This window comes from Schistocerca nitens, chromosome 11, assembly GCF_023898315.1.
Source record: "Schistocerca nitens isolate TAMUIC-IGC-003100 chromosome 11, iqSchNite1.1, whole genome shotgun sequence".
In the NCBI taxonomy this organism is placed as follows: Eukaryota; Metazoa; Arthropoda; class Insecta; order Orthoptera; family Acrididae; genus Schistocerca; species Schistocerca nitens.
The window spans coordinates 176008329-176296686 of NC_064624.1; the positions used below are offsets into that span (position 1 = coordinate 176008329).

A 288358-nucleotide genomic window follows, 5' to 3' on the forward strand; every position below is an offset into this window, starting at 1 on the left:
CCCGCTATCTAGTACTACTAGATGCCACTGTAGATTTCCCAGGTTATGATTTATTATGTCTTCCAACGCCTTAGGGTATTCCACTACCTGTCCTGCTAATGTGCGTAGCAACCATGTGTTATTCAGGACTTCCCCTTCTAATGTCCCTATCGGAGTTGTATGCCAAGTTCCTGCTGCCCTGCCCTCCTCTGTGAGTTGCCTCACCGCTTCCACCATGTTGTTCAGTTCTGTTATATTGCTTTCGTCTGTGGTTCCAAAAACTGTCTTTAAAATTTTTCCCCCTGTGTTCAGCCATCCTCGTTTCCGTCTTACCCGTGGCACTGCTTCCTCCATCCGTCCTGCCTGCTTCCGTAGCGTCTTATAAGCCTCGTGCAATTTCTTATACTCCCCTGCAACTTCCTCCAGTATTCCCTTGCCCTCTGCACATTGCCTAAGCTCTTCGAACACTTCCTCAAGCCTCCTTACATCATTCTGTGTTTCCCATACACTCCATTCCAACCTTAATGCCCACTGGTGACTTGGCACCACATCTTCCTGCCTTGAGTAAAGCACACCCCCATCCAGGTGCTGCACCCGTAAGGCGTCCACCCCAATGATGAAGAGATGAATCACTGCCAACACTCCCCCTTTCAGTGACCTGAGGACAGGGATCACCATCACCATTCCTCCCTCTTCAAAAGGACTGCTGTCTGCAGCAGGCTATATTCGAAAATACGTACAACATATGAAAATACAATGCCTAATTACTCTACGCAAACCCAGTGATACATGGCACGAAAACAAAAAGACTACAAATACCCTACTACTTTCTGGATAGTAAAGCATACGGTACTTGCTGCTGTATTCTATCTTCATTGTTTTCTGTGTGCTTAGTACCTCTCTTCCCTCTCTCTTTCTTCCTCTTTCCTTCCTGTGACATGCCTGAAATCACATCCGGGCAACCCTTAAATGGCCGTCCCTGCCCCAATATGTACTATCGTCGTTCTAGTTGGATGCTGAAGCTTAACATTAACTCGGGATATGGTTTCAACAACTTGGTATGGCCCTTGATACATTGTGAGGAACTTCTTCGTTTTCCCTTTTTGCGCATAGGGGGGCTGGACAGCATTACCCATTGCCCCACTCTATACTGCGGTAAACATCCTTTCTGCTTTACTGCATCTTCCTGCCTTTCCAAAGCCTTTGTATTTGGCTTTTGTACCTGTTTCCAAATATCCCGATTTGTTCTCGCGAATTGATATACTGATTCACCAGTCCTTCCTTTCTGTAGCTTCACTAAATCAAACGGTGACGGCATTTTTCACCCATACACTATCTCATATGGAGACAAACCGGTATTTGTATGGACTTTTGCATTGTATGTGCATACAATATCCTTCAAATACTCGTCCCACTGACAGTGATGAGAATCCACGTAAAAATTCAGCATCTGTCCTTCCGTTGGCCTGTGGATGCAACACACTCCTCCTCAACTTCTTTACGTTCAACAATTCACACAGTTCCTTCGTTAAATCCAACATGAAGTTGATCCCCTGGTCAGTAATTATTGTCTCCGGTACACAAAACTTCAAAATCCAGTTGTTTACTAACACTTGCGTGACCATTGCTGCCTGTTGATGTGGCATAGCCACCATCTCCACATACCTCAAAAAATGGTCTATTATTGTGAGAACAAATCTGTTCCCCAATGATATTCGCCTAAAAGATCCTAAGACATCAATCCCCAACATAGAATATGGACATATCGCTTCCTCCAATCGTTGTAGCTGTATCTGTTTCCAACCAAAATCCGCTCTCTGCGCACATGGTATACAATTCTTCACATACTGATCCACATCTACTTTCCTACCTCTCCACCAATACCTCTCCGCCATTCTCCTATTTGTCGCTCTACTCTCTCCATGACCAGATAACATGTGATCATGTGCTTCCTTTAAAACCTCATCCCTTAACTTCGCTGGCACTACTACCCGTGGCCCTAACTTCGTTACCCTGCACAGAATACCATCATACTTATTTTTTTGGCTGTGTCCAATTCAGTTTGCAATCGTTGTCCGCGTCCTGTAGTTCTTGCCATACTGCTAGGTCATAACCTATGACTTCTACTATTGCCACCTTTCCTACTTAGTGCATCCGCATTACCGTGCTTCTTCCCAGGCTTGTGCACCACCTTGTAGTCAAATTGACTGAGCCTCACAGCCCATCTAGCGAGTCTAGTGAACTGATCCTTCAACCCCAACAACCACTTCAATGCAGCATGACCTGTCATTACTTGTAATCTTCTCCAATATAATATCATTTAAAATATGAGATTCCATAGATTATGCTAAGCATCTCCCTCTCAGTTGTTGAGATTCCTCTCTGTTTCATTCTACTGCCTAGACGCGTAGGCTAAAGGATGAGATTTTAACTCTGCAGCGGAGTGTGCGCTGATATGAAACTTCCTGGCAGATTAAAACTGTGTGCCAGACCGAGACTCGAACTCGGGACCTTTGCGTTTTGTGGGCAAGTGCTCTACCAACTGAGCTACCCAAACACGACTCACGCCCCGTCCTCACAGCCTGCTCCCCAGCAACTATTACTATGCTCTGTAATACCATTCGCAAGCTACTGATCAATGAAATCCTCCCCAATCGGCTGCAAATACCTTGATATTCTGTATGGTTTACAGTAAACAGGTGCTTCATTCCCTGTTGGTTTCCTATGTTGAACGAATATAGTTGCTGGTAATGGCCCTTGTGGAAAAAACAAATCCTTAAATTCCCACAATAATTCTTCCGTATGCTCTCTTTCTCCTCCTTTCAAATACTTAATTTTGTAACGCAGTGCAGTTCTATCGGCAGTTAGTGGTTGATCGCTTCACCCACCTCTCGAACACTAGTCTTCGTCATCTGTCACATCCAACTTAGCTAATAATACTGCTTTCCTCAAATTCGCGTCTACAGTGCTAAAATTATCCTTGTTCACGGGACCTACTCACCCGTCGTTCCTCTCCTGTACGCGTACAACACTATGTTTCACAAAACAACCCAATGGGCCCAAAACTTCATTATCATCCAACGGTTCAATAACACATACTGTACCCACAGGTAGATTTGATCCAACACTTACCCAAAGCGACTTCCCGGTGCCACTAGACACACACTCATGCGAATTAAGCCTTAATGCTAATGTACGCGGTTCAGTTGGTTTGTTCATTACGTTGAAAGCCCCTTGCGACAACTCTGCATTGACAACAGTTTCTCCTAGCCGAACTAACATTCCACCAAGTTCTACAGTTTGTTGTCCAAGGTCAATATGATATGATGTTGATGCAAAAAATCTACTCCTAGGATCATGTCATAGCCCTCACTTACCCGTGGTACTACCTCCATGCACGCATTAAATTGCACTTTCTCTATTCGAAAGTCAACTGTCACCAACGCCAAAGGCATGATCTCCTTATTCTCCACTCCACACAACCTATAACGTGGTGGGTCTAGCTTTCTTTGTCCAATTATATTCCCAGTAGCCACTGACACTTGTGCCCCCGTGTCCAACAAAATCTTAAACTTTTTAGTTGCTATGGATCCTACCACTGAATATTCCACCTCTACATATGTATTTGTAGCACTGAAATTAAACAGGAGCTCCCTTAGTTGGGTCTTGGGCCCCCTCTGTTGTTTAACACTTGTCCACCTCTCCTATCTCCATTTCTCCATCCTCACCGCTGCAGACTTCCACCCCTTCCTTTATTCCTCGGTGACTGTGTACATTGCCTATGCAAATGCCCTGTACGACCACACTTAACATTTCACACATGCTGTAAACACTGTTAACACTGTTTGCCTCTCACATACCCCTGTTGCCATGTCTATTTCCTCACATTGAATTGCCAGCTGAATGGCTGAATACAAATCTTTCAGAGTGCCTTCATGCACTTCCCGTGACATTTGCACTGGTAACCCTCTCAAAAATGCATGAAGTGCTCTTTGCTTGGCCTCCTGCAACAGAACACTATTCGCTTTATCACTCTGACCCACCTCGTAAGTATACTCATTAATTTCTCTCATCCTGTCTGCAAATTTCTCCATATTCTCCCCCTGTATCTTTGACATTGTACTTAACCTCTCTCTAAAGTACTGAGTGCTACTCTGTTTTTTGTACCTTTGTAAAAGCCCTTCCTTTAACTGCTTAAACTGGCCTGCCTTCCTTAAAGCCTCAGAACACCTTGCATATGTTTTCGCTTCACCCGTTAATCTAATCTTGGCTGTATGTAACAACTCAACCATTTATCACTGCTGAAGTCTCGAAGTCCTCCACAAACGAACACACATCCTCAGATGGCTTTCCAGAAAGCATAATAATCAAACTCACGGCAGCTGGATCAATCTCCTGCTGTGGCATCCTAGGTAACGACTGATCAGATGCAGTTTCCCGCTCACTTCTAGATGTTAATTCATTTATCAGCTACGTATTGTCTGCTGTTAGTTGTGCTACTTTCTCCAACAAAATCCAAACTGCTTCTGGTTCCAACAAACCTCACGTCCCTGACTCTGCCATTGTGTTGCTTTTGTTCCCAGTTAGTCCCGAAACAAACAAGAATAACCTGACTTCCTACAGCTCTGTATCATCATACTCAAACCAATGCAAAAGTAATTAAAAGCCACAAAAAAAAAAACTTACTGCCCCAAATACACTAACACTTACTCTGACAACAAAAAAAATATTCAAATGCAAAACATCGAAACATCTAAAATGGCCTGCCATGAGACATAGTCAAAAACACAAAAAGGCAAGAAAACGTCCAGTAATCCAAAGAAAACTGGTCAACTCACCACATCTTGTGAATGTAATGCGAGCAGTGGGCTCTGAATGTAATGCGAGCAGTGGGCTCGAACGTCATACTGGATAGATAACGTCCGCTATTCTGACAACAAATGTAGTGGCATCTTCTTTCCTCCAAATGTAGTGGGAAGGCACCGTATTAAGACTCGTCTGAGCTTTCCAAGTGATTTATTGTTTCCAACTACAGTGCCATGTTCCCCTTGGTCTGTGCCACCGGGTCCCACAATGCTGAGGGCACCATTTCACTGTCTGTGAAACAGCTTGGTGCGCAATGGCTGCCTCAGTACGCCAGTGGAGTTGCGGTGTCGTCAGGATGCCAGCAGTCTACTTGGCGGTCGGCATCCCAGCCGACTCAGTGCCGCCCGGTGTGAGTTGCAGGCAGCCAGCTGCGTGCTTCTCGCCGGCATGGCTGAGATTGCGGCGACAAGTGCCTGCGGTCCGTCCTCCAAAATTGCAGCCCTTGTCTCAGCATGCCTCTGGTGTTTGTTGGAAACCAGGACGACTGCCTGCGGTAGCGAGCAATGGAGTGGCCCGCTACTGGCTGGCGCATCGACCGCAGAGGGCCGAACCAGCAACTCGCCATGGACTGGAACGCTGGCACCCCATCTGCTGCTGCGTGTAGCTGGTGGTGTGACACGTCCCGCTGTTCAGGAGAGCTGCCACACTTGAATGAATCTCTTTGCATCATGTACTCATAACACACTAGGTTGGCCAGTGGGCCCCTTCTGCCTGTGATTTGTAACATGCAAAACCTCTATGTATACTCTTTCAGCAATTTGATGGCCCTGTGGCCTCTATTCTACTTCGAAACTGTTGGTATGCGTAACTCACTGTAATCTGGCCCGCACCTGGCTGTAACTTGTGCTCAAAACTAACTTTCCATATCCTAAACGGTGGTGCTGCTACAGAGCAGAAGACCTGTCACTTATGAAACAGTGACTGCAATTCACGATACGATTTTGCAGTAGTGTCGTCCTCCAATTTGAAGCAGATAAATATGGCTTTCTTGCAAGATATGTGACAATGGACAAAACATGGGTTCACCACTTTGATCTGGAAACAAACAACAGTCACATCAATGGAAACATCCTTCATCCCCTTTGTTGTGGACTTCAATCCAGAGACTAGTTTGATGCAGTTCTCCATGCCACTCTATCCTGTGCAAGCTTCTTCACCTCCAGGTAACTATTGCACCCTACATCCTTCTGAATCTGCTTAGTGTATTCATCTCTTGGGTCTCCCTATACGATTTTTACCCCCCACGCTGTCCTCCAATACTAAACTGGTGATCCCTTGAGGCATCAAAACATGTTCTGCCAACCAATCCCTTCTTCTGGTCAAGTTGTGCCACAAACTTCTCATCTACCCAATCCTATTCAATACTTCCTCATTAGTTATGTGATCTACCCATCTAATCTTCAGCATTCTTCTGTAGCACCACATTTCGAAAGCTTCTATTCTCTTCTTGTCTAAACTAGTTATCGTCCATGTTTCACTACCATATATGGCTACACTCCATACAAATACTTTCAGAAAAGACTTCCTGATACTTAAATCTATACTCGATGTTAAAAAAAAAGTCTCTTCTTCAAAACGACTTTCCTTGCCATTGCCAGTCTACATTTTATATCCTCTCTACTACGACCATCATCAGTTATTTTGTTTCCCAAATAGCAACCGAGCGAGGTGGTGCAGTGGTTAGCACACTTGACTCGCATTCGGGAGGACGACGGTTCAATCCCGCGTCCGGCCATCCCGATTTAGGTTTTCCGTGTGATTTCCCTAAATCACTCCAGGCAAATGCCGGGATGGTTCCTTTGAAAGGGCATGGCCGACTTCCTTCCCCATCCTTCTTTAATCCGATGAGACCGATGACCTTGCTGTTTGGTCTCTTCCCCCCAAACAACCCAACCCCCCCCCCCCCCAAATAACAAAACTCATCTACTACTTTAAGTGTCTCATTTCCTAATCTAATTCCCTCAGTATCACCTGATTTAATTAGACTAATTCCATTATCTCGTTTTGCTGTTGTTGATGTTCATCTTATATCCTCCTTTCAAGACACTATCCATTCCATTCAACTGCACTTCCAGGTCCTTTGCTGTCCCTGACAGAATAACATTGTCATCGGTAAACATCTAGGTTTTTATTTCTTCTCCATGGATTTTAATTCCTACTCCGAATTTTTCTTTTGTTTCCTTTACTGCTTGCTTGATATACAGACTGAATAACATCGGGGACAGGCTACAATCCTGTCTCACTCCCTTTCCAACCACTGCTTCCCTTTCATGCCCCTCGACTCTTATAACTGCCATCTGGTTTCTGTACAAATTGTAAATAGCCTTTCGCTCCCTGTATTTTACCTCTGCAACCTTCAGAATTTGAATGAGAGTACTCCAGTCAATATTGTCAAAAGCTTTCTCTAAGTCCACTAATGCTAGAAACGTAGGTTTGCCTTTCTTTAATCTATCGTCCAAGATAAGTCATAGGGTCAATATTGCCTCGCGTGTTCCAACATTTCGGCAGAATCCAAACTGATCTTCCCCAAAGTCGGCTTCTACCAGTTTTTCCATTTGTCTGTAAGGAATTCGTGTCAGTACTTTGCAGCCGTGACTTATTAAGCTGATAGTTCAGTAATTTTAACATCTGTCAACACTTGCTTTCTTTGGGATTGGAATTATTATATTCTTCTTGAAGTCTGAGGGTATTTCGCCTGTCTTACACATCTTGCTCACCAGATGGTGTTTAGTAGGGCTGGCTCTCTCAAGTATATTAGTAGCTCTAATGGAATGTTGTCTACTGCTGAGGCTTGTTTCGACTTAGATCTTCCAGTACTTTGTCAAATTCTTCACGCAGTATCATATCTCCCATTTCATCGTCCTCTACGTTCTCTTCCATTTCCATAATATCGTCTTCAGGTACATCGCCCTTGTATAGACCCTCTGTATACTCTTTCCACCTTTCTGCTTTCCCTTCTTTGCTTAGAACTGGTTCTCCATCTGAGCTCTTGATATTCATACAGGTGGTTCTCTTCTCTGCAAAGGTCTCTTTAATTTTCCTGCAGACAGTAACTATCTTACCCCTAGTGATAAATGCCTCTACATCCTTACATTTGTACTCTAGCCGTCCCTGCTTAGCCATTTTGCAGTTCATGCTGATCTCATTTTTGAGACATTTGTATTCCTTTTTGCCTGCGTCATTTATTGCATTTTTATATTTTCTCTTTTCATCATTTAAATTTAATATCTACTACCCCTCGTCTTTTTACCTACTTGATCCTCTGCTGCTTTCACTATTTCATCTTTCAAAGCTACCCGTTCTTCTTCTACTGTATTTCTTTCCCCCGTTCCTGTCAGTCATTCCTTAATGCTCTCTCTGAAGCTGTGTACAACCTCTGGTTCTTTCAGTTTATTGAGATCCCCCTTCCTTAAGTTCCCACCTTTTCGCAGTCTCTTCAGTTTTAATCTACAGTCCATAACCAATAGATTGTGGTCAGAGTCCACATCTGCCCCTGGAAATGTATTACAATTTAAAGCCTGGTTCCTGAATCTCTGTCTTACCATTATATGGGGCATGTTTTATAAGTAAGTACCATTTTCAAATTAAAAAAGACGTGCTAAGCTATCTCGATAATTTCTGTCAATATTGAGGCACTTGTCATAACGTTCCAGTTTCTGAATACCCTCCTCATAGAAGTCTGCCGCCTGACTTGTTAACCACCACTGCGTCACCACTGTTTTGACTTCGTCATCGTCTTGAAGACGCTGACTGCCCAGGTGTTTCTTCAAGTGCAGGAACAGATGGTAGTCACTGGGCGCAAGATCAGGGCTGTACAGAGGATGATCTGGAGTTTCCCATCGAAGAGATGTGATGAGATCTTTGGTCTGATTCGCCACATGTGGATGGGCATTGTCTTGCAGCAAAACGATGCCCTTGCTCAACTGTTACGGACTGTTGCTTTGATTGTGGTGTGACGTAGGCCACCCATGTTTCATCACCCATAACAATTTGGCTTAAGAAATCATCACCGTCGTTGTGATACCGCTCAAGGAAAGTCAATACACTGCTAAACGTTTGGTTTTGTGCACATTTTCGGTACCCAGCGCGCGCACAATTTTTGGTAATTCAAGTGCTCAGTCACAATGCCATACAAAACACTATGAGAAACATTAAGGAAGTCATCCTGCAAGGAGGAAATTGTAAAGCGTCTGTTGTCTCTCACCTTATTGTCCACTTCCTGCACAAAACTTTCATTAATGACCGAAGGATGCCCACTCCGTTGTTCATCATGCACACTTGTGCGGCCATCTTTAAATGCTCTCACCCACTTTCTTACCATTCCATCACTCATAATGTTTTCTCTGTAAACTGCACAGATCTCACGACGAATATCGATTGCTTTTAGGTCTTTAGCACTAAGAAATCTTATGACAACCCATACTTCACAGTCGGCGGGACTCAGGATTATCGGAGGCATCTTAAACACTCAGTGCACAATGTAAACAAGGAAGAATCAGACTGTAATGGCGTCAGTGTGTAGACAACAGATGTAGGTACCCAGTGCGCATGCACAGAACGCCGACCGCAGCACTGCGGCCGCGGTGTGGCAAACTGGTACTTACTTAAAAACCACACCTCATTATAATCTATCTGAAACTTTCCAGTATCTCCAGGCCACTTCCATGTATACAATCTTCTTTCATGATTCTTGAACCAAGTGTTAGCTATGATTAAGTTATGGTCTGTTCAAAATTCTTCCAGGTGGCTTTTCATTCATTCCTTATCCCCATTCCAAATTCACCTACTATGTTTCCTTCTCAACCTTTTCCAACTGTCGAATTCCAGTCACCCATGAATATTAAATTTTCATCTCCCTTCAGTATCTGAATAATTTCTTTTATCTCATCATACTTTTCTTCAATCTCTGCATCGTCTGCGGAGCTAGTTGGCATATAAACTTGTTTATCTCTATACAGCATTAATCCAGATTCGTTCCATATATATGAAATGCAGATAGTTAATGTGCAAATGAAACACGTGCAACATCCGCAGTACTTTTGAATGTGATTCACTGTACTAGTGATGTGATGACATTCATAATCTGCAGATCTGATACGAGGAAACCTTGTACATCAGCCTTATGCTTGTACAGTTCCTGTTCTACTCACCTGAATGCTTGCCCCTTAGATACTCCTGCCCTGTGACCACACCCAGGGTTGCCACAGGTTCTGGAAAACGGGGAATTTCAAACACATCAGGGAAATTAAAAAACACTAGAAAAAGCTTGTTTTTGTCTCAGTAAATGAAATGGTTTGTTTACTGAGGTGAGGTGTCATCCACTGTCGCCAGCAGGGTGGAGCAGAGTACATGCTCATACTCCCTCATTACTACTGCTTCTCTCCCTACCACTCCCCTCAGCTAGGAGTCAGTGCTGCCACCACTTCTTGCTGCTAGCCTAGCAGCTGCCGACGAGAGGCAGGGAGGTGTGACGAGTGGTTTGTTTGGATCTGATTCTGAGAGACGTCGATGCAACAGCTGGAGACATCATTCATGTGTGCATGAGCTGTGTCTGAGTGATTGTGTGAATGTGTCCGTAAGCTCGTTTCCTGACAAAAGCTATGGCTGAAAATTTACTTGTGAGAGTGTGATTGTCTTTTCTACTTGCCGGTCTGCAGCTCAGTGATCATCTTTAAGGTGAGTTGCTACCTGTCGTTATTATTGAGTATCCAAACATTTGAACAAGTTATCTGTTGCATGGATTCATCACCACAGTCTCATTTCATCAACATGTTGTCTGTGGCTCGTAAATAGCTGAAACATGAGTGGATTTCCATGACGGGCCAAAACCGCAGGCCGTTTCTGCGGGTATCTGTAATGGATCAGGCCTGCCGATTTGAAGCCATTCGTGATCCCACTAACGAGCAGGCCCTGCCTGTCGGAACTAGTCTCACCGATCTGCCCGCAGGCTGGGTCTGTTTGTATGTGGTGTAACACAGCAGATTTTCATGGTTTATCCGTGACCCAGGACTGCAGTGCTCCTCAGAGGGTCAGAGGCTATGGGTGCCGGATTTTAGGAATTGCAACTGTCTCACCACAAGTACATTGTACTGTGTGGCATTTTACAAACATTTTATTTGTTATGGTGCTGACACTTCAAAACTAGTTTATAAGTTAGAACATATGGACAATAAGAAGAAGAAAATTGTGCCAGTTGCTGGGGGTTATATGCTATGTACCCATATACACAGAAGCGCCAAAGAAACTGGTATAGGCAGGACTATTCAGATACAAAGATATGTAAACAGGCAGAATACAGGGCTGCAGTCAGCAATGCCTATAGAAGACAAAAAGTGTCTGGCGCAGTTGTTAGATCAGTTACTGCTGCTACAATGGCAGGTTATCAAGATTTAAGTGAGTTTGAACGTGGTGTTACAGTCGGCACACGAACAATGGGACACAACACCTCTGAGGTAGTGATGAAGTGGGGATTTTCACATACAACCATTTTTCAAGTGATCCATGAATACAGGAATCCAGTAAAACATCAAATCTCTGGCATCGCTGTGGCCAGAAAAAGATCCTGCGAGAACGGGACCAACGAAGATTGAAGCAAATTGTTCAAAGTGACAGAAGTGCAACCCTTCCGCAAATTGCTGTAGATTTCATTGCTGGGCTATCAAGTGTCAGATTGGGAACCATTCAACGAAACATCATTGATATTGGATTTCGAAGCCGAAGGCCCACTCATGTACTCTTGATGACTGCACGACACAAAGCTTTATGCCTTGCCTGGGCCCGTAAACACAGACATTGGACTGTTGATGACTGGAAGCATGTTGTCTGGATGGACGTGTATGGGTATGAAGACAACCTAATGAATCCGTGGACCCTGCATGTCAGCAGGGGACTGTTCAAGCTGGTGGAGGCTCTATAATGACTGGGGCTCATGTGTAATTGGTGTTATTTGGGACCCCTGCTAAGTCTAGATACAACTTTGACAGGTGACATGTACATAAACATTATGTCTGATCACCTGCATCAATTCATGTCCATTGTGTATTCCGGCGGACTTGGGCAATTCCAGCAGGACAATGCAACACCCCACATGTCCAGAATTGGTGCAGAGTGGCTCTTGGAACACTCTTCTGAGTTTAAACACTTTCACTGGCTGTCAAACTCCCCAGACATTTCCATTATTGAGCATATCTGGGATGCCTTGCAATGTGCTGTTCAGAAGAAATCTCCACCCTGTCGTACTCCTACAGATTTATGGGCAGCCCTGTAGGATTCTTAGTGTCAGTTCCCTCCAGCAGTACTTCAGACATTAATCGAGTCCATGCCACGTCGTGCTGCAGCACTTCTGCGTGCTTGTGGGGGCCCTATATGATTTTAGGCAGGTATACCAGTTTCTTTGGCTGTTCAGTGTATTTCTTTAAAGAAAAATTACAGTATACCTGAAAAATAATAAATACGGCACAGTGGGTAATAACCGACAATAACGAACGTAGCAGAACCAACATTTTATTGGGGATCACCTACAGTGTTCATTTACGCAACTCTTCCTCTCCTAATACACTTCTTTCAAGAGGCCTACTTTTTCTGAAGTTATTTCTGAAATCAGTGAAGGTATTTTAAATCTGTCTTGCAACTCCAAGGAAATGTGTATTTTTGTCACCAAATGTTTCTTTTTACTGAAATAAAGTAATATCAGTGGTCTTAATGAAACACATTTACCATTTGGCTTGCTTTCTCCATTTAAATTATGTTAATTATAAAAGATGTTGATGTCAGTACTTAAGATTTTTGCTCATATCGGTAAACGCCATTGGTTGCTAGTTTGCTTTAGATAGTTCCTCGTTTGCACTATTGTTGTACTGTAGCTGCAAATACAGATTGTCAACTTAAGTCTTAACTTACCTTTGAGATCTCAAAATTTGTCAGTGAAAATGTTAAAACTTGTCTGAAAATCAGGGAAATATCAGGAAATTTCACTTGGGGAAACTTGTGGCAACCCTGACACCTGTACACTGTACTCTGTCCCTCCCTCCCTTACAACGGCCAACACACAACCTGTGTCATAACTGCGGATGTACTGCTATTCCACACACATCACATATGTTGCAGAAAAACTCATAGCAATGGAAGCAGATGGATACCAGCATCCCTTAAATTCTGGCATGGTGAATCCTTGTCAGTTGATGTATTAGAAAGGTCTTCCTAGACCTGGGGGGGGGGGGTTACTATTCACATAACTGTAACTGTTCTGCTGTACACCGCATTACATGTTTACTCTGTGCCACATTGGACAACTTTTATATAAAATGTTACAAATTTTTTGCAGTGCAACATGACACACTAGTACACGACTGTTGTCATAATAATCAGAGTTAGAGAAACTGATTGCAACTAAACAATAGGCAGATCATTATACACAGTGTACTTAATGTCCGGAAACACTTTCAATTATTTATTGCACAAGAACCAAACATTGTACAGATATCATACATATGTCATTTTGAAGCGAAACCCTAAAAGTTTTCTTTCCCTGTATACCGCCACAGCATAGTATGGTAATTTGCCGATAGTCAGCACTAGTCGCAAATGTGACGAGTTCAGGTGCGGAGCGAGATTTCTGTGTGTTGGTTCATCCCTATGAAACTCCAAACCACCTTCCCTACCCTCTGGCTCCTACCCTTGTAACCGCTCCCAGTGTGAAACCTGTCCCATGCACCCTCCCACCACCACCTACTCCAGTCCTGTAACCCGGAAGGTGTACACGATCAAAGGCAGAGCCACGTGTGAAAGCACCCACGTGATTTACCGACTGACCTGCCTACACTGTGAAGCTTTCTATGTGGGAATGACCAGCAACAAACTGTCCATTCGCATGAATGGACACAGGCAGACAGTGTTTGTTGGTAATGAGGATCACCCTGTGGCTAAACATGCCTTGGTGCATGGCCAGCACATCTTGGCACAATGTTAAACCGTCCGGGTTATCTGGATACTTCCCACTAACACCAACCTATCAGAACTCTGGAGATGGGAACTTGCCCTTCAATATACCCTCTCGTCCTGTTACCCACCAGGCCTCAACCTCCGCTAATTTCAAGTTGCCGCCACTCATAGCTCACCTGTCATTCAACACCACCTTTGCCTCTGCACTTCTGCCTCGACTGACATCTCTGCCCAAACTCTTTGTCTTTAAATATGTCTGATTGTGAGATGTCTGCTTGTGTCTGTATATGTGTGGATGGATATGTGTGTGTGTGCGAGTGTATACCCGTCCTTTTTTCCCCGTAAGGTAAGTCTTTCCGCTCCCGGGATTGGAATGACTCCTTACCTTCTCCCTTAAAACCCACATCCTTTCGTCTTTCCCTCTCCTTCCCTCTTTCCTGATGAAGCAGCCGTGGGTTGCGAAAACTTGAATTTTGTGGGTATGTTTGTGTTTGTTTGTGTGTCTATCAACATACCAACGCTTTCGTTTGGTAAGTTACATCATCTTTGTTTTTAGATATATAAAATAGTAAGTTATATATAAACCCAAATGTTTTACTGTGCACTGTGCCACCTTTCGTACAAGTGATTAATAATGTAGCTCACGAAAATTAGACTCTGGTACTAGAAACAAGCACCAGAAAAACTTTATACATAGATGTGTTTCAGTGTTAGATTTAGTGCTAATACTCTGCAAGTTGCAGCACCAGATTCGACGTTTTGTGGTCACTTTCAACATGGTGCACGGGGAAGTTGTCGCGATGCCACTGCATTCATTCATTCAAACAGAGAAGCAGCAGTCTGATCAAGCGCAGAATAGATTCTAAAAATAGCAGTGGGTATGAATACTTTCCCCGTAGCGAAAAGACGGATGATGTACGAGCTGCAACAGTTTTTGTAAACAAGTGAAGTGGTCTTGCATTTATCGCTATCCAGAATTAATCCAGATTCTTTCCACGTATCAAATGCAGATTGTTAACGGTCCAGTTGAAAATGTCGTACAAAAGCCGCTGAACTTTAGAACGGGATTGGATTGTTCTAGTGATGTGATGACATTAAGAATCTGCAGAGGTCTTATGAGTAGACCATACACAGCATTATGTCTGTACAGTTCCTGTTGTGCGCATCTGAATGCTCACTTCTTAGATATTCCTGTCCTGCGACTACACCTTTACACAGTAGCCTCCCTCACAATGCATATCGTCTGTCTCGTAACTGCGGACGTACTGCCACTCTACAAATTTCGCATATGTTGCATGAAAATGCGTAACAGTGGAACCAGGCTGATACAGTCACCAACACTGAGAAAACATTGGGGAAATACATTTTATTATTATGCCTTTGTACATACCAACTCCCAAATAGAATTGTTGAATTCAGACTGCAAACATAAATGAGCGCAGCCAGAGAGACTTGGTGCAGAGGAGTTCTTTCCTACTGACTCCTGAAATACATCGCTGTGGCAGAAGGCCACAGAACCAAGCCGCAGTGGCAATGCCCATACACGCCAACTGTCACGTGTATAGTGACCGTTATCTGCAAAGTGCGTTACTAGTGACTCACTGAATTCTTCTAGAGTGTAATGAACAGATGAATATACAATCACATGTTATACTGGACTTCCCCATAATGTCCAACACTGGGGTGCTATTCCAATGTTGGAGAGCTCTGGTAATAGTGACAATGTAATAGGAAAATACACTATGTGATCAAAAGCTGATGAACCGCAAAACGCCCTACAACAAGTTAATTAATCTTCCACTGAAAGTGAAACTTGACAAAGAGAAAGATGTTATTTATGTGGCCCTAAAGCTGGCAGCGAACAATCGCAAATGCGACAGATGCTTTAAATTCGTCTGTAAACGACATATAAGACAAATAATGTTGTGTAGCAAGTGCTATTGGAAATCGGAAATTTGTGGTAAGGCCTTATGGAACCGAACTACTGAGGTAATCGGTCCTTAAGCTTACACACTACTTAATCTAACATAAACTAACTTACGCTAAGGACAAAACACTCACACGCACACGCACACTGATGTTGATAACATTTGTACGCTTTCAGGTTTGGTTGCCATTACTTTTGTTTCTAATTCATGCCTCATGGAGTCCCTATTTAAGTTAAGGAGAAGTTATGGAAAATTCCATATTGTATGCAGGTTTTTTAATCCAAGTGCTTATTACTTTAGGTTGACCATTAATAAAATCAACAAACTGCAGGGATGGATTCCTGACAAATTAGAGGAAGAAGGGTCCTACAAACATGGGTCTGGAAATGCATTGTAGCCATAGTAGATGGCGCTGACAAATAAAAGTTCATCTGACCATGTGCTGTGTGTGTTGCAGGCTGTGTGATTGGTGCAGCATACTTTAAGTAGCAGAATGCCCTGGTCATTCATTTTGGGAACAAGCCAGGATGGTATCTGTAAATGGCCAAGGAGAAGGAAACGGGTCTACAGGCAGCATGACTATACCAAAGCAAGTACCCTCACAAGCGCCAACCACATCACACAACATTTCAAGCCCTTTTTGGGCATTTGTGTGATCGTGGGTCCTTTTAGACTGACGAGTGTGCAGAAGGTGGTGGACTGTGCGTACAAAAGATCTGGAGGATAAGTTTCTACAGGATGTTTGGACGAACCTTAGTATAAGCTCTAGGCAAGTGGCCTGCCAACATGTGTAAGCCAAAGTATGGTTATGTGTATCCTGGGTAACAACCACTACTATTTCTATTACCTGCAATGAGTGCAAGGATTATCAGCAGCGGATTTCCCTACAGCAAAGATTTTGTCGATGTGTTTTTGCACCAGATCATCACAATTATGGGATTTATGTCATCACTCCTCTTTACTAATGAAGCAACCTCTACCGGAACTGGCATCATCAGTCTGCATAATTGTCATCTGTTGGCTACAGACAATCCTCAGGGGATGGTTGAGGCGCCTCACCAGCCTCGGTTCAACATCAGTGTGTGGGCAGGAAATCTTGGCCATCACATACTTAGACTGGTTATCATTCCACAGCACCTTGATGGAGGAATATACTTATTGTGCTTTTGGCAATACGACAGGTTGCGTGGTTCCTGCATGATGGAGCACCCTGCAACTTTCTCATGACAGTTTGCCGACAACTCAACAACCTCTTTTAACTCTGGGGCATCTTAAAAGCATTGTGTATGCTGAACCAGTTCCTCATGCTCAGGGATCCAACCAACATGGTCATGAGCCCAGAGGAGGCACCACAGGTGAAATCATGCTGTTAGTAAAGACACTCCTGTCAGTCGTCTGCTGCCATAGCCCATCAGAGCCACATTTCACCGCACTGTACTAACAGATACATTCATCGTACATCCCACATTGATTTCTGCAATTGTTTTTCTGTTAACTCTGACATCTCTACACAAATGCCACTGCTCTCGATCATTAAGTGAGGGCCGTAGACCACTGCGTTCTCTGTGGTGAGAGGTAATGCCAGAAATTTGGTATTCTCGGCACATTCTTGAAGGAGCTCCGAATGTAGAATTCCCAAACAATTTCCGAAACAGGATGTCACATCCTGCATCTACAGTAGCTCCAACTACCACTCAGCGTACAATGGCTGTTAATTCCCATCGTGACCATGATCACATCAGAAATCTTACCACATGAATCACCTGAGTACATCACACCGTTACGCACCGAAAGATGTCCTCTATGTGTGAACAAATTTCAGTAATATTTGCAGTTGTTAGTTTAACGTATTTTTCACTCTTTGTCACAATTACCTTCATGTCCTCCCTAGAGTGTGTGTAATATGAGGGTGATTTGAAAAGTTCTCTGAACGGAATAGGAAAAAAGTACTTAAGTCACTGAAACTATTTTTGTTTTTCAATGTAATCTCCTTGTAGATTATGCACTTGGTCCAGCAGTGACCCAGTTGCGTGATCCCGTCTCAAAAATGAGTTTCCTCCAGGCCTGCAAAATAGTAGTCAACTCCAGCTATCAGTTCTGTGTTTGAAGTGAATCTTTGTCAACAAAGGAAAATTTTCAGTTTTGGGAAGAGATGAAAGTCTGATGGAGCCATATGAGGTGAAGAAGGTGGGTGTGGCTAAAATTCATACCTTAGTTTGTGTAATTTTACCATGGCGACGATGTGTGTGCAGGAGCATATTGTCTTAATGGAAGATGACTTTATTCCTTGCTAAATGGCCTTTTTTCGTGTATCTTTTGTTGAAATTTGTCCAGGATGTTAGCATAGTCTTCTCCAGTAATTGTTTGTCCAGTGGGAAAATAATCTACAAACAGAAACCCCTTCGCATCCCACAACACTGATGCCATGACCTTTCCCGCCGAAGGAATTGTCTTTGCTTTCTTTGGTGGCGGAGAATCAGCAAGTTTCCACTGCTTTGACTGTTGTTTTGTGTCTGGGGTATAGTAGTGCACCCAAGTTTCATCGGTGATGACAAACCGGCGCAAAAAATGTTGTTCGTTTCCCCTAAAACGGGCCAAACACTGTTCCAGCGTCAAGAGCGCAGCACCCATCTTGCAGATAATTTTTTCATTTTCAATTCTTCAGTTAAAATGTGATATACCCTTTCAGATGAATCTGGAAAGCATGAGCAATTTCATGCACTTTCAATCGGCGATCCTCCGTGACCATTTTGTGCACTTTTGCAATGATTTCTGATATAGTGACACATCTTGGCTGACCACTGCGCGGATCATCATCTAAGCTCTCCTGACCAAATTTAAATTCATTTGCCCACTTGGCAGCAGTTGAATATGAAGGAGCAGAGTCCCCCCGTGTACTCTGAAAATCGGCATGAATGTCCTTTGATTTTATACCTTTCTTTATGAAGTACGTAATCACTGCTGGAATCTCGATTTTTTTTTTTTCTCCATCTTCGCAAATCACTATGCGGGAACAACAACAGAGCCACGTGACTGCCACAGCTCTCTTCCAAGACCACTGACGTGGCACGTGTTTACAGGCAACAGTCTAATGAATATCAAGTGAACATCTCGTTGCGCTAGCGCTGACCTCTCATGGTGATTCCGAGGACTTTTCAAACCGCCCTTGTATCATGTCTCATCGATAAATACACAGTACTGGTTTTACATATTGAACAAATACCTCTACAACTGGAAAATTTTTATTCACATTCATGAATTTCAAATTAACATATTTTACACGCTTTTCCACCTGTGTCTCTCATTTTCATCTGTCGTTTCTCGTTGATAAATGAACATTACTCAGCTTTCTGCTCCAAACGATTGTCTATATGTGTGGAGAAATTTTATTAATTACTGTACTTATTTCTCACTGTGTGCCAGAAATATAATCACATCATTCCCAGAGTTTGTATAATATTGTGTCTCACTGAGAAATGAACAGTACTTAGTTTTATATATCAGCTGAGTACCTACACATACGGAAAACTTTTACTCATTTTCATGAATTTCAAATTAATGTATCTTACAGTGTTTGCCACCTGTCTACGATTGAGGTTCCGACTGTGTGCAGAGTACATAGTAGCATTTCATAGGTCTTGTCTGTAGTGGAGCATACCACCTGTTATCATTATTTATTGAGTGAAGAAGCTACTAATTGTTTCTCTTGTATGTCAACCTTGTGTGTTAACACATGCATATACCGATAACTTTCAATACAACACAGTCACGCACACCAGGAACGAATGCAACCTCTCTGCATTAAGCTACAATGGCTTTATTTTGTCATTAGTGGGGGGAATTTCAGTCATGTAGGCTTATATGTTTTACTGAATTTTATAGAATTACGCCTTTTATTAGTTTTTAAATTGTTTGTGTAAATGATAAGAGACTTACGCTTTCTAACTTAACGAAACTCTATTAAAACATTATTCGATAGTGAATGCTGATTAATGCTTTGTTCATTGACCAAAGTTAAAAATAATATTAACTTTGTACCTTGGTTAAAAGAAATGTTTATTCAAGCCGTTATCCATCGCTTAAACCTTAATACAGTAAAACTTGCTCAAAACGGAATCGCCTGGGACTAAAATAATTTTCCAAATGGGACAAGTTTCCGGATTACACAAAACTCACTGGGCTATGTAAAATTTGTCAGGTATCCTGTACAAAAGCACAGTAAAAATTTTTAACTATCCATATACTGTATTTACATACCTTCACTCCAGTACAGTAGATGTTCACTTGCTGTATATTGGACAATAGAACACAGGATTATTACACTAACTGATCTACCGTATTTACTCGAATCTAGAGCCGCACTTTTTTTTCCGGTTTTTGTAATCCAAAAAACCGCCTGCGGCTTAGAATAGAGTGCAAAGCATGCGGAAGTTCTGAAAAATGTTGGTAGGTGCCGCCACAACTAACTTATGCCGTCGAATATATGTAGCGCTCGTGTTTGCTGCTATCTCATTTAAATCCTGTCTGCCTAATAAACTACGAAACTAGAGTGAGACAACAGCAAACGCGGAAGAATATACCTATCGTGTTATGTTTATATTCGTATTATTCTTATGCCTAATAGTGATACAGTCAGAAATGAAGCAAGACAACTGACTAGATTTTTAAATCTAAGATGACTCGAATTTCTGTGCAGAATTTGATGTACCTACTAAAGAAGCGGCCGCAAAGATTTTCAAACGGAGAAAAATTTTCGCCTAACTCTCGTTCAGAACATGTTGTATCATACGCAGTCTATTATTTGGTTCTTGTTGATCATTATCAAAGAAAGCAGCAGTGTAAGTAACAAAAAATAGCAGTCTCTTGACATTGTTTCGCTAATGAGACGATTCCTCTCTCTCTCTCTCTCTCTCTCTCTCTCTCTCTCTCTCTCTCTCTCTCTTTAAATTGTACGCGGCGGTAGCGCGCACAAAAGCAAGCCATGCCGCGAGCGGCGACAGGCCATAAACATGCACTATCAGAATGCGACAAACAATGCATGACACAGTACAGTAATGCATTTTCAGCTTAGAGTAACGTGAACACCTATAACAAAGAAAACGGCACTTATCAGATCAAAGCAAAATAAGCAATCGATTCAAACCATACGAAGCACGTGAAAAATGAAGGTTACCCGTATAAATACGGACGGTGCGCCTGACGCATAGCAATGGCTACGTGGTAAAGCTTACCTGCTTAGCTCACGACTCGGACCAAACTACTGTAGCTGTATCGTCATTCATTCGACCTGAATTGTGTCTCATACTACAGTGGACCAACTTTGTTTCGATTTGGAGGTGCAGCCTGAAACTTTTCTCTCCCCTTGAATTTCGAGACTCAAATTTCAGGTGCGGCTTAGATTCGGGTATTTTTTTCCCCTTATTTTGAGTCTTATTTTTCAGGTGCGGCTTAGATTCGAGTAAATACGGTAATTGATAAATAACACGGCATTTCTGTATTTTTACTCGAACTTTAAATTCGCTTATTATTGTATGTACATGCATATTATTCTCATGTTTATTTGCTTTACATTTCACTTTTTTCGCCACATATCAAGGAGGAAAACTTGCTTTAATTTCTTGTTCAAAATTGTTTTTGCTAGAAATTTTTGCACCTTACAATAGTCCCAACAAGTTGGGAGAATTTCCGTGTGCTGCAAATTGCGTAACATAGTTCACGCATGCAATGGCTTCTTCAGGCATATTAATTTTTCTAGGGACATCTTTTTTCTCCTCTTCTTCTTCCTTTGTTTCTTCATCATCATCCTCTGTGTATTGTGGATTGCTATTAAATCTGTTGCTGCAGTGAAAGTGGAGTGAGTTGACAGAAAGTCGTCACTTCGAATGTAGTCATCTGCACTACATGAAATGTTTCGCATTTTCATTAATTTTGCAATTGCTGCTGCATTTTCTTGAACTTCGATGGCCACAGAAGCGCCTTGGTCTTGACCCCAAAACACCACTTTGTTGAAGCACGTGGTGACAGTTTCGGGTTTTATTTCCTTTACTGCCAATCCAATCCGATTTACAACAGACCATGCAAGAGCAAATGCACTTTAGGCTTCAACACGAAGAATAAGAGATTGCATCAGTAATCGCCTGTAATGACACTTTAATGTGTAAATAACCCCCTGGTCCATTGGTTGTGTGAATCTGGTTGAACCTGAACGAAACCAAGCCATTTCACGTTTCATAACATTACTTTCGGGTGGCAGGTTGCATTGTCTAGGAAAAGGAAAACATTGTGATTTCCTTTTTTTGATTTTGGCGTTGAAAGAGTCGAGTCATTCTTCCATAAGACCACTCACCATCCACGCCTTTTTATTGCTTCGCCACGTGACTAGAAGCTTACTGACATCCATGTTTTTGAAACAACGCGGTTTTGCCACCTTGCCAATCACCAGTGGCTTCTCTGTTTCACCTAACATGTTTCCACACAGCGGTACTGAGTGTCTTTCCTTGGACATTTTTAAGCCGGTACACTTTTCACCTCGAATTATTAGCGATTTTTGAAGGCAGCGCGCGATAAAGCAGTCCCATTTCATTGGCATTGAACGCGTCTTTTGGGTCATAATTCACAATCAAGTTGGACAGTATTGTCTTCCATTCTGTTGCTACGCTTTCCTGCATGTCCTTAGCTTCCCCACACACTTCATTCCACACGGTGTTGTGCCTAGCGTTGAAACTGTGCAGCCATCCTGTTGATGCCTTAAACTCCGTAATTCCAAGCTCTTTACCAACGTTCAGAGTCTCGGTCTGGCTAAAGGTAAGTTTTTTGTCCGCGCACTTACGAACCATCCCCACACTATTTCGTTGATTTCTTGATTTCCGGTCTTCTTCGCATTTCTTTTCATCTGCCAGTTCCGTTTCGTCCATTCGTCCTGAATCTTACCCAGGCTTCTTAAAGTCTCCTAAATTTGCATCTGAAACGCAACATAATTTCATGCATAGAGAGTTTGTCTTTCTCACTCGCCTCGATTACATTAATCTTTTCATTAAATGTTAATGACACGTACCGTTTGTGCGGCATCATGTTACTGTATCTCTTCAAGTGCTCCTAGTCAAGTGAAACTGGCAGGGAAAAATGACCTTGCCGGGTAAAACCATTGTTTAACGGAACTATACCCATCTCTTTCACTGCGCACATTGCAGCAGTGTGTTGGTCGATGCGCAACAATATTCGTGTACGCGCCGGCATCAGTCAATAATGAGGTAAACGAGAAAGCCGACAAACAGAGAGCTGACGAACGAACCGTTTCCTTTGATGTACTGTACCGACACTGAGCGTAACTTACTCGTTGTTGCACAGAGTGGCGCGGATTTAGGTCCACACCAGCAGCGCCGCGCTGGGCTGGACCTATTGTCTTGGTTTTGCGCCGCTTAACAGATGTGTTAAAAGTAAAGTCTTTGTAGGTTCATGAATAACTAATGAACTGTAATACTGTAGTACTGTAAGGCACTTTTCCGCATTATCAATTATTAAATATGTTGTAATATTTGCATTCCGTTTCCGCGTTAGGCATATTCCGGTTTATACAAAAAATCGGCCTATAAAAGTGCACTGAATGCGTCGGGACTGAAATACTTCTACGGTTTGAGCCGATTTCCAAATTATACATGTGCCAATTTGAGCAAGTTTTACTGTGTAACACAAAATCCTACCCTCATTCCTTTCCCCTTTACGTTACGTTGGCTAGGATTTTTGTCATATTTAATCGTCCTTACTAGGTATATATGTATATCCTCCACCTGCAACACGCATTTACATTTTAGAGACAATCCCAAAACTGAACATTATTTACTCAGTGAATCCTAAATAGATATCGAGTTCAACTGACAGTGCACATTTAACGTTACCTCGCACACTATCTGCCTCATCAAAGACGAAACTAAAACGACACTCTATTCTTCGACAGTAACAGATATGTAATGTCCCCTTAACTCTTACAGTGAATGTTCAAAATGTGTATGTACAGTGATGGAACCGAGAGAAGTGGTGCAGTGGTTAGCACACTGGACTCGCATTCGAGAGGACGACGGTTCAATCCCGCGTCCGGCCATCCAGATTTAGGTTTCCCGTGATTTCCCTAAATCGCTTCAGGCAAACGCTGCGAAGGTCCCTTTGAAAGGGCACAGCCGACTATCTACTGTGTGAGACACGTCTGCGCGGCAAGGTGGGGTTTTAGGGCGAGGTACCGCTGCCGGTGCGGCTGGGCGTTCGGGGCGAGCAAATTGCCCACTGCACAAACAGTGCGTGGGAAAGCGTATTCACGTGGGGCCTGACAGCAGCTTATTCCAGATGGTACTGCTGAGAGGTTGTTCACATACAAATAATAGAACACACGCTTCCAACGACAATATTGCGTACCCTAACACAAACCTCTTACCATTCAGTTACTCAGTTCACACACTGCTTCTGCTACGTTTCTGATACCAGTAGTTTTAGCGTACCAAACAACGGCATGCACACAAGAAAGTACAAGTCAAAGGTATATACAGGTCTGAACCGCTATGCTGGAGTGAGTCATCAACTATTGCACAACATATTTTGAATACATAACAGCAACAATTTCACAGATATTAGATTGACAACAAAATTAATGTGTATGTAAGGAGATACTATAATCATGAGACATTCTTTGCAACTTATGTGTCAGGGACCACTCTCTAGGAAGCACAGACAGGTAGTAGGGGTGCTAAACGGGAAGACATCAAATTCAATGCAGACTACGAATAAATTGGAAATAGAAAAGAAAAGTATGAGATATGGCATTGATTTGAAATTATGAGGGTTTGTTTGTGTGTGCAATGTCTCGTCCTGACACCACTGGTGACACAAAAGACGGTAAGAACATCCACGAGCCATGAGAACGTATGGCGAATGCCGCCAGTTGGAGCCCAGGTGTCTAGAGAACACATGGGGACTGTCGTCAGTTCTGGCCTGAGACCTCAACAGCAACAGTGTCAACCGCCAAGCAACCTGTGTGTTGTGTCGCACTGTGCTTTTATGACAAAAAGCTCGGCATCTGCACGGGTGGCGACACTGGCCAAGCTGAATGTGACACAGAATGTCTCCGTGCACTGAGCGAACTACTCGAACGTTAAATCAGTATGCATGCGACAGAATGCGTGCCTACTATATTCCAATATGCCTCACATGAAAATGGGATTTTCTGGAGCTCATACCTCGAGTTCTATTGGTGACAAAAGAAAAATGTTCAAATGTGTGTGAATTCCTAATGGACCAAACTGCTGAGGTCATCAGTCCCTACACTGACAGACTACTTCAACTAACTTATGATAAGAACAATACACACACCCATGCCCAAGGGAGAACTCGAACCTCCGGTGTGAGGTGCCCCCGCAGTTAGTGACATATGGCGCCCTAGACCATGCGGCCACTCTGCTTGGTGGTGATAAAAGCACAGTGTAATTTGTTCTGGATAGATCTTGAGATACAAACAGTTTTGATACCCAGCACAAGGACTATGTTACTGTCAATATTCTACAGTATGGGGTTAAAATATGAACATTACACTCCTAGGCAAATAAAGCAAATTGGTTGGTTCTTTTTGCATCTGATGTGGTCTATGGTGTCCTGCTTAGGCCAATGGGGCAAACTGGTTGGTTATTTTTCTACTTGATGTAGCCTACGGTAGGGTTAATGGGACTTACGGGCGATGTGTTTTTGTGATCAAGAAAATTAAAAGATTTTATTATAATTTAGTTCTAATGTTTTAAAAATACACATATCAAAGTTTTGCATCACCCCAGTTCCCAGAACTCCTGAAGATAGACGTCGACTGTGGATATTGTATCACAGACACAATCCATTTGACTGTTCAATGATGTCACTAAATCCGCCCAAAGATGTAAACAACCATGCATGAGCAGCACCTATTAGATGGAGGGGGTCCGACAGCCTATCAGTTCCAGTCATTCCACCAGGAAGAAGGTACAAGGTTCATGTTTTCTGTAGTTCAACCATGCCTAGATGGTCAATACCATGGTTCAATCAGTGCAAATTCAGTGCTGACGTCCATGGCGAGGTCCACCTTGGAACCACGACACCATGCAGCGTGGTACAGATTGGCCCAACAACGTGCTGAATGGACCGCTCAGAATTGACATCATGTTCTCTTCACCAATGAGTGTCGCATATGCCTTCAACCAGACAAACGTTGGAGACATGTTTGGAGGCAACCTGGTCAGACTGAACGCCTTAGACACACTGTCCATTGAGTGCAGCAAGGTGGAGGTTCCCTGCTGTTTTTGGGTGGCATTATGCGGGGCCGACGTAAACCGCTGATGGTCATGCAAGGCGCCGTAATGACTGTGTGATATGTAAATACCATCCTCCAACCGATAGTGCAACCATATTGAAAGCATATTGGCGAGGCATTCATCTTCATGGATGGCAATTCGCGCCCACATCGTGCACGTCTTGTGAATGACTTCCTTCAGGATGACGACATTGCTTGACTACAGTGGCCAGCATGTTCTCCAGACATGAACCCTTTAGAACATGCCTGGGATAGATTTAAAAGGGCTGTTTTATGGATGACGTGACCCACCAACCACTCTGAGGGGTCTGCGCCGAATCGCTGTTGAGGAGTGGGACAGTCTCGACCAACAGTGCCTTGGTGATCTTGTGGAAGGTATGCCACGACAAATACAGGCATACACCAATGCAAGAGGACTTGCTACTGGGTATTAGAGGTACCAGTGTGTACAGCAATGTGAGCCATCACCTCTGAAGGTTTTCGCTGTATGGTGGTACAACATGCAATATGTGGTTTTCATGAGCAATAAAAAAGGCGCGAATGATGTTTATGTTGATCTCTATTTCAATTTCCTGTTTATGTTCCGGAACTCTCGGAGCTGAGGTGATGCAAAACTTTTTTTGATGTGTGTACATAAGATCACTTATCTCCATCACCTGATAAGTCAAGTTTTAATAACATATGTTTATGATTAAGAACATTCGTCAACTACTTCAGATTGACCTAGTTAAAAAATGTCTCTTTCTGAGTTGCTATTCTCAGTTACAGTCACTGTTTACATGGGAGAGGTAAAAATGAAAATCTTGAATTTAGTGCAAGCAGCAATGTGCCTTACCAAACTTGTTACTCTTTGAACTGGAATGCACTTAATAATGTCGTGAAACTGTTTATCTTTGATTTGAGGTTCTTATTTGGTTTGGACATAGCGTGGAGTCCTGGTGGATTGCAGGACGATGTTATTTTTATTGCTAAATCTGGCATTCGCCTTATGGCTGGGTTAAAACCTCCCTGTAAAGAAGCATCACCAGGGATTGTTTGTCGAATTTAAAGTCATTTTGTGTCCTGTTCTATTGTATTGGTAGTCTTTTAGACTAATGCTTACAAACTAATCTCTAGTATGATATGAAGGGATTTATAACATAAATGTGTAAGTCAGATTTTGACGAAAGCGAGCCAAGTACTACGTTATGTAGTAGAAACTTCAATCATCTGAATGGTATGTGATGTATCTCTTTGTGTGAACAATAGCATGGCTGCATCATATTTATTATTTCTGCTGTAACGGCGTCATATTGTTTTATCTATAGCTAATGTAGTTAAGTCCGTTATATCTCATTGAAGGTAATATTATAGAAATGGAAGTGGATGTAGATGACATGGGAGATGTAATACTGTGAGAAGAATTTGGCTGTGCTCTGAAATATCTAAGTTGAAACATAGTCAGTAAACAGTATTCTGTCAGACCTATGGATACCCTTGGAAGAGCCAGCCACGACAAAACTCTTCCATCTTTTGTGCCAGATCTATGAGACAGGCGAAATACCCACATACTTTAAGACGAATGTAATAATATAATTTCCAAAGAAAGCAGTTGTTGATACATGTGAGAATTACCGAACTATCAGTTTAATAAGTAATGGTTGTAAGATACTAACACGAATTCTTTACAGAAGGATGAAAATTCTGGTAGAAGCCGACCTCAGGGAAGATCAGTTTGGATTCCAGAAAAACGTGGGTACACGCGAGGCACAACTTGACCTAATGGAGAGATTGGTTGATACGACACGTTCTGAGTCGTTAGAGATAACCAGTTTAGTCTTAAAGGGAAGTGTGGAGGGTAAATTTAGTAAGCAAATTCAGATGGATGTAGGTTGCACTTAGTTACTTGAAGATGAAGAGGCTTGAATGGGATAGAGCAGGATGGAGAGCTCTGTTTAAAACTGGTCTTCAGACTGACGGGCACATCATCATCTGTCTCTGTTATTACATCTTATTTTCCTGTTGGTGTATTTCTTGATTTTTAATACTGAGTGATAGAATACATCTGGTGTAATTTCGAGGATGACATGTGAGGAATACATTTATATGTAAAGTATGGGTAGTTGGTGCTGAAGGATACATTTCGTGGATCCTGTGTATTTTAATCTACTGAGCGTATATCTAGCGTCTTTCCCTTTTTTTTCCATTGAGTGTGTCGTGTACAGAGGCACTAGGTAAGTCTTATGCTAGGTTTTCAGCTATTCGATCCTTTTGTTGTCAAATATGATCTTTTTTATTTGACTGCATGTTCAAGTTCTGGATAAACGAATATTTTATGTGTACACAATGGCAGTGGTTGATCATCGTGTGTTTCACTAGTCGTAATAGTATGGGTATGCCCTCTGCTTTTTTGGCCTGTTTTGTTTTTCATCCAGTTTATAATAGTTCGTCTAAGTGGGTTTTGAGGGTTTTACATGTGCTTGTAGAGTGATCTTGGACGGAGAGTAGAATATTTAGCTTGTTTGGTTTCCGTGCTTGCAAATTAATAAGGTGTCGGTGCTAGAACAATGTTAACTGATTTTTTGCAGGGTTGGCTCTTAACTCGACTCGCTTAGCGAAGATTTCTGATTGTTTGGGAAGTGGCTGACCTGTTCGTTATTTCTGCCGCATGTTGGGCGGTGACACTAGCATACAGTGTCCATTGTGTACAGGGCTATTCTTTCATTCCTCGACCGATTTTTAGCGACTTGGCCTTCCTCTACAGTATTTACCCTCCACACTTCCTGTGTGTAGTAGTGGAAACGTGACTGTTCCATGTGGCGTCTCGTATTTGAGGCTGGTGTAAAACTTGTCGTTGATCACCGAGTAGGTCTTGTACTTATCTGCTACCCATAACGTTTGCAATTAACTGCACAGTTTGGCATGGGAAGTTCAAACGTAATGTTTCAAAGAACAGCCCAGCATGCCAGAACCTATGGAACGCGTGTTCGCTGTCCAGCAGAAAGTTTGCTGCCGTCGCGTCTACCATGTTATCTTGAGCCTGTGTAGCTTTGCTGCATCTTACTACTGCTAGGTCCTAGCTCCCTACCAGTTCAGTGGTGGCGGAGAGTGGATCTAATTGACTGGCAGTGTTCTGATCCTGTGTATTGGTAGGGAGGAGTGTTTTATTTTGGCGAAGTGTGCTTGTAATTGGTGGATTCAGCCATGTGCCAGCGATCAGTCTCCGGAATATCATACCTAACTGAAAATCAATTGCATTATGCAGAAGTCTGCATGGCGCATCGGACCATCAGATCAACATCACTCCTGGTATCATTGGTGAGATGGGTGATGCCTGCGCCTTAAATGGTAGCTCGCTGTCTGGTATGCAAGCGAGTATAGAACTTTTACAAAGTGGTGCGGATTTGCTGTCGTAGATTTTTAGGATTAAGGACTGTATAAATCATTTGACTCACTGTATTCAGGACCGATCAAGCTCCTCTTCTTGAGGAGCTGCTTGGTACAATTATTCAGTTACAGCTTGATGACAGTTTGTTAAGTTGGCAAGATGCTCTATTCTTAAGGAGTGGGAGATGGGGGAACTGTCCTAAGAGAGAGGGTCCTCTGGCTGAACCAGCTGCTGGAGGTGAGGGCGTTGGAACTTCAAATAGGAATAGCAAAGACGAGTGGAAATTGTGTAACAAACTACTTATAAAGCTTTTGCCAATAACGCAGAGCATTGACAATTTATCAATTGATACAGTTGATGAGATTATAAATCTTCTATGGTTAACCATTCGTTTTCAAGATCAAGCTGAAGTTTTGCCAGTTGGTCATTCTATCGTTTTACAGGGTATTTACCTGTTGACTGGTGCTAAATTAGAGGTGAGGCTATTCATAAGAGCAAGTAGTTGGTTGACTGCTGAGAAGCAAGTACAATTAGGAATGAGTTAGCGTGACAACACTTCTATCATGATCAGAATTACAGTGTACTACTCGCTCGCTATACTGAGGATGTTAAGACAGCTATGTCGGCTCTTTTTCTTAGCGTTATCGAGCTGGAAGCTGTAAACAATATTTTGGATGATATACGTTCTGAAGATCGGCCGTATATTGTCTTCACTAATAAGCCTGAAAACTTTTCTGAACTGGATAGATTGGTAGCAAGTATAGGACGCATTCGATTTAGTGAGGAACGCTGTGGATTCCTGGAATGTAGACCAGAAAACTTTACACTACAAGCCACATGTTACGACTCCAAACCTAAGCATGTGTCCGCTGGTAAAGCATGTTTTCGGTGCAATCATTCGGCTCATTCAGTGCGGGATTGTCTTTCACCCCAAGAAAGTGTAAAATGGTGTTAACGGCACTGGGTGATGGTTCATTGTAGGAAGTGCTGGGGACAGGATAATTGTCAACTCCTCCAGTGTGAGCGTGGAGAACACCAGATGATATAACTATCATACACGGTATGCGAACGGAACAACATATGGTGCTTGTGTTCTCGGCACACATCGGTGAAGTTACACCTTCTAATATGGTGTTTTGCGTGCAGAGTTTCCTATTATATTTTGTGAGGCACAGAGAAAGACAGCATAGAATACACCACCAAAGCACACACATGAAAAAAAAGTTTTGCATCACCCCGGTTCCCAGAACTTCTGAATACAGACGTTCACTATGGATATTGTATCACAGACACAGTGCCTTTGACTGTTCGGAGATGTCACTAAACCTGCCCAAAGACGTAAACAACCATGCATGAGCAGCGCCTATTAGAGGGAGGGGTTCCGACAACCGATCAGTTCCAGTCTTTGCACCAGGAAAGAGGTACACGGCTCATGTTGTCTGTAGTTTAACCATGCCTAGAGCGTCAATACCGCAGTTCGATCGCGTCCGCATTGTTACTTTGTGCCAGGAAGGGCTCTCAACAACGGAAGTGTCCCAAGCATCTCTGAGTGAACCAAAGCGATGTTGTTCGGACATGGAGGAGATACAGAGAGGCAGAAAATGCTGATGACATGCCCCGCTCAGGCCGCCCAAGGGCTATTACTGCAGTGCATGATCGCTACCTACAGAATATGTCTCGGAGAAACTCTGACAGCAACGGCACCGTGTTGAATAATGCTTTTCATGCAGCCACAGGACGTCGTGTTATGACTCCAACTATGCGCAATAGGCTTCATGATGTGCACCCGACGTCCATGGCGAGGTCCATCTTTGCAACCACATCAACATCTTTGCAACCATATCACCATGCAGTGCGGTACAGATGGGCCCAACAACATGCCGAATGAACCGCTCAGGATTGGCATCACGTTCTCTTCACCGATGAGTGCTACGTAAGCTTTCAGACAGACAATCGTCGGAGATGTGTTTGGAGGCAACGTGGTCAGGCTCGGTGCCTTAGACACACTGTCCAGGGAGTGCAAGAAGGTGGAGGTTCCTTCTGTTTTGGGGTGCCATTATGTGGGGCCGAGACACGCTGCTGATGGTCGTGGAAGGTGCTGTAATGGCTGTATCTGTGAATGCCATCCTCCAACCGATAGTGCAACCATAGTGGCAGCATATTGGCGAGGCATTTGTTTCCATGAACGACAATTCGCACCCCCATCTTGCACATCTTGCAAATCACTTCCTTCAGGATAACGACATCGCTCGACCAGAATGGCCAGCATGTTCTCCAGACAGGAACCCCATCGAAGATGCGTGGGATAGATTGAAAAGGGCTGTTTATGGACGATTGACCCACCAACCACTCTGAGGGATCTACGCCGAATCGCCGTTGAGGAGTGGGACAATCTGGACCAACAGTGCCTTGATGAACTTGTGGATAGTATGCCACGACGAATACAGGCATGCATCAATGCAAGAGGACGTGCTACTGGGTATTAGAGGTACTGGTGTGTACAGCAATCTGGACCACCACCTCAAGCTCTCATTGTATGGTGGCACAACATACAGTGTGTGGATTTGATGAGCAATAAAAAAGGCGCGAATGATGTTTATGTTGATCTCTATTCTAATTCTCTGTGCAGGTTCCGAAACTCTCGGAACCAAGGTGATGCAAAACTTTTTTGATGTGTGTATTTACATAAGTTACTTTCATTCTCTGTATTAGTGTTTTAGGCGATTGAAGTCTTGGAGCACCTCAGAATGAGTAAAATACCAACGAGAACCTCAGTACTGAAGGTAATGTATGAATGCATTATTTCTCAGGATGGCAACATCAAAGTCATTCATGAAAGCCATTAACAGATCACAAGCGGAAAAGTGTAGTGAATGATCCTGCTTATTTCCAACTTGATAAGTCGAGCACAACAGATATAGAAGAATTTATACTAACTGATTCCACATGTAAAATTACATCAGAAAGTAGTAGTAATGAACCAGATGAAGAATCATGTAATATGTAAAGTTACATCAGAAAGTAGTTGTGAAGAACCAGATGAAGAAGCATGTAAAGTGCCTTTGGCTGACAAATATTGTTTTGGCGAAAAACAGTGCTACAAGTGATCAAGTGAAGCATCTTCTGCAACTCGTACACGTGGCCACAATATAGACATGAATCATAAACGCTTGATTCAACTGACATATTACTGATTGGGCATTGCTCATTACTGAAGATTTAATACAAATGATACTCACCTATACAAACGTCAAGACACATGACATTGCAAACAAATAGATTTCCTAGACCAGCATTAATCAAACCCCTGCATACAAAAGAATGGTGAGAATTTCTAGATCTGCTTTGTTTATCTGGACTCTGGACTAATTAAAATGTTGTTAGACTTTTTGATAATGATGGGTCTGGTCGTGATGAGTTTTGTGCTTCCTATGCCCACCAAAGCAACGTTTGTTATTATGAGAGCTGCCTTCTTATAACTCGATTTATGACAGTCCCTCCGAAATATATACTAAACTACACTGAAGCACCAAAGAAACTGGTATAGGCGTGCATATTCAAATACAGAGATATGTAACAGGCAGAATATGGCGCTGTGATCGGCAACATCTATATAAGACAAAAAGTGTCTGGCGCAGTTATATCGGTTACTGATGCTACAATGGCAGATTATCAAGCGTTAAGTGAGTTTGAACGTGGTGTTAGCGCACGAGTGACGCTACACAGCATCTCCGAGCTAATGAAGAAGGGGGGTTTTCCCATACTACCATTACATGAGTGTGCTCTGAATATCAGGAATACAGTAAAACATAAAATATCTGACAAAACTGCGGCCAGAAGAAAATCGTGAATGAACGGGACCAACGGCGAATGAAGAGTATCGTCCAGTGTGACAGAAGAACAACCCTTTTGCAAATTCCTGCAGATTTCAATCCTGGACCGTCAACAAGTATCATCGATTTTGTCTTTCAGAAATGAAGGAACACTCGTGTATCCTTGATGACTATTCGACACAAAGCTTTTATGTCTCGCCTGGACAAAACTAAAATAAATTTTCAAAGGCAGAAGGCCCACAGCTTTATCCAGAAAAAAAAAAAATTAAATGAGGCTGAAGGCCCAAACAGTGCAAGACTTAACAAGTAAGAAATTTTCAATTTTAAAATGGCTGAAGGCCCGTTGTTTAAAGCCCAACTAAAAGCATACAAATTCAGACTATTGGCTATGAGCCATTAAAGTACACAATCAAACACCAGTAAGAAAAGGCAGAGCAGCCAGTGGCACTCAGAAGTTTCCGGGAGTTGGTGTGCACTTGAAATATTAACGTTCACTTAGGGTAGACAGGTAGTTGGCCTAACTATATCCAATCCGCTGGCAACCCAACCAAGAGACAGTCAACGGACCACCGATAAGACAACTTGTTTTCCACCCGAACAGTACACAAGGAACTCCAAAGCCAAAATGTAAAAGGCATAGCCGCCCACAACCAAGTATGCATAAGCTGTCATAATTACACACCTTGTTGGACAGCAACAACATGGTGAGGAAAGGACTCTACCTGAATTTTATGTCAGCAGTCAGGGCAGGTAACTGGTATTCTAACAGCCAGAAAATTCCGCTGATGCCCTTGGACTTCAAATAACCAAAATACAGTTAAACTCCGCTGGATGGTGGCCAAACTTTCGCCAACTTGAACAATCGCTGTTGCTCACAGGAATACCCCCCAACAGCGAACCATGAAAATCAAGTGCCCAATGCCAACAGACTGGCTTCTGTAAGTAAATCACCACTCAACTTTGATGTCCTGGGTGGGTAAGCCGTGAACCCTGTAGCAATCTGAACAGCTCCCACACACTCTGAGACTGTGTAGAGACCGCCAGTGGGTCTGGCCCAGTGTGCTGCGCAGAGATTTCCTGGTTGATCCACACCAACCGACCAGCTAGCCGGGAACTATAAGCACCAGACCAGTAAAAGGTGCGAATATTAATATACACTGCTGCTGCCACACATAGAAAGAGGACAAACTGTGACATAACTGTGGGAAACCAAACGCAGAGTAATGGTCAAGGTTTAAATCGACTCAAGCCGGGGCCAGCATGGCTCAATCCTGTCTGATCACCTGCATCGGTTCATGCCCATTGTGCATTCCGACGGACTTGGGGAATTCCAGCAGGACATTGCGGCACCCACACATCCAGAATTGCTACAGAGTGGCCCCAGGAACACTCTTCTGAGTTTAAACACTTCCGCTGGCCACCAAACTCCCCAGGCATGAGCATTATTGATCATATCTGGGATGTCTTGCAGCATGCTGTTCAGAATATATCTCCACCTCCCTCATACTCTTACGGATTTATGGACAGCCCTGTAGGATTCATGGTATCAATTCCTCCAGCAGTACTTCAGATATTAGTCGAGTCTATGCCACATCGCATTGCGGTATTTCTACGTGCCCGCGGGGGCCCTACGCGATATTAGGCAGGTGTACCAGTTTTTTTCCGTCTTCAGTGTGTAAACGCAGTGACCAAGTTCTGAAGGAGCTAAATTTTATTTATTGTGTCCAAAATTTACTGAATAACTTTGAAGCAGTTTTTTTTTCAGTATTGCTTCTGACGTAGCACTTTGGCTACCACGTTGGAAGTTTGAGACTGAATAATTCCTGAAAATTATTTATCTGAACTTGACATTAATTTGAAACGAAAATATCGCTCGCCTCACTTGTGGTGTGCAAATAGAGCTCACAATTGGGAAAATTCAAGTGGAGGGTGCCAACAAAAGACTTTGTCGATATTGTGATGGTCAATAACTGCAGATTTCTGGACCTGTGTTATGTGGTGGAGAATTATGGAACTCCTCTTGATAGGTCTGGGGTGCACTAGACAATGGAAGCAGCTACTCAGATAGCAGAGTACATGCAGAGTGGACATGGGGTTTTTGTAGGCTAGACGGCTGACTGAGGTTCTCTGAGGAGGAACACTCGGTAGTCAATATGCACATAGCGAAATCAGATTGCGTACAAAGTCAAGACAGAATGAGATTTTCACTCTGCAGCGGAATGTGCACTGATATGAAACTTCATGACAGATTAAAACTGTGTGCCGGACTAAGACACGAGCTCGGGACCTTTGCCCTTCACAGGCAAGTGCTCTACCATCTGAGCTAACCAAGCACGACTCATGACCCGTCCTCACAGCTTCAATTCTGCCAGTACCTCGTCTTCTACCTTCCAAACTTCACAGAAGCTCTCTTACGAAGCTTGCAGAACTAGCACTCTTAGAAGAAGGGATATTGTGGAGACATGGCTTTGCCACAACCTGGGGGATGTTTCCAGATTGAAATTTCCACACAGCAGGGAGCGTAGGTGGGAGACGAGGTGCTGGCGGAAGTAAAGCTGTGAGGAAGGATCGTGAGTCGTGCTTGGGTAGCTCAATTCGTAGAACACATGCCTGCAAAAGGCAAAGATCCCAATCTGTAGGGACTCCCATACAGATATTTATTGGGGGCGTCAGTTGGCCGTTAACTGCCACTGAAGCCGAAATACCCGTAAACAGATTTGAGAGCACACACCGTGTGTCAACAGTGAAACCGACTGCCTCCAGAATCCGAAGCAGAAAGTCGTGATTGACACATTCAAATCCCTTATTGAAGTCTACAAAAGGAAGCGCACAAGGGACGGATGTTACAGCAGCAACCAAAACCATCTCACGGCACTCGACTACAGGGGTAAGAATGGTACGACCATGTATGCAGCTTTATGTTTTGCAACAATCGTCTCCATCAGAGCCTCAAGGAAGCCGACTGTCAATGATTTTGTTTGTGTTGTCTTTGAAGCCCCTACTTCGGTTGCTAGCATCCCAGCTGACAGGTTGGATGCTTTCCAGCGGGACTACAGTTGTTGGTGCCTAAGCGGATGGCGTGATGGTTCTACTTCACAATCCTGCTGTAATCGATGATTTTTATCAGAGTTCGGTTGCAAAGCTTAAATGCAAGGTTCTTCCCTTGTGAGGTTTTGATGATGTGGTTGTTCCATGGGCTACTGCGGTTGATCGGCATATGTCTCTCGGTATCATCATTGATCGTTGTTGACTCAAAATGGCGGCGCTCAACTCGAAGTCTGTTCCGGAAAAAATTCAGGTAGTGATACTAGAGCATGAAAGGCGTTCTCTTACTCTGTTCCAGAAAGTCTGAATACTGGATACTTATGTCTTATGCAAAGCTTATTACGTGACTCAAGTTTATCCACTTCCCTCGATGGTGGCGAAGAAACAACAACAATTGTCTGGTCATTTCTCATGGAAAAGACTTATATTTTGCTTACGGTATGACGTGATCACGAAGCCCGGAGGGGGTGGGGGCTGAAATTGACTGATATACGAAGGAAGACGCAGATGCTATCTGTGCGCCGCACTATTTTGACGATGACGCCAGAAATTCACACATTCATCTCTCATTTATTTTTTTGTATCCGTCCTGCTAGTCTTGAACCCCCTATTGATGTTGGTCGCATAAATTATAAATAAAAACACATTCGTGACTTATATCTTGCAGTGAGCTATTTAGGGGCTGACATCTTATGGAGACCTCTCCCCACCATGAAATTCCTAAAGACTCGTTGGGAAACAGTCCTTTGCCCGAACCTCGTTGAACGAGAATCGCCGCAAGCAACCTGGACGACAGTTCGGTTCAATATCAGTCTTCCGATTTTGCCGATGCGCGTAGCATCCTCGTGGTGTAAGGTAGTAAATAACTTGATTTCAGCGAACGAGCGGCTTTTCCGTATTGGGCTTCGTGACATGGATTTATGTAGTCGTTGTACGTCTAAAGATGCGATACGAGATCGCTTTACTTGTGGAGGTCATATGGCAAACTGGTCTTGCATAAGGACACAATTGGCCTTCCTTAAGCGATCTTCTGAGATTGCATACACTACGAACACCATATTGCGCCCAGATTCTTCTTTCTTTCCACGGTCGAAAACCCATTACCGTTACGTGGTTGCTGGGACACTTCGTTCATTATGTTGTAGAAGGCGAGGGAGAAGATCACGTGAACTTCATGCAGTAAATGGTCACTGCCTATAGGACGTGATTGCGAATGCCTCGATATCGAGACCACTTGGCCAACATGTTAAATCTTCTTTTCCGCCGGAAAGGTGTTGGTTAATTTAATGTTTCTGATGATTAGTGTTTCTCTTTGTTATGTATGTTCCCATCTGATTTGCATCGTATCGATGAAGTGTAGATACACATGAGTGTATACAATCCTTGCAATCAAATTGGGATATTTCTTGCTTTGCTTTCGGTTTCCTTCTATTTTTAGATTATATTACAAACTATAAAAATGTTTAAAAAACACAAAATAAAATTAAAAAATACTAAAAGACCATACAAAAGTAATTGTTGATGCATATCATGTGAGCTTGGTGGCGGTTTGTCAGCTATGTTCTCGTTTTTTCCCCTTTCTCCTTTTATTTATGATTTTGTTATCATAATTAATTTGTTCTCTCATTCGCAGCTTATATTACATGGCGATTTGAGCATGGTCTACTGAAGCGTCATGATAGTACCATTCTGATAATAAAAAAAATTATTGTAAAGCACTTGCCTGCGAAAGGCAAAGGTCCCGAGTTCGTGTCTCAATCCGGCACACATTTTTAACATGCCAGGAAGTTTCATTTCAGGCAACTAACAGGCAACACTACGCAGTTTTCGGGCAGAAATATTTGTGTAGGTATTTCTATATTATTTCGCGTTACATTCCTTGTAGCACAAGCAGAGAGAGGTTAAGTCAGCCCGCTTTGACACTTTTCGATGTGATCAATATTATCAGTGATCAGTATTATCACAGGTATGTCGGCCTGCAAGTTGATGTCAGACTCTCAGTTAACTAGTTTGTCGGCATCTACAAAGCATGAGGCACTTAATTTGTTATGATGATTCACTGGAAGTGAGGTCCATCTGAGCAATAATTCGCATACAACAGCATATAGCAACCTGTTTTATAGCATTGCCCCAGTACTGGCAGTCCTTGTCAGGTAGACGTGATGACAGCCTTCAAACGAGTTTTAAAAGTGTGTTGCAATGACCTTAAGAGGACAGCATTCCGTAGAGGGAAGGATTCTTCGGGCGATCATGGAAATTAAATGGGACATTTTCGAAGAAAGACAACCTTTTTAATGAAACGCTATTCAGTAAACATAGAAAACTAGCACTCAAGGTAAAATGTGGAATGATGCTGCAGATTGCTGTCTTCATCAATGCAGAGACCTTCGGACTGATGTATGGGAAATTATACCTCATATGAATGTACTGAAAACAATCTTTTTCCTTGGCCCAATCTTGTAAGGAATTAATCAATACTATCACAGAGTCCTGTCTCCTATTTACTGTACGTTGTGCAGGTGGGATACTGAACATTTCTACGTCAACATCCATAGTCCGCAAACCACTTAAGTGAATGGCAGAGCACACTCCACATACTTTGGCACAGTAGCGACTCTGTCTGTTCCATTCACATATGGATCACAGGAAGAATAACTTTCCAGTTACCTCTTGTAATTAGTCTGCCCTTATCTCTTCTGACCCTTACACAGTGATTTGATCAAATACATCTGGTGCCTTTTATAACTACACTTAACATGACGTCTTAGTTGCAGTTTCTGTGGGTACAACATACTTGAAGAATCTTCGGCACTTATCGAAGCACATGTTCTCTCGTATATCGTGCAAATAGTAACTAGTCGTCGAATACGGCGTATCCATCTAACGTGCACATGTCAAAAATAAGTTTGACCTGTTGCTTCAGTTAGAAACTGATGAGCCTCAAGCAGAGGTAGGTGTAGACAGGACACAACAAACTTTCAATAGGAAATTGAAAAAGAATGTAGGAAAGTTATCGAAAAGGAAGAAAGTTTTGTTGTTAGGCAGTTCTCATGCCAGAGGTGTAGGCCAACTTCTGCAGGAGGAATTAGGACCAGAATACCAGGTCACAAATTTTTTCAAACCAAGTGCTAGTCTGGATCAGGTGACAGAGGATTTAGGTTCACTCTGTAAAGGATTTACCAGGGAAGACACCGTGGTTATTGTGGGAGGGCCAGGGAACAGCATTGACAGAGATCCTGGGTACAGTATAGAGTGTGACCTGGTAAAGATTGCGTCGGCATCGAGGCACACCAATGTTGAATTTGTATCTGTCCTGAGACGTCATGACCGGCCTCATTTGGACTCTTCTGTTGGGAGAGTTAATTTGGAGTTGGAACGGCTGCTTGGGTCGGGTGCGGGGGCTCATATTGGTGTGGTTCCTGTTGATTATCTCAGTAGGTGGGACTATACCAGGCACGGCCTACATCTCAACAGGAAAGGGAAGGGGAAACTGGCTGGGGTAATAGCAGGAAATTTAAGGGGGGGAGGCACTGCCATGAATGGTAAAATACCAGTGGTTACAGGTGGTGGAGCAGCACCTTTTTTAGGATAGGTAAGACAGAAAGATGTCAAGTTCTACGAGAGGTCAGGATTGAAACAAATCTTCAGTTTAGGAAAGAAATTAAACAGCACAATTCTAGCACATTGGATCACCAATCACAGCTATCAATTATAAATTTTCACCAATCACCAGAAATTTTATTTCCACCAAGTTGTAGCTCAGTCCTAGGTAATTGCATTGATGAATTAAAGTCACCCAACCCAGTTGACATAATCTGCCTCTCTGAACACCGTGTGACCACTGGTATAGGAACTAGGCCTAAGCACAATGAGAAACTCAGACAGGAGAGTACTGCAAATGTTAGAATAAGGAAAGGTTCTCATAAAGGTATAATTAAAAATAATGTAAGTATATTTCATCAAAATATTGGGAGTTTAAAGAATAAAGTAGATGAGCTTCTGGTTTGTTTAGAAGATTTAGAAGCTGAGAATGAAATAGATATACTATGCCTGTCTGAGCATCACATTGTTACTGATATGGATAAGGTAAATGTAAGTGGATATAAGCTCTCTGCACATGTAATGAGAGAAAATATGGAGAAAGGAGGAGTTGCCATATATGTCAAAAGTTATCATTGTGCAAAAAGTATAGAAACAAAAAACTTTTGTGTAGAGAAACATATAGAAGCATGTGCCTGTGAGCTTAAATTAAATAAAGGCACATTTATAATTGTAACTGTATATAGGTCCCCATCAGGAAATTTTCATCTATTTCTGAAAAATTTGGACACCTTGTTGTGCTATCTGTCAGACAGGGGGAAGCAAATTATTATTTGTGGGGACTTCAATGTAGATTCTCTGAAAGAGGGTAATAGGAAAAATGACCTTGAAGTATTACTCGGTTCTTTCAATTTGACACCCGTTATTGATTTTCCTACTCGGGTGGTAAAGGATAGCAGCTCACTGATAGATAACTTCTTTATAGACCAAGATAAGTTTAACCAGATAAATGCTCAGCCTGTTGAGAATGGTCTTTCTGATCATGGTGCACAGCTAGTTACAATATATGACATAGCTCCATTCAGCAATACTAAACAGTCCTCCAAAGTGGTACGTTCAGTCAACAATTTAACAATTGCAAATTTCAGGGAAAGCCTACAGCAGTTAGACTGGGATGAGGTGTACCGTGAACCTGATGCCAATTTAAAATATAATTTATTTCATGACATTTTTGTAAATGCATTTGAAAACTGCTTCCCCAAGAAAATAGTTAAATATACTCGTAAGAAACCTTGTAAGAAACCATGGCTTACTAAGGGTATAAAAATATCTTGTAACCGCAAAAGGGAAATGTATCTGACAGCAAGAAAGAGTAGTGACCCAGAAACTATCAAAAATTATAAAAACTACTGTGTTATATTAAGAAAAGTTATTAAAAAATCCAGGAGTATGTGTATCATGTCTGAAATCAGCAACTCTGATAATAAAATTAAAACAATTTGGAATATTATTAAAAGAGAAACAGGTCAACCAAGAGCAGAGGAAGACAGTATTACCATCAAATTGAATGAAAACTTTACGAACAAAAAGTCAGAAGTTGAAAATATTTTTAATAATCATTTTCTAAATGTTGTGGATATAGTAGGATCCAGGTGTTCATTAGAAGATGCTAGGCTGTTAATGGAAGAGGCCATACCTATGCAATTTGATACAATTGAAATCTCACCCACTTCTCCCTTTGAAATTAGGAAAATAATAAACTTGCTTAAAAGCAAAAACTCACATGGAATTGATGGCATTTCCAGCAAAATACTAAAAGCTTGTTCTCAACAGATAAGTAAGATTCTCAGCCACCTGTGTAATAGCTCTCTGGAACAGGGTATTTTCCCTGATAGACTGAAATATGCTATTGTTATACCTTTGCATAAAAAGGGGGATAGATCTGATGTCAACAATTACCGTCCAATCTCCCTTCTAACAGCTTTATCCAAAATTTTTGAGAAAGTAATGTATTCAAGAGTAGCTTCACATATCTGTAAAAATGAAGTACTAACAAAATGTCAGTTTGGTTTTCAGAAAGGTTTTTCAACAGAAAATGCCATATATGCTTTCACCAGTAAAATTTTGAATGATCTGAATAACCGAACACCACCCATTGGGATTTTTTGTGATCTCTCAAAGGCTTTTGATTGTGTAAATCATGAAATTCTGCTAGACAAGCTCAAGTATTGTGGCATGAGTGGGACAGTGCACAAATGGTTTAATTCGTACCTAACTGGAAGAGTGCAGAAAGTTGAAATAAGTAGTTCTCGTAACATGCAAAGATCAGCACATTCCTCAAACTGGGGAACTATCAAGAATGGGGTTCCACAAGGGTCAGTCTTGGGTCCTTTGTTGTTCTTATTATATATTAATGACTTGCCATTCTATATTCATGAAGAGGCAAAGTTAGTTCTCTTTGCTGATGATACAAGTATAGTAATCACACCTGACAAACAAGAATTAACTGATGAAATTGTCAATACTGTCTTTCAGAAAATTACTAAGTGGTTCCTTGTAAACGGACTCTCACTGAATTTTGATAAGACACAGTACATACAGTTCCGTACAGTGAATGGTATGACGCCATTAATAAATATAGACCTTAATCAGAAGCATATAGCTAAGGTAGAATATTCCAAATTTTTAGGTGTGTCCATTGATGAGAGATTAAATTGGAAGAAACACATTGATGATCTGCTGAAACGTTTGAGTTCAGCTACTTATGCAATAAGGGTCATTGCAAATTTTGGTGATAAACATCTTAGTAAATTAGCTTACTACGCCTATTTTCACTCATTGCTTTCATATGGCATCATATTTTGGGGTAATTCATCACTGAGGAATAAAGTATTTATTGCACAAAAGCGTGTAATCAGAATAATAGCTGGAGTCCACCCAAGATCATCCTGCAGACATTTATTTAAGGATCTAGGGATATTCACAGTAGCTTCTCAGTATATATACTCTCTTATGAAATTTGTTATTAACAACCAAACCCAATTCAAAAGTAATAGCAGTGTGCATAACTACAATACTAGGAGAAAGGATGATCTTCACTATTCAAGATTAAATCTAACTTTGGCACAGAAAGGGGTGAATTATACTGGCACTAAAGTCTTTGGTCACTTACCAAATAGTATCAAAAGTCTGACAGATAACCAACAAGTATTTAAGAAGAAATTAAAAGAATTTCTGAATGACAACTCCTTCTACTCCATAGAGGAATTTTTAGATATAAATTAAGAAAAAAAATAAAAAAAATATTAAAAAAATAAAAATAAAAAATAAAGAAAAACAAAAAACACAAAAAAATAAAGTTGTTATATTAACTTAAGTATGTTGTTAAATTAACCTAATTATGTCATGTATTGGAAAATTCGACTCGTTCCACATCATTACGAAATATCGTATTCATGATCCATGGAACTAGTATTAATCTAATCTAATCTAATCTAATCTAATCTAATCGTGCCGTTGACGTGTAAACACCATTCGACGGTTTCGCAATACAACACTAACAGGAACAGTGCGACTTGTATCGTCGAATCAAACGAATGTGAATGATGTATTCCTTCCAAGAACAAGTCGATATGCTTCTCATTTACAGAGAATGCCAACGAAATTAACTGGCAGCTAGAGACTTATACACTGAAAGATATCCTCAAAGATATCGTCAATGTACTCACCCTACACGTCGTACATTTAAATATGTGTAAGATAAATTGATAACAACTGGATCTTTAACACATCGGAAACATATCCCACTAATGAGGAAATGAATGTTGGTACTCGTGCCACTGTGGTTAGAGCTCCTCGTGTTAGTTCGCGTCAAATCGCAAGGGAATCTTGTATGAGAGTTAGAGTTCTGCATCGCCATAAATATCACCCTTATCATATCAGTCTCCACCAAGAATTAACTGGTATGGATTGTAAATGTATCATTAAATTCTCCCGATGGGCCCAACTTCACATTCAGAGGGCTGACACACTTAGTAATTTGATTTTATTTACTGAAGGGGCTACATTCACGAACCATAGAAATGTTAATTTGCGTAACATGCATTATTGGGGAACTGAAAATGAGTGAATGATGTATTCCTTCCAAGAACAAGTCGCTATACTTCTCATTTACGGAGAATGCCAACGAAATTGAGAGCTAGAGACTTATACACTGAAAGATACCCTCAACGTACTCACCCTACACGTCGTACATTTAAATATGTTGGCTGCGGCAAGTTGCACACCACAAACCATGGTCAGTGAATGTATGGTGTGGGATTTTGGAGGACAGAATTATAGGCCCCTGTTTCATCGAAGCAAATCTCAATGGTAGGAAGTACACCACATTACTGCAAGAAACATTAGGTCTGTTTTTGGAAGAAATACCTTTGGGAACAAGGAACAGAATGTGATATCAACACAATGGGTGTCTGGCACATTTTTCGCTGATGGCTAGAAATTGGTTGCAGAGACAATTCCCAAATCGTTGGATTGGACGCGGAGGAGATGTGTCGTACAGTGGTCTTGTTCACCACACTTGACGCCTCTGGATCTTTTCTTGTGGCGATTCGTAAAAGGCATTGTTTATAAAGACGTTCCAACTACACCGGAAGATATGCGAGAAACAATTGTCAGATTATGTGTGCTTCGATAAGTGCCAATGAGATAAGGAATACCACTTAATCCACGATAAGAAGACTGCAGCACTACATTGATACCAATAGTGATCACTTCGAACACATTCTGTAAATGAACGTTCGTGCCACCTTTGTGACCTTCGTTGACCTTCAGAGACCTTACATTTACATGTTACTGTATTCGTCTCGATAGCCAGTATCAGAAAATAAGTACCAAACTGTAGCATCCCATTCAAAAAAACCAAGTTGACCTTCATATCTCTGAAGCGACCGCACCTAACAACAAAAAACGAACGTCATATTCTGGCTCCCGTTTTCCCATGCAACTTTTGTCCCACAAACTTTTCAGCTCCAATCATATTTTCGGAATTATTCTCTGTGGAAATAGTTAGTGACTCATCCTGTAGAACATGAACATCGAGGATTATAATGCACTTTGCTGAAGTAAAGCTGAAGTTACTTCTATTTATCCCGATTACTTTTCATGCAAGGAAAAAAACCCTTCTAAGAAACCATTCATCGGATGCAAATTTCAGTTGGGGCCCCATAAAGTCGTACTTTACCTGAAAAGCGTTTTTAAGGTACCTACTCAGATACTTTCCGGAACTCAAGATATGCTGGACACACATATCTCACTTGTTTAAATGCTTTCAGGCTGTAATTCGAAGAAAATGGAGATGCATTACAAGTGATCAGCGTTTGCGAAATCGGTGCCGGTTGGCATTTACGACGTTATTCTTTTGTAGATAGTCGTTCAGTGAATATATTACGCCATTGCAAAGTCATGTTTGCTGTCCTAGCGACACAGTAGCTATACGTTGGACGCACAAAATGTTGGTAATCTGCGTCAGAACGACTTTGAACCATCTTTCAACCTCCTCATTTCCTATGCATCATGTATGCCTCTTCATGTTTTATATATTTTTTTCTGCATCAGGAAGTAAACTAAACTGGTTGCAGCACATGTTTTCACCACGTGCTCTCTGTGTAACACCTGTTTTCGTTTCTGTATGTTCCCTGCATGTGACAGTGTTTGCTTGAAGGAAGGTGTTTTCCACTGTGTCAGTATGACGGAGAAATGGGGGAAATTTCTGTTTGTTCTTAGTAGGATCTCTGAACTGAAATATGTTTGTAATATCATGTAATATGCTAATGTACTTCACGCTATCAAGTAAGTGATTTTTTTCTTTCAACTCAGCAATAAAATCTATTTTTTTCATGTGGCGCTGGGTCTACATTCAGCAGTGCCCTGTGGTTTCCCACTCCAATGCCATTGTTTTCATAGTTTTTAGATGTTTAACACATACTGCAAAAATGTCATTTGTTTTCTAGCATAAATAAAATTGTCTTTGAACACATTCTAAAATACTGGAGAAGCTACACAGATTCTTAAACTGAGAATTTTTGACTTAGTCTGTCTTAGAATAATGCAGTGACCAGCAATATATGGTACTCATTTATAAAATATTAGCTCCAAACACTGGAGGTTAATCGAAAAGTTACTATCAAAGTTTGAACCTGTGAATGATGACTCCCTAAGAGAATGACAGTATGGTTCCATCGAGGTACTGAAGTGTGCAAGGCTCTTTTTCTAGAGCTGTTGTTACTTTCATCGGCATGAGATAGCTTAACTTTTAGAAAAATTCAGAATTATTCGATTTTATCGTTCAATGGAAGTGTGAGTAACTGTATAATTTGCATCAATGGAGATATGAACAACTCAGTTATTTATATTTACAGCAACATAATTAGAATTGCTAACATCATTTATGGGCCAATGTCTAGAATTTTACTTCATGTAGATTTGTTATTTTAATTACCACCTCAGCTATACCATTCTGCTGGATGTATTTCATATTTCGTGTTTAGCGTTGTGCAATATGTCTCACTGTGTTGCATTGATGGTTGACAATCTGTCTTGTGCCTGAAGGGCAATTACATTTCTTTTGACTATTGAAGTCTGATGCCGAAAAGTAGGCATAATAATATGAAGATTATATTAACGTTCTTTTTGCCTGTGCTGTGTACCATTTGTGACTGTGTTATGACGTCTGGTGGCTGCTTCAGCCTCTTTTGCCACAAGTAAAATACATACTTGTTTCATGGATTAGCACTTGGTTTTTGAATCTCTGTTGGGCTATGTTACATTCTCGTTATATCACAGCTTGTAAGATACACTTCCTGCTTGCTGGTAGTCAGTGGAAATAACCTGTTTGATAATGGAGATTGACCACCATAATTATTTATCATCTGTTCTGACAAATTGCAAAGTATCCATTTTTCGAAATATTAAGAACACGATTGCCTTTCATTCATTGGGAGTGGTGTACAGCTTACGAGCTGTGTGACTTGCTAAGTGTACTGACGGGATTCGCCAATTCTCATTTCCAGTTATCACAAGCCGTAGCTCAGCAGACTAACAGCTGAGGTTCGGCTTGTTGTGTTGCAGCCTCTGCAGGTGCTCTGCTGACATGGCGCTGGGCTGAAAAAAATTCACTGAAGGTGGACTGAAGGGAAATGTAGGAAGGTGGAACATTTGCTGCTGCACCCTGTAATGTGGCTGTGATGACCCATGTTACCTGACACGTGGTAACATGTCTTGTAACTGCAGCATCACAGCTGTGTGGAAATGTTTGGAGATTGTTATACCATTGTTAATAATTGACAATAGACTGATAATATGACTTCTCATGATAAGCAAATAATGTGGTGTGTATGTTGGTACCAGCGGCTGACTCTAATTTAACACAGTAGCTACTGAACTATGGTTACTGTAGACACATGTGTAAATTTACTCTGAGATCAGAGCTAAAGTGGTATGAATATTTTTATAAAATGTCACACTGTAACTACAGTTGCCCGTTTTTGCACTATCTGCACAGCAAGCAGAGAGGTAAATTTATTCGTAGATCTGTACTGAAATTGCATTTTGATTACAGACCATACAAAGCAAAAATTTGTCGATGGATAAATTTACAGTGGTTTTAGATAGTACCAAACATGCTTCTATCAAGCATTTTTCAGTAATTGGAAACAATATGACATCAAAAGTATCCGGACACCCCCCAAAAACATACATTTTTATATTAGGTGCATTGTGCTGCCGCCTACTGCCAGGTACTCCATATCAGCGACCTAGGCAGTCATTAGACATCGTGAGAGAGCAGAATGGGGTGGTCTGCGGATCTTACGGACTTTGAACGTGGTCAGGTGATTGGGTGTCACTTGTGTCATACGTCTGTTTGCGAAATTTCCACACTCCTAAACATCCCTAGGTCCACTTTCTCAGATATGATAGTAAAGTGGAAACGTGAAGAGACACGTACAGCATAAAAGCGTACAGGCCGACCGCGTCTGTTGACTGACAGAGGCTGCCGACAGTTGAAGAGGGTCGTAATGTGTAATACGCAGACATCTATCCAGACCATCACACAGGAATTCCAAACTGCATCAGGATGCACTGCAAGTACTATGACAGTTAGGCGGGAGTAGAAATAACTTGGATTCCAAGGTTGAGCGGCTGCTCATAAGCCACACATCACGCCGTTAAATGGCAAACGACTCCGTAAACAATGGACGATTTAACAGTGGAAAAACGTTGTGTGGAGTGACGATCACGGTACACAATGTGGCGATCCAATGGCAGGGTGTGGGTGTGGCGAATGCCCGGTGAACGTCATATGCCAGCGTGTGTAGTGCCAACAGTAAAATTCGGAAGCGGTGGTGTTACGGTGTGGTCGTGTTTTTCATAAGGGGGGGGGGAGTGGGGGGGGCACTATCACAGCACAGTCCTCCATTGATGTTTTCAGCACCTTCTCGCTTCTCGCTTCTCACTGTTGAAAAGCAATTCGGGGATGCCAATTGCATCCTACAAAGCGATTGAGTACCTGCTCGTAATGCATGGCCTGTGGCGAAGTGGTTACACGACAATAACGTCCCTGTAGTGGAATGGCGACTTCGTGCCAGGCCTCACTGACACAGATCAGTATCTCTCCTCAGTGCAGCAATCTGTCAAAAATGTGCTGCCATTCCTCAAGAAACCTTCCAGCACCTGATTAAACGTATGCCTGGGAGAGTGGAAGCTGTCGTCAAGGCTAAGGGTGGGCCAACACCATATTGAATTCCAGCATTACCGCTAGAGGACTTCACGAACATGTATGTAATTTTCAGTCTTGTCTCCAGATACTTCTGATCACATAATGTGTTGTAGATACCCAGTGTGTATTGTTAATGGAATATTTCTCGATTTTTACCTAGTTTTCAAGAATGGAAGCTCGAGTCTTTTTACTTTTCATTATACCTCTGCTTTTATCGTTGTGGTATCCATCTGGTGTTACTACAGGAGTTTTACTCACAGTGTAAGAATGGGTACAAAGACAGGTTTCTTTGTATGCTTTTTTCTGAAAACAACGAAAGGTACTGTAAAAAGGTTTATTTATTTTAGTCCACAGGTTGATCATAGCACGTCTATCACCTGCTGCTGGTTGTACTGTCTGGCGATGTCCAGTGGGGTTTTCCCATTGTTGTCTACGGCCCCCCTGTCGGCCCCTGCCTCCAGCAGCGCCGTCGCTGCTTCCGTCTCGTCATTGAATGCTGCAGAGTGCAACGGCGTCCACCCGTCCACATCCCTGGCGTTGGGGTCGGCAGAGGACGCCGACAGCAGCCTGACGACAGCCGGGCGGCCGCCCCACGCAGCCAAGTGCAGCGGCGTCTGCTGGAACTTGTCCCTCGCCCCCACGTCCGCACCTGCAGCCAGCAGACGCCTCACCATCTCCTCGTATCCCTTGCCAGCTGCCCAATGCAGGGGGGTCCACTCGTTCATGTCTCTCGCCCCCACGTTCACTCCAGCTGCCAGCAGGGCCTGCAACTCCTCCATTGAGCCCTGAATAGCTGCCTGGATCAGCCTCCTGCCCTTCTCCTCTCCAGATAATGTCCTGCAAAAAACCACAGATGTTCTAACATTTTTTTCCAAACACACACACACACACACACACACACACACACACACACACACACACACACAAGAACGTGAAGTCTTGTGGCTGCAATGTGTCTGAAAGCAACAGTGAAACCTGCAGGATATGACAGTGAATTAATGACACATGCACTTGTCTAGTTTATCATGATAAATTTGGCTCCAAGTAAATCTTGACTTCCTGAGCACACAGTAGAACTCTAGCCACTGGTGTGTGTCCTCAGAAATGCACCATATCTTTTACATTCAACAGCTTCACTACAGTGAGCATAGCGCCAAAATTCTGATACTAAAAACGGTGTTCAACGGTAAAATGTAGTGAATTATTTTTAAGCTAGGGACAATTTAGAACAATTTCATGTTATTATCCTGCCAAATGTGATATCATTCCTGGTTAATCCAAAATCCATCAATCTATTAAGTACTCACTTTCTTCCTCTATAAATATCACATACACATGGAGTTGCTAATGTCACCCTTCCGACTGAAAATCAATTTCATATTTTAAGAATGGATATTAGAATTCTAATAACTGTGGGAAACGATTCTTGATCTTTTCTATGGAAAAGTGAGACAGGAAAATGTGAATTATGAACGACTGTACAGTGGCCAACAGGCTGTAAGTTCTTTTGACCCCATGTTACTTTCCAAGCCGTGGTCTCGCCTTCGCCTGTCTTTGGTGTGTGCACTGGTTCACAAGGACTCACAATTAGACAGTAAAGACTAGCAACGATGCTAGTTAGTTTTTAGATGCACGGAGCAGTGACAGAGGTCAGTGTCACATCTACAAATTCAAACAATACTAAAAATGTGAGTGAAAGTCTGAGCTGTGGAATCAGGCACTTTTGCACAGAGCAGTCGACATGGTTCAGGTCCAGACATTTTTCTATCTACTGCTGTTGCAACGGAAACCACATGCAGATTGATATGACCAGTGGCGTTGTAACTGACAAGTACGGTCACCATTCTTGTGCATTTTTCGGAATGTTCCACTGCTACAAACCTCCTGCTCCCACCTAAAAAGTACTCTGGATGGCCAACATACTGGAAGTCTATGTTCTGACAATTATGTGCACACTTATATGCCTCGGTGTTTTTGGCTGGTAAAGGAGAGGAAACTCTGCACTGTGAATCTGATTTTGAAGCATCCACAAACGTATTCTACGGTGGGAGGAGTTTCTGCTTTGCCTGCCTGTGTATGCTTATAGGGCCAGCAGGGATGTCAACCTATAGCAGTGTGTCCCAGGTGCGAACACAGGACAGCCTCCTTCCTCATTAAGGTGAACAGTGACAGGAAACAGCTGTCCAGACACATTTGTGAGTGGCATTCCTGGCATCGAATGGCCTTGCCACGGTGCTAACACCAGTTCCCATTCAAACACTGAAGTCAGGCACTGTCGAGCTTGGCTAACACCTCAATGGATGACCACCTGTGTCTGCCTCGCATTGTTGGCAGGCATGGCGCACTCTCCTGATACGTGTGTATCACTGTGATATAATTTTTCAGGTACATTCACTGATAAACAAGGTGTCATCAAGACGTCATGGGAATTTTTCTCTTTCTTGAAGAATCTTTATTTATTCGTCAACATCAGCTTTTTTTCTCTTCAGAGTAATCTTCGTCAGATATAGCACTCCTGTGCCACCGCCTCCTTTTAGAAGCTTGGAAGCACTTCTGGAACTCACTTTTCGTTATTGTTATCAGCTCCTTCGGCGGTCCTCTTTTTCTCGCAGCAGTGTTGGCAAAACGACGTACTCTCATGGTTCTCTTCAGCGTCGGAAATAGAAAGAAGTCGCAGAGGTCCATGTCCGAAGAATAGGTTGGCCACGTGAACACAATGGCTTTGTTTCTTGCCAAAACCTCACGAACAAGCATTGTGGTGTGATGCGATATCCACGAACGGTTTTGTTACAATTCTGGTCGTTTCTTTTTCGGATATCCTCATGCAAACGACGCGTTACTTCCAGGTAGTATACCTTAGTGAGCGCACGATCATAAGACAGGAACTCATGCTGCACTATCCCACTGTAATAGAAGAAAACAGTGAGATGAACCTTCACACATGATCGAACTTGTCGAACCTTTTCGGTCTTCGCTCTTCAGGCAGTTACCATTAGGACGACTGGGCATTAGTTTTGACGTCATATCCATACACTCATTTTTCGTCACATGTTGTAAACTTCTTTAGAAGTTCTGGACAGTTGTCCACTTCATTCAGCAGTTTCTGGGTGAAGTCTACGTGGCGTCGGTTTTGGTCGAAGTTCCATAATCTTGGAACAAACTTTGCTGCTACACATTTCATGCCCAAAACGTCCGAAAAATTGCTTGGAATGAGCCAAAGGACATAGCAAAATCATGAACAACCTCTCTGATGGTGATTCGACAATTTTCGAAAACTGTTACCCATACTTCTTCGACATTGCCGTCAGTAAGTGATATGCTACCGCTTTCAGAGCGGTCGACGTCTTCATTTTCTCGACCCTCTTTGAAACATTTACACCACTCGTTAACTCCTGTCTTACTTATAATAGATTCGCCAAAGACCACAATCAAAATGTAGAACGCGTCCCTGCCCGTTATTCCATCTTTCAAACAAAATTTATTGCAAATTCTTTGCTCCATATTTTTCGACGATAAAAATTCGCCGCGAACTTAAAAAACATGTAACCTTTTCGAGCGTTAACAATAAACTAAATATTCAAAACAACTGGAAGGGCAAACACACATCGGAGACATGTGTACAACATGATAAAAAATTTTGAAAATCGGATGTATATAGAACGCGAAAATAAAATTTTCGACTAATTTTTGAACACACCTGGTGTATGGGTACTGTCTTCAAAATGTGTTGCAAATTGAGTTAGTAATAAAGACGTAACATTAAAACGTCATGCCGGGAGCGGCAGATTTTTGTGTATGCCAGTATTTATAACATCTATCCTGAACTATGTGTCGTACAATGATATGATTTTTCAACCACCGTTTCTGTTATGTATGGATACAGTGTACAAAATGCGTTAGGAACAGCATATGTAGTGACGAAGTAATAAAGGAATACGTCTTGCCTGAAACGGCAATTTTTCTGCATGAGGAGCGAAAATTTAAAAAGCAAAAAACATTTTTGCCTTCCTGAAATGTATTTGCATTTGCGAATACGGACTACCATCAGCTGTAGAATGGAATGACGAAAGTGAAAATTTGAACCACACCGCGACTTAAACCGGGATTTCCCCACATATAACGAGTGGTCGCTTCACCTTTTTTTCTTCTTCTACTTCTATCATCTCATGTTGTTCGTTCTTTTTCTTCCATGCGGACATCCCACGTTGCTTGTTCAAGTTCATCATTGATCCATTTACTCAGTTTTTTTTTATTACAGAGGGCAGCTAACCCTATGACCGAACACGCTCGGCTACTGTGCCGGCATGCCATTAGGCTCTCTGAGCATGACTAATGGCCAGGCACAAAGTTCCATGTGCCACCCACCATGTGCCTACAAACTGTACATACATTGTGTATATTCCCATACAGGGGAGACATTTTATTTGAAAGTCGTTTGCCCGGTGTCGAGAAATAAATACGATATTGCAATGATGGCGTTATTCCGAATTACAATGTCATATTCTTCCAGATATGAATGCATGTCCCAAGGTACATTACATCGTAATTTGGAATAACACTGAAATATCCTTCCATCATTTCGTAGGGGTCAGTTGCGAGTCACTAAGTGCTCTCAGTCTCAAATACTGGTTGAATACAAGTTGGGTATATGCATACATGGCGGTGTACTTACATTACTGGACATTAAAATTGCTACACCACGAAGATGATGTGCTACAGGTGCGAAATTTAGCCGACAGGAAGAAGATGCTGTGATATGCAAATGATTAGCTTTTCAGAGCATTCACACAAGGTTGGCGCCGGTGGCGACACCTACAACGTGCTGACATGAGGAAAGTTTCCAACTGATTTTGTAAGTAGGCTGTTTAGGTTTTTTTATTGGTAACGCCACCTCTGTATGAAAATCACTGGCTGTGCTGTGTGCTGTGTGCAGTCTGTGGCTAGTTTGCATTGTTGTCTGCCATTGTAGTGTTAGGCAGCTGGCTGTGAACAGCGCGTAGCGTTGCGCAGTTGGAGGTGAGCCGCCAGCAGTGGTGGATGTGGAGAGAGAAATGGCGGAGTTTTGAAATTTGTCATGAACTGCTATATATATATATATATATATATATATATATATATATATATATATATATATATGATATTAAGGTAAATACATAGTTTGTTCTCTATTAATATCTTTCATTTGCTAACTATCCCTATCAGTAGTTAGTGCCTTCCATAGTTTGAATCTTTTATGTAGCTGGCAGTAGTGGCGCTCGCTGTATTGCAGTAGTTCGAGTAACCAAGATTGTTGTGAGGTAAGCGATTTGTGAAACGCATAGGTTAATGTTAGTCAGGGCCATTTTTTTTTGTAGGGATTTTTGAAAGTCAGATTGCGTTGCGCTAAAAAAATATTGTGTATCAGTTTAAGGACAGTCATGTATAATTCTTCAAAGGGGACGTTTCATATGTCGACCCTTAGCCGAGGATACCTCACTGGAAACTTCTGATTTTTTTCTTGTAGTTTGTGTAATTAGTGTAGCTATTGTTTATTGTTAGCGCGTAATTGTAGAGAGAATCTCCTTTATAGTTGCAGCCTTTCATTGTTGTACAGTAAAACAGTTGTGGCATGCATGTAGATTTGCACCAAGTATTTCGCAGCTGCGCTTGCAATTAACTACATATTATTTTCAGTGCTATGTTAATGTGTTCTCTTATTTTTGCTCTTCAAATTGTGCTTTTCTGTGTTATCGTGTGAAATATTGTGACAATAATGGCGTGTGAAAAACGTAACACTAGGCTCCAAAGTAAACTGAGAAATAATAGTGACGACGAGCGTAGCTTGCCAGCACCACTGTGTAATGAATTAACAGACGTTCAAAGTAGTAATTTGGTAACTGTGCGTAGGGAAATGGAGCGGGCTGCAAACAATGGCGTAGACAGTGAAACAGGTAGTGAACAGGGAAGCATTATCGATCGATCGCTCGGCAACAGCTCGCCTCAGGAATCCGAAATGACAGGACACAATTTTGCAAATACTGTAGATTCAGGTTTTGCGTCCTCACCGTTTTTTCAAATGAGTCAAGACACATTTTCTGCTTGTCAAAATGTGAATGTTGCCGGTGCAAATTCACTGCCGAAAAGCACAGAGGAACATGTTTCAGACACCAGTGCATTGTTATTACAATTAATGCAACAAATGGGACAAAAGCTTGAAAAGTTAGACACAATGGAACAACACCAGAGACAAACACAGCAACAGTTAGACACAGTGGAACAAAATCTCAAAAAGTTAGACACAGTGGAACAAAATCTTAAAAAGTTGGACACAATGGAACAAAATCTTCAAAAGTTAGACACCACACTTGACAAACACGTGAAGATTTAACTACTGAGTTACATAACATTGAATCGAAATGTCAAAAAGTCTGTAATGACGTAAAAACACAAATTTGTGAGCATTTTCAACCTATTTTTTCGCGGCATGAAAATGCATTACAGAATCACGAAGCAGCCATAAAACAACTGCAAACTATTGTTCATCAAAATCATGAGACCCTGCAAGCTAAAATTGACTCAGTTGCATCTACCGATTCGGTTATGCAACTTGCAAAAACCGTTGGCAGAGTAGTAATAATTACAGGGAAAGATCACCTCTCCGCGGTAGTGACTATCACAGAGACAATCAGAGGAACAGACAATTTGGGAACCAAAATAATTATTATCAAGGGAGACAGAATAACTTTAGACGCAACGGTCCAGCGCGCAGTTACGATTCAGGGAGAAATTCTCCACCACGTGACCGACAAGAAAGAAACTATGGCATCTACCGACATGACGACAGACGATATGATCGTAACGACAGACCTGAATTGCATCAGAACTGGCGGGATTTAAACAGGGCAGGGCCCTCTCGGCAAGGTGAATTTGTAGAAGTTAGGTCTCCTAATCCCAATAACGACGCGCGCCAACAAAGAGGCAGACAATGACTCGCACCGCAGGCAGCCACCTGCGCCGGCTGGCTCAGAGAAAAATAACACAGACGCTAACCTTGAGAAAAGATTTAGCATTCCTTACCGACGTATAAAACATGATAATTGCTTTTCAGTTGAAAGTCTGCGTACTAGGAAGACTAAAGGTTTACACCATATTTCACACGTAAAACCGTTTCTTGAGAGATAATCTGCTTTTTAACTTTGTCTTTGCCATATAACTTTTCACTTTACATTACTAGTATGCTTGTCAGACTTAGAATCTGTTAACATGCAACAATGTTTGAAGTTAAATATCCAGTCATGAACCAAGAGAACTTATTTAAACAGAAATTACGAATGCATTGTTATTGTGAACAGACGACACAGTGTTATTGTGTGTGTACATTCTTGCTTGTTAGTTGCACGATTACGTAATGCCTATAAGGCTCACATACTTAGAACATATACCGGCACTGCTAATGAGATTTTCATGCAACATTTTGGTTTACTTGAAAAGACATTCTTTATTTGAAGTACTTTCTGTGGGATTAAAGGTTACTTAGCACTTTGTTTCTTTGACAGCTACACAATTATATCACGACGCTACTAATGTGTGACACAATTTAAATTGTTGCTTTTGTGCTGTATCTGCTTTATATCTGCAGTTTTTTCTGAATTATTCTGGAATGTAAAACATGTTTTAGTAGTAACTTTTGTGGTATAGCTACAATGAGACAGCCTTTTCCGTAGCACAACAATATGTTACAGCATAGTACTTTCTTGATCATGGTACTGTACGTAATAACTACGATATCTATACGCAAAGCATTTCACTTTTGTTTATCATGAGGTAAGTACATTGGCTTTTGCAGAACTTAGCTTTTGGAGGAAAATAACTACGACACTTCCACAGAGATTATCTTACAGCAAGACGAACATTTAGCGCTACAGTACACGTATTTGAGTGATTAATTTTGTACTTAAATCATTTATTTTTAAAGATATTTGAAGTACAACGATACAAACATTTTCCGTGATACATTTCATTCCATTGCTGTAATCTCTGACAGCTGAGGGTATAATTACATTAATCCTCAGGGGGGTACACGCTTACTTTGTGTACCATGTGTTTAGCAAGCACAAGGAGCCCTAGCTAATATGGTATTTGCTTATACAACTTTACACATCAGTATCATATTTCTCTAACACATACATTACACAGCTATCTAATCATTTAACTGAGAGATAAACATTTTTTTTTACTACATCAGTGACAGATGTTTACGTAATTACACTTATGAAATTGTATTTTGTCTGTACTTTGTGAAATGCTCATATTTTTCCGGAACCATTGTGATACTATGAGAGCTTTGAATGATGTATTTGGTAAGGGAGCATGATTTTTTAAAGTACGTTTGAGGTAGATGACACTATTGAAATGAGCAGAGAATTTTTTTAAGTTTTGAAATTATTGCAGAAAGCTACGACGTTTTTGAGATTTGACTGAGGTGTTATGACATTATTATGACGACGATGTGTATTATGCTGTTGAGGTATGTTTATGATCAATAAGCTGATGCTATATGAGGAATTTGATTATGTTATGTATTTATTATCATGAAATATTGAAGTGTCGTCGCAAGATTGACGTGACGACGAGTATATATATGTGTAATAATGTAAGGAGTAATGAATAGTGGTTAGGGACACTGGTTTGTGAAAAAGGTTGTTGGAAAGCAAGAATCGTACTTTAAGAGTTATGAAATGTGTGTAAATGTGTGACTGTATCACAATGCTGACGAATATTTTTTTTGGACACTTATATTTATAGGATTTTGTTTCTACAGCTTTGCAATGCAAATTCTCGAACTGTGGAATTTTTATATGAGACTGTCACTGTAGTGCAAACTGCTGTCGTAAATATTTCAGTAAGAGAGGTAAGTGACCTTGAAGGTAATGCGTTTTGGGCGCCCAGCTGAGAGGTAGTCGTCTGACAAAAGAAAGCCATTAGGTGGAGAGAAAAAAAAGGCCATTACCCTCACTATTGACATTCCTTTGTAGAAAGCATCGCAAATATGACACGCTCATTACTTGGAAAGATACTTACATCTGCACACCTGATTATGACAAGCGTCTTTCTACGAGAGTTGAGAGAATTTCTACTAACTTATGAAATGTCACATGACTATTGAATGATATTTTTATGCTTTGGTTTGCGTAATTCCTTATTTCATTTGATATCTGTTTTCCAGCTGTGTTGCAGCATTGGTTTTATAAAATAAACTTAAATGCATTTGCTAATGTGAAAACTTTCTGTCAACAGATCTATTAAATAATTATTTTATGATCCACATTCTTCGAAAAAAGGAGCTCTTGGAATGGAAAGAACAATAAGAAGGGACTAATAACAGTAACTGCATATATAATTTTCTTTTCAAGTATTTGGTAATTTTTTGTAGAATTAGTTTTTGTGGTGCACCACTTTAATTATATAGACATTAAGATGTGAATATACATTTCCCTTGTCTGCATTGTTGTCTTTACTGTAATATTTTTCTGCTTGAGCTTTGTCATGTTTAGATATAATTTATTACCTCTGCTTCTGTTGTTTGCCAGGCATAGTACTACTAATTTTCACTTTACATTACTCTGTTAAGCCAGTTTTACTACTAATTTATTTTTCTTGTTTGCTGCTCATTGCGTAATATTAGTTGTAATATTGCTGCTTGCTTGGCCAATTTGAATATTTTGTCATTGCTGTTTGTGTTAATTGTTTTGTACTGCTGCATTGCCTCGTCCCTTAGTTTAGCATCTGAGCTCAGTAGATTTAAGTTAGCTTAAGAGGGGGTAGACTATATAAGAGAATGAGTTGCGATTAATTGGATGAAATGCATTGAAAAACTATACGAGAATGGTTTGGCCAAAAAAAAAAGTATTTTGAAAGAGGATATGAACGAAAAAAGGTAGGGTTTAGGGACAACAGGTTTAGGTAGGATTTTCTTGGAAATAAATGATGAGGTAAGATAATGGAAAATAAATAATGAGGTAAGAAATATGTGAACATATAAATACAGAAAGCATGCTTGGATAGGATTTTTTTGGTGGAAACAAATGTTGAAATAAGACGAAAAATGTATGGAATGAAGTTTTAGGTTGGACTGCAGTACCAAATGTTACACTGAAAACGAACCCTGTCCTTTCCTTTTGTGTTATCCCCCTATGTGTTCGTGTACCCTTGTGTATTTGTTTTCTTCCTGTCTCTGTGTACTGTTTCATAGAATTTTTTTCTCTTCTAATACTAAGCTACATTCACTATGATGAGGAATACTGTTATCCTCAAATATAATTTGCATTAATAATATGTTATTTACTTTGTAAAGATGTTTAGACATTATTTATCTGTTCTGTGTTGTTGCTCATGTGTGAAGTTGATGTTTCAAAAATTATTCTGATCTTTTATTTATTTACTTATGTCATAATTCCTGTAACACTGATGTATATGTTATTTCGATTCTTTTGTAAAGCCTGTACTACAAATGTTATCTGTATTATTATGTTTTTAATGGTGTATTTTGTACCTTTGTTATTGTATTCTTATGTTATAAAATTGTAATTGACACCAGTTCATCAAATTAAGTAACTTGTAAGTTACATTTCACTGCACACGTTTCTGTTGGTCATAGTATATGGACAATATGTGAGAAGTAGGGACTGTTAGTGTTTGCACGTGTGTTAATAATTCAGCAAGGGACTGGATAACAGCATTGCTGGTTCTAAGGACATTTCAAAAAAAAAAAAAAAATTGGTGAGTGCACAAGTGGTGGTTTATGGACTTGCTATACTGTCCGCAAGACTCTTTGATGGTGATTGTGCACCTGCACAGTCGCAGCAGATGGTTGTTGGCCGTCTCTACAAGGACTACAGTGGGTCTGCATCTTTGATGGCCCACCAATACCATTATTTCTACAAGGACTACAGTGGGTCTGCACCTCTGGTGGCCCAGCAATACCATAATCTCTACCAGCACTACTGTGGGTCTGCTCTGTGATGACCTACCTACCAATATTCTTCAAAACTTCGACTGACTCTGCTGTGGGTTTGCTCTGTTGTGGCCCATTACCTGTCTGCATGTCAAGAGTCAGCACTGTCTTTCCATTGGAAGGACAACAATACTTCTTCAAGACTGCATGGATATCCACTACTTCCGTGTGCATTTTCTTTTACTGCTCAGACTTTGAGAAAAAAAAAACACTGCAGTTTTACTGTGATGATTGATCAGGACTGTCTTTATGGACTGTGAGAAAATTTTAGCTTTTGCCCAACATTGTATCAATAAGTGTGTGCATTTGATTTCTTTGTTATTGTAATTATGGAAAATTTTATCAAATCATTATTGGCCACCGCCCAAAACAATTTGTAAAATTTTTTGTGGGGAGCATGGGGGCATTGTAAGTAGGCTGTTTAGGTTTTTTATTGGTAACGCCACCTCTGTATGAAAATCACTGGCTGTGCTGTGTGCAGTCTGTGGCTAGTTTGCATTGTTGTCTGCCATTGTAGTGTTAGGCAGCTGGCTGTGAACAGCGCATAGCGTTGCGCAGTTGGCGGTGAGCCGCCAGCAGTGGTGGATGTGGGGAGAGAAATGGTGGAGTTTTGAAATTTGTCATGAACTGCTATATATATATATATATATATATATATATATATATATATATATATGATATTAAGGTAAATACATAGTTTGTTCTCTATTAATATCTTTCATTTGCTAACTATCCCTATCAGTAGTTAGTGCCTTCCATAGTTTGAATCTTTTATGTAGCTGGCAGTAGTGGCGCTCGCTGTATTGCAGTAGTTCGAGTAACCAAGATTTTTGAGAGGTAAGCGATTTGTGAAACGCATAGGTTAATGTTAGTCAGGGCCATTTTTTTTGTAGGGATTTTTGAAAGTCAGATTGCGTTGCGCTAAAAAAATATTGTGTATCAGTTTAAGGACAGTCATGTATAATTCTTCAAAGGGGACGTTTCATAATTTCTCATACACAAACAGCAGTTCACCGGCGTTGCCTGGCGAAACGTTGTTGTGATGCCTCGTGTAAGGAGGAGAAATGCGTACCATCACGTTTCCGACTTTGATAAAGGTAGGATTGTAGCCTATCGCGATTGCAGTTTATCATAACGTGACATTGCTGCTCGCGTTGGTCGAGATCCAATGACTTTTAGCAGAATATGGAATCGGTGGTTTCAGGAGGATAATACAGAACGTCGTGCTGGATCCCAACGGCCTTGTATCACTAGCAGTCGAGATGACAGACATGTTATCCGCATGGCTGTAACAGATCCTGCAGCCACGTCTCGATCCCTGAGTCAACAGGTGGTGACGTTTGCAAGACAACAACCATGTGCACGAACAGTTCGACGACGTTAGCAGCAGCACCGACCAGCTCGGAGACCGTGGATGCGGTTACCCTTGACTCTGCATCACACACAGGAGCGCCTGCGATGCTGTACTGGACGACGAACCTGGGTCCACGAATGGCAAAACGTCATTTTTTCGGATGAATCCAGGTTCTGTTTACAGCATCGTGATGGTCACATCCGTGTTAGGCGACATCGCGATGAACGCACATTGGAAGGGTGTATTTGTCATTGCCATACTGGTGTATAACCCGGCATGATGGTATGGGGTGCCATTGGTTACACATCACGGTCACCTCTTGTTCGCATTGACGGCACTTTGAACAGTGGACGTTACATTTCAGATGTGTTACGACCTGTGGCTCTACCCTTCATTCGATTCCTGTGAAACCCTACATTTCAGCAGGATAATGCATGACCGCATGTTGCAGGTCCTGTATGGGCCTTTCTGGATACAGAAAATGTTCGACTGCTGCCCTGGCCAGCACATTCTCCAGATCACTCACCAATTGAAAACGTCTTATCAATGGTGGCCGACAAACTGGCTCGTCACGATACGCCATTCACTACTCTTGATGAACTGTGGTATCGTGTTGAAGCTGCATGGGCAGCTGTACCTGAACACGCCATCCAAGCTCTGTTTGACTCAATGTTCAGGCATATCAAGGCCGTTATTATGGCCAGAGGTGGTTGTTCTAGGTACTGATTTCTCAGGATCTATGCACCCAAATTGCGTGAAAATGTAATCACATCTCAGTTCTAGTATAATATATTTGTCCAATGCATACCCGTTTATCATCTGCATTTCTTCTTGGTGAAGCAATTTTAATGGCCAGTAGTGTATATAACTTTCTCATCCTCACCCCTTCGAAATTTAGATGTATGTTACCTCTGCACTGTTTCATTCCAGACAGGATGTGTTACATGTGCTTGAAATCACACCAGTAGTTTAGAATGTGATGTAGAAGAAACATACACATTTAAAATACATACAAATATAAGATGAAGACACATAGTTCAGGATAGATGTTATAAATACTGGCATACGCAAAAATCTACCACTCCCGGCATGACGTTTTAATGTTGCGTCTTTATTACTAACTCAATTCGCAACACATTTTGAAGACTGTACCCATGCACCAGGTGTGTTCAAAAATTAGTCGAAAATTTTATTTTTGCGTTCTATATACATCCGATTTTCACGGTAAAGTGACATTCTGTTTCATGACTATAACACTTTGTGAAATGCCAAATAACGTGTGTTGTGAATGTGGAAGAGATACACGTGTAGTGACGCAACTCACCTCAGGAGAGCGATGGCTACGCTGTTAGGTGGGGGAGTGTCGTGGGTAGACATGGTGGTCGGTGCAGCTGCGTCGCGAGTCCAGCTGTGGTCACTGAGCGGCTGAGTGGAGGGGGTCATCCGGCTGACTGCAGTAGCTGGCGAGCTGCACACAGAGACACTGCATGGCAAAGTGTGTTCATGTGGAGGCCAGAGGACAGCTTACAGTGGACAATATTCCTGAGGGTCTGTCCACACACTGACAAGAGAACACACATTGCCAAAGAAAGTAGCGGATTCGCTAACATGAATAACCAGTCACTAAATGAATCAGTTTACACACAGCTTCTCGAACACGCACGCGTGCACACACATACACACACACACAGCGAGAGAGAGAGAAGAGCCAAAGAAACTGGTGCACTTGCCTAATATAGTATAGGGCCCTGGCGAGCATGCAGAAGTGCCCCATCATGAGGTGGGATGGACTCGACTAATGTATGAAGTAGTTTTGGAGGGAACTGACACCATGAATCCTGCAGGGATGTCCATAAATTCCTAAGAGTACGAGGGGGTGGAGATCTCTTCTCAACAGCACGTTGCAAGGCAACCCAGATATGCTCAGTAATGTTCATGACTGGGGAGATTGATGGCCATTAGAAGTGTACTCCTGGAGCCACTCTATAGCAGTGCCGGATGTGTGGGGTGTACATTGTCCTGCTGGAATTGCTCAAGTGCGTCGGAATGCACAATGGACATGAATGGATGCAGATGATCAGACAGGATGTTTACGTATGTGTCACCTGTTAGAGTCGTATCTAGACGTATCAGGGGTCCCATATCACTCCAACTACACACCATTACAGAGCCTCCACCAACTTGAACACTCCTCCGTTGACAATTTAAAACTTTGAACGCGAAATGGCAGTTGGTGCAACATGCATGAGATATACCATTCTGGAAATCATTAGGAAATTCAGTATTCTGGGATGTACAGTGTCAAGAGTGTGCCCTGGATGCCAAATTTCAGGCATTACCTCTCACCAGGGACTATGCAGTGGCTGACAACCTTCACTTAACGACCGAAACCAGCAGCAGTTCAGTAGATTTGTCAGTGCTAACAGACAAGGAACACAGCTTGAAATAGCTGCAGAAACCAATGTTGGATCTGCGACGAACGTATCCAACAGGACTGTGGTGACATGAGACATTTCAAAATCTTAACATGGGTCTGAAACAGCAACTGTGAAAATCTGGACAGGTTGAAAAAAATCAGCCAACCAGTTGCAAAACAAAGGTTTAGTAGCCTTTTACCTGGGTTCCAATGTTTCTAAAAATATCTTCCATCATGTGATGTAACAGGACCCATTCCTTCTGAAGACGATATTTTTAGAAACATCGAAACCTAGGTCAAGGTGTAATAAACCTTTGTTTTTTTATTACAGAGAGCAGCTAACCATATGACCGAACACGCTCGGCTACTGTGCCGGCATGCCATTAGGCTCTCTGAGCACGACTAATGGCCAGGCACAAATTTCCATGTTCCTACAAACTGTACATACATTGTGTATATTCCCATACAGGGGAGACATTTTATTTGAAAGTCGTTTGCCCGGTGTCGAGAAATAAATACGATATTGCAATGATGGCGTTATTCCGAATTACAATGTCATATTCTTCCAGACATGAATGCATGTCCCAAGGTACATTACATCGTAATTTGGAATAACACTGAAATATCCTTCCATCATTTCGTAGGGGTCAGTTGCGAGTCACTAAGTGCTCTCAGTCTCAAATACTGGTTGAATACAAGTTGGGTATATGCATACATGGCGATGTACTTACATTACTGGACACTAAAATTGCTACACCACGAAGATGATGTGCTACAGGTGCGAAATTTAGCCGACAGGAAGACGATGTTGTGATATGCAAATGATTAGCTTTTCAGAGCATTCACACAAGGTTGGCGCCGGTGGCGACACCTACAACGTGCTGACATGAGGAAAGTTTCCAACTGATTTTGTAAGTAGGCTGTTTAGGTTTTTTATTGATAATGCCACCTCTGTATGAAAATCACTGGCTGTGCTGTGTGCTGTGTGCACTCTGTGGCTAGTTTGCATTGTTGTCTGCCATTGTAGTGTTAGGCAGCTGGCTGTGAACAGCGCGTAGCGTTGCGCAGTTGGAGGTGAGCCGCCAGCAGTGGTGGATGTGGGGAGAGAAATGGCGGAGTTTTGAAATTTGTCATGAACTGCTGTATATATATATATATATATATATATATATATATATATATATATATATATATATATATATATATATATGATATTAAGGTAAATACATAGTTTGTTCTCTATTAATATCTTTCATTTGCTAACTATCCCTATCAGTAGTTAGTGCCTTCCATAGTTTGAATCTTTTATGTAGCTGGCAGTAGTGGCGCTCGCTGTATTGCAGTAGCTCGAGTAACCAAGATTTTTGTGAGGTAAGCGATTTGTGAAACGCATAGGTTAATGTTAGTCAGGGCCATTTTTTTTGTAGGGATTTTTGAAAGTCAGATTGCGTTGCGCTAAAAAAATATTGTGTATCAGTTTAAGGACAGTCATGTATAATTCTTCAAAGGGGACGTTTCATAATTTCTCATACACAAACAGCAGTTCACCGGCGTTGCCTGGCGAAACGTTGTTGTGATGCCTCGTGTAAGGAGGAGAAATGCGTACCATCACGTTTCCAACTTTGATAAAGGTAGGATTGTAGCCTATCGCGATTGCAGTTTATCATATCGTGACATTTCTGCTCGCATTGGTCGAGATCCAATGACTTTTAGCAGAATATGGAATCGGTGGTTTCAGGAGGCTAATACAGAACGTCGTGCTGGATCCCAACGACCTCGTATCACTAGCAGTCGAGATGACAAACATGTTATCCGCATGGCTGTAACAGATCCTGCAGCCACGTCTCGATCCCTGAGTCAAAAGGTGGTGACGTTTGCAAGGCAACAACCATGTGCGTGAACAGTTCGACGACGTTAGCAGCAGCACCGACCAGCTCGGAGACCGTGGATGCGGTTACCCTTGACGCTGCATCACACACAGGAGCACCTGCGATGCTGTACTGGACGACGAACCTGGGTCCACGAATGGCAAAACGTCATTTTTTCGGATGAATCCAGGTTCTGTTTACAGCATCGTGATGGTCACATCCGTGTTAGGCGACATCGCGATGAACGCACATTGGAAGGGTGTATTTGTCATTGCCATACTGGTGTATAACCCGGCATGATGGTATGGGGTGCCATTGGTTACACATCACGGTCACCTCTTGTTCGCATTGACGGCACTTTGAACAGTGGACGTTACATTTCAGATGTGTTACGACCTGTGGCTCTACCCTTCATTCGATTCCTGTGAAACCCTACATTTCAGCAGGATAATGCATGACCGCATGTTGCAGGTCCTGTATGGGCCTTTCTGGATACAGAAAATGTTCGACTGCTGCCCTGGCCAGCACATTCTCCAGATCACTCACCAATTGAAAACGTCTTATCAATGGTGGCCGACAAACTGGCTCGTCACGATACGCCATTCACTACTCTTGATGAACTGTGGTATCGTGTTGAAGCTGCATGGGCAGCTGTACCTGAACACGCCATCCAAGCTCTGTTTGACTCAATGTTCAGGCATATCAAGGCCGTTATTATGGCCAGAGGTGGTTGTTCTAGGTACTGATTTCTCAGGATCTATGCACCCAAATTGCGTGAAAATGTAATCACATCTCAGTTCTAGTATAATATATTTGTCCATTGCATACCCGTTTATCATCTGCTTCTTGGTGAAGCAATTTTAATGGCCAGTAGTGTATATAACTTTCTCATCCTCACCCCTTCGAAATTTAGATGTATGTTACCTCTGCACTGTTTCATTCCAGACAGGATGTGTTACATGTGCTTGAAATCACACCAGTAGTTTAGAATGTGATGTAGAAGAAACATACACATTTAAAATACATACAAATATAAGATGAAGACACATAGTTCAGGATAGATGTTATAAATACTGGCATACGCAAAAATCTACCACTCCCGGCATGACGTTTTAATGTTGCGTCTTTATTACTAACTCAATTCGCAACACATTTTGAAGACTGTACCCATGCACCAGGTGTGTTCAAAAATTAGTCGAAAATTTTATTTTTGCGTTCTATATACATCCGATTTTCACGGTAAAGTGACATTCTGTTTCATGACTATAACACTTTGTGAAATGCCAAATAACGTGTGTTGTGAATGTGGAAGAGATACACGTGTAGTGACGCAACTCACCTCAGGAGAGCGATGGCTACGCTGTTAGGTGGGGGAGTGTCGTGGGTAGACATGGTGGTCGGTGCAGCTGCGTCGCGAGTCCAGCTGTGGTCACTGAGCGGCTGAGTGGAGGGGGTCATCCGGCTGACTGCAATAGCTGGCGAGCTGCACACAGAGACACTGCATGGCAAAGTGTGTTCATGTGGAGGCCAGAGGACAGCTTACAGTGGACAATATTCCTGAGGGTCTGTCCACACACTGACAATAGAACACACATTGCCAAAGAAAGTAGCGGATTCGCTAACATGAATAACCAGTCACTAAATGAATCAGTTTACACACAGCTTCTCGAACACGCACGCGTGCACACACATACACACACACACAGCGAGAGAGAGAGAAGAGCCAAAGAAACTGGTGCACTTGCCTAATATAGTATAGGGCCCTGGCGAGCATGCAGAAGTGCCCCATCATGAGGTGGGATGGACTCGACTAATGTATGAAGTAGTTTTGGAGGGAACTGACACCATGAATCCTGCAGGGATGTCCATAAATTCCTAAGAGTACGAGGGGGTGGAGATCTCTTCTCAACAGCACGTTGCAAGGCAACCCAGATATGCTCAGTAATGTTCATGTCTGGGGAGATTGATGGCCATTAGAAGTGTACTCCTGGAGCCACTCTATAGCAGTGCCGGATGTGTGGGGTGTACCTTGTCCTGCTGGAATTGCTCAAGTGCGTCGGAATGCACAATGGACATGAATGGATGCAGATGATCAGACAGGATGTTTACGTATGTGTCACCTGTTAGATCGTATCTAGACGTATCAGGGGTCCCATATCACTCCAACTACACACCATTACAGAGCCTCCACCAACTTGAACACTCCTCCGTTGACAATTTAAAACTTTGAACGCGAAATGGCAGTTGGTGCAACATGCATGAGATATACCATTCTGGAAATCATTAGGAAATTCAGTATTCTGGGATGTACAGTGTCAAGAGTGTGCCCTGGATGCCAAATTTCAGGCATTACCTCTCACCAGGGACTATGCAGTGGCTGACAACCTTCACTTAACGACCGAAACCAGCAGCAGTTCAGTAGATTTGTCAGTGCTAACAGACAAGGAACACAGCTTGAAATAGCTGCAGAAACCAATGTTGGATTTGCGACGAACGTATCCAACAGGACTGTGGTGACATGAGACATTTCAAAATCTTAACATGGGTCTGAAACAGCAACTGTGAAAATCTGGACAAGTTGAAAAAATCAGCCAACCAGTTGCAAAACAAAGGTTTAGTAGCCTTTTACCTGGGTTCCCATGTTTCTAAAAATATCTTCCATCATGTGATGTAACAGGACCCATTCCTTCTGAAGACGATATTTTCAGGAACATCGAAACCTAGGTCAAGGTCTAATAAACCTTTGTTTTACAACTGGTTGGCTGATTTTTTCAACCTCTTTAAATCTGGCATTAATGGGCTGTGGCAGCAGACTATCGACACGGGTGCCTTTGATAACAGCATGTCAGCTGAAGGGTCTCTCCTGGGCTGGTTACCATATCAGTTGGACCCCAGACGACTGGAAAACCGCCCCCCAGTCAGATGAGTTCCGATTTCGGTGTATAAGAGCTCATAGTAAAGTTTGAGTGTGGCGCAGGCCTTATGGAGCTATGGAGCCAAGTTCTCAACAAGTCACTGCAAGCTGGTGGTGGCTTCATAACGGTATGGGCGGTTTTTACATGGAATGGACTGGCCTTTCTGGTCTATCTGAACGTTGACTGTAAATGATCGTGTTCAGCTACTTGGACTTCATGGTCCCAATCAATGATATGATGTTATTGGATCATAACTGTTCTCGACTAGTTTGAAGAACACCCTGGATAACTTGAGCAAATGGTTTGGCCACCCAGACCACTCAACATGAATCCCCTTTCTCCTAGCGTCTTCGGTTCTCCAGTTTAATACTTGCTTAGAAGTCAACCATTTTGTTAGTTAAATACTACACCAGTGCTACTTTTTACGCACGAAGTAGCTATACTTTGAATAGATGAAGTTTTTGATATCTCACTTACGTTCCTAGCCTCTGATGTTCTCGAAACAACCTAAATGTATAACTTGATTCGAAGGAAGCCTTTTTAATAGTCAAATAGCACAACAATTAACTATATTTGTGGAAAATGTTAGGACTTGAAGGGATTAAGCTTTTGACACTTTATTTACATAGCTAGTAGCATTTATTAATGAAATACTTCAGTTTCCCTTGAAATGATTAATTAAGTTTTTCTTAACTGTCCTGATTTTTTTCTTTAAGTAATTACATCTTTTTTTTTGCAAACCTGCACGTAACGGTGGTATATTTGATACCCCAATTGTCCATCTTTATCAGATTATTCAGGGCCAAACTAGGCTATGAAAATTCAGAATAAAGTTTTCCCCAGTTCGCTTAAAAGTTTACTTAATTACCCTGATTGTCATAGGAAACGAACAATTTCTTTGCTAAACCAGACCCCATTTTCCCATTTCCCACTTCATTAGAATATAAAAATTAATACAAAACTCATTGTATAAGTTGTAGGGACTATTGTTCTTAGAATAAAATCTTCGATAAGTCATTGAAAATAGTAGTAAAGAGACTGCATATTTCAGTAGAAAAAGTATATTTTTTGTAAATAATCAAGAATTTTTTATTGCATATAGAAATTGATTAAAGACAAATGTGATTTTGGCCAGAAAGGAGAAGACAGTACAAGAAAATGTCTGAAAACTGAACTGTGTGTGTGTGTGTGTGTGTGTGTGTGTGTGTGTGCGCGCGCGCGCGCAATAGTTATATACCTGTGGTTAGTAATGTAAGTTTACTGCTGTGTTTAGGATAACACATTATGAAATATATGACAGTAATTTATTATCTCAGTGCAATCCAGAAACATAGTTGGAATGTTTTCAGAAAGGAGCAGAGCAAAGTTAGTGTCTTCACAGAAATTTGTGCGTAATGTGTTGACAAATGAAAACAACTGTGATAGGAGTGAAACTAGACATGAAATTTACGAATGCAGCCAATGATCGAGGAGATGTAGTCAAATGAGTATTTTGTTCAATGTATTGTAATTACCAGATTCGACAGTTTTCTTGTGGTTGCGTGTTAATGTGTGTTCAGGTAATTTAATCTAGCAAACTCGTCTACGAATTTACCACTGACACAAAATAAAGGTCTTTGTAGACATACAGGTGATGTGAATGAAAAACTATCTTTGAAGTTGATGTTTTGATAAGAAAACATACAATTACCATATACTATATAGTATCATGTGGCAATGAAGAAGATAATGGGTGGGAATTATAACATTATCCGATTTAGGTTATCAAGAGCATTTACGAAATATACATTTGAGTACTGCAGATAGAATTACGTTTAAATATATGTATTATCATAGGATATCTTGAAAAGAGTGCTGGTGATACGTATTTTGTTTCGAATATTCGTTTTCGTGTTACATTACAATGAACAGGAGATATAAGCTTTTAGTGATTTTCGAGACAAGATACAACTAAATGAGAAAAAAGTCAGACAATGCAGACAACATTATCTCGAAGGCAGGAATTGTAGTTTATCAGGCAGTCAGTTAAGAGCTGTATAAACATTTAAAAATAGCTGAAAATTAAAGGAAAGTTATGAGTAATACTGCACACTAGACATGTAAGGAGGACTTGTACTGTATTTACCTGAGGACAGTTCTATCTGGAGGTCATATCAACTTTGAGGATGTTACAGACTGATCAGTAACTGCAGTTAATGCACTAGTGAACTCCTGGTAGAATGAAGCACTGGAATTCACTAGACAGCATTTAGTATCGCTATGGATAGCTACATGCAAGACAACCAAGATGAGATTTGACAGTGGCTCTTCTAGGAAGCAAGTACAGCGCCCTTGTCCAAGAAATACCTCCCTGTTTGAGTTATAGAAAGGAGTGGACTAAAGTCCTGTACATATCATGAGAATCAACTGACAAGAAAGGGGAATGGAAGGGCCAGCACCATCTGGAACCAACCTAAATTGCTCTGCTCTTGTGCAGTCTGGCTCGTTGTCTTGTCAGGTGTTGTATGTGGAGTAACCAGCTAACCCATCCTGCCCATGTACTTATGAGACTTTCTGTAATAGATGTATTCCATACCTTCTCTGATGGAGAACCAAAATCTTATTTTTGAAGACCAGTATACTCCATAAAAATTACAATTCCCCTGCACTGTTTGGAGAGAATAAGTTGATCCTATTATGGAGATTGTACACATGTACCTAGAAAGAGAAAAGGTATACATAGCGCATCAAACAGTAGTGCTAATGTGGGAATTGCAATTACTCTGACCTTTGGCCTTACGACAACTAACGTTTGCATAGGTCAACATTTAGAGAATGACAGCACAAGAAATGAGAAATTTTAAATACGTGGCTACCATCCTTCAACCACACAGCAGCATACTGCAGCGTTCTTGGTGCAGGTATTGAACGAGAGACCGATATATTCCCTTTATGCATAGCTCACTGCTAGTAACAGAAAAGAAAGCAAACAATAAATGCTGCTCTGCATACAATAAAGCCCGCTTTCTGCTTTTTTTTCTGAGCAGCACATCACTGTGTCCACCACTAGAATGGGTGCTGTTTTCTTCATAGGCAGTGAACCTTTTGTTCGGAGGATTGATGTCAGAACCAAATTAAGAGCTTTTTCGCTTAAGCAGTTTAACAGAACTAATAACGTCAAATAAACTCAGTTTGTGAAGCTACGAAATCCTGACTTTTCCTCATGAATTTTGTCAGCCAGTCTGTGCGCTAATAGACATAGTTCAATTTAGAGATTCCATGTACCTCTCATGACAACTCAACGACAGCTTTATGAGCTAACAGAAAATGCTCTATTTTACAGCAAAGACGAATCTAAGGAAACTCAGAGGCAAAGATTGTTGGCTTGCGAATATACAGAGCGATTCTAATTAAAGTCAAACTTTCAAACCGCTGTAGAAATAACATGACTGGTCAGAATGATGTAAAATTGTAACAGAATGTTATCGGAGAAAGGGGAAAACGTCTGGCAGAAGAAAAATAAATAGTTACAAAATGTAGCAAGAGATGGCGCTGTAAGCATCATAATTTAATAGTGGTCAACTGCAAATGACAAGTGAATCATACAACAATGCCTGAGGTGTACATTTGACGATGAACAGACTGCACTAATCAGTCTGCATGGGTGTACAGGTGTAATACAGTTATTCACCGTGGCCATGTCATGTCATATCATATCGGATGGAAAAAATCGGTTTTCAACCATCATGAGGCCAAAAACCGCATAAAAAGTATCAATCACATAGGTTTTTAATAATCCTGAGGACAAAAGCGCATCAAAAGCATCAATCACTTTGGGTTTTGTCCTGATGCCAAAAACCGCATAAAAAGCATTAATCAAAATCATATCGGATTATTAAGTTCCGTGTGACTGGCGCAACATATGTTCAATATGCTGTCCACCGTTTCCTGCAACATGTTGAAACCGAGAAACAGCATGTTCCACAACTGATAGAAGTGTTTCCAGGGTTACATTCAGAATGTGTTGTGCAATGCGTGCCTTCAATGCAGCTAAGTTTGCAATCGGAACACTGAACACAACATCTTTCAGGTAACCCCACAGCCAGAAATCACACGGATTAATATCAGGTGATCGGGATGGCCAGGCTGTAGGGAAATGGCGACTGATAATTCTAGCATTTCCGAAATGGCGCTTCAGCAGCTGCTTAACTGGATTTGCAGTGTATGGAGGTGCTCCATCTTGCATAAAAATGATCTCCATCCACACATCCACGCTCTTGCAGAGCTGGAATGACGTGGTAGCGCGAAAGACGCTCATAATGCTTACCAGTATGGTACAGGTAACAGGAATGGAAACACCTGCCTCTTCGAAAGAATATTGACCTATGATAAATTATGCCATAAACCCACACCGCACAGTGACATTTTCAGGGTGAAGTAGTGGTACTGGTTGATTGTGTGTGTGGATTTTCCGTTGCCGATATTCGACAATTCTGTGTATTGACAGATCCTGTCAGATGGAAGTGGGCTTCGTCTGTCCACAGCCAATCATTGTCCACTTCCATGCCTCAAGATATTCTAAAGCCAAGGTCTCTCGTACTGGCAGGTCAACAGGAAGCAACTCGTGCACATGGGTAATTTTTAATGGATTGCAAAGAAGGATGTTTCATAGGATTTTATGCACCATGCTCATGGGTATGTCCAATGTTTGCACACCACCACCCGTCTCCTCCCGCATTGCTGTGGCCACTGCTTCTACTGACGTCGAATCAGTTCGTTTCCTCCTCATACCAGGTTGCACACCAAAAGATCCGGTCCTTTAGAATTTCCGAATAATTTTCTACAGACCCATGGCAGTCTTTTTTTCAAACCCTTCAATGTCCATAACTTCTGCAGAGTGACGTGTGCACAGTCACCATGTGTGTAATACAGCTTTACAAGCAGAGCGTGATCCTGCATTGAGACAGTCATGGCGAACACCGTAGACGCGAAAGGAGGAAAAGATGTATACTCGGCGTGTTTATGCCAACTTCAGTGGGTCGTGTGCATGACAAGTGTTTTCATTGACGTATTCAAATGGCTCTGAGCACTATGGGACTTAACCTCTGAGGTCATCAGTCCCCTATAACTTAGAACTACTTAAACCTAACTAACCTAGGGATATCACAAACGTCCATGCCCGAGGCAGGATTCGAACCTGCTACCATAGCAGTCGCGCGGTTCCGGACTGAAGCGCCTAGGACCGCTCGGCCACTGCGGCCGGCACTGGCGTATTCCCACACATAAAGCGCTATCTATTGATCAATTTTCACAATATTTTTTTTCTGCCACACGCTATCCCCCTTGTCCTATAATATTCTGTTGCAATTTGACGTTATTTCTACAGCGTTTTGAAAGTTTATAATCACCTTGTATATGTAGAATTCGACAACATGTGCAAGTGAGTTGTGTCACACTTACCTGGCTTTTGCTGGTGGAACAGACAGCAGGCGGCTCACTTCCACCTGATCTTCACGCTGGCTGTGCAGGGTCTGTCCCATCACGTGGAGCAGGTGAGCCTTTATGAAGTCAACCACGGCCTGCCTCAGGCTGTTAGAGGAGTGCCTGACTTCGAGGACGGCTGTGGCCGCAGCACTCCCCCCAGACACTCGTGCAGCTACCAGCTGCTCACACTCTGCCTTCAGGGCGGACAGTCCATATCTTTCAGCAGCGGCCAGCAGCTGCGGGGCCATGCTGTGCAGCTGGGGGGCCTGGAGTGTATACATGTAGGCCAGCAGGTGGCGCAGCACTGGACCCTCCACGTCTGAGATGGCAACGTGGCCGCTGCTGGCCTCCAGCGTGTTGTTGCGCAAAATGGCGGCGAACACGGTGCTACTGGCAATCAGGACGGCCCTGTGCGCCACCAGACGTGTGTCGCCTGCCACCAGCGTTACCACTGCGCTGTCCCCAGCGTCCAGAAGGGCGGCCAGATCCACAGCTGCGGTCTCCTTAACCCTCTGAACTGGTTCCACTGTCAACGATTCGAAAGCATAGTGTCACTAGAGTCACTCTGCAGCCCTTTGCCTCTAGACAAAAGTCATGGGGTAGAAGCATGGTCATATACAGTTAACGATAGTGTCTCAAACGCAAGGTATAAAAGAACAGTGCATTAACGTACACTATGTGATCAAAAGTCTCGAGACAGCCCCAAAACCATACATTTATCGTACTAGGTGCATTGTGCTGCTACCTACTGGCAGATCCTCCATATCAGTGACCTCAGCAATCATTAGACATCGTGAGAGCAGACTGGGGCGCTGCAGAACTCATAGGCTTCGAATGTGGTCGAGTGATTGGGTGTCACTTGTGTTATACGACTGTATGCAAGATTTCCACACTCCTAAACGTCCCTAGGTCCACTGTTTCCTACGTCATAGTGAACTGGAAACGTGAAGGAACACGTACAGCACAAAAGCGTACAGGCCGCAGGCCGACCTCGTCTGTTGGCTTACAGAGACTGCCGGCAGTTGAAGGGGCAGACATCTATCCATACCATCACATGGGAATTCCAGACTGCATCAGGATCCACTGCAGTACTATGAGAGTTAGGCAAGAGGTGGGAAAATTTTGATTCCATGGTCGAGCGGCTGTTCATAAGCCACACATCACGCCGGTAAATGCCAAACGACGTCTCGCTTGGTGTAAGGAGCGTAAACATTGGACGATTGAACAGTGGAAAAACGTTGTGTGGAGTGATGAATCACAGTACACAACGTGGCGAACCGATGGCAGGGTGTGGGTATGGCGAATGGGTGGTGAACGTCATCTGCCAGCAGTGTAGTGCCAACAGCAAAATTCGGAAGCAGTGCTGTTATAGTGTAGTGCTGTTTGCCATGGAGGGGTCTTGCACCCCTTGTGGCTTTGCGTGGCACTAACACAGCACAGGTCTACATTGATGTTTTAAGCACTTTCTTGCTTCCTCTGTTAAAGGGCAGTTCAGGGATGGCGATTGCAATTGCACCTTTCAACACTATCTAGCACCTGTTCATAACCCACAGCCTATGGCGGAGTGATTGCACGACAGTAACATCCGTATAATGGACTGGCCTTCACAGTGTCCTGACTTGAAACCTATAGAAACACCCTTGGGATGGTTTGGAACGTCGACTTCGTGCCAGGCCTCACCGACCGACATCAATGCCTCTCCTCAGTGCAGCGCTCCGTGAAGAATGGGCTGCCATTCCCCAAGAAACCTTCCAGCACCTAATTGTACGTATGCCTTCGAGAGTGGAAGCTGTCATCAAGGCTAAGGGTGGGACTACGCCACATTGAATTCCAGCATTACGAATGGAGAGCGCCACGAACTTGTAAATCATTTTCAGCCAAATGTCTGGATAGTTTCAGTCCATAGTGTAGCTGTAATTTGTACTCAGGTCTTTTATGTTTAAAGGTGATTATGGCTGCACATCCAGAATTAACAGGCTTTGAAGGGGAAATGGAAGTTGGAGCTAGACACATGGTGCATTCCATTTCAGAAACCGTTATGGGATTCAATATTCCTAGATCCACAGTGTGAAGACTGTACCAAGAATACTACAGTTTTGGCATTACCTCTCACCAAGGTAATCGCAGTGGCTGACGGCCTTCACGTAACGACCAAGACCGTTGGTGTAGAGTTGTTAGTGCTATAAGACGAGCAACACTACGTAAATAACAGCAGAAATCTGTGTGGGACATATGACGAAAATCCCTTAGGACGGTGCAGCCAAATTTGGCGTTAATGGGCTATGGCAGCACAACATCGATTGAAGCACCTCTCCTGCGCTCCTGACCATATCAATTGGACATTAGACCCATGGAAAACTGTAGCCTGGTCAGATCAGTCCAGATTTCAGTTGATAAGAGCCGATGATAGATTTCGAATGTGGTGCAGATCCCATGAAGCCAGAGACCCAAGTTGTCAAGAGGGCACAGTAAAAGCTGGTGGCCTGACATGAGTCCCACCAAACATTTATTGGAGGTAATCGAGAGGGCAGTTTGTGCACAAAATGCTGCATCAACAATACTTCCACAATTACTGTTGGCGATAGAGGCCGTATGGCCCAATTTTTCTGCAAAGTACTTCCAACAACTTGTTGAGTACATTCCATGTCGAATTGTGGCACTATGCGGTGCAAAAGGAGGTCTGATATTTATATTAGGGGTATCCCATGACTTTTGTCTTCTATGTGTATATCCTAAAATTGATGATACAGAAAACAGTAAATTTTTAACATCAGTGGTTTCAGAATGTTGTGTGAGAAAAGTGCGAGCTGGGTTTTACATGATCGGTGTTTCTGAAATCCGTGCTAGAAGACGTGGAGGAGGTCAGTCGTTCACATTAGAGAAATATCACTAAGTTCATGCTCATAACATTATCTAAGGTCCTACAACAAATGGTTATTAAGGATATTGGAGGTAGTTTTGTGCATCACTTCTAGTAGCTTCTCGTAGGCTGGTGTGACTGGGATGGTTCCTTTGAAAGGGCATGGCCGACTTCCTTCCCCGTCATTCCCTAATCCGATGGAACTAGTGACCTCTGCTGTCTTGTCCCTTGCCCCAAATCAACCAAGCAACCAACCAACAACGAAGCGTTCCTTTCCATCCGTTGTTGCAGTTCTCTAAGGGGTTACTGTTATCCATCACATGTGTCAAATTCCAGTGGTTAATGGACTCAGCCCTTTTGCATTTGCCTCCTCTTGACATGGGACACAGGACTTTTCTGAACATGTGAGTCTGTCTCACTGGCTCGTATTCGGTGTCAGTGGAAAACGTCTCGACCTTGTTGTTAGGAGGATGGGTATAATGTTCCTGCCGCTTCCAATCACTTAACAGTAGTCAGAGCGAATTCCATCTGCTTACAAACGTTAACTACCTCATCCCGTGTTCAAGAACCACGTTAAGAGTGGGCTGGTGTAATGTTTAACGTAATAGTAAAAAAGGATACACTAAAATAAGCCTTTTGATTCTGTTTTAATTTCTCAATCAGTGCAGCTGACACTACTGCTAATTCCCAGTAAGAACTGAAGCAATCAGAGCGCAAAACGAGATTTATGTTAACGCCGCAGAAACACCTGGGATAACCTTTCCTGATTTTATTCAAAATTTTTGAGATTTTGATCGCTGTCAACCTCAAAAATAACGTTAATTTGCGATAAATGTAGACAGCATACATTCCTGTTGAAGGGGGGAGCTGAGTGCAACACGGTCTATTAGTTACAGTTTTTTCCACAGTAACTACGTCACAAACGGCGAATTTTTTCGAAATTTGTTATGCAAAACATTCGTAGCTTCCGAAAATTCACAAAAATGTACGTTTATACAGATTGATTTACATTTAAATTCGGGATTACCGATTCTTTGAACGAGGACACCACTGCTAGAAAGGTATAAAGTTGGTTACAGTTGATGCTGCAGCACAAAATACGTTTCACGCGTCATGCAACATAACAAAATACATGCTATATCACGACACAAGCAGAAGTTCTGGTACAATCAACAAGAAAAAGGTGAAGTTTCTGGACCTAAGTTTTAAAGGCAATTTTATCTGACATATCTCACTTAAAAGATATCAAGGAAATACCGGAAGTAGGATTAGATATGCAAATATCAGTAAATAACCATCCGAGTTAATCGAATTTAGCAGTTTTGTGTCACCTTTTGTTCTAGCGTTTCTAAGGTGAACATTACAGCGTCAGTGTATCTCACAAAATCGATGTAAGACATTGAGCACAACACAACATTTCTCCTACTTGAGATGCCTAATGATGCGTTACGTTACTGAAACATTTCGTGAAAATAGAACTGATGCTTTCCTCAGCCAGGCTACGGTGTCACTGTAAGGATCTATAAAACATATATACGACAGATAAATAAATAGCATTCCAAATAGCAAACTATAATACCAAAAGCAAAAGTTATGAATGTTGGTGATTATGAGTACTGTGGCAATAGACTGACATGATAACACTGTGACTCAAAGCAGTTCTTAATCACTAAATAAGACTACCACAATGAGATAAACTGGCATCAGATGAAGTTGTTGAACCATGAAACGTTTTCGGGAATAATGGGAAAAAATACTCACCTTCCTTGTCGGTTCTTAAACGATTGTCTGCGACTTCAGAATCAGATCCTACAAATGGAATTGGTGGATACCTTAGTGAAATAACTGAACACAGTTAATACAAAATCGTTATTCATAATTCTACCCGAACTTATACGATCTGAAAAAAGAACAAATATTTCACCTGTATTGGAGGCCGGGTCACTGAGGCTGGTATCTGTGACTATCGCCACAAAAATGCAGATGAACCACCAAACGCTTCTGCCGCACATAATGCCAGGAAGAAGTTATCAGGCCAGGTAAACAACTTCTTCCTCGAAATACCTTCAAAAAATTTGTACCCTGCAGAACAACCTGTGACAAATATAGTTACAAGTAATTTTTAGTCAGCAAGATTTAATGTAAATTAGCTAGTGTAGATTAATATTTCACACTATTTATGATTCAGTTTCTTACAAGATATACATCACATTGTTCCGCCAATAGACACTGCCTAATTCAGCTAAGCAATATCTGAAACAGTTTAAGACACTAATTCTTGCTTACGCCAAATTAATTGTGGAAAAGTGTTGTCTAAATGACGCGTAGTCTTTTTTCATAGCCATACTAGTTGCTGTCATATTTATATCAACTTGGGTTTATTTTTATTTTTTTCAAGTAGAACTGTTGTATGTGACATTACGAGCTGATGAGTCGCCGAAAGGGAGCGAGGGATGGGGGTGTGCTTGCCTGTAACAGCAACATTTTTCTGTACTTATGCTACTACAAATAATTGTTATAGTATTCAGATGCATTTAACTATTTCTTTTATAGTAGCCAACAGAGATGCTGTTACTAATGATATCTCCAGAAATATACTCTGTTTCAGTGTCTAATTACGTTGGGAAGCGATTGGTTTGGTGATGTGTCCATCTGGGCACATCTACATGCCATCGTGTGCATATTTGTACTTTATACATATCGAGTCTCGGAGACTAAAATTTCTTGTCACCAAGTCCAATCACACGAATTGTGTGAAAACAGCACTAAACTACGGCCGGCCAGCCGGAGTGGCCGTGCGGGTCTAGGCGCTACAGTCTGGGGCCGAGCGACCGCTACGGTCGCAGGTTCGAATCCTGCCTCGGGCATGGATGTGTGTGATGTCCTTAGGTTAGTTAGGTTTAATTAGTTCCAAGTTCTAGGCGACTGATGACCTAAGAAGTTAAGTCGCATAGTGCTCAGAGCCATTTGAACTACGGCGGCTAAAGTGACTGCAGAGCTCAATAGCCATATTCGACACCCCGTATCTATCGATACTGTCCACTGAGAACTCCATAAAGCGAATATTCGTGGACGAGCTGCTATACCGAAACCATTAGTGGCGACAACCAACGCAAAGAAGCGTAAAACATGGTGCCGGGAGCGTAAATCGTGGATGGCTGATCAGTGAAAACACGTCATGTGGTCCGACGAGTCAGCGTTCTCTTTATTTCCAACATCGGGAGGGGTTTACGCCGAATGAAGCCCAGAATCCTGATTGCTTCATTCCAGCGGTTAAGCATGGAGGTGGAAGTGTGATGGTGTGGGCAGCCATATCACAGTATTTTGCTGGTCCCATCGTTACTCTCAAAAACCGTGTTACAGGCAAAGATTATGTGAACATTTTACGTGATGATGTGCACTCCATGATCCAAACAGTGATGCACCCGTTCACACGGCCAGGACAGTACAGTCGTGGTATGAGGAGCATGTAGTTGAACTACAGCGTCTTCCCTGGCCAGCACAGTCCCCGGACTTGAACATTATCGAACTCTTGTGGGCGGTATTGATGGCCAGACTCCGGAGCAGATTTGCGCCTCCCTCGTCACTACAGGAGTTAGGAGAGGTACTGATCGAAGGGTGGATTCGAACAAGTAGGTTTTGAGAAAAGTCCGATGTTAGTATGGACAGCCAAAGGAAATTCGGCCAGACCGGGTCGCGTTAAGTTACGCTTTGAGCAGCAGTAGCGTGCTTAAGTGGCGTAACTGACTCGTACCGGTGCAGGATGCATCAGAATAGTTGTAGTGCTGTGGCTCGTGGGGAAAAATCGAGAAAAAGAGAAAAGAAAACAGTTTTTTTTTTTCTTTGGTTTCCTCGATTCGCAGCCATCAAGTGTGGGTGACACAGAGAACGAGGGACTGTCAATGTGAGTGGGGTGACAGACGGAAGGAAAGCGCAGAGACTCACCAGCCACGGCCACTCCGTCCCGCGCCGCACCAGCCGCTGCAGTGGCGGCCGCTGGCGGGTCCCGCCTTTTATCCGCGGCAGGCCTCTCGGACGGACCGCCGCCCCCCGCCTGGACCTTCCGCAGCCTCCCCTCTGCCCCGGGTCCCCGCCCACCGCGAACCATATCCTCCCCACATGTCCGACGTCACGCGCAGTGGCCGCGCGGGATTATCCGAGCGGTCTAGGGTGCAGCAATCATGGACTGTACGGCTGGTCCCGGCGGAGGTTCAGTCCTCCCGCGGGCATGGGTGTGTGTGTTTGTCCTTAGGATAATTTATTTTAAGCAGTGTGTAAGCTTAGGGACTGATGGTCCAAATAGCTCTGAGCCAGTGTGCGATTTGTGCTTTTACCAGTGGGGGGGGGGGGGGGGGGGGAGTCTTAGGGGGTTAGTACAATTATACAGGGTGTCCCAGCTATCTTGTCCACCCAAAATATCTCTGGAACAATAACAGCTATTGGAAAACGACTTTCACCGGTATCAATGTAGGGCTGGGGCCCATGAATGTACATATTTGGAAACATTCTAAAACGAAAGAATATGTGTTTTTTATCACAAACTTATGTTTTTTTTAAATGGACCTCCTATATTTGTTTCTTCAGCAATCCATAGCATGACAAATCACATACACAATGGCGTTGATTGCATCGCAATATTCCCATTACATCCCGAGATATTAAGACGCGAAGTTGACGCTTGAAACACCCGACATGCGCTGCTAGCGCACGTCCTGAGGCTCAGGCGTGAACCCCATGCTGCCCGTAATCGCAGCAGACATTATTCGTTTCGGACCTCTTGATAAGTCTGGAGGTGTGATAACGCATGTCAATCACATCGCGATTACGGGCGGCATGGGGTTCACGCCTGAGCCTCAGGACGTGCGCTAGCAGCGCATGTCGGATGTTTCAAGCGTCAACTTCGTGTCTCAATATCTCGGGATGTAATGGGAATATTGCGATGCAATCAACGCCATTGTGTATGTGCTTTGTCATGCTATGGATTGCTGAACAAAAAATATAGGAGGTCCATTTAAAAAAACATAAGTTTGTGTTAAAAAACACATATGCTTTCGTTTTAGAATGTTTCCAAATATGTACATTCATGGGCCCCAGCCCTACATTGATACCGGTGAAAGTCGTTTTCCAATAGCTGTTATTGTTCCAGAGATATTTTGGGTGGACAAGATAGCTGGGACACCCTGTATATGTTACTAGCTTTGACCGTGGCGTTACCCATGGTTAAACAGTTATTTATAAATATACGTTAATGCCGAAACTCACTATTCACGCGTATGCACTATCAGAAAAGCCATCCCTTGTTATATCTTTAAAAGTACATTATAGGTGAAGCTTATTTACAAAATCATCTACATACAGGTATACGAGAGGAATTCAAAAAGTAAAGGCACATTTGTGAAAAGCTGTACTTATTCTGATGATAGAAAACTGAAACATGCGTTATTTTTCTACCTAACATCCCTGGACTTCAATGCAGTTTTCCCGACGTTTTACGAGTTTTTTTATTTCATCAGAAAATACGTTCATCGGTTGCATCTATAACCAATTTTGCACCGCAGCAAAGACGTCTTCATCACTTTCTAATCCCCTTCCCTGTAGTGCCTCCGTTAAGGGTCCAAACATGTGAAAATCGCTTGGAGCCAGGTCTGGACCGTATGGTGGATGTTCCAGCACCTCCAATCTCAACTCCTTTATTGCGTCGGCTGTCCGTTTGGCAGAATTTGGGCGAGCGTTATCTTGCTGCAGGATGACACCTCTTCACAGTTTTCCACGACGTTTGGATCTGATTGCAGGTTTTAGTTTCGTACGCAACACATCACATCCACCATACAATACAGACCTGGCTCTAAAGCCTCGTTTACGCTGGGGCGACGTCTTGCAACATTGCGGCATGCTACGGAAATGTGGCGTGCGTCGTCTTGTCGTTTAGTTCTAAATGTTTTGAAATGCTTACCTACTACCTAACACTTTTTCAAAATTAATAAGCGAACATATTAATAGTATTAATAGTAAGACTGTATTAAAAACTTTCAGTGTTCGGCTCCACAAATTTAAATTATATGTAAAGTTTTACTGCAGTACATGGGAAATAAACATCCCAGGTTGGGATGCATAAACTAAAACCAGAGGAGGGGATGGTCTGATGCAGAGGGGGTGGGGGGGGGAATCCCCCCATACCCCCCCCCCCCCCCCCTCCTGCAAATCGCACACTGCTCTGAGCACTATGGGACTTAACTTCTGTCATCAGTCCTCTAGAACTTAGAACTACTTAAACCTAACTAAACTAAGGTCATCACACACATCCAATCCCGAGACAGGATTCGAACCTGCGACCGTAGCGGTCGCGCGGTTCCAGACTGTAGCGACTAGAACCGCCCGACCACATTGGCCGGCTAGTGCCTGATGACCTTAGCAGTTAAGTCCCATAAGATTTCACACACATTTGAACATTTTGAACATGCGCAATGTCTCACAACACGGACACTTTCCTTTCTCGTCCCTGAACTCCTACAACTGTAGTCTGGTTCCTGTAAAATTTGTAAATAACCTTTCACTATTCATATTTTATCTCTGTTACCTCAAAAACTCAAAGAGTGCATGTCAATTAGCATCGTCAAAATCTTTCTGTAAGCCTACACCTCGGTGACGAAAGCCACCAGACACCTCCTCGTATCGTGTCGCACCACCTTCTGCCTGGCATGGTGCGGCACGGACTCAGCGAGTTGTTGGAAGCCCCTGTAGCAGTCCATAACTACGAAAGCTTCGCCAGCGCAATGTTTTGTGTACGAACTGACTTCTCGATTCCATCCCATAAATGTACGATAGGTGGCCAAATCATTAGCGCTAACTGTCCACGATGTTTATTATTTTTTAGTTATTTACACTTCGACTTCCGTAGGACCAAATTGAGGAGCAAATCTCCAAGCTTCATGGGACGTGTCAGTACACGAAATTACATCATAAAAGTAATAACAGAAAAAATAAAATGTTTATGAGGCCAAAGAAAGTCAAGTCATAAGTTTAAGTAAACACAGTCAACAATATAAGCTTAATTTATCAAGGAAGTCCCCCACAGGCTCAAATGGTTCAAATGGCTCTGAGCACTACGGGACTTAACATCTAAGGTCATCAGTCCCCTAGAACTGAAAACTACTTAAATCTAAGTAACTTAATGACGTCACACACATCCCTGCCCGAGGCAGGATTCGAACCTGCGACCGTAGCAGTCGCGCGGTTCCGGACTGAAGCGCCTAGAACCGCTCGGCCACCACGGCTGGCGAAGTCCTCGTCAGAATAGGAGGAGTGACCCAAGAGGAAACTCTTCAGTTTCGATTTGAAAGCGCGTGCATTACTGCTAAGACTTTTGAATTCTTACGGCAGATCACTGAAAATGGATGCCGCAGTATACTGCACAAGTGTCTGCACAAGAGTTAAGGAAGTGCGAGCCAAATGGAGATTGGATTTCTGCTTAGTATTAACTGGCTGAAAGCTGCTAATTCTTGTGAATAAGCTGGTACTGTTAACAAGAAATGACAGTAAAAAATACGTATATTGTATAATAAGAATAAATCTGATCTAAACAAACACAATCGCAATTATTGGTCAGAGGCCGTAGCACACGTACACTGGTGTTGCGCTCTTTGGAAGTAGGTCCTAGTTACGTATTAGATATATTATTACTAAGTTACGTTAAATGAAAGTTAAAGATATTCAAATGCAGTAACAGACATCAACGTTTTTCTTGATCGCGCTTTGGCTACGTTACTTTTATTTCAAAAATCGTGTACAGTCGCCGGCCGTTGTGGCCGAGCGGTTCTAGGCGCTTCAGTCCGGAACCACGCTGCTGCTACGGTCAAATGGTTCAAATGGCTGTGAGCACTATGGGACTTAACATCTATGGTCATCAGTCCCCTAGAACTTAGAACTACTTAAACCTAACTAATCTAAGGACATCACACAACACCCAGCCATCACGAGGCAGAGAAAATCCCTGACCCCGCCGGGAATCGAACCCGGGAACCCGGGCGTGGGAAGCGAGAACGCTACCGCACGACCACGAGCTGCGGACGCTGCTACGGTCGCAGGTTCGAATCCTGCCTCGGGCATGGTTGTGTGTGATGGCCTTCGGTTAGTTAGGTTTAAGTAGTTCTAAGTTCTAGGGGACTGATGACCTTAGATGTTAAGTCCCATAGTGCTTAGAGCCATCTGATACATTTTTTTCGTGTACAGTCACAGCCTCTGCAGCGTTATGCTCTGCTTGTCGCGCTGTTTACGCGCAGTATGCAAATGGCTGAGGCTTCTTTCTGTTCCGTAGTGAAACACGCGTGTGGAAAACCGTTAAAAAGTGCCGAGAAATAGGCTGTTCTTAAGGTTTGTCATAAATTTACAGAGATAATCAGCTTTGAAGTTTTCCCAGCGAGTGTGTGTAATACAGTTGATACGTTTACCAATAATGTAAGTGTAGCGCAATGGAATGTTATCCAAGTACAGTTTACGGTTCGTTGGTTCGAATCTCTCCAGTAACATTTTTTTCTCGTTCAATTTGAAATACCTACATCTCGTAATTATAAAACACATCATCATTTTTTATGAATAATGCACATCTTCTTGTTTCTAATAACATATTGGACGTGTAATTCCTGTTTTCATTTCAAAGACAAATTCCTAACTATCGATGTTTTATGAAATACTGTTCATAAAAGTTGCTTAAATTACGAAAACATAACAATTTTTAAGGCAAAAATGAAAAATCAAAAATCCTACGTCCATCGTTTTATACCACAGATAAGCATCGTAGAAACATGAAAAAAGAATCATTTTCACAGCATCGAACACATCATACAAATGCTGCATTTTTACGTTTGCTGCTGTACCATTCCAATATAAACCCAACAGAATTGATCTGGAGCCAAGTTGCGGGATTTGGCCCGAGAAGTAACAAGACTGTTAAGCCGCCAGACGTACTGGAACTAACGCATGAAGCTTTTTCACACGTCACTGCCGAACGCTGCGGGATATAGAACGGCTCGTCATAAAAGAAGAGGAGAAAATGCGGCGCCTGGGTGGCTTCGTGGATTCTGTTGTTGATAGGCTGGTTATCGACGTAGCAGGTGACACAAATTTGAAATGTATTTCTCGGATTCGGATAAGGAAGGAGCTAAGAGATTACCAGACGACTGACTGCAATTAATAACTTCAGTGGCAACATTATTCAACAGTACGGTGAAGTCCCTGCAGTATGCTCGTGCATCACTCTTGTTTGTAATTATAATGTTACGTCTGGTGAGAACGAGTGCATTTTATGCTTTCCGTGCTGGAGTTCTCCGAATATTATTTCATTTCCTTTAAAAATTAAATGACGTTCGGAAGCTATATTGTTTCTTTGCTCGTCGCTTTAAACGTCTGAACTGCAACTGCTCACATCATTGCAGGTTAGTTGGACCGCTAGCTGGACAGTGCTGTCCAAGTGTAGTGCGTCGGTGAAGCTGTTGTCCCGCATTATCGCTCAGTCTATGTGCGTGTAGCACAGCATAAAACCTATCTTCATGATTGTACTGGTCACAGTTTGGCGTCCGCTCCACGTGAAACGAAATCCAGTGACAATCAAGCAAACGCAGAAGAATACAAGGAGTAATGCTTACATTATGTTCCCAGAATGAGATTTTCACTCTGCAGCGGAGTGTGCACTGATATGAAACTTCCTGGCAGATTAAAACTGTGTGCCGGACCTTTGCCTTTCGCCAGCAAGTGCTCTACCAACTGAAGTACCCGAGCACGACCCGTCCTCACACCTTTACTTCTGCCAGTACCTCATCTCCTAAGAGGTCCCGAGTTCGAGTCTCCGTCTGGCACACAGTTTTAATGTGGCGAGAAATTTCATTTGTTTTCTTGTTTGATCGTATTACTCTTCACCAGCTGTCTCGGCTAATCACTGCGTACATTAGACTTGATTTTGTAATAACAGAAGTAAAATCTCGTGATGGCCGTATGCATGAACTTACATCACTTCGGGATGCGAAAGATTCTACAGGAAATGTCGGCTTCCACTTGTTGTATTCTCATGCATTATCTCTTTTTGTCTAGCGGAAATCATTGCGCAGTGCGAAATCAAAGCTGAGATACTGAGCCGACTACTTCCGTGAATTTGTCTGTCCGCTGAAAGTAACAGTCCGCTTGAGGCTCAGAGAAATTCCTTCAGTTTGTAACACGCCAGTAATACCGGAACCAGCCATAAACATTTTTGTGAAAGATCTCGCAAATGTCTGTCCTGATCAGATCATTTCCTGCTCGAGAACAGCCCGATGTGAGGAATACTGAGGAATGTAATCTAGCATTATGGACCGAATTCACCCCAAATGGCTCATTGGAAATTTTTTTGGAAAACTGTTAAGTTCCTATGGGACGAAACTGCTAAGGTGATCGGTCCCTAGGCTTCCACACTACTTAATCTAACTTACGTTAAGGACAACAAACACACACCCGTGGTCGATGGAGGACACGGGGGAGCCGCCCGAACCGTGGCACGGCGCCCAAGACCGCGCGGCTGGCTGGTTGGTAGATAGGTTGATAACGCTGTGTTTAGCTTGATGTTTGTAAGCTACCCCTTAGTTTCAAGTCAAATTTTATTTTCTTATATTTTGCGGTTTTACCAGTTCGTATCGCGTCTGCAGATTTCATACAGCATTCAGTGAGCAAAGCAGTACTGTAGAATACACTCAGTTGGGAGTATAATTTCAGTACCCACGATGGTGAAGGAACCGGCGGACCGGATGTCGTTGCCAGTTGACTATGGTTTGAAGTGCTGCGGCTGGATATGAGTACGCCAGTTACGTCAGCAGAGAGATAAGAAAGCACAGTAATTCTGCCTCGAATAATACATTTGCCGATACACGTCGCTTTTTCCAGTTCAGGTATTAAAAGAAGCCTGTAAGTCCTAAGTACTTTCTTCCAATAATATTACAACGGCGCAAATCGATTATCTCAACAAATAGACTGAAGCGTGTGGGCCGCTGTGGCCGAGCGGTTCTAGGCGCTTCAGTCTGGAACCGCGCGATCGCTACGGTCGCAGGTTGGAATCCTGCCTCGAACATGGATGTGTGTGATGTCCTTAGGTTAGTTAGGTTTAAGTAGTTCTAGGGGACTGATGACCTCAGATGTTAAGTCCCATAGTGCTCAGAGCCATTTGAACCATTTTTTTGACTGAAGCGCCAAAGGAACTGGTATAGGCATGCGTATTCAAACACAGAGATATGTAAACGGGCAGACTAAAGCGCTGCGGTCCGCCTACATATAACAAGTGTCTGGCGCATTTGTTAGATCGGTTACTACTGCTACAATGGGAGGATATCAAGATTTAAGCGAGTTTGAACGTGGTGCTATAGTCGGCGCACGAGCGGTAGGGCACAGCATCTTCAAGGTAGCGATGAAGTCGAGATTTTCTCGTACGACCATTTCGCGAGTCGGCTTAAGACAGTAAGATCAGTTGAATGGTATGAGTGAAACGCAGGAAATGGTGTCAGGACATAGTTTTCTCGGAGGAAGTACGATCATTTTGACGTGAATTATCTGCCACATTTGGTGTGACCAAAGAATTATGAAAAAGGACGTATTTACGGTTTACCACTATGGTACACGACACTGTACCGAATAAATGGCAAATCTGATGACCACTTAACCTACATGCAACACGTCCCCATTTGTAACATTAAAACATCCCACCTGGCGTTTGTGAGTCGCAAAAGGCAGGCCTTATATTTGTAGACATTTGTCTGATTACCTTCTTCTTTTTACTGAGGCTCAAGATCCTGCTTGCTCTGAACTATTTGATTTAACGTTTGTACTTAAATTGTTCCCATATGCTCAGTCCATATATTCACCTCGATCTTTTTATTAAAATGTTAGTTACGGCTACCAATTCAGTGATTAATTCATTTCTTATATCAAATTGGGTGGCGACCCAGAAAAATTTTGTGGCACACGAGACTTACAGTAGACTGGAGAGCTCCACATTGGCTACCTTCCCGCAGTTTCTGTTTGCAAATCACTTTCTAGATAACCATTCACCCGTTAATAACCATTTATTAGTTCACCACAAATCAAATTTTGTCAGCGTGCTACTCTTTAGAATGTATGAAGTGCTGCGATGTGTTCGTAAGTAGTTTCAAGGCATCTGTCGATAACTTTATTGATTTTATACTGAACTTTGTTTATGCCGTAAATGATACTCAGCCAGGACCCAGAGAACGAAGCCAAAATCCATACAGTTAGCGAGTCCCAGAAAAGCCCTAATGTCGCTTAGTGGCAGTTTTCAGCAATTAAGTAAACAAAACAGGAAGGATTGAGACGTAGCCAGTTGCTGGTACTAGAGAGTGAAATTGTGCGATGTTGTGTCTAGCTCATAAAGCATAGACACAATGAGGTAGCTAGGTGCACGCTAAACTAACGCAGACGGGCTTGAAGTTCTGGAACATGAGACTTATTAATGAATAAGAAGAAAAGTACGTAGATGTTACTTAACTTTTATTCTCTTGTTGGAATACATCTCTTGAATGGTAGTAAGCTATAAGCACTGATACAAATGGCGCCTTGCTAGGTAGTAGCTATGGACTAAGCTGAAGGCTATTCAATCTGTCTCTCGGCAAATGAGAGGAAAGCTTCGTACGTCTGGTCGCAAGCTATGTCGTCCGTACAACTGGGGCGATGTCTAGTCCGTGTCTTGTGACCTGCCATGTGGTGGCGCTAGGATTGCGATTACACAGTGGCGACACGCGGGTCCGACATGTACTACAGGACCGCGGCCGATTTAAGTTACCACCTAGCAAGTGTGGTGTCTGGCGGTGACACCACATGCGAAATGTCAGGAAAATGGTCACGTCGCCGTCTTGACGCCTTGCAGATGTGGACGACGCACCCGTTGTTTCTAGGATACCGTGCATTGAAGACAATATACACTATGTCATCAAAAGTATCCGGACACATGGCTGAAAATGACTCAAGTTCGTGGTGCCGTCCATCGGTAATGCTGGAATTCAGTGTGGTGTTGGGCCATCCTTAGCCCTGATGACAGCTTTCACTCAACACGCATACGTTAAATCAGGTGCTGGAAGGTTTCTTGGGGAATGGCAGCCAATTCTTCACGGAGTGCTGCACTGAGGAGAGGTATCGATGTCGGTCAGTGAGGCCTGGCACGAAGTCGGAGTACCAAAACATCCCAAACGTGTTTTATAGGGTTCACGTCAGTGCTCTGTGCAGGCCAGTCCATTACAGGGATGTTATTGTCGTGTAGCCACTCCGCCGCCGGCCGTGCACTATGAACAGGTGCTCGATCGTGTTGAAAGATGCAACCGCCATCCCATAATTGCTCTTCAACACTGGGAAGCGAGAAGGTGCTTAAATCATCAATGTAGGCCTGTGCTGTGATAGTGCCACGCAAAACCACATGGGTTCAAGCCCCATCAATGAAAAACACGACCACACCGTAACACGACCGCCTCCGAATTTTACTGTTGGCTCTACACATGCTGGCAGATGACGTTCACTGGGCATTCGCCATACCACACCCTGCCATCGTATTGCCACATTGTGTACCGTGATACGTCAGTCCACACAACGTTTTTCCACTGTTCAATCGTCCAATGTTTACGCTCCTCACACCAAGCGAGGCGTCGTTTGGCATTTACCGGCGCGATGTGTGGCTTATGAACAGCCGCTTGACCATGAAGTCCAAGTTTTCTCCCCTATCGCCTAACTGTCATAGTACTTGCAGTGGATCCTGATACAAATTCCTATGTGATGGTCTGGACAGATGTCTGCCTATTGCACATTACGACCCTCTTCAACTGTCGGCGGTCTCTGTCAGTCAAGAGACGAGGTCGGCCTGTACGCTTTTGTGCTGTGCGTGTCCCTTCAAGTTACCACTTCACTGTCACCAGTTGACCTAGGGGTGTTCAGGAGTGTGGAAATATCGCGTACAGACGTTGACACAAGTGACACCCAATCACCTGGCACGTTCGAAGTCGGAGAGTTCCGCGGAGCGCCCCATTCTGCTCTCTCACGATGTCTAATGACTACTGAGGTCGCTGATATGGAGTACGTTGCAGTAGGTGGCAGCACAATGCACCTAATATGAAAGAGGTGTGTTTTTGGGGGTGTCTGGATACTTTTGCTCACATGGTGTATTATTTTTGATCGCCATGTTCTTTCTGTGTTGGCCCACACTGTAGCCTCAGTATGTCGCAACAGTGATGCGGCTGCCCTCCCACGCCTCGCGGCTGCTCCCGCCCACAGCCGGGCTGTCGCAAGCGGGAAGCGGCGGACGGCGCAGGCAGGCTTCTGTCTGCCGGCCGCCGGCAGCCTCTGGCCACAGCGGAGATACGACGCCAGCACTCGCGGCCGCGCTTCCGCCGTAAACACGCACTCACACAGAAGCGCGTTGGGCAGCTGCACAAGGTCAGATACCGCGAATACGACTTGGAGGTGAGAATACGCGATTCTGGTAGAGCAGCTTCCCAATAAAGGCCCCCTCCTAGTACCACTGGGTTCAGTGTGACCCCATAAGCACATTTGAAATATATATATATATATATATATCTCCCTTGTTTTCAAAATGATTATTCTCAAAATTTATGACTTTCTCTCTCTAAGTTGCTTGTATGCAATGACACATCGTTCAATTTTACATTTACAACATATTAAATTTTAATCATGGGCTATGCACTGAGTACCACTGGGGTCAGCATGACCTCAATCTAAATTTTGTTTTGTTTTCTGAATGCAACATTATGAAGACAGAATGACGAATGTTACGTTGAACAGATGTTATTCGAAACACCTGCAACAATGAAACTAACATTTCCCACTTATTATTTACACCCATCGTTGCCGTTGCGTGCCTCATCCATTGTTGTGTATTGCCTCACTTGTTGCTAGTGTTTTGGCTCAGCATGTGCAAGAACTACATCATGACTAGAAAACTTTTGAGCAGTGCTGAAGTACAAGCAATTTTGAATGAAGAAGAGTAATTAGGAGATATACCATCTGATGCCGATGAAGAGATTGATGCTATTTTTTCTGGAGGTAGTCAGTCAACTGAAGATTCTGATGAAGCTTTTTGAGATTTGCAAACTGTACTCTCTGAATTTGCTGACCTCTCTAATCAGAATGTTTTCAAGTAACTATACAGGGTGAGTCACCTAACGTTACTGCTGGATATATTTCGTAAACCACATCAAATTCTGACGAACCAATTCCACAGACCGAACGTGAGGAGGGGGCTAGTGTAATTGTTTAATACAAACCATACAAAAATGCATGGAAGTATGTTTTTTAACACAAACCTACGTTTTTTAAAATGGAACCACGTTAGTTTTGCTATCACATCTGAACATATAAACAAATACGTAATCAGTGCCGTTTGTTGCACTGTAAAATGTTAATTACATCCGGAGATATTGTAACCTAAAGTTGACGCTTGAAACCTCCGACGTTCAGTTTCGTGTTGTAACAAACACTGGCCACGGTCGGCGAGCAGCATCTGCAGGGACATGTTTACGATGACGACCGTGTTTACGAATGTGGCTGTAGTCCACTGTTGTGGTTAGGTCTAGCTGTCGCAGTGTCCGCATGTAGCGCTTGCTGCTATTGTTATTCTGCATTCGTCTCCGCACACAGACCAACTGTAGTACACCGTGTTACCAGACGTCTGTGATAGTGTAGTGTTGTAGGAACTGTGACCATGGTGTATTCGAACTCTGAAAAGGCGGAGATGATACTCATCTATGGCGAGTGTCGACGAAATGCAGCTGAAGCCTGCAGGGTGTATGCAGAACGGTACCGAGACAGAGAGCATCCAACGTGCTGCACATTGCAAAACATCTACCGCCAACTGTATGCAACAGGTATAGTCGTAGCACCCAAACGGGTCCGTAAAAGGCCCATCACAGGAGAAGCAGGTGCACTTGGTGTGTTAGCTGCTGTTGCCATGAACCCACACATGAGTACACGGGACATTGCTAGAGCCGGTGGTCTGAGTCAAAGTAGTGTCATGCGCATACTGCATCGTCACCGCTTTCACCCGTTTCATGTGTCGCTACATCAGCAATTACATGGTGATGACTTTAATCATCGAGTGCAATTCTGTCAATGGGCATTAACAGAGAATGCGTTGCAGTTCCACCTGTTTACCGATGAAGCGGGTTTCACAAACCACGGGGCAGTGAATTTATGGAACAGCATTGCTGGTCCGTGGACAATCCTCGCTGGCTCAGACAGGTAGAGCGACAACGACCGTGGACTGTAAATGTATGGTGCGGAATCATTGGCGATCACCTCATTGGTCCTTACTTCATTGCAGGGGCCCAAACAGCTGCAAAATACATCGCGTTTCTACAGAATGATATGCCAACGTTGCTCGAAAATGTTCCACTGGAAACGCGTAGACGTATGTGCTGTCAGCATGATGGTGCACCTGCACATTCCGCAATTAACACTAGGCTGACCCTTGACAGGATGTTCGACGGGCGTTTCATAGGACGTGGAGGACGCATAAATTGGCCAGCCCGTTCTCCTGATCTTACACCTCTGGACTTCTTTCTGTGGGGTACGTTAAAGGTGAATGTGTACCGTGATGTGCCTACAACCCCAGAGGATATGAAACAACGTATTGTGGCAGCCTGCGGCGACATTACACCAGATGTACTGCAGCGTGTACGACATTCATTACGCCAGAGATTGCAATTGTGTACAGCAAATGATGGCCACCACATTGAACATCTATTGGCGTGACATCTCGGGACACACTATATATCACTCCGTAATTGAAAACGGAAACCACGTGCATACGTGTATCTCACCCCTCATGGTAATGTACATGTGCGTCAGTGAAAAAGACCAATAAAAAGGTGTTAGCATGTGGACGTAATGTGCTGTTCCAGTCTCTTCTGTACCTAAGGTCCATCACTGTTCCCTTTGGATCCCTACGTAATTCGGTGCTCTGCGATACACACGATCGAACAGCGGAAAAGTGGTACTCAAGCGTCAACTTTAGGTTACAATATCTCCGGATGTAATTAAGATTTTACAATGCAACAAACGGCACTGATTACGTATTTGTTTATATGTTCAGATGTGCTAACAAAACTAACAGGGTTCCATTTAAAAAAAAACGTAGGTTTGTGTTAAAAACATACTTCCGTGCATTTTTTTATGGTTGTATTAACCAATTACACTAGCCCCTCTCCTCACGTTTGGTCTGTGGAATCGATTCGTCAGTATTTGATGTGGTTTACGAAATATATCCAACGGTAATGTGAGGTAACTCACCCTGTATATACTCTACCATATGTTTGCAAACACTTTAATGATAGTACTAATAATAATAATTTGTAAGTACGTATGTATATACCAAAGGTTAAATAATGAACTGCGAAGAGAAACAGAGCAGGCTAGGAGAAAATGGCTAAAAGAGGAATGTGATGAAATTGAAGAACTGGACAGGAAGGGAAGATACGACTTACTATACAAAAGAGTAAAGACTATGACGTGGGAACAAAACAGAGCAGGAAGTGCTACTATGGAAATTTTGAGTAAAGACGAAGAGGTAGTGTTCGAAGATCGGGACGATGTCCTGCAGAGATGGGAAGAATATCTAAAACAGGTATATGACACAAATAGCAAAACCAGAAACTCAGGAACTTGAATCACACAACAGTATAAGTGATGACGAGAAAGGACCAACCATCATAATGGAAGAAGTAAACTCTGCCATAGCTGCAATGAAAAATGGCAAAGCGGTAGGTACAGATCCGATACCGGGAGAAATATTAAAATGCTTGAACCAAGATGGGATAAGAGAAATATTGAGATTATGTAATAAAATATATGACAGTGGTGAATGGCCTGAGGACTTTCTGACAACAGTAATGATTCCATTACCGAAAACACAAGGAACCAAGAAATGCAGCGAGCACAGGACTATTAGCCTCATTTCACATGCAGCCATAGTGACGTTAAGAATGATTAATAAACGACTTCAAAAAGTAATGGAGGAGAATCTTGGCGAGGAGCAGTTTGGCTTTAGACGGAATATGGGCACCAGTGATGCAATAAAGCTCCTATGAATCTTGGGAGAAAGGTTTATTGAAAAAGGATCGAGAAAAGGCATGTGACAATGTTGTTTGGGACAAGCTGGCGACTATAATGAGGGAAAATAGAGTGGACTGGAAAACCTGAAGACTTGTAAACTCATTATATCTTTATCAAAAAGTTTCAAGTAAAGTGAGAGGAGAAAGTACAAACTGGATCGGACTAGGAAAAGAAGTAAGACAAGGATGCTGTCTGTCACCTACTCTTTTCAACCTCCACTTGGAAAACATGGTTGACCAGTGCTCATTAGAGGCGCAGAAATTGGAGGAAGAAGAATAGGGTGTTTGAGGTTTTCTGATGATATGGTACTTCTAGCTTTTGTATATCACATGAGTGTTATCTGAAATTACTAGTGACTTAGTGTAGTCTTTTCTGCAAATTATTAGTTATCGAAACGCATTTAAAACTTCTAAGTAACAATGCAAAGGTATTTTGTGAAGCCTGGTAGAGGAAACCTTCCAAAATTTCTTGCAATTACGGCTTGCGCCTGCATCATTCGGCAACGAAGTCAGCCTGCATCTCTCTCGAATGGAATTACATAAAATAAAGCGCTGACAGCATGTGAGTTGTAGTAGCGAAGTTGGTAAGGCAAAGGACGTAGGTTCATATACTGCTGGATGGGAATTTTTTTTTTTTTTCCCCTCTTCGTGTTTGCAACACATTCTGAGATTTTGTGAATCATCAAAGTTAAGCACTTTTATGAAATATGCTTCGTAATTTGCACGTAAGAGAGCGCTTTCTTAGTAACATCTCTGATTTCGTGGCTTCCATATGTTTAAGAAATGAAACACGAAATTATTGTGGTGAAACAACTGACAGTGACATTTATACTTCTGCTTGTCATAAGCAATACACCATTTTCTCTTTTTCGTGACACATAGCGATTTCCGAGCGTGTGGTCAGACAGGAATTTAAGAGCACAACGTAAATTACTGTAAATGAAACTGGCAGCAATCGTCTTTATGCTCTAGCTTGTCACAAGTATTTATCTGCGATCGAATCCTTAACAACAGTAGATGGAGGTGAAAGGTCCCTGCCACAATATTTTCAGACTATACCACCATATATGAAACATTTCGATTCATCAGGTGCTTTTTGTAAAATACAACGAACTTCTATAGCTGTACCAGTCACGTGCTTTCGCAAAGGTGATTTTTCAAATTTTGTTTTTATGAACCAAATCGTTGATGTATCATATAGGGAAATAGGCTACTTCATCATTTGGATCTCTAGGAGCGAGTGACAACCACATTATATGCATCTTGTTATGCTTTGACACTCTCTTAAACAATTTTTCGGGTTCATGGAGATGTGTTCTGTCTATGCAACTAATTTAGTGCAGTTTATTGCTATACGCGTTTCGCTTCTTTTATTTGTGAATGATCACCACGAATAAAGCAAGCGAAACACGTATGGCAATAAACAAACTGCCTTGAATTAGTTGCATAGACCTCCATGAATTTTGAAGCAACTAAAGAATGACAGAAAACAGAAAAAAATGACAAATTCTCGAGTGTTTCTATACACGTATTTGTAGGATGTGGTAGCTCATATTACGAAACGTATAATCCACAACAAGATGTCGATATGAATGAGAATAAAATGACATAATGTTTCCCGAGCCCAGTCAATATTCTATCGTTGTCATGCATTCATGGAAGCCTGTGCTCAGTGAAATTTGAACAGTATTACGTACTCTAACCACACTTTTCGGTACTGTCAAGAATGACATGCCTGTGTCGGCTGCTAGCTGCTTCGATTTCGTGTCGCTGTGGCGCTGCAGTGCGCAAGCGTGGATCTGAGGCAGACTGCTTCTGATTGGTTGGCACGAGGAGAGCTGACCACAGCGTTTTGGTTCGCTAGGAACGCTCGGCATCGCTTCTGAAATTCTTACAGAATAATTTTGGGTCTCCCTTTCGAAAACAAGACCGTTCGGTGCACTCGTGTACCGAACCGATCGGCATAATAGTGGGAAGATACAGAATAGTGCCCCACGCCGGAGCATTTGCCCGAGGCAACCACAATACAGTCACATAGGAACAGTACTGTAAAAGTGCTAAATAGGTCACCAACCGAGCGCCTGACAAATTGGACTTGTTTAGGCTGAGGCCACTGTGGCACCGATATCGGTGGGTTCCACTGACGACCAACATCGGCCGAAGATGGCCGATCTTTCCAAATCATTACACCACTACATACGTGGTCACAATGCAGCCGATCTCATCGCATGATCGTAAGGATTTTGGACTACAATTGCTGAAATTCAAAACGGTTTGTTTCTTTAGATACTTATGGCTGAAACCATACTAAATATTGAATGTGGGAAACTGGTAAGTTTAGCCAAGGGAGGAGTTCGTGGTGTCCTGATGATGAAAAATATAATAATCGGGAGATAGTTCGAACTCTGTGAACTGAAATCGTAGGTTTATTGCAGACAACAAGTAGGCTAAACCTTCATCGGAAATTTAAGGTGCAGATTATATAGCTTCGAAAAATAATTCGTTCAAGTGACAAGGATGGCGTCTCGTAAGGGACCTTTTTGGGCTGTGGTGTGTGGACATGAGCTGTCTACAGATTATTGTTTTTGCTGTTATGTTCAAATGTTCAAATGGGTGTGAAATCGTATGGGACTTAACTGCTAAAGTCATCAGTCCCTAAGCTTACACACTACGTAACCTAAATTATTCTAAGGACAAACACACACACCCATGCCCGAGGGAGGACTCGAACCTCCGCCGGGACCAGCCGCACAGTCCATGACTGCAGAGTCTTAGACCGCTTGGCTAATCTGGCGCGGCTTGCTGTTATGCCACTAGGAAGATGCTTCCATTACATGAAGTGGCCTGTAGATGTGATGCACATACGTGTTTCCACTTTCCAGTGCTTCAGGTCTTCACATGATCTTACTCTAAACTCTGTTCATCTTTCACTCGTGCGCTGAATGACAGTGACTGATGGTTCTACATCTACATGTACATGGAGACTATGAGAATCACATTCAAGTGCCTGGCAGAGGGTTCATCGAACCACCTTCACAATTCTCTATTATTCCAATCACGTATAATGCGCGGAAGGAACGAACACCTATATCTTTCCGTACGAGCTCTGATTTCCCTTATTTTATCGTGGTGATCGTTCCGCCCTATGTAGGTCGGTGTCAACAAAATATTTTCGCATTCGGAGGAGAAAGTTGGTGATTGGAATTTCGTGAGAAGATTCCGTCGCAACGAAAAACGCCTTTCTTTTAACGATGTCTAGCCCAAATACTGCATCATTTCTGTGATACTTTCTCCCATATTTCGCGATAATACAAAACGTGCTGCCTTTCTTTGAACTTTTTCGATGTACTCCGTCAGTCCTACCTGGTAAGGATCCCACACAGCGCAGCAGTATTCTAAAAGACGACGGACAAGCGTAGTGTAGGTAGTCTCCTTAGTAGGTCTGTTACATTTTCTAAGAGTCCAGCCAATAAAAAGCAGCCTTTGGTTAGCCTTGCCGACAACATTTTCTGTGTGTTCTTTCCAATTTAAGTTGTTCGTAATTGTAATACCTCGGAATTTAGTTTAATTTATGGCTTTTAGATCAGACTGCCGGCCGAAGTGGCCGTGCGGTTAAAGGCGCTGCAGTCTGGAACCGCAAGACCGCTACGGTCGCAGGTTCGAATCCTGCCTCGGGCATGGATGTTTGTGATGTCCTTAGGTTAGTTAGGTTTAACTAGTTCTAAGTTCTAGGGGACTAATGACCTCAGCAGTTGAGTCCCATAGTGCTCAGAGCCATTTGAACCAAGATCAGACTGATTTATCGTGTAGCCGAAGTTTAACGAGTTCCTTTTCGTTATTTAGGGTCAACTGCCACTTTTCGCACCATTCAGATGTTTTTTCTAAATCGTTTTGCAGTTTGTTTTGATCTTCTGATGACTTTATTAGTCGATAAACGACAGCGTCATCTGCAAACAAACGAAGACAGTTGCTCAGATTGTCTCCCAAATCGTTTATATAGATAAGGAACAGCAAAGGGCCTATAACACTACCTTGGGGATCGCCTGAAATCACTTCCGTTTTACTCGATGACTTTCCGTCAATTACTACGAACTGTGACCTCTCTGACAGGAAATAGCAAATCCGGTCACATAACTGAGACGATATTCCCGTAAGCACACAATTTTAGTAAGAGTCGCTTGTGTGGTACAGTGTCAAAAGCCTTCCGGAAATCCAGAAATACGGAATCGATCTGAAATCCCTTGTCAATAGCACTACGCACTTCATGTGAATAAAGAGCTAGTTGTATTTCACAGGAACGATGTTTTCTAAACCCATGTTGACTGTGTGTCAGAAGACCGTTTCCTTCGAGGTAATTCATAATGTTCGAACTCAATATATGTTCTAAAATCCTGCTACATATTGACGTTAACAATATGGGCCTGTAATTTAGTGGATTACTCCTACTACTTTTATTGAATATTGTTGTGACCTGTGCAACTTTCCAGTCTTTGTATAAGGATCTTTCGTCAAGCGAACGGTTGTGTAAGATTGTTAAGTATGGAGCTAATGCATCAGCATACTCCGAAAGGAACCTAATTGGTATACAGTCTGGACCAGAAGACTTGCTTTTATTAACCCTCCCGTTACCAAGCTTTTTCACACCTCTGTTTTACCAAGCGGGGTATTTGGACGACCCCAAAAGAGTTTTGCGTTTTATTGTAATATTTGTTCTCAGATTTCGTTATTTCCATTGAATGGGTTTATTTAGTATTGAAAAACAGCTTTTCAGGTTATTAGAAGTATTTAATCAGATCACAGATACAAAGACAAAAAATTTTTTATAAGTACTCAATAAACAGAAAATTAATAGTCTATGTACCTCAACAGTCACTGCAGTAAAATAACACAAGACTTTTTTCAACTTTTCAGGCAAGTACTTTTTTACATTGCATGCACTTCACAGTAACAGCTTCTTCTCTGTGTATATTACAAACAGGTTTCTTGCACGTTAACAACAGAATCTTGTTTTCCGATCTTCGTTTCTCTTGCAGGCTTGACATCGTTGTGGCGTTGGTAACTTGGAACACTGGGTCTGGATCACTGCTGTAGGAATTGCAATACCACAAGCTTTCAGTGCATCTTGTACATACTTATGAAGATATTTTTGGCTCATTCTTCCATGCTGCCTTTGCTGAGCCCAAATGCCATTTCAGTCGTGAAGAGTTTATGTCGGCTTCAGTTATTCTTCTGACATTCAGGAAATCTTAGAGTGTACAGGATATATGCATTCAGTTCTGCAATATCTTTCATTTCCATGAAGATTCTTAGTGGCCACCGCCTCGTTCCTCTAACACAACTGTATTCTCTTGTCATTTTGTCCCCATTATCTACAGCACCTTTGGTTTTGTTGTAGTGCAGTATGATTTCGGCTTTGTGTTCACTTTCTTCACCACTCACTTGTCTCTCATTATGCTGAGTAGAGAGTAGTATTACTGCCTTTCCCTTCTTTGAAACGTAGGAAACTAGGGTCAAGTCATTTGTGAAACCAAACATTGAAGAGTGAACTTCTCTTTCTGTTTGGCAAGAATTCCTTCGGAATCTCTTTCTTATTGGAACGCAAGGTACCAACCAATGTCGTGTTTCGTTTTAGTAGTTCAGCAGCCAATGGAAAACTGGTGAAAAAATTATCAGTTGTTACACCATGAACGTTATTCAGAAATGGTTCCATCAGATCCAAAACAACTCTCTGTCCTTGATTCACTTCCCGAGTATTGTCCACCATTCCTGCGTAAATTTGGATCCGTAATAAGTAAGATGACTTCACATCAGCACAAACCCAATTTTAATGCTATACTTGGCAGGCTTGCTCTTCATATAAACCCTAAAAGGGCAGTTTCCTCGGTACGTTGCTAATCGTTCATCAATAGTCACATATTCATAAGGATAGAAGTTCTTGCACAAGTTAAAATGAAATTTGTCGAACACTACCCTGATGGCTTGTAGCTTGTCCTTGGTTTCTTCAATTCTCTGTGCTCTTGTGTGTCTGTTGTCAAATCGCAAGAATTTCAGTATAGACAAAAATCGGTTTCATGACATGGCAGCAGAAAAGAATGGTTGCCGAAAGGCAACATTACTTCCCCACAGATCGGAAGCACTTGTGCGATGTCCATGAGTTCGACCAGCTCCTATTAGAATTGCTAATACAGCGTACACTTCAGTTGCATTTATAACTCTCCATGTCGTTTTGTTCGAAGGATGAGCTGCATTCCACAAAGAAATTACTCGTTGGGCTTCCCTGTTCGTTTCTTCTAGAATGATGCTCACGATTTCCGGTGAGATAAATAATAAAAATGACTCTGTTATTGTTTTGATTGTTTTTCCATTATTCACTGGGCCAGGTGTTACGTTCAAAATGTTGCGCCCGCATCTCGTGGTCGTGCGGTAGCGTTCTCGCTTCCCACGCCCGGGTTCCCGGGTTCGATTCCCGGCGGGGTCAGGGATTTTCTCTGCCTCGTGATGGCTGGGTGTTGTGTGCTGTCCTTAGGTTAGTTAGGTTTAAGTAGTTCTAAGTTCTAGGGGACTTATGACCACAGCAGTTGAGTCCCATAGTGCTCAGAGCCATTTGAACCATTTGAATCAAAATGTTGCGACGTCGACGCCGCCCACCTTTTGGTGGTTCACTAGAAAATTGTAGTCCACTTCTAGAAACAAACAAATCTCCAGTGTCCTTCGTCATGTTCTTCTTCTTCATCATCATCCTCTTCTTCTTATTCTTCTTCTACTTGTTCACGTGAATGTGTAGCGTCTTCTGATATTTCGTCATCAGCTTCATCTGATGCTATGATATGATCTTTGTCAAGAAGTTCCATGTATTCATTCAGTTCATTATCAATGTCCCATTCATTTTCATCGTCACTGACATCAGAATTGTATAGAATTTCCACGATGTCTTCGCTAGAAAGTCCATTGTACATCCTTACTTGCAGATGAAATAATGGCTCGTGTAATGTCAGCTCAACAGTGAACGTCAAATTCAACTCAACAATAGTAACCAGCAACAATAACAAACATTGGATCTATGGAGAACCTCAACAAAGAAGTTGAATGACAGATACATTTCCCAAAATCTTCTTTTTCTACAAATAAGAAAATAAGACGTTTCATACCAAGCGGGGTAGTCTAACAATCCCACCAATAAATGACTTGAACATGAATGATAAAGCCAAAAAATTAGACAGTCGTAAGTGTGAATTCAAGGTCAATCATTTTAGTACAAAGTCATGAAACCGCAGGCATGTGGCCCTTCAGATAACATTATTATAGGGAAAAAATCAACCTGGGGTAGTCAGAATACCCCGCTTGGTAACGCGAGGGTTAAGTGATTTGAGTTGCTTCACTACTCCGAGGATATTTACTTCTACGTTACTCATGTTGGCAGCTGTTCTCGATTAGAATTCTGGAATATTTACTTCGTCTTCTTTTGTGAAGGCATTTCGGAAGGCCGTGTTTAGTAAACCTGCCTTAGCAGCACTGTTTACGATAGTATCTCCATTGCTATCGCGCAGAGAAGGCATTGATTGTTTCTTGCCGTTAACATACTTCACATACGACCAGAATCTCTTTTGATTTTCTGCCAGGTTTTGAGACAAAGTTTCGTTGTGGAAACTGTTATAGGCGTCTCGCATTGAACTCTGCGCTAAGTTTCGAGCTTCTGTAAAGGATCGCCAATCTTGGGCATTTTGCGTCTGTTTAAATTTGGCATGTTTGTTTCGTTCTTTCTGCAACAGTGTTCCAACCCGTTTTGTGTACCAAGGAGGATCAGCTTCGTCGTTTGTTAGTTTATTTGGTATAAACCTCTCACTTGCTGCCGATACTATTTCTTAGAATTCAAGCCACATCTGGTCTACACTTATATTATTAATTTGGAATGAGTGGAGATTGTCTCTCAGGAAGGCGCCAAGTGAATTTTTATCTGATTTTTTGAATAGGTATATTTTTCGCTTATTTTTCGAGGATTTCGGGATTACAATCTTCAATCTCGCTACGACAGCCCTGTGTTCACTAATCCCTATATCGGTTTTGATGCTGGTTATTAACTCAGAATTATTTGTTGCTAAGAGGTCAAGTGTGTTTTCACAACCGTTTGCTATTCGCGTGAGGTCATGAACTAACTGCTCGAAATAATTTTCCGAGAAAGCGTTTAGCACAATTTCGGATGACATTTTATGCGTACCTCCGGAATTAAACATGTATTTTCGCCAACATATCGAGGGTAAATTAAAGTCACCACCAACTATTATCGTATGATTCGGGTACGTGTTTGAGATCAAACTCAAGTTTTCCTTGAAACTTTCAGCAACTGTATCATCTGAATTGGGAGGTCGGTGGAAGGATCCAATTATTATTTTATTCTGGTTGCCAACAATGACCTCTGCCCATACTAACTCACAGGAAGTATCTACTTAAATTTTGTGACAAGTTAAACTTCTTCTAACAGCAACAAACATCTACCGCCAACCGTGTTTAGCATATCCTTTCGGAGCACCGTTAGGTCCTTCGCAAAAATTTCGGCTGAGCATGCTTTCTATTAGCGTTTGGAGCTCTGGTACTTTCCCAACACAGCCACGACAACTATAATGGTTACTTGACATACATCAGTACAATTTCAAATAAATTCAGTAAAACAGATTTCGAGTATTTGTGTAGGTGTGATTAGAGTTCTATTAAAAAATCCAATACTCACATTTAAGGTACAGTTCTGGCTCAAATGTAACTAGAAGTGACACTTTGATATTTCACGCCTGGCAATTACATCTTTCCAATGATTAGGGCTATACCGCGTTCTGAAAAGTACAATTTCAGAGTTTTTGTGTGATGTATTGGATATTATTTACAATGCCCTAAATACTGCATCATGCATCATGATGGTCGTATCCGTGTTTGACAACATCGCGGTGAACGCACATTGGAAGCGTGTATTCGTCATCGCCATACTGGCGTATCATCTGGCGTCATGGTATGGGGTGCCATTGGTTACACGTCTCGGTCACCTCTTGTTCGTATTGACGGCACTTTGAACAGTGGACATTACATTTCAGATGTGTTACGACCCGTGGCTCTACCCTTCATTCGATCCCTGCGAAACCCTAAATTTCAGCAGGATAATGCATGACTGCATGTTGCAGGTCCTGTACGGGCCGTTCTGGATACAGAAAATGTTCGACTACTGCCCTGGCCAGCACATTCTCCAGATCTCTCACCAACTGAAAACGTCTGGTCAATGGTGGCCGAGCAACTGGCTCGTCACAATACGCCAGTCACTACTCTTGATGAACTGTGGTGTCGTGTTGAAGCTGCATGGGCATCTGTACCTGTACACGCCATCCAAGCTCTGTGACTCAATGCCCAGGCGTATCAAGGCCGTTATTATGGCCAGAGGTGGTTGTTCTGGGTACTGATTTCTCAGGACGTATGCACCCAAATTGCCTGAAAATGTAATTACATGTCAGTTCTAGTATAATATATTTGTCCAATGAATACCCGTTTATCATCTGCAATTCTTCCTGGTGTAGCAATTTTAATGTCCAGTAGTGTAGTTTCCGTTAATAATCACCTTGTGGTGTTGCAGTTCTTCTTATGTCCGTGCTTGCTATGAAATTAGGACGAGGAATTCCGCCTTATGCAAGATACCTTTTCAGTTTCGTTTTACCCAGACATGTTTCAGCACTTTTTATGCTATCTTCAGTGAGTTATTTTACTTTCTTTTTGTAGAGTTGTGGTTGCACACTAATAATTATAGAAACTTTTGGTACAAAATATTTGCAATTGTAAATGAATAATTATTACTGTAAAATTGTTGTTTTGGTACAAAATATTTACAATTGTGAATGAATATAACAATTATTCATTCACAATTGTAAATATTTTGTACCAAAATTTCTACAATTATTAATACGTAACAACAATTTTACAGTAAGAAAATGAAATAACCCACTGAAAAAAGCACAAAAAGTGTTGAAACATGTCTGGGTAAAACGAAACTGAAAGAGTATCTTACGTAAGGCGAAATTCCTCGTCATAATAGTTTTTTTTCTTTATAAAAAGCTACAATCAACCTGCAATAATACTGGCAACCGGAAGTCTTGTTACTCCCTATCTCTAATCCACTGGACAAGTGTTCAAAGTGCAGTGAAGTTTACAGTACTCGCTACGTATGTTTCGAGCAAGCAAATTTGGTAACCTTCTACTCAAAGAAATGTTCCTCATTTTTCAGTTCTCGTAATAGGCGAGATGAGACAGCTGTAGCTACAGACGATCGTAGACGGTAAAAGACAATCTGTGCTCGGTTATCGATTTCACTAAATTTTTCCAATGAATAAGCCCAGTTTTTGTCCAACTACCATTTCCATCCTTCCAAAGCAACAGACAATACCAGCAAAGCACCGGATTTAGCTCGCTACAAACGGCTAGCCAGTCAAATATATACATATAATCTACATATTTAATACACACATAACAAAAATTTTGCCTCACCTCGGTTCCAAGAGTTCCAAAACCTGTACAGAACATTGGAATAGAGATCAACATAAACATCATTTCCGCCCTTTTTATTACTCACGAAAACCACACATCGCATATTGTACCACCATTATGGAGACCTTCGCAGGTGGTGATCCAGATTGCTGTACACAATGGTACCTCTAATACCCAGCAGCACGTCCTCTTGCATTGATGCATTGTAAGGTGTCAGGCAAATCCAACACCTTCCATGAAAACCCTGACATGATAAGCAAATCCAGTAGTATGTCACATAGCTCCGAATAAATCGTGACATTAAATTAACCAAAGTAATACGAGTAACGAGTGAGCAAATGGAATACCACAGACTAACACAAGAATGCCTAAATGCATGTCATACCTTCCCACCGTGAGACAGACGCAGTTCCGGGGGGAGAAACGAGAACAGAAGCCGAGAGCAGAACCGTGTTAAGCTGGAAGGCCCTACGATAAGGGACGGACACCCACGTCAACAGCTAACCGCTAGGACCACCCCCCCCCCCCCCCAGCCCATGTTAAAAGAGCCCTCCAGAAGAACAGTATAGATCTTACGATAACACTAAAAGGACCACACCAGCTGCAAGTTTTAGCGTGAGACTTTTTCGCGTCTCTGTTACGTTGCAAAATTTAAAAAACATTGCCCCACCACGAAAAGTATAACGTTTCTCATTGGATGGACAGAATTTTTGTAGGCGGAACTTAAGGTTAACATTGAGACCCTAATTGGTCAGATGAAAACACAGCCAGATAGTTTTTTTAAACCAACTTCGGTAAATTGTAGTAAGGAGAAGTTAGGTGAGAGTTGCTTCCGAGACGGCGAGGTGAGCGGAGCTGGGCTGCCCGCCGTCCCCTGACGAACACTGACAAGGTAATGAACGCACTCGATGCCGCATAACAGCGCATAAAGCTTCACTCAGAACTGCAGAAGTCTCATCTGTTACACCCCCCTTTTGCGTAATACTAGTGTCGATCGTCAATTAAAGCTCATGGTGTTCACATTTGCCACTTGAAGTAAAAATCTGAAACGGGATGATTTTTCTGTTATATAGTTATTGAGAAGCCACATCAGCCACTGTAATTTACGACAAGTTAGATAAGTAATTAAAGATAATTGAGGGTCACTGTAGACCATTTTGATAGTTTTCTCTTTTGTGAAACTTAATTTAAACCTAGATTATAGATGTGATATGGCATAGGTCATCCTTCGATCCATTGTAGAACTTGGAAACCCATTCAGGGAATATTCGTTCACATTTTTGTTGAACACAGTTGGTTTTTACCATCCTGTATTAAAACATTTCCTTTTATCAATAGTGCAATTTATAAACAATGTTTTGAGAGTAGAATAAAATTTCCAATGGTAAACTTAACTGCTTTTTCGACGTTATTTTACCAGCTAACTAAAAATAGGAAAGCCTTGAACCCCTTCCACTAAATTTAGTTAGTATTAAGATTCTTTTACAGGGAGTGCAGTGGAGCCGACGCTGAAATCATTAAGTATTTGGTTATATCATCGCTAGTCTCACTGAACTCTTCTGAACTCTACATATCATGTGTGGTCTGACGTCTCCTTACCAGCAATAGGTCCCAGGTTCAAACTAGTCAATTTCCTAAAAAACACGCTCAGAGCGTCATTGCGCGAAAGTGGTAGGGAGACACAATATAGAACAACAGACACCACGCAGACGACTGCCTGGTTGAAGAATGTGCGTCACTCATTGGTGAAGAGAACGTGATGCCAATCCTGAGTGGTCCATTCGGCCTTTTGTTGGGCCCATTTATACCGCACTGCATGGTGTCGTGGTTGCAAAGATGGAACTCGCCATGGACGTCGGGAGTGACGTTGCGCATCTTGCAGCCTTTTGCACACAGTTTGAGTCATAACACGACGTCCTGTGGCTGCACAAAAAGCATTATTCAACATGGTGGCGTTGCTGGCGGGGTTCCTCCGAGCCATAATCCGTAGGTAGCGGTCATCCACTGCACTTGGGCGGTCTGAGCGAGGCATGACATCGACAGTTTCTGTCTCTCTGTATCTCCTCCATGTCCTAACAACATCGCTTTGGTTCACTCCGAGGCGCCTGGACACTTCCCTTGTTGAGAGGACTTCCTGGTATGAAGTAACAATGCGGACGCGATCGAACCGCGGTATTGACCGTCTAGGCACGATTGAACTACAGACAACACGAGCCGTGTATCTCCTCCCTGGTGGGATGACTGGAAGTGATCGGCTGTCGGACCCCCTGCGCTGCACATGTATGGTTGTTTACATCTTTGGACGGGTTTAGTGACATCTCTGAACAGTCAACGTTTATCTTCAGGAGTTCTGGGAACTGGGATGATTGAAAAATTTTTTTGACGTGTGTAAAAGTGTTAGTGGCCGATGTCTGTACAAAGAAGACATTTAAAAAGGTTAATCTGGAAGATCTTTATGACAGCAATAGAAGCCAAAACAATTATTTTTAGAGGTTTTGTTTCTTCATCTGTCTGTCTGTCCGTTTATTTGTTCGCGTACTACACAAAAACTCCTGCACGAAACTAGTTGCGGTTTCCACAGTTGTATACGCATCGTGGCGGCCGAATTATCTATACATACAGAGTATTTTCTTTAACTGGGCCATTAGGAAACCGGAATCCGTAGGAGATACAAGGAAACTGGAACCTTTAGGTGCTTTTTGTGAAAACAATGTTGCCATAATCGAATTTTTGGTAAAGCATGAGTTTGTACATGTAAATGAGTAAAATTGGCATTTTTAATATGGATTGGCTCAGTTTCGTGTGAGGATCATTTCATTATATTGGAAGAAAAATTCGGGACAGCAGAAGTTTTATAGACCTAAACTAAATAAAGCAGGATAAAAATAATAGAATCCATAAAAAGTTGTAATTCAGAACGTTTTATCATAATAATAATAATAATAATGTTAACAGTTAAATCCCATTATCCGTAGACATTCTTGAATTGATGTAACTGTTATTGTTGGTACATACGTCGAGTTGACACTACTGTTATGTTGATAAGTCAGTTTCGTGTGTTATCATTATAAGTGAATTGACACAATCATTGTGGGTTCGTATTAGTGTCTTCGTTCATCTAACCTCTTTCATCTTTGAATTAATTCTTCAGTTGGTGTAAATATTATAGTTGAGCATTGTTGAGCAGTATTAATGCCTGCCCCAAAATGGTCTCACCTTTCTTCTGTTTCCGTTCAAGCCAGACGGGCACGATTGTGAAGACTTACAGAAAGTCAACCGCAGCGTTTAGCATCGCAGCGTTCTAGAACTGAATCTTCTCGATCTCAAGAGACTTCCTGTGAATGCAAATCACGTTTGCACAGTAACAGGCGCCTTGATGCTGCGTCGTTGTCTGTAGAGTGACGCAGAACATGAACGTCACTTCAGTGTGGGCCTATCTCGCAACGCTGCATCTGGAAGTGCGGAAACTCAAGAAGAACGTGAGGTTCGATTGCCCTCCGATTGTAGGCGAAGTCCCGTTAATCGACCAGGAATGTGGTGGGGGAGACATAGTGTCACGTACTCACAATGATCGTCTTCAGAGAGTCAATGAAGCACACATCATGCTTATGACTCGTTACAGTATCTTTTAATGTTTTCGATGGCTACAATCTTGCTGTGTACAGTGTTGATCCTCGCACAGGTGCTCCGAATTTTAAAAGAGAAGATTAGACCCAACGACATCGATCGAGCTACTAGCAGCGAAATGCCTAATCTCAACACAGACCCCATTCTGCAACAGGATTATCAAAACCAACATGATCTGAGATAAAATTCCATGAAGAAGGGGAACCTTCATAGATGCTGAATGAGTCAAGATTTACGTTAACAAAAGATAAACAAACTGTAGGCCTTCGTCTGTACCTATATTAATATTAATATGTCTACCATTGTATTAGCTAGTATCATGCATGCCTGCAGTAGCTAAATTTAACCAAGCAAATTAAAAAGAAAGTTGCTACTTTGAAAGAAGATGCTGCCTCCAAAGTTGTACTAAACAGTTACTGATGAATTCCTATTGATAGCCAGATATTTCATCCACTAACACAACTTTTATCAAACAAAATAGCTGCTTCCAACTGCAAATTACTATTTGACACATAGCTTTACATCGAACAATCCTACCTGCCACATTTTTTAAATTCTTTATCTGGATCTTCAGATAAGTACTAGAGAGAGTGGCTAGTTATGTGATTTTTTTCTTTTAAACTGGTAGGAATTCCCCATGCTTGGATCCACCCTGAACACAGGACAAAAACCCAAAGTGTACATAAAGATTACTTTGTATTTCTTGTCTTGTGACTGTGTACATTACAGTTCACTTGCAGCTTGTTTGTGTTGGCTGCAAGAGAAACCATTAAGAAGTACATGTACTGTGGAGTATGAGAAGAGTTCCAAGGGTTTTTAAAAGTATACCTCACAGTTTATGATTATCTGCTTCACACAATAATCTTGCTGTTCAGTTCTGGCGAAAACAAGTAAGAGTTTACTAGTTACGCCTTATGATTCGTCTCTTGAAACAACATTCATTGACTCCTGTTGGCACAATCGATAAAAACAAGACAAGTGTACCTGATACTTTACATCATCGTAAAAACATGGACCAATCGACAGGTGATAAACGGAAACAGGAAATGATTACTTATTGTAATACAACTAAAGCCAGTGTAGATGTAACACTTGAACTGTGTGCGATTTATGATGTTCACCACGACAGCAAAAGTTGGCCTATGACGATTTTTTATGGTATACGCAATGTGGCTGCCATACATGGAGTTATAATCTACAGAGAAAGTAACATAGGTGACAAAACACGTATGAAGTGCCGAGATTTCATTCATAATTTAGGGCTGAATCTGATGGTCTTCACATTAGACAACAAATCGTACATCTTTGAAGGGAAACTCTAAAGAGGATAAGTGATCGACCAGTAGAACCTTCATCGCCAGTTCCCAGAAAACGCTAGTAGATATGTCAGTACACTGAAAAAAAAAATGCGGTAGCGTTCTCGCTTCCCGCGCCCGGGTTCGATTCCTGGCGGGATCAGGGATTTTTTCTGCCTCGTGATGACTGGGTGTTGTGTGATGTCCTTAGGTTAGTTAGGTTCTAAGTTCTAGGGGACTGATGACCATATATGTTAAGTCCCATAGTGCTCAGAGCCATTTGAACCATTTTTTTGAAAAAAAAAAGGTAGGAAAACAAAACATTGGTGTTCGAAGTGTGAGAAGCTAATATGCTTGGAGCACGTGATATTTATGTGCAGAGAACGAATTAATTTGTAGATATGAGGTTGATGCTGTGCTAATCGATCTCATAAGACCTTTTAATTAATTTTTCTGTTTTTATAATTAGAAGATAATATAGTTATGTTTATTAACCAAAGGAGCAGTAATTTTGTTCGAATTTTATGTGAGAAAATGTTAAACTTCTAAAACTTGTATTTTTTCATAGAAAATATAGACACTACGTTACTCCACTAAAAAAAGCTTTTCTGGCACTCGGGGTAGTGAGGGCGCTGTTAGGGTCCTCTTCTATCTGGCTAAGGCTGCTGTGCAGCGAGTAGTGAGTTATGTGCGGTTCCTGGTAACTCTCTGCTGATGTGATGCTGGGGTCAAGGAAGTACGATGAAGAGGGACAGAAGGAAAGTGTGGCGAGAGAGAAAAGAGGGAAGCTTTATTCTGGTACCTAGTCATGTGAGAGCGACGATCCATGTTGCCTGACACATGGTAAAGTATCTTGCAACTGGAGCATTTCAGCTGTGTGAAATGTGTGATTATATGTTCTTCTACAAATCTTTTTAACTGAACATAAACTAATAATTCGATTTCAGATGATTAGCACACAATGGGGCGTGAATATTGCTACCAGCATCACGTTGTAACTAGACAAACTAGCTTTTGAATCACCTGTACTGCACACACACGAGAAAATTCAATGTTTTATTGGTAATACTGTCATGTCGTAACTAGAGGCGCAAATTGTTGTACCATCCACATGGAAGACACCAAAATAGGTTGAAACTTAAATCTAAAGTGGAAATGCAATCTAACTATACAATGTATATGACAGAAATGTGAGTTTGTTGAAATTTATCCTATACCGTTTGCAGTGTCTGTGTTTAATGATCTACTAAAAATGTCGTTCAGCCTTGCATATACGCCTGAAGGAAAAGATACTGCTGCAATATGCAGCTGTATGAAATATATATTCAGAACTGCGAATACGATGAGACTCCAACTGTTCAGAGCATTGGCGTCATATGAGAAAATGTGCAAGACTGTACAGTCGCTCTGATTCCCACATGCAACAAGACATACTTATTACACATTCACGTCTGAAGGATACTGCATAGTAGATGATTAAACACTGACACCGTAAATACTGTTTTCATGTCTAGTCAAAGATTGTAGCAATAACAGTAAGTCCCCATCTGTGCAGGAATCACAGTGACTTTGTGAATGCAGGATTTTGTGAATGGAGGTCACAGCTGTAGTCTGGTCATATATGAAATTGGGAACACATTTCTCGTAAATCTGCAGTAGTTGCTCAGTGCACCAAACATGTATCTATCAAGTATTTTTCAGTAGCCAGATAGAGAGAAGTGGTCTTTATCAGTAACTGCGGCATGTTTTGATTTTTCCGAATTTTGACGAAAGGAAGTGTACCCCCTGTTATTTACTATAGTTTATAGAGATCTCACATTATCGTTCTTATCGTGGTGCTAGTGGATTAGTTGTAAGGGTTATATTAATTTGTATACAAAGAATGACTGTGGGCTTATCTTTTTGTATTCTTTGTTTTAAAAATTACGAAAATTAATTTGATCTAGACATATCTGACGCACTTCTAGCTTCATCTTAGCATATCTATCAACTTCTGGTGTTTGTTCAGCCTTGCGAGGTCTAGCGATGTGTTCCCATCATTATCTCTGGCCTCCCTGTTGGCCCCCGCCTCCAGCAGCAGTGCCGCCACCTCACTGTGGCCGTGCTTGGCCGCATAGTGCAGCGGCGTCATCCCAAATTGATTCACGGCATTGGGGTTGGCGTTAGACGCCACCAGCAGCCGCACCACGGCTGTGTGGCCTTTCCATGCAGCAATGTGCAGAGCTGTGCTCTGCTTCCCGTTCCTGGTGTCCACTTCAGCCCCGGCCTCCAGCAGCCTATTCACAATTTCTGCATGGCCATGCTCTGCCGCATAGTGCATTGCTGTACTGCCATATTGATTTTTGGCGTTGGTGTCGGCATTTGACGCTATCAGCAACCGCACCACAGCCATGTGGCCACACTCTGCAGCCATTTGCAGCGGCGTGCTCTTCCTGTCATTCCTGGCGTCCACTTCAGCCCCGGCCTCCAGCAGCGTATTCACAATTTCTGCATGACCATGCTCTGCTGCATAGTGCATTGCTGTTTTCTCATACTGATTCCTGGCATTGATATCAGCATGAGACGCTATCAGCAGGCGCACCAGAGCTGCATGGCCACTCTCTGCAGCCATTTGCAGCGGCGTGCTCTTCCTGTCATTCCTGGCGTCCACTTCAGCCCCGGCCTCCAGCAGCGTATTCACAATTTCTGCATGACCATGCTCTGCTGCATAGTGCATTGCTGTTTTCTCATACTGATTCCTGGCATTGACATCAGCATGAGACGCTATCAGCAGGCGCACCAGAGCTGCATGGCCACTCTCTGCAGCCATTTGCAGCGGCGTGCTATTCCTGTCATTCCTGGCGTCCACTTCAGCCCCGGCCTCCAGCAGCGTATTCACAATTTCTGCATGACCATGCTGTGCTGCATAGTGCATTGCTGTTTTCTCATACTGATTCCTGGCATTGATATCAGCATTAGACGCTATCAGCAGGCGCACTAGAGCTGCGTGGCCACTCTCTGCAGCCATTTGCAGCGGCGTGCTATTCCTGTCATTCCTGGCGTCCACTTCTGCCCCAGCCTCCAGCAGACGCCTCGCCACCTCCACGTGTCCCCGCTTCGCTGCCCAGTGCAAGGCAGTCATGTTCCCGTCCATCGCCTCCACGTCTGTTCCAGCCACAAGCAGGGCCTGCAGCTCCTCCACTGAACCTTCCTTAGCTGCCTGTATCAGCCTTCGGCCCTTCTGCTCTCCAGAAAGGCTCCTGCACAAAAGAAAGAAATTCTTACACTCTTCTGGAAACACAGGCACCTCATGAAGAACAGTATCACTGAAGCACAACTAAGACCAGTTCTAAACACACATCTGTGCATTGACAACTGGTCAATCTATAATCTACAGTTCTCTCCTTTCCTCGATACAGAATAATGTAAAAGTCTCTGTATGAGAAAGTATAGATGTGCAACAGTATCAGCCTCTCAATTTGCTCATCCGCTGTCCAATGTGAATTGCTACATTCCATCTTTCAAGACGTTCACTTGTCACATTATGTCACACTGAATCCTGACAGTGAGTAGCTTTGGCCTCAAGATGCTATTGTTAAGCCTTAATTGTCCTATAATGGAAGAGTTGCTTCATGCAGCTAATACTGGTCTTTCACAGGCATCACATTTATATACAGGACACACAAAACTAATCACATCTCCAGATATTTTAAGAAAATTTACTGTCATGGCATAAGAAAATTAGTCCACATATTTACACATGTACAGACACAGCATCATCAGACAGAGAATAGTGCTTTCTAAAAGGAAACCATTTACTGGAAACATTTCAGAAGCAGCAATGATGGTAACTAGACTTTCTGTACTATACACACAAATATGCTTATTACTGCATGAATGCTGGCAGAAATAAACATACTTGCACCGATAGCAAGCATACACACATATGACAGTAAATTAATGTTTAATGCAATTGTCTAGCTTGCCATAGAAAATACTGCTCCATGTAAATCTTGGCTCCCTGAATATTCTGTAGTTTTCAAACAACATTATTAGCAAGTGACAGACACTCTACAATGAGTTTAACAGTCAATACCTGGATTCTGTAAAAGAAGATTCATGTTGCATGTGCCCAGCAGCTAAAAATAATGAATTCTTTGTTAAGTAATGATAATTAAGAACAAATTCATTCTGTTTCTCTGCCAAGTGGCGTATTACAACTGATAATTCCAACATCAATCGATCAGTCAAGTACTTACTATCTTCTTCTGTAAAACTTATATGGACATGGAGGTCCTAATGTGGCTGATTCAACTGCAAATTGTACAGTGTATATGCACAAAATGGATCTTAGGGTTCTGCAAACTATGTCAAATGCTTCTTGATCTTCCCTATCGAATGATGAGACGGAAAGCGTGAATTCTGAACTATTGGACAGTCGGCAACAACCTGGTAGTGGTTTCGATCTCCCCATCCTCCCCAGTACTTTCTTGGGAGTGATCCCGGTGGAGGCAATAAGCGTTTGTCGGCGTCTGGAGTGTGTTCCTCACTTTATAAATTTGGATTTCTTGCAATACATTGTTTAGCTGCGTTTAATGTTACTGACAAGACATATCTGTGGAGAATCAGACATTTTATTGATAATGGTGTTGTAAGATGTCTGTACAGCTAATTCTGGACGCCTTATCTATTATAATGTTGTGGACCATATACGAGGGTTGGAACTTATATAATGACAACTATTTATTCACAACCGATACAAAAGAGTTACATGTTTGAACCTGTTACTGTCCTTCAAAGTAGTCACCAGCGTTGTGTAGAACCCGTTGCCAGCGATGTGGAAGGTGTAGTATACCGTTAGCAGAGCCTGTTCTGTTAATGGTGGGAATGGAGCGGTCTACTGCCTGTTAAATCTCTGGAACAGTTCTGAAGCGAATGCCACGAAGTGGTTGCTTCATCTTCGGAAGCAAATCAAAATCACAAGGGCTTAAGTCCGGGGAGTATGGTGGATGGTACAGTACTTCCCACTCCCATCGACCGAACAGAGCAGCCACAGCTTGTGCTGTATGCGCCTGCGCATTGTCGTGCAAAATGATGGGTGGGTTGCACAGAAAGTGTCACCGCTTCTTTCGCAAAGCTGGTCGCAGGTGATGCTCCAAAACGAACAGTAATACTGTGCATTGGAGGAATGTAATGCGCTAGGCTAACACCATCACAGTCGTACACGAGAATCACCATAACTTTCACCATAGTGGGGCTCTGACGCACTTTCGATTTTCGCGGTGACCCACAATGACGCATTCGTTGCATTGACGTTTAAATTTTGGCTCATGCGATGTGGCCCATGTCTCATCAAATGTTGCGATATGGCGTAAGAAAGCCTCTCCGCGCTCATAGCGCTTCAAATGCGTCTGAGCAGGGTCATAACGCATCCATACCTACATTTCCGTCAATTCATGCGGAACCCATCGTGATGCAAATTTTCGCATGCCCAAGTGTTCCTTCCGGATGTGAAGCACAGTCGTATGCGCTAATCCGGTTTCGTGGGTGAGCTCACGAATCGTATGGCGTCGACCACTGTCCACTAACGCGGCAACAGCATGCACGTCTTCTTCAGAGACGCTAGGACGACCTGCCCGATGCGTGTCTGCCACAGTTTGCCGACCTTCGTTGGAGGCTTTTACCCAATGTGCCACTGTTTTGTACGGCAATTCCGATTGCCTGCACGCCTCTTGAAGACCTTGATGACCCTGTCGTGCTGTATGACCTCTGGCACACTCAATCTTGATCCAACTCCGTTGTTCCTGTCTCGAAAACATAGTGACGCCGTTACGTTAGACCGCTCACTCACAAGTGGCTGTGTTTCCGTCGATTGTGCGCACGCCGGTGACGTGGGACGGGCGAGTCCCTTTGCTCGGAGGTAAGATGTCAACGTGTGCTATCAGCGACAATAGGAAATTCTATGCATAGTGTCTCCACAGCAGTGTTGCCACTATTTAGTTTCAACCCTTGTACATCACTTATCCAAATCCATGAACATTATGACTAGTTGTGATTTGAGATTTGAGGTGAGGTATGAAATATGTATGTATATTCTGCCAGTAAATATGTCATGCTGCTAACTATGGTAGTACTGAGTTAATACTAGTTTGGCCAAAGTTCATTATGTGTGCAGGTAAACTCTCCGCTAACTGTCGTCAATAGCCATTCAAAAAATTCAAATTTATACTATCAATACTGGCTGCTGTATTTTTGAAGACGATTTCATTATCTCAGGTACTCCTTGTTTGTTGGAAGAATTCACATACAGGGTGGTAGATCGCCTGAAGCTTGTTCTCCAGTTTCTTCCTGGGTCTGGCGTTGCATTCTGTCCTTGCACATTAATTGTTCTTTTGTGGTTCCTGTTTTCCGTTCTATTCTCCCTGAAATATGCATACCCTATGGTTTATACTGAATGTAATTCTATCACACACACTAACTTGTAAATGTTAGATGTGTTATGTTTATTATTACGAACTCTTTCTACTTAATCCTCTCAAAGTTGCTTTGTGTGCTACTTCAGTTTAGGTACATGTCATGAAGACCCATGTAATAACATTCTGTGGTTTTCTTAATCTACTCTTTGTTTACTGTGTCACACGTTTGTCACAATTTAAGCAGAACTTCCCTCAAAACACTCATTTAGGAGGGGTGAAACACACTTCTGCCTTGATGTCTTTTTTGTAGTAACAGGTAGTTCCTAATTTGATAATCACATTTATGTCTATGCACACGTTACGCAATTCCCATAAATTATGGGATGATGGTCTAGGGGGGTGGAGATGTCGCCTGGTAATGTCCAGGGAGTGTTACATTGTGCTCATATCAGCCGAATTTCGTGCCCAAGTCATCAACATGAGTTTTCTATGATGCTCATGCAATCTGTATATCACGATTCTGGCCTTATGACACTGGCAGTTATCCGAATTTGGTGGACAGGAGTTCAATATGAGTTCACTATCTTGCACAACAAATCTTCATACCATGATTATGGCCCTGCGAGAAAACAGTTATCCGAAATTGATGGACGAAACATTACTCCCATGTTTCTGAAATCACTGCATCGCGCTTCAGCCGTAGTGACAGGGACAATTATCATCCTGGAAGATGCGATCACCATACTGAGAGACATAAAGAATTTATGGACGCAGTTGGTATCCAGTAATGTTCACAACTGCCTTGATACCTCTGGTTAGGGCTACAAGACCCAAACAAGCCCACAAGAATGCCCCTCACAGTATAATACTTCCCCCAGAGTCCTACATCTGTGGCACAGTGCACGAACTGTGCAGCCACCCACCTGGATGATGGAGTATCCAGACATGGTCATGGACATGAAGCAACAAGAAACGTCATTCATCTATGAAGGCAGTACCTTTACATTTATCCATGGTCCTATCTCAATGATAGAAACACAGTCCTATCTCGATTTTCTGTGTAAAGTATGCATAAAAACTGTAATGTATTAAGTTATTTAAGGAATAATGCATTCAAGTAGCTATGAGCTACATTCTATATCTGTTAACAAATTTACAAACGTAAGTGTATTTCTCATGTAAAGCTAAAATTCATGAGTTCCATGCATCAAATACTTAGTCAGTATTTAATGTGTATAATACCAGGTGTATATATCTAAGGAATCACACAGAATGTACTGCAACTTCCAACAATGGGGCAAACAAACAGCTGCTGAATATCATGTAGTGTCCTGACTTGCAACTTTCTCAGTAATACACCACACACACAAACACAGTAAACATACATAAGCACAAACCATTTCAAGTGAGAATAGCTCGAGGTTCTACCGAGACCTTCTCACCTGAAATAGGTAGAAATAGGCCATTAGCAACCAACATACTACATAGGATATATTACACATCCAGATACAGTACATTACTTCCCTCTATTTATTGCAAATTATTTTCACCATAGTCATTGTATAACATTTTCATTTTTATTTTTCTTTGACATTTGCATTGTACAAATTATACTCTCATCAACTAGGCAGGGACAGATTATATAGAACCATTTCAAGAACTGTTAAGCACTCAATTCGCTGTAACCTTAGAGAGATTTTTATGTATCATGTTCTTCATATTACTTAAAAAAGCATTAACAACTGTATACCAATAACATCGTAATAGTGAGAAGTGTTTGCTGTTGGATTTATAATCATCCGACCCTCCTTACATTTCAAGGCAGTGGGCTGCCCTGTACTGTTAATGAAATAAATAAATAAATATCTCGATGATCTTGTGCTCGCTCAAGTCGTAGCTGACGAAGTCATTGGGTCAATGGGGAACTCGCAGGGGTGGTGTGTTACAGAGTCCTGTGTTCGACAAATGAGTACTGGCAAATGTGATTCAAATCGTTGTGCCTACACCAGCACTGAGCTCCATCGTCAGATCTGCCACAAACTGCCGCCTATGCTGATTTACAGAATGGATAAGGCTATCTGACATGGAACATACGTACAAATTCTCGTCCCCTACTCTTAGTTTCACCGTCTGGCAACGACTTTCACTGGCTGCTTACAACAGTTGCGCATCAACTGTCGAGCTCTATTCCCCGACGCCAGGCCGTCACAATTTGCCCATAGTCAGAGTCTGTTAGATCATTAGATTTCCTCATTTGAGGCCCATACCGTTGCTAGATCTTTCACTCGTCTCTGTTCTGCTTACATACTCTCTTTAGTGTGTCACGTGTCCATAACTCCAACATGTTGCATTTCGTATTGAGGTCTCATCAGAATTTATTCTTGTCGTGGACTGTTGTGTAAGTATAATGAGGTGCAAGTATTGTGGATGTCCGAAACATTTACCTCTTTCATAAAATAAAACTTTGACTTCTACACGTCTTTATGAACATGCAGTTAAAATCTTCCCCTAATGAGAGCGCAGGGGCAGTAAATTAACTATGTATTCTCTAGTGAAATTTTTATTGATTATTCTATCTTCCATTCTGGAGAGTGCAAAAAACATGCACTAATAACAGGTCCTTTGGCCATGCCACTGCATCTTTTGCATTTTTAAGAAATGCTATTGTTTTACAGTTTACTCCATCACCAAATGGAGTTGTTTTCCCATTCTTGTCACCTACATTATGTACTGTGTCATGACCAAGTATTTAGTTTTTATTGGTATCTACTTCCTGCAAAAAAATTGTATATTATTCTACGGTCTAAAAGAAAGTTTTTCAGAGTTTGTAATTTTACTTATGACTGTCTACAGTTTACGTTTAAAGTACAGTGTGTTTGAAAAAGAATTTCCTAGTTTAAATGTGTCCTAGAATCTGTACAAACTGACATACACTATTCTAGTTTGTGCTGTTTGATCCATCAACTCTCCAAGTTTGGCTCCCCTGCAGTTTGCAGGTCTGCTTGATCTTGAGATGGCAACAGTGCTGTTTTTTCCCTCTGTTCCCTCATTCCGTCCAGGCATTTACTGTGACATGTCGATAGAGTACATGTTTCCCCAAATGGACGATACTGAGCTGGCCGCCGAGTAAGTGACGCCAGAAACCATTTCCAGAAAGATAAGTGATTTAGACAGTAATATAATTTAGTTTAACGCCGACAACAAATTAAATACGTGCATTAGTGTATCGTTTAGTCTTGCCATTAAAGGTTTCACTTTTCTTTGCGTATTTTTTCAGAAAACACAAAAAGATCGTAACTTCGCGAAGTCGCGCTTAGGCTTAAATTTTGTAAACGTGTTTGTTTCTTGTTTCACGGTAATTTAACTAGTTTCTCGGTAACAAATAAGTAAACTACCGCAAGTAGCGTATAACTTCATTGTTTTAATACAGATTTCAGAAAAACAGCGTAACTTTATATCAGAAACTTGCCTATATACATTTGTTTATAGGCCTAATTCTCGTAACGTTTTTGGAGAATCAAAGTTAAAGTATCTCGTTTAATTGTCCTTTTTTTCATTCCATCGAGTGAAATATATAATAAATAGCGTATACCTTCATTGTTTTAATACAGATCTCAGAAAAACAGCGGAATTTTAAATCAGAAACTTGCTTATATACATTTGTGAATAGGCTTAATTCTTGTAACGTCTTTTTTGATTTTCGGTAATTTAATTGATTTATTCTAGCTAAAGTACTATTTTTGCCATGAGTGAGAAGTGCCTGACTTGCCGTAGAATTGTTAGTTCCGGGGTTTGGTGTGATGGATGTAGTAGTTTTTTTCACTGGGGGGACTGCAGTGGCGTGGGTGTTGGGAAAGTGGATCAGGCTCATCAGTGGTTATGTAGGATTTGCAGCAGAGATAGGAAGATAGTGGAACAGGAGGGGAAAATTGCTGCCCTTCAGGCTGAGCTAGATCAGGCTAGGGAAGATCTGGACAGGTTAAGGAGGGAGAAGGGCAAAGAGAGGTGGGAAGTGGCAACAGGTAGCAGAAGGAACAGGCCTAGAACTAAGTCTGACAGTTTTGTGGTGAATGTCAAAAATAAGTTTGACCTGTTGCTTCAGTTAGAAACTGATGAGCCTCAAGCAGAGGTAGGTGTAGACAGGACACAACAAACTTTCAATAGGAAATTGAAAAAGAATGTAGGAAAGTTATCGAAAAGGAAGAAAGTTTTGTTGTTAGGCAGTTCTCATGCCAGAGGTGTAGGCCAACTTCTGCAGGAGGAATTAGGACCAGAATACCAGGTCACAAATTTTTTCAAACCAAGTGCTAGTCTGGATCAGGTGACAGAGGATTTAGGTTCACTCTGTAAAGGATTTACCAGGGAAGACACCGTGGTTATTGTGGGAGGGCCAGGGAACAGCATTGACAGAGATCCTGGGTACAGTATAGAGTGTGACCTGGTAAAGATTGCGTCGGCATCGAGACACACCAATGTTGAATTTGTATCTGTCCTGAGACGTCATGACCGGCCTCATTTGGACTCTTCTGTTGGGAGAGTTAATTTGGAGTTGGAACGGCTGCTTGGGTCGGGTGCGGGGGCTCATATTGGTGTGGTTCCTGTTGATTATCTCAGTAGGTGGGACTATACCAGGCACGGCCTACATCTCAACAGGAAAGGGAAGGGGAAACTGGCTGGGGTAATAGCAGGAAATTTAAGGGGGGGAGGCACTGCCATGAATGGTAAAATACCAGTGGTTACAGGTGTTGGAGCAGCACCTTTTTTAGGATAGGTAAGACAGAAAGATGTCAAGTTCTACGAGAGGTCAGGATTGAAACAAATCTTCAGTTTAGGAAAGAAATTAAACAGCACAATTCTAGCACATTGGATCACCAATCACAGCTATCAATTATAAATTTTCACCAATCACCAGAAATTTTATTTCCACCAAGTTGTAGCTCAGTCCTAGGTAATTGCATTGATGAATTAAAGTCACCCAACCCAGTTGACATAATCTGCCTCTCTGAACACCGTGTGACCACTGGTATAGGAACTAGGCCTAAGCACAATGAGAAACTCAGACAGGAGAGTACTGCAAATGTTAGAATAAGGAAAGGTTCTCATAAAGGTATAATTAAAAATAATGTAAGTATATTTCATCAAAATATTGGGAGTTTAAAGAATAAAGTAGATGAGCTTCTGGTTTGTTTAGAAGATTTAGAAGCTGAGAATGAAATAGATATACTATGCCTGTCTGAGCATCACATTGTTACTGATATGGATAAGGTAAATGTAAGTGGATATAAGCTCTCTGCACATGTAATGAGAGAAAATATGGAGAAAGGAGGAGTTGCCATATATGTCAAAAGTTATCATTGTGCAAAAAGTATAGAAACAAAAAAGTTTTGTGTAGAGAAACATATAGAAGCATGTGCCTGTGAGCTTAAATTAAATAAAGGCACATTTATAATTGTAACTGTATATAGGTCCCCATCAGGAAATTTTCATCTATTTCTGAAAAATTTGGACTCCTTGTTGTGCTATCTGTCAGACAGGGGGAAGCAAATTATTATTTGTGGGGACTTCAATGTAGATTCTCTGAAAGAGGGTAATAGGAAAAATGACCTTGAAGTATTACTCGGTTCTTTCAATTTGACACCCGTTATTGATTTTCCTACTCGGGTGGTAAAGGATAGCAGCTCACTGATAGATAACTTCTTTATAGACCAAGATAAGTTTAACCAGATAAATGCTCAGCCTGTTGAGAATGGTCTTTCTGATCATGGTGCACAGCTAGTTACAATATATGACATCGCTCCATTCAGCAATACTAAACAGTCCTCCAAAGTGGTACGTTCAGTCAACGATTTAACAATTGCAAATTTCAGGGAAAGCCTACAGCAGTTAGACTGGGATGAGGTGTACCGTGAACCTGATGCCAATTTAAAATATAATTTATTTCATGACATTTTTGTAAATGCATTTGAAAACTGCTTCCCCAAGAAAATAGTTAAATATACTCGTAAGAAACCTTGTAAGAAACCATGGCTTACTAAGGGTATAAAAATATCTTGTAACCGCAAAAGGGAAATGTATCTGACAGCAAGAAAGAGTAGTGACCCAGAAACTATCAAAAATTATAAAAACTACTGTGTTATATTAAGAAAAGTTATTAAAAAATCCAGGAGTATGTGTATCATGTCTGAAATCAGCAACTCTGATAATAAAATTAAAACAATTTGGAATATTATTAAAAGAGAAACAGGTCAACCAAGAGCAGAGGAAGACAGTATTACCATCAAATTGAATGAAAACTTTACGAACAAAAAGTCAGAAGTTGAAAATATTTTTAATAATCATTTTCTAAATGTTGTGGATATAGTAGGATCCAGGTGTTCATTAGAAGATGCTAGGCTGTTAATGGAAGAGGCCATACCTATGCAATTTGATACAATTGAAATCGCACCCACTTCTCCCTTTGAAATTAGGAAAATAATAAACTTGCTTAAAAGCAAAAACTCACATGGAATTGATGGCATTTCCAGCAAAATACTAAAAGCTTGTTCTCAACAGATAAGTAAGATTCTCAGCCACCTGTGTAATAGCTCTCTGGAACAGGGCATTTTCCCTGATAGACTGAAATATGCTATTGTTATACCTTTGCATAAAAAGGGGGATAGATCTGATGTCAACAATTACCGTCCAATCTCCCTTCTAACAGCTTTATCCAAAATTTTTGAGAAAGTAATGTATTCAAGAGTAGCTTCACATATCTGTAAAAATGAAGTACTAACAAAATGTCAGTTTGGTTTTCAGAAAGGTTTTTCAACAGAAAATGCCATATATGCTTTCACCAGTAAAATTTTGAATGATCTGAATAACCGAACACCACCCATTGGGATTTTTTGTGATCTCTCAAAGGCTTTTGATTGTGTAAATCATGAAATTCTGCTAGACAAGCTCAAGTATTGTGGCATGAGTGGGATAGTGCACAAATGGTTTAATTCGTACCTAACTGGAAGAGTGCAGAAAGTTGAAATAAGTAGTTCTCGTAACATGCAAAGATCAGCACATTCCTCAAACTGGGGAACTATCAAGAATGGGGTTCCACAAGGGTCAGTCTTGGGTCCTTTGTTGTTCTTATTATATATTAATGACTTGCCATTCTATATTCATGAAGAGGCAAAGTTAGTTCTCTTTGCTGATGATACAAGTATAGTAATCACACCTGACAAACAAGAATTAACTGATGAAATTGTCAATACTGTCTTTCAGAAAATTAATAAGTGGTTCCTTGTAAACGGACTCTCACTGAATTTTGATAAGACACAGTACATACAGTTCCGTACAGTGAATGGTATGACGCCATTAATAAATATAGACCTTAATCAGAAGCATATAGCTAAGGTAGAATATTCCAAATTTTTAGGTGTGTCCATTGATGAGAGATTAAATTGGAAGAAACACATTGATGATCTGCTGAAACGTTTGAGTTCAGCTACTTATGCAATAAGGGTCATTGCAAATTTTGGTGATAAACATCTTAGTAAATTAGCTTACTACGCCTATTTTCACTCATTGCTTTCATATGGCATCATATTTTGGGGTAATTCATCACTGAGGAATAAAGTATTTATTGCACAAAAGCGTGTAATCAGAATAATAGCTGGAGTCCACCCAAGATCATCCTGCAGACATTTATTTAAGGATCTAGGGATATTCACAGTAGCTTCTCAGTATATATACTCTCTTATGAAATTTGTTATTAACAACCAAACCCAATTCAAAAGTAATAGCAGTGTGCATAACTACAATACTAGGAGAAAGGATGATCTTCACTATTCAAGATTAAATCTAACTTTGGCACAGAAAGGGGTGAATTATACTGGCACTAAAGTCTTTGGTCACTTACCAAATAGTATCAAAAGTCTGACAGATAACCAACAAGTATTTAAGAAGAAATTAAAAGAATTTCTGAATGACAACTCCTTCTACTCCATAGAGGAATTTTTAGATATAAATTAAGAAAAAAAAGAAAAAAATATTAAAAAAATAAAAATAAAAAATAAAGAAAAACAAAAAACACAAAAAAATAAAGTTGTTATATTAACTTAAGTATGTTGTTAAATTAACCTAATTATGTCATGTATTGGAAAATTCGACTCGTTCCACATCATTACGAAATATCGTATTCATGATCCATGGAACTAGTATTAATCTAATCTAATCTAATCTAATCTAATTACAGTAACCGTGTGTGTGTGCAGCTCTTGGCGCTCGCTATCCAGGAAGGTGGATAAGATAGGTAGGGCTGGCAAAATGACTTCGCCACCACAAAGCCCAGACTTAACCCCACTGGACCTTTTCTTTTGGAGCGAAATAAAAAATGTAGTGTACAGTGAAAAGATCAGGGTCATCAATCATTTACAGGAAAGAATCGTCGAGGCGGCTGGGACAGTTACACCTGAAATGTTGGTCAATACGTGGCGAGAAGTGGAGTATCGTCTTGACGTGGATAGGGCAATGTATGGATCCTACGTTGAAGCCTACTAACATTAAACAAAACTTGAAGGAATTCTCTTTCATGATATGTACTTGCTGATGTAATTTTTATTGATACTTACTCATACTTAAAAGTCGGGAATTCTTTTTCAAGCACCCTGTAGTTGTATTTAGCCATAGCTAGGCATTGATTTTTTTATGTAAGGTCTTCTACACGTCCCCACATCAGGAAACTGCATATCAAAGAAGAAAATCTTCATTTTCTTTACCTTATACGTCGGTTTTTCGTATTTATATGCCCGTATACTATTTCTAAACAGATGTCCAGCCAAACATGGTTTTCTTGTTGTCTTTACTGACAAATTTTTAGCCTCGTATTTAATGTTTGTCCTACTTTGTTTTATTTTCTGCTCTAACACTTTTACTTCTTCCTCTACTTGTACATTTTTCACGTTTTTCAGTTTTTGATAAACTGCTGTCGTTGTTTGCGGCAACATTTCTTCACATTCTATATTGATGTACCTTAGAAAGTTCTTCCCTTCCCATGGCATATTTATGATTCTATTCCTCTATAGGTTTTTTATTTTATTTAAAGTTTCTTACTCTACAGAGGTTCTACTACTTTATATTTTAGTATGTGCTACATAATTTAAGACATTTCCTGGTCACATTTCGTTGAACATTACTTACTGCGTTTATGGATATACATGTTACTGTGTCATCTAACATTGACAGGTTTCCATGTTTTTTAGAAAGTGATCTCCACTTTGATCTGTCTGTTTATTCTTCAGTGGCACCATCTTGTGGTGGGTTGTTAACATGCACATCTTCATGTGTCACATGATTCACATTACTTTTATGCATCAAATGTGGCAAATACTTCTCAGGCTCCTATTCTTGAGATAATTTCAGAATAAGTGTTGTGTCTTCCATGATTATCTGTCACAGTGAGTTAACTTTTTTGTCAGCCTATACCATATGAAGCTTTTATATGTACATTCGACCCAGGGTCATGTATAACAGTAACTATGTTGGAACACATATTGTGGATTATGTGCTCAAGTTGTGATTATGTCCAAGATGATAGAGAATTCCACTGAGGATGCTAAGTGTTCCTGATATCGGAGATTGGCACTGGTCGCGATGTCATAGTAAACCATTTATAATGCTTATCGTGGTTCCAAGGAGCTGGCCTTGTGGGTTTTTGTGGAATTGACTACCTTTCAACATTCTCCCTGCAAGTTCTTAACTCAAAATTGTTACAGGTGGCATTTTATAGCACTGTGTTGTTCCGCAAGCACAAAAGCTGATGTGTATCAGTGTTGTTGTTGGCGGGACAAGCAAGAACCAACAGGAAAGACTGAAGTCATATGGAAGTATTTGACTCGGCAACAACACACTGATGGAAGGGAAGACAGATTGCTTTACTTCATTAATGTAGGTTGTGTACTGTTTTTCTTTCTATATGCAAGATTTCTTTTGTTCATACTGTTTCTCTAGAAGAACTGATTTTAATGCACCATAATTAAATGCTATTCTGTCTTTTATGTAGTGCTGTTAATGGTCTGATTGAACAGACATACAAAGTGGGTGACACTAGCATAGGCGAGTTGTTCCTCAGTCACATTTTGTATTGTTAGCAAGTTTCGTTATTCAGAAGTCGCCAAGGAGGGCTTTGAGTAAATTTTCTTATTGCCAGCTGGCGATGTTTCATGAAATTCCAGTTTATACTTAATAATTGGAATATTTTCTAAATTTACATTTGCGTATGTTCCAGAGCCTAATGTCTGCAAGCCTGTTGTTTAGTAGAGATGAGTTTACTGGTGTTTCTTCTAAAATTATGGGTAACTTTTGTTAATGAATGATTTCAGAGACTATTGTGAGTTGAATTTTATTCATTTTTTGAGTGTCTCTGTTTTTCTTAAATAAATGTATATGACAGGTGAAGATCCCCTAACGCTAAATGAGTCATTCCGCATCTTGACTTCCAGTCGCCCATTACATTTTTGGTAAGTAGTGCATTCTTAAATTAAGTAGTGGATTTTTATTAATTTGTATTTTCCACAATGTTGCCAAGGATCTGGCTTGTCAGAGACGAGGTGAGCTTGTTTACGAAATGGAGAGACATGGGCTAGAGTCATGGGGTATGGTACAGAAGTTGATTGAACAAGTATGTCAGCACAGCCATCGGCAGGTGGTGTATAAAGTTACCACACCTGATGAGATAAGTTTGTCCCTGCTGCCATTTGTGACGCATTGATAGAAATTGTAGAAATTATTCAGGATAGTAGTAGAGTGTCGGCATAGGCCCACTTAGATCATTATATTGATAACCTGAACGACTTGGTCGGTGTTGACGCACAACAGGCGAAGAAAACACAGGATTATATTGCGGCGATGCTATTCTGTCTTTTATGTAGTGCTGTTAATGGTCTGATTGAACAGACATACAAAGTGGGTGACACTAGCATAGGCGAGTTGTTCCTCAGTCACATTTTGTATTGTTAGTAAGTTTCGTTATTCAGAAGTCGCCAAGGAGGGCTTTGAGTAAATTTTATTATTGCCAGAAAAGAAAAATGATGGTTTAAGAAAAATGATGGAGACGTGGGTGTGAATTCGGAGAGTAATATAGCGGTCCATGATGGGGACAAGAGGTGGCTTTGTTGTTCAAATATTTTCACGAATCCCCAGTAGGAGTGTCTACAAGACTCAGGAAAAAAATCCGACAGTCCTTGTGACCGAATACGGACGGGAGGGTACCCAGCTGCCACGTATGTGCTATGACCAAGCCAGCTCAGGATATCAGGGTTGGTAAATTCGCATCTAAACCCACAAAGAAAGCTCCCTGCCAAATGTATATCGATTTTGCTGGCCCGTTACCAAGGTCTAAGGAGGGGAATAGATACACTTTCGTGTGTACTGATGCGTGTACTAGATTTATGTGACTGCTGTCAACCAGAGGTGCGACGACCCGAGCAATTACCCAGAATTTTTAGGACTTTCAAAAATGGTTCAAATGGCTCTGAGCACTATGGGACTTAACATCTGAGATCATCAGTCCCCTAGAACTTAGAACTACTTAAACCTAACTAACCTAAGGACATCACACACACCCATGCCCGAAGGAGGATTCGAACCTGTGACCGCAGCAGTCGCTCGGTTCCGGACTGTAGCGCCTAGAACCGCTCGGCCACCGCGGCCGGCTTTAGGACTTTCGGGCCGCCAAAGTCAGTGGTCACCGATAATGCAAGGCTGAGGCGTTTTGATTTGATTTGATTTAATTTTGACAGGGAAGCCAAAACAACTTTGGTCTAACCCGTCACTACCTGCACCAAAACCGAGTTTCTTGTGCGGTACCTCTCCCTGTATATGTAGTAAAGCCAACCAGTGCCCTTAAATAGTGCAAGGAGTCCCTTTACCAGTTTTTTGTTAGACATAATTTCTTCAGGTCTAACTGTCCCGAAGATTCTGTATCTTTTACTCTCCAATGCCATGCATTCGAAGATGTGGTGTGATGCAATTTCTTCACCCTCATAAAAAAATCCTACACTTAGGGAACTTCTTTCGTTATACCCACTGTGTGCAGGTGTTTTTTGAAATCCTCATGGGCGGTCATCAGTCCAGTCATGAGTTTGATCTCTTTCCTGTTCAATCCCAAGATTACAGAGCTTCTTTTAAAACATGGCTTGGGCATCATTACCTTACCATATTTTTGTTTATGGATCTTGGTCCAATATTCTACGTGCTGCTTCCTAAGCCAGTTCCATAGTTCTAGTTTGATCATATCCTTAGTGACTGTCAGGAAAGGTCATTGCTCCCGTCCTGGCCAGTCAGTCGGTTGAGGCGTTTGTGTAGTTCTCTTTAGGGATGGGGGTAAAAACATATTTCCACAACTTCACATTACCCCAACCCTTCTTTTGCTGAATGCCTCAATCATAATGTTAGATCTACATTGATTGTGTGTCATCACAAGGGCCAGAGCAACTGGGATCGTTCACTGTGATAATTGGGGCTATGTCATTGTATACAGCATTCTGTGACACATACACATCAGTACTGGCCTAGGTGCCTGTTGGGTATGAGGTGGCAACTCCACTGTGCAATTTGTGGGCATTAGAGGACCCGTTGTCTAAAGGAAAGACTTCTCAGCAAGTTGCGAATCAGTAGAGGACAACCAGGAAGAATATCCAGGGGGCCATAGAATGGAAGCAATACACTTAAATAAGGAACGCAGTTCTTAACAAGTTGGAGATGAGGTCCACGTTAAGAATTTTCAAGGGAATAGTAAGTCAGCTGATAGTATTACTAAGAAATTGTTGGCCTGGTATAGGGGACCATTATTACTCTATTATTGTCTTACCCTTATAACAGTGCTGCCAACGGCCTTGCTGCAGTGGTACCACCAGTTCCAGCCAGATCACCAAAGTTAAGCACTGTCAGGCTGGGCTAGCACTTGGATGGGTAACCATCTGGTCTGCCGAGCGCTGTTAGCAAGTGAGGTGCACTCAGTCCTTGTGAAGCAAACTGAGGAGCTACTCGATTGAGAAGTTGTGACTCCAGTCTCATAAACTGACATACAGCCAGGAGAGCAGTGTGCTGACCACATGCCCCTCCATATCCGCATCCAGTGATGCTTGTGGGCTGAGGATGACACGTCGGCCGGTCGGCGCCATTGGGCCTTCCAACGCCTGTTTGGACGAAGTTATAACAGTGCTGCTACAAGAACTGCACACTGGTCAGGAGCTAAGGGCCCATCTCTGTCCGATTAAGACAGATACCAAAAATTAAGGAAGGAGAATTTTCGGACCCAGCTGAATTTCACCAGGGGGAGGGGGAGTTTGTGACATGTCGGCACTCATGCCACTCATGGCTCACCACTTCATCTATGGTGGGCATCAGGTCGTGTCCCACACTGACAGAGCACGTGGCATTTTGCTGGCAGGAATTGTGCTGGTGCACGTGAGGTGGCATGGGAGGTGTGCATTGAGGCGATGTGGGTGGTGAGATGGTGCACTTGAGGTCAGTTACCATGGCGCCATGGATGATCTCGGACTGTCCATTTTTGACAGCAACTGAGATGGAACATGCACTGTTGATTATGTACCCAAGCTGTGATTATGTCCTAGGGGATTTTCAATGCCACCGAGCATGCTAAGTCTTTCTGATGTTGGAGGCCACCATTAGTCGTTGCGCCACAGTAAACTACTTATAGTGCTTACTGTGATTCCTTGTGGATTACTGTAGAACTGTCTACCTTTCAACATTGTCCCTGCAAGTCATTAACAAGGGTTTGTTACAAGTGGCATTTTATTGCACTGTGTTGGTCTGCAAGCACTAAAGCAAATGTGCATCAGAGTGTTATTATTGGAAGGAGAAGCAAGAACGAAGAGGAAAGACTGATGTCGCATGGAAGAATTTGACTCAGTGGAAACACACTGATACTAGGGAAAACACGATGCTTTATTTCATTAATAGATGTAGTATACAGTTTTTTAAAGGGTGTACATAAAGTTCGGGAACACTTTCAGTTATTTATTGCACATGAACTAAACATTGTACACATGTGATACATATTGTATTTTGAAGAGAAACTCTCAAAATTTTCTTACAAACATTCGATATGTGAACCATGAGTGACCTGGCAGATGTCAATACGGTAATCAAATTCTTGCCATACCCGTCCCAGCATGGCATCATTGACTGTGGCAGTCGCTTCCCGTATTCCCTCCCGGAGCTCTGCTACATGGCAGAGGCGGTACATACACCGGATCTTTAATGTGTCCCCACAGAAAAAAGTCACATGGAGTGAGATCTGGTGATCGTGGAGGCCATTTCATGAAACATCTGTCCCCTTCTGTAGCACACCGATCCATCAATGCAGCTGCTCTCTGTTCAGGTACCCATGAACTCATGATAAAAATGGGGTGGAGCCCCATCGTTCTGAAAGATGAGTGGGGAGTCTGATTGCATTTGAGGCATCAGCCATTGCTGCAACAGGTCGAAGTAGGAATATTCTGTGACAGTGCTCTCAGCGAAAATGAATGGCCCGTGCAGTTTTCAACGTGGCAAGGTACAAAAAACATTTACCTTTGGGGAATCACGCTCAAATGAAATGCATTTTTGTGGATGCTTTGTACCCTAGATTCGACAATTATGCCTGTTCAGTTTCCCATTAGTGTGAAAAGTGGCTTCGTCGCTAAAAATTTAACGATCAACAATGCCATCCCCATCCTCACTCAATTGTAGCAACTGCGAACAAAACTCAAATTGCTTGTCTTCGTCGTCGTCATTGAACCTCTGCACTAGTTTCACAGACAGTTTCTGTCGTGGGACTTTCCACACTGTCACTGGAGCCAATTCGAGTTCATGCGATGCACGACGCACTGATTTCTCTGGACTCCTTACAAATGTAATGTCTCTCGTACGTGCTCCACATTCACTTCACCCACACTGCGATGTCTGCTTCTCTTTGCTGGGCACAAGCAAGCCGTATTAACGAATTTGTTGTTCCAGTGGTAAATGGCCTCCCGTGTTGGTGGCTTCTTACCGTACTTGGTTCTAAACATCCGCTGAACAGCTGTAGCACACTTGTTTTTGTCGAACTCCAACACACAGAAAGCTCGCTCCGCACCTGCACTCGCCATGGTTGCGAGTAGCGCTGACTATCGGCAAATTACCAAACTACGCTGTGGTGGTATACATGGAAAAAGATACTATCAGGTTTCTCTTCAAAATGACATGTATGTGAATTCTGTAAAATGTTTTGTTCTTATGCAATAAATAATTGAAAGTGTTCCTGGACTTTATGTACACCCTGTATATGCCTATTTGGAAGATTTCTTTTGTTCAATGCTGTTTTCTAGAGGCACTGATTTTAATGAACCATAATTAAATTCTCTTCTAACTTTTATGTAGTGTTGCTAATGGTCTCATTGAATGGACATACAGAGTGGGTGACACTAGTATAGGAAAACTGTTCCTCTGTCACGTGATTACACAGAAGTCGCCAAGTCACTTCAGGGAGGACTTTGTGTAAATTTTCTTTTTGTCAGCTGACAGTTTTTCATGAAAAACCAGTTCATACTTAATAGTCGCAATATTTTCTTACTTAACATTTGCGTGTATTGAGGAGCGTGACGGCTGCAATTCTGTTGTTTAATATAGATGTGTTTAATGTAGTTTTTTCTAAATTTATGGATAACTTTTATTAACAAATGACTTCAGAGTCTATTGTGTGTTGAATTATACTAATTTTTGGAGTGTCTTCGATTTTTAAATGCATTTATAAGAAAAGTAAAGGTTCCTAACATCACTCAATCGTTCTGTCCCTCGACTTCCAGCTACCTGTTATAACTCAAACCAGAAATGGTATCCAACAGACATTTTCGTATATATATATATATATATATATATATATATATATATATATATATATATATATATATACACATATCCATCCACACATATACAGACACAAGCAGACATCTCACAAGCAGACATATTTAAATATGTCTGCTTGTGAGATGTCTGCTTGTGTCTGTATATGTGTGGATGAATATGTGTGTGTGTGCGAGTGTATACCCGTCCTTTTTTCCCCCTAAGGTAAGTCTTTCTGCCCCCGGGATTGGAATGACTCCTTACCCTCTCCCTTAAAACCCACATCCTTTCGTCTTTCCCTCTCCTTCCCTCTTTCCTGATGAGGCAACAGTTTGTTGCGAAAGCTTGAATTTTGTGTGTGTGTTTGTGTTTGTTTGTGTGTCTATCGACCTGCCAGCGCTTTCGTTCGGTAAGTCACATCATCTTTGTTTTTAGATATATTTTTCCCACGTGGAATGTTTCCCTCTATTATATATGTGTATATATATATATATATATATATATATATATATATATATATATATATAATGCTATGAGATCAAGATGTTGCTGTGTTCGATTATATTGTTTATTAATATGGTCTTCAACGGTGTTTTGGTGTGAGTGCCAACTTCAGGTTATCTGTGGCAAGTATGTAATTTGGAGTTTGATTAAAAATTTCAAATTTTGGAATGGATAATACAACATATTATAGAATTACGATTTGCTATGTACACCATGTGGTCTTGATATCTATAAGAGGTTGATGTCGCAATTTCTGTCATGCTACTGTATAAGCTTGCTTGTTTGATGTTGATGGAGCTACTGTAGCTGTTAAACTTTTGCTGAAACAGTTATATACTGCTCCAGTATTAACTGCTCCAGGAAAAGTTAAACGCACACTACAGCTCCATCAGTATCAAAGGAGCAAACTTATGTAGTTGTGCAAGAGTGAGTGAGACATTGATGTCATGCAGATATCAAGACCACCTGAGGTACATAGCAAATCATAATTGTATAATATGTTATATTGTCTACTCTAAAATTTGAAATATGCTACCAAATTATGTATTTTCCACACATGACCTGACGATGGCAGTCACACCGAAATATGCCTACTTCAGTGAACTATGTAATGGAACACAGCAACGTCTTGGTATCATAGCATTACATTCAACATCCTTATATGAGATATACAATGCAGCGGGCCCACATGAGTGCAAATTATAGCATATTTCCCAAATATCTGCGTTTATTGAAACATATCCATTCTGACCTGAATGTAATTCACACACCTATTTGAATGTCAAATTTTATGAAGGGAATAAATTTTCCTGATAACTACACTGAAGCGCCAAAGAAACAGTTGCGGGTCTGTGTATTCACATACAGAATTATGTAAGCAGGCAGAATATGGCGCTGCGGTCGCCAACGCCTATGTAGGGCAACAAGTGTCTGGCGCACTTGTTACATCTGTTACTGCTACTACAATGGCAGGTTATCAAGATTTAAGAGGGTTTGAAGGTGGTGTTATAGTCGGCGCACAAGTGATGGGACATAGCATCCCTGAGGTAGCGATGAAGTGGGGATTTTCCTGTACGACCATTTCACGAGTGTAATGTGAATATCAGGAATCTGGTAAAACGTCAAATCTCCGACATCTCTGGGGCTAGATAAAGATCCTGCAAGAATGGGACCAACAACAACTGAAGAGAATCGTTCAACTTGACAGATGTGCAACCGTTCCACATATTTCTGCAGATTTAAATGGTGGGCCATCAACAAATGTCAATGAAATATCATTGAAATGGGCTTTTGGAGCCTAAGACCCACTCCTGTAACCTTGATGACTGGACGACAAAGCTTTACGCATTGCCTGGGCCCGTCAACACTGACATTGGACTTACGATGTCTGTAAATGTGTTACCTCATCAGGTGAGTCTTGTTTCAAATTGTATCAGGTGGATGGACTTGTGAGGGTATGGAGACAACCTTATGACTCCATGGACCCTGCATGTCAGCAGGGGATTGTTCAAGCTGGTGGAGGCTCTGTAATGGTGTGGGGCATGTCCTGTTGGATTGACGTGGGACCGCTGATACATCTAGATACAGCTCTGACACGTGACATGTACTTCTGATCATCTGCATCCATTCACACCTACTGTGCATCCGATGGACTTGGGAAATTACAGGAGGACAATGTGACACCCGACATGTCCAGAATTGCGACAGAGTGGCTCCAGGAACACTCAGTATAATTTAAACACTTCCACTGGCCACCAAAATCCCCAGGCATGAATATAATTGAGCATATTTGGGATGCCTGGCAACATGCTGTTCAGAAGAGATCTCCACCCCCTCATACTCTTACGGATTTATGGACAGCCCTGCGCGATTCATGATGTCAGTTCCTTCCAGCACTACTTCAGACATAGTCAAGTCCAGGCCACATCGTGTTGTGGCACTTATGCGTGCTCGCGGGTACTCCACATAATATTGGGCAGGTGTACCAGTTTCTTTGTTTCTTCAGCGTATATATCATTAAAAAAATACAATAAGACATCTGTCTTTCTGGGCATAACACTTGGTTCAAAACCCACATGAGTTGTACTATGAATGTGAAGAAAGGGCACATGTCGTGACAAAACTCACCTCAGCAGAGTGATGGCGGCGCTATCGGTTGAGGGAGTCGCGCTGGCAGCTGTGGGCGTGGCAGCTGAGGCGGAAGTCCGGCTGAGGTCGCCGTGGTTGCTCTGCAGCTGAGTGGTGGGGGCGACTGAGCTCTCTGTAGAGGCTGGAGTGCTGTGAGGGGAGAAGCTACTTGAAAAAGTGTATTCACAAGGAGGCCAGAGGGCAGCTTACTGCAGGCACTAACAGCTGGGGGATTGTCCACACACAGATATTAGAACACACATAGTCAACAACAGTAATATGCATACTTAGACAAATTACTTACTGTCGACCAGATCATTTTACAATTTCGTTCTGAGCCCCTCATACAAGTAGCTTAGCACACCAAACAGTTTGTACATAATAAAGCACGACTGGAAAGTACATACAAGTTTCAATAGTTATGCTGGAGTGGTACAGCTACGATTGGACAGTTTAGTTTGAATACATAACAACGAAAATCACACAGAAATTGAAACAAAAAAAATGGTTCAAATGGCTCTGAGCACTATGGGACTCAACTGCTGAGGTCATTAGTCCCCTAGAACTTAGAACTAGTTAAACCTAACTAACCTAAGGACATCACAAACATCCATGCCCGAGGCAGGATTCGAACCTGCGACCGTAGCGGTCTTGCGGTTCCAGACTGCAGCGCCTTCAACCGCACGGGAAATTGAAACAGCAATATCCTTTTAACATACGAGGTGCGACAATAAAGTAATGAGACTGATTTTACTTGCAAGATGTGGCAACCCTGCAGGCTTGTGTAGGCCCAATATCTTTGACCTTGGTCTATAAGCTGATTCTAGTCCAGTCGGCAAATCGATGCAGCTGCTCAGTAGTGGGTTGTGTTGTAATAAGTCAAAACGTGTTTGTGTCTCTCTTTACAGAAATAGAACCGCATAAAATTGCGCAATGGTATGCCATTTCTTTTTGCGTTAAACTGGGTGAAAACGCGTCGACAATTTACGGTAAGCTTCACAAGATTTTTGGAGAGGAGGTTATGTCTAGAGCTCAAGTTTTTCATTGGCAAAAAATGTTTGGTGAAGGCAGAACGAATGTTGAAGATGAAGACCACAGTGGACGACCAGTAACCTCACGGATGGATGTCAACTTGGCCACGGTGCGTGAACTCGTACGATCTGATCGAAGATTGTCCGTGAAAATGATTGCAGAAGGACTGAACATCAATCGAGAAACGGTTCTCTAATAATAACTGAAGATCTTGGTATGAGAAAGCTTTGTGCAAAAATGGTCTCCAAAAATCTCACATCACAACAGCAAGAAACACGGAAAAATGTGGCAGCCGATCTGTTAGAGCAAACGGAAATCAATCCAGAATTGTTGAGCCGTGTTACCACTGGTGATGAAAGTTGGTTTTTTCAGTACAATCCAGAGACAAAACGCCAAAGTTGGCAATGGTGCTGAAAGGGATCACCCAGACTAAAAAAAGCTGGCATGTCGAAGTCAAAAGTTAAATGCATGCTTGTCTGCTTCTTTGATTCCAAGGGAATTGTTTATAAAGAGTGGGTGCCTCCTGGACAAACAGTTAACCGATATTACTACAAAAAAAATATTAGAAAAACTTTGTAAAAGAGTTCTTCATGTCTGTGCCAATATTACTGATAATAGGATTCTGCATCACGATAATGCTGCATCCCATACTGCTCTGTCAGTACAGCAATTTTTAGCCTCAAAACAAATTTCAGTACTACCACAGCCACCTTATTCACCAGATATCGCTCTGTGCGACTTTTTTTCTATTTCCAAGAGTCAAAACGGCAGTCAAGGGGCACCATTTTCAAACAACACAAGATGTCCAAAAAGGTGTGACGAGGTTCTTGGAGGATATTACGGAAGATGAGTTCAAGAAATGTTACCATCAGTGGCAGAAGCGCAGGAAAAAATGTGTGCAATCAGAAGGGAACTACTTTGAAGGAGACAACACTAAACTTGACTAAAACGGTAAGCAACATTTTTTTTCACATCAGTCTCATTACTTTATTTTCGCATCTCGTACATGGCGTGGGGCTGCCATTATCAGTGTTTGTAGCTCACATGTCTGGAGTCAGGTTGAAAGAGGAACAGATGGGACACAGAGGTGCTAAAAATCTCTTTGTGTTACTCCGTGTATACATCTACATCATACTCGACAAGCCACCTAATGGTGCGTGGCGGAGGGTACTTTCGGTACCACTGTCTGATCCCTCCAACCCTGTTCCACTTGCGAATAGTGCGTGGGAAGAATGATTATCTGTAAGCCTCTGTATTGGCTATAATTTATCGAATTTTCTCCTCATGGTCAATACGCGAGATGTATGTGGGAGGAAGTAATATGTTGTCAGACTCCTCCTGAAATGTGCTGTCCCTAAATTTCAATAGTAAATCTCTCCATGATGCACGACGCCTCTCTTGTAACGTCTGCCAGTGGAGATTGTTTAGCATCTCTGTAACGCTCTGTAGTCAGCTAAACTACCCCGTGACGAAATGCGCCGCTCTTCGTTGGATCTTCTGTCTCTCCTATTAGTCCTATCAGATAGGGATCCCATATAGATGAACAATACTCAAGAATCAGGCTAACAAGCGCCTTGTAAGCCATTTCTTTCGCGGATGAGTTTCATTTCCCTAAGATTCTTCCGATGAATCTGAGTCTGGTGTCTGATTTTTCCACTATCTTCTCTATATGATCATTCAACTTAAGGTCGCTCTGGATAGTTACACCTAGATGTTTTACGGCAGACACTGTCTCCAGCTGTTTGTAATCAATAGTGTAGCTGTACAGTAGTGGATTTCTCTTCCTATGTATGAGCAATATGTTACATATATTTACGTTCAGGGTCAACTGCCAGAACCTGCACCATTCATCAATTCTCTACAGGTCGTTCTGCAACTTCTTAGTATCTTCTGGCGTTGCTACTTTGATATAAACAACTGTTTCATCTGTGAATAGCCTTAAAGAGCATCGGACACTTTCTACTAGATCATTTACATATACTGTAAACAGCATCGGTCCTATCACTCTTCCTTGTGGCACTCCAGATATTAGCTTTACATTAGTCGATTTAGTTCCGTTAAGAGCGACGTGTTGAGTTCTATCTGCAAGAAAGTCTTGAATCCAATCACAGGTCTGCTCCAATACTCCGTTAGCTTGTATTTTTTCATTAAATGGCAATGTGGGACGGCGTCAAATGCCTTACTGAAATCAAACAACACTGCATCTTGTGCCTAATGCAAAATAAATTTCTCCTAGAAAGGAATAGGAAGTGAACATAGGAAAGAATAATGTACACTGAGATAAGTCTTGGCATAGCGCCATGTGTAGGTACAGATGGCGGCAGTATCACGCACACAACGTACAGAAGGGTAGTTCACTGGCAGAGCTGTCGCTTGTACTCGGGTAGGACATGTGGAAAGGTTTCTGATGTGATTATCAGTGCGCGACTGGAATTAACAGACTTCGAACACGGAGAGGTAGTCGGAGCTAGTTGCATGGGACACTCCGTTATGGATACTGTTGGGGAATTTAATATTGTGAGATCGACAGCGTCAAGAGTGTGCCAAGAATACCACAATTCGGACATTACCGCTCATCGCAGACAATGCAGTGGTCTTCGTGTTTCACTTAACGAATGAGAGCGATAGTGTTTGCGTAGAGTTGTCAGTGCTAATGGACAAGAAATACTGTGTCAAATAATGGGGTACACACGAGGAATGTATTCGTTCGTAGAGTGATGAAATTTTGCGGTAATGGGCTGTGGCAGCAGATGTCTGACTCGAGTGCCTTTAATAACAACACGACATTGCCTACAGTATCTCTCGTGGGCTTGTGACCGTATCAGTTGGACTCTAGAAACATGGAAAACTGTGGCCTGTTCAGATGAGTCCAGATTTCAGTTAGTGAGTTGTGATGGTAGGGTTCGAGTGTGGCGCGGTCCCCACGAAACTATGGACGATTGTCTGCAAGACACTGTGCAAGCTGGTGGTGGCTCCAAAATGCTTTGGGATGTGCCTACATGGAATGGACTGGGTCGTCTGGTCCAACCTGAACCTACAATTGACTGGCAGTAGTTATGTTCAGCTACTTGCGACCATTTGTAACCATTCAAGCATTTCATGTTCCCAGACAACAAGGTAATGTCACCAGTTCACAATTGGTTTGAAGACCATTCTGGACAGTTCAAGCATTTTATTTGGTGAACCCAATCAGCTGACATGAATCCTATCGAAAATTTACTGTACATAATCGAGATGTCGCTTTGTGCACAATATCCAGAGTCGTCAACACTTCTGTAATTATGGACAGCTATAGGCAGCATGACTCAATGTTTCAGCAGGGGACTTCTAACGACTTGTTGAGTCGATGCCACGTCGAGTTGGTACACTATGCTGTTTTCTCACTGAATACAGATGTCAATGAACATTTTTTGGGCCATCAGTAGCGGTAGAAGGTGAGGTCACACATTCTGGCAACCTCTCAAAACATCGAATCAGTGGTACCACACTGAGGTGATGAAAGTCTTGGGATATTTCCTAATACCATGTCAGAGATCTAAAAAGATCTGTACAACAAAGAGGCTGGTGCTTATGTAAGTGGTGCTGCAGGGTGGGACGGATCTCACAACAGAAAAAAGAAGTGACCTCTTTGTCTGTGTGCAACAGAAGCTGCTTGAAAACGCGCCATCACTCCTATGTCGACCAGACTGATGTCAGCCAAGACGTCATTTCCATCTCACCGTTAGCTACTCGGTTTTCAAACTGAGACCCAGTGTGATCAAAAGTATCCGGACACCCGCAAAATCATACTTTTTTTCATATTAGCTGTATTGTGCTGCCACCTACTGCCAGGTACTGCATATCAGCGACCTCAGCCGTCATTAGACATCGTGAGAGAGCAGAATACGGTGCTCTGCGGAACTCACGGACTTCGTACGTGGTCAGGTGATTGGGTGTCACTTGTATCATACATCTGTACTTGTATCATACATCCACACTCCTAAGCATCCCTAGGTCCACTGTTTCCCATGTGGTAGTGAAGTGGAAACGTGAAGAGATACATACACCTCAAAAACGTAGAGGCCGACCTCGTCTGTTGACTGATCGACTGCTGCCTCTTGAAGATGGTCTTAATGTGTGTTAGGCAGACATCTATCCAGACCATCACACAGAAATTCCAAACTGCATCAGGGTCCACTGCAAGTACCGTGACAGTTAGGTGGGAGGTGAGGAAACTTGGATTTCATGGTCGAGCGGCTGCTCATCAAATCACGCCAGTAAATGCCAAACGACGCCTCGCTTGGTGTAAGGAGCGTAAACACTGGCCGATTGAACAGTGGAAAAACGTTGTGTGGAGTGAATAATCATGGTACACAATGTGGTGATCCGATGGAGGGGTGTGGGTATGGCTAATGCCGGGTGAACGTCATCTGCAAGCGTGTGTAGTGCCAACAGTAAAATTCGGAGGCGGTTGTGTTCGTGTGGTCGTGTTTTTCATGGAGGGGACTTTCACCCATTGCTGTTTTGCATGGCACTATCACAGCACAGGCCTACATTGATGCTTTAAGCACCTTCTTGCTTCCCACTGTTGAAGAGCAATTTGGGGTTGGCGATAGCATCTTTCAACATGATCGAGCAACTGTTCATAGTGCACAGCCTGTGGCGGAGTGGTTACTCGACAATAACATCATTGTAATGGACTGGCCTGCACATGGTCCTGACCTGAATCCTATAGCACACCTTTGGGATGTTTTGGAACGCCGACTTCATGCCAGGCCTCACCGACCGATGTTCATACCTCTCCTCAGTGCAGCACTCCGTGAAGAATGGGCTGCCATTCCCCAAGAAACATTCCAGCACCTGATTGAAGGTATGCATGCGAGAGTGGAAGCTGTCATCAAGGCTAAGGGTGGGCCAACACCATACAGAAACCAGCATTACCGATGGAGGACGCCACGAAATTGTAAGTCATTTTCAGCCATGTGTCTGGATACTTTCGATCACATAGTGTATATCCTACAATATTAGAAATGATTTTTGTGTAATTGAAGTAGATATGTAACATATAATGCTTAATTTTAATGAGCTGTTATCTGTCTGAGCTGGCCGGAGTGGCCGTGCGGTTCTAGGGGCTACAGTCTGGAGCCGAGCGACCGCTACGGTCACAGGTTCGAATCCTGCCTCGGGCATGGATGTGTGTGATGTCCTTAGGTTAGTTAGGTTTAATTAGTTCAGTTCAAGGCGACTGATGACCTCAGAAGTTAAGTCGCATAGTGCTCAGAGCCATTGTTATCTGTCTGAAGTAGTTCAGCTTCCACGTGTTCCTGAGTGAGTGCTATTCGGCTGTTGTCAAGAAATAGGTGCCCGCTGTAAGTATTTTTCAAATATTCAAATGTTTCTGAATTCCTAACGGACCAAACTGCTGATATCATCTGTCCCTAGACTTACACACAACTTAAGCTAACTTATGCTAAGAACAATACACACATCCATGCCCGGGGAAGGACTCGAACCTCTGGAGGGAGTGGCCATGCATTCCGTGACTTAGCGCCTCGAACTACGCGGCCGCTACGTGTGGCAAGTATTTTTCTCCACGAGCAACTGGACATGTAGTGGATAAACATGATCTCTTCAAATCTTGACTTGGATTACAAGTGGTGCTTAACGTATAAGAAATTAATATACTTTTAAAATTAAAAGTCGCACTAGAATATGGCGGCGGGTGTAGCTGTGCATTTGCATCGAGTTGTTTAATGCGCAGAAACATACTGTAATATCAAAAGCTGTGGGATGTAGAGTTTCTACGACTGCATTTAGTCATTTTCTTGCTCGTGTTCTAAAGTCCTCTACGTCGCGCCTTATTCGTCATGTATACTATGTGATCAATAGCATTCGGACACCAGACTGAAAATGACTTGCAAGTTCGAGGCACCCTCCATCGGCAATGCTGGAATTCAATACGGTGATGGTCCACCCTTAACCTTGATGACAGCTTCCACTCTCGCAGGCATACGTTCAATCCAGTGCTGGAAGGTTTCTTGGGGAATGACAGCCAATTCTTCACGGAGTGCTGCACTGAGAAGAGGTTCCAAAACATCCCAAAGGTGTTTTATAGGATTGAGGTCAGGACTCTGTGCAGGCCATTCCACTATAGGGATGTTATTGTCGTGTAACCACCCCGCCACAGGCCGTGCGTTATTAACAGGTGCTCGATCGTGTTGATAGATGCAGTTGCCATCACCGAATTGCTCTTCAACAGAGGGAAGCAAAAATTTGCTTAAAACATCAATGTAGGTCTGTGGTGGGATAGTGCCACGCAAAACAACAAAGGGTGCAAGCCCCCTCGATGAGAAACACTACCACACCGTAACACCACCGCCTCCGAATTTTACTGTTGGCACTACACACGCTGGCAGATGATGTTCACCGGGCATTCGCCATACTCACACCCTGCCATCGGATCACCACATCGTGTACCGTGATTTGTCACTCCACACAAGTTTTTCCACTGTTCAATCATCCAGTGTTTACGCTCCTTACACCAAGCGATGCGTCGTTTGGCATTTACTGGCGTGATGTGATGAGCAGCCGCTCGACCATGAAATCCAAGTTTCCTCACCACCCACCTAACTGTCATAGTACTTGAAGTGGATCCTGATGCAGTTCGGAATTCTTGTGTGATGGTCTGGATAGATGTCTGCCTATGACACATTAAGATCCTCTTGAACTGTCGGCGGTCTCTGTCAGTCAACAGAAGAAGTCAGCCTATACACTTTTGTGCTGTCCGTGTCCTTTGCCGTTTCCACTTCACTATCACATCGGAAACAGTGGACCTAGGGATGTTTAGGAGTGTGGAAATCTCGCGTACAGACGTATGACGCAAGTGACGCCCAATCACCTGACCGCATTCGAAGTTCCGCACAGCGCCCCATTCTGCTCTCTCACGATGTCTAATGACTGCTGAGGTCGCTGATAGGGAGTACCTGGCAGTAAGTCTCAGCACAATGCACATACTGTGAAAAACGTATGTTTTTGGAGGTGTTCATGTACTTTTGATTACTTAGTGTATGTTATGTAATTAAGACTCATAGTTGTGAGCTAAACACACCGAATTAACCTCTAATGATCGAAAGGAATAGTTTACTAAGTTTTACAGTATATTTTTGAGTGGAAGTGAGGTGCCCAGAAGTTTCAGTAGTGATTAAATCGAATCTCGAAACACTGGATATGTGTTGTAATCAGATCGACCATTCTTTCAACAGAAATTAGATATTTTCGATTCGTGTTAATTGGCAAGAATAGAAGTTTAACACAGTAAGAAATGGAAGCTGACATGTTTATGAAGTTATACAGTAGTGACTGCTGGTAATTTTTCTCTTGCTAATGAAATCACAGTCAGTGTCAAAGAAGTCTGGTACACAAATCGAACTTCGTCTCGACACACCCTAAAAATTTCAAAATCGTGTAGTTGACAGAAATATGACAATGATAAATCCAAGCTCTGACTGTTCTGAACGTAGACTGTGACTATAGGTAAACTTTCACTTGCTATTGAATACATAAAATCAGACAAAGGGTTCACTCTCCTGACGATCTCAAACTGGCAACAACTGAATGGGAAAAACCCTTAAGGTAGTGTTAACTGTCAACTAGTGTTTACTCTGAATTGATGCAGTGTGTATAATGGAATTTCTACCAACTTCAAAAAGATAAAGAGTTTTCAGTATGTGTTGTGCTCACAACTTAAATTTTAAACTAAAGTAATTCATTGAAAAGTGTCCTTCAGTTGTGTGTTTTGAACTGAATAGTGAAGTGAGAACTAATTTCTGTTTGGATTGGTTCCAAATAGTGCAGTGATTTGATCGAACTTTGACTGAGCTAATCTCTCAAGTTTCATAATTAAAGTAAATGCAAGAAAGTGTCTTAGGTCAGTGTTTAATCCAAAGGAGTGAGTGTATTCTGTTTAACACTGTGACCAGGAGAAACTTCTTTAATTTTTTTAATTTTACACATCTAGTTTCGTAGTACCAAATTAAGGAGCCAGTCTCAAAGGTCAAGGAACGTGTCAGTACATGAAAGTACAACATAAAAGTGATAGCAGACAAAATAAAGTGTTTATGAACCGAAAAAAGACAAGTCATAAGTTCATGTAAATGCAATCAAAAACATAACACAGGGATCAGCTTAACTTTTCAAGGACTTATCGACAGAATAGAAGGAGTGACGCATGAGAAAAAACTTCAGTTTGGATTTGAAAGCTCGTGGATTATTGCTAAGATTTTTGAATTCTTGTGGTAGATCACTGAAAATTGATGCAGCAGTATACTATACATCTTTCTACAAAAGAGTTAAGGAATTGCGACCCAAATGGAGATTGGATTTCTGCCTTGTATTAACTGAGTGAAAACTGCTAATTCTTGGGAATAAGGTGATATTGTCAACAAGAAACGACAGCAAAGTGTTTGTATATTGAGAGGCCGATCTTAGAAAACCCAGACTATTGAAAAAGGCTCGACAAGAGATTCGTGAACTTAGATTCACTTAAAACACAATTAAGTGGCATGGTACTTAAATGGAACTTTGGACGATTTTGGTGGAGCGAATGAGATGTGTTAGTTAAATATTTTACCTCAAAGGTGTAACTTAAGTGTTCTCCTGTTCTCCTTTAGTACTTTGTCAAAGACAGTACATCTTTGGTTACAGTTCTAACATTAACAACTGACATTGACTGATGTTCAAGATACTCGGCTCCACAGAACGTGGAAGCATTTGTCAGATCTACAGAGGATAATGGCTGCGCACAACACTGTAGTCACACTCTGCAGGCATCTTCGAAGTGTGGTGTATGCTCTCATTGTTCTCGTCTTCTTGAGTAGTACATCTCGGCACATCCTGCTGCAATCACAGCCATTATTGCCCTGCTGTGCAGCGTAGAGATAAGTACATGAGGCTGAAGCTCTAACTGCAGCTACAAGCTTATGGTTAGGCAAGAGCAAGCTAGTGGGTGTACGAGTAAGTGTGAGACTTCAGATGCAGACAAGGGGAGCTCTGCAAGGTATGTTTTGAGGATATTACCAAATACACACACAAAAAAAAGTTTTGCACCACCCCAGTGCCCAGAACTCCTGAAGATATACCTTGACTGTGCATATTGTATCACAGGCACAGTCCCTTTGACTGTTCAGAGATGTCACTAAACCCGCTCAAAGATGTAAACAACAATGCATGAGCAGCGCCTATTAGATGGAGGGGGTACGACAGCCCATCAGTTCCAGTCATTCCACCAGGAAGGAGGTACATGGCTTGTGTTGTCTGTAGTTCAACCACACCTAGAAAAACAAAAGCGCGGTACGATCGTGTCTCTATTATTACTTTGTGCCAGGAAGAGCTCTCAAGAATGGAAGTGTCCAGGTATCTCAGAGAGAACCGAACGATGTTGTTTGAAAATGGAGGAGATACAGAAAGACATGAAGTGTCGATGATATGCCTCACTCAGGGTGGCCAAGGGCTACTACTGCAGTGGATGACCGCTACTTACGGATTATGGCTCGGAAGCACCCTGACAGTAACGCCACCATGTTGAATAACGCTTTTCGTGCAGTGTGAGACTTCAGATGCAGACAAGGGGAGCTCTGCAAGGTATGTTATGAGGATATTACCAAATGCACACACAAAAAAAAGTTTTGCACCACCCCAGTGCCCAGAACTCCTGAAGATATACCTTGACTGTGCATATTGTATCACAGGCACAGTCCCTTTGACTGTTCAGAGATGTCACTAAACCCGCTCAAAGATGTAAACAACAATGCATGAGCAGCGCCTATTAGATGGAGGGGTTACGACAGCCCATCAGTTCCAGGCATTCCACCAGGAAGGAGGTACACGGCTTGTGTTGTCTGTAGTTCAACCACACCTAGAAAAACAAAAGCGCGGTTCGATCGTGTCTCTATTATTACTTTGTGCCAGGAAGGGCTCTCAAGAATGGAATTGTCCAGGTATCTCAGAGAGAACCGAAACGATGTTGTTTGAAAATGGAGGAGATACAGAGAGACATGAAGTGTCGATGATATGCCTCACTCAGGGTGGCCAAGGGCTACTACTGCAGTGGATGACCGCTACTTACGGATTATGGCTCGGAAGAACCCTGACAGTAACGCCACCATGTTGAATAACGCTTTTCGTGCAGTGTGAGACTTCAGATGCAGTCAAGGGGAGCTCTGCAAGGTATGTTATGAGGATATTACCAAATGCACACACAAAAAAAAGTTTTGCACCACCCCAGTGCCCAGAACTCCTGAAGATATACCTTGACTGTGCATATTGTATCACAGGCACAGTCCCTTTGACTGTTCAGAGATGTCACTAAACCCGCTCAAAGATGTAAACAACAATGCATGAGCAGCGCCTATTAGATGGAGGGGGTACGACAGCCCATCAGTTCCAGTCATTCCACCAGGAAGGAGGTACACGGCTTGTGTTGTCTGTAGTTCAACCACACCTAGAAAAACAATAGCGCGGTTCGATCGTGTCTTTATTATTACTTTGTTCCAGGAAGGGCTCTCAAGAATGGAAGTGTCCAGGTATCTCAGAGAGAACCGAAACGATGTTGTTTGAAAATGGAGGAGATACAGAGAGACATGAAGTGTCGATGATATGCCTCACTAAGGGTGGCCAAGGGCTACTACTGCAGTGGATGACCGCTACTTACGGATTATGGCTTGGAAGAACCCTGACACTAACGCCACCATGTTGAATAACGCTTTTCGTGCAGTGTGAGACTTCAGATGCAGACAAGGGGAGCTCTGCAAGGTATGTTATGAGGATATTACCAAATGCACACACAAAAAAAAGTTTTGCACCACCCCAGTGCCGAGAACTCCTGAAGATATACCTTGACTGTGCATATTGTATCACAGGCACAATCCCTTTGACTGTTCAGAGATGTCACTAAACCCGCTCAACGATGTAAACAACAATGCATGAGCAGCGCCTATTAGATGGAGGGGGTACGACAGCCCATCAGTTCCAGTCATTCCACCAGGAAGGAGGTACACGGCTTGTGTTGTCTGTAGTTCAACCACACCTAGAAAAACAAAAGCGCGGTTCGATCATGTCTCTATTATTACTTTGTGCCAGGAAGGGCTCTCAAGAATGGAAGTGTCCAGGTATCTCAAGAGAACCGAAACGATGTTGTTTGAAAATGGAGGAGATACAGAGAGACATGAAGTGTCGATGATATGCCTCACTCAGGGTGGCCAAGGGCTACTACTGCAGTGGATGACCGCTACTTACGGATTATGGCTCGGGAGAACCCTGACAGTAACGCCACCATGTTGAATAACGCTTTTCGTGCAGTGTGAGACTTTGATGCAGTCAAGGGGAGCTCTGCTAGGTATGTTATGAGGATATTACCAAATGCACACAAAAAAAAGTTTTGCACCACCCCAGTGCCCAGAACTCCTGAAGATATACCTTGACTGTGCATATTGTATCACAGGCACAGTCCCTTTGACTGTTCAGAGATGTCACTAAACCCGCTCAAAGATGTAAACAACAATGCATGAGCAGCGCCTATTAGATGGAGGGGGTACGACAGCCCATCAGTTCCAGTCATTCCACCAGGAAGCAGGTACACGGCTTGTGTTGTCTATAGTTCAACCACACCTAGAAAAACAATAGCGCGGTTCGATCGTGTCTTTATTATTACTTTGTGCCAGGAACGGCTCTCAAGAATGGAAGTGTCCAGGTACCTCAGAGAGAACCGAAACGATGTTGTTTGAAAATGGAGGAGATACAGAGAGACATGAAGTGTCGATGATATGCCTCACTCAGGGTGGCCAAGGGCTACTACTGCAGTGGATGACCGCTACTTACGGATTATGGCTCGGAAGAACCCTGACAGCAACGCCACCATGTTGAATAACGCTTTTCGTGCAGTGTGAGACTTCAGATGCAGACAAGGGGAGCTCTGCAAGGTATGTTATGAGGATATTACCAAATGCACAGACAAAAAAAAGTTTTGCACCACCCCAGTGCCCAGAACTCCTGAAGATATACCTTGACTGTGCATATTGTATCACAGGCACAATCCCTTTGACTGTTCAGAGATGTCACTAAACCCGCTCAAAGATGTAAACAACAATGCATGAGCAGCGCCTATTAGATGGAGGGGGTACGACAGCCCATCAGTTCCAGTCATTCCACCAGGAAGCAGGTACACGGCTTGTGTTGTCTGTAGTTCAACCACACCTAGAAAAACAAAAGCGGGGTTCGATCGTGTCTCTATTATTACTTTGTGCCAGGAAGGGCTCTCAAGAATGGAAGTGTCCAGGTATCTCAGAGAGAACCGAAACGATGTTGTTTGAAAATGGAGGAGATACAGAGAGACATGAAGTGTCGATGATATGCCTCACTCAGGGTGGCCAAGGGCTACTACTGCAGTGGATGACCGCTACTTACGGATTATGGCTCGGAAGAACCCTGACAGTAACGCCACCATGTTGAATAACGCTTTTCGTGCAGTGTGAGACTTCAGATGCAGACAAGGGGAGCTCTGCAAGGTATGTTATGAGGATATTACCAAATGCACACACAAAAAAAAGTTTTGCACCACCCCAGTGCCGAGAACTCCTGAAGATATACCTTGACTGTGCATATTGTATCACAGGCACAATCCCTTTGACTGTTCAGAGATGTCACTAAACCCGCTCAACGATGTAAACAACAATGCATGAGCAGCGCCTATTAGATGGAGGGGGTACGACAGCCCATCAGTTCCAGTCATTCCACCAGGAAGGAGGTACACGGCTTGTGTTGTCTGTAGTTCAACCACACCTAGAAAAACAAAAGCGCGGTTCGATCATGTCTCTATTATTACTTTGTGCCAGGAAGGGCTCTCAAGAATGGAAGTGTCCAGGTATCTCAAGAGAACCGAAACGATGTTGTTTGAAAATGGAGGAGATACAGAGAGACATGAAGTGTCGATGATATGCCTCACTCAGGGTGGCCAAGGGCTACTACTGCAGTGGATGACCGCTACTTACGGATTATGGCTCGGGAGAACCCTGACAGTAACGCCACCATGTTGAATAACGCTTTTCGTGCAGTGTGAGACTTTGATGCAGTCAAGGGGAGCTCTGCTAGGTATGTTATGAGGATATTACGAAATGCACACACAAAAAAAAGTTTTGCACCACCCCAGTGCCCAGAACTCCTGAAGATATACCTTGACTGTGTATATTGTATCACAGGCACAGTCCCTTTGACTGTTCAGAGATGTCACTAAACCCGCTCAAAGATGTAAACAACAATGCATGAGCAGCGCCTATTAGATGGAGGGGGTACGACAGCCCATCAGTTCCAGTCATTCCACCAGGAAGCAGGTACACGGCTTGTGTTGTCTGTAGTTCAACCACACCTAGAAAAACAATAGCGCTGTTCGATCGTGTCTTTATTATTACTTTGTGCCAGGAACGGCTCTCAAGAATGGAAGTGTCCAGGTACCTCAGAGAGAACCGAAACGATGTTGTTTGAAAATGGAGGAGATACAGAGAGACATGAAGTGTCGATGATATGCCTCACTCAGGGTGGCCAAGGGCTACTACTGCAGTGGATGACCGCTACTTACGGATTATGGCTCGGAAGAACCCTGACAGTAACGCCACCATGTTGAATAACGCTTTTCGTGCAGTGTGAGACTTCAGATGCAGACAAGGGGAGCTCTGCAAGGTATGTTATGAGGATATTACCAAATGCACACACAAAAAAAAGTTTTGCACCACCCCAGTGCCGAGACCTCCTGAAGATATACCTTGACTGTGCATATTGTATCACAGGCACAATCCCTTTGACTGTTCAGAGATGTCACTAATCCCGCTCAACGATGTAAACAACAATGCATGAGCAGCGCCTATTAGATGGAGGGGGTACGACAGCCCATCAGTTCCAGTCATTCCACCAGGAAGGAGGTACACGGCTTGTGTTGTCTGTAGTTCAAACACACCTAGAAAAACAAAAGCGCGGTTCGATCATGTCTCTATTATTACTTTGTGCCAGGAAGGGCTCTCAAGAATGGAAGTGTCCAGGTATCTCAAGAGAACCGAAACGATGTTGTTTGAAAATGGAGGAGATACAGAGAGACATGAAGTGTCGATGATATGCCTCACTCAGGGTGGCCAAGGGCTACTACTGCAGTGGATGACCGCTACTTACGGATTATGGCTCGGAAGAACCCTGACAGTAACGCCACCATGTTGAATAACGCTTTTCAGCAGTGTGAGACTTCAGATGGAGAAAAGGGGAGCTCTGCAAGGTATGTTATGAGGATATTACCAAATGCACACACAAAAAAAAGTTTTGCACCACCCCAGTGCCCAGAACTCCTGAAGATATACCTTGACTGTGCATATTGTATCACAGGCACAGTCCCTTTGACTGTTCAGAGATGTCACTAAACCCGCTCAAAGATGTAAACAACAATGCATGAGCAGCGCCTATTAGATGGAGGGGGTACGACAGCCCATCAGTTCCAGTCATTCCACCAGGAAGCAGGTACATGGCTTGTGTTGTCTGTAGTTCAACCACACCTAGAAAAACAAAAGCGGGGTTCGATCGTGTCTCTATTATTACTTTGTGCCAGGAAGGGCTCTCAAGAATGGAAGTGTCCAGGTATCTCAAGAGAACCGAAACGATGTTGTTTGAATATGGAGGAGATACAGAGAGACATGAAGTGTCGATGATATGCCTCACTCAGGGTGGCCAAGGGCTACTACTGCAGTGGATGACCGCTACTTACGTATTATGGCTCGGAAGAACCCTGACAGTAACGCCACCATGTTGAATAACGCTTTTCGTGCAGTGTGAGACTTCAGATGCAGACAAGGGGAGCTCTGCAAGGTATGTTATGAGGATATTACCAAATGCACACACAAAAAAAAGTTTTGCACCACCCCAGTGCCCAGAACTCCTGAAGATATACCTTGACTGTGCATATTGTATCACAGGCACAGTCCCTTTGACTGTTCAGAGATGTCACTAAACCCGCTCAAAGATGTAAACAACAATGCATGAGCAGCGCCTATTAGATGGAGGGGGTACGACAGCCCATCAGTTCCAGTCATTCCACCAGGAAGGAGGTACACGGCTTGTGTTGTCTGTAGTTCAACCACACCTAGAAAAACAAAAGCGCGGTTCGATCGTGTCTCTATTATTACTTTGTGCCAGGAAGGGCTCTCAAGAATGGAAGTGTCCAGGTATCTCAGAGAGAACCGAAACGATGTTGTTTGAAAATGGAGGAGATACAGAGAGACATGAAGTGTCGATGATATGCCTCACTCAGGGTGGCCAAGGGCTACTACTGCAGTGGATGACCGCTACTTCCGGATTATGGCTCGGAAGCACCCTGACAGTAACGCCACCATGTTGAATAACGCTTTTCGTGCAGTTTGAGACTTCAGATGCAGACAAGGGGAGCTCTGCAAGGTATGTTATGAGGATATCACCAAATGCACACACAAAAAAAAGTTTTGCACCACCCCAGTGCCCAGAACTCCTGAAGATATACCTTGACTGTGCATATTGTATCACAGGCACAGTCCCTTTGACTGTTCAGAGATGTCACTAAGCCCGCTCAAAGATGTAAACAACAATGCATGAGCAGGGCCTATTAGACGGAAGGGGTACGACAGCCCATCAGTTCCAGTCATTCCACCAGGAAGCAGGTACATGGCTTGTGTTGTCTGTAGTTCAACCACACCTAGAAAAACAACAGCGGGGTTCGATCGTGTCTCTATTATTACTTTGTGCCAGGTAGGGCTCTCAAGAATGGAAGTGTCCAGGTATCTCAAGAGAACCGAAACGATGTTGTTTGAATATGGAGGAGATACAGAGAGACATGAAGTGTCGATGATATGCCTCACTCAGGGTGGCCAAGGGCTACTACTGCAGTGGATGACCGCTACTTACGTATTATGGCTCGGAAGAACCCTGACAGTAACGCCACCATGTTGAATAACGCTTTTCGTGCAGTGTGAGACTTCAGATGCAGACAAGGGGAGCTCTGCAAGGTATGTTATGAGGATATTACCAAATGCACACACAAAAAAAAGTTTTGCACCACCCCAGTGCCCAGAACTCCTGAAGATATACCTTGACTGTGCATATTGTATCACAGGCACAGTCCCTTTGACTGTTCAGAGATGTCACTAAACCCGCTCAAAGATGTAAACAACAATGCATGAGCAGCGCCTATTAGATGGAGGGGGTACGACAGCCCATCAGTTCCAGTCATTCCACCAGGAAGGAGGTACACGGCTTGTGTTGTCTGTAGTTCAACCACACCTAGAAAAACAAAAGCGCGGTTCGATCGTGTCTCTATTATTACTTTGTGCCAGGAAGGGCTCTCAAGAATGGAAGTGTCCAGGTATCTCAGAGAGAACCGAAACGATGTTGTTTGAAAATGGAGGAGATACAGAGAGACATGAAGTGTCGATGATATGCCTCACTCAGGGTGGCCAAGGGCTACTACTGCAGTGGATGACCGCTACTTACGGATTATGGCTCGGAAGAACCCTGACAGTAACGCCACCATGTTGAATAACGCTTTTCGTGCAGTGTGAGACTTCAGATGCAGACAAGGGGAGCTCTGCAAGGTATGTTATGAGGATATTACCAAATACACACACAAAAAAAGTTTTGCACCACCCCAGTGCCCAGAACTCCTGAAGATATACCTTGACTGTGCATATTGTATCACAGGCACAGTCCCTTTGACTGTTCAGAGATGTCACTAAACCCGCTCAAAGATGTAAACAACAATGCATGAGCAGCGCCTATTAGATGGAGGGGGTACGACAGCCCATCAGTTCCAGTCATTCCACCAGGAAGGAGGTACACGGCTTGTGTTGTCTGTAGTTCAACCACACCTAGAAAAACAAAAGCGCGGTTCGATCGTGTCTCTATTATTACTTTGTGCCAGGAAGGGCTCTCAAGAATGGAAGTGTCCAGGTATCTCAGAGAGAACCGAAACGATGTTGTTTGAAAATGGAGGAGATACAGAGAGACATGAAGTGTCGATGATATGCCTCACTCAGGGTGGCCAAGGGCTACTACTGCAGTGGATGACCGCTACTTACGTATTATGGCTCGGAAGAACCCTGACAGTAACGCCACCATGTTGAATAACGCTTTTCGTGCAGTGTGAGACTTCAGATGCAGACAAGGGGAGCTCTGCAAGGTATGTTATGAGGATATTACCAAATGCACACACAAAAAAAAGTTTTGCACCACCCCAGTGCCCAGAACTCCTGAAGATATACCTTGACTGTGCATATTGTATCACAGGCACAGTCCCTTTGACTGTTCAGAGATGTCACTAAACCCGCTCAAAGATGTAAACAACAATGCATGAGCAGCGCCTATTAGATGGAGGGGGTACGACAGCCCATCAGTTCCAGTCATTCCACCAGGAAGGAGGTACACGGATTGTGTTGTCTGTAGTTCAACCACACCTAGAAAAACAAAAGCGCGGTTAGATCGTGTCTCTATTATTACTTTGTGCCAGGAAGGGCTCTCAAGAATGGAAGTGTCCAGGTATCTCAGAGAGAACCGAAACGATGTTGTTTGAAAATGGAGGAGATACAGAGAGACATGAAGTGTCGATGATATGCCTCACTCAGGGTGGCCAAGGGCTACTACTGCAGTGGATGACCGCTACTTACGGATTATGGCTCGGAAGAACCCTGACAGTAACGCCACCATGTTGAATAACGCTTTTCGTGCAGTGTGAGACTTCAGATGCAGACAAGGGGAACTCTGCAAGGTATGTTATGAGGATATTACCAAATGCACACACAAAAAAAAGTTTTGCACCACCCCAGTGCCCAGAACTCCTGAAGATATACCTTGACTGTGCATATTGTATCACAGGCACAGTCCCTTTGACTGTTCAGAGATGTCACTAAGCCCGCTCAAAGATGTAAACAACAATGCATGAGCAGGGCCTATTAGACGGAAGGGGTACGACAGCCCATCAGTTCCAGTCATTCCACCAGGAAGCAGGTACATGGCTTGTGTTGTCTGTAGTTCAACCACACCTAGAAAAACAAAAGCGGGGTTCGATCGTGTCTCTATTATTACTTTGTGCCAGGAAGGGCTCTCAAGAATGGAAGTGTCCAGGTATCTCAGAGAGAACCGAAACGATGTTGTTTGAAAATGGAGGAGATACAGGGAGACATGAAGTGTCGATGATATGCCTCACTCAGGGTGGCCAAGGGCTACTACTGCAGTGGATGACCGCTACTTACGGATTATGGCTCGGAAGAACCCTGACAGTAACGCCACCATGTTGAATAACGCTTTTCGTGCAGTGTGAGACTTCAGATGCAGACAAGGGGAGCTCTGCAAGGTATGTTATGAGGATATTACCAAATGCACACACAAAAAAAAGTTTTGCACCACCCCAGTGCCCAGAACTCCTGAAGATATACCTTGACTGTGCATATTGTATCACAGGCACAGTCCCTTTGACTGTTCAGAGATGTCACTAAACCCACTCAAAGATGTAAACAACAATGCATGAGCAGCGCCTATTAGATGGAGGGGGTACGACAGCCCATCAGTTCCAGTCATTCCACCAGGAAGGAGGTACACGGCTTGTGTTGTCTGTAGTTCAACCACACCTAGAAAAACAAAAGCGCGGTTCGATCGTGTCTCTATTATTACTTTGTGCCAGGAAGGGCTCTCAAGAATGGAAGTGTCCAGGTATCTCAGAGAGAACCGAAACGATGTTGTTTGAAAATGGAGGAGATACAGAGAGACATGAAGTGTCGATGATATGCCTCACTCAGGGTGGCCAAGGGCTACTACTGCAGTGGATGACCGCTACTTACGGATTATGGCTCGGAAGAACCCTGACAGTAACGCCACCATGTTGAATAACGCTTTTCGTGCAGTGTGAGACTTCAGATGCAGACAAGGGGAGCTCTGCAAGGTATGTTATGAGGATATTACCAAATACACACACAAAAAAAGTTTTGCACCACCCCAGTGCCCAGAACTCCTGAAGATATACCTTGACTGTGCATATTGTATCACAGGCACAGTCCCTTTGACTGTTCAGAGATGTCACTAAACCCGCTCAAAGATGTAAACAACAATGCATGAGCAGCGCCTATTAGATGGAGGGGGTACGACAGCCCATCAGTTCCAGTCATTCCACCAGGAAGGAGGTACACGGCTTGTGTTGTCTGTAGTTCAACCACACCTAGAAAAACAAAAGCGCGGTTCGATCGTGTCTCTATTATTACTTTGTGCCAGGAAGGGCTCTCAAGAATGGAAGTGTCCAGGTATCTCAGAGAGAACCGAAACGATGTTGTTTGAAAATGGAGGAGATACAGAGAGACATGAAGTGTCGATGATATGCCTCACTCAGGGTGTCCAAGGGCTACTACTGCAGTGGATGACCGCTACTTACGGATTATGGCTCGGAAGAACCCTGACAGTAACGCCACCATGTTGAATAACGCTTTTCGTGCAGTGTGAGACTTCAAATGCAGACAAGGGGAACTCTGCAAGGTATGTTATGAGGATATTACCAAATGCACACACAAAAAAAGTTTTGCACCACCCCAGTGCCCAGAACTCCTGAAGATATACCTTGACTGTGCATATTGTATCACAGGCACAGTCCCTTTGACTGTTCAGAGATGTCACTAAACCAGCTCAAAGATGTAAACAACAATGCATGAGCAGCGCCTATTAGACGGAGGGGGTACGACAGCCCATCAGTTCCAGTCATTCCACCAGGAAGCAGGTACACGGCTTGTGTTGTCTGTAGTTCAAACACACCTAGAAAAACAAAAGCGCGGTGCGATCATGTCTCTATTATTACTTTGTGCCAGGAAGGGCTCTCAAGAATGGAAGTGTCCAGGTATCTCAAGAGAACCGAAACGTTGTTGTTTGAAAATGGAGGAGATACAGAGAGACATGAAGTGTCGATGATATGCCTCACTCAGGGTGGCCAAGGGCTACTACTGCAGTGGATGACCGCTACTTACGGATTATGGCTCGGAAGAACCCTGACAGTAACGCCACCATGTTGAATAACGCTTTTCGTCCAGTGTGAGACTTCAGATGCAGACAAGGGGAGCTCTGCAAGGTATGTTATGAGGATATTACCAAATGCACGGACAAAAAAAAGTTTTGCACCACCCCAGTGCCCAGAACTCCTGAAGATATACCTTGACTGTGCATATTGTATCACAGGCACAATCCGTTTGACTGTTCAGAGATGTCACTAATCCCGCTCAACGATGTAAACAACAATGCATGAGCAGCGCCTATTAGATGGAGGGGGTACGACAGCCCATCAGTTCCAGTCATTCCACCAGGAAGGAGGTACACGGCTTGTGTTGTCTGTAGTTCAACCACACCTAGAAAAACAAAAGCGCGGTTCGATCATGTCTCTATTATTACTTTGTGCCAGGAAGGGCTCTCAAGAATGGAAGTGTCCAGGTATCTCAAGAGAACCGAAACGATGTTGTTTGAAAATGGAGGAGATACAGAGAGACATGAAGTGTCGATGATATGCCTCACTCAGGGTTGCCAAGGGCTACTACTGCAGTGGATGACCGCTACTTACGGATTATGGCTCGGAAGAACCCTGACAGTAACGCCACCATGTTGAATAACGCTTTTCAGCAGTGTGAGACTTCAGATGCAGACAAGGGGAGCTCTGCAAGGTATGTTATGAGGATATTACCAAATGCACACACAAAAACAAGTTTTGCACCACCCCAGTGCCCAGAACTCCTGAAGATATACCTTGACTGTGCATATTGTATCACAGGCACAGTCCCTTTGACTGTTCAGAGATGTCACTAAACCCGCTCAAAGATGTAAACAACAATGCATGAGCAGCGCCTATTAGATGGAGGGGGTACGACAGCCCATCAGTTCCAGTCATTCCACCAGGAAGCAGGTACACGGCTTGTGTTGTCTGTAGTTCAACCACACCTAGAAAAACAAAAGCGCGGTTCGATCGTGTCTCTATTATTACTTTGTGCCAGGAAGGGCTCTCAAGAATGGAAGTGTCCAGGTATCTCAGAGAGAACCGAAACGATGTTGTTTGAAAATGGAGGAGATACAGAGAGACATGAAGTGTCGATGATATGCCTCACTCAGGGTGGCCAAGGGCTACTACTGCAGTGGATGACCGCTACTTACGGATTATGGCTCGGAAGAACCCTGACAGTAACGCCACCATGTTGAATAACGCTTTTCGTGCAGTGTGAGACTTCAGATGCAGACAAGGGGAGCTCTGCAAGGTATGTTATGAGGATATTACCAAATGCACGGACAAAAAAAAGTTTTGCACCACCCCAGTGCCCAGAACTCCTGAAGATATACCTTGACTGTGCATATTGTATCACAGGCACAGTCCCTTTGACTGTTCAGAGATGTCACTAAGCCCGCTCAAAGATGGAAACAACAATGCATGAGCAGCGCCTATTAGACGGAAGGGGTACGACAGCCCATCAGTTCCAGTCATTCCACCAGGAAGCAGGTACATGGCTTGTGTTGTCTGTAGTTCAACCACACCTAGAAAAACAAAAGCGGGGTTCGATCGTGTCTCTATTATTAGTTTGTGCCAGGAAGGGCTCTCAAGAATGGAAGTGTCCAGGTATCTCAAGAGAACCGAAACGATGTTGTTTGAATATGGAGGAGATACAGAGAGACATGAAGTGTCGATGATATGCCTCACTCAGGGTGGCCAAGGGCTACTACTGCAGTGGATGACCGCTACTTACGTATTATGGCTCGGAAGAACCCTGACAGTAACGCCACCAAGTTGAATAACGCTTTTCGTGCAGTGTGAGACTTCAGATGCAGACAAGGGGAGCTCTGCAAGGTATGTTATGAGGATATTACCAAATGCACACACAAAAAAAAGTTTTGCACCACCCCAGTGCCCAGAACTCCTGAAGATATACCTTGACTGTGCATATTGTATCACAGGCACAGTCCCTTTGACTGGTCAGAGATGTCACTAAACCCGCTCAAAGATGTAAACAACAATGCATGAGCAGCGCCTATTAGACGGAGGGGGTACGACAGCCCATCAGTTCCAGTCATTCCACCAGGAAGCAGGTACATGGCTTGTGTTGTCTGTAGTTCAACCACACCTAGAAAAACAAATGCGCGGTTCGATCGTGTCTCTATTATTACTTTGTGCCAGGAAGGACTCTCAAGAATGGAAGTGTCCAGGTATCTCAAGAGAACCGAAACGATGTTGTTTGAATATGGAGGAGATACAGAGAGACATGAAGTGTCGATGATATGCCTCACTCAGGGTGGCCAAGGGCTACTACTGCAGTGGATGACCGCTACTTACGGATTATGGCTCGGAAGAACCCTGACAGTAACGCCACCATGTTGAATAACGCTTTTCGTGCAGTTTGAGACTTCAGATGCAGACAAGGGGAGCTCTGCAAGGTATGTTATGAGGATATTACCAAATGCACACACAAAAAAAAGTTTTGCACCACCCCAGTGCCCAGAACTCCTGAAGATATATCTTGACTGTGCATATTGTATCACAGGCACAGTCCCTTTGACTGTTCAGAGATGTCACTAAGCCCGCTCAAAGATGTAAACAACAATGCATGAGCAGCGCCTATTAGACGGAGGGGGTACAACAGCCCATCAGTTCCAGTCATTCCACCAGGAAGCAGGTACTTGGCTTGTGTTGTCTGTAGTTCAACCACACCTAGAAAAACAAAAGCGCGGTTCGATCGTGTCTCTATTATTACTTTGTGCCAGGAAGGGCTCTCAAGAATGGAAGTGTCCAGGTATCTCAGAGAGAACCGAAACGATGTTGTTTGAAAATGGAGGAGATACAGAGAGACATGAAGTGTCGATGATATGCCTCACTCAGGGTGGCCAAGGGCTACTACTGCAGTGGATGACCGCTACTTACGGATTATGGCTCGGAAGAACCCTGACAGTAACACCACCATGTTGAATAACGCTTTTCGTGCAGTGTGAGACTTCAGATGCAGACAAGGGGAGCTCTGCAAGGTATGTTATGAGGATATTACCAAATGCACACACAAAAACAAGTTTTGCACCACCCCAGTGCCCAGAACTCCTGAAGATATACCTTGACTGTGCATATTGTATCACAGGCACAATCCCTTTGACTGTTCAGAGATGTCACTAAGCCCGCTCAAAGATGTAAACAACAATGCATGAGCAGCGCCTATTAGACGGAAGGGGTACGACAGCCCATCAGTTCCAGTCATTCCACCAGGAAGCAGGTACATGGCTTGTGTTGTCTGTAGTTCAACCACACCTAGAAAAACAAAAGCGCGGTTCGATCGTGTCCCTATTATTACTTTGTGCCAGGAAGGGCTCTCAAGAATGGAAGTGTCCAGGTATCTCAAGAGAACCGAAACGATGTTGTTTGAAAATGGAGGAGATACAGAGAGACATGAAGTGTCGATGATATGCCTCACTCAGGGTGGCCAAGGGCTACTACTGCAGTGGATGACCGCTACTTACGGATTATGGCTCGGAAGAACCCTGACAGTGACGCCACCATGTTGAATAACGCTTTTCGTGCAGTGTGAGACTTCAGATGCAGACAAGGGGAGCTCTGCAAGGTATGTTACGAGGATATTATCAAATACACACACAAAAAAAAGTTTTGCACCACCCCAGTGCCCAGAACTCCTGAAGATATACCTTGACTGTGCATATTGTATCACAGGCACAGTCCCTTTGACTGTTCCGAGATGTCACTAAACCCGCTCAAAGATGTAAACAACAATGCATGAGCAGCGCCTATTAGATGGAGGGGGTACGACAGCCCATCAGTTCCAGTCATTCCACCAGGAAGCAGGTACACGACTTGTGTTGTCTGTAGTTCAACCACACCTAGAAAAACAAAAGCGCGGTTCGATCGTGTCTCTATTATTACTTTGTGCCAGGAAGGGCTCTCAAGAATGGAAGTGTCCAGGTATCTCAAGAGAACCGAAACGATGTTGTTTGAAAATGGAGGAGATACAGAGAGACATGAAGTGTCGATGATATGCCTCACTCAGGGTGGCCAAGGGCTACTACTGCAGTGGATGACCGCTACTTACGGATTATGGCTCGGAAGAACCCTGACAGTAACGCCACCATGTTGAATAACGCTTTTCGTGCAGTGTGAGACTTCAGATGCAGACAAGGGGAGCTCTGCAAGGTATGTTATGAGGATATTACCAAATGCACACACAAAAAAAAGTTTTGCACCACCCCAGTGCCCAGAACTCCTGAAGATATACCTTGACTGTGCATATTGTATCACAGGCACAGTCCCTTTGACTGTTCAGAGATGTCACTAAACCCGCTCAAAGATGTAAACAATTATGCATGAGCAGCGCCTATTAGACGGAGGGGGTACGACAGCCCATCAGTTCCAGTCATTCCACCAGGAAGCAGGTACATGGCTAGTGTTGTCTGTAGTTCAACCACACCTAGAAAAACAAAAGCGCGGTTCGATCGTGTCTCTATTATTACTTTGTGCCAGGAAGGGCTCTCAAGAATGGAAGTGTCCAGGTATCTCAAGAGAACCGAAACGATGTTGTTTGAAAATGGAGGAGATACAGAGAGACATGAAGTGTCGATGATATGCCTCACTCAGGGTGGCCAAGGGCTACTACTGCAGTGGATGACCGCTACTTACGGATTATGGCTCGGAAGAACCCTGACAGTAACGCCACCATGTTGAATAACGCTTTTCAGCAGTGTGAGACTTCAGATGCAGACAAGGGGAGCTCTGCAAGGTATGTTATGAGGATATTACCAAATGCACACACAAAAACAAGTTTTGCACCACCCCAGTGCCCAGAACTCCTGAAGATATACCTTGACTGTGCATATTGTATCACAGGCACAGTCCCTTTGACTGTTCAGAGATGTCACTAAACCCGCTCAAAGATGTAAACAACAATGCATGAGCAGCGCCTATTAGATGGAGGGGGTACGACAGCCCATCAGTTCCAGTCATTCCACCAGGAAGCAGGTACACGGCTTGTGTTGTCTGTAGTTCAACCACACCTAGAAAAACAAAAGCGCGGTTCGATCGTGTCTCTATTATTACTTTGTGCCAGGAAGGGCTCTCAAGAATGGAAGTGTCCAGGTATCTCAGAGAGAACCGAAACGATGTTGTTTGAAAATGGAGGAGATACAGAGAGACATGAAGTGTCGATGATATGCCTCACTCAGGGTGGCCAAGGGCTACTACTGCAGTGGATGACCGCTACTTACGGATTATGGCTCGGAAGAACCCTGACAGTAACGCCACCATGTTGAATAACGCTTTTCGTGCAGTGTGAGACTTCAGATGCAGACAAGGGGAGCTCTGCAAGGTATGTTATGAGGATATTACCAAATGCACACACAAAAACAAGTTTTGCACCACCCCAGTGCCCAGAACTCCTGAAGATATACCTTGACTGTGCATATTGTATCACAGGCACAGTCCCTTTGACTGTTCAGAGATGTCACTAAGCCCGCTCAAAGATGGAAACAACAATGCATGAGCAGCGCCTATTAGACGGAAGGGGTACGACAGCCCATCAGTTCCAGTCATTCCACCAGGAAGCAGGTACATGGCTTGTGTTGTCTGTAGTTCAACCACACCTAGAAAAACAAAAGCGGGGTTCGATCGTGTCTCTATTATTAGTTTGTGCCAGGAAGGGCTCTCAAGAATGGAAGTGTCCAGGTATCTCAAGAGAACCGAAACGATGTTGTTTGAATATGGAGGAGATACAGAGAGACATGAAGTGTCGATGATATGCCTCACTCAGGGTGGCCAAGGGCTACTACTGCAGTGGATGACCGCTACTTACGTATTATGGCTCGGAAGAACCCTGACAGTAACGCCACCAAGTTGAATAACGCTTTTCGTGCAGTGTGAGACTTCAGATGCAGACAAGGGGAGCTCTGCAAGGTATGTTATGAGGATATTACCAAATGCACACACAAAAAAAAGTTTTGCACCACCCCAGTGCCCAGAACTCCTGAAGATATACCTTGACTGTGCATATTGTATCACAGGCACAGTCCCTTTGACTGGTCAGAGATGTCACTAAACCCGCTCAAAGATGTAAACAACAATGCATGAGCAGCGCCTATTAGACGGAGGGGGTACGACAGCCCATCAGTTCCAGTCATTCCACCAGGAAGCAGGTACATGGCTTGTGTTGTCTGTAGTTCAACCACACCTAGAAAAACAAATGCGCGGTTCGATCGTGTCTCTATTATTACTTTGTGCCAGGAAGGACTCTCAAGAATGGAAGTGTCCAGGTATCTCAAGAGAACCGAAACGATGTTGTTTGAATATGGAGGAGATACAGAGAGACATGAAGTGTCGATGATATGCCTCACTCAGGGTGGCCAAGGGCTACTACTGCAGTGGATGACCGCTACTTACGGATTATGGCTCGGAAGAACCCTGACAGTAACGCCACCATGTTGAATAACGCTTTTCGTGCAGTTTGAGACTTCAGATGCAGACAAGGGGAGCTCTGCAAGGTATGTTATGAGGATATTACCAAATGCACACACAAAAAAAAGTTTTGCACCACCCCAGTGCCCAGAACTCCTGAAGATATATCTTGACTGTGCATATTGTATCACAGGCACAGTCCCTTTGACTGTTCAGAGATGTCACTAAGCCCGCTCAAAGATGTAAACAACAATGCATGAGCAGCGCCTATTAGACGGAGGGGGTACAACAGCCCATCAGTTCCAGTCATTCCACCAGGAAGCAGGTACTTGGCTTGTGTTGTCTGTAGTTCAACCACACCTAGAAAAACAAAAGCGCGGTTCGATCGTGTCTCTATTATTACTTTGTGCCAGGAAGGGCTCTCAAGAATGGAAGTGTCCAGGTATCTCAGAGAGAACCGAAACGATGTTGTTTGAAAATGGAGGAGATACAGAGAGACATGAAGTGTCGATGATATGCCTCACTCAGGGTGGCCAAGGGCTACTACTGCAGTGGATGACCGCTACTTACGGATTATGGCTCGGAAGAACCCTGACAGTAACACCACCATGTTGAATAACGCTTTTCGTGCAGTGTGAGACTTCAGATGCAGACAAGGGGAGCTCTGCAAGGTATGTTATGAGGATATTACCAAATGCACACACAAAAACAAGTTTTGCACCACCCCAGTGCCCAGAACTCCTGAAGATATACCTTGACTGTGCATATTGTATCACAGGCACAATCCCTTTGACTGTTCAGAGATGTCACTAAGCCCGCTCAAAGATGTAAACAACAATGCATGAGCAGCGCCTATTAGACGGAAGGGGTACGACAGCCCATCAGTTCCAGTCATTCCACCAGGAAGCAGGTACATGGCTTGTGTTGTCTGTAGTTCAACCACACCTAGAAAAACAAAAGCGCGGTTCGATCGTGTCCCTATTATTACTTTGTGCCAGGAAGGGCTCTCAAGAATGGAAGTGTCCAGGTATCTCAAGAGAACCGAAACGATGTTGTTTGAAAATGGAGGAGATACAGAGAGACATGAAGTGTCGATGATATGCCTCACTCAGGGTGGCCAAGGGCTACTACTGCAGTGGATGACCGCTACTTACGGATTATGGCTCGGAAGAACCCTGACAGTGACGCCACCATGTTGAATAACGCTTTTCGTGCAGTGTGAGACTTCAGATGCAGACAAGGGGAGCTCTGCAAGGTATGTTACGAGGATATTATCAAATACACACACAAAAAAAAGTTTTGCACCACCCCAGTGCCCAGAACTCCTGAAGATATACCTTGACTGTGCATATTGTATCACAGGCACAGTCCCTTTGACTGTTCCGAGATGTCACTAAACCCGCTCAAAGATGTAAACAACAATGCATGAGCAGCGCCTATTAGATGGAGGGGGTACGACAGCCCATCAGTTCCAGTCATTCCACCAGGAAGCAGGTACACGACTTGTGTTGTCTGTAGTTCAACCACACCTAGAAAAACAAAAGCGCGGTTCGATCGTGTCTCTATTATTACTTTGTGCCAGGAAGGGCTCTCAAGAATGGAAGTGTCCAGGTATCTCAAGAGAACCGAAACGATGTTGTTTGAAAATGGAGGAGATACAGAGAGACATGAAGTGTCGATGATATGCCTCACTCAGGGTGGCCAAGGGCTACTACTGCAGTGGATGACCGCTACTTACGGATTATGGCTCGGAAGAACCCTGACAGTAACGCCACCATGTTGAATAACGCTTTTCGTGCAGTGTGAGACTTCAGATGCAGACAAGGGGAGCTCTGCAAGGTATGTTATGAGGATATTACCAAATGCACACACAAAAAAAAGTTTTGCACCACCCCAGTGCCCAGAACTCCTGAAGATATACCTTGACTGTGCATATTGTATCACAGGCACAGTCCCTTTGACTGTTCAGAGATGTCACTAAACCCGCTCAAAGATGTAAACAATTATGCATGAGCAGCGCCTATTAGACGGAGGGGGTACGACAGCCCATCAGTTCCAGTCATTCCACCAGGAAGCAGGTACATGGCTAGTGTTGTCTGTAGTTCAACCACACCTAGAAAAACAAAAGCGCGGTTCGATCGTGTCTCTATTATTACTTTGTGCCAGGAAGGGCTCTCAAGAATGGAAGTGTCCAGGTATCTCAAGAGAACCGAAACGATGTTGTTTGAAAATGGAGGAGATACAGAGAGACATGAAGTGTCGATGATATGCCTCACTCAGGGTGGCCAAGGGCTACTACTGCAGTGGATGACCGCTACTTACGGATTATGGCTCGGAAGAACCCTGACAGTAACGCCACCATGTTGAATAACGCTTTTCGTGCAGTGTGAGACTTCAGATGCAGACAAGGGGAGCTCTGCAAGGTATGTTATGAGGATATTACCAAATGCACACACAAAAAAAAGTTTTGCACCACCCCAGTGCCCAGAACTCCTGAAGATATACCTTGACTGTGCATATTGTATCACAGGCACAGTCCCTTTGACTGTTCAGAGATGTCACTAAGCCCGCTCAAAGATGTAAACAACAATGCATGAGCAGCGCCTATTAGACGGAGGGGGTACGACAGCCCATCAGTTCCAGTCATTCCACCAGGAAGCAGGTACATGGCTAGTGTTGTCTGTAGTTCAACCACACCTAGAAAAACAAAAGCGCGGTTCGATCGTGTCTCTATTATTACTTTGTGCCAGGAAGGGCTCTCAAGAATGGAAGTGTCCAGGTATCTCAAGAGAACCGAAACGATGTTGTTTGAAAATGGAGGAGATACAGAGAGACATGAAGTGTCGATGATATGCCTCACTCAGGGTGGCCAAGGGCTACTACTGCAGTGGATGACCGCTACTTACGGATTATGGCTCGGAAGAACCCTGACAGTAACGCCACCATGTTGAATAACGCTTTTCGTGCAGTGTGAGACTTCAGATGCAGACAAGGGGAGCTCTGCAAGGTATGTTATGAGGATATTACCAAATGCACACACAAAAAAAAGTTTTGCACCACCCCAGTGCCCAGAACTCCTGAAGATATACCATGACTGTGCATATTGTATCACAGGCACAGTCCCTTAGACTGTTCAGAGATGTCACTAAACCCGCTCAAAGATGTAAGCAACAATGCATGAGCAGCGCCTATTAGACGGAGGGGGTACGACAGCCCATCAGTTCCAGTCATTCCACCAGGAAGCAGGTACATGGCTAGTGTTGTCTGTAGTTCAACCACACCTAGAAAAACAAAAGCGCGGTTCGATCGTGTCTCTATTATTACTTTGTGCCAGGAAGGGCTCTCAAGAATGGAAGTGTCCAGGTATCTCAAGAGAACCGAAACGATGTTGTTTGAATATGGAGGAGATACAGAGAGACATGAAGTGTCGATGATATGCCTCACTCAGGGTGGCCAAGGGCTACTACTGCAGTGGATGACCGCTACTTACGGATTATGGCTCGGAAGAACCCTGACAGTAACGCCACCATGTTGAATAACGCTTTTCGTGCAGTGTGAGACTTCAGATGCAGACAAGGGGAGATCTGCAAGGTATGTTATGAGGATATTATCAAATACACACACAAAAAAAAGTTTTGCACCACCCCAGTGCCCAGAACTCCTGAAGATATACCTTGACTGTGCATATTGTATCACAGGCACAGTCCCTTTGACTGTTCCGAGATGTCACTAAACCCGCTCAAAGATGTAAACAACAATGCATGAGCAGCGCCTATTAGATGGAGGGGGTACGACAGCCCATCAGTTCCAGTCATTCCACCAGGAAGCAGGTACACGACTTGTGTTGTCTGTAGTTCAACCACACCTAGAAAAAGAAAAGCGCGGTTCGATCGTGTCTCTATTATTACTTTGTGCCAGGAAGGGCTCTCAAGAATGGAAGTGTCCAGGTATCTCAAGAGAACCGAAACGATGTTGTTTGAAAATGGAGGAGATACAGAGAGACATGAAGTGTCGATGATATGCCTCACTCAGGGTGGCCAAGGGCTACTACTGCAGTGGATGACCGCTACTTACGGATTATGGCTCGGAAGAACCCTGACAGTAACGCCACCATGTTGAATAACGCTTTTCGTGCAGTGTGAGACTTCAGATGCAGACAAGGGGAGCTCTGCAAGGTATGTTATGAGGATATTACCAAATGCACACACAAAAAAAAGTTTTGCACCACCCCAGTGCCCAGAACTCCTGAAGATATACCTTGACTGTGCATATTGTATCACAGGCACAGTCCCTTTGACTGTTCCGAGATGTCACTAAACCCGCTCAAAGATGTAAACAACAATGCATGAGCAGCGCCTATTAGATGGAGGGGGTACGACAGCCCATCAGTTCCAGTCATTCCACCAGGAAGCAGGTACACGACTTGTGTTGTCTGTATTTCAACCACACCTAGAAAAACAAAAGCTGCGGTTCGATCGTGTCTCTATTATTACTTTGTGCCAGGAACGGCTCTCAAGAATGGAAGTGTCCAGGTATCTCAAGAGAACCGAAACGATGTTGTTTGAAAATGGAGGAGATACAGAGAGACATGAAGTGTCGATGATATGCCTCACTCAGGGTGGCCAAGGGCTACTACTGCAGTGGATGACCGCTACTTACGGATTATGGCTCGGAAGAACCCTGACAGTAACGCCACCATGTTGAATAACGCTTTTCGTGCAGTGTGAGACTTCAGATGCAGACAAGGGGAGCTCTGCAAGGTATGTTATGAGGATATTACCAAATGCACACACAAAAGAAAGTTTTGCACCACCCCAGTGCCCAGAACTCCTGAAGATATACCTTGACTGTACATATTGTATCACAGGCACAGTCCCTTTGACTGTTCCGAGATGTCACTAAACCCGCTCAAAGATGTAAACAACAATGCATGAGCAGCGCCTATTAGATGGAGGGGGTACGACAGCCCATCAGTTCCAGTCATTCCACCAGGAAGCAGGTACACGGCTTGTGTTGTCTGTAGTTCAACCACACCTAGAAAAACAAAAGCGCGGTTCGATCGTGTCTCTATTATTACTTTGTGCCAGGAAGGGCTCTCAAGAATGGAAGTGTCCAGGTATCTCAGAGAGAACCGAAACGATGTTGTTTGAAAATGGAGGAGATACAGAGAGACATGAAGTGTCGATGATATGCCTCACTCAGGGTGGCCAAGGGCTACTACTGCAGTGGATGACCGCTACTTACGGATTATGGCTCGGAAGAACCCTGACAGTAACACCACCATGTTGAATAACGCTTTTCGTGCAGTGTGAGACTTCAGATGCAGACAAGGGGAGCTCTGCAAGGTATGTTATGAGGATATTACCAAATGCACACACAAAAACAAGTTTTGCACCACCCCAGTGCCCAGAACTCCTGAAGATATACCTTGACTGTGCATATTGTATCACAGGCACAATCCCTTTGACTGTTCAGAGATGTCACTAAGCCCGCTCAAAGATGTAAACAACAATGCATGAGCAGCGCCTATTAGACGGAAGGGGTACGACAGCCCATCAGTTCCAGTCATTCCACCAGGAAGCAGGTACATGGCTTGTGTTGTCTGTAGTTCAACCACACCTAGAAAAACAAAAGCGCGGTTCGATCGTGTCCCTATTATTACTTTGTGCCAGGAAGGGCTCTCAAGAATGGAAGTGTCCAGGTATCTCAAGAGAACCGAAACGATGTTGTTTGAAAATGGAGGAGATACAGAGAGACATGAAGTGTCAATGATATGCCTCACTCAGGGTGGCCAAGGGCTACTACTGCAGTGGATGACCGCTACTTACGGATTATGGCTCGGAAGAACCCTGACAGTGACGCCACCATGTTGAATAACGCTTTTCGTGCAGTGTGAGACTTCAGATGCAGACAAGGGGAGCTCTGCAAGGTATGTTACGAGGATATTATCAAATACACACACAAAAAAAAGTTTTGCACCACCCCAGTGCCCAGAACTCCTGAAGATATACCTTGACTGTGCATATTGTATCACAGGCACAGTCCCTTTGACTGTTCCGAGATGTCACTAAACCCGCTCAAAGATGTAAACAACAATGCATGAGCAGCGCCTATTAGATGGAGGGGGTACGACAGCCCATCAGTTCCAGTCATTCCACCAGGAAGCAGGTACACGACTTGTGTTGTCTGTAGTTCAACCACACCTAGAAAAACAAAAGCGCGGTTCGATCGTGTCTCTATTATTACTTTGTGCCAGGAAGGGCTCTCAAGAATGGAAGTGTCCAGGTATCTCAAGAGAACCGAAACGATGTTGTTTGAAAATGGAGGAGATACAGAGAGACATGAAGTGTCGATGATATGCCTCACTCAGGGTGGCCAAGGGCTACTACTGCAGTGGATGACCGCTACTTACGGATTATGGCTCGGAAGAACCCTGACAGTAACGCCACCATGTTGAATAACGCTTTTCGTGCAGTGTGAGACTTCAGATGCAGACAAGGGGAGCTCTGCAAGGTATGTTATGAGGATATTACCAAATGCACACACAAAAAAAAGTTTTGCACCACCCCAGTGCCCAGAACTCCTGAAGATATACCTTGACTGTGCATATTGTATCACAGGCACAGTCCCTTTGACTGTTCAGAGATGTCACTAAACCCGCTCAAAGATGTAAACAATTATGCATGAGCAGCGCCTATTAGACGGAGGGGGTACGACAGCCCATCAGTTCCAGTCATTCCACCAGGAAGCAGGTACATGGCTAGTGTTGTCTGTAGTTCAACCACACCTAGAAAAACAAAAGCGCGGTTCGATCGTGTCTCTATTATTACTTTGTGCCAGGAAGGGCTCTCAAGAATGGAAGTGTCCAGGTATCTCAAGAGAACCGAAACGATGTTGTTTGAAAATGGAGGAGATACAGAGAGACATGAAGTGTCGATGATATGCCTCACTCAGGGTGGCCAAGGGCTACTACTGCAGTGGATGACCGCTACTTACGGATTATGGCTCGGAAGAACCCTGACAGTAACGCCACCATGTTGAATAACGCTTTTCGTGCAGTGTGAGACTTCAGATGCAGACAAGGGGAGCTCTGCAAGGTATGTTATGAGGATATTACCAAATGCACACACAAAAAAAAGTTTTGCACCACCCCAGTGCCCAGAACTCCTGAAGATATACCATGACTGTGCATATTGTATCACAGGCACAGTCCCTTAGACTGTTCAGAGATGTCACTAAACCCGCTCAAAGATGTAAACAACAATGCATGAGCAGCGCCTATTAGACGGAGGGGGTACGACAGCCCATCAGTTCCAGTCATTCCACCAGGAAGCAGGTACATGGCTAGTGTTGTCTGTAGTTCAACCACACCTAGAAAAACAAAAGCGCGGTTCGATCGTGTCTCTATTATTACTTTGTGCCAGGAAGGGCTCTCAAGAATGGAAGTGTCCAGGTATCTCAAGAGAACCGAAACGATGTTGTTTGAATATGGAGGAGATACAGAGAGACATGAAGTGTCGATGATATGCCTCACTCAGGGTGGCCAAGGGCTACTACTGCAGTGGATGACCGCTACTTACGGATTATGGCTCGGAAGAACCCTGACAGTAACGCCACCATGTTGAATAACGCTTTTCGTGCAGTGTGAGACTTCAGATGCAGACAAGGGGAGATCTGCAAGGTATGTTATGAGGATATTATCAAATACACACACAAAAAAAAGTTTTGCACCACCCCAGTGCCCAGAACTCCTGAAGATATACCTTGACTGTGCATATTGTATCACAGGCACAGTCCCTTTGACTGTTCCGAGATGTCACTAAACCCGCTCAAAGATGTAAACAACAATGCATGAGCAGCGCCTATTAGATGGAGGGGGTACGACAGCCCATCAGTTCCAGTCATTCCACCAGGAAGCAGGTACACGACTTGTGTTGTCTGTAGTTCAACCACACCTAGAAAAAGAAAAGCGCGGTTCGATCGTGTCTCTATTATTACTTTGTGCCAGGAAGGGCTCTCAAGAATGGAAGTGTCCAGGTATCTCAAGAGAACCGAAACGATGTTGTTTGAAAATGGAGGAGATACAGAGAGACATGAAGTGTCGATGATATGCCTCACTCAGGGTGGCCAAGGGCTACTACTGCAGTGGATGACCGCTACTTACGGATTATGGCTCGGAAGAACCCTGACAGTAACGCCACCATGTTGAATAACGCTTTTCGTGCAGTGTGAGACTTCAGATGCAGACAAGGGGAGCTCTGCAAGGTATGTTATGAGGATATTACCAAATGCACACACAAAAAAAAGTTTTGCACCACCCCAGTGCCCAGAACTCCTGAAGATATACCTTGACTGTGCATATTGTATCACAGGCACAGTCCCTTTGACTGTTCCGAGATGTCACTAAACCCGCTCAAAGATGTAAACAACAATGCATGAGCAGCGCCTATTAGATGGAGGGGGTACGACAGCCCATCAGTTCCAGTCATTCCACCAGGAAGCAGGTACACGACTTGTGTTGTCTGTATTTCAACCACACCTAGAAAAACAAAAGCTGCGGTTCGATCGTGTCTCTATTATTACTTTGTGCCAGGAACGGCTCTCAAGAATGGAAGTGTCCAGGTATCTCAAGAGAACCGAAACGATGTTGTTTGAAAATGGAGGAGATACAGAGAGACATGAAGTGTCGATGATATGCCTCACTCAGGGTGGCCAAGGGCTACTACTGCAGTGGATGACCGCTACTTACGGATTATGGCTCGGAAGAACCCTGACAGTAACGCCACCATGTTGAATAACGCTTTTCGTGCAGTGTGAGACTTCAGATGCAGACAAGGGGAGCTCTGCAAGGTATGTTATGAGGATATTACCAAATGCACACACAAAAGAAAGTTTTGCACCACCCCAGTGCCCAGAACTCCTGAAGATATACCTTGACTGTACATATTGTATCACAGGCACAGTCCCTTTGACTGTTCCGAGATGTCACTAAACCCGCTCAAAGATGTAAACAACAATGCATGAGCAGCGCCTATTAGATGGAGGGGGTACGACAGCCCATCAGTTCCAGTCATTCCACCAGGAAGCAGGTACACGGCTTGTGTTGTCTGTAGTTCAACCACACCTAGAAAAACAAAAGCGCGGTTCGATCGTGTCTCTATTATTACTTTGTGCCAGGAAGGGCTCTCAAGAATGGAAGTGTCCAGGTATCTCAAGAGAACCGAAACGATGTTGTTTGAATATGGAGGAGGTACAGAGAGACATGAAGTGTCGATGATATGCCTCACTCAGGGTGGCCAAGGGCTACTACTGCAGTGGATGACCGCTACTTACGTATTATGGCTCGGAAGAACCCTGACAGTAACGCCACCATGTTGAATAACGCTTTTCGTGCAGTTTGAGACTTCAGATGCAGACAAGGGGAGCTCTGCAAGGTATGTTATGAGGATATTACCAAATGCACACAAAAAAAAAGTTTTGCACCACCCCAGTGCCCAGAACTCCTGAAGATATACCATGACTGTGCATATTGTATCACAGGCACAGTCCCTTTGACTGTTCAGAGATGTCACTAAACCCGCTCAAAGATGTAAACAACAATGCATGAGCAGCGCCTATTAGACGGAGGGGGTACGACAGCCCATCAGTTCCAGTCATTCCACCAGGAAGGAGGTACACGGCATGTGTTGTCTGTAGTTCAACCACGCCTAGAAAAACAAAAGCGCGGTTCGATCGTGTCTCTATTATTACTTTGTTCCAGGACGGGCTCTCAAGAATGGAAGTGTCCAGGTATCTCAGAGAGAACCGAAACGATGTTGTTTGAAAATGGAGGAGATACAGAGAGACATGAAGTGTCGATGATATGCCTCACTCAGGGTGGCCAAGGGCTACTACTGCAGTGGATGACCGCTACTTACGGATTATGGCTCGGAAGAACCCTGACAGTAACGCCACCATGTTGAATAACGCTTTTCGTGCAGTGTGAGACTTCAGATGCAGACAAGGGGAGCTCTGCAAGGTATGTTACGAGGATATTACCAAATGCACACACAAAAAAAAGTTTTGCACCACCCCAGTGCCCAGAACTCCTGAAGATATACCTTGACTGTGCATATTGTATCACAGGCACAGTCTCTTTGACTGTTCAGAGATGTCACTAAACCCGCTCAAAGATGTAAACAACAATCCATGAGCAGCGCCTATTAGATGGAGGGGGTACGACAGCCCATCAGTTCCAGTCATTCCACCAGGAAGCAGGTACACGGCTTGTGTTGTCTGTAGTTCAACCACGCCTAGAAAAACAAAAGCGCGGTTCGATCGTGTCTCTATTATTACTTTGTGCCAATAAGGGCTCTCAAGAATGGAAGTGTCCAGGTATCTCAGAGAGAACCGAAACGATGTTGTTTGAAAATGGAGGAGAAACAGAGAGACATGAAGTGTCGATGATATGCCTCACTCAGGGTGGTCAAGGGCTACTACTGCAGTGGATGACCGCTACTTACGGATTATGGCTCGGAAGAACCCTGACAGTAACGCCACCATGTTGAATAACGCTTTTCGTGCAGTGTGAGACTTCAGATGCAGACAAGGGGAGCTCTGCAAGGTATGTTATGAGGATATTACCAAATGCACACACAAAAAAAAGTTTTGCACCACCCCAGTGCCCAGAACTCCAGAAGATATACCTTGACTGTGCATATTGTATCAAAGGCACAGTCCCTTTGACTGTTCAGAGATGTCACTAAACCCGCTCAAAGATGTAAACAACAATGCATGAGCAGCGCCTATTAGATGGAGGGGGCACGACAGCCCATCAGTTCCAGTCATTCCACCAGGAAGGAGGTACACGGCTTGTGTTGTCTGTAGTTCAACCACACCTAGAAAAAAAAAAAGCGCGGTTCGATCGTGTCTCTATTATTACTTTGTGCCAGGAAGGGCTCTCAAGAATGGAAGTGTCCAGGTATCTCAGAGAGAACCGAAACGATGTTGTTTGAAAATGGAGGAGATACAGAGAGACATGAAGTGTCGATGATATGCCTCACTCAGGGTGGCCAAGGGCTACTACTGCAGTGGATGACCGCTACTTACGGATTATGGCTCGGAAGAACCCTGACAGTAACGCCACCATGTTGAATAACGCTTTTCGTGCAGTGTGAGACTTCAGATGCAGACAAGGGGAGCTCTGCAAGGTATGTTATGAGGATATTACCAAATGCACACACAAAAAAAAGTTTTGCACCACCCCAGTGCCCAGAACTCCTGAAGATATACCTTGACTGTGCATATTGTATCACAGGCACAGTCCCTTTGACTGTTCAGAGATGTCACTAAACCCGCTCAAAGATGTAAACAACAATGCATGAGCAGCGCCTATTAGATGGAGGGGGTACGACAGCCCATCAGTTCCAGTCATTCCACCAGGAAGCAGGTACACGGCTTGTGTTTGTCTGTAGTTCAACCACACCTAGAAAAACAAAAGCGCGGTTCGATCGTGTCTCTATTATTACTTTGTGCCAGGAAGGGCTCTCAAGAATGGAAGTGTCCAGGTATCACAGAGAGAACCGAAACGATGTTGTTTGAAAATGGAGGAGAAACAGAGAGACATGAAGTGTCGATGATATGCCTCACTCAGGGTGGCCAAGGGCTACTACTGCAGTGGATGACCGCTACTTACGGATTATGGCTCGGAAGAACCCTGACAGTAACGCCACCATGTTGAATAACGCTTTTCGTGCAGTGTGAGACTTCAGATGCAGACAAGGGGAGATCTGCAAGGTATGTTATGAGGATATTATCAAATACACACACAAAAAAAAGTTTTGCACCACCCCAGTGCCCAGAACTCCTGAAGATATACCTTGACTGTGCATATTGTATCACAGGCACAGTCCCTTTGACTGTTCCGAGATGTCACTAAACCCGCTCAAAGATGTAAACAACAATGCATGAGCAGCGCCTATTAGATGGAGGGGGTACGACAGCCCATCAGTTCCAGTCATTCCACCAGGAAGCAGGTACACGACTTGTGTTGTCTGTAGTTCAACCACACCTAGAAAAAGAAAAGCGCGGTTCGATCGTGTCTCTATTATTACTTTGTGCCAGGAAGGGCTCTCAAGAATGGAAGTGTCCAGGTATCTCAAGAGAACCGAAACGATGTTGTTTGAAAATGGAGGAGATACAGAGAGACATGAAGTGTCGATGATATGCCTCACTCAGGGTGGCCAAGGGCTACTACTGCAGTGGATGACCGCTACTTACGGATTATGGCTCGGAAGAACCCTGACAGTAACGCCACCATGTTGAATAACGCTTTTCGTGCAGTGTGAGACTTCAGATGCAGACAAGGGGAGCTCTGCAAGGTATGTTATGAGGATATTACCAAATGCACACACAAAAAAAAGTTTTGCACCACCCCAGTGCCCAGAACTCCTGAAGATATACCTTGACTGTGCATATTGTATCACAGGCACAGTCCCTTTGACTGTTCCGAGATGTCACTAAACCCGCTCAAAGATGTAAACAACAATGCATGAGCAGCGCCTATTAGATGGAGGGGGTACGACAGCCCATCAGTTCCAGTCATTCCACCAGGAAGCAGGTACACGACTTGTGTTGTCTGTATTTCAACCACACCTAGAAAAACAAAAGCTGCGGTTCGATCGTGTCTCTATTATTACTTTGTGCCAGGAACGGCTCTCAAGAATGGAAGTGTCCAGGTATCTCAAGAGAACCGAAACGATGTTGTTTGAAAATGGAGGAGATACAGAGAGACATGAAGTGTCGATGATATGCCTCACTCAGGGTGGCCAAGGGCTACTACTGCAGTGGATGACCGCTACTTACGGATTATGGCTCGGAAGAACCCTGACAGTAACGCCACCATGTTGAATAACGCTTTTCGTGCAGTGTGAGACTTCAGATGCAGACAAGGGGAGCTCTGCAAGGTATGTTATGAGGATATTACCAAATGCACACACAAAAGAAAGTTTTGCACCACCCCAGTGCCCAGAACTCCTGAAGATATACCTTGACTGTACATATTGTATCACAGGCACAGTCCCTTTGACTGTTCCGAGATGTCACTAAACCCGCTCAAAGATGTAAACAACAATGCATGAGCAGCGCCTATTAGATGGAGGGGGTACGACAGCCCATCAGTTCCAGTCATTCCACCAGGAAGCAGGTACACGGCTTGTGTTGTCTGTAGTTCAACCACACCTAGAAAAACAAAAGCGCGGTTCGATCGTGTCTCTATTATTACTTTGTGCCAGGAAGGGCTCTCAAGAATGGAAGTGTCCAGGTATCTCAAGAGAACCGAAACGATGTTGTTTGAATATGGAGGAGGTACAGAGAGACATGAAGTGTCGATGATATGCCTCACTCAGGGTGGCCAAGGGCTACTACTGCAGTGGATGACCGCTACTTACGTATTATGGCTCGGAAGAACCCTGACAGTAACGCCACCATGTTGAATAACGCTTTTCGTGCAGTTTGAGACTTCAGATGCAGACAAGGGGAGCTCTGCAAGGTATGTTATGAGGATATTACCAAATGCACACAAAAAAAAAGTTTTGCACCACCCCAGTGCCCAGAACTCCTGAAGATATACCATGACTGTGCATATTGTATCACAGGCACAGTCCCTTTGACTGTTCAGAGATGTCACTAAACCCGCTCAAAGATGTAAACAACAATGCATGAGCAGCGCCTATTAGACGGAGGGGGTACGACAGCCCATCAGTTCCAGTCATTCCACCAGGAAGGAGGTACACGGCATGTGTTGTCTGTAGTTCAACCACGCCTAGAAAAACAAAAGCGCGGTTCGATCGTGTCTCTATTATTACTTTGTTCCAGGACGGGCTCTCAAGAATGGAAGTGTCCAGGTATCTCAGAGAGAACCGAAACGATGTTGTTTGAAAATGGAGGAGATACAGAGAGACATGAAGTGTCGATGATATGCCTCACTCAGGGTGGCCAAGGGCTACTACTGCAGTGGATGACCGCTACTTACGGATTATGGCTCGGAAGAACCCTGACAGTAACGCCACCATGTTGAATAACGCTTTTCGTGCAGTGTGAGACTTCAGATGCAGACAAGGGGAGCTCTGCAAGGTATGTTACGAGGATATTACCAAATGCACACACAAAAAAAAGTTTTGCACCACCCCAGTGCCCAGAACTCCTGAAGATATACCTTGACTGTGCATATTGTATCACAGGCACAGTCTCTTTGACTGTTCAGAGATGTCACTAAACCCGCTCAAAGATGTAAACAACAATCCATGAGCAGCGCCTATTAGATGGAGGGGGTACGACAGCCCATCAGTTCCAGTCATTCCACCAGGAAGCAGGTACACGGCTTGTGTTGTCTGTAGTTCAACCACGCCTAGAAAAACAAAAGCGCGGTTCGATCGTGTCTCTATTATTACTTTGTGCCAATAAGGGCTCTCAAGAATGGAAGTGTCCAGGTATCTCAGAGAGAACCGAAACGATGTTGTTTGAAAATGGAGGAGAAACAGAGAGACATGAAGTGTCGATGATATGCCTCACTCAGGGTGGTCAAGGGCTACTACTGCAGTGGATGACCGCTACTTACGGATTATGGCTCGGAAGAACCCTGACAGTAACGCCACCATGTTGAATAACGCTTTTCGTGCAGTGTGAGACTTCAGATGCAGACAAGGGGAGCTCTGCAAGGTATGTTATGAGGATATTACCAAATGCACACACAAAAAAAAGTTTTGCACCACCCCAGTGCCCAGAACTCCAGAAGATATACCTTGACTGTGCATATTGTATCAAAGGCACAGTCCCTTTGACTGTTCAGAGATGTCACTAAACCCGCTCAAAGATGTAAACAACAATGCATGAGCAGCGCCTATTAGATGGAGGGGGCACGACAGCCCATCAGTTCCAGTCATTCCACCAGGAAGGAGGTACACGGCTTGTGTTGTCTGTAGTTCAACCACACCTAGAAAAAAAAAAAGCGCGGTTCGATCGTGTCTCTATTATTACTTTGTGCCAGGAAGGGCTCTCAAGAATGGAAGTGTCCAGGTATCTCAGAGAGAACCGAAACGATGTTGTTTGAAAATGGAGGAGATACAGAGAGACATGAAGTGTCGATGATATGCCTCACTCAGGGTGGCCAAGGGCTACTACTGCAGTGGATGACCGCTACTTACGGATTATGGCTCGGAAGAACCCTGACAGTAACGCCACCATGTTGAATAACGCTTTTCGTGCAGTGTGAGACTTCAGATGCAGACAAGGGGAGCTCTGCAAGGTATGTTATGAGGATATTACCAAATGCACACACAAAAAAAAGTTTTGCACCACCCCAGTGCCCAGAACTCCTGAAGATATACCTTGACTGTGCATATTGTATCACAGGCACAGTCCCTTTGACTGTTCAGAGATGTCACTAAACCCGCTCAAAGATGTAAACAACAATGCATGAGCAGCGCCTATTAGATGGAGGGGGTACGACAGCCCATCAGTTCCAGTCATTCCACCAGGAAGCAGGTACACGGCTTGTGTTTGTCTGTAGTTCAACCACACCTAGAAAAACAAAAGCGCGGTTCGATCGTGTCTCTATTATTACTTTGTGCCAGGAAGGGCTCTCAAGAATGGAAGTGTCCAGGTATCACAGAGAGAACCGAAACGATGTTGTTTGAAAATGGAGGAGAAACAGAGAGACATGAAGTGTCGATGATATGCCTCACTCAGGGTGGCCAAGGGCTACTACTGCAGTGGATGACCGCTACTTACGGATTATGGCTCGGAAGAACCCTGACAGTAACGCCACCATGTTGAATAACGCTTTTCGTGCAGTGTGAGACTTCAGATGCAGACAAGGGGAGCTCTGCAAGGTATGTTATGAGGATATTACCAAATACACACACAAAAAATAGTTTTGCACCACCCCAGTGCCCAGAACTCCTGAAGATATACCTTGACTATGCATATTGTATCACAGGCACAGTCCCTTTGACTGTTCAGAGATGTCACTAAACCCGCTCAAAGATGTAAACAACAATGCATGAGCAGCGCCTATTAGATGGAGGGGGTACGACAGCTCATCAGTTCCAGTCATTCCACCAGGAAGGAGGTACACGGCTTGTGTTGTCTGTAGTTCAACCACACCTAGAAAAACAATAGCGCGGTTCGATCGTGTCTTTATTATTACTTTGTGCCAGGAAGGGCTCTCAAGAATGGAAGTGTCCAGGTATCTCAGAGAGAACCGAAACGATGTTGTTTGAAAATGGAGGAGATACAGAGAGACATGAAGTGTCGATGATATGCCTCACTCAGGGTGGCCAAGGGCTACTACTGCAGTGGATGACCGCTACTTACGGATTATGGCTCGGAAGAACCCTGACAGTAACGCCACCATGTTGAATAACGCTTTTCGTGCAGTGTGAGACTTCAGATGCAGTCAAGGGGAGCTCTGCAAGGTATGTTATGAGGATATTACCAAATGCACACACAAAAAAAAGTTTTGCACCACCCCAGTGCCCAGAACTCCTGAAGATATACCTTGACTGTGCATATTGTATCACAGGCACAGTCCCTTTGACTGTTCAGAGATGTCACTAAACCCGCTCAAAGATGTAAACAACAATGCATGAGCAGCGCCTATTAGATGGAGGGGGTACGACAGCCCATCAGTTCCAGTCATTCCACCAGGAAGCAGGTACACGGCTTGTGTTGTCTGTAGTTCAACCACGCCTAGAAAAACAAAAGCGCGGTTCGATCGTGTCTCTATTATTACTTTGTGCCAGGAAGGGCTCTCAAGAATGGAAGTGTCCAGGTATCTCAGAGAGAACCGAAACGATGTTGTTTGAAAATGGAGGAGATACAGAGAGACATGAAGTGTCGATGATATGCCTCACTCAGGGTGGCCAAGGGCTACTACTGCAGTGGATGACCGCTACTTACGGATTATGGCTCGGAAGAACCCTGACAGTAACGCCACCATGTTGAATAACGCTTTTCGTGCAGTGTGAGACTTCAGATGCAGACAAGGGGAGCTCTGCAAGGTATGTTATGAGGATATTACCAAATGCACACACAAAAAAAAGTTTTGCACCACCCCAGTGCCGAGAACTCCTGAAGATATACCTTGACTGTGCATATTGTATCACAGGCACAATCCCTTTGACTGTTCAGAGATGTCACTAAACCCGCTCAAAGATGTAAACAACAATGCATGAGCAGCGCCTATTAGACGGAGGGGGTACGACAGCCCATCAGTTCCAGTCATTCCACCAGGAAGGAGGTACACGGCTTGTGTTGTCTGTAGTTCAACCACACCTAGAAAAACAAAAGCGCGGTTCGATCATGTCTCTATTATTACTTTGTGCCAGGAAGGGCTCTCAAGAATGGAAGTGTCCAGGTATCTCAGAGAGAACCGAAACGATGTTGTTTGAAAATGGAGGAGATACAGAGAGACATGAAGTGTCGATGATATGCCTCACTCAGGGTGGCCAAGGGCTACTACTGCAGTGGATGACCGCTACTTACGGATTATGGCTCGGAAGAACCCTGACAGTAACGCCACCATGTTGAATAACGCTTTTCGTGCAGTGTGAGACTTCAGATGCAGACAAGGGGAGCTCTGCAAGGTATGTTATGAGGATATTACCAATTGCACACACAAAAAAAATTTTGCACCACCCCAGTGCCGAGAACTCCTGAAGATATACCTTGACTGTGCATATTGTATCACAGGCACAATCCCTTTGACTGTTCAGAGATGTCACTAAACCCGCTCAAAGATGTAAACAACAATGCATGAGCAGCGCCTATTAGATGGAGGGGGTACGACAGCCCATCAGTTCCAGTCATTCCACCAGGAAGGAGGTACACGGCTTGTGTTGTCTGTAGTTCAACCACACCTAGAAAAACAAAAGCGCGGTTCGATCATGTCTCTATTATTACTTTGTGCCAGGAAGGGCTCTCAAGAATGGAAGTGTCCAGGTATCTCAGAGAGAACCGAAACGATGGTGTTTGAAAATGGAGGAGATACAGAGAGACATGAAGTGTCGATGATATACCTCACTCAGGGTGGCCAAGGGCTACTACTGCAGTGGATGACCGCTACTTACGGATTATGGCTCGGAAGAACCCTGACAGTAACGCCACCATGTTGAATAACGCTTTTCGTGCAGTGTGAGACTTCAGATGCAGTCAAGGGGAGCTCTGCAAGGTATGTTATGAGGATATTACCAAATGCACACACAAAAAGAATTTTGCACCACCCCAGTGCCCAGAACTCCTGAAGATATACCTTGACTGTGCATATTGTATCACAGGCACAGTCCCTTTGACTGTTCAGAGATGTCACTAAACCCGCTCAAAGATGTAAACAACAACGCATGAGCAGCGCCTATTAGATGGAGGGGGTACGACAGCCCATCAGTTCCAGTCATTCCACCAGGAAGCAGGTACACGGCTTGTGTTGTCTGTAGTTCAACCACGCCTAGAAAAACAAAAGCGCGGTTCGATCGTGTCTCTTTTACAACTTTGTGCCAGGAAGGGCTCTCAAGAATGGAAGTGTCCAGGTATCTCAGAGAGAACCGAAACGATGTTGTTTGAAAATGGAGGAGATACAGAGAGACATGAAGTGTCGATGATATGCCTCACTCAGGGTGGCCAAGGGCTACTACTGCAGTGGATGACCGCTACTTACGGATTATGGCTCGGAAGAACCCTGACAGTAACGCCACCATGTTGAATAACGCTTTTCGTGCAGTGTGAGACTTCAGATGCAGACAAGGGGAGCTCTGCAAGGTATGTTATGAGGATATTACCAAATGCACACACAAAAAAAAGTTTTGCACCACCCCAGTGCCGAGAACTCCTGAAGATATACCTTGACTGTGCATATTGTATCACAGGCACAGTCCCTTTGACTGTTCAGAGATGTTACTAAACCCGCTCAAAGATGTAAACAACAATGGATGAGCAGCGCCTATTAGACGGAGGGGGTACGACAGCCCATCAGTTCCAGTCATTCCACCAGGAAGGACGTACACGGCTTGTGTTGTCTGTAGTTCAACCACACCTAGAAAAACAAAAGCGCGGTTCGATCATGTCTCTATTATTACTTTGTGCCAGGAAGGGCTCTCAAGAATGGAAGTGTCCAGGTATCTCAAGAGAACCGAAACGATGTTGTTTGAAAATGGAGGAGATACAGAGAGACATGAAGTGTCGATGATATGCCTCACTCAGGGTGGCCAAGGGCTACTACTGCAGTGGATGACCGCTACTTACGGATTATGGCTCGGAAGAACCCTGACAGTAACGCCACCATGTTGAATAACGCTTTTCGTGCAGTGTGAGACTTCAGATGCAGACAAGGGGAGCTCTGCAAGGTATGTTATGAGGATATTACCAAATGCACACACAAAAAAAAGTTTTGCACCACCCCAGTGCCGAGAACTCCTGAAGATATACCTTGACTGTGCATATTGTATCACAGGCACAGTCCCTTTGACTGTTCAGAGATGTTACTAAACCCGCTCAAAGATGTAAACAACAATGGATGAGCAGCGCCTATTAGACGGAGGGGGTACGACAGCCCATCAGTTCCAGTCATTCCACCAGGAAGCAGGTACACGACTTGTGTTGTCTGTAGTTCAACCACACCTAGAAAAACAAAAGCGCGGTTCGATCGTGTCTCTATTATTACTTTGTGCCAGGAAGGGCTCTCAAGAATGGAAGTGTCCAGGTATCTCAAGAGAACCGAAACGATGTTGTTTGAAAATGGAGGAGATACAGAGAGACATGAAGTGTCGATGATATGCCTCACTCAGGGTGGCCAAGGGCTACTACTGCAGTGGATGACCGCTACTTACGGATTATGGCTCGGAAGAACCCTGACAGTAACGCCACCATGTTGAATAACGCTTTTCGTGCAGTGTGAGACTTCAGATGCAGACAAGGGGAGCTCTGCAAGGTATGTTATGAGGATATTACCAAATACACACACAAAAAAAAGTTTTGCACCACCCCAGTGCCCAGAACTCCTGAAGATATACCTTGACTGTGCATATTGTATCACAGGCACAGTCCCTTTGACTGTTCCGAGATGTCACTAAACCCGCTCAAAGATGTAAACAACAATGCATGAGCAGCGCCTATTAGATGGAGGGGGTACGACAGCCCATCAGTTCCAGTCATTCCACCAGGAAGCAGGTACACGACTTGTGTTGTCTGTAGTTCAACCACACCTAGAAAAAGAAAAGCGCGGTTCGATCGTGTCTCTATTATTACTTTGTGCCAGGAAGGGCTCTCAAGAATGGAAGTGTCCAGGTATCTCAAGAGAACCGAAACGATGTTGTTTGAAAATGGAGGAGATACAGAGAGACATGAAGTGTCGATGATATGCCTCACTCAGGGTGGCCAAGGGCTACTACTGCAGTGGATGACCGCTACTTACGGATTATGGCTCGGAAGAACCCTGACAGTAACGCCACCATGTTGAATAACGCTTTTCGTGCAGTGTGAGACTTCAGATGCAGACAAGGGGAGCTCTGCAAGGTATGTTATGAGGATATTACCAAATGCACACACAAAAAAAAGTTTTGCACCACCCCAGTGCCGAGAACTCCTGAAGATATACCTTGACTGTGCATATTGTATCACAGGCACAATCCCTTTGACTGTTCAGAGATGTCACTAAACCCGCTCAACGATGTAAACAACAATGCATGAGCAGCGCCTGTTAGATGGAGGGGGTACGACAGCCCATCAGTTCCAGTCATTCCACCAGGAAGGACGTACACGGCTTGTGTTGTCTGTAGTTCAACCACACCTAGAAAAACAAAAGCGCGGTTCGATCGTGTCTCTTTTACAACTTTGTGCCAGGAAGGGCTCTCAAGAATGGAAGTGTCCAGGTATCTCAAGAGAACCGAAACGATGTTGTTTGAAAATGGAGGAGATACAGAGAGACATGAAGTGTCGATGATATGCCTCACTCAGGGTGGCCAAGGGCTACTACTGCAGTGGATGACCGCTACTTACGGATTATGGCTCGGAAGAACCCTGACAGTAACGCCACCATGTTGAATAACGCTTTTCGTGCAGTGTGAGACTTCAGATGCAGACAAGGGGAGCTCTGCAAGGTATGTTATGAGGATATTACCAAATGCACACACAAAAAAAAGTTTTGCACCACCCCAGTGCCGAGAACTCCTGAAGATATACCTTGACTGTGCATATTGTATCACAGGCACAATCCCTTTGACTGTTCAGAGATGTCACTAAACCCGCTCAACGATGTAAACAACAATGCATGAGCAGCGCCTGTTAGATGGAGGGGGTACGACAGCCCATCAGTTCCAGTCATTCCACCAGGAAGGACGTACACGGCTTGTGTTGTCTGTAGTTCAACCACACCTAGAAAAACAAAAGCGCGGTTCGATCATGTCTCTATTATTACTTTGTGCCAGGAAGGGCTCTCAAGAATGGAAGTGTCCAGGTATCTCAAGAGAACCGAAACGATGTTGTTTGAAAATGGAGGAGATACAGAGAGACATGAAGTGTCGATGATATGCCTCACTCAGGGTGGCCAAGGGCTACTACTGCAGTGGATGACCGCTACTTACGGATTATGGCTCGGAAGAACCCTGACAGTAACGCCACCATGTTGAATAACGCTTTTCGTGCAGTGTGAGACTTCAGATGCAGACAAGGGGAGCTCTGCAAGGTATGTTATGAGGATATTACCAAATGCACACACAAAAAAAAGTTTTGCACCACCCCAGTGCCGAGAACTCCTGAAGATATACCTTGACTGTGCATATTGTATCACAGGCACAGTCCCTTTGACTGTTCAGAGATGTTACTAAACCCGCTCAAAGATGTAAACAACAATGGATGAGCAGCGCCTATTAGACGGAGGGGGTACGACAGCCCATCAGTTCCAGTCATTCCACCAGGAAGCAGGTACACGACTTGTGTTGTCTGTAGTTCAACCACACCTAGAAAAACAAAAGCGCGGTTCGATCGTGTCTCTATTATTACTTTGTGCCAGGAAGGGCTCTCAAGAATGGAAGTGTCCAGGTATCTCAAGAGAACCGAAACGATGTTGTTTGAAAATGGAGGAGATACAGAGAGACATGAAGTATCGATGATATGCCTCACTCAGGGTGGCCAAGGGCTACTACTGCAGTGGATGACCGCTACTTACGGATTATGGCTCGGAAGAACCCTGACAGTAACGCCACCATGTTGAATAACGCTTTTCGTGCAGTGTGAGACTTCAGATGCAGACAAGGGGAGCTCTGCAAGGTATGTTATGAGGATATTACCAAATACACACACAAAAAAAAGTTTTGCACCACCCCAGTGCCCAGAACTCCTGAAGATATACCTTGACTGTGCATATTGTATCACAGGCACAGTCCCTTTGACTGTTCAGAGATGTCACTAAACCCGCTCAAAGATGCAAACAACAATGCATGAGCAGCGCCTATTAGATGGAGGGGGTACGACAGCCCATCAGTTCCAGTCATTCCACCAGGAAGCAGGTACACGACTTGTGTTGTCTGTAGTTCAACCACACCTAGAAAAACAAAAGCGCGGTTCAATCGTGTCTCTATTATTACTTTGTGCCAGGAAGGGCTCTCAAGAATGGAAGTGTCCAGGTATCTCAAGAGAACCGAAACGATGTTGTTTGAATATGGAGGAGATACAGAGAGACATGAAGTGTCGATGATATGCCTCACTCAGGGTGGCCAAGGGCTACTACTGCAGTGGATGACCGCTACTTACGTATTATGGCTCGGAAGAACCCTGACAGTAACGCCACCATGTTGAATAACGCTTTTCGTGCAGTGTGAGACTTCAGATGCAGACAAGGGGAGCTCTGCAAGGTATGTTATGAGGATATTACCAAATGCACACAAAAAAAAAGTTTTGCACCACCTCAGTGCCCAGAACTCCTGAAGATATACCATGACTGTGCATATTGTATCACAGGCACAGTCCCTTTGACTGTTCAGAGATGTCACTAAACCCGCTCAAAGATGTAAACAACAATGCATGAGCAGCGCCTATTAGACGGAGGGGGTACGACAGCCCATCAGTTCCAGTCATTCCACCAGGAAGCAGGTACACGGCTTGTGTTGTCTGTAATTCAACCACACCTAGAAAAACAAAAGCGCGGTTCGATCGTGTCTCTATTATTACTTTGTGCCAGGAAGGGCTCTCAAGAATGGAAGTGTCCAGGTATCTCAAGAGAACCGAAACGATGTTGTTTGAAAATGGAGGAGATACAGAGAGACATGAAGTGTCGATGATATGCCTCACTCAGGGTGGCCAAGGGCTACTACTGCAGTGGATGACCGCTACTTACGGATTATGGCTCGGAAGAACCCTGACAATAGCGCCACCATGTTGAATAATGCTTTTCGTGCAGCTACAGAACATCTTGTTACGACTCAAACTGTGCACATAAGCTCCATGGCGAGGTCCATCCTTGCAACCATGACACAGTGCAGCGAGGTACAGATGGGCCCAACAACGTGTCGAATGGATTGCTCAGGATTGGCATTACGTTCTCTACACCGATGAGTGCTGCCTATGCCTTCAACCAAACAACTGTCGGAGAAGTGTTTGGAGGCAACCCGGTCAGTCTGAACGTGTTAGGCGCACTGTCCAGCGAGTGCAGCAAGGTGGAGGTTCCCTGCTGTTTTGGGGTGGCATTATGTGGGGCCGACTTATGCCGCCGGTGCTCATGGATGGCCCCGTAGTGGCTGTACGATACGTGAATGCCATCCTTCGACCAATAGTGCAACCACATTGACAGTGTATTGGCGTGGCATTCGTCTTTGTGGACGACAACTCGCGCCGTCATCTTGCACATCCTGTGAATGGCTTCCTTCAGGATAATGACATCACTCAACTAGAGGGACCAGCATGTTCTCGAGATGTGAACCCTATCGAACATACCTGGGATATACTGAAAAGGGCTATTTATGGACGACGTGACCCACTAACCACTCTGATGGGTCTACGCTGAATTGCTGGTGAGGAGACGGACAATGTTGACGATCAGTGCGTTTGATGTTTGGATAGTATGCCACGACAAGCACAGGCATGCATCAATGCAAGAGGACGTGCTACTGGGTATTAGAGGTATTGGTGTGGACAGCAGTCTGGACCACCATCTCTGAAGGTCTCGCTGTATGGTGGTACAACATGCAATGTGTGGTTTTCATGAGCAATAAAAAGGGCGGAAATGGTGCCTATGTTGATCTATATTCTAATTGACTGCACAGATTCTGGAACTCTCGGAACAGAGCTGATGCAAAACTTTTTTTGATGTGTGTACAATAAAACGATATTTGCTTTTCTAACTTAGGCCGCTGTACGCTGTACTATGGATGTGGAAAAAGAGCACATGTAGTGATGGAACTCACTGCAGAGTAGAGGCGGTGCTGCCATCAGGCCAGAGTGTGGAGTGCAGAGTCGTGGGTGGTGCAGCTGTGACCGAAGTCCAGCCACGGTTGCTGTGCAGCTCAGTAGCGGGGGTGGTCCTGCCATCTGCAGTTGCTGGCGGTCTGCACAGAGAGGCAATGGTTAGGATAGTATTTCACCTGGAGGCTGGAGGACAGCTTACCACAGACAGTAGTGCTGAGGAATTGCGTCCGCGCGCGCGCGCGCGCGCGCGCACGCACACACACACACACACACACACACACACACACACACACACACACAAATAATGGGATACACATTGCCGACAAAAACAGTGGTTCAGCTAAGATAGATGACTTATCATTGCTCTAATCAGTTTACACTATGCTTCTCCAGAGTTCCCCACAGCAATAGCCTGGCATCTGAATCAACCGCGTGCACCGAAATAAAGCAGAGATGAAAGGTACATACAAGAGTCGACAGTTATGCTGGACTGATGTGACAATGACTGGTTGCCAGGTTTAGAATACATAACAACAATCACTCATAAATTTCAAAGGCAACAACACTTTATGTACTACATATAGTTCAATTATTGTGCCTCGGCATCAGCCACTGGTCTGTAGGATATAGAGAACAGTAAATGGGGAGGCTAAAGAGCTCTTTGAGTTATTCCATTCCAGCTGTCTACAGAAAGAAGGCATGAAAATAAATCGAACATACAAAAATATGGAGAATACAATTGAAAACGATAAATGAAACCAGTGATATGATGTGAGAAGGCGTTAACATGTGTGATGTTACTTCCTGGGGCTATCAAAAACTAAACTAAACCCCTCCCGAACAGGCCATGAAGACCCAACGGTTCCGACCGGCCGCCGTGTCATCCTCAGCCCATTGGCGTCACTGGATGGGGATATGGAGTGGCATGTGGTCAGCACACCACTCTGCTGATCGTATGATGGTTTCCAAGACCAGAGCCGCTACTCAATCAAGTAGCTCCTCAGTTTGCCCCACAAGGGCTGAGTGTACCCCACTTGCCAATAGCACTCGGCAGACCGGATGGTCACCCATACAAGTGCTAGCCCAGCCCAACAGCGCTTAATTTCGGTAATCTGTTGACAACTGGTGTTGCCACTGCGGCAAGGCCATTGGCTCCTGGGGCTACTTGTGACACTAAAAACCGTAACCGACAGGAGTGTGCCGTGACATCCACAGGGACTCACGCCAATTGAAACATATGTGCCGTTAGAATACACAAGCGCCAACTGCCTGTACTGTTCTGGGACCAGCATGGCGACAGTTTCAAACATCACGTGCCCTGGATATGCTGCTGCGCTTTCGACACGGGACAAACAGAGTGGCTGTTGTGTGGTTTTTGCCAGTAGGAGAAGCAGATGACGTGACACAGAAAGCAAGGGTATCTACGTCCGTGTGCTGTGAGAGCTTCTTGAAAGACGCCAAGACATCATTTCCATTCCGCTGCTTATTACTTGATTTCCAAGACAACTGAGAACAATTTTATGTATCCTACAGTAGAAAATAAGTAGATATATAAGAACCAACAATTAATTTTAATCGGGTTCTGGATGTGTCAAATTTTTAAATTTCCATGTGTTCCCCACCATGACTACTTCCGCCGCCATTGTCAAGTAAAAGAGAGGCCGGCTGTAACAATTTTTTTTATATTGCTGTCTTAGTGCCCCACGGAAAAGTGTGTAGGCAGCAGATGGTCACTGTGTCTTTAAAGCAAGATCGGTTTCGAAATTCTGCATAATCTAAAAGAACAGAGGTGATATTATTCTTCTAAATGTAAACATCACAAAAGAATTGACCAGCTATGAAATGTTTAAAGGCAGTATGGACATGTGGTGAGTTGAGAATGATAAGTATAGAATTGAAGGTATGACATTTAGCCGCCAAAATGAACCCGCTAATGTAAAGGAGGTAGAGATCGACTGAAACAAAAAGTTTGCTGGGGTGGGTTAAAACTGTTCCAGATCGTGCAATGGGACATCCTCCTCAACATTACCCTTTTTTAATAGAAATAGTCGATACCAAGTACACTTTCGATTCTTGTATAGGTGAACATTATCTCAGCTGTTCTACTAAATGAATTTAATTTTTTTGTCTATGATGCATTATATTTAAGGCTAAAATGTATAAAAAAGAAATTAATTTATTACAAACGGTATATATGTAGAGTTAAAATTACTCTTCTTTTAGAAATATTTGAAATTACGAAATATCTGGCATACTTAAAATTCATATTATTAATTGCACAATCTAATGCTAATTATTAAATTGGTCTCCGGACTCACTTATAAAAAAATGATATAACTTGATGAAGCTGCTTCTTTTGTCAAGAAAGTTTGTATACTCTTTAGGTTTGTAAACTCTTTGGATTATAGTTAGTACCGCAGAATGTTAGGAATAGTGGGCATGCCTCTGATGGAATCGGACATGTTTTAATTTTGGCATTAACACTGTAATTATTGTTTTTATGGAAGTGGAAATTGTAAAGACGGTGTGACATAAAAGAATGGGAAAAGCAAAGAAAAATGTCACAGAAAGAGAAATTACTTCATCAGTTATCAGATCAACAGGAACCCACTGAGTTAAAGGACTTACAGCCTCAAGAATAATCTCCTAGGCGTGACTGCAGCCAACAACGAGAAAATGAAATAAGTAAAAATGGTTTTTTTTATATCTTACGCCTCTCTAAGCTTTTTAAACTAATGAAGAGACTGGAAAATTTAATGTGGGAGGGTAAGATTACAATTGGAACTGTAAACTGGGACTATAGCCTTTCCCATTCATGTGCTCTACCAACAGCGCATGTGCTCCACCCGAGCGCGACTTTGGACCCGCCCTCATAGCTTTACATCCTTTAATACCCTACTTTCCAAACTTCTCAAAAGTTCTGCTGCGAAATTTGCAGAACCAGCATTGCCGGAAAAAAGGAAAAAAAATGTTCAAATCTGTGTGAAATCTTATGGGACTTAACTGCTAAGGTCATCAGTCCCTAAGCTTACATACTACTTAACCTGAATTATCCTAAAAACACACACACATACCCGAGGGAGGACTCGAACCTCCACTGGGACCAGCCGCACAGCCCATGACTGCAGCACCCTAGACCGCTTGGCTAAGAAAGGAAACACTCTCACAGGCTGTGGCTAAGCCACTTCTCCACAATAACCTTTCTACCAGGAGAACGATTCTACCAACTATCGCAGGAAAACTTCTGTGTGATTTGGAATTTATGAGATGTACTAGTGGAAGTACACTCCCGGAAATTGAAATAAGAACACCGTGAATTCATTGTCCCAGGAAGGGGAAACTTTATTGACACATTCCTGGGGTCAGATACATCACATGATCACACTGACAGAACCACAGGCACATAGACACAGGCAACAGAGCATGCACAATGTCGGCACTAGTACAGTGTATATCCACCTTTCGCAGCAATGCAGGCTGCTATTCTCCCATGGAGACGATCGTAGAGATGCTGGATGTAGTCCTGTGGAACGGCTTGCCATGCCATTTCCACCTGGCGCCTCAGTTGGACCAGCGTTCGTGCTGGACGTGCAGACCGCGTGAGACGACGCTTCATCCAGTCCCAAACATGCTCAATGGGGGACAGATCCGGAGATCTTGCTGGCCAGGGTAGTTGACTTACACCTTCTAGAGCACGTTGGGTGGCACGGGATACATGCGGACGTGCATTGTCCTGTTGGAACAGCAAGTTCCCTTGCCGGTCTAGGAATGGTAGAACGATGGGTTCGATGACGGTTTGGATGTACCGTGCACTATTCAGTGTCCCCTCGACGATCACCAGTGGTGTACGGCCAGTGTAGGAGATCGCTCCCCACACCATGATGCCGGGTGTTGGCCCTGTGTGCCTCGGTCGTATGCAGTCCTGATTGTGGCGCTCACCTGCACGGCGCCAAACACGCATACGTCCATCATTGGCACCAAGGCAGAAGCGACTCTCATCGCTGAAGACGACACATCTCCATTCGTCCCTCCATTCACGCCTGTCGCGGCACCACTGGAGGCGGGCTGCACGATGTTGGGGCGTGAGCGGAAGACGGCCTAACGGTGTGCGGGACCATAGCCCAGCTTCATGGAGACGGTTGCGAATGGTCCTCGCCGATACCCCAGGAGCAACAGTGTCCCTAATTTGCTGGGAAGTGGCGGTGCGGTCCCCTACGGCACTGCGTAGGATCCTACGGTCTTGGCGTGCATCCGTGCGTCGCTGCGGTCCGGTCCCAGGTCGACGGGCACGTGCACCTTCCGCCGACCACTGGCGACAACATCGATGTACTGTGGAGACCTCACGCCCCACGTGTTGAGCAATTCGGCGGTACGTCCACCCAGCCTCCCGCACGCCCACTATATGCCCTCGCTCAAAGTCCGTCAACTGCACATACGGTTCACGTCCACGCTGTCGCGGCATGCTACCAGTGTTAAAGACTGCGATGGAGCTCCGTATGCCACGGCAAACTGGCTGACACTGACGGCGGCGGTGCACAAATGCTGCGCAGCTAGCGCCATTCGACGGCCAACACCGCGGTTCCTGGTGTGTCCGCTGTGCCGTGCGTGTGATCATTGCTTGTACAGCCCTCTCGCAGTGTCCGGAGCAAGTATGGTGGGTCTGACACACCGGTGTCAATGTGTTCTTTTTTCCATTTCCAGGAGTGTATTATGCGGGGGATCATCAGTTGGTAGAGCAGTTTCCTCCAAAAGGCCCCTGGTGCGATTCCTGGTCCAGGCACCATTTACATATGCCAGGAAGTTTCATTTGAGTGTACACTCTATCTCAAAGTGAAAAATTCCGTCTGTGAGCAAGTTTGCTGTTAACAGTCTTAACCGCAGCTTTATTGAAAAATCCATTAAAGTGATACTCCATTTTTGGTCTATAACACTCGCTGAATGCCCCCGTAAGTTATAATGTGAATGTAGAAAATGTGCACAGAGAACTTACTGCAGGATAGACATGGTGGTGTTACAAGGTGTGGGAGAGAGGCGGGGAGCCGTGGACAGTGCAGCTGAGGCAAGAGTCCAGAAATAGTCTCTGTGGTCGCGGTGAAGGGGAGTGGCTGGGGATTCCCCACGGTCTCCAGTGGCTTGCGTGCCCCCACAGAGAGACTGACGTGGCAAAGTGTTTTCATGTGGAGGTCAGACAGCAGATTACTACTTCTGATGGATCGGCCATACACAAATCATACAGCACACAGTAACAACGACAGTAATAGGTCCTCTAAGATGAATGAATTACCATTGACCTAATCTGTCACTGCTCTTCATGAAAACCCAATACTAGGAGCTTAGCACGACTCAAAAGTATATACAGGAGTAAAGAGTTATGATGGAGTGATGTGACAAATATTGGGCACGACTCTGAATACATATCGATAACAACCGTACAGAAATTTAAATCAGAAATAGATTGAAGCCCTTCCTCACCACCACTGACATGATGCCCAACACGAAAGGACTACTGCCATCTCTGCATATTGGTCACTTTTCACTAAGTGATGTCTCGCAGGATGTGGGTACTGCTTTGTTTGTGTATGTCTGTTATGATTAACGCCCTCATCTAGAGAGATGATGATGATGATGATGATGATGAAGAAGAAGTCGCATTCTCCTTGACAGAGCGTGGGGGACGATGCAGGAGACCCACACCACTGTACCAGGCAAGGTCCTAGCGGAGGTGGTTTGCCATTGCCCTCTTCTGACTGTAATGGGGATGAATGATGATGATGAAGACGAGACAACAACACCCAGTCATCTCGAGGCAGGTGAAAATCCCTGACCCCTCTGGGAATCGAACCCGGGACCCCATGGTAGGGAAAAGAGAACACTACCGCGAGACCACGAGCTGCGGACTCTGGAGAGGGGTTAGGTCTAAAGTTGACAGAAGAGTAGCGGTTTGAAGGGAAGTGGGGAAAAGGTCCCTAGGCAAGAGCCAAGGCGAAACACCTCTGCGATAGTTGGGGCGGGTTGTAAGAGAAGTAGCCGTTTTGTTGCTGACTGTATAGCTCACGCAAGGGTAGACTTTGTTAGTAATGGGTATCATACAGGTGCATACCTTTGACGTTGTGCAGTGGTGTTACTCGGCGTCTGTAGTGGGGTGCCAGTGTTGGCTTCTCGGTGAGCGCCAGCATATCTGTAACATTTAGGTTCATCATCGTTTGGCGTCCAATAGGTCACATATCGTATTCAGAGTATAGGGTAGAGTTGGCGGTTTGTTTGCGCATCAGTGTGTGAGCTTGTCAGTTTCCCTCCTCTAGCCTGCTTTAATAGCAGCTGGCATATCCAGTCAGTGTTCCTAATTTGTAGGGGCTTGCTTATGTTGTCGCTTGTGGATGTATGTTAGCTCCCAATAGGGGGCTACGGCCAAGCTAATGGCAATAGCTCTCTGTGTTATTCAAAGCTATTGTCTACTAGAAAGACACCAAAATGAATCCAGAATAAGAAGATATGGGAAAATAGAACAGGAAATGTTGAATTAAACCAGAGATATTATGTTGTGACAAGTCGTCAGCATGAGTCGTTTCACTTTCTGATAATAATGATGGCCTAGAAAATGGTCAGCATAGCCCATGTAGTGTGAGAAATCATGGGCGCTGGGGCCAGATCTGCTCTGGGACAAGGATGCTAACTGTGTTAAAAGTTGCATGTACTGTGCATCGCAACACGCTGTAGATATAGGACGAAGACAAGTATGTCTGTGTGGTTGACACTGCTAGAAGTGGATGACGTGACACAAAAGTAAAGGGACATCTATGTCCTTGCACCACAGGCGCTACTGAAAGAGTGTCACTTGACTTGCACACAGCTGACTGGCACCAGACAAGGCGTCATTTCTGCCTCGCCATGTGTTACTTGCCTTTCAAAAAACTATATACTCAAGTTATGTATCACATTATACAATGCTGTACCACTGTGCGCTAAGAGATTTAAATCCTGACAATTAATTTTAATGAGCTTCCACATATATCAACACATTGTTCCTCAATTTGTTCTGGATCAAGACCTCTTTGGCTACTGGCAAGTTATACCGTACCTTCCATTGGTACTTTAGTAATCCACGGTGAGGTGTGTAGGTAGCAGATTATCAATGTCTCTTGAAAGCCCAATTGTTTTACAAATGTTGCATAATATAAAACAAATAAGGAGATAATATTCTTTTAAAATTAAACACAGAGAACATTCACTCAATTGTAAAATGTTTAGGGGCAGCCTGCATACACGGTGAATCGAGAAAAGTATGTGGAGCATCAATGGAATGACATCCACTCTTGAAACTTAGTGCAATTCCGTACATGTATGCTATGAGGGTTGTAGAAATCAACTGAAACAATAAGTTTGCTGTTAACAGTCAAAAGCTCTGCTTCATTTAAAACATAAAAATGCAATACTGCCAAATTCAATTTTTTTCCACAGCGTTTGGTTAGTGCCACCATAAGCAACACTGTGAATGTGGAAGATGTGCGTCTGTATTGACAGAACTCACCGCAGAAGAGAGAGGGCATTGCCATCAGGTGGAGCAGCTGGGCGTTGAGTGGTGGGTGGTGCGGCTGTGGCAGGGGTCCCGCCGTGGTCGCTGTGTGGCTGAGTGGCGGGGGTGGGAGTGGCCCCCCTGTCACTGTCTCCAACAGCTGGCGTGCTGCACAAAGAGATACTACTCAGGAGAGTGTCTTCACATGGGGGCCAGAGGGCAGTTTCCTGCAGACAGTACTGATGGGAAATTGACAGCACACAAATAACAGTGGTCAACACATTGCCAACAATGGTAGTAGCTCCAGTAAGACGCATAACTTACCACCGATCTACTCACCGCATCCACCACCTCTGCCGAGCTCCCCATACTGGTATATTACCATACCGAGCAACAGTTTGTACAGAAAGAGGCACATGTGAGAGGTATCTAAACGGGCATACAAGGCAACAGCAGACTCCTACATGCTCCATAAATCATCGAACATTCATCGTCCACTTGCACCAGCGTGCACCAAATGATAGGTAGGTGTGAGGGCAATAAACACTGTGTAAGTGTTGTAATGCTTAGAGCCAATATCCGTTCGATGTCCAAATGATATTTAAGATCTGGTCACAGTATACTGCCTGTTGTGATATGTCATAGTTCGCTACATGACCACAGTGTCATGTCGAGTAACCCCCTTCTCTATATGTTGAAGGAATACAATGAAGCGAATTGGGTTCCCAATTAGAAGTTATGAAATATTGCCTCCTGTAATCTCACAGCATGGAGGTGGGGATCACAGTTCCATCTTTGGCGGAAGGAAAAAAATGCTTCAGACAAAATGTTTGTAGATTTAGCTGTTGAATCGTAAAAATAAAAGCGAGGTTTCCCACTGAAGCTTTCTAAGTTGCTTTCCACCATCCACACATAGGGTGGGGTGACAGGTTTTGTGTGGTATCGTTGGATTTCTTCCTCTGAACAAACAAACTGGAATTACAACTTTTTTAAAAAATCTTTATATATATAGAAAGAAAGAGAGAGAGAGATAGAAATAAATGAGAAGTAGATCAGGCAGGAATTCCAGTGTATCCATTACTGCATAAATATTTAAGCATATAAGAAAGACAAAGGAGATATGTGGGAATTATTAGGCACTACACTTGTAGGGAATACTTGTATTGTGATACAGTATGCAACAAAGGACAGTTGTATCGATAGGTCCCCGTCCCATCAGTATTGTCGTTGTTAGAGATGAATTAGTAACAGCAATAGGTGGGATAGCGAAGGTCTCAGTAGATGGAACCACTGCAGAGTAGGCTGGACAGAAATGAGTAACGCTGTAGAGATTTTCAAGCAAGATGGGTGGGCAGAGATTTGACCTGCTCCTCCAAGAAGCAAGTACAGCGTCTTGACGGGTAATGTTCTCTCCTGTGCATGCTATAGAATGGAGTGTTCCAAAGTACAGGGCACATTTTGGGGATGAAAGGCCCTGCGTCATGTGCAGCTGACTGAGGCTGCCTTGTTGTTGTGAGGGCTAGTTCTTTTTTGCCTTGTGGGGTGTTCACAGGACCTGCGAGGAGCAAGCAGCTGCAACCTGGTGCACATGTGCTCACATCACCTGCTATAATAGATGTATTCCACACACGCTCCAACTGAGAATTACACACATCTTCCTGGAGCCTAATTTACTTCTGAAAAGTTATTCCTAACGTCCACGTATTGCTTGGAGGAATGAAATAACGATGCTATGGAATTTGCAGGCATATTGCACACATGTATCCAGAAAGTGGAAAAAGAAACTGTAGTACTGATGTGGGAATAGCGATTACTGTCTGCTTTGTTACAACTAACTTGTCTACAGGTGAGTATTCACAGCACAGTAACGCGATAGTCGGGAAATTATAATACGTTTCTGGCCTTCTTGAACCTTAGTGCAGCGTCGTAAAGAGTTCCCGTTGCAAATAATACGTGACACACATGCTTCTCATCTTTATGTTCCCAATTTACAACATGTCGCCATTTATAGGTACCTCACTGTCAGCAGCAGCAGAGACAACAAGGCTACTTGCATGAACTAGTTAACAGTAGCCTAATGGGGCACAAAATAGATGGCCATTGATGATACACGACAGACACGTCTAAGGAAACTCAGTGGCAAACAATGCTGGTAAATTTACACACACACACACACACACACACACACACACAAACACACACATACATACGGAAGTGGACAGCACAGAAGAGTGGCCTATGCTTACCTGGTTTCCATTGGCGTCTCCAAGAGCAGGCGATACACATCAGCCATGTCTTGAGGCTGGGAGTGCACTGCATCAGCCCAGCCCCGTGTGAAAATCACCTGCACCAAGTGAGCCCTTATAAATTTAATGGCCGCCTGCTTGAGGCTGTCAGAAGAGTGCCTGACCGCGAGAGCAGCCGTGGCCGCCGCTGTCTCGACGGACAGCTGTGCGGCCAGCTGCAGCTCGCACTCCGCCTTCAGGGCCGACACGCCGTACTTATCAGCGGCGGCCAGCAGCTGTGCAGACATGCCGGGCAGCTGGGGGGCCTGGAGTGTATACAGGTAGGCCAGCAGCTGGCGCAGCACCGGGCCCTCCACGTCCTGGACTGCGACCTGACCGCTGCTGGCCTCCAGCGGGTCCTGCCGGAACATGGCTTCGAACACGGCACTCCTGGAAGCCAGGACGGCCCTGTGCGCTGCAAGACGCGTGTCGCCGGCCACCAGGGTCACCACGGCGCCCTCCCCGGCGTCCAGCAGGGCGCTCAGACCCACAGCTGGGGTCTCCTTACCCTCTGTTTCTGGTACCACTGTGGACTGTTCTGAAACACACAGTGTCACTAAGAACCTTGTGCCCCCATAGAACACTCTGCTTACTTACTTGAGCCCTATGCAGATTTGCATCAAGTAACTATTGCGAATATTTTACATTTCATGTGGGTCGCAACAATATGCTTTCGAAATAATGAAATAGGTAAACAGCTGCAAATCTCAATGTACATTGAAGAGCGAAAGAAGCAGGTATAGGCACGTATATTCAAATACAGAGATACGTAAATAGGCAGAATACAACAGTGTGGTCGGCAACGCCTGCCTAAGACAACAAGTGTCCGCCACAGTTGTTAGACCGTTTACCAAGTGAATTTGAAAGTATTGCTATAGTCGGCGCACGAGCCATGGGACACAGCATATCCGAGGTAGCGATGAAGTGGGGATTTTCCGATACGACTATTTCGCGAGTGTACCACGAGTATCAGAAATCCGGTATAAACACCAAATCTCTGACAACACTGTGGCTGGAAGAAGATCCTGCAAGAACAGAACCAATGACAACTCATGAGATCATTCAACGTGACGGAAGCCCAACCCTTCAGTAAATTGCTCCAGATTTCGATGCTGGGCCATGAAGAAGTGTCTGCGTATGAACCATTCAACGAAACATCATCGATGTGGGCTTTTGGAGCCAAAAGCCCACACGTGTACCCTCGATGACTGCTCGAAACAAAGCTTCATACCTCGCCTGGGCCCGCCAACCTTAACATTCTACTGTTGATGACTGGAAACATGTTGCGTGGTCGGTCGAGTCTCATTTCAAACTGTATCGAGCAGATGGACGTGTGCCGGTATGGAGAACCTGATGAATCTATGGACCCTGCATGTTAGCAGCGGACTGTTCAAGCTGGTGGAGGCTCTCTGGTCATGTGGGGTGTGTGCAGTTGGAGTGACATCTGACCCCTGATACATCTAGGTACGACTCTGACAGGTGACATGTATGTAAACATACTGTCACATCACCTGCATCCATTAATGTCTATTGTGCATTCCGACGGACTAGCGAATTTCCAGCAGGACAATGCGACACCTCACATGTCCACAATTGCTACAGAGTGACTCCGCAACCACTCTTCTGAGTTTAAACACTTCTGCTGGTCACCAAACTTCCCATACATGAACATTATTGACCGTATCTGGGATGCCTTGTAACGTGCTGTTCAGAAGAGATCGCACTCGCTCGTACTCTTACGGATTTATGCACAGCCCTGCAGGACTCATGGTGTCAGTTCCCTTCAGCACTACTTCAGCCATTAGTCGAGTCCATTCCACTTCGTGCTGCGGCACTTCTGCGTGCTTGCTTGGGCCCTACACGATGTTAGGCTTTCTTTGGCTCTTCAGTGTATGAAGGCCAGTGACTGAATCACTCACTTACCCATCATCGCCCAGCCCAATCCGCTAAGGATAGAAAGTTGAAATTTGGAGAGCATGTTGATCTTAAATTGTAGGTGTCGTTTAAGAAGGCATTTTCCGAAATTTCACCCCTAAGGCGGTGAAATGGGGGATAAAGCGTTTTTTGAAAATAGGTCACTGGCAACTGCTTAATGCCTGAATAAATTTCTAAATGAAATGTAATAAACAAAAACTGTGGTGCTTTAGATGTACCCGAAACACTCAGGTTCATGAAGAATCAGCGTCTAGCGGCAGTGATATTAAATAAGTTAACCTTCCATTTATTAGTAGAGCACTGATATGACGCGAATTCGCGATACTTGGCATTAAAGGGTTGTGGCAATTTTGAAGCTAGAACTACGAAAATTGGTCTGTGGTTTTTCAGTCAGAAATAAATAATACTTTGAGAATTTTTGGAAATTTAGCCACTAAGGGGCTAAAACAGTGGGTGAAAGTTTATTTGAAAATAAATCATGTTGAAGAACTAATGAAACATAAAAAAAAATACATCGGTGGAAATTGGTATTTGACTTAAAAAAAAAAAGTGTTTCAGTGTTTCTGGAAGTTCAAGATCTAGGGGAGTGCGACACAGGATGAAAAGTTTAATGGAATTATTTCATTACGAAAGTATATTAAAAGCTAAATGTACGGAAATTTGTATTTGCCTTCTGTGTCAGAAATATATACATTACGTGTTTCACTTTGTTTGGAAACTGAACCCCTCAGGGGTTGAAATGGGGGATGGAAAATTTCAAGAAAATATTATATTAAAAACTGTAGAGTCAAGTCTATGAAAATGGTATTTCAATTCTCGATTAGATATAAATACATATGTATTACAGAATGAAAGTTCCTATGCCAATATCACCACAAGAACGTAAAACGCATGATTATAAAAAAAAAAAAAACTTGAACTTCAGCTACCAGAATAATCTTTGTGGCAGAAGTATGTTCAGAAAAGACCACGCTTCGGTGGCCTTAATTTGCGTGGAATGCTTAGAACGCGTAGAAATTTGTGAACAATATAAAAATTCGATTAAAGAAAGAAATATCTGTGCACACCATACAGTCTGCGTGGGAGAAGCAGCGAGTGGTAATCTAGTCCTTAATTAAACCACTTAAACAATTTTCTATTGGTTTCAACACATTTCGTCTGCAAAACAAGCCACAGATGTGGTGCAAATCTCATATCCTTAATTTTCTTCTACAGTTATTTGCCCACGAGATCATTCACAAAGTGGCAGTTCTTTATTCAACGAGGTATCATCCTGATATTTCCATTTATTTAAAGAAACAACAATATTGTACTGTAGGAAACTGTATTGCTCTGCTCGTGATTGATATTCCTCTTTGTTGCCAGTTACACAGGGTCAACGACGGGCTAATAGAGTGTCGGGTGCGTTTCTAGGAACCATTAACTTGGGGTAGCAGCATAATCAGACTGCAACCAGTCTTCAGCTCTTCTTACACATTCCAATACTACAAAATGTGATCAAAAGTATACGGATACCCCCAAAAACATACGTTTTTCATATTAGGTGCATTGTGCCACCACCTACTGCCAGGTACTGCATATCAGCGACCTCAATAGTCATTAGACATCGTGAGAGAGCAGAATGGGGCGCTTCGCAGAACTCACGGACTTTGAACGTGGTAAGGTTATTGAATATATTGGGTGTCACTTGTGTCTTACGTCTGTACGCGAGATTTCCACACTCTTAAACATCCCTAGGTCCACTGTTTCTGATGTGATAGTGAAGTGGAAACGTAAAAGGACACATACAGAACGATTGCGTACAGGCAGAGACAGTTGAAAAGGGTTGTAATGTGTAATAGGCAGACGTCTATCCAGCCCATGACACAGGAATTCCCAACTGCATCAGGATCCACTGCAAGTACTATGACAGTTCGGCAGGAGGTGAGAAAACTTGGATTTCGTGGTCGAGCGGCTGCTCATAAGCCACACATCACGCCGGTAAATGCCAAACGACGCAAAGCTTGGTGTAAGGAGCGTAAACATTGGACGATTGAACAGTAGAAGAACGTTGTGTAGAGTGACGAATCACGATACACAATGTGGCGATCCGATGGCGGGGTGTGTGTATGGCGAATCCCCAGTGGACATTGTCTGCCAGCGTGTGTAGTACCAACAGTAAAATTCGGAGTCGGTGGTGTTATGGTGTGGTCGTGTTTTTCATGGAAGGGACTTACACCCATTGTTGTTTTGCGTGGCACTATCACACCACAGGTCTACACTGATGTTTTAAGCAACTTCTTGCTTCCCACTGTTGTAGAGCAATTCGGGGATTGCAATTGGATCTTTCAACACGATCAAGCACCTGTTCATAATGCACGGCCTATGGCAAAAGGTTACACGACAATAACATCCCTGTAATGGACTGGCTTGCACAGAGTCCTGACCTGAACCCTATAGAACACTTTCGGAATGTTTTCGAACGCCGTCTTTGTGCAAGGCCTTACCGAACATTGTACTTACCTCTGCACAGTGCAGAACTTCGTGAAGAATAGGCTGCCATTCCTCAAGAAATCTTCCAGCACGTGATTGAACGTATGCCTGCGAGAGAAGCAGCTGTCATCACGGCAAAGGGTGGGCCAACGCCACAACATTGAATTCCAGCATTACCGGTGGAGGGCGGTACGAACTTGTAAGTCATTTTCAGCCAGGTGTCTAGATATTTTTGATCTCACAGTGTACCTTTACTTCCTGATATTATTTTGAGCTGATGTACGCCAAAACAGCGTTTCAGATGACATTAATAATTTGAAAAGATAAGTTCTCAATAGCGAGATCTAATTTTCGTTAAAAAAAATTACCAGTTCCTGTTCATAACCAGTGTCTAGAAAATCCTCTTTAGATGATAAGGGGATACTTCAAATGAGAGGTTAAATTACGTTCTACATACATGCAATGTCCTTCTGTCTACCAGCCCAAGACTTCGTTATATTCATTTTAAAATCAGAATTTGTAGTAGCTCCAAAAAAACACGAGCAACTAGGTACCCTAGGGATCGACAATATTCTGTCCTAACTTCTCTATGTGGCTGGAATGGATATCAAAGTCCTGTTATATGCTCTTAACTGTAGCGTACATGAACATGGAAAACTGCCAGCTGATTTTGAGAGAAGCCTTATAATGCCCATACGCAAAATTAAGAATGTTTTAAAAAGCGAAAATTACAGAAAAGCTTCACCATCCAACTCCTTCGTCCTCGAACAGTTGACGCCACATTCTGAGAAAATCAATTTGGTTCCAAAATAAAATTTAAAATCACTTTAGAGAGCTGTACGAAAGAAATTTAAGAATGTACATAGCTTTTGCAGATATATAGTAGGTGTGTGATAATATGAAAGTAGAAATAAACTTGATAGCTTTGAAAGCATCATAAAAACGAGATAGCACTTACTGGTCGGCATTGTACACACGTAAAAACTTATATTCGCAAAGGAATGGAAGAAGAAACGGGCTTGTCAGCAGCTACTTTTACTCCATATAAAGAGAAGACACCTAAACATGTGAGAGAACAGCTAGATATAGGCGTAGTGAAAGTGAGCAACATCTCGAACCCATGATAAATAAAACAGGTAAAGTTACAGGGAGATACTATAACATTAAAGTATATAAGGGCCAAAACCATAGGTGAAGGCTTTTTGATAAAGCACAAGAAACCAGGGTTCCAGAGTATCTATGTGACAAGCTACTCATATCTCGAAACGAGTCACCTTTTTCGAACCTATCTGCTAAGGATCCCATACAGCTAAAACTCCAGCACTGTTTTTAAACAGTCCCTTTGCATCTTATTGATTGGCGACTCCATGTTGTCTTGTGCACTACGACCAGATAACAGTATACTTGAAAAAAGAGACAGCATTGGTCGTATATATATATATATATATATATATATATATATATATATATATATATTATTTGCTATTGCAAAATCGATTTTCTGTCACTGAGCGACCATCTTCAGTGCTATATTGTATAACTTAAATTGGGATGCACTGTTGTCACTAAGCTTACGGCGATCACATAGTCTATGTGATCGCCGTAAGCTTAGTGACAACAGTGCATCCCAATTTAAGTTATACAATATAGCACTGAAGATGGTCACTCAGTGACAGAAAATCAATTTTGCAGTAGTAAAAAAAAAAGAAAAATACTACCAATGCTGTCTCTTTTTTCAAGTATACCTTTGCATCTTGTAGCTGCTCCTCAAACTCTGCCCTGCCATCCCTGCAGATTCGTCTATGTTATGGTCCCAGTCTAAGTCGGGCCTGAACGGAAGTGAGAGAGGGCTATATCTGTGACCTTCTGCATCTCGCGGAGAAACAGGGCGAGCTGAGTTAATGCGGCAGGAGTGCGTTTTGACCACTCAGCGGAAATGGGAGAATGTTGCCGTAACCCCGCCAACCGTGTACAATGTGTAATGTCAGCGCCAAGTGAATCTTTCCCCTGAAACACGAGGTAGTATAAAAGATAGTACGAGCAGTTACGGTGGGGTTTCTTATCGAGAAAATCAGAAAGACTTAACATCTTACAGGTACTCCACTCCACACATAGTCAGCTACCTGGGTAGCAGGCTTCTAATCTACACCTGACCATTTTAGTGGGACCTTACAGTTCTCAAGCCAATGGTGCAAGTCCTGGAAGCTGCAGCCAAGCGTTTCATAGAACTGGCTTCCTCTAGATTGAGAACCAGGAGGCACCATAAGTTCTTCAGGCACTGCTGCAGATTGTGAGCTTCGTCGGAACTCCATGAACAAGGCTTGTGTTCTCTGTCTTCTCTGCCAGATGCTGGAATGATCCAAGCACGATGTCGGAGCTGCAACGACAGGCATCTTTGTTCCAGTGTGTCCCACAATCTGCAGTAGGTGCATCCTGTTCCCTCAGTAGCTGCCGGAATAGCCTCTACAGCATGTCAAATGAGGATATCTGGTGTGCAAAATGAGTGAAACTCGTGTTGCTCCCCAACCCTTGTTGCAATTTCTCTAAGAGTTACCATCATTCGTCATTCATTGGGATTGCCGACGATTTATAGACCTCTAGCATTTTTGCGTTTGGCTAGTCCTCACACGGGACACAGCATGTTTCCAAACATGTGAAGTGAGTCACTTGTTGGTTAGAGGTATGGGTAAAACACCATGAGCTCTCTCTGATCACTCTCTCTCCTTTTCATGGCGTCTACTATCTCAGTGTCAAGTGTATCAGTAATGATGAAAACTGTACATCCTGTAGAGGAGACAGAATACACAGGAGAGGACGATACACGAGGCGTATGCTTGCTGTCTCTGGTACACGAATGTGGAGAGCCCTCCAAACGCACCTATTCGCACAGTTTCTAATTGCTTGACCACAGTCAGGGTGAATTCCAGCTATGAACGAATGTCAGCTGACTCATCAGCATTCACTGTGGAGCTGCGTTGTGGTCGCTGCAACTTTTTATAGAATAGCGAACAAATGTCACTAAAATGAGCTAGCGGATTGTCTTTTAATTTTTGGACCAGTGAAGCTAAAGGTATAACTAATTACAGTTGAGAACTAGTATCTATTAACACAGCAGAAAAATCAGGGATAAAAATATATTAATTTTTGTTAAACGTCTTTTGAAGTTACAGTAGCTAACAGACTCAAAAACAGCTATAATTTGCGATAACATGTGCTTCACTAAGCGATCAACCAAAGTCCATTTACTAAAAAAATTTTTTAGATTTAGCACTCGTAAACAGCGAAAAATCTCCAAAATTTACGTTGCTTCACGTTGATATACGCTGAAATTTGGGATGAAGATGATACAAGTAATAAAATCGTATAAAGTACACGTGTTGATTACAACTGACATTACAGCAGGTAACAGATTTTTCGAGGCAGTTATTAAATCACGGAAGTAGAGAACCACAACGAGATAGGTCAGCACCAAATGAAGCTATTAGACCTTGAAATGCCCTAAGAAATTATGCAAAAGAATATTTACCTGGGTTTTCAGATCTTAAGCGTAAAACATTGACTTCCAGATCGGGTCCTGTAAAAGAAATTCATACAAATCTCAATGGAAAAACTGAAAATATATTTTATTACTGACTATGAAATTGTTATTCGTTATCTAGACTTACACCAACAGAAAAAGAAAATTTACCTGTAATGGAATCTGAGTCACTGCAATTTACAGCTATGACTACGGCCACAAAAATGCAGATGAACCAACTAATGCTCCCGCAGAACATGACACAAGGACTAAGATGTCGGACCAAGAGTGCAGAACTTTTCCCACGAAATATTTACAACAGATTTGCACACTGTTGCACAACCTGTAATTTTATGAACAAATAGAGTTACAAAATTGATTTTCCTTTGCAAGCTGTATAGCATATTAATTACTGTAAATTAATGTTTTAATGTAACTTGGATTACGTCATTGTAAGAGACAGATGTCACTTCGGTCAGCGCATTATATTTCTGTTTACATCTGATTAACTGTCGGAAAGTGCTCTCTAAATGACTTATAGTCTTTTGTCACACCTATATCAGCTGCACAGGTATCGGTATCAACTTCAGTTTCTTTAATGAAGCTGCAGTATAGTACATGGTGTGCCAATGTTTCACACAGGTGGAGAGAGGGGTGGGGGTGTGTTTTGCCTGCAGCAAAGGCATCAGGTTGCTAAATGAGCCTCAGGCGTGTAAGGACAGGCCAGCGGGAGTTTCCCAGCGAGGTCGTGGGGAGAACTATTGTATTGGGAATATAACGGCGGCTACAGAGCGCTATGTCGAATATGGCTGTTGCAAGCTCCTAGTCACCCGCTGTGATGAACCTAAGACAGTTAAAAGCTGATCGCAGTGAGACGAGTTCAAAGGAACATAGGCCACGATTTTGCGATAGTTATTGTAAAAGCTACGAATTTTTATGATTGTGAAAATTATGACAGGTAGTAGAAAGTAATGACTAAGAACTGCTTTGAGCTATTGCGGAAAAAGCAGGTATTAAATGAAAGCTAAGCAAGTCAGTAAATACTACAGAAGTCACATCTCAGTCATTTTACGTGTTCTAAATACTGCAGCAGATTTTAGAACAGTATGATGGTGTAAATGTGCCATTACTCTGAATTTGTCAAGGTTACACGTAATGTTAAAATAGCACGAGTTACGCGCTTCTGTTCGTAATTATACAATATCATGAATATTTGAAGTTTGATGATATTTAATCATCGTTGTATTCATTATGTAAATGCGCATTCATAATATTTCCGAATAAAAATTATGTGGTCAACATTGTGACTTTCTTCAGCGTCATATAGACCGAAGAGCCAAAGAAACTGTTACACCTGCCTAAAATCGTGTAGTTCCCCAGCGAGCATGCAGATGTGCCGCATCACGACGTGGCAAGAACTCGAATAATGTCTGAAGTTGTGCTGAAGGGAACTGACACCACGAATCCAGCAGGGCTGTCCATAAATCCGTAAGAGTGTGAGGGGATGGAAATCTCGTCTGAACAGCACGTTGCAAGCCATCCCAGATATGCTAAATAATGTTTATGTCTGGGGAGTTTGGTGCCTAGCGAAACTGTTTAAACTCAGAAGAGTGTTCCTGGAGCCACTCTCTAGCAATTCTGGACGTTTGGGGTGTAACATTGTCCTGCTGGAATTGACCAAGTGCATCGTAATCCACAATGGACATCAATGGATGCAGGTGATCAGACGGGATGCTTATGTGCGTGTCACCTGTCAGTGTCGTATCTGGACGTGTCTGGGGTCCCATATCACTCCAACTGCACGTGCCCCACACCATTACGAAGCCTCCACCACCTTGGACAGTCCCCTGCTGAGATGCAGGGTCCATGGATTCATGAGGTTGTCTCCATACCCGTACACGTCCATCCTCTCGATATAATATGAAACGAGACTCGTCCGACCAGGCAACATGTTTCCAGTCATCAACAGTCCAATGTCGGTGTCGCCAGGCCCAGGGGAGGCGTAAAGCTTTGTGTCGTGCAGTCATCAAGGGTACACGAGTGGGTCTTCGGCTCTGAAAGTCCCTAACGATGATGTTTCGTTGAATGGTTCGCATGATCACACTTGTTGATGGCCCAGCATAGAAATCTGCAGCAGTTTGCGGAAGGGTTGCACTTCTGTCACACTGAACGATTCTCTTCAGTCGTCGTTGGTCCCGTTCTTGCAGGATCTTTTTCCGGCAGCGGCGATGTCGTAGATTCTTCTTTTGCCGGATTCCTGCTACTCGCGGAACACTCGTGAAATGATCGCACAGGAAAATCCCCACTTCATCGCTACCTCGGAGCTGCTGTGTCCCATCGCTCGTACGCCGACTATAACACCACGTTCAAACCCACCTAAATCCTGATAACCTGCCATTATAGCAGCAGTAAATGATCTACAAATGCACCAGACACTTGTTGTCTTACGTTGGCGTTGCCGACTGCAGCGCAGTATTCTGCCTTTTTATGTATCTCTGTATTTGGTCACGCATAAGTATACCAGTTACTTCGGCGCTTCAGTGCGTAATAAACAGTGTACTCAATAATATCGTTGAGATGATGTGCAAAATGGCAACTACTGGATTCATTACACGCGTAATACCGACGTACAAATGTCTTGGACACTTCGCCAAGTACACCAGACGTCACACAGATTTCATTAGATCCAACAAATTGCCAACAAAAGTAACATTCATAGAGGAACTTGATGCATGGGCATGCACCATATAAGAGTAAAAGGAACTGCTATTAGCGCCTTTAGTTGGTTAGGAGTCGTGTGCTAATGCACGTAACTGACGCGAACCGATACAGGAAGACACAGAAGAGCTGTCGCTCTACAAGTCGTGGAAAATAGTTGAGAAAAAAATAAAATGACTTGGTGCTTTCTTTAGTTTTCCTCGTTTTGATAACCAACTCTTTTAAGCATGAGTAACACTGAGAAGTTTACACCCGCGGTTGCACCATGGGTAACAGAAGAAATACTTGAATTCATCGATGAAAGGAGGAAGTCCAAAAACGTTGAGGGAATTTCAGCAATACAGAAATACAAGTCGCTGAGGAATGAGACAAATAGGAAATGCAAGGAAGCTAAGACGAAGTGGCAGCATGAAAAATGTGCGGAAATCGAAAAGAAATGATGGTTGGAAGGGCTGACTCAGCATATAGGATGTCAAACCAATGTTTGGTGAAATTAAAGGCAAGGGTGGTAACATTAACAGTGCAACGGGAATTCTCTGTTACATTCAGAGGAGAGAGCGAATGTGTAGAAAGAGTACACAAAAGGCCTTTATGAGGGGGAAAATTTAACTGATGTGATAGAAGAAGAAACGGTAGTCGATTTAGGAGAGATAGGGAATCCAGTATTAGAATCAAAATTTAAGAGAGCTTTGGAGGACTTAAAATCAAATAAGACAGAAGACATGGACCACATTCTCTCAGAATTTCTAAAATCATAGCGGGAAATGCCAACAGAACGTCTATTCATGTTGCTATGTAGAATGTATGAGTCTGGCGACATACCATCTGACTTTCGGAAACTGCAGGAGCTGACAAGTGCGACAATTATAGCACAACCAGCTTAATAGTTCTTGTATCCACGTTGCTGGCAGGAATAGAAAAGAAAATCGAGGATAAGTTAGATGACGATCAGTTTGGATTTAACGAAATGTAAAGCACCAGCGAGGCAATTCTGACGTTCCTGTTGATAATGGAAGCAAGACTAAAGAAAAAGCAAGACACGTTCACAGGATTTGTCGACCTGGAAAAAGCGTTCGACAATGTAAAATGGAACAAGATGTTCGAAATTCTGAAAAAATAGGGGTAGCCTATCGGGAGAGACGGGTAATATACAATATGTATAAGAGCCAAGAAGGAATAAGAGAGGACGACCAAGAAAGAAGTACTAGGATTAAAAAGAGTGTAAGACAGGACTGTAGTCTTTCGCCCCTACTGTTCAATCCGCACATCGAAGAAGAAAAGAAAAGAAAAATTCAGGCGTGAAGGTGAAACGATATCAATGATACGATTTGCTGATGACACTGCTATCCTGAGTGAAAGTGAAGAAGAATTACATAATTTGCTGAATGGGATGAACAGTGAAATGAGTACAGAATATGGATTGTGAGTAAATCGAAGAAAGACGAAATTAATGAGAAGTAACACAAATGAGAATAGCGAGGGGCCTAACATCAGAATTGTTGCTCACGAAGTAGATGTAGTTAACGGATTCTACTACCTAGGCGGCAAAATAACCAATGACGGATGGAGCAAAGAGGACATCAAAAGCAGACTAGCACCGGCAAAAAGGACATTCCTAGTCAAGGGAAGCCTAGTAGTATAAAAAATAGGCCTTAATTTGAGAAAGAAATTTCTGAGACTGTACGTTTGGAGCGCAGCATTGTGTGGTAGTGAAACGTGGACTGTGGGAAAAACGGAACAGAAGGGAATTGAAGCATTTGAGAGGTGGTGCTGCAGAGAAATGTTGAAAATTAGATGGGCTGATAAGGTAGGGATGGGGAGTTTGTGCGCACAATCGGACAGGAAAGGAATATGTGGAAAACACTGACAAGGAGAGGTACCAGATGATAGGACATCTGTTAAAACATCAGGAAATGACTTCAATGTCTTCCATAGCACTAGAGGGAGCTGTAGAGGGTAAAAACTGTAGAGAAAAAAGATTGGAGTGCACCCAGAAAATAATGGAAGGCGTAGGTTGCATGTGCAGCTCTGAGATGAAAGAGATTGGCACAGGTGGGGAATTGGTGGCGGGTCGCATCCAACCAGTCAGAAAGCCAGAAAAAACAAAAAAGGACAGAGAACTGGATAGTGTCAAATTCCAGAAAGTGATACGTACGGCACACGGCACAGTAATGGAGAAAACACGTAGAGACTTACCAGACACGTGTTACTCCGGTCCGCGCCGTAGCAGCCTGCTCTATTGCGGTCGGCGATCGCGAGTCACTCCTTTTATACTTGGGCTGTGCACGGCTGGGCAGGGCTGCCACCTCCCACCCACTCTGTTCTCCGATTTCCCTCTACTCCATACCCCACTCCACACTCCCCTGCCATTTTCCTGCAGTGATAACGCGTGAGCGCGTCTGACGTCCGAAGTCTTGCTACGCGATGTCTGACAGTAACAAACGCCAAACACACGTGATTTTTGTGCGTTCACTAACTTTCAAGGTAAAGTTTGGCCAAACCATCTGACAAAAAGTCCTAAGAATATTTCGTTCTTACATAAGTAAGTGTATCGAAATTTTGTATGCAATCACTCAGTGGCCATACCACGTCTATAATGGGAAATGACAGAACAGGCCAAAATGTTGAATTCGTTCTTTCGCAAGAGTTTCACAGCGGAAGGTAGTGACGCCGTCTCTCTTTTCTAGCGTCGCACGAACGCCGAAATGCTAGATACTGGGATAAGCGATCAAGGAACTGAATAGGTACAAAAGCTTAGTAGTAGGAGGGCATGCGGACGAAATCAGACATTACGCAAAAGAACTTGCTCCCCTACTACAGCAGTTTATCATTGGTCACTACAGAAACGGACAGTGCGTAGTGAAAAGAAAAAAGCGTAGGTCATTCCCATTTCCTTGAAGTGCCGTAGAACAGATGCACAAAATAACATCCCCACATAGCCGACTTCTGTCTGTTGTAGAATTACGGCACATGTTCTATGCTCACCTATTAGGTCTGTTCTTGAGAGCAAATAATCTCCTGTATAAAAATGAGCATGGATTCCAGAAATTGGGGTCTGATCGAATTTTCTCGTTTTGAGAAGACAGAAGGAGGGATATGTTATACTTGCTAAAAACAAAGATCGCACAAATATTTCTCTATTTAAAACAATGGGTTTCGACAGACTTTGCTGTCATCTTCATGTGTTAAAAAACCTTTTTCTTATGAATCGCGTTCATTTTAAGTTGGACCTCTCGCCAAGTTGTCATATGTGACATTATGAAAGTTTATATACAGGGTGCTACAAAACGGTACGGCCAAACTTTCAGGAAACATTCCTCACACACAAATAAAGAAAAGATGTTATGTGGACATGTGCCCGGAAACGCTTAATTTCCATGTTAGAGCTCATTTTAGTTCGTCAGTATTTACTGTACTTCCTCGATTCACCACCATGATTTCATACGGGATACTCTACCTGTGCTGCTAGAACATGTGCCTTTACAAGTACGACACAACACGTGGTTCGTGCACAATGGAGCTCCTGCACATTTCAGTCCAAGTGTTCGTACGCTTCTCAACAACAGATTCGGTGACCGACGGATTGGTAGAGGCGGACCAATTCCGTGGCCTCCACGCTCTCCTGACCGCAACCCTCTTGACTTTCATTTATGGGGGCATTTGAAAGCTCTTGTCTACGCAACCCCGGTACCAAATGTAGGAACTATTCGTGCTCGTATTGTGGACGGCTGTGATACAATACGCCATTCTCCAGGGCTGCATCAGCGCATCAGGGATTCCATGCGACGGAGGGTGGATGCATGTATCCTCGCTAACAGAGGACATTTTGAACATTTCCTGTAACAAAGTGTTTGAAGTCACGCTGGTACGTTCTGTTTCTGTGTGTTTCCATTCCATGATTAATGTGATTTGAAGGTAAGTAATAAAATGAGCTGTAACATGGAAAGTAAGCGTTTCCGGACACATGTCCACATAACATATTTTCTTACTTTGTGTGTGAGGAATGTTTCCTGAAAGTTTGGCCGTACCTTTTTGTAACACCCTATATATACCGCTCACAAATGGTTCTAACGTCACAAAAACGCAGCACTGGAAGTACATCTGTTTATATAAGCTGGACATTTTCTGAGATTAACTGGTCACTACTATAAGGTCCACAGCCCCGTAGATACCGCAGCTGCTGCGATGGCCCGGTAATCGACTCCAGAGATGCTCTTCACACAGTAACACACTGCCGTTTAGCGACAAGTTAAATAAGAGCCTAGCGCGTCTCGGACCAGATTTGTGACTGGATTCCCGACCTCCTTGCAGACAGAAGACAAAACGTCGCTTCTAATGGAACAGAACCGAAAGATCTGAAGGTAATTTCAGGAGTACCACGGTGGAGTGTAATAGGACCGTTACTGTTTACAATATGTACAAAAATGATGTTGTATATAACGTCGCGGATTATGCGGTTCTCTATAAGAAGGTAATAACTCCGAAAGACTGTCAAATTCTGATGAATGTAACGCATTATGGAAGCTTAGGAGAAGAAATCTGCTGCTGTGCAATTGGACTGTTGTTGACAAACTGCTGGAAACTGTTATTACCGTAAAATAGCCGGCAGTAACCATCTAGGCACTTGCTCCACGTACACCATAATTACTCTACCACACTGTCTCCGCTAATTACTCGACCACACAAACATTAGGGTTGCACACGTCTGGTATGAGCCGTTCCAGTGGGGAGGGGGGGGGGTCCAGAACCGTACAATTACCCTGGGTTCGGTGCGGGGCGGGCGGTGGGGTGGGTGGACTGCTGTAGCCTGTTGTGGGTTTGTGAACCACTGAGGGCTATGGCGGGGGCGAAGAGTCTCCGTCGTTTCTAGGTCCGCAGTTCAGTACATACATACATGCATGCATACAGTCACCTGGAACGACCTTAAGTGGAGCGACAACATATAGAAAAAAAAAACAGTAGGCAAAGCAGATATCTGACTCATATTCACACATGTCTTAGAAAAACGCAATTCATCTACGGAATTAGTGCCTTATTGGATACTTCTTCGACTTATTTTCAGTATTGCATATTAGTGGGGGATCCCTACCAAGTCTGATTAACAGAAGAAGTTGACAGGACCCAAACAAGAGCGGCGCGTGACGTCACTCGGTCATATTGTTGGAGAGCGGTCGTTACAGAGCTACCCAACAACCCCCAGTGGCCGACGCTACAACTGGGGTGTTGAGGTTTCCTGTTGACATTCCGAGAGAGTTCGTTCCAGCAGGACTCAGATAACGTATCAGTCGCTCCATCATGCGTCTAGCGGAATGACAGCAGCGAGAAAATTAGAGCATATATGAAAGTTTATTGTCAACCATTGTTACCACGCGCTATTCGCGAATGGAAGGGGGAAGAGGCATGAGACAATTGTAGCTGAAGCACCCTCTGGCTCACACCGTAGATGTAGATGACGTCACCGGTTAATGGGGTAGAAATGCGGGTACTGCAGCCACACCACGCGAAACATTCAGCTGTCAAGTGTGAGTTGCGTAAAACGCAGCCCAGAGTTTTCGCTGCAGAAGCAGGAGGTGGCCGCGAGCGTATCTGCGACCGTTCAACCCGAGATAACCTCTCGACAGTACGACTTCTTCCTCGACGCGATTCAGCCTCGTATTGGCTGCACATCTGCTTCCTGGTCTGTATCCTGCACCGTAGTTTGCTGAATGTAATTTTCAGACGAAGGAAGATTAGGGTTTAGGGTCCTGTCGACTCCGAGGTCATTAGTCACGGAATGCAATCTCGGACAGTGTGCAGGAGAGGGAAAGAAATCGACCGAGTGGTTTCAAAGGAACTACACCGGCGTTTGTCTGAAGCGAATTAGGGAAATCACTCGAAACGTAAATATGGATGGCCAAATTGCAAGTCCAGCTTACTAAGCAATGCGCTACATCCCTCGCTAACTGTAATTCGGGCTTCCTGCTACTTGGGGTTGCAAACTTTTGAACTGCTGACTTCCACTGTCCCAGCCCAGTCTCCACAACCTCTGCACAAGTCTGACGTTCCAAGAATTCCTGCGCAGTGCCTAACACTACAGATAACTACGTGATAACTACATCTCTACATCTACCGCTCTGCTGCAAATTCTCAGCGGCTGGCCGCCACCGACTCAACTCCACGGTACACACATACCTGGCCGCTGTGGACTGTTCCCCTCAGCAGTCTACCGGGTGATCAAAAAGTCAGTATAAATTTGAAAACAATAAATCACGGAATAATGTAGATAGAGAGGTACACATTGACACACATGCTTGGAATGACATGGGGTTTTATTAGAACCAAAAAAATGCAAACGTTCAAAAAATGTCCGGCAGATGGCGCTTCATCTGATCAGAATAGCAATAATTAGCATAACAAAGTAAGACAAAGCAAAGATGATGTTCTTTACAGGAAATGCTCAATATGTGCACCATCATTCCTCAACAATAGCTGTAGTCGAGGGATAATGTTGTGAACAGCACTGTAAAGCATGTCCGGAGTTACGGTGAGGCATTGGCGTCGTGTGTTGTCTTTCAGCATCCCTAGAGATGTCGGTCGATCACAATGCACTTGCGACTTCAGGTAACCCCAAAGTCAGTAATCGCACGGACTGAGGTCTGGGGACCTGGGAGGCCAAGCATAACGAAAGTGGCGGCTGAGCACACGATCATCACCAAACGACGCGCGCAAGAGATCTTTCACGCGTCATTTTGTGAACTAGGTTTTTTTTTTTGTTCTAATGAAACCCCATGTCATTCCAAGCATGTGTGTCAATTTTTACCTCTCTACCTACATTATTCCGTGGTTTATTAAGTTTTCAAATTTATACTGACTTTTTGATCACCCGGTATGTCTCCCCTCCTCTGAGTCGAGCACACTGGACCTCTCCTAGCCCCGACAGCATTCGCGATTCGGAAACCGTGTAATACAAGCTGGTTGTTGGCTGCCATGCGCTGTTTGTAGTTAATGGAGGCTCCTAGTACATCAGCTCACTGCAGTGTTTGAGACTTGAATGTTCAGCGTTTTGTCCTGCAGGGTTCCGCCCACCGCTGCAAGCACACAGGCGGACACGTGGTGCTCTATGGCGGGAGTTACCACTGATTCGTACAGGGTGTCTCCACAAGAGAGTGCAAAAATACCAGAGAACATAGAGAATGCTCCAGTGAACGATTTAAAGTAAGGGACGTGTGGTCGGAGAAGCCAGCTCGAGGAGATAAACTTGTCTACGAGGGCTGTTTTTTAAGTAAGTGCCGTTCGCGCGTATAGTCCCGCAGTTCGCGCGGACACCGCAACAAGCCACCGCGCCACTTGCCGGCATCCTTCCCGCTCACACTGACGCAAGTTGCAGCTCTGTAGCTGACGTGTACGCATCGCTGTGCTACTTTATAATGTTTACGATTATTGAATCGCCCGCCGCGTGTGAGATACGGTCAGTGGTACGTTTTTTGACTGCGAGAAGCCTATATCAGCTGCAGAAATTCGTCGTCAGTTAACAGAAGTTTATGGCTCGAATGCAATGAGTGAAGGTAAAGTGCGTCAATGGGTTAGAGAGTTTAAAAATGGCCGTCAAAACGTCCGTGACGAAGAACGCTCAGGCCGGCCCTCTGTGATCACTGATGATTTGGTGGCTGCAGTCGAAACAAAGATTCGTGAGAACAGAAGATTCACAATTTCCACTATTTCTTTGGAATTTCCACAAGTTTCGAGATCTGTTTTGTACAAAATTGTGTCTGAAAACCTAAACTTTAAGAAACTGTGTTCTCGGTGGGTATCCACACTCCTCACAGAGGACCGCAAAGGTAAGAGATTTGCCACTTCATTGAACTTTTTGATTCGTTACGAGGAAGAAGGGGATGATGTGACGAGTCAAATTGTCACTGGAGATGAAACGTGGGTATCCCGTATCACTCCCGAAAGCGAGCGACAATCGATGAAATGGCGACACACGACCTCATCTGTCAAGGTCAAAGCCAAACAGACGCTGTCAAAGCGTAAGATTATGGCAACTGTGTTCTGGGACCGGCGCGGTGTTTTGCTAGTGGACTTTATGCCACGAGGAACGACAGTCAACTCAGATGCCTACTGTGCAACTCTAAAGAAGCTCCGCAGAGCAATTCGAAACAAAAGGCGCGGCATGCTGACAAAAGGAGTTTTGCTCCTGCACGATAACGCTAGGCCTCACACCTCTCAAAAGACTCGGGATTTGATTGTTTCTTTTGGCTGGGAAGTTTTGGACCGTGCACCATACAGCCTCGACCTCGCTCCTAGCGATTTTCACCTTTCCCGGTACCTGAAACACCATCTTGGCGGGCAGCGCTTCAGTGATGACGATGAAGTGAAAGCGGCCGTGAACTCTTGGCTGTCGGAGCAGGCGGCCGAATTCTTTGAAGAGGCAATTAAAAAGTTAGTTGTACGGTATGACAAGTGCTTAAATAAACAAGGCAACTATGTAGAAAAATAGGTAAAAGTGTGTAGAATCAGAAAATAAAAGTTTTTTTACAAAAGTATTTCTATCTTTTTTTAAAAATAAAAACGGCCCTTACTTAAAAAACAACCCTCGTATTACTTTGTCTAACATTACTGTTTTCCATCTTTTTTACAACTAAAATGTGTACAAGTTTACGTATACTGTGCTGTTTATTCGCATGGACGTTCTTTATTTCCCACGGGGAAATTAGGGGGACGAGCCTGATTACTAGGAAATCATGAAGCAGGTTTTGTTTACTTTACTTGTCCGTAAGGTGACTCTGTTGCATTGTACTTACATTTCCCCACTAGAGGATGTGCTATGAATCAACGACGTACATCTTCATTACCCACAAGGGAACCTCCCCATCGCATCCCCCTCAGATTTAGTTATAAGTTGGCACAGTGGATAGGCCTTGAAAAACTGAACACACATCAATCGAGAAAAGAGGAAGAAATTGTGTGCAACTACGAAAAAATAAGCAAAATATACAAACTGAGTAGTCCATGCGCAAGATACGCTACATCTAGGATAATGTGAGCTCAAGAGCGCCGTGGTCCCGAGGTTAGCGTCAGCAGCTCCGGAACGAGAGGTCGTTGGTTCAAGTGTTCCCTCAAGTGAACCTCTGTAATAAAAAAACTGAGTTAATGGATCAACGACGAACTGAAACGGGTGTCTTGCGACGTCCGCCCTGAGCAGATACAACGAACTAAAAACGAACAAAAAAAAGTGAAAAGTTTAAGTTTTTATTTTCAGACAATTATTATCTGTCCGTCCGTCCGCTATATTTGCTGGATTCATATTGCCCACGGAATACATCTCACGTATTTAATGCACTCTCGTCCAAAGTAGCGAACAGTCAGCTGCCAGCCAGGGAGCCTCGTTAGCAGGAATACTCTCTCTTCCGTGCTCTGTAGTCGACTGACGTGTGTTTCGGTGTTTGTTTAGGTGTAGCGTTCCCATACTGCGGCGCAGTTACTTCGCATCGGACGGACGGACGGACAGATAATAATGGTCTGAAAATAAAAATTAAAATTTTTCACTCGAGGGAAGACTTGAACCAAGGACCTCTCCTTCCGCAGCTGCTCACGCTAACCTCTCTTTTTTTTTTAATTTTGTTCACTTTCGTTACTTGCATCTGCTCGGGGCGGACGTCGTAAGACATCCGTTTAAGTTCGTTGCTGATCGATTAACTCAGTTTTTTATTACAGAGGGCTGCTAATCCTCTGACCGAACACGCTGAGCCGGCCGCGGTGGTCTAGCGGTTCTGGCGCTGCAGTCCGGAACCGGGGAACTGCTACGGTCGCAGGTTCGAATCCTGCCTCGGGCATGGGTGTGTGTGATGTCCTTAGGTTAGTTAGGTTTAAGTAGTTCTAAGTTCCAGGGGACTTATGACCTAAGATGTTGAGTCCCATAGTGCTCAGAGCCATTTGAACCATTTGAACACGCTGAGCTACCGTGCCGACAACCTCGGGACCACGGCCCTCCTGTGCTTACACTGACCTTCATATGGCCTATCTTGCGCATGGACTACTCAGTTTGTATATTTTGTTTATTTTTTTCATAGCTCCACACAACTTCTTCCTGTTTTCTCGATTGATCTGTGTTCAGTTTTTCAAAGGCTATCCACTGTGACAACTTATAACTAAACCTGAGGAGGGTGCGATGGGGAGGTTCCCTTGTCAGTGCTATTCAGAGACGTACAGCGTAGTACGACACAGCAGTACCGGTACAGTTTCGCGGAACTCACTGATATACATCTTGTGGATGGGGAAAGGCACTGCAATGTTCTCGCTGCTGAAAGGCAGTTCCTTGGGGAAATACGGAAGCGTCTGATCCCGCCCGTCTGCTTTGACCCATGACGTCACAAATATAGCGGAAACAAAAACAAACACACACACACTCTCCACAAGAAGCCTAATGACACTAACGGGACAAGCGCGGGAAATGGGGTGTTTTGGGTGGGGGGAAAACTAAATATAAACAAATTTAGACGCCTTGCGTAGCTACAACGTGTAAGTGAAGACAGCCATGCATGAATACCCACCCACCTCCCCAGGGGTCGTAACCCCTGCAACCCATCGAAGATAAAGATGCTTCAGTAGCTGATTAGTGTTTTTTGTCTTTAAAAAAAAAAAAAAATCTCACGGGGTAGAACGAACAGATGAGAAAGATAAATATAATAAACTAAAACAGAAATTGGAGGAAACAGATAATTAAAATAAATAATAAGTGGTTTTAAATTTAAGAAAAAATCTCACGAGATAGAACGAACAGATCAGAAAAGTAAATAAAATAAGATAAAACAGAACTGGAGACAGCCACACTCAAACCAAACTCCGCGCCGTCATGACGTCACACACGACAACACCCTTACGTCACGGGTCAAAGCCGACGCGTGGGATCGGACGCTTCTGTCGACCCTTCCTTGGAGGCATCGTCCGTCACGACGACTGTTTATTTCTCTCGATCGACGAATGCGGGAGACTGGTTCACTGGAAAGAAGAAACGCGGGACCTGCCAACATGAGGACCACTCACACACCCGATTTTGAAGAGGTGGTGCTGGGGCTGCTGGGACGTGTTGCAGCGGACTCGTCGTATTGCACGTGAAAAGGGCGCTGCACAAACCAGTATGTGGCGAGCACTCTGCGAACAACAATTACACCCATATCACCGAGAACGAGTCCATGCACTGCTTGTGACTGACTTTACACTAGGAGTCGCATTGTGGCAGTGGTTGCTGCAGCAATCTGCATCTACATCTACATCCATACTCCGCAAGCCACCTGACAGTGTGTGGCGGAGGGTACCCTGAGTACCCCTATCGGTTCTCCCTTCTATTCCAGTCAAGTATTGTTCGTGGAAAGAAGGATTGTCTGTATGCTTCTGTGTGGGCTCTAATCTCTCTGACTTTATCTTCATGGTCTCTTCGCGAGATATACGTAGGAGGGAGCAATATACTGCTGGACTCTTCGGTGAAGGGATGTTCTCGAAACTTTAACAAAAGCCCGTACCGAGCTACTGAGCGTCTCTCCTGCAGAGTCTTCCACTGGAGTTGATCTATCATCTCCGTAACGCTTTCGCGATTACTAAATGATCCTGTAACGAAGCGCGCTGCTCTCCGTTGGATCTTCTCTATCTCTTCTATCACCCCTATCTGGTACGGATCCCACTCTGCTGAGCAGTATTCGAGCAGTGGGCGAACGAGTGTACTGTAACCTACTTCCTTTGTTTTCGGACTGCATTTCCTTAGGATTCTTCCAATGAATCTCAGTCTGGCATCTGCTTTACCGACGATCAACTTTATATGATCATTGCATTTTAAATCACTCCTAATGCGTACTCCCAGATAATTTATGGAATTAACTGCTTCCAGTTGCTGACCTGCTATTTTGTAGCTAAATGATAAGGGATCTATCTTTCTATGTATTCGCAGCACATTACACTTGTCTACATTGAGATTCAATTGCCACTCCCTGCACCATGCGTCAATTCGCTGCAGATCCTCCTGCATTTCAGTACAATTGTCCATTGTTACAACCTCTCGATACACCACAGCATCATCTGCAAAAAGCCTCAGTGAACTTCCGATGTCATCCACCAGGTCATTTATGTATATTGTGAACAGCAACGGTCCCATGACACTCCCCTGTGGCACACCTGAAATCACACTTACTTCGGAAGACTTCTCTCCATTGAGAATGACATGCTGCGTTCTGTTATCTAGGAACTCCTCAATCCAATCACACAATTGGTCTGATAGTCCATATGCTCTTACTTGGTTCATTAAACGACTGTGGGGAACTGTATCGAACGCCTTGCGGAAGTCAAGAAACACGGCATCTACTTGGGAATCCGTGTCTATGGCCCTCTGAGTCTCGTGGACGAATAGCGCGAGCTAGGTTTCACACGACCGTCTTTTTCGAAACCCGTGCTGATTCCCACAGAGTAGATTTCTAGTCTCCAGAAAAGTCATTATACTCGAACAATGGGTCGATCGACCATATTTCCTCCAAATCGTACTGTTTACTGACGAGGCCTCATTTGATACTGATGGTACTTCAAACGTCAGAAATAGCCACGTGTGGAATGAGGCAAATCGTCACGCTGTAGTAGAGTCACACCATGAATTACGTTTTGCTGTCAATATCTGGACCAGCATCAGAGATTTGTTGAACGTGTTATGAGAAGTGAGTGGGGGCATCAGTAGCTGTTAGCAAATGTCCATCGATGATACAGCACAGACATGTCTAAGAAAGCTGAGTAGCAAACTTTGTAGGATGGGATTAGCGCATATGCTGCAACTTCCCCTATGAATGTAAAGAATGACTGTGCTGGTAAAACTTTCTTGATTTTTCACACACCAGAGTGAAACTGAACGTACTAAGACTGTTTTCTCTTTTCAGAATTAGATTTTCACTCTGCAGCGGAGTGTGCGCTGATATGAAACTTCCTGGCAGATTAAAACTGTGTGCCCGACCGAGACTCGAACTCGGGACCTTTGCCTTTCGCGGGCAAGGGCTCTACCATCTCAGCTACCGAAGCACGACTCACGCCCGGTGCTCACAGATTTACTTCTGCCAGTATCTCGTCTCCTACATTCCAAACTTTACAGAAGCAGTGTCAAAGGCCGTACAGTGTTCTCATTTCTCCCCGACATCCGGGAGCGGTTCCAAGTACGCCATGTAGACCCGAGTCGAGGCATAGTGCACTTTTTAACGCGACACGACTTCTACCCAATGCATCCGCATCGAATGCTTCTCAGTCAGCGGACTTTAGTCCTATGGGGAAAATACTGACCACCGCGCGACTGCTACGGTCGCATAGTAAGGACACCAGGTTCATTCTGAGATGCTTCGCTACCATCAGCACTTCACAGGTATCACAAATCAGTGTGTCTAACAAAGATGAGTTAAGTGTACCATCAACGTCCTCGCATTTGTGATGGCACTAGTGGTGGGCTCTCACACATTCTAACCTGTCCTTTATTTCACCTCCGTAATGAAATAATTTTATGTTAATTCTTCCAGTTTCTAAGTCTAACGTTACTTTTGTAAGTTTTTAATTAATTGTAAAATCATAAGTACATACCAAGATAGAATAAAACCATCCTATGTAAGACTTGTAAAAAAATTGAATCACACTATCCATTTAGTTTGCAAGGAAATGAGCTATCAATAAAGATAAATGTATATTACATGTAATTTGACATTAGAAGTGTGGAAACACAAAATTGCAAGGATCTTGTTTGGTACTTTCACTCGCTGTTCCAAACAGTCCCTGACTTTTTTTTAAGGGAGTAAGAAAGATTGATTTACAGGGGCAAGTCTTGATGTTACAGTGTAGCAAATCAAGTACCCAACAGCACAACTCTTTGAGAATGGCTGTTGTCGTCTTGGAAGATGGGAGTGTCCACAGCATACTCATCATGGTATGTAGAAGAATGCAGAACACTGGAACATCTGGAATGTTGACATAAATCAATGAACTTAACGACACGAAAATCTCTCCCAAAACATCACAGAACCACCTGAAGTCGACTCTGGTGTGTCTCATGTTCGTCTGATGCCAGTTCTACACCGTCGTTGTTGTGGTCTTCAGTCCAAAGTGTGGTTTGATGCTATTCTCCACACTACTGTGTCCAGTGTAAGCCACATCTTATTATGTAACTACAGCAAACTAAGTCCATTTGAACCTGCTTACTGCATTCCAACTTTTGATTCCCTCTATAAGTTGTACGCTCCACACCTTCTGCCATTACCTTACCCAATGTCCCTGGATCTCTCACGATGTGGCCTGTCAATTGATCGTCTCTGTTGTTCAAGTTGTGCCATAAATTTCATTGTTGCCTAATTCAGTTCAAGTGTTCCTCATTTCTTATTCCATCTCCCCATCTAATCTTCAGCACTCTTCAATAGCACCATATTTCAACACCCTCAGTTCTCTTACTGTCTGAACTGTTTATCATCCACGATCCACTTCTATACAAGCCAACATTCCAAACAAGTACCTTCACGAAAACCTTCCTTATACTTATGTCGATATTAGGACTTAAAAAATTCCTCTATTCAGAAATGCTTTTCTGGCTACTCCCATTCTGTACTTTATGTCTTCTCTATTTTGGCCATCACTACTTACTTTTGTACCTTAACAGCAAAACACAGCTACTACCTCATCTGTTACATTTCCTAATCTACCATCAGTATCGTTTAATTTAATTCAACTACAGTTAATTACCCTAGTTTTGTTTTCGTTGAAGTTCATCCTATAATCATGTTCCAGGACTGTTATACATACAGTTACTTTGCTCTTCCAAATCCTTCGCTGTCACTAACAGAATCGCAGTGTCATCGAAAAGATTCAAAGATTTTAATTCTTCTACCTCAACTTTAATTGCCTTTCCTAATTTGTCCTTGGTTTCCGCCGGCCGGAGTGGCCGTGCGGTTCTGGGCGCTACAGTCTGGAGCCGAGCGACCGCTACGGTCGCAGGTTCGAATCCTGCCTCGGGCATGGATGTGTGTGATGTCCTTAGGTTAGTTAGGTTTAATTAGTTCTAAGTTCTAGGCGACTGATGACCTCAGAAGTTAAGTCGCAGAGTGCTTAGAGCCATTTGAACCATTTGAACCTTGGTTTCCTTCGATAATTTCACAGTGTAGTGACTGAATATCGTTACAAATAATCTAACAACCTGTCACAATCCCTTCTCAAATACAGCTTCTCTTTCTTGTCTTTTGGCTCTTATAACTGAGGTCTGATTTCTGCACAAGTCGGAAATAACATTTTGATTAATGTATTTTACCCTTGCTAGGCTCAAATTTTGAAAGACTGTAGTAAAGTCAACTTTCTGAAAAGCTACCTCTACAATTTCCATAACTGCAGCTTTGCCTTCCTTCAACTTATTTTGTCGACTTTGCCGTAGGACTTGTTCCATTAGTTTTACATTCTGCTGTAAAAATTTTAAGTCAATGTTTTGCAATCGCAACAGGTTAAACTGATGGTTCGATAGTGTTCACATCTGTCAGCACTTGCCTTCTTTGGATTTGAAATTATTACATTCTTCCTGAAGTATGAGGGTTTTTTTTTTTTTTGTCATCAGTCTACTGACTGGTTTGATGTGGCCCGCCACGAATTCCTTTCCTGTGCTAACCTCTTCATCTCAGAGTAGCACTTGCAACCTACGTCCTCAATTATTTGCTCGACGTATTCCAATCTCTGTCTTGCTCTACAGTTTTTGCCCTCTACAGCTCCCTCTAGTACCATGGAAGTCATTCCCTCATGTCTTAGCAGATGTCCTATCATCCTGTCCTCCTTATCAGTGTTTTCCACATATTCCTTTCCTCTCCGATTCTGCGTAGAACCTCCTCATTCCTTACCTTATCAGTCCACCTAATTTTCAACATTCGTCTATAGCACCATATCTCAAATGTTTCGATTCTCCTTTGTTCCGGTTTTCCCACAGTCCATGTTTCACTACCATACAATGCTGTACTCCAGACGTACATCCTCAGAAATTTCTTCCTCAAATTAAGGCCGGTATTTGATATTAGTAGACTTCTCTTGGCCAGAAATGCCTTTTTTGCCATAGCGAGTCTGCTTTTGATGTCCTCCTTGCGCCGTCCGTCATTGGTTATTTTACTGCCTAGGTAGCAGATTTCCTTAACTTCATTGACTTCGTGACCATCAATCCTGATGTTAAGTTTCTCGCTGTTCTCATTTCTACTACTTCTCATTACCTTCGTCTTTCTCCGATTTACTCTCAAACCATACTGTGTACTCATTACACTGTTCATTCCGTTCAGCAGATCATTTAATTCTTCTTCACTTTCACTCAGGATAGCAATGTCATCAGCGAATCATATCTTTGATATCCTTTCACCTTGTATTTTAATTCCACTCCTGAACCTTTCTTTTATTTCCATCATTGCTTCCTCGATGTACAGATTGAAGAGTAGGGGCGAAAGGCTACAGCCTTGTCTTACACCCTTCTTAATACGAGCACTTCGTTCTTGATCGTCCACTCTTATTATTCCCTCTTGGTTGTTGTACATATTGTATATGACCCGTCTCTCCCTATAGCTTACCCCTACGTTTTTCAGAATCTCGAACAGCTTGCACCATTTTATATTGTCGAACGCTTTTTCCAGGTCGACAAATCCTATGAAAGTGTCTTGATTTTTCTTTAGCCTTGCTTCCATTATTAGCCGTAACGTCAGAATTGCCACTCTCGTCCCTTTACTTTTCCTAAAGCCATCTGATCGTCACCTAGCGCATTCTCAGTTTTATAGGGTATTCCACATTTATCATAAAGGCTACACACCTGTGGAACAATTTTGTCATGTCTGGCTCTCGGGAGGATCTCAATAATTCTGAGGGAATGACTTCCACGCAGAATCATTGAAGCATCTCGTGTCTCCCGGTTTTCTGTCAACTTCTTCTCGCAGGATGATGTCGTTTTCTAAAACTGACCTGAAGTTCTTTCCCTTATATTCCTTTCGTTATCTACTATCTATTCACTTAGTTAAATGTTCGTTCTATCTCCATTACATACTCCGTACAATTTTAATGCAGTCTGTTCTCACATACATCTGTTTGGCTTCTGGTCTCTCCCAGTACTTCCCAATCTTCACTACTGCGTTGCCCCATGAAAAAGATTTAGGTTTTTTAATGGTTTCCACTTTAAAAAGTCATGTATCGCTGCTATAGTTCATAAGTCATTACATAACCAGGTTGTTAACTATCCTTTTTAAACACTCAAATGCTTAGTACTGAAAAGCCTATCAGTCAACCAAAAGTGTGCCACATCGTTGATGTTTGTGTATTTATTAGCAAGCCATCCAATCATTTTCTTCTACATATTACAAAATACGTTTGAATTTTCTCCGTAACTTCGTCGCCAATCTATACTATCTATTTTTCGACGTATTCGTTATAAATTGTTCTATCTATTTACAACTGGTTTTGTAACATTATGTGGCTGCACTACCATTTTAAATCATTCACTAACAGAGCAGTCGCTCGGCAACAGCTACCGTTAACAAATAACGTTGCGAGAATGTAAATAAACGAACGTCCTCTGACGTGACGTGTTTATTATGGAAGCGGCGTCAGAGATGCAGTGAGCTATTGACTTTGAAAGCCGCTGCGCGAAAGGCGGACAAAAGAAGAACATTTTTATACATTCTTTTTATGCGCGAGATATTCTCGATGAACAGTTACTCATTCTTCTGTCTTTTGTAATTTGTGTCGGACACGGACGTCTTGCCACTGTATTATTATTGTTTAAAAAAATATGGGTCTAGTGAAGCAGGGGGTACAACCCGTCGGCTTTGACGTCATACAATAGTCATAGTAATGCCTTCACTTCGAGGCATAGATAATAAAACAGTTCTGTGCTCCGGATAAGCGCTATCATTGTACATTAAAATAATTATTCGTAATGATACTGAGGTAATTTGGAGTATTAGTTTGTTATTGGAAAACAATATTTAGTGTCTTATTTTCATTATAGGAATGGATTTGTCTGTTTGTGGGTATGTAATTTTCGTTACCGTCTACGCGAGCTTCGGTTATTCCTCGATATTTCCGTGTGGTAAGTTCACTTTTCCATTTGCTTCTTTCACTGTATTTCACTATTTTGACACATTTCACTGTTTTATTCCACCAACATGTGTATTTTCGTGTTGTGAAGTACGTAATAGAAATTTCTCACTAGTATCAGTGACACATTTTCGAATGTATACTTGCTATATTACAGGCGAAACCCCCGACACAACTAAAATTTGTATCCCGTCCTTCACTTCGCCTTTACACTGACACTATATATGTCAATTGGCGAGCAAGATACAAATGTTGCGTATAGCTATATAGCTCAAGTAACGAATGGGATACTATTAGCGTCCAAGGCAACAAGAAAACTGTACCCCATAGTGAAGTACGGGATACAAATTGTACATGTGTCGTTTTCTTGTCCCCGTGTAGTTCAATTGAGGTACAGGTTGCAAATGTAACGTACGTCTATTTCCACCTTTTCGTTTCCAGTGTACATATATAGAGGTCAACGGAAGTCTGGTATACATATATTACATACGTAGGTCCTTCTGTCATCAGTAGTACTGATATGTACGTAACAAAAAACTGTTAATAATAGCGGAGACGAAATGAACAACACATCTACAATTTGTATCCCGTTTTCAACTTAGGGTTTGATATATCGTTCGAGTGAAGAACAGGACAGAAATGCTAGTGAAAACTAAGAAATAGACGTACGCTAAACTTGTATACCTTACTGCAATTAAGCAATACAGTTCGAAAGAGTTTCGAGATAAAACTGACACACATGTAACGTGATGTATTCTTTGCTAGTAATATATTTCATTCATTTCCTTCCTTTGTGTTTTGCGGAGAAATACTAAGATACAAACACGCGATATCGTTAACGTGAAAATACTACTGGCCCTTATATATGTGAAGTACAGTTTTTCTCTCTTGCATTCCTTTGTTTCTGAACATTCTTCTCAGCTCTTTCATCTTTGTAATACATGCTCTCTGGCCAATTCTGACGTCATTGGTCAAAGCCGACGGGTTGTATCCCCAGCTAAACTAGACCCAAAAATATTATTTTAGTGTGAGGTGAAAGTGCCATACTGCATAGCAGTAGATTTATGTGAGAAGCTATATTGTGCGACCTGTATGTGGAAATGTCGAAGGATGTAAGTTATTTATTGATGGTCATAAATTCAAAGTTAAATGGAACTTGTGTATGGACTAATTATTTAGTATAGTAGCTATGTCTCGCTACTTCATGACCATACGTATTTAATTTTCTTTTATGTTTCTGCAAATTTTGATGGTTCACAGTCACAAATTGTTTCCTCGAAATCGGACGGAAATTGCATACGGCGAAATATTTTCTCCGCACCTTATTCTACTGGTAAATGCATGATAAACTTCGGTCCCTTAGGAAATTCATGTTGAGCTATCCAACAAAAAAAATTATATTTTCAAGTCATTTACCCCTCACCAGTATTCAAAACACTACAATAACTAGTTATGTCTATCGGCCTAAAATACAATCTATATCATTATGTACCTTTCTCTGCAAATATATTTTCACCGATGATTATAGCTGTATGTTAACGCACAAAAAGTAAACATATTGCTATAATTGGCGCCTCTGAACAGGGACACGAATTAAAAAAACTCGTGTACCGTTCGAAGGAATAAAAAATTTTTAGTAAGATAAGCATTGTAGAAGTTTTCATAAAGATTTGTAGCTAATCTTGTGCTTTTGATTTGTTACATGCATCAAACACTATCCAATAAAATTTCCATCGAGCAACAACCGAGATGAGGCAATCAGAGAAATTTAGGGAAAAGAGAGTTTTTGGAACAGAATTTGTGCGAAAATCTTGCTCCATCGCCGAAGGCAGTCAGCAGTAACGTAAGTTAAAATTTTGTCATTAATTAATTTATGACGATCTTTAGTGGTTGCAGTAGAAAATGTGCTTCAAATCCAGTAGTTCGCATTTAGTAGATTGGCCATTTCTTTAACGATTGCTTAAATTCTACTGCTGTGTATTGTATATCAGTTGTTTTTAATGTCCGCTGCCTGTTCACGGAGCTGACCAGTATTAGTTTTCACTTATTTTGACCCGTGTGCAGCCATACTTTCTTTACGGTCCAGAACAGTCGCTTGTTCTCGTGACGTGCAACTCCCGACATTCCGATCTTGTGACGTAGCAGCGACAGCTGACTCGCTACCAATAAATTACATCTCTGTCGACAGCAGACGGCTGTAGCTCGAACGAACTTCATTGACTTACTGTTTCTAAATAAGTGAGCTATGGCAGACGATAAAATGTCATCTCTAGATTCAAATGGACAGAATGAAACGAGTCGAGTGTCGAGGCGCTTAAGGTCCCGCAGTACAATTAGTGGGGCTGAGACACCAATCGAAGCAACTGCAGAAAGTGAAGTAGGAAATATTATGGACTTTGGTGCCTCACACCATAATGTTAATGAACTAGACAATGTCAGCACAGTTTCTGGCACTAGTACTCGTAGCCGTATACTGGTTACAAGGGAGGTAGCTAAAAATAATCCAAGGGTAGTGACAGACGATGTATTCAAACATGTACTGAATAAAATAAGTCAAATGATACAGAAAGAAAATCTCCAAATAGTGAATACCATTAAAAATGATTTAAAAGAAAAAAATCGACAAATTGTGAAGTCCATTCAAAAGGATCTGAAAGACGAAAGTCATCAAATGAAAGAAGATTTGATGGAGGATAATAGACAAATGTTAGGATCGCTTGAAGATAAACTTTCCACAGTAAGCGAAGAAACAAAAACTGTTAGAAAAGTGGCCGAGCGGTTCTAGGCGCTTCAGTCTGGAACCGCGCGACCGCTACGGTCGCAGGTTCGAATCCTGCCTCGGGCATGGATGTGTCTGATGTCCTTAGGTTAGTTAGGTTTAAGTAGTTCTAAGTTCTAGGGGACTGATGACCTCAGATGTTAAGTCCGATAGTGCTCAGAGCCATTTGAACCATAATTTGTTGTAGCCAACAAAGTAGAAAATCAAGTTAAGGATGCAGTTTCTCAAATGCGAATTGGGATAATTTCCGAACTGAATGACACTTTAGCTACCATGCAAATGGAGACAGCTGACATCCGAGACATAACCATGAATCTTGACTCCTCTGTAACCACGGTTAATGATAGATTGAACAGAGTAACTATGCAGGTAGAAAAACTAAGCGAGGGAATCTCAAATTTGACTCTGGAAACTGAAACAAAAGTTAAAGAGAGGCTAGATACGCATGAGAGAAAATTTAGAGAAAAGTATGAGAACTCGATTGCTGGAAAGGACAAATTTGTCAAAAATAAAATTAACAAAGATCTAGTAGAGACTGTGAAACCAACCACTCTTAGTTTATCTTGACAGCTCCTGGAAGCTCCGGAGATACTGTAATGTCTGAACTCGGTAGCATTAGATGTAGTCTTCAGCATGAAATACCAAAATGGAAGCAATAGGTAACGGAACAATTAAATAACTTGAAGGCACAAGTAAGTAGTAGTTCCCTAAAACAGAGACCAAATTATCCTACCTCTTTAGCCTCAGAGGAAGAAGATGAATTATTTCGGCAATTCCGAATACCTGTTGTATCTAATGAACACACGTCACCACCACATATTTCAGTTAGTCACTGAAACCAGTAATCTGACTCAGTAGTACAAATAATGAAGGAAGAAAGCATGATAAAATATCGTGTTTTTCAAACCTTTAACCAAGAAAAAACGAAATATACACCCAATTGTTTTTCTTCGTGGAATCTCTGGCATTTTTCCAAATTCGTGGACCGATAGGCACCGTATCCAAAATTGTTGCCGGATATATAGGTGGCTGAATCGGCAATATGGGGAACCGAAATGGTTGATTAGTGAAGTGTCGAACATATGAGGAGTTTGAGCACTGTTTTCACAGCAAATTTGGATCCAAGGTGTTTCTGAAGCGCCTTCCTAAAGAAGTTTATAACGCGGACCAATTTGACCCCAGGAATAGTAGCCTGAGAAAGTACTTCGAAAAATATCTTGGAAATATCCGGTATTGGGATATCCTGAAACGTCCCCTTAGAAAAATTATACAAGACTGTGATTAAACTGACACACAATATTTTTAGCGCAACGCAATCTGACTTTCAAAAATCCCTACAAAAAAATGGCCCTGACTAACATTAACCTATACGTTTCACAAATCGCTTACCTCACAAAAATCTTGGTTACTCGAACTACTGCAATACAGCGAGCGCCACTACTGCCAGCTAAATAAAAGATTCAAACTACGGAAGGCACTAACTACTGATAGGCATAGTTAGCAAATGAAATATTTTAATAGAGAAGAAACAATGTATTTACCTTAATATCATCAAAAGTCATTATATATATAACAGTTCATGACATCCAGTCTTACAAATTTCAAAACTCCGCCATCTCTCTCCCCACATCCACCACTGCTGGTGGCTCACCTCTAACAATCCCTATTAATAGTAAAGATGTAATTGTGGTGTCACCGCCAGACACCACACTTGCTAGGTGTAAGCCTTTAAATCGGCCGCGGTCCGTTAGTATACGTCGGACCCGCGTGTCGCCACTGTCAGTGATTGCAGACCGAGCGCCGCCACACGGCAGGTCTAGAGAGACTTCCTAGCACTCGCCCCAGTTGTACAGCCGACTTTGCTAGCGATGGTTGACTGACAAAATACGCTCTCATTTGCCGAGACGATAGTTAGCATAGCCTTCAGCTACGTCATTTGCTACGACCTAGCAAGGCGCCATTATCATTTGCTATTTATCTTGTGATGCATGTACCGTCAGATCGATGTTCACCCATTATGGATTAAAGTTAAGTATTCCAGAAGCTACGTACCTTTTTTGCTAGTCTCTATTCCTTTAACTGTTCCAGACCTCACGCCAGCCTGCGTGAGCTTAAACGCGTGCCTTTCGACTTCCTCAGAGTGGCTTGGTTGTCTTGCCAAGTCACAACAGTAATTATGATCCTCAAGTCTACATTACCCATATCAATTCGTGAGAAGCTGATAACCATATCAGATGATGATCCAGATATACCTTTCTGTCGATATTAGTTTCCCCCGATCTGATGTACGAGGACATGGGAGCTAACAAACCGCGGAACATTCCACACAACTCTTGGCCACAACATAACGAGAGTAACGGCTCTGAAAAGCCAGGGAATGGTTAAAAAAATAGTAACGATTGGCAAAACGGAAATAAAGGCAACGGATATCCGTACAAAAGGAATAGACTTAATCAACACAACCGATTCAGTCCCGTGTATAACACGACTGGTAACCAGTACGGCACTCAACCGTAGAAGCAGAAGTTTGGAAATGGTTTCAGTCGAAAGGGTTGGCAACAGCAGAGCGGATCGCAGTGGAATGCACCGTAATTGGACAGCCAACATTCAGATTACGGACAGCAACAAACAGCTCATAACGTCCACTCATACCAACACAACTCCGCGCCCAGTAAAAATCAAGCGCAGGGAATGTATAGAAACACACAGTTTAACGGCAAGCCACGGTGTGAAGATGGATTCCACCGTAACAGTTCCGGTAATCATTATGGTAATAAAAATCATCAGACCCCACAAAGGCAGTACAATCTCCCTATATTTTCGCGAACGCGGAAGACTGCAACACATATTGGACACCAGAACAAACGCAACAACACTATGACACGAGGTTTGTACATAGTAGTAATTTTGTTCCTGAGTGTTCTCATAATGTCACATTGGCCGAACTTCCTACTGATGAAGGCCAATCAAAACCACGAAAGCAGGAAAACTAACTTCAGCATCTGAAAGCTCCCTATGTGATGCTGTGAGACAGAATGGGGGTGACCACCTCGACAAAGAGACTAACCATGACGTACTTGTACTGAGATACAATGACGGAAATGACATGAGAGGAGAATTATTACAAGAGAAAGAGACGACTGACGGTGACGAACCGATACATTACAAAACTTACTATAGCGGGAATTTTGACGACTGTAATCATAGATACAGGTGCAAATATTAATGCTATGTCCTTATGTTTCTATCAGCAAATTAGTACATTATTTAAAATTCCAACATTACCGGCCCAAGGATGTTCCATAACAGGAGCCATCGGCTCCCAGACACAAAAGGTCAGTATACAAGCTTGGGTACCATTGTAGATTCAATCAGTACCGATCAAATGCATTTTCCTCGTTGTCAAGAATTTGGCAGTGCCATGTCTCTTGGGAAAGGATTTTCTAAGACGCTATAGAGCCCGAATAGAGCTTTATACTGGCATTTGCACACTGTTAGTACATCAGACAGAAGTAGCACTGGGATTAGTGAAAGAAAGATTAAAAAACTTTGGCACTTGTCATAGCATTAGACTACAAAGGATAGGCACAAGACCTCATTGTCGTAATCATCTCAACTTGTTCTATGATAACTGTGATACATTTAATGATACAATAACAGTCAGTGGCTTATCCTCTCCGCAGGAAACAACCAATAAGATCTCAGAATCAACAGAGTTATCCGAACCTCAGCGATAGGCATTATTCAATTTGTTAACACAATATATTGAAGAGTTTTCCAAACGACCTGGTATTATGAAGGACTATGAATATACTATACATGTGGTGCCGCACCAGACTTTCTGTCGTATGACGTACCCCATACCGTATGCAAGAAGGGAAGCAGTTCGCAGTGAAATTAAGAAGATGCTGAGCTGGAAAGTCATAGAGTATTCTAATTCACCATATAGTAGCCGCTTGTTGACGATTCTGAAACAGGACAACACAGTACGACTCGTACTTGACGCACGAAACATAAAAATGTTTCTGAGCACTATGGGACTTAACTTCTGAGGTCATCAGTCCCCTAGAACGTAGAACTACTTAAACCTAACTAACCTAAGAACATCACACACATCCACACCCGAGGCAGGATTCGAACCTGCGACCGTAGCGGTCGCGCGGTTCCAGACTGTAGCGCCTACAACCGCTCGGCAGGCACGAAACATAAATAAAATTATAGTACCAAACCTGAAGCGATTGTAGAACACCTGCAGAGATTTTATGGAATTAAGTATTTGAGTAGCTTTGGTTTGAAGATGTCATATTGGCAAGTGAGACTAAGTTGGTTCAAATGGCTCTGAGCACTATGCGACTTAACTTCTGAGGTTATCAGTCGCCTAGAACTTAGAACTAATTAAACATAACTAACCTAAGGACATCACACACATCCATGCCCGAGGCAGGATTCGAACCTGCGACCGTAGCGGTCGCTCGGTTCCAGACTGTAGCGCCTAGAACCGCACTAAGTCCTGACTAACGAAAGTATACGTCATTTATCTTCGCTGGCCGATCTTATCAATTTCGGGTCATGCCTTTTGGACTGAATGTTAGTTCTGGAGTATTCCTCTCTGCCCTAGATCATGTTCTTGGTCCAAATCTTCTTGATGAAGTCATTCTCTACGTTGTTGATCTTTTATTTGCTACTAAAACCTGGGAAGGCCACGCTGGACGAATACAGAAAGTGTTTCAGCGATTCCTGGAATACCGAGTCACTGCCAACTTGCAAAAGTCACACTTTGGCCGAGCCGAAATCGAATTCTCAGGACACGTCATTTCATCTGACGGAATGCGTCCTGATCCTGCTAACCTAAGCGCAATTAAAAACGTTCCTATTCCATCTTCAAGACGCCAACTTAAAGGTTATCTCGGACTCACTTCGTTCTTCAGAATATTCTTACCAAACGAAGTGATGAACAACCCCCATTTATTGAAACTGTTAAAGAAAAACACTCAGTGGAATTGGACTGACAACTGTCAAAGGGCATTCCTCGATATCAAAGAAGCTTTGTTAAACAGCAATATTCATCATCATCCAGATATGGAAAATACATTTTGTGTGTCATCTGACACAAGTTTTCAGGGATTAGGCTCATATCTCTTCCAGATCCATGAAGCCAATGAAAAAGCAGAAATCAGAGTAATTAGTTTTGCTAGTAGGGTTCTTACAGAGACCGCACGATCCTACTGTATTACCGAATTGGAAGCTCTTCCAGTAGTTTGGGCTTTCAAAAGATTCAACGACTACATCAATGGCAAGAAAATCAAAGTTTATTCTGATCATCACGCTCTTAGTTATCTTCTGACGTGTCAACTCCTGCATGATCGCTTAACGATGTGGAGTCTTTTCTTGCAGGAATATGACTTCGAAATAATCTATATAAAGGGCAAAGATAACATTATTGCAGATGCTGCCTTGCCGCAGTCGTAAAAACGGTTGCCGTCACATCACCGAAGTTAAGCGCTGTCGCGCTGGGCTAACACTTGGATGGGTGACCATCCAGTCTGACGCGCGCTGTTGGCAAGCGGGGTGCACTCCGCCGTTGTGAGGCAGACTGAGGAGCTACTTGACTGAGAAGTAGCGGCTCCGGTCTCCTAAACTAAAATACGGCCGGGAGAGCGGTGTGCTGACCACATGCCCCTCCATATCCGCACTATGGGACTAAACATCTGAGGTCATCAGTCCCCTAGACTTAGAACTACTTAAACCTAACTAACCTAATGACATCACACACATCCATGCCCGAGGCAGGATTCGAACCTGTGACCGTAGCTGCAGCTCGGTTCCGGACTGAAGCGCCTAGAACCGCTCGGCCATAGCGGCCGGCTATGAAGAATTCAGAAAACTCAGAACATGAAATGAGTGTCGCTTTACAGTCCACCAATCAAGCCACGCTACGAGCTACCAAAGAAATGATGACTTTGATACGATTCTTGACGGGAAATAAGAAATAGCACAGACTATATATTAAATCAAGAGAAACTGACAAACTGATTTGTGAAACGACTCCTCCAAAGTTCGTGAAGGATTGCAGCTTTCCACGCTTAATACAATGTCTAATACTATACTTGGCATACTATCAGTTTAGAGAACACCACTCCATTTTATTTTCAGTAATGTATGCTGTAATAGCTAATAATGTTACTTAAAATCCGTCTTGATTGCAATTTTTTTTATTTTTTATTATTCATATGACCGGTTTCGGTTCATTCAGAACCATCTTCAGATCTGATATTTCTGTTACAGGAGTAACCCGTCCAAATCCAGCAACTTTCACATGCTACGTCACATTATGTGACGTAGCATGTGAAAGTTGCTGGATTTGGACGGGTTACTCCTGTAACTGAAATATCAGATCTGAAGATGGTTCTGAATGAACCGAAACCAGTCATATGAATAACAAAAAAAAATTGCAATCAAGACGGATTTTAAGTAACATTATAAAATCACTGATTGCTGTTATCCCATAAGACATTATGTCTGTTTTTGCAAAGTAATAGCTAATTACATAAACAGTTTACAATAAAACAATGTTTTGTTTTCTAACTACATAGCAAGATTATTTTACATACTGCTGTGGTTATGTAGAAGCTTTAATTACGTAAACACCACTCCAGAAAAACTACTGACCAGCCTCCTGCTCCGACTTTTGCTCCGATACCGCAAAACTACGCCACATCTCTGTTGACCTGCTAGGGCACACACGCCTTTCCTTACTGTTCTTTTTCACGATTCCTCCAGCTACATGCAGGTGACATAAACTTTAGAGTAGCAATATTGAAACTTCAGACATGTAATTCACTGTCTAGTTTTATGGCATTACGTTAATTTTGCTTCAGACTTGCGTCTCTATGAACTCTTTTTAACCTCTTTTACTAAAAAGAAGAACATAAAACCAGACATGGTATCAAAGGTTTTGAGTTAACATGTTGTGCAAGCTGCAGTTAATCTCAACTCGTACTGTTTTCCTTGTGACAGAAGTGAAATTGTCGAAAGATAAAATATAACGTGTCAGGTACTTGAGATGCTTGATGGATTGTCTGATAAAGGTAACTGACTTGTTTGCTACAGAAATCTGATGCAAGTCACGTGCAAACGCTCTCCAAAGACGCCCTTATCCGATAAGCGACGTAAATTAAGCGAAACTACACAGTTTTTATGGTATGTTCGTTTTCTAATCTTTCTCACTTCATATATCAGTAACTGATACTGTGTCATTCTTCTTTCCAAAAATAAAGAATTAGAGAAAGAAACTTTGGCGCTACAGCGGAGTGTATGCACGCTCCGCTGCAAATAGAAAAATTTTCTGGAAACATCCACCAGAATGTGGCTAAGCCATGTCCCCGCAGTGTCCTTTCGCCCAGGAGTGCCAGTCTTCCAAATTTCGCAGGAGATCCGTTGGTAGGTTGATTCGAGGGAAGGGCCCAAACAACGAGGTCATCGGTCCGATCGGATTAGGGAAGGATGGGGGAGAAACTCGGACGTGCTTTTTCACAGGAACCATACCGGTGTTCACCTGAAGCGATTTAGGGAAATCATAGAAAATCTAAATGGGCATGGCCAGATGCGGGTTTGAACCGTCATTCTCCCGAATGCGAGTCCAGTGTACTAACCACTGCGCCAAGTCTCACGGTTTCGCCGGAGAGCTTCCGTGAAATTTGGAAGGTAGGGGACGAGGTACTGGCAGAAGTAAAGCTGTGAGGACGGGGCGTGAGTCGTGCTCGGGTAGCTCAGTTGGTAGAGCGCTTGCCCGCGAAAGGCAAAGGTCCCGAGTTCGAGTCTCGGTGCGGCACACAGTTTTAATCTGCCAGGGAGTTTCATATCAGCGCACACTCCGCTGCAGAGTGAAAATCTCATTCTGGAAACATCCCCTAGGCTGTGGCTAAGCCATGTCTCCGCAATATCCTTTCTTTCAGGAGTGCTTGTTCTGCAAGGTTCGCAGGAGATCTTCTGTAAAGTTTGGAAGGTAGGAGACGAGGTACTGGCAGAACTAAGGCTGTGAGGACGGGGCGTGAGTCGTGCTTGGGCAGCTCAGTTGGTAGAGCGCTTGCCTGCGAAAGGCAAAGGTCCCGAGTTTGAGTCTCGGTCCGGCACACAGTTTTATTCTGCCAGGAAGTTTTATACTCGCATTGCAAAAATACTAGAGGGAAATACAACGAATCGCAATGAAAGAGAAGACACGTCACATTAGTGTGGGAGGCGAATAAAAGCCAACGGCCTTGCCGCAGTGACAGCACTGGTTCCCGTCTGATCACCGAGGTTAAGCGCTGGCTGGCTGTGATAACACTTGCATGCGTCACTGTCCGGGTCTGCCGAGTGCTGTTGGCAAGTGGGCTGCACTCAGCCCTCGTGAGGCCAATTGGGGAGCTGATTGACTGATAAGTAGCGGCTCCGGTCACGAAAACTGACAACAGCTGGGACAGTTGTGTGCTGATCACACGCCCATCCATACCTGCATCCGGTGATGCCTAAGGGCTGAGGGTGAGCGGCGGCCGGTCGGTGGCGTTGGACATTCAAGGCGTGTTCCGACTGTGCTTTTTTTTTTTTTAACGATGAAACTCTCACGTGTGTTGTAAGGATTCTATTACGGACACCACGCGTGGCACTGTGGTGTGTCCCGTACTGGACTACTGCTCCAGCGTTTGGGATCCGTATCTACTAGATCTGACAGCGGACGCTGAACGGTATGCACCAGATGTACCTTTCAGAAAACGCATTTGAATGTTGTTGTTTGTGACAAGATTGCGTTATGCCTCGTATATAAAGGAGAAACGTCGGTGCATTCGCTTGGTTGTGCAGCATCGTGCAGCCATCTCACGTTGTGTCACGGGTGGACCTGTTTGCAGCACGACGCGTATTAGCATGACCAAAGCGACGACGTCAGCAGCGACAATGATTGGTTGTCACAGCTAGCGTTGTCGCAGCTGTCGTTGACAAAGCAGAGACAAAGAGAGTTGCCTAGCCTGCACATGTTATGTTTCCAGACCGATCCCGGTTCTGCACATAACACCACGATGGACGTATCGCTGTCTGGATTCTCTGAGGAAAACAAACACCATCATACGGATACAGCACCCGGCGAGCTGGCATGGGGTACATTTACGTAGTAGACAACACGATCAGCTCTGGTTCGCATAGTCTGTAAATTGGATGGCAGGTGCCGCATTTGTGAACTTTTAAGATGTGTCTGTCCTCAACTTTTGAGCCATCTGTAATGCTGTCTTTCAACAAGATAGGGCAACACCAGATGTTTCTAATGCATTTTTCACCTTCCTCAGTACAGAGGGTATTTGGGTACTGCCCTGGACAGTCCATGTCGAAATTCCTGAACCACTGAAATCATTTGGTCATGGATCGTCGAAAGTCCTGCACGACCAATGATGACTTCTCACGTAGAGTTGAAGCTGCATTGAGTGACATACCCATACATCTCTCGTGTTGGCACATTTTGTTACCCAGTCAGGTTAGAGTCAGAGGTGCTAGTGCTGTCTCCCGAATTTGGCAACACGTAAAGCCTAAATTCAACTAAAAATCTCATCATATATGCTCTCTGCTATACTTTACAGTCACAATATGCTAATTTTCGTTATCTTGTGACATTCCTGATGCAGAGTTTTTGGACAAGAGTGTCAAAAAATTTATTTTTATGGGAAAAATATTAAATTACTTCTGCAATACATGTCCTATTTTCTCTGTTCCACACCAGAGTACTCACTGTTCACTCGAGCCAAACAGAATTGACCAACAAACATCTAAAATACAGCCCCATCCATATATGGATAATTCGAAAACACTTCTCTTTTTTTTTTGAGTCATCGGTCTTCTGACTGGTTTCATGCAGCCTGTCACAAATTCCTCTCCTCTGCCGACCTCTTCCTATCAAAGTAGCACTCGCAGCCTGCGTTCTCGATTATTTGCTGGATGTATTCCAATATCTCTCTTCCTCTACAGTCTTTGCCCTCTACAGCTCCCTCTAGTACCATAGAAGTCATTCTCTGACGTCTTAACATGTGTCCTACCATCTTGTCCCTTCTCCTCGCCAGCGTTTTCCACATATTCCTTTCCTGTCTGACTCTGCACAGAACCTCCTCATTCCTTACCTTATCAGTCCACCTAATTTTCAACATTCGTCTGTAGCATCACATCTCAAACGTTTCGATTCTCTTCTGTTCCGGTTTTCCCACAATCGATGTTTCACCACAATACAATCCTGTGCTCCAAACGTACAGGGTGTCCGAAAAGCCTTTCCCTGTTTACATAAATTGATAACTCAGGCTAGAAGTAAGATACAAATATGAAACTGGTGTCTAATTGTTTACAAACTATCAAAGTTTTTTTCACACATTAGTAAACTTCCACATGAGCACCCTTGGTAGTACGTAGCACATCTAGGCGATATTCAATTTCCGTCCGCACATTAGCCAACATCACTGGAGGGATCGATTCAACGGCTGTGGTTATCCGTTGCTGCAGGGTTTCAAGATCTGGTACACGTGTTCGGTAGACATCGTCCTTGACATAACTCCATAAAAAGAGGTCTAAAGGGGTCATGTCAGGAGAGCGTGGAGGCCAAACCGTTGGCCCATCACGACCAATCCATCGCCCAGGAAAGGTCATATCGAGATAGGCACGTACGTCCCAACCCCAATGAGGCGGTGCACCGTCTTGCTGAAACAAGACATCAGGGTGATACTGAAGCAGCTGAGGAACAGCATACAGTTGCAACATGTCCAGATACACTGCATATGTGACGGTAGCCTCAATGAAGAAGAATGGCCCGATAATTCGATCGTGCAATAGCGCGCAAAAAAGATTCACCTTTGGACTGCCTCTGGTGCTCTCCGTGACCTCGCCAGGGGGTTGTGAACCCCAAATGCGCACATTATGGCGATTCAGTACTCCATTGACAAAAAAGGTCGCTTTGTCAGAAAAGGCAATTCGTCTGAGATAACCATCATCGTCCTCCGTACGTGATAGCATTTCGACCGCAAAGTCATATCGACGTGTACTGTCATTGGGCAACAAGGTCTGACGTGGCAGAAAACACTGCCTTACAGCTTCCACCCTGTCTGCTGAGGTTCTCGGTCGACCAGACCTCGGAAGGTCAGCAACCGATCCTGTGTTCTTGAACTTCTCATACCAGGCTTTAATGCTCTTGACATCAGGTGGATTCCATCCAAATGTTGTCTGGAAGTGTGTCTGCACTGTAGTCGGTGATCGTGTCTCATGGTACCACAGGACACACTGTGCCTTCTCCTGATTGGTTAACATGGCTTCTTGGGCACTTCACCTCATCCACTACTTACGTACTGCGAACCTAAAACAGAAAAAAACTTTGTTAGTTGTAAACAATTCGACACAAGTTTCATATTGTATCTTACTTCTAGCCTGAGTTATCAATTTATGTAATCAGGGAGTCTTTTCGGACACCCAGTACACTCTCAGAAATTTCTCCCTCAAATTAAGGCCTATCTTTGGTACTAGCAGACTTCTCTTATCCAGGATGCCCTTCTTGTCATTGCTAATCTGCTTTTGATGTCCACCTTGCTCCATGCGTCTTTGGTTATTTTACTACCAAAGCAGTATAATTCCCTAACTTCATCTACTTCGTGACCATCAATCCTGATGTTAAGTTTCTCACTGTTCTTATTTCTGCTACTTCTCATTACTTTCGTCTTTCTTCGATTTACTCTCAATCCGTATTCTGTTCCCGTTAGACTGTTCACTCCATTCAGCAGATACTATAATTCTTCTTCACTTTTACTCAGCGAATCGTATCATTGGCATCCTTTCACCTTGATTGTTTTATACGATTCAGACTGAGTTTCGGACAGAATGTTCTGTCATGCAGCGCCAAGATAGCATACTGAAGGCCTTATCAAATTTCGGACTCCTGGAAATCAAATATCGGTATGCGAGTCGATAGACGGATTGCGCAAGTTGTACTCACGAGGCGCACACGTGATGTCAGACTGTCACACCTGACGGTAATCAGTACTGATAAGCGGTGATCAGGCAGGCGACACCTGCTTACCGTCACGTGGCCGCAGCGTCCTCTGACTTGTGTATATAAGGAGCGGGTGAACGGGCTGCTCCAGCCTACACTGGTAGTCCGCCAGCTGACAGAGCGTTTCCGTACCTGACGACAGCCTCCGCTGCTGACTTTTAAGGTGAGTGGATGCTCTGCTACTCCTGTTTAATCTCTCGCGTTTTTTGGTGAGCTGAACACGCGCTATATTTGAAACTCCCTGGCAGATTAAAACTGTGTGCAGGACCGAGACTCGAACTCGGGACCTTTGCCTTTCGCGGGCAAGCGCTCTACCAACTGAGCTACCCAAGCACGACTCACGCCCCGTCCTCACAGCTTTACTTCTGCCAGTACCTCGCATCCTACCTTCCAAACTTTACAGAAGCTCTTCTGCGAACCTTGCAGAACTAGTACTCCTGAAAGAAAGGATATTGCGGAGGCATGCTTAGCCACAGCCTGGGGGATGTTTCCAGAATGAGATTTTCACTCTGCAGCGGAGTGTGCGCTGATATGAAACTCCCTGGCAGATTAAAACTGTGTGCAGGACCGAGACTCGAACTCGGGACCTTTGCCTTTCGCGGGCAAGCGCTCTACCAACTGAGCTACCCAAGCACGACTCACGCCCCGTCCTCACAGCTTTACTTCCGCCAGTACCTCGCATCCTACCTTCCAAACTTTACAGAAGCTCTCCTGCGAACCTTGCAGAACTAGTACTCCTGAAAGAAAGGATATTGCGGAGGCATGCTTAGCTAAAGCCTGGGGGATGTTTCCAGAATGAGACTTTCACTCTGCAGCGGAGTGTGCGCTGATATGAAACTCCCTGGCAGATTAAAACTGTGTGCTGGACCGAGACTCGAACTCGGGACCGTTTCCTTTCGCGGGCAAGCGCTCTACCAACTGAGCCACCCAAGCACGACTCACGCCCCGTCCTCACAGTTTTAATTTGCTAGGGAGTTTCATATCAGCGCACAATCCGCTGCAGAGTGAAAATCTCATTCACGTGCTATATTTCTCTCTCATTCGTTAATTCCTCTCCCAGTTCTGCACTGAATTAAGTCTGTATGTGGCAGTTCTGTACTTGGCACAGGAACATTGTGCGATGGCTTCCAGCAGACTTCTTCTTTCGTCAGATTCGCAGTCATGGTGTCCGAGTTTTGCTAATGTCTGATGCCTTCCTGACTCATACATATACCACTAACTGCTTCCTGTAGACCATTGGTTTCTACTTCTGAAATCCTCTTGGTACTGTGACCGCTCAGTGTCATTCAATACGATCACGACGACACCCCTCGATCGACTTTATCACTCGTGGTGTCACTCGCATTCATACATAGCAGTGTATTCTTGAAAATTCGTGACGCTAGCTCGATGGGCGTCAATTGATTTAAATGTTATTCCCTGCTGACTCTTAATTCAATTACTGCCACGGGGGTGAGGAGAAAGAACACATCCTGGTGATACCAGCATTATGCGTATTTAGAAGTTCGATTAATCTGAATGGTTTGCAATGTTCCAGCGATTCTATTCGAACTCTATGCTGATGTACCGACATGGACCATTTTCGCAGCTAAACATGCAAGTACGTAATGGATGTTCAGTTTCTCAATATAGTTCGTCGCACTCACACATTATACGTCCGCTGTAAGGACCATTTCATGCATTTACACTCGTGGAAATTGAAATAAGAACACCGTGAATTCATTGTCCCAGGAAGGGGAAACTTTATCGACACATTCCTGGGGTCAGATACATCACATGATCACACTGACAGAACCACAGGCACATAGACACAGGCAACAGAGCATGCACAATGTCGGCACTAGTACAGTGTATATCCACCTTTCGCAGCAATGCAGGCTGCTATTCTCCCATGGAGACGATCGTAGAGATGCTGGATGTAGTCCTGTGGAACGGCTTGCCATGCCATTTCCACCTGGCGCCTCAGTTGGACCAGCGTTCGTGCTGGACGTGCAGACCGCGTGAGACGACGCTTCATCCAGTCCCAAACATACTCAATGGGGGACAGATCCGGAGATCTTGCTGGCCAGGGTAGTTGACTTACACCTTCTAGAGCACGTTGGGTGGCACGGGATACATGCGGACGTGCATTGTCCTGTTGGAACAGCAAGTTCCCTTGCCGGTCTAGGAATGGTAGAACGATGGGTTCGATGACGGTTTGGATGTACCGTGCACTATTCAGTGTCCCCTCGACGATCACCAGTGGTGTACGGCCAGTGTAGGAGATCGCTCCCCACACCATGATGCCGGGTGTTGGCCCTGTGTGCCTCGGTCGTATGCAGTCCTGATTGTGGCGCTCACCTGCACGGCGCCAAACACGCATACGACCATCATTGGCACCAAGGCAGAAGCGACTCTCATCGCTGAAGACGACACGTCTCCATTCGTCCCTCCATTCACGCCTGTCGCGACACCACTGGAGGCGGGCTGCACGATGTTGGGGCGTGAGCGGAAGACGGCCTAACGGTGTGCGGGACCGTAGCCCAGCTTCATGGAGACGGTTGCGAATGGTCCTCGCCGATACCCCAGGAGCAACAGTGTCCCTAATTTGCTGGGAAGTGGCGGTGCGGTCCCCTACGGCACTGCGTAGGATCCTACGGTCTTGGCGTGCATCCGTGCGTCGCTGCGGTCCGGTCCCAGGTCGACGGGCACGTGCACCTTCCGCCGACCACTGGCGACAACATCGATGTACTGTGGAGACCTCACGCCCCACGTGTTGAGCAATTCGGCGGTACGTCCACCCGGCCTCCCGCATGCCCACTATACGCCCTCGCTCAAAGTCCGTCAACTGCACATACGGTTCACGTCCACGCTGTCGCGGCATGCTACCAGTGTTAAAGACTGCGATGGAGCTCCGTATGCCACGGCAAACTGGCTGACACTGACGGCGGCGGTGCACAAATGCTGCGCAGCTAGCGCCATTCGACGGCCAACACCGCGGTTCCTGGTGTGTCCGCTGTGCCGTGCGTGTGATCATTGCTTGTACAGCCCTCTCGCAGTGTCCGGAGCAAGTATGGTGGGTCTGACACACCGGTGTCAATGTGTTCTTTTTTCCATTTCCAGGAGTGTAGATTTTTGGTGTCCCACAATATTGGTTGGCTAAATATTATGACGATACGATGTATACAACTTCCACAGATATTGTTTATCATGTAGTCAAGACTACGTAATGAAGCCAAAATCGTTGATAAAATTGAAATGTAGTTTGTTTATTAACACATTTCTTTTCACTAACTAAATATGAAATATGAATCGGGATTGGGGGTGATGATCCTATCCTTCTTTTCAGTATTAAAATGGTCGATATCGTGTTTTGAATAACGCGTGTCGTATAATGTCCAAATATCGACACGACCCAGGCTATCAATTCGGCACTTAAATGTCTATTCTTCGCTCTCGAAATGTTCGATGTGATTGTCTTTCACACGCAGGGTTCATTTTAACGGTGTATGCACTGTTTTTAGTATTTTAGGTCCCCGTTAATTAATATCTGGTAGTTAACAAGCGAACTATTTGTATGCTGGCTCGTTGTTTGTATCAGTTACCTCCGCAACTGTCCAAGGATAAGATTCTCTTAATGTTCCGCGCACACGCGTTTCACAATTTCATAAAATGGAGAATTACGTAAACTATAGCTTTCCGTTGCGTACAACTTTCGTGGGTTCCACAACCATAATAGTTTCCCAAGAGTATTTTTCCCAGCTAACACAAAGTTCGAATTATGTTGTCGGAAACATTTTCACTTCACCCGACAACAAACGTCTCTGATCACTTCGTCACACGTAATGTATTTTAAACGTGCTTGAAGAGTCTTTAAATAATCTCCTTAACGAATTTCGCAGTCGCGTACCACTTTTTCATCGACTAGCCCGATCGCGATAACTGAAGGTAGAGAGCTCAATAATGTGTTACATGTTCTTTTATATGTATTAAAAAACAAACGCGCCCCTATATCTTTCTGTCCCGCTTGGTCTTTGCTACTTTGCTTTTTATTGCTTTTCATTATATTGCTTCTTAGTAATACTGAGCAGTTATTAAAGTTTCGTATTACTTTCCCCCTTTTAATTCTTCCAAAATAAAGTATATTTATCCCGGATTTTAATTAATATGATGCTAATTGACACGCCTGCCCGCAACCGTTATAGTACCTCTGTTTCCCATGTTCCTTTCACATGCATGTCCTCTTCAAATCGCGTCTGGTCGCAGCTGAAAACAAACTCCTTACTGAACGAGGGGATAAGTTTGTTTACCTCATCTAATAATTTTCGGGCCGATTCCGCAGTTTCTCATGCATCGTCCTGTTGACACTTCATTTCAAATTTCGTTATCTTATGTCTTCCAATTCTCTAGAACTGTTTGAAGTTATGGACCCATCCACTACTTTCCTTGAGATCACTATAATTTATGTCGCACGCAATTTGATGTGCATATCGTAGCAGATCGCTTTCATGCACATCCTGTCAATTGTATTGTATGGCTCTGAGCACTATGGGACTTAACATCTGTGGTCATCAGTCCCCTAGAACTTAGAACTACTTAAACCTAACTAACCTAAGGACATCACACACATTCATGCCCGAGGCAGGATTCGAACCTGCGACCGTAGCGGTCACGCGGTTCCAGACTGAAGCGCCTAGAACCGCACGGGCACACCGGCCGGCTGTCAATTGAGTTGAGCATCCTTGAAACGCGCAAACACCAGGTTTTGTAACGATTCGGCCTCGTCCTCGCTTCAATATCCATAGTTCCTCTAATGCACTGTACACTCATATTGCTGTGGACTTATTCGAAATCTGTTCATAATTGTTTTTTACTATGTTGAGGGCGATCTTGCATGTACGTAATAATGTATAATACCCACTCGGAGAATTCTTGTCCTTCAGTACATATCATTGCAGACCAGATTTGAGGCTCTCTATCCCTTAACAATGATGAACTACGTGGCTCGACACATGTTTCGTCGTCACTTTCACTTGCTAAGCACGTGTCGTCATCGTTGCACTCTCCATGTAGTTGTCTGCATAGCCGAACGTATGCTAGTGTGGAATGGGGGTGTGACAGTTCGATGGAAATCTCACTGCCGCTGAAAAAGACAAAAATGGGGTCCTGGTGGGACGGGTGCATGGGTTCTAGGGCAGCACACACACACACACACACACACAATGAAAGTAACACAGAATACTGAACAGTGAAAGATGTTACTCAACTTAGGTAACGTTGGTTACAGCACCTGCAGAATGCAAGTTAACCTGTATGTCCTACGTTGACTAGAGTTCCATTAACACAAATTAAAACACGTTCTCTGAACTCAAGTCGGAATGAAACTAAACTTCTGTCTTGATGTACTATTTGAACAGTTCCAAATTAACGGTACTCAGTTAAATCTCTAGGTAGGCATACCATAATTGTATTCCGCATCGGCCACTGCCTCTGTCTCACTTGGTGACTTGAGGACACGGTGAATGTTGTGCAGGAACTCCGTGGCAAGACGCTGGCTGACTTGCAACCTGCAGCTGACGACTTCTGCTCGTGCACGGTTACTTAAGCGCGTTCCTGTCTTCCTGGTGATTCTACAGGGCAGCGTCACTGGTTTGCGCGAACCGATTTTCCTGCAGCGGACGGACTTTTACGGCACTTCTGGTACCAACTGTCGCAAACTCTTCTCGTGTGGAAGCTCAGTACTCCACCATACGACATTCCAATGACTCAGCGTTAATATTTCATCTGCCACTCCTTCGAGACTCTCAGAAATTTCTTGGGTTCCTTCTTGACGAAATGTAGGTATAATATGATGTTTGCTTTGATTATCGTTTCCATTGCTCTGCTTTGTATCAACACCAGTAGCACCGTAGCACTGTTGTGAGTTCCTCGTCGACTAAGCAGCTCAACTATGCTCCGTAGCGTTATGCTGCGCTCATAATTGGGTACCTCCAGTTCCGCCCCCTGTTGCCATTGGCTGCTAATATTGTGGTTTTTATTAAAAATCAAACTCCTCCAGCTGTTCTTAAGATTTCATATTTATTTGGCTACTAGTTTCGACGTTCCGTCAACGCCATCTTCAGACCCTATGTAACATACCATACATAAAACAGACAATGTGAGACATCAGTAGTCTGTGAGCTATTGTACAAATTAAATATGAACATATTATATGAAGGATGACTTCATTAAAAGTAGTTACATTTCGTTCATTTTCATTAAGATGCAATTTACCTTGCCATTAGCCATTTATATGGTGTAAATAAGTACAAATGACGTTATATATACACTGTAATATCCATTACAGATCAATACCAGACATTTGACTAAAGTGGGGGTATATATAAGTCTAGGTGACAAACTGTTACTCTTAGAGATAATAATATAGGCGTGAAACAGTATTAAAATTGTGTTAAAAGCGAATAATGATAGCCTAAACCCTCCTTTGTGTGCACTATTTAACTAACAGGAAGGAAAATATGCATTGCCAATCAGACATATGTAAGGTACGATTCCATGTTTATAAATAGTGAAAGGTGGGAAAGGTGGAAAGGAATTACGTTTGCACAACACTGTATCGTCATCACTATAGAGTAACAAAGTGAAATAGGTTACTTAAACATCATTCATAACGATACGAAACACAAGTGGGGAGGCAGTGGAAGAATGGTACTGAACCCAGTTAATGTATTAAAAGGTAGTCAGTGGTGTAAAATAAATGCACATAAGTCACTTCTTGAATCTACTCATTCCAACAAGAGAAATGTAAGCTAACATGCCACCAAAATGTACCATTTCAATGTCGGTGACTCATTTATGGCCGAAACCCAGGTCGAAAACAATCTAATTCTAATAAGCCTGCATAAGTAAAAGAACGATCAAGAACATAAAAGTGCTCCAAATACATGTAAACAGGGTGTTGTCAGTCAAAACTTACTAAAGAAGAGTTCACAGTGAGATGTACAAGGTACAACTTTCGTATTGTTATACGTAATCTAGCCAAGGATTGGCAAAAGTCAGCAACAATTATTGAAACGCCTAATCGCCCACTTACTTGGACGACCTCTAACATTTATATCATCACTACACCATAGTTTAAATATACAGGATGTTACAAAAAGGTACGACTAAACTTTCAGGAAACACTCCTCACACACAAATAAAGAAAAGATGTTATGTGGACATGTGTCCGGAAACGCTTAATTTCCATGTTAGAGCTCATTTTAGTTTCGTCAGTACGTACTGTACTTCCTCGCCAGTTGGCCCAATTAAAGGAAGGTAATGTTGACTTCGGTGCTTGTGTTGACATGCGACTCATTGCTCTACAGTACTAGCATCAAGCACACCAGTACGTAGCATCAACAGGTTAGTGTTCATCACGAACGTGGTTTTGCAGTCAGTGCAATATTTACCAATGCGGAGTTGGCAGATGCCCATTTGATGTATGGATTAGCACGGGGCATTAGCCGTGGCGTGGTACGTTTGTATCGAGACAGATTTCCAGAACGAAGGTGTCCCGACAGGAAGACGTTCGGAGCAATTGATCGGCGTCTTAGGGAGCACGGAACATTCCAGCCTACGACTCGCGACTGGGGAAGACCTAGAACGACGAGGACACCTGCAATGGACGAGGCAATTCTTCGTGCAGTTGACGATAACCCTAATGTCAGCGTCAGAGAAGTTGCTGCTGTACAAGGTAACGTTGACCACGTCACTGTGTGGGGAGTTCTACGGGAGAACCAGTTGTTTCCGTACCGTGTACAGCGTGTGCAGGCACTATCAGCAGCTGATTGGCCTCCACGGGTACACTTCTGCGAATGGTTCATCCGACAATGTGTCAATCCTCATTTCAGTGCAAATGTTCTCTTTACGGATGAGGCTTCATTCCAACGTGATCAAATTGTAAATTTTCACAATCAACATGTGCGGGCTGACGAGAATCCGCACGCAATTGTTCAATCACGTCATCAACACAGATTTTCGGTGAATGTTTGGGCAGGCATTGTTGCTGATGTCTCGATTGGGCCCCATGTTCTTCCGCCTACGCTCAATGGAGCACGTTATCATGATTTCATACGGGATACTCTACCTGTGCTGCTAGAACATGTGCCTTTACAAGTACGACACAACATGTGGTTCATGCACGATGGAGCTCCTGCACATTTCAGTCGAAGTGTTCGTACGCTTCTCAACACCGGATTCGGTGACCGATGGATTGGTAGAAGCGCACCAATTCCATGGCCTCCACGCTCTCCTGACCTCAACCCTCTTGACTTTCATTTATGGGGGCATTTGAAAGCTCTCGTCTACGCAGCCCCGGTACCGAATGTAGAGACTCTTCGTGCTCGTATTGTGGACGGCTGTGATACAATACGCCATTCTCCAGGGCTGCATCAGCGCATCAGGGATTCCGTGCGACGGAGGGTGGATGCATGTATCCTCGCTAACGGAAGACATTTTGAACATTTCCTGTAACAAAGTGTTTGAAGTCACGAGGGTACGTTCTGTTGCTGTGCGTTTCCATTCCATGATTAATGTGATTTGAAGAGAAGTAATAAAATGAGCTCTAACATGGAAAGTAAGCGTTTCCGGACACATGTCCACATGACATATTTTATTTCTTTGTGTGTGAGGAATGTTTCCTGAAAGTTTGGCCGTACCTTTTTGTAACACCCTGTATTGACTATCCACATATTTACGAGAACGGTGATGAAAGTGAGGGTAAAATTATTCTGAATAAAAGGCCCATCAAATGATTAGGATAACACTGGATAGTAGCACTGACTCATATATCCAAGAAGAGGTTTATAAGGATAGGAGAAATGAGTGAGTACTTATGGTGTAGTGGTGATATAAATGTTAGACTTTAGTCGTCCAAGTAAGTGGGTGATTAGCCGTTTCAATGATTGTTAAAAAAAATGGTTCAAATCGCTCTGAGCACTATGAGACTTAACATCTGAGGTCATCAGTCCCCTAGAACTTAGAACTACTTAAACCTAACTAACCTAAGGACAGCACACACATCCATGCTCGAGGCAGGATTCCAGACTGAAGCGCCTAGAACCGCTCGGCCACTATGGCCGCCCCAATGATTGTTACTGACTTTTGTCAACCCTTGGCTAGATTACGGATAACAATGCGAGAGTTATACTTTGTATATCTTACTGTGCACTCTACTTTAGTAATTAGTTACTAGAGGAACTACAAGTATTTTACACATGTGACGAACAGTTTTGACTGACAACACCCTGTTTACATGTATTTGGAGCACTTTTATGTTCTTGATCGTTCTTTTACTTATGCAGGCTTATTAGAATTAGATTGTTTTCGACCTGGGTTTCGGCCGTAAATGAGTCACCGACATTGAAATGGTACATTTTGGTGACATGTTAGCTTACATTTCTCTTGTTGAAATGAGTAGATTCAAGAAGTGCCTCATGTGCATTTATTTTACACCATTGACTACCTTTTAATACATTAACTGGGTTCAATACCATTCTTCCACTTCCTCCCCACTTGTGTTTCGTATCGTTATGAATGATGTTTAAGTAACCTATTTCACTTTGTTACTCTATAGTGATGACGATACAGTGTTGTGCAAACGTAATTCCTTTCCACCTTTCCCACCTTTCACTATTTATAAACATGGAATCGTACCTTACATATGTCTGATTGGCAATGCATATTTTCCTTCCTGTTAGTTAAATAGTGCACACAAAGAAGGGTTTAGGGTATCATTATTCATTTTTAACACAATTTTAATACTGTTTCACGCCTATGTTATTATCTCTAAGAGTAACAGTTTGTCCCTAGACTTATATATACCCCCACTTTAGTCAAATGTCTGGTTGTTGTTGTTGTGGTCTTCAGTCCTGAGACTGGTTTGATGCAGCTCTCCATGCTACTCTATCCTGTGCAAGCTTCTTCATCTCCCAGTACCTACAGCAACCTACATCCTTCTGAATCTGCTTAGTGTATTCATCTCTTGGTCTCCCTCTACGATTTTTACCCTCCACGCTGCCCTCCAATACTAAATTTGTGATCCCTTGATGCCTCAAAACATGTCCTACCAACCGATCCCTTCTTCTAGTCAAGTTGTGCCACAAACTTCTCTTCTCCCCAATACTATTGAATACCTCCTCATTAGTTACGTGATCTACCCACCTTATCTTCAGCATTCTTCTGTAGCACCACATTTCGAAAGCTTCTATTCTCTTCTTGTCCAAACTAGTTATCGTCCATGTTTCACTTCCATACATGGCTTCACTCCATACAAATACTTTCACAAACGACTTCCTGACACTTAAATCTATACTCGATGTTAACAAATTTCTCTTCTTCAGAAACGATTTCCTTGCCATTGCCAGTCTACATTTTATATCCTCTCTACTTCGACCATCATCAGTTATTTTACTCCCCAAATAGCAAAACTCCTTTACTACTTTAAGTGTCTCATTTCCTAATCTAATTCCCTCAGCATCACCCGACTTAATTTGACTACATTCCATTATCCTTGTTTTGCTTTTGTTGATGTTCATCTTATATCCTCCTTTCAAGACACTGTTCATTCCGTTCAACTGCTCTCCCAAGTCCTTTGCTGTCTCTGACAGAATTACAATGTCATCGGCGAACCTCAAAGTTTTTACTTCTTCTCCATGAATTTTAATACCTACTCCGAATTTTTCTTTTGTTTCCTTTACTGCTTGCTCAATATACAGATTGAATAACATCGGGGACAGGCTACAACCCTGTCTCACTCCTTTCCCAACCACTGCTTCCCTTTCATGTCCCTCGACTCTCTGCTTTCTGTACAAATTGTAAATAGCCTTTCGCTCCCTGTATTTTACCCCTGCCACCTTCAGAATTTGAAAGAGAGTATTCCAGTCAACATTGTCAAAAGCTTTCTCTAAGTCTACAAATGCTAAAAACGTAGGTTTGCCTTTTCTTAATCTTTCTTCTAAGATAAGTCGTAAGGTTAGTATTGCCTCACGTGTTCCAACATTTCTACGGAATCCAAACTGATCTTCCCCGAGGTCCGCTTCTACCAGTTTTTCCATTCGTCTGTAAAGAATTCGCGTTAGTATTTTGCAGCTGTGACTTATTAAACTGATAGTTCTGTAATTTTCACATCTGTCAACACCTGCTTTCTTTGGGATTGGAATTATATTCTTCTTGAAGTCTGAGGGTATTTCGCCTGTCTCATACATCTTGCTCACCAGATGGTAGAGTTTTGTCATGACTGGCTCTCCCAAGGCCATCAGTAGTTCTAATGGAATGTTGTCTATTCCCGGGGCCTTGTTTCGACTCAGGTCTTTCAGTGCTCTGTCAAACTCTTCACGCAGTATCTTATCTCCCATTTCGTCTTCATCTACATCCTCTTCCATTTCCATAATATTGTCCTCAAGTACATCGCCCTTGTATAAACCATCTATATACTCCTTCCACCTTTCTGCCTTCCCTTCTTTGCTTAGAACTGGGTTGCCATCTGAGCTCTTGATATTTATACAAGTGGTTCTCTTCTCTCCAAAGGTCTCTAATTTTCCTGTAGGCAGTATCTATCTTACCCCTAGTGAGACAAGTCTCTACATCCTTACATTTGTCCTCTAGCCATCCCTGCTTAGCCATTTTGCACTTCCTGTCGATCTCATTTTTGAGACGTTTGTATTCCTTTTTGCCTGCTTCATTTACTGCATTTTTATATTTTCTCCTTTCATCAATTAAATTCAATATTTCTTCTGTTTCCCAAGGATTTCTATTAGCCCTCGTCTTTTTACCTACTTGATCGTCTGCTGCCTTCACCACTTCATCCCTCAGAGCTACCCATTCTTCTTCTACTGTATATCTTTCCCCTATTCCTGTCAATTGTTCCCTTATGCTCTCCCTGAAACTCTCTACAACCTCTGGTTCTTTCAGTTTATCCAGGTCCCATCTCCTTAAATTCCCACCTTTTTGCAGTTTCTTCAGTTTCAATCTGCAGTTCATAACCAATAGATTGTGGTCAGAATCCACATCTGCCCCTGGAAATGTCTTACAATTTAAAACCTGGTTCCTAAATGTCTGTCTTACCATTATATAATCTATCTGATACCTTTTAGTATCTCCAGGATTCTTCCAGGTATACAACCTTCTTTTATGATTCTTGAACCAAGTGTTAGCTATGATTAAGTTATGCTCTGTGCAAAATTCTACAAGGCGGCTTCCTCTTTCATTTCTTCCCCCCAATCCATATTCACCTACTATGTTTCCTTCTCTCCCTTTTCCTACTGACGAATTCCAGTCACCCATGACTATTAAATTTTCGTCTCTCTTCACTACCTGAATAATTTCTTTTATCTCGTCATACATTTCATCAATTTCTTCATCATCTGCAGAGGTAGTTGGCGTATAAACTTGTACTACTGTAGTAGGCATGGGCTTTGTGTCTATCTTGGCCACAATAATGCGTTCACTATGCTGTTTGTAGTAGCTTACCCGCACTCCTATTTTTTTATTCATTATTAAACCTACTCCTGCATTACCCCTATTTGATTTTGTATTTATAACCCTGTAATCACCTGACCAAAAGTCTTGTTCCTCCTGCCACCGAACTTCACTAATTCCCACTATATCTAACTTTAACCTTCCATTTCCCTTTTTAAATTTTCTAACCTACCTGCCCGATTAAGGGATCTGACATTGCACGCTCCGATCCGTAGAACGCCAGTTTTCTTTCTCCTGATAATGTCTGGTATTGATCTGTAATGGATATAACAGTGTATATATAACCTCATTTGTACTTGTTTACACCATATAAATGGCTAATGTCAAGGTAAATTGCATCTTAATGAAAATGAACGAAATGTAACTACTTTTAATGAAGTCATCCTTTATATAATATGTTCATATTTAATTTGTACAATAGCTCATAGACTACTGATGTGTCACATTGTTTGTTTCATGTATGGTATGTTATATAGGGCCTGAAGATGGCGTTGAGGCAACGTCGAAACTAGTAGCAAAATAAATATGAAATCTCAAGTACAGCTTGAGGAGTTTCATTTTTAATAAAAATTATACGAGTTGATGTCTCACCACCGTCCATTTTAAATATGTATGTACGAAGAATATTGTGGTTGGATGGTTGACAATACACTATCTGATTAAAAATATCTGGACAACTGGCTGAAAATGAGTTACAAGTTCGTGGTGTCTTTCATCGGTTGGGCCACCCTTAGCCTTGATGACAGCTTCCACTTTCGCAGGCATACGTTGAATCTGGTGCTGGAAGGTTTCGTGGGGAATGGAAGCTCATTCTTCACGGAATGCAGCACTGAGGAGAGGTATCGATGTCGATCGGTGAGGCCTGGCACGAAGTCGGTGTTCCAAAACATCCCAAAGGTCTTCTGTAGGATTCAGGTCAGGACTCTGTGCAGGCCAGTCCGTTACAGGGATGTTATTGTCGTGTAATCACTCCGCCACAGGTCGTGCATTATGAACAGGTACTCGATCGTGTTGAAAGATGCAATCGTCACCCCCGAATTTCTCTTCAACAGTGGGAAGCAAGATGGTGCTTAAAACATCAGTGTAGGCCTGTGCTGTGATAATGCCACGCAAAACAACATATGGTGCAAGCCGCCTCCATGAGAAACACGACCGCACCATAACACCAAAGCCTCCAAATTTTACTTGTGGCACTACACACGCTGGCAGATGACGTTCACTGGGCATTCGCCATGCCCACACCCTGCCGTCAGATCGCCACATTGTGTACCGTGATTCGTCACTCCACACAACGTTTTTCCAATATTCAATCGTCCAGTGCTTACGCTTCTTACATCAAGCGAGGTGTCGTTTGGCATTTACCGGCGTGATGTGAGTCTTATGAGCAGCCGTTCGACCATGAAATCCAAGTTTTCTCACCTTCCGCATAACTGTCATAGTACTTGCTGTGGGTGCAGATGCAGTTTGGAATTCGTGAGTGAGAGTCTGGATAGATGTCTGCCTATTACAAATTACGACCCTCTTCAATATTCGGAGGTTTCTGTCAATCAACAGACGAAGTCGGCCTGTACGCTTTTGTGCTGTACGTGTCCCTTCACGTATCCACTTCACTATCGCACCGGAAGCAGTGGACCTAGGGACGTTTAGGAGTGTGGAAATCTCGCATACAGACATGTGACACAAGTGACATCCAATCAGCTGACCACATTCGAATCCGTGAGTTCCGCGGAGCGCCCCATTCTGCTCTCCCACAATGTATAATGACCTCGCACTAAAGGGGTTCAGCGTGTAAAAGTTGCTGTGAATACAGAGACAACATGGAATTTATTTCTTGGACTCTGAATAGTTATTGTTGCAAGGAACTGGTCTATGTTTGTCCTGACATGCCTTGTATCTGGCTTTCAAAGCTTGGCGTGGGCGAGTAAATGCCATCCAGTTCACAGTTGCCACAGCGAGTGGACAGAACAGTCTGGCTTCTGTTGTGAAGCAGTGCACATCAAATATCGTATCGGCTGTGCCAGGTTGAAATCACGCTATTGGCAAAATAACAATCGCTGGTAATGATCGAGTGAGAAGGAAAGCTCTAAGCCGAAAGACGGCGTGGGCTACGATAAATAACAGTGTGACGGAAGGTTGAAAATACCGCTACAGTTGTAAGGTTATTTTATTTGGAATACGACCTGTTTCGGGCTCTTATACGCCCATCATCAGGTGTTATAACTTCATGCTGTTACCCCAGAGCGCCGCGGTGGACGAGTACGGAACGCGGGGGTTTACGAGCAAGCGCAAAGCATGTTTTTCCGCTCGTGATCTAAATAAAAGAACCTTACAACTCCTGCGGTATTTCCAACCTCTGGTATAGTGCTCAGTTGCAGATGTTCCGCCGGCAGGATTGTATAACAGGGTGACTGTTAGAAACGTACAGACTATCACTGTTAAAGTGATATGACTGAGCTAATCTGAAATACTGACATACGATAGGTAAAGTTGATACAGGGAATTGAGAGATAAGATACTGCAATACCAGTTACTTAGATGCCTGCTCTAGAGTGTTTGCAAGAACTTTTTCTTCAGTGGTCAGTTCTAGGATGGGTTGGCAGAAGATCTTGTCTTCATGTCTTTCTTCCTTCTTCTTCACTCCCATGTGTTACGATCGATGTCTTTCAGTTGTCGTGTTCTTCTATTTTTTTCATTGACATATCCATTTATGATTCGGTTTTGGATCTCATCATGTTTCAGTAGGTAACCAACAATCTGATGTTTTGATCTGATGGAACTGCGTTTTTCTGGACATATATGGGTCTCAACTTTATCCTCGATAGTGAAAGAAGCGGAAGCATTGAAAGGTGTAATGGCTAGTAAATACGGGACCCGGTTTTAAGTCCCAAATTGTATTTCATTCCTTCAGTTTCTATCCTTAAAGAATCTGACCTTTGCTTTACAGTAGTATTTCTTATACTCTCCTTATCTCCCACTCTTGTAAGGACATAACTTGTTATCTTATGAGGCTATGTGATTTTCAGGATCCACTCGTAACAACAGACCTCAAAAAAATTCAGTCTTCTCCTTTCTTCAGCCCCAAAGTCCAGGCCACACTTTCAGAAAGCTATCGTTTCACGTGAGGCAATACTGATCCTACGACTTATCTTAGAAAATAGATTAAGGAAAGGCAAACCTACGTTTCTAGCATTTGTAGACTTAGAGAAAGCTTTCGACAATGTTGACTGGAATACTCTCTTTCAAATTCTGAAGGTGGCAGGGGTAAAATACAGGGAGCGAAAGGCTATTTACAATTTGTACAGAAACCAGATGGCAGTTATAAGAGTCGAGGGGCATGAAATGGAAGCAGTGGTTGGGAAGGGAGTGAGACAGGGTTGTAGCCTCTCCCCGATGTTATTCAATCTGTATATTGAGCAAGCAGTAAAGGAAACAAAATAAAAATTCGGAGTAGGTATTAAAATCCATGGAGAAGAAATAAAAACGTTGAGGTTCGCCGATGACATTGTAATTCTGTCAGAGACAGCAAAGGACTTGGAAGAGCAGTTGAACGGAATGGACAGTGTCGTGAAAGGAGGATGGAAGATGAACAACAAAAGCAAAGCGATGGTAATGGAATGTAGACGAATTAGATCAGGTGATGCAGAGGGAATTAGATTAGGAAATGAGACACTTAAAGTGGTAAAGGAGTTTTGCTATTTGGGGAGCAAAATAACTGATGATGGTCGAAGTAGAGAGGGTATAAAATGTAGACTGGCAATGGCAAGGAAAGCGTTTCTGAAGAAGAGAAATTTGTTAACATCGAGTATAGATTTAAGTGTCAGGAAGTCGTTTCTGAAAGTATTTGTATGGAGTGTAGCCATGTATGGAAGTGAAACATGGATGATAAATAGTTTGGACAAGAAGAGAATACAAGCTTTTGAAATGTGGTGCTACAGAAGAATGCTGAAGATTAGATGGGTAGATCACATGACTAATGAGGAGGTATTGAACAGAATTGAGGAGAGGAGCAATTTGTGGCACAACCTGACTAGAAGAAGGGATCGGTTGGTAGGACATGTTCTGAGGATCACCAATTTAGTATTGGAGGGCAGCGTGGAGGGCAAAAATCGTAGAGGAAGACCAAGAGATGAATACACTAAGCAGATTCAGAAGGATGTAGGTTGCAGTAAGTACTGGGAGATGAAGAAGCTTGCACAGGATAGAGTAGCATGGAGAGCTGCATCAAACCAGTCTCAGGACTGAAAACAACAACAACAACTAGTCGTTTGAGGCGGTTACTTTAAGACGTTAATATCTTCTTTTTCTATTGAAACAACTGCTTCCTTGAGCAATTCAGCTGCTTGTCTGGTCTTTGCTTCTTCCATACCTGACGTCTTAGATACGTAAATAAGTAAATGAGTCACCTTTCTCCACTAGATTGTCACATACATGTAAGCAATATTCTTTTGTCCTCCTTCATCACAAACTGTGCTCTGTCATTCAGACTCATTTTTTTTGCAGATAACCTTATTCCTTTTGTTTAACATGAATTCAAGATCTTGTTCAGCTTGACTTCAGAAACCCGTCCGTAAGAGAGGTAGGCAACAGAGGGCATTAGTCACCCTCCCCCTCTCAGAAATCTGAAATAGAGAGATTTAATTTCTATATTGTGAGCATTACCATCAGTTCATTAAGATATATTAAGTTTTCATGTCACCTATGAAATTTACTTTTTGTAGAGTGACAAACTCATCATATCAAAAATGGAAATTTTACACTCTTGCCCCACCCTTGATTAATCTCTGTGGACACCTGTGTATCAACATATCTCTCCTATCTATGCAGCGTACATCTGCCTATGTAGAGTGCAAACCAATAACGTCTGTCTAGTTTTTATAAAGTTTTGTTGGTGTCTGTGCTTCATTTCTACTTTCTTCACAGTACACTACCTCAAGCTAAACTGTTCTGCAAAACTTAAGGGTGAGGTGGATAAAGTAATATAACAAATTAATACTCCATCGAAATGAATGAAAGTGCAGAGGTATGTTGCCAGAGGTCCCATGATAATGCATAGAAAGCTGGACATTAACACAGAGTGAGGCCATCGTGACACCAGCAGCCCAAATGGGGATGTTGAAGGAACAGGAATATACAATGTGTGCCAATTATCAATTGGTTACGGTGCACTGTGGTGGTGGTGGTGGTGGTCATGTCCTTCGTTACAGAATTGACTGGAGGCAATATTTGGATTACTTCACACTGGGAAGCGTTGTCAGAGATGGACCAGAGGGAATGTCTGATTTACTTCACTCAGGGAAGGATCGTTGGGTAACTAGAAAAAAGGATAAAGTGTGACGACTGTAGCTCAAGAATTTGGTACTGTGCACAGCGTTGTTTCAAGTGCATAGAGAGCATTCCAAACCACAGGCATTGCTGTCCGAGAGAGACGAGGTGGCCAACTGTGGTCAACTACCACTTCAGATGACCACTACATTGTGCAACATGCAAGAAGAGACTCAAGCTAACAGTGACTGCTGTTGCAAACACACTTAAAAGCACTGCAAGGCAGACAATCCCACACTCCGCAGTAGCACAGCAACTGCATGGGTTGGTCTCCTTGACTGACAACCAGTGCATTCTGTTCCGTTGGTACCATTACATTGGCCACACCGTTTCTGATGGTGCCAAGAGCATAAGCACTGGACCCATGAGGAGAGTAGGCACGCGCTCTTCTCTGATGACAGTAGATTTAGTCTGCATATTCACACTTACATGGCGAGAAGTGTGAACATGTAACATTATCATGTTCATGGTTCAGGCGTTTTGGTGTGGAGAGGGATAACGTTGCTTGTATGTACTGACCAGCATATCTTTGAACAGGGTACACTGATTGGTCGGTGTTATTGTGTCATTGTTCTCCTTCTCCACGTGTGTCTTTCCAGGGGTGCATTCGGTCCTGCCTTCATTTTATGGATGACAATACACAACTGCATCAAACAGTGTAGATGGAGAAGCTCTCGGAACGAGAGGATATTCAGTGATGGACATATCTGTCCTTTTCCCCAATTTAAATTGCATTGAATACATGTGTGAGGCATTGGAAAGACATATTGTAGCAATGGCCAGCCAGCAGTTGCCAGCCACGCGGGTAGAGGAGTGGAATGTCGTACCACAAGCACTCCTCCCACATTATATCAATATGTGGTGTCTGTTCCTTCAGACATGTCCAAAAAATCACACATCCATATAGTTAATTAACCTTCATGGGCAGTGTATTCACCACATTCAGTGCTGATGCACAGTTACATCCAACCTCCTGTGGGAATCTCAAAGTAGTGATCATGGAGGATGCGCACAGACACTGCAGATAGGTGGCGCTAGGTGGGAATGTAGGTCGGCCAAGAAGCGTGACGAGACAGCCTGCACAACTGCGATAAACACTGTGTCTGGATGGCACAGTGGTCAATGCAATTGCCTAGTAAGCAGGAGGTCCCGGGTTCGAATCCCAGTCTGGCACACATTTTCAATCGTTGCCACTGATGTTGCACAAAGTCTTGAGGCAGCTGATATCAATAGTCATTTTCATTTCCTCCCTCCCCCTTCCTCCTTTAATTTACATAGCCCCTCCCCAATCTAGTGGCCAGTATGGGAATACGTTGCAGAGCTTATGTTGCCATATGTGGTGATCACACACCCTATTAAGAACCAAGTCCTCCTTTTTGTAATTTCCAAGGCACTGGCATTGTTCCTGGTACCTTCAACGTAACTGTTATCTGTGAATAATAGAAGCACTTTTTTGTATCATTGGGCATTTCTTTGTTACCTTCTCTACTATACTGTTGCAGTTCTTTGTCTACACAGTACCTGTTTCATCAAGCTATGCTACTTGGCAGCAACACACAATGTGAAAGTTAATTCGTCTTTAAGTAGATTTTGCCACTGTATTTCATCAAATGCTTTCTGCATATCTACAGTAGTTGCATACATTTTTAAATTAATTTCCATACATTCCTCTATGATGTGCAGAATGTCGGAAGTAGTGCTGGAGGGAACTGATGTCATGAATCCTGCAGGGCTCTCCATAAATCTGTAGGAGTATGAGGGGTGGAGGTCTCTTCTGAACAACACGAGGTATCCCAGGTATGCACAATAATGTTCATGTATGGAGAGTTTGGTGGCCAGCCGCAGTGTTTAAACTCACAAGAGAGCTCCTGGAGCCACTCTGTAGCAATTATGGACGTGTGGGGTGTCGCCTTGTCCTGTTGGAATTGCCCGAGTCTGTTGGAATGCACAACTGACATGAATGCATGCAGGTGTTGAGACAGGATGCTTACATACATGTCACCCATCAGAGTCTTATCTAGACGTATCAGGTTCCATATCATTCCAACTGCACATGCCCAGTACCATTACAGAGACTCCACCAGCTTGAACAATGCCCTGCTGTCATGCAGGGTCCATGGATTCTTGGCGTTGTCTCCATACCCGTACACGTCCATCCGCTCCATACAATTTGAAACGAGACTCGTCCAGCCAGGCAACATGTTTCCGATCATCAACAGTCCAGTGTTGGTGTTGACGGACCCAGACGAGGTGTAAAGGTGTTGTGAAGTCCATCAACGGTACACAGGGAGGACTTCGGCCACGAAAGCCCATATCGATGATTGATAATATTTCATTTGGACCCAACATTTTTTGACAGTCTAGCACTGAAATCTGCAGCAGTTTGTGCAGGGGTCGCACTTCCGTCACATCGAACGATTCTCTTCAGTCATCACTGGTCCCATTCATGGAGGATGTTTTTCAGGCTGCAGCGATGTCGGTGATTTGATGTTTCACTGAATTCCTGATGTTCACGGTACACTCGTGAAATGTTCATACAAGAAAATCCCACTTCATCGCTACCTTGGAGATGCTGTGTCCCACCGCTCGTACACCAACTGTAACAACACATTCAAACACCCTTAAATCTCCATAATCTGTCATTGTAGCTGCAGTAGCCGATCTAACAACTGCACCAGACACTTGTTATCTTAAATAGGCGGCCAGCTGGGGTGACCGAGCGGTTCTAGGCGCTAGAGTCTGGAACCACGCGACCGCTACGGTCGCAGGTTCGAATCCTGCCTTGGGCATGGATGTGTGTGATGTCCTTAGGTTAGTTAGGTTTAAGTAGTTGTAAGTTCTAGGGGACTGATGACCTCAGAAGTTAAGTCCCATAGTGCTCAGAGCCATTTGAACCATTTTTATATAGGCGTAGTGGACCACAGTGCTGTATTCTGTCTGTTTACATATGTCTATACTTGAATACGCATGCCTGTACCAGTTTCTTCCGCATCTATACTGGCTCAAGTAGCGAATGTTTAATTGTTATCACCCTGTACTATTATAATACTCTCTGGTCTTATCAGTATTATGGTGGATCTCTGTTTCTAATGGATTCCTGATGAAGTAACAGTGCAGTCCAGAAAGAAATTAGGGAAGTGAGATCTCCATCCCTCCTGGCGATCTTTGAACAAACGAAAGAAACAAATAGGACATCATTTAAATGGTCTTACTAAGGATTTCCACAAGGGTATCCTGGTGTTGCAATTGATATTTGAGGGATAGTTTTTACTAACTGCAGCTCGACACAGGTCTGTGTGTGGATCATACAGTATTGTGGTGGTGTGTAAGGTCAAGGGACTGCTCAGTGACGCCGTGTTTCAGAATCACCCAGAATCATCATGGAAGCAGTTAAGGACGTTCAGGAGACCACAGCCATGGACTTGAGTTCCCTGTTGGACGATGGGGACGACGCCACAGTGAAATTGGTGGCTGGCGACACACGGTTACTGGCACACAGGGCTGTCCTGGTAGCCAGGAGCCCCGTGTTTGCTGCCATGTTCAGCCACGATACGGTGGAGGCCAGCAGCGGCAAAATCACCATCCCTGACGTGGAGGGCCCGGTGCTACGGCAGCTGCTGTCGTATCTCTACACCCTACAGCCCCCTAAGCTACCTGGCATGGCTCCCCAGCTGCTCGCTGCCGCCGACAAATACGGAGTGACGGATCTGAAAGCATCTTGCGAGCAGCAGGTGGCTGCAGGGCTGGGGGTGGAGACGGCAGTGGCCGCAGCTGTGCTCGCGATTAGACACGCCTGCCCCGGCCTCAGGCAGGCTGCCGTTTCCTTCGTAAAGGCCCACACGCAGCAGGTGATGGCGACGCAGGGATGGGCGGACGCTGTGGTCAACCACCCACACGATTTCGTCGAGTTCACTAGACTAATTGCTGAACCATCTGTAGAACGTAGGTAAGTGCAGACAAGATGTTTACATATTCTCACAGATCTGTATATTTATGTGCATCCAAAGCTAGTTTTTGTTAACTGTGATGTTTCTAACAGCGTTTCCTAAGTTGCTCTTGTGCTATGAGGCGAATCTTCTTTGACAAATAAAGAAGTTGCTTGTGGATTGCTCAGACACACATCATAAAAGTTTTGTTTCACCTCATTTCCGAGAGATCCGGAACCTGTACAGAAAATTGGAATAGAGATCAACATAAACATCATTTCCGCACTTTTTATTGCTCATGAAAACCATACATTGCAAGTTGTATCATCATACAGCGAGAACTTCATAGGTGGTGGTCCAGAGTGCTGTACACACCAGTACCTCTAGTATACAGCAGCACTCCTCTTGCAGTGATGCATGCCTGTAATCGTTGCGGCATACTGTCCTAAAGTTCATCAAGGCACTGTTGGTACAGATTGTCTCACTCCTCAATGGCGATTCAGCGTAGATGCCTCAGAGTGGTTGGTGGGTCACGTCGTCCATAAACAGACCTTTGCAATCCATCCCAGGCTTGTTTGACAGGGTTCATGTCTAGAGAACATGCTGGCCACTCTAGTCGAGTGATGTCGTTATCCTGAAGGAAGTCATTCACAAGATGTGCACGATGAGAGCGCGAAGTGTCGTCCACGAAGACGAATGCTCCGCCAATATTCTGCCGATATGGTTGCACTATCGGTCAGAGGATGGCATTCACGTATCGTACATCAAATGTATCTGTTCCTAATTGTAAAAACAGACGCACTTGGTATATGTCGATTACACTGCCATCTGCTACAACTGGGAAACCATGGTTTGAGTAAACCTTACATAATTTTTTGGTGTGGTATCCAAAGTCAGTAACAATTGGGAGTTTCCTATGAAAATGTAAAGTTAGCCCCACTCAAGCAGGTGGGGTGGTTAGGAGGCATCCCACTGCAACACATAGAGAGATTAACTTTTGACCCAAAACTTTATTTTATTGTATGATGCATGTTGCGAGATATTTAGTTATCTCAAGTTTAAAAAAACGCCCCACATACAGGGTGTCTGGAAATTCCTATTACAATATGTTAGGACCTTTAGAGGGGAGTTAGTGCTTAATAATTTGAATACGAGCCAATGTTCAGAGACCTCATCCAACGATGCTACATAGCGTCAAAATTATAGGCGCCAGTGACTTTAAATGTATGTATGTAGATGGGTAAATATATCAAGTTGAGATAGGGGTCCCATAACCAGAAACGAACTAACCGATAGTGGAGTACATGTACTGGTACTCAAGTTAGGAAGATTGTAGAGTAGGGAGCTTTGAGAGATGGTTATATGGACCGAAGAACGAAAACAATGTGTAGCGAATATGGCTTATAAAATGTATACCTTAAGAGCTACAAGCACTGTTTCAATAGAAGCTCATAGCTCCTCCAGCATGCAACTTTGAGCCCATTATTACTGGACACTTTTTTCGTTGTTCTGATCCAGACTACTGCCCCTGCAAGTTGCCTACCCTACAATCTTAGCAGCAACAGTACCAGTATGTGTATTCCAGTGTCAGAGGTATCAGCACAGTTTTCCCTTGTAACTCTCAACTCTTTCGTTTCTGGTACAGGTACCCTCACCTCAAATTGATACATCTATCCTTTTCCATCATCCTATAAACTTTGTAACATCATCACGCTATCACCGTGTATACACATATATTTACAGAGGCCAGTGGCAATAACTTTGACGCTCTGTAGCCTCATTGTAGGACATTTCTGAACACGGATTCTTATTGAAAATATCATATACTCACTTCCCTCCACATGTCCTAGAAGCTTGTAACTGGAATCTCCGAACACCTTGTATATATGTCATCTGGCACGTCGATATCACAATCGGTTACTGCAATAAAAGACCACTGCTTTTGTGAGGTATGATGTGGCAGAGTGCTTGAAACAATACTTTCCGTTTTCCAGTTCTACCTATCCATCGTTATTTGCTTCATTGTAAAGCTCTATGATTACACCAGATCACTCACACAAATATTTTTCAGTCACAAGTATATTACAAACGAACCTTGGTTAAGTAGTGCTTGAAGCAGCTTGAAGCAGAGCCCCCTCATGAAATCGACCCTGTCATAATTCTGGATTGGACACTAAGAGAATACAAGCCAGTCCAGTGCTATATAACATTTTACATCAATTCACTATACAGGGAATAATATTCAGTTTCCAGACAATATTCCAGATGGTTTAATGCAGAAACAGGAATAAGTCAGCAGTTCATTTGAAACTTTGTACTTGTTTTAAATTTAAAGCCCATGGTCATATAAACAGCTGCAGTTCAATACAAATAATATATCTTTTATATGTATTGCCTCTAGCTGAAATAAACAGAATCTACTTTTACTAATATTGTACTTCACATTGAAGTAAGAACAGAAATCAGTCAACAGTTCATTTGAACCTTGTTCTTGGTTTTAAATTACAGGTACTATAACTTTTATATGTATTAGCTTTAGCTAAAATAAACAGAATCTACCCTTACTAATATTCAAGATGTTCATGTGGGAACAGAAATAAGTCAGTAGTTCATTTGAAATTTTGTTATTCTTTTAAATTTAAGTAAAAATTTCATGGCTATACAAACAGCTGCATCTCATTTCAAATACTGTAACTCTGGATTATTTTATTCCTGGGCATTCATGTTAATGCCAATCTTGATTAAAGTATTTGCTCACAACCTGACTGTATTATATGTTAATATACGAATAGAAATAAGACGTCAGATCACTTGAAGTTTCTTCTTGTAGTAATCCATTTATTTATTTATTTATTTATTTTGAACCCTCATGTTAACGCCAGTCTGATTAAAGTATTTGCCCATATATCGACTTTAATACAAGCAAACAATAATAAATAACATCTGTGAGCAAAATATGCCTATCTCTGTAACATGCAACAGTTGTATAGCACATGCTGGATGCTGGCAAAGTTTCGCTATCACAGTGTAAATGTATACAGATTGTGTAGAAATGTGTAGAGTGATGTACCAACTGGCCATCAAAATGGAAGCAGAGAGAGGGATGCTAACAGAAAAAAGCTGCCCATACTGTCACAGTAAGAATAAAACTAAAATTTTCCATCCATATCCACAGATAAACATTACTCATCATGTTACATTAAACTGTGTTCCATATCTATCACAGAGCCAGCATCCAGCATTATGGTAGAAAGAGTGATGTAACTTCCAGAAAACCATCTGAAGATGAAACTGAACAGGTCCAAAAACCGGTTCAAGGAATAATAAATAACTGTTAAAAAAAGTGACTGGTAGCAGTTTTATGTATTTACATTCAATTAACTGTCATGGGTTCCAAAATATCCGTAATGGGTAACCATAATGCCAGACATTAGTCTTTGTGTTCTCCTCAGTGAGAAATTTCATAGCTGACTAACCACTCCATGATCTGACATGCTTACAAAGTGTGGGTGCTCATTTTCAAATACCTGGCTATGTATTTACTGGCTATAATTTGTATCTAAAATAGTACTTTCAGTAGCAGTTAAATTTCCTCATGTGGTAGCTCCTTTCTATCATGAAGTCCTAGTTTTGAGTTCCCTACACTGTTTGCTCCTGAATATCCTTCTGTGTTCAATTCAAGACATGCTGTCCTCCTGTTTATCCCCTATACATCCCAAAGTCGAGTCCTTCATGCACGAATTACAAACGCTTTGAATATCGTCTCATGATCATAGTATCAGGTCAAGTGAATATACATTATGTTGCAGCCAGTTTACTTCATTCCTGAGTCCTCTGCAATTGTTGCTGTTGTGATGTACTTGAGCTGCTCCATCCATTAATTCTCTAGTTAAGTTTAGCATAACAGTCAGCCAGTAGGTTTGTACTGGATTTTCTTTGGTACAGTGCTGCTAAGGAGGACTTGAGAGAAGCAACTGAATCTGGTTAGGTCACTGGTAAGTTGTTCATAATGACTGAGAACTATTGGCATTGTGAGTGTGTGTTTTACTTGCTGTATATACTATGTGATCAAAAGTATCCGGACACCCCCAAAAACATTGGTTTTCCGTATTAGGTGCATTGTGCTGCCACCTACTGCCACGCACTCCATATCAGCGGCCTCAACAGTCATTAGACATCATGAGAGAGCAGAATGTGGCACTCCACAGAACTCACAGACTTCGAACGTGATCAGTGATTATGTGTCATACGTCTGTACGTAAGATTTCCACACTCCTAAACATCCCTAGGTCCACTGTTTCCGATGTGATTGTGAAGTGGAAACGTGAAGGGATACATACAGCACTAAAGCGTACAGGCCTACCACCTCTGTTCATTGACAGAGGCCGCCAACAGTCGAAGAGGGTAGTAATGTGTAATAGGCAGACATCTATCCAGACCATCACACAGGAATTCCAAACAGCATCAGGATCCACAGCAAGTACTATGACAGTTAGGCCAGAGGTGACAAAACATCGATTTCATGGTCGAGTGACTGCTCATAAGCCACACATCACGCCAGTAAATGCCAAACGACGCATCGCTTGGTGTAAGGAACGTAAACATTGGACGATTGAACAGTGGAAGAACGTTGTTTGGAGTGACGAATCACGGTACACAATGTGACGATCTGATGGCAGGGTGTGGGTATGGCGAATGTCATCTGCCAGTGTGTGTAGCGCCAACAGTAAAATTCGGAGGCGGTGGTGTTATGAAGTGGTCGTGTTTTTCATAGAGGGGCCTTGCACCCCTTGTTGTTTTGCGTGGCACTATCACAGCACAGGGCTACATTCATGTTAAGCACCTTCTTGCTTCCCACTTTTGAATTTGGGGATGGCAGCTGGGTCTCTCAACATGATCGATCACCTGTTCATAATGAAGGGCCTGTGGCGGGGTGGTTACATGACAGTCAACCCTGTAATGGACTGGCGTGCAGAAAGTTCTGGCCTGAATCCTGCAGAACACCTTTGGGATGTTTTGGAACGCCAACTTTGGGCCAGGCCTCACTGACCCACATCGATACCTCTCCTCAGCGCAGCACTTGGTGAATAATGGGATACCTGATTGAACGTATGCCTGTGAGAGTGGAAGCTGTCATCAAGGCCAAGAGCGGACCAACACCACATTGAATTTCAGCATCACCAACGGAGGTCGCAACGAACTTGTACGTCATTTTCAGCCAGGTGTCCGGACACTTTTGTTGACATAGTGTATGTGTGGACAACCCCTCAGCAGCGCTGCCTGAAGTGAGCTGCCTCCAGGTCCTCACGTGAACACGCCTGGCCACACTCCACCTCTGTTCCTCTATGTGTGTGCAGCTCGCCAGCTCCTGCCGACAGCAGGCCCACCACCACCACTGCAGACACCCATCGCAAGCCCCACAGCCAGACTCCTGCTGCAGCTTCGCCGCCCACGGCTGCCCAGCACAGCAGCACTGCACCGCCTGATGACGACGTCGTCTCCCGTCTGCGGTGGGTTCCCTCACTACTCACTCACACACACAAATTACCTAGAAAATCTAAAAAGTAAATGTATTGTAAATACTAGTAAGCTGCCTCTGCCTTTCAAACTGCCCATGAGTTTTCATTCAAGGTTATGAACGCAGTTTACGTAAGCGCAAGATAAGAAACTCGTTTCCCCATGAAACCATGTGTAAAGGTTTAAACGTGGAGGCTGATGTTTCCACAGTGAGATTTTCACTCTGCAGCAGAGTGTGCATTGATATGAAAGTTCCTGGCAGATTAAAACTGTGTGCCACGCCGAGACTCGGGACCTTTGGCGTTCACAGGCAAGTGCTCTAACCGGCTGAGCTAACCAAGCACGACTCACAACCCGTCCTCTCTGCTTCCAAGGTCCAGAGTTCGAGTCCCAGTCTGCCACACAGTTTTAATCTGCCAGGAAGTTTCATGGATGCAGATACACATGGTGTAATTGGTAGTTTCAGAAAACAAGGTGTTAGGTAATGACTTTGTGAAGGCAAAACATATCAGGAACCCAATTCAGTTTACAAGCAGATCAAATATACAGTTTCACCATTATGTCCATGAACAAGTATAGAGTCGGATTATCTAACATCCCTGCTTAACTACGTCTCAGAATTAGAAAAAAAGTTAAAAATTGCGTGAAAATGTAATTGCGACTGGGGAAAGCTGTTTCTGTCACTTGAACTTACAGCCTCCTAGCACAGAGATAGATCCTAATCACCACATTTTCTGAAGCAATTCAAAATGAGAACAAAGACCAAGCAATCTGAATGTGAAATCTACATGTAAAATACAGCAGGAAACAGACACAGTTTTCCCTAATTTGAAAATCATCATACATCCAAAGTATATAATAATATGAAGTCAACTGAAGTGCTTGTCTCTCGCTGCGGTCTCACCATTACACCAAAGATAGCTGGCTGAAAGCGCTCATATCTCACACAAGACAAATGTCTGAAATACTACTTCCGAAGGCATTCTGATCCAAGCAGAGGTCGAGAAAATGGTGCCTTGTCTTACAAAGCATGATGGAACTGAAATGAACACTTTGGTTGGCTCAGGTCAAAGCTTTGGACTCCTGGGTTGAGATAAACGAGGACATCCTTATTTTGGCAAAGGTGAGTTCTGCTCATGATCAGAGACGACTCGTGACTGGCGGTCTGTGAATCGACGACTGGTTACATGCAGTCATGCACTGCACGAAAAGCTCTTGTATGAAACAGCCGCTTCAGGCTCAATCTAAATGTAGTAGGAATCAGCAAAGCGAAATGGAATGATGATTTGGATATCTGATCACACAAATGTGGTGTCGTATCAACAGCCCCAGAAAATGGTATTATGGGAGAATGGTTTATTGTGAATAGGAGGGTACGTCAGAGAGTAAGTTATTTCAAACAGCTCAGTGATAGCTTTATCCTCATCATAATCAGCAAATCAATGCCAGCAATAGTTCAGGAACATAATTCAGTGTCACATACAGAAAATGAAGATGTAGGGAGAGTAAGTATACGACAGCACTGAACTGGTAACTAAATATGTAAAACAAGATGACGATATAACAATCATGAGGTATGGAAATGCTGTAGTAGGAGAGAATTTAAGGACTGTGCTATGTTACAATGTGGGGTATGTAGTATGAATGAGAGAGCAGAAATAATTCTAGAGCTCTGGTTAAATTGTGGCTGGTAACAAGAAGTACAGTGTTCAAGAAGTAAAACAGAAGAACTCATAGTGGAGAATGGCTGTTCTGTATGAGCTCCTCAGGACGTGGAGTGGCCTGTTCATATCGCTGTAGAATGGGTAAATGAGTTCCAGCAAACATACACATGCAAAGCAAAATCTTATAGATGACGTTTGTGGCTATTTCAATAATAGATTAACAGTTCTGAGCTCCCCTTCTGTGCTTCCCAGTTTTGTTTCTTTTTTTCCGTAAAGTGTGGGGATACAGGCTTCTGACAGGTCTGATGTGACTCTCCACAACTTCCTCTCCTGTGACAACCTCTTTACCTCCCAGTAGCACTTGCACCCAAAGTCGTGGGTTATTTCATGCACATATTTCAGTCTTTGTCTTCTCCTACAGTTTTTATTCTCTGTAGCTACCTGCAGTATCACGACAGTTCAATGATTTCTTCATCTATGTCGAACCAAACTGTCTCTAGTACTTGTCAGGATTTTTCTTATACTCCTACCCTCACCGACTCTACAGTAAGACCCTCCTTTCTTTTCTTGCAATTTCACCTTAATTTCAACATCCTTCTATGGCACCTTATTTGGAACACTTCGATTCCCTACTGCTGCTGTTTTCCCACAATCCACGATTCATTTTCGTACAATCCTGTGCTCCAAATATACATTACACGATATATCTTTCCCAAATCAAAGCCTATGTTTTACACCAGTACCATAATTTGGCGAGGAATGCCCTCTTTGTCTGTGCTAGTTTGTATTCTTCAACTACTTTGCTTTTTACACCATGCACAATTATTTTTCCACTGCAGCAGAATTCCTTCACTTCGCCTACTTTGTACTCCCCTATCTTGATCATAAGATAATACCAACTCTTATTTCTGTTACTATGTTCCTTCTTTTGCTTATAAATCTAATTTATGTGCCCATTAGACTGTCCATTCTATTCAGCAGCCCAAAGTTCTTTCTCACTTTCGCTGAGGATAGCAATTTTGTCAAATGTACCTATCAATGAAATCCTTTCAGCCTGAATTTTAATCCTGCTCTTGACATTACCTTTATCTCCGCCATTGATTCTTTGATATTCAGTTGGAACAGCTGAGGAGGGGACTGCATTCTTGAGTTATACGTTTTTTAATCTAGACAGCTCTTTCTTCTGCTATTGTTGTTACCTTCTGATTATTGTATATGCATTATATCACCTTCCTTTCCCCATGCCTCATACCCAGTTTTTGAGAATTTCAAACAACTTGCTCCATTTTTACATTGTCAGATGTTTTTTAGTGGTAGATTAAATTAATTTCTTGATTTTTATTGTACTTGCTTCCATTATCTACTGCAAATTCAGAAATCCCTCTCTGGTAGCTTCACTTTTCCTAAATCTAAACTGTAACAGATCCTCATTTCCCTTCCATTCCTCTGTACATTATCCTTTCAGCAACTTTGATGCATGAGCTGCTAAGTTGACTGAACAAAAGTTCTCGCACTCACATGCATTTTCTCGCTTCCGGAATATCTGAAGGATATTTTGCTGAAAGTATGATGGTATGTCTGTAGTCTCGTAGAATCTACATACTATCTTGAATAATCGTTTGGTTGCCACTTCCCCCAATGATTTAAGAAATTCTGAAGGTATATTATCTTACTATTCCACCTGGTTTGTTCACAAGTTTTCCAAATATTGTTGAACTCTGGGTCTAATATTGAATCTTCTATGTTTTTATATTCGAGTTCCATGTCCTAATGTATTATGTACCTAGTGGTTCCTCTCCCTTAGAGGATTTCAAAATACTTTTCCCACCCATCGCTTTCTCGTCGGTGTTGAATGGCAGCGTTCTCAATGTTGGTGATCTAGCAATTAAACTTCTCTGTGTGCTGAAACTGTCCTTCCAATGACCATTTCCTTATCGTTTTCCTCTAATTTCTCCTGCAGATATTTTACTTTATGTCCTTGAACTTCCTATTGATTTCACTCCTTAGTGATGTGTAATGCTATATTCCTATCTTTCTTCAATTTTTTTGTTCTTCCTTCTTTCGTCAATCAATTCAAGTGTTCTTTCCGTTCACCAATATTTCTTCAGAGTTCGTTTTATTCAACTGCCTATTCAACTTCTGTGGTTCGTTTTTTATTTAAGAAATCCACTCATGCTGAAATTATCTGCCTAATGTGTTCTTCATTATTGCTTTATCTACAATGTCAGATAATTTAAATAGCATGTCATATTCCTTGGCACTTCAGTATCCCACTTATTTACACTTAGATGTTTCTGGATATTACATGTTACAATACAATATCTAATTGTGGAGCCTCTATTCATTGTCCTATAATCTAGGTGTAATCTAACCCTGTCTCCAGGCGTTAACTAAGTATACCTCTGCATCTTGTGATTATCGTCTGAACAGTTAAAAATTCCTTAAGCACTGAAGTGCTCATACGTATGTCCCAGGATATGGAGTGTAGACTTCCAGTAACTTTGCCATCCTAAACATGTGTCGGAATGGGGCAAAGAGTACTTCAACAGGGAGTGGTGTGGCGAGAAACAGTTGCTAATTAATGAGCAGGTTCAAGAAAATATGCACTTTAGTGATGAGAGTATATGGTAAAGTAAGCGACTAAAACGTCACTGAACTCTACCAGTGCATTGCCGTTACAACAGTCTGAAAGATAGACACATACTGTACATGAAGCAGCTTGGTTACTCCTTGGTAAAGTCTCGGATTCCACACATCAGGGATTGATTCAGACACACAGTCCTTACAAGTTCTAACGTCTGGCCATTTCGAAATGAAACATCAGCATTGCTACTATTCCATGTCAGATTGTGGGTCTGTGTGAACCAATCAACTCACCAGAGGGAGGCAAAGGCCCACCACTTCCACCATGGCCACACCTAGTAAAGCACTGTGGGATTCAAAACAACTTGCAGGCTGTTGAAAACAGTGGAGTTGTTCAAAACTCACGTTTTCTACCTTGCCATTCGATAGGATGCAATAGGTAGCTTTTCATATAAATTATCAGCATGTTAAGATTATTTTTGAATACCTATATAAAGTGTTTATTAGATCATTAATTTTTCGTCTCTTTGCATGGACTTATTTTAAACTGTAACAGTCGCATTGGCATCTCCATACGCTTCTAATATTCACAGAAAATTGAACTAAGTATATGCAAAAGGAATAGTACGTTTACCAGCTGGAACATCTATCTTGTCAGAATTGGAAAACAATATTGTTTTTATTTGATTTTTCCTTCGTAGAGAAGCTGCCACATTTTATTATTTAACTCTTGTAGCACACAGTTTGCCGTATGAGAATACAGATATTCTCTGCTAGGATGAGTAAAGAGAGGTTTTCTGACACAAGTGACACTTTCTTATTTCTTAGTATATATATTAGCGCCGTGAGGCAGACAATCTGTTCAGGAAGCCAATGTTTGCTTGACAGGAGTATTTATAATGCTACTATAGAAAGCAGCATGAAATATTAGTATACACTCACACTCTACAGTTGGTGGAGCTTGTGTGTGTGTGTGTTTTCCCTCCTTTTTACTTTAAGTGTGCACATGGAGTTAGGTGTACACTATTATAGGTCTGAGTGCGTTTCGTGCATATTTAAAAGTATGGATTCGCTAAAACATAGCGTACATAAAGCATAGTCGACATAATGCCCCGATATCTGAAATGTTCTGACAAAATCTTTTTTGTGCAACAGAAAATTTTCCTGTTGGGTGCGGTTGCGACATGAAATTTTCCAGTAACTGGACTGAACTTGTTTGCTTCTATGTCAGGAAAATACATTTAAATACCTGAAGATTAGTTGAATTCTGTGTGCCGTCTTGGGTACATTCAGGAAGGACTGCCACACTCAGACAACTGGAATTCTCTGCATGAACCATCTGTTTCAGTGAAGACCAACTATTGGTTGGCAGTAACATCTTGGAGTCTGAGGAATTGATTTACATGAATCAATGTGACAAAATGTGATAACTCATTTCGTTCAGAGATTCAGTAAAAGAACTTATAATGGAAAGTGGATGAAGACTCTGATAACGTGATACACTAACACCTCTGTACCTCAGCCCTCCAGCTGCGGCCGACGTGGACTTTTCCTTTCAGCTGTTTCTGGGGAATTTCGCGAGACCCGCGAATATCGCGTCGGACGTAATTTCGGCTCTGTCTGCGCTTTGGAACTGCTATTTTATCGTCTGAAACCGCGGGTGCCTCGGTTTTCACGGTATACAGTCCCGCTCACATACCACACATATACCTTCATGTGGCAGCAGTTTCATTCCCGAGCTTGTGTGTGGGACCTTGCTTTGAGATATACAAGACTCAGAATATTTATCAGTATGTTTGTTCTGCTTTTATAACGTTGAACGCGACTTTCAGTTTTCCCACTATATTTACTCTCAATGTCAGTTAAGAATCAACTCAAAGTAAGTTTTTGCTTTTCTTGTTACATTACTATAATTATAATCATTCTCATTATCTAATAAAATGTTCCACTCTTTTGTATGGAAAAATCGGAAAATCGTCCACAGTTAAGGAGTTAATCTACGTAGGGTTCCACAATCTTTTCTATCGTAGATTGGGGAATATATCAGGTTTGTACCTGCATAGTTGTGCTTTAAGAACTGCTTACAGTTCTCTTGAGTAGTGGGACTGCGTATCCTCAGGGTCCATTGTTCTCCCTATGTAAAAAAGCCAGCTATGTAAGCAAACTGCTCACTTAGGTTTTGTTTACTTAAGCTGTAATTAATGGCACAAAATATTATTGTATGAGCAATTTTACTGATAGGCGTATGTTATTCTGTTACAAAATATAATTTTAACATTGTATGATACGCTCAATGAAAGTTCACAAACACACTTTAGCAGTGTCCGGTAAATGACAGACAGTTCTGCATACCGGTATTGATTCACAGCTTTCACAACTCGACCAGCAATAAAAGATAGTCTGGATTGCCTTCCTTTGAGGCATGATCTGTCATACATTATTGTCAACGTTCCTGTACAGGCTACAGAAGCTGGTAGCAAAAGTATTGCACATGTCACCCCCAGAGCAGCTTCTTATATTTACGCAAAAGGATTTTGTGGAGTGGTACCCATGCTTGGAAAGACTCTAATTTTTCTCCCTTGATGGTATGTTACACTCGATCTGGTACAATCATTTCAACATGCCTTAAAATTCCCTTGATGTTGCTGTACAGCCTGCCTGATGAGGACAGCAAACAGCATATTGGAACAGGGGTACATTGTATGCGGGCTACAAAACGTGTTTACTGCACATTTGTTGAATCAACCCAGATAATGGAAGCGTCACAGGCTTTGTAGATGGTGACAAACTACATAAGTGATAGCCTGAAATCATCTTACATACCCACAATATTATCATAATGTTGACAAGCATTATAAAAATTTAGTAGGCAGAAAATGCCAAAATCTCCAATGTTACAAAAAAGCGATTTACATAAGCTTTGTGGAAATTGCTGTGCTAACTATGGCAGAATTGTGAATCCTGTCAAAGGAAACAAAAGGAAAGCTCCACACAATGGAGACAATGTGTTGGAGAAAGCGTTGCGAAACCTAAATAACGGATGGGGTAGGGAGTTGTGGAATCAAATGAATGATGGTAAGAGACTCAACATGAGTATTGTGAACAGAAAAGAAGCAACTGAAGTGGTGTAGCCTTTAGGTCTGTGCATAAAAGCATGGGGCATAGCAGGCTGACTTAAGCTTCCTCTACTAATGCTCACATTCCTCAGTATGTACCACAAATCTGATCTCTGATGTAGGGCAAAGAGCAATGTAGCGTAATAAAGGAAAACCAGAAAAAGTAGCTGCAGTATTCAAATCCATAAATTGCGATGTCTTGAGTGTTATTCGGCTATAAATTTGTTTCCACACTCTAGTCTAGGTTCGCTAGCTCTTGGAAAAGAGCTGTGTAGTATCTCAGGCTCGTTAAATTCACAAAATAATGTTCATGTTTATTTATTTCACTGAAAATGTACACGTGACAGGCATCCATATTGAACCAATGATCTATTGGATAGCCACATCAAAAAATTCAATATTTGATTTACTATCTCATTACACACTGTGTACACGCTCATACGTTCTTAAACGCTTAAAATGTTAAGATTAATTCTTCATGAACTCTCCAATGATTGCACCACATATTCTGATGTCACAAGAATACCCAATTAATAATATTAACTGAAACCAGCATCAAATGGATTGACATATTTCAGAATATTTATGCTGGCTTCAGGTGTAATTTAGGTGTCACATTTTGCTCTTATGATCATGAGTAGTATTTGAATAAGAAAATAACCATCGACAGCTGAAGTAGGGAGGTTATAAAATGCAAAGTGGCAGTAGAAGGAAAAGCATATCCCAGAAAGAGTAATTTATTTACAACAAACATAAATTTAAATGTTGACAAGTCTTTTATCAAGATAATTGTCTGGACTTACCTAGTATGGAAGTTCATAGTAAACAGTTCAGGCAAGAAAAGAGTAAAATATTTTTTTGCACAATACAACTTCATCATTGCTAAGATTTGGTTTAAAAATAAGGAAACGAGGTTCTAAACGTAAAAGACATATGGAGACAGCAGGAGATTTCACATTATGGCATAATAGTAAGTCAAAAGATTTCGAAAGCAGTGTATGAACTGGAAATTATTTCCAGGGACAGATATGCAGTTTGAACTTAATTTATAGTTCATGAACTACAGATTAAAAATGGCGAAACTTCAGAAAACTAGGAAATTAATGACCTAAGTCCTGAATTATTTAAAAGGACTGGAGTCTGTTGAAGGTTTCATAAAGATTATTTGGAAATTATTGCCTGAAATGGAGAAAGGAATAAAATAGAACTGAAATGAGTAGCTTTAAGAAAGGGAACAGTAAAGTCATCTGAGGGTAGACAAAATGACACAGTACAGTCACAATCTTTGGTTAGCAAAAAAGGTAATGAAGAAAGAAGCAAACATAAAAATGTAGGGAATTAAAGCGTCTATAGGGAATCAGAAACTTCTAAAACATTAGATTGATGGTAAGTGCAAAACAGCAAAGAACTATTGGTCCCAGGACAAATTACCTGTCTCGTCATTAAATAGGAAAGACTAAGAAGCATTTTCATAGAAATGACAGAACACTTAATCCGACTGGTGTATATGAAAAGAAAGATTTTCATCGAAACAGCAACATTAACAGCCCTATTTGTACATTGTATTTTCAGAAAAAGTGTATGTGTTTGTGTGTGTGTTTTTGTGTGAGACCGATTGGTGGCTATTATGTTTATCAGTTGTAATATCTCACTTGGCAGAATAACAGAATGAATTAGATTGATGGTAAGTGCAAAACAGCAAAGAACTATTGGTCCCAGGAGAAATTACCTGTCTCGTCATTAAATAGGAAAGACTAAGAAGCATTTTCATAGAAATGACAGAACACTGAATCCGACTGGTGTATATGAAAAGAAAGATTTTCATCGAAACAGCAACATTAACAGCCCTATTTGTACATTATATTTTCAGAAAAAGTGTGTGTGTTTGTGTGTGTGTGTGTGTGTGTGTGAGTGTTTTTGTGTGAGACCGATTGGTGGCTATTATGTTTATTAGTTGTAATATCTCACTTGGCAGAATAACAGAATGAATTTGTTCTGTAATGTCTTTAGTTTATAAAAGACTTTGTTACCTTTTACTCTTGAGCAAAAGCTACACACAGTTTGTAGCAGGCTTGTCTGCTTTGCTCATGCAGTGAGGCTGTCACACACCGGTATAATTGACAAAGTGCATTTCTCAGCACACACATCATCAGCGAGAGGACCACAGTTTGTTCAAGAAGCTAAGATTTAGTCAGAGCAGTAGTCCAAATGGTAATCTAGAGAAGTGTGAAATACTAATTTTCTGAATGATTTATAGGACCCTTCAGCTGCCATTTTGTTTATTTCCTGTACGACTGTAAAATTTCGGCCTTAGACCATTTTCAAGTATCTAAAAGTGAAGTTTCATACATTGGATACATTAGTGACACTTGCGATTTTGATGCAGGAACAAGTCATATCTGTAGATATACTAGGCGCATTATAACTTACTTATGGAAGATTTTTTAGTAATAGATTATGTCATTTACGTCGTTGCTCACCTGACATCATGTTATGCTTATAAATTAGTTCGAGGTGTTCACGCTATTTTAGGAGCACGTTAATTTCGAGCAGTTGTTGCACATCTCTTATACATAACGTACTTATCCCTAGGAAGATTATAATTAGTTTACAGAAACTTGCTACTTAACCTGCATATGTTTTTTGTTCTCAGTTATATTTAATTATCGTTCATCATTAGTGTAAATATTACTGTATGTAATTTCTTTAAAATAACTTGCAATTATTTGTTCTGTTACTGTAGGAGCACGTCATTTTTGAACAGTTGGCACAAAGATCTTACATATCGCATTTATCACAGTATTCAAATGAAATAGTACTGAGAACAATGAGAGTCCAGTAAACTGATCGAAATTAACGTGTTCCTAAAATAGCGTGAACACCTCAAACTAATTTATGAGCAAAACATTGTAACGAGCCAACTGGCGGTACTCCAGATTGAACTCACAACGATAACGGATCGTACTGTACCAACGTCGCTATGCCACTGACGTATGGCTTCCTGCCGCGCAAAATTGCTTGAGCGAACCAATCGACCACTACAGCAGAAATTTGGTACAGTTCTAATTTTACAGTCGATGTTATGTCTGTGGATCGCTATTAGTTTTCAGAAGATTCTAGTCGTAGAGGAACGCCTGGCAAATACTCGGAGTCTAGCTCATACCGTAGTTGCTCTCTCAAAAGACGAACTGAAGACAGATCAACGCTCGGATAATTAATACTGCAGCATCAATCATAAACATTGACGAGACGACAGACTCAAATGTTTTAGTAATAAACAGCACTTATACTATACACAACGTCGTAATCGTACAGTGACACTATTACACCACGAATAGACACGCTAAAACATTCCAATGACACTGACGAACAATATCGAGCAGCAGTTAAGAGACCTTAAGTAACAATTTAACACAATTCCGAGCCTCTCCAGGCGTTAGCTAAACGCGTCCCTATATTGAAATAGGCCACTTGTCACTTTGACTAACAAAGTTTTCGTTTAGTTGTAGCTTGTTAATGGTTCCTTTTATCCTCGTCGCTTATCAACTCAACTGCTGGTGCGATCTATCATATTACATTGAAACAGTTCGAATCTATACGAGCCAATTTTAGGTCTTCTGTATGCTTGTGGTATTTAAACAAGAACAACAAAAATGTGTTCGAGGCTTTCCCTTCTCGACACACACCAATCACTACCAGATCACTCCAACAAAGCAGCTAACAACCCAATTACCTCTGGGCGAGCAGCGACCACTAATCGTACACCATGGACAGGATATCGGCTCCAACGATTCCCAAAAACTCACCAACCGCAGATCTCCTTCTCTCTAACGCGGCTCACGCTGTATCTATCTCAGAAAACTATTCCTCACTACCGAAATATTCACAGGACAATAATAAATCGATCGCCCTAGCACATAAATTCGCCAAAACCAGTGTCTCATCCGCGACTATTTATAAAATCACACAGAGTCTACGTACATTCCGTAGTTGAGCTTTGAGAGGAAACTACCGTCACAGCCACGTATATGAACAGAGGCCTAAAAGACAAAGTATCCACGCTGCCTCCGAGAAGTGCACCAAAAATAAGATATTGGTTCTACCAGCAAAACTTCTTTCCCTCTTCCAAGCCCTAAACACTAACTGCTATGCCTCAACACACCACGCAATGGGTCGGTATCTTATCCGACATAGACGTACCCCGATATATTAACTTAGTCGGTAAGAGGTCTACTCGGGAACTAACTACCTTCTTACGTCATACAATAGGAACCACTTACACGAACAAATACGCAGTGCCACGCCAACTTTTGACAATTAATTAATTAATCGTTGATGCTGTCGGTTGTCTACGACAGCGGCCGGCTGCTGCGCATCGCCCAGGCAGCATCTCTGCACCCAGCGATGGCGAGATTGTGAGTTGTTGCATCGCTGAAGTCCCGTTTTCATGCGCTACAGTCTGGAACTGCGCGACCGCTACGGTCCCAGATTCGAATCCTGCCTCGGGCATGGATGTGTGTGATGTCCTTACGTTAGTTAGGTTTAAGTAGTTCTAAGTTCTAGGGGACTGATGACCTCAGAAGTTAAGTCCCATAGTGCTCCGAACAGTCTGAAACACTTTTTTTTTGAAGTCCTGTGCACTCACCACTTGTTGTCTTTTTTTTCTTTTTTTTTCTTCGTCGGCGCTCTCGGATCACCTATAACATGTTTTGTCCCGCTTAATACATCGTACACATATATTTATAGTAAGGACCAGATGTTATTAGTCATTTATCAGGAGAGATGCTCATCAGTTGTAAAGGCGAACGTAACCCGTGCGTTTTGACACAGCACAACATGATGTCATAGCAGCAACGACGTATATGGCATAATCTGTTACTAAAAATCAGCCATAAAGTAAGATATAATGCGCCTAGTATATCTACAGATATGACTTGCTGCTACATCAAAATCATAAGTGTCAATAATGTATCCAATGTATGAAACTTCTGGTTTAGATACTTGAAAATGGTTTAAGGCTGAAATTGTACAATCGTACAGGAAATAAGGAGAATGGCAGATGTAGGCTTCAAGAAATCATTCAAAAAATTCATCGCAGCTGTGGACCCTACCGCAATGGAAATTGTAAAATGCTAATTTACTCTTCTAACCTGCAGATGTGTTGTTGCCTTCAGACGCATAAAAGAAAGAAATAAGAACATAAGCTAAAGTGTGTGTGTCGTTATCTGTGTGTGTGTGTGTGTGTGTGTGTTATTTCGAGTAAATAATTTCCTTCTAAATAGTATGTTTCTCCATTTTTGGAACTGCTCTTCTATGACAGTTTTCTTCATTAGACGAGTGTATTTGGAGAAATGTGTGAGAACTCCTCGGTATTTTGCAGGGGCCTTACCGCAGAGCAGAAGGGCAGGGAGCTGATTGATGCGGCTAAGGAAGGGGCAATCAGCAGGCTGCGGGCGCTGCTCGCGGCTGGTGCAGATGTGAGAGCGAGGGACTCATTCAGGAGGGACACTGCCCTTCATTGGGCAGCACGGAAGGGATGTCTGCAGGCTGTGGTGTGTCTGCTGAGCAGTGGGGCTGAGGTGGACGCCAGAAACAACTGGCAGAGCACGCCTCTGCTCTTGGCCGCACAGTATGGCCACACAGAGGTGGTGTCTCGGCTGCTGGAGGCAGGGGCCGACAAGGGGGCCCGCGATGGAGATGGGGACACGCCGCTATACGTCGCCAGTAAGTGCGGCCACCAGGAGATTGTAGAGATGCTAACATGAAACTACCAGTACAACAAACTTATCAGCAAAGTTAATAAAGTTTTACTAATTGTTTTTTCATGTTTTTCTTAAATAAAAACAGTACAGAAAATTTAGTCTTGTATTCATTGCATGTACCCCTCTTTGTGCAGTTATAGGGTAATTCACGAAGATAGACAAATATTTTAATATGTCACTCTACAAGTAAAAATAGAGAAAAAAGTTCATTTAAACATAGGTCCGCAAATGTTTAGTTACAGAGTTACGGCTAATAAAAGATTTTGCCTAACATTTAGCAACTTTGCTAGTATGAAGCCATCGCAAAACTGTACGAGGTTAAAGTAAAGCACGATTTCCATTTATCTTGTTGTTGTTGGTCTGATGAATCTAATAAAACTTGTCCCAGATGTGTATCTGCAGTAGTATTCCGGAACATCCAGAGAAGCAAAGATTATTATTATTATACAAGTAAATTTGTTTACTTTCCATTAAGAATGTAGAAACGTTCAAGTCATTGTTGGCAACCTTTAGTGAGTTGTTTCAGTCGTTTTTCTAACCTTGAAACGAGTTACTCTTCTGTATTGTTCAGTTTATGAGGACAAAGTCAATACATGTGAGGCATTACTTTGCTCACACTATGAATGCCATGGACGAAATTAAGAACAACCCTGCAAACCTGAAACGAGCAACAAAATCTGTTCATACATGTACAGCTAAATGCATTGAACTCGGTGGAGACATTTTTGAACATTTATTGTAAATGTATTGTGAAATTGTATATCCACCGTATGACTTCCTTAACACGAAGATTTGTTTTTTTCTTGTTTAACATAAATTCACATATGCTATGGTGTTAATAAAAGCAGAATATCTGACACGTTCATACAGTTTCTGCCAACGTTATTACCATCATTTTCCGAAAATTAAATTCTCTACAACTTCTGTTGAAAACCTTGTGCAATTGTCTGGAATTTAAAAGACAAATTGGGCCAAGTAGTTAATAAATTAAAAATTTCACGAAATTGCACCTTTCCTTCTCTGGAAAAGTATTGCAGAAACACATCTGCGACATTCATCAGATCACTAACAACAAAATAAATGGAAACGTTCAAGTCATTGTTGGAAACCTGTAGTTTTTCGATGGCTTCATGTTAGCAAAGTTGCTAAATTTCAGGCAAAATCTTTTATTAGCCATAACTCCATAATTTAACATTTGCAGACCTATGTTTGTATGAACTTTTCTCTTTAATTTCACTTGTAGAATAACATACTAAAATATTTGTATATCTTCATGCATCACTCTCTAATAGCTTCTGTGGTAACCTGACAGCAATAGCTATAAAGGATAGCTATAAATAATAGCTATAAAAAAAGCTCTGACAACTAATGTAGATAACCACAGACAAGCTTCCATTCGTCACAACTCAAAAAAACTCGACAAAAACTGCGTTACTGATAAGTACCAGTTTTTTACAACACTTGGATTCTGAAAAGTACATGTTAATGCATGTTTTGCGTGATGTGCAAGCACTGTAAATTTTGTCATACGCAGATTGCTGCTTTAAGTGCGCTGTGGTTAGAATATATCTTCAGCTCGGATATCAGACCGAATTTACTTCAGTCTGTATCGTGCAGATGCTGCAATAATTTGGGTGTTTAATTACAACGTGACATAACTACCAGTATTCGCAGCTCATTAGTTTTGATCACAAGTTGAATTTACTCATCTATCTGCAGCACTAATGATTTGATAGCTAATGCGTTTAATTGCAGTTTAACGTTGAGACCAATATTCGCACCATCTTATATGCTTACCATCTGAAATCACATTATTACTTCATTTTTAACTAAAAAGAATCATAGAACGACCTGTAATCGTACAATTTCCAGCTGCAGTGCTGCAGTTACAGGAATTATTACCATTTACTGTACCAGGTAACGTGGAAATTCATTCTCACATTACAGGGCGTCAAAACAATATCTCCCTCTTTCCACATTTTCGTTCTGTCCGTCTGCACTGCAGTTCCCTCAACCCGGCGTGATTTCAGCAGTGTGTCTGCGGGGGTGACATGCAGCGACTCTGGTCGGACAGGCGTCGCCACGGACAACGCCCTCACTGCCCCAACGGGCAGTCTGTCGAACTATGGCCCAAAGGAACTGTGGAATTGATTTAGCAGTTTGTGTACACGATCTGTTTACACGTCACACAACACTTGAATGCTACTCCAATTCAAAGGAACAGAAACCAGCGGTGCTCATGATATTTTAAATAGTGTCTACGCAGATAGATAGAACTTCGCAGTTTTCCATAATATGTGACAAATCATTGCAGCCCGCAGTCTCGACTTTCGGAGTTTTGCTTCTGACTACCAACCAGTAGTTACACCCTATATTACAAGCTGCGATATAATGACAACGTAATACACACATCAAAAAACGTTTTGCCTCACCTCGGTTCCGAGACTTACGGAACTTGTACAGAAAATTGCAATAGAGATCAACAACATTTCCTCCCTTTTTATTGCTCATGAAAACCACATACTGCATCTGCTGAGAATTCTTCGGGTTGTATGGCCATGGTCCATGGAACTCTTCTACCCCTGACGTTTCGTCCAAGGCTCGGCAAGACTCAGTACAATCAGGAGCACTCCAAAATGTGCCGGCCGGTGTGGCCGTGCGGTTCTAGGCGCTTCAAGGTTCGAATCCTGCCTTGGGCATGGATGTGTGTGATGCCCTTAGGTTAGTTAGTTTTAATTAGTTGTTAGTTCTAGGCGACTGATGACCTCAGAAGTTAAGTCGCATAGTGCTCAGAGCCACTCCAAAATGTCCAACGCAGCCTTGAATGAAACGTCAGGGATAAAAGAGTTCCATGGACCACGGCCATACACCCCAGAAGAATTCTCAACATCTGAAACATCCGGTCGTGAAAGCCTCCATTGTATGATCACACATTGCATGTTGTACCACCAACACCAAGACTTTCAGAGGTGGTGGTCCAGATCGCTGTACACACCCGAACCTCTAATACCCAGAAGCACGTCCTCTTGCATTGTTGCATGCCTGTATTCGTCGTGACGTACTATCCACTAGTTCATCGAGGCACTGTTGATCCAGATTGTCCCACTCCTCAACGGCGATTCGGCGTAGATCCATGAGTGGTTGGTGGGTAACGTCGTCAATAAACAGCCCTTTTCAATCTAACCCAGGCAGGTCCGATAGTATTCATGTCTGGAGAACATGCTGGCCACTCTAGTCGAGCGATGTCGTTATCCTGAAAGAAGTCATTCAAAAGATGTGCGCTATGGAGGCGCGAATTGTCGTCCATGAAGACGAATGCCTCGCCAATATGCTGCCGATATGGTTGCACTATCGGTTGGAGGATGGCATTAACGTATCGTACAGCGCTTATGGCGCCTTCCATGACCACCAACGGCGTTCGTTGGCCCCACATAATGCCACCCCAAAACAGCAGGGAACCTCCAACTTGCTGCACTCGCTGGACAGTGTGTGTAAGGCCTTCAGCCTCACCGGGTTGCCTCCAAAAACATCTCTGACGATTATCTGGTTGAAGGCATATGCGACACTCATCAGTGAAGAGAACGTGATGCCAATCCTGAGTGGTCCATTAAGCATGTTTTTGGGCCCATCTGTACCGCGCTGCATGGTGTCGTGGTTGCAAAGATGGGCCTCGTCATGGACGTTGGGAGTGAAGTTGCGCTTCATGCAGCTTATTGCGTACAGTTTGAGTCCTAACACGACGTCCTGTGGCTGCACGAAAACACGGCGGCGTTGCTATCAGGATTGCTCCAAGTCATAATCTGTAGGTAGCGGTCATCCACTGAAGTAGTAGCCCTTGGGCGGCCTGAGCGAGGCATGTCATCGACAGTTCCTGTCTCTCTCTAACTCCTCCATGTCAGAACAACATCACTTTGGTTTACTCCGAGATGCCTGGACACTTCCCTTGTTGAGAGCTCTTCCTGCCACAAAGTAACAATGCAGACACGATCGAACCACTGTATGAACCGTCTAGGCAAGGTTGAACTACAGTCAAGACGAGCTGTGTACCTCCTTCCTGGTGGAATGACTGAATCTGATCAGCTGTCGGACCCCTTGCGTCTAATAGGCGCTGCTTAGGCATTGTTGTTTCCATCTTTGGGCGGGTTTTGTGACATCTCTGAACAGTCAAAGGGAGTGTGTTTGTGATACAATATCCACAGTCAACGTCCATCTTCAGGAGTTCTGGGAAAACTTTTTTTTGATTTGTGTATAATCCTGTTTGCAACAAAATATAAACCAACTGGATTTCAATGAATTTTTCATCCATTTTATTTACAGTAGAAAGGACTGAAGGAGTTAGCAGGTGCAGTACTACAGTCAGAAATTGAGGACAGCACATTCGAACAATGAAAACAATTATTATCCTTCAACTATAGATTGTTTACTTTTCACCATCAAACTACTATCGTCAAAACAATTTAAGGTGTACATCGGGCAGGAGAGGGATTGTCAGTTTTGAACATACAATAACAACATTTGTTCAGAGTGCTGTACAGGAAATGTGACACACATCAGTCTGCATGGTACAGTGAGGTGGTAATCAAAATAACAAAATCACAGGGAATAAAATTGTTCGTTTAGGCCTACAAAACAAGTGAATAATTCCAATGAAGCCACTGTTAGCGAAATTGTATATTATCTCCAACGGTAACAGTCAATAAATTTGGAAGAATTATTCTGAAATTTTCTGTATGATGAGCTATATATCTATGCAAGAAAAAATAGTTGCACACAATGAACCTTTCATACTTCAGTACATTGATACAGCCGTAAGATTAATGTCCATCACTTAGGGAGCATTTAGGCACAGTTTCAAACTTTTCATTTTTGTTGTGTACTGTGTCAATAGACAGCAAACGTATATCTGACATAGCTTAAAATAGACGGTGAAACAGTATCTCTGAAAGTATGACCTCCTCATCGCCAATCAGAATAGATTTCGGAAATGTAGATCATCCGATATCCATCTCACGCTTTTCTCACATTACGCCTTGAAAGCATTTGATCAAGGCCTCAGGTAGAAGCAGCATTTGTATATGTGTGTGTGTGTCTCAGGTAGAAGCAGCATTTTTTTATATATATATATATATATATATATATATATATATATATATATATATGTGTGTGTGTGTGTGTGTGTGTGTGTGTGTGTGTGTGTGTGTTTATGTGTGTGTGTTTATACATCTATTTAAATAAAATTAAATTAAATTACATCTAATTAAAAACGTTCTCGCAAGGAATGACACATTCACACTTAGCAAAATACACACACACACAAAACACAATCAAAAGATGAAAGATATACACATAGCGACGGTTGGCAACACTGAACACTGTAATCATGTACATGTTGATCATGAAATGAAAAGAGCAAGTGAGATGTTGTAACGAATGTGGATGAAAAAACGCCGGATATCGGCCATGCGGTCGAATGAGATCTCCAGGACCAAATATATGGACTAGCATCACTGAAAATCGTAACAAACACCAAACGAGAATTTAACATTACGAAAGTTGTGCTACAAAAGTTGTTTCTAAACTGAAAAACAAGAGAAAAAGATGAAAAAATGTAAGAGAGTAACATATTGTAACTGCCATGTAACACATTTATTATATGTATTATAGGCCACAGAAGATGCTTCATAAATAAAAGAACCGAAACGTATATTGCAAACAACAAATTGCTTTCCATTTAGTGCAAGACGGAATGCACCTCATAAATGATTATAAATTCCGAAATTACTCTCTACTAGTGTTGAAATCTCGCTGAGACTGTCAAGTCATGCTCCCACCAGTCATCTTTCTCTCCAGTTTCCAGCACAGATCCATTGAACATTGGAGATTCGAAGGGGTGTTGTAAAACCGAAATTTGTTTTGAAAATTCAGTGGAACAGCTCACATGGAGACTTTCATAATCGCCCACTTCAGGAGAAAAAAGTGAGCAAGGAGTCCTTGCCATGGAAAGGCATTTCCAATCTTTTTTGCCAATATGAACAAGGTACCAAAACTAGAGAGGAAAGAAAAACATCTGTCAATAGGAAACAAATTTTTACACGTTAGCTTCACACCTATTATACTTGCCTCATGAAGTGTTTCCTTCAGGGCAGAGGCCATCCTGTGGATGCTCATCAGTGGATATTGCGTGAAACACAGTTTCCCCAATTGCCTTTTTCATCTCATCTCACTTCTCACTGTTTCTCCTGATGTCTAGACCATAATATTCTGTGAGGCTTTCTATTTCTGATTTGGTGAGTCGGTCTTGTCCACCAGTTGCTTTGCCATGAGAGAGTTGGCCTCCCAAGACTTTTTTGGCTGGAGAGTTTCCACCAACTGGTCACCTATATAGTGTGGACCACATCATATAAAAGTATGAGTACAGCATGGCACTACATATAGTCTCCTTTACTGAAGCAAAAACTGAATTTCCATTTGGATCCATCAATCATGTTCCTGATTTTATTCACTACATGCATATACAGCGTGGTCCAGAATTCCATCAAAAAACCTTCAGAGGTGGTAGTATCGATCAAAAGAGGAAAAAACATTGGTATTTAATAAGGGCTTTAAAATGCATACCTAAAGAGCTATGAGCACTTGTTCATCCTTGATACAGTGAAACACATCTCTTCTATAAGTTGAGAGAGTGTTCAGACGGAATCCCAGTTCGATTTTACAAATAGTACTCTACGGCACTGGCCCCTTACCTAGCTTGCATTTATCGTGAATCTCTCGCCCAGCGCCAAGTCCCAAGCTATTGGATAAAAGCGTAGGTGATTCCAGTATATAAGAAAGGTAAAAGAATGGACCCGCAAAATTACACAGCAAAACCCCTAACTCCTTTTTGCTGCAGAATCCTTGAACACATTCTCAGTTCGAATATAATAAACTTTGTAGAGACTAAGAATCTCATGTCCACGAATCAGCATGGTTTCAGAAACCATTAGTGGTGCGAAACTCAGCTTGCCCTTTTCTCACATGATATACTGAGAACTATGCGTGAAGAGCAACAGGCAATTCCATATTTCTACATTTCCAGAAAGCATTTGACATGGTGCCCCGTTGCAGGCTGTTAGCGAAGGTACGAGCATATGGAATAAGTTCACAGATATGTGAGTGGCTCAAGACTTTTTAAATAATAGAACCCAGTACATTGTCCTTGATGGCGATTGTTCATTGGATGCAAGGGTATGGTCAGGAGTGCCTAAGGAAACTGTGTCAGGACTGCTGTTGTTGTCTGTATACACAAATTATTTGGCAGACAGAGTGGGCAGCAATCTACCGTGGTGTAGAGTAAGGTGTCGAAGTTGAATGACTATTGGAAGATACAGAGAACTTAGACAAAATTTCTATTTGGTGTGAGGAATGGCATCTAGCCCTAAATGTGGAAAAATGTAAGTTAATCACGATGCGTAGGAAAAACAAACCTGTAATGTTTCGATACAGTATTACTAGGGTCCTGCTTGACATAGTCAAGTCATTTAAAAAATCAGGGCATAACGTTGTAAAGCGATATGAGATGGAATGAGCATGTGAAAACTGTGGTAATGAAGAAAAATGATCGGCTTCAGTCTGTTGGGGGAATTTTAGGAAAGAGTGGTTTATGTGTAAAGGAGACCGCAATAGGATGCTGGTGCGACCTCGATGTTTTCTGCCCCAGATGCCACCAGAAATTCCACTTGTAGCATTGTGAGGCGAGGAACTGCCTGGTTGCGCTCAGAAGAAG

At 43.0% G+C, this 288358-nt stretch overlaps 2 protein-coding genes and 1 non-coding gene across 4 annotated transcripts; 2 read left to right on the forward strand and 1 right to left on the reverse strand.

Moving 5' to 3' along the window:
* Positions 1–48915: 48915 nt before the first annotated feature.
* On the reverse strand, positions 48916–209558 carry LOC126212750 (serine/threonine-protein phosphatase 6 regulatory ankyrin repeat subunit C-like). The gene is made up of 15 exons (XM_049940158.1): positions 209496–209558; positions 204753–204924; positions 204591–204638; positions 196619–197195; positions 194388–194540; positions 192960–193037; positions 186859–186999; positions 134926–135075; positions 112014–113280; positions 78389–78491; positions 78226–78273; positions 73581–74130; positions 66566–66709; positions 62267–62410; positions 48916–49432 (listed from the first exon to the last, which is right to left on the reverse strand). The coding sequence occupies exons 2-15, from the start codon at positions 204838–204840 to the stop codon at positions 48955–48957; spliced, it is 3969 nt and encodes a 1322-aa protein (XP_049796115.1). The 5' UTR covers positions 204841–204924; positions 209496–209558; the 3' UTR covers positions 48916–48954.
* A 30747-nt stretch (positions 209559–240305) lies between these two features.
* On the forward strand, positions 240306–280694 carry LOC126213568 (ankyrin repeat domain-containing protein 17-like). Of its 2 annotated transcripts, none has more exons than XM_049941414.1 (4): positions 240306–240371; positions 261392–261974; positions 267312–267464; positions 280215–280694. In XM_049941414.1, the coding sequence occupies exons 2-4, from the start codon at positions 261409–261411 to the stop codon at positions 280597–280599; spliced, it is 1104 nt and encodes a 367-aa protein (XP_049797371.1). In that variant the 5' UTR covers positions 240306–240371; positions 261392–261408; the 3' UTR covers positions 280600–280694. The 2 variants fall into 2 exon arrangements, with proteins under 2 accessions (XP_049797371.1, XP_049797372.1); XM_049941415.1 differs by having other exon boundaries at positions 240311–240371; positions 261402–261974.
* Trnat-agu (transfer RNA threonine (anticodon AGU)) lies at positions 259130–259203 on the forward strand. The gene has a single exon. It is a non-coding gene; the product is annotated as a tRNA-Thr (tRNA).
* Positions 280695–288358: the final 7664 nt, after the last annotated feature.

What these genes read in the sequence shown, in the direction of transcription:
- LOC126212750 (XM_049940158.1), bottom strand. Translation starts at nt 204,840, where the DNA reads ATGTTCTGCGGGAGCATTAGTTGGTTCATCTGCATTTTTGTGGCCGTA. An exon ending in CTTAAGATCTGAAAACCCAG is followed by an intron (nt 197,196 to 204,590) that starts GTAAATATTCTT and finishes TGTGTGTTTCAG; the next exon opens with AACAGTCCACAGTGGTACCA. An exon ending in TGACCCGGCCTCCAATACAG is followed by an intron (nt 78,274 to 78,388) that starts GTGAAATATTTG and finishes TTCCATTTGTAG; the next exon opens with GATCTGATTCTGAAGTCGCA.
- LOC126213568 (XM_049941414.1), top strand. Translation starts at nt 261,409, where the DNA reads ATGGAAGCAGTTAAGGACGTTCAGGAGACCACAGCCATGGACTTGAGT. An exon ending in GAACCATCTGTAGAACGTAG is followed by an intron (nt 261,975 to 267,311) that starts GTAAGTGCAGAC and finishes ATGTGTGTGCAG; the next exon opens with CTCGCCAGCTCCTGCCGACA. An exon ending in GACGTCGTCTCCCGTCTGCG is followed by an intron (nt 267,465 to 280,214) that starts GTGGGTTCCCTC and finishes GGTATTTTGCAG; the next exon opens with GGGCCTTACCGCAGAGCAGA.